Below are 281,584 nucleotides of genomic sequence, written 5' to 3'. Positions count from 1 at the left end.
CCCGTCCACCAGCAGAGGATGAATGCCTGCTGGTATCACTTCCCCCACTAGCAGAGGATGAATGCCTGCTGGTATCACTTTCCTACCAGCAGATGCTGAATGGCTGCTGGGTCCCTTTCCACCAGCTGAGGATGAATGACTGCTGGTATCACTTCCCCCACTGGCAGAGGATGAATGCCTGCTGGTATCACTTCCCCACCAGCAGAGGGTGAATGGCTGCTGGGTCCCTTGCCACCAGCTGAGGATGAATGACTGCTGGTATCACTTCCCCCACCAGCAGAGCGTGAATGCCTGCTGGTTCCCGTCTACCACCAGAGGGTGAATACCTGCTGGGTCCCTTTCCACCAGCTGAGGATGAATGACTGCTGGTATCACTTCCCCCACTAGCAGAGAATGAATGCCTGCTGGTATCACTTCCCCCACCATCACGAGGAGAGGAGCTGGAGCTGCCTCTGCCTCCATCACCATCAGGGGGAGAGGAGCAGGAGCTGCCTGGACTAGATGCTGGTGGTCCTCAGCAGTCCTTGCATAGGCTGCTGAGGGAAGCACGGGGAAGAATCGCCCGGCCGCAGTGGCAGATAAGACGGCCAACGCCCACACCGCAGCTTGTCCTGACTCCCTGTCTCGCTTCACCTAAGCATGCCTGCCTCGCTTTGCCCAAGGATGCCTGCTTGGCATCGCCTGGGGTTGCCTGTTGCTCCGCATCGCCTGGGGTCGCTGGAACTGCTTCGCCTGGGGTTGCAGTCAGCTCTACTTGGCTGCAGGGGTCAGTGTGGCCGGAGCCCCACCAGAGGGAGCTCCCGGCTATGAGAAAGGGAGGAGAGGTCAGGAGACCACCCCTTCCCCACATCAATTTCACTGCAGGAGTTCTGGGGGCTGGAGTACCCCCTAGAGGGAGCTGCCGGCTATAAAGGGGAGAGAGGTCAAGTGACCACCTTCCCCCACAGCAGTTTCGCTGCAGGAGTTCTGGGGGCTGGAGTCTCCCCAGAGGGAGCTGCCAGCTATAAAGGGGGGAGAGGTCAGGAGATCACCTTCCCCCGCAGCAGTTTCGCTGCTGGAGATCTTGGGGGGAGGTCTGGAGACCACCAACCCCATCAGCTTTTCCGCTGCTGGACTTGCCCCGGCTGAAGGAGTCAGTCTGGGAGCTGTCAGCATGTCTGCTGACAGCTGCACCATTGGCAGCATTTCCGCTGCCAGTGGTACAGCAGGATGAGAGATTCGCCCCACTGTCAGCACGTCTGCTGACAGCATGGCCAGTAGCAACTTGGCTACTGGCAACATTGCCGCCCATCAACCCCTTAAAGTTCCTGTTCTTGGCTCGGGACGTTGAGCGAGACTTTTGGGATTTTAAGGGAGGAGGTGGCCATTGAGGCCATGTGTGCTTTGCACAAGGAGGGGTATATGTGGCAAAGTGTCGGCCCCTGTGTGTATTATAGGTTGTGTGTTTGGTGAGTGTAGAACGGGATTGGATCAGAGGTAATTGTGATAATTGTAAGAAAAATAGAAGCTCACCATGTTTGTCTGTGTAGATCATTTTGTTTGTTTATTTATTTTGGCGAAAGTGTCGTGTCCTGTGTTTTTGTTTGTTGCAACCTTTTTATTTCCTGACTGTCTGTTCACTTATGAAATGCTGAGCGAGACCATTTGCTCAGCTCTACCAAACTCCACCTCTCTTGTTGTTTATTTCCTGGCTCTGGTCTGAGGCCACCCACACCTGCCGTCTTAGTGACAAGGATACACTTTGGTCAAAAATTTGTGAGAAAATTCACTCTCCATCAATATCCAACAATGTCAGAGAACTTAACTATAAATTAATTTTTGAAACTTACCTCACTCCAGTTAGACAATAGAATGTCAGTCGGATATTCCACAGTATGCCGTAGATGCAGTTCTGCATTAGGCACCTATATGCATATATTTTGGCACTGTTACAAAATTAAAACATTTTGGCATTCTATTCATTTGGCTATACAAGATATACTAAATTTTAAATTTGACATTTCACCGCTTTTGTACCTTTTGAGTATAGAGTCAAATTTAGTACTAGATCCTAATCGTGAAAAACTTGTTGACATGCTAGCATTTTAGCAAAAAAGTCCATTAGTTTACTGTGGAACTCAGGTACAGCTCCCGCTCTTAAACTTCTCAGAGGAAAGTTTGAGACAGTAGTGAATCTTCCCAGGAGTGGCCGTCCTGCCAAAATCTCTCCAAGAACAAGGCGTAAAATCATCCAGGAAATCACAAAGAACCCTAGAACAACATCCAGAGATCTGCAGGCCCTCCCCTCGCCTCAGCTAAGGTCAGTGTTCATGACTCCACCATCAGAACGACTCTGGGCAAAAAGGACGAAAACCATTTCTCACTAAGAAGAACTTGAGTGCTCATCTCAAGTTTGCCAAAAAGCACCTGGATGATCCTCAAGAGTTTTGGAACAATGTTCTATGGACAGAAGTCAAAAGTGGAACTTTTTGGCCAAAATGGGTCCCATTATGTCTGTCGAAAACCAAACACTACACAGTAAGAACCTCATACCAATGGTCAAGCATGGTGGTTGTAATGTCATGATTTGGGGATGCTTTGCTGCATCAGGACCTGGACTACTTGCCATCATTGAAGGAACCATGAATTCTGCTCTCTATCAGAGAATTCTACAGGAAAATGAAAGGCCATCCATCCGTGAACTGAAGCTGAAGCGCAGCTGGGTCATGCAGCAAGACAATGATCCAAAACGCACAAGCAAGTCTACATCAGAATGGTTGAAGAACAAGAAATTTAAAGTTTTGAATGGTCTAGTCAAAGTCCAGACCTAAACCCCATTGAGATGTTGTGGCAGGACCTGAAACTATCAGTTTATGCTCGAAAACCCACAAATGTCACTGAGTTGAAGCAGTTCTGCATGAAGGAGTGGGCTAAAATTCCTCCACGGCGCTGTAAGAGACTGATCACTAACTACAGGAATCGTTTGCTTGCAGTTATTGCTGCTAAAGATGGCGTAACCAGTTATTGAGTCTAAGGGGGCAATTACTTTTTCACACAGGGGCATTGGGTGTGCATAACTTTAATAATTTTGTGTTATTTGTTCATTCAGGTTCCCTTTTATCTAATATTAGATTTTGGTTGAAGATCTGATGACATTTAGTGTCAGAAATAATAGAAAATGCAGAAAATCAGACAGGGGGCAAATACTTTTTCATGGCACTATATATATATATATATATATATATTTTTTTTTTTTTTTTTTTAAGAGAGAGAGAGAATACATGCATCATATATGGTTTTCACAATCACGTTGCCTTCTAGCCAAAATTGTAGATATTAGTACAGCCATTGCCTTATGTTTTCAGCAATTGACTCTAATTGACTCTGAATGACACTATTGCCGCTGTACTTTGTGCATCCAGGGAAAATCAAATATTAGGAAAACCTCACACATTGTGCGTCCCTTCCTGCGATTTCTTCAGGCAGTGTGTGATGCCTGCTTGCAAAGTACTTCTCTCCTACTATCAATTCTCCTCCACATAGCCCTTGCTCCTGTCCCATGAATTGTAACCAGTGTGGTTTGGGGGGAGAAGCAACCCCCCCCACCCCTTTCCATCCTGCCAATAATATCTGCTAAACCCCTATTAAACCCCAAGTCATGCACTTGCTCTCTGACTTGTTTTTGTTTTCTACCATCATCACCTCCTCCTCCACTGTGCCACTCCACCTCTACAAATGCTGCTCCATCTATGCAATGGTTTCCCTCTGAGAAGAAGTGAATCTTACTGCCCAACCTTAGTGATCCAGCTTTGTTGGTCTTATCCTCCACCAGGAAGGTTTCCCCCTCAGTGGCGCATCTAGGCACCAGCCCAAAGGACCCATACCCTGGGTGTATTTTACAGTCCCCCGAATCTATAAGATCTCCGATTTAAAAAAAAAAAAAACTTACAAATTAAACAATGATGCAAAACGATTAAATAACTGTAGATGGGTTAACATGCAGATGTGTTAACATGCATACTGCAAGATGGAAAAGCACTGCTCCAGCCTATAATAATTGTTCCCGCTAATCCCCAGACAGTTGCTTAGTAACACCAATTATAAGTTACTACTGAGCGAGCTGAGGACAGCACTTATTGAGATGAGAGAAGAGAGTGGGAGTTTGGTAGTGTGTTAGTGAAAAACAAAAGTCAAAATCTGTAGTAGAGAAGAAGTAAAAATGAGAGAGATTACTGGTCAGGTAGGTGCAAAGTACTTATATGTTTATTGTGAAACTGAAAGTTATTATAACATTTTTGCATTTGCCAAAATTGCAAAGTTTTAAGTGGTTGCTTTTTTTTAAAATCAGAGATTTATTATTTCATGTAAGAAGGAATAAAATGTGGAGGCCATTGAATTTGACAGCATGAGTGAGGGAAAAATAGAGCCTGAGTCTAGCTGGGGTACAGGAGTTAAAGACAAAAGATTGAAACAAGCATATATATATTGTGTCACTAAATCCATATATATATATATTATATATTATATATATATATATATATATATATATATATATATATATTGACTGAATCTACAGATACTGTGCAAGGAGAGACGAATCGATTTAAGATTTGCCAATTGCTTTTTTAGAGGTTTCAGTTAACAAAGAAATATATCAAACCCATTTACGTAGTTTTAGCCACCTCAAGAAAGTAACTAATCACACTATACAGAGAAGAAATAGGGATAATCAGATTTAAATGGTTTTAGCCACCTCAAGAATTTTTTTTTTTTTTTTTTTTGGTTCCTGGGTAGTAAGTGTTATTTTAATGCCTCAAACGTATAGAAAATGGTTGTTATTCCCCACAGACTTTGCTTTTGTGACCAGGACAGTGATATTTTGAAATTTACCTATTTTCCAGAACATTCCAGATAGATTCAGTGCTGAGTAAACTTGGAGTAACTTCTACAACTTTCTAGAACTTTCCAGTAATATAAATAGTAGTATAAATACAGGGGCCTTAAGCCCACCAGTTCAGTTTAGTTCCAGCTGCCTAAGTGGATACATATCTGCATTTTTCTGAGATGGCATCAAGAGGCTGCAAGCATCCAGCAGACACATTTTGCTATGTCTGAGGCCAATTTATCAAGACAAGAGCGAAAAAGTACTCCGTGGAAGCATCTGCTAAGATGTGAGGCCTACAAGGCATATTTCGGCATGCCTGTCGGGGATCAAGACAAACACTGGGCGCCTAATTTCACCTGTGAGCACTGCAAAAAAATTCTGGCAGGTAAGATGGACAAATGCTGCTCAGAATTTCATGTTATAAAATTTGTTAAAATTTTTAAAATTGTAAAAGTTTTTAATTTTAAAATGTTTTACAATTTTCAATGTTATTGAAAAATATATCATATATGAAAAATGTTGCGAGAATCTCTTACACATTAGTCATGGGTGAAATAAATGTATTTTTGTAGGATGGTACAGATGGGAAAAGAGAGCCATGAAGTTCGCTGTCCCAAGAATTTGACGGGAACCCACTGACCACTCAAGTGCTACTTCTGCATGGTGGACCTTCCAAACGTCGGACTGGCAAGAATGCACCTGCTATCACGTATCTGGACCTTCCTTTATCCATCGCCCCGGTGCCACACTGCCAGCAGCTCCCCGTACCCACTCCGCCGGAGAGAGAGCAGCCGTCTTTAGAAGAGAGCAGCAAGTCAGAGAGCGAGGAAGACGTTGTAGATCCAAATGACAATTTCAGAGGTGGAGCCGAGGAGAGAAACCCATACTACCCCAACCAAAAAGACCTCAACGACTTGATTAGAGATCTTGGTCTCACCAAGTCCAGTGGCGCCTCTTAATTGACAGCTCATCCAGGAGCCTCAAAGCCGGGCTGCTCCATAATGGTAACAAGTACCCGTCTCTTCCCCTGGCTCACTCGGTGAGCCTCAAAGAGGATTACAACAGCATCAAGACCTTCCTGGACACCTTAAAGTATGATGAGTACGACTGGGAGGTCATAGGAGACATCAAAATGGTGGCATTCCTGATGGGTCTCCAAGGCGGTTTTACCAAGTTTCCCTGCTATCTTTGCCTTTGGGACAGCAGGGACACCAAGGCGCACTACCACAGGCGGGACTGGCCACAGCGGACAGAGTTCTCTGTGGGGAGGAATAACGTCAAGTGGGAGCCACTGGTGGACCCCAGGAAGGTGCTGATGCCACCACTGCACATCAAATTGGGCCTTATGAAACAATTTGTCAGAGCTCTAGATAAGGAGTCGGCAGCCTTCAAGTACCTTCAAGACTTCTTCCCTAAGCTGTCTGAGGCAGAGGTCAAAGCCGGTGTCTTCGTCGGACCACAGACAAAGAAGATCCTGGAGTTCAATGAATTCCCCAAGAAGCTCACTAGTAAGGAGAAAGCGGCTTGGAACAGCTTTGCCGCAGTGGTTCAGGGCTTCCTGGGCAATCACAAGGCCGAAAACTATGTGGAGCTGGTTGAGACTCTGGTGAAGAACTACAGCACAATGGGCTGTAGGATGTCCCTCAAAGTCCATATCCTTGATGCTCATCTTGATAAATTCAAGGAGAACATGGGAGCGTACTTGGAGGAGCAAGACGAGTGCTTCCACCAGGATATATTGGACTTTGAATGTCGCTACCAAGGACAGTATAACGAGAACATGATGGGAGACTACATTTGGAGGCTGATTCGTGAAAGTGATTTACAGTATAATCGTAAATCTCAAAAAACTACTAACTTCTAAATCTTTTTTAGTCATTTTTGTATTACTTTAGTATAAATACATGTTAATTTGGATTCATATGTTGTTTTTTTCTGACTTTATGTGAACGAAAAGACACAAATTCGCCCGTTTTCTCATTGGAAATAGGTAAATTTCAAAATATCACTGTCCTGGTCACAAAAGCAAAGTTTGTGGGGAATAATAGCCATTTTCTATACTTTTGAGGCATAAGCAATTAGGAAATAACACTTACTACCCAGGAACAAAAATTGTGTTACATAGTGTAATTGAGAAAATAGAGAAAACCAGCTTTAAGTAGTTTTGGCCATCTGTCACAAATGACGGCTGCAGATGGTGACATCAGACCAGAACCAGGAACCAAAATAAACAGAGAGGTGGAGTTTGGTGAAGCTAAGCAATTGTTTTCGCTCAGCATTTGATAAATGAACAGACAGAAAATAAAAAGTTGTAAGACAAACAAAACACAGGACACGGCACTTTAACCAAAATAAAGAGACAAACAAAACGGACTACACTATCACTATTATTACCTCTGTCTCCAATCCCGCTCTACACTCACCAAACACACAACCCCGAGTGAGTGAAAACATGCTGCTTTGCTGAGACTCGATTGCTAATCAATCATTCAATTTGACTCTCTGTACAACTGCACGTGAATTCATAAAGTGCAATTCCCCGTGCTCGCATATTATTACGTTTTACCTGTATGTGAAGTGCTGTGCAATCCTCATGCCTAAATGCAAATATACATTTTAAACACTTGTGTGCATTCCCCATATTACATCCTGTGTACCAAAGACTATACACCAACATTAATACACTACACACAACATAAAACACAGAAATACACACAGGACGGGGCAACATTGCCACACCACCTTAAAAAAAGTTGTAGTCATCTCAGGAAAGTGACTAATCACACTATAAATAGAGAAAAAAGAAAATCTGCTTTAAGTAGTTTTAGCCACCTCAGGAAAATGAGTAATTACACTACACATAGAGAAAAAACAGGAAATCAGCTTTAAGTAGTTTTAGCCACACAAACCTTTTTTACTTAATGCTGGTTTCCTGTTTTTTTCTCTTAAGTATAGTAACTTTCTTGAGGTGGCTAAAACTACTTAAAGCTTGTTGTCTCTATATATAGTGTGAGAAGTCATTTTCCTAGGGTGGCTAAAACTTTTGAGGTGGCTAAAACTACTTAAAGCTGTTTTTTCTATTTTCTCTATGTATAGTGTGATAGTCAACTACTTAAAAGTGTCCGATCTATTTTCTCCATGTTAACTGAAACCTCTGGAAAAGCAATCAGCAAATCTTAAATCGATTCATCTCTCCTTGTCACTGAAATGTCTGCAAACAAAATAGCAATCAGCAATTGGCAGCAACCTTTACATCCTTTGAAGATCCCGCTATCAGACCCACTCACTCCCTCCTCTGATGCCCTTGTCTAGCAAGATGATATGAGAAACGCGATGCGACAGCTTTCATATTACTGTTGAAGATATTTCTGACTTCCAAGCTATGAATTAGAAAAGGGAACCATTACAGTTACTATTTACTGAAAAGGTAATCAGATTACATTAATCAGATTACAGTAATGTGTTACTCCCCAGCACTGCTTATTGGTACACATCAAGCACAGAGTATTCGGCTGTGATGTACCACCATGTTCTGAAACTTCACGGTCTGACTATTAGTATGAGCTGAGGTCAATTTGTTAATACTTCATTGTCTTGTAAACTAAACGTAAAACCTTGAAATAACTAGCTGGAAAAAAAGGCTAATGAGAAACAGAGTACTAAATCGTAAATTAAAACAAACTATATGGCCAGCAAATTCATTTCTGTCTATCTTCCTCTGTTTTCTCTGTCCACTTTAAACAAAAGAGGCTATCTGTTTGATTTTGCACAATGCAAATGCAGGGACAAGGATAAGGTCCAATCTTTGAAGGAAGTAATGAAGTCTGAATGGAGCAGATTAGAGGGTTAATCAATCAGTGAGATGAACTGGGGGGGGGGGGGGGGGGGGGGGGGGGGGTAGTTTATGTTTGTTTTCTTCACACACACACACACACACACACACACACACACACACACACACACAGGTTTTTATCCCAGTGAAATATACAAATAAATACACTAACAATGTTTGCAACCAAAAATGTTCTGTATGCTCCATCTCACTTAGATAGGTCATGTTGTTAAATTACATGTTCATAGATTATCATTTAATGTATAGTTTCAGAATTTAAAACTCATTGTATGTAGTCACTGTACCTATTGGCCATTGAGAATGGATTTGCAGTGCATTATTTTGCACATGCCGTCCAATCTGGTTTCAATTCTATTTATTTGCAGTGCATTATTTTGCACATGCTGTCCAATCTGGTTTCAATTCTATTTTTTTGCAGTGCATTACTTTGTACATGCTGTTCATTCTGGTTTCAAGGCATTACAAAAGGACAGCTTCTATTTTCCCTAGTGTAAGCCTAGATACAAGTCTCTTCGGAGGTAGACGTGGTGTTTGAGGTTCACATACAAAACAGGACTGTTAGACACAATCACTGTTCCATGCACTTGTTTATTTATTTGTTTTCTTTAAAGCCAAGTTGCAGTTACAAACACTAGAGCACAAGGGAATCGCACCAAAGCCCCTACTGCCCTGCCAATCTACCAGAGCACCAGACTACGTGCCTCACTCCAAACTGTCCTACTTTACAACATACAACTGCAAATAATATGTTCCAGGGAAGCAACATAACAAATAGCGATTTGTTCCTGCTATATAAAATAAAATAGTTTTCATACATATTGTTTTAAAAGAATAAACTAATGTCACACTAGTAAAAGGTATTCCAGAACCCATAAACTCATCTTGCAGAACGGAGCGCTGGAATCTGTCTACAAAGCCATTCTGGGTGCCATCGATGATTTGGTAACAAATAGTAGCAGTACTTATAAACTCTCTGTCATTTCTGAATTGTTCAGTTCCTAAGGTACAAACAGAAAAAAAAACAACAACTTTTAGTTAAGTTGCTCCCTTGTCCTGGAGTTTAAACTTGCTATGATTGTAAGCACAGAAAGTACTTCCTGATGTACACCGTGCTTTAATTAAAGGTGCACACACATAGCAGCCTTGGGGTTTTCCTCTTTTAAATGGGGTGATGTGTGTGATGTGTATTTGTCCAGGTGTTACTTGTAAAAGACAAGTTCAAGTGACTTCCTGGTAAAATCAACAATAATAATAATAGAAATACCAGAAATTCAAGTGTCACTTTAAAGACATTTCCTGTTTGGTAATGAAGGTCTGGTGCTCTATTTCTGAGCATACAGTTTTGTAATACTGTACAAAATATACTTTACTTTGTATGTGCATTATATGTAAAAAAAAAACTGTTGGAATCCTTAAAAAACCCATTTACTAATGTTCTAGAATATCATTTATATGTTAATGAATCGGAACCTGCACTTCCATCCATATGAAACCACATGCTTCACAAACACACACGCTTCACAAACACGCATGCTTCACAAGCATTCTGCTCTGGGGCTGCTGAGCACATCATTTACAAGGTACACTTAATTTCTTTCTTCCTTGTAACATTTAAGCTCCTAACTATCTCCAAATGAAGTTCATGAAGAGAGATATAATACATTTTGTTTTATCATGCTGCCATTTCATTAAGTATTATCAATGAAGGGGTCCTTGGAGAATTTATATTTGACTATTAATACTTTTATAATTCAGGCCAAGTCAGATAAAAATGTCTTCTTGAAGAGCATCTGTTGGCCATTTCCCAAGAGCCGTTGATGGGTCTTGACAATTGTTGGAGCCAAGGCAAATTGCTGTGTGAGGCCCACTACATTTGTGGTTCATTTGTTTCTTATTTTTTCACAAACATTTCTGTCAGAATGTGTGTATATTTGTGTGTATATTACCTTGAGCAGTTCATAAAATAATTGCAGGCCATAGTTCAAAACATAAAAAGTGCTGTTGACTGTCATAACTGCTGTTTTAATGAAGTTGTGCTAATTAGGTGCTTCCTGAAAGCCACTCGTGAACCTGTTTTGACAAGGACACCCATTCTTGTGCTGTGCAGTCAGGCTGGGCTGTTTTATAGCGAGATAACATACAGTGACAACTGGAAGCTAATTTTAACAACAGTCGCCTGTGAATTAAAGTGATGCCATTCAGTTAAAAGGACCCTAACCAACCACATGTTCTCCAGATAAATTGATGTGTTGCTTTCATTTGATGTGAACGGAAGAACTGTGCAAACTTTCCTTAAAAAGCAAAGAGAAATACTGTCTTTCTGGGTATAAACTATAGCATTGTGTATTATTATAAACTGTAGTACAAATCAAAGGAGGTTGTATAATGCACTGGCTCACCACAGCACCAAAGGGACATTGTGGCCTTAGAATCCAATGTAGAGCAACCAGACTAAACCAGGTCCAGAAACCAGGACCACAGTTGACTTAGGACTGGGGGAAGGAGACACTTCTTTACACACAGAGTGGTGAGGATATGGAACGGGTTACCTAGCATTGCTGTTGATGCTCAATTACTGCGATCACTTTAAGACCCAGCTTGACAAAGTATTGAGATCTGTCAGTTATTAGGAACCGGCTGAGCATAGATGTGCACCATAACCGTCTCTCATTCACACATTTTCTTATGTTCTTAGATTCTTACGAATCTGCTTATCCATGCTTCCACTCTCACACCCATATCATACATGGTAGTGATTACTGATCCTAACAACTGTGTGGCAAAAGATAATGCCCCATTATACAGTGCAAACAATACATACTGATTCTAATAGTGTTATCTCTTTTCAAGATGTCATGTAAAATCCCATTTTAATTATTGAATTCAGGGGGTAAATTATCAGATTGGAATACAAATTTGGATCCACCCTATTTAGAATGAAGAAATTATTTAACTTAAGTATATCTTTAGCTACTTGGTGAATCAATTACTGATAACCGGTTCTAAAATGTCCCTTTGAAACTCATAAACTGCATTGAATACAGTAACTAAATTAAATACATTAAAGCAAAATCTGCAATTGAAAGAACAGGGCCCTTCACAGGAAGAAATGTGGCTAATTTGTTCATGTAAATAATGTCCAGCCACATGCAGGGACAAAGTGCTGCGGTGAAACTGAAAATTTGTGATGTGGTTGTGATTGTGGTTAGGATTGTGATTGTGGTTTTGATTGTGATTGTGATTGTGATTGTGATTATGGTTATGATTGTGATTGTGGTTGCGGTTGTGATTGTAAAATTGATAGTGGTTGTGGTTGTGTTTTGGTTGTGATTGTAATATTGATTGTGATTGTGGTTGTGATTGTGATTGTAATATTGATTGTGATTGTAATATTGATTGTGGTTGTGGTTGTGACTAATATTGATTGTGATTGTGGTTGTGATTGTGATTGTAATAATGTGATTGTGGTTGTGATTGTAATATTGATTGTGATTGTCGTTGTGATTGAGGTTGTGATTGTGGTTGTGATTGTAATTCTGATTGTGGCTGTGGTTGTGATTGTGATTGTCATATTGATTGTGATTATGGTTGTGAATGTAATATTGATTGTGATTGTGATTTTAATTGTCTTTCTGTATAATTTCATATCACTAGCAGATGTGATTAATTGATTAATTCATTGTAGATCAGATGATTAATCAATCAACAGAAGATGTCAAGATTAAAACCTCTACTATATTAATGTACTTCGCCTAATTCTGTCAATATCAGAATCAAAGGTGTTATAGTAACTACAAACACAAATATCACATGTAAACCATATTGTTTTACCTTGGTTCAACCAAGTACTATCAGCCATGATAATTTTCCTTGGTCCACCTCAACATGGGGGTGGAATGCACCACAACTCCACGCTTCTGGCCCCATACAAGACTACAACTCAGCACCGCAGGTACTCTGAGTTCACAAAGGCAAACCGCTTCTCGCTCATGTCGTGCGATCTGTTTGAACAGATACTGGGGGGCTTATTGCCAGTAAAGGTCGGATTTCTTTGATCACTTTGGGAGATACAACAACATTGAAGGGTGGGCTTCAGAAAGGTGTAGGTACCTTTATAAAAAGTGTTGCAGGAGATCTCATGACCTGAGACAGGAATGGATGCCTGAGTTTGCTATTCCCTTCCACCCGGCAGTTATTTTTTTCCTTTAAACTTTATCTGGGCATTTTTCAGCCACTTAATTCGATAAAAGTTATTATAAAATATCGGAGATGGCAATGAAATGTGATAAAGACATGAGCTCCTCACCATTAAAGAAAAAGTTAAAGGATATGAGTAACGACCTCCGCAAGTCACAGCTGCGTGCTACCGTTGCAGATTTGCTGAAACAACAACTCGGGGATTTGCAGCCCCTAATGAGACAAGTGATTCGGGAAAAACTTCACGGTTTAACGGAGAGGCTCGGATCCTTGGAAAAGGATTTGAAACCATTTACTTCTAAGTTTGACAATATGCAGGTAACTGTTCGGGCGGTCAAACAGGAGTCAGCTGAAACCAGACTCACTGTTGATAGATTGCAGGAGAAACTGGTCCAGTACTAGGACAAACAGCACCAAAATAATCTAAGGCTTGTTGGGTTAGACGAGGGCGAAGAGAAGGATGACCCTATCAAATTCCTCCAACGTAATCTTCCTAAATGGCTTCCTGCTTTGGAGGGCAGATCTATTGAGATCAAAAGAGCCCACCGCATCTACAGCAGAAAGGAAGGCCGTAGAAATAGGCCGCGCACCTTTATTTTCAAGCTGCTGCGTTACAACGACTGCCAGGCCATTCTCGCTGGAGCTCAGACCAGCTCCACCCTGCAGCACGGTGGCTGTTCACTTCGCTTTTTCCCGGATTACAGCAATGTCACAGCTCAGAAGAGATGGGACATGGCGCAAGCCAGGAAACGTCTGATTCAGAAGGGGATCAAGTCTTTTCTGATTTATCCAGCTCTGGTTAAGATGTTTCATAGGGGGAAACACTGGCTATTTAAAACACTTATGGAAATTGAAGATTTTGCAGTCTCTTTGGAGTCTGGGGGTCATATTTCAGCAATGGACACAACTCAGCAAGGGATCTGAACTATGAAGCAATGTCTGAAGTTAACCCGGGACTTAGGGTTTGACAGCACTGACATTATAGATTGCTCATTGCTTATTGACAAATTATTTGTTAATGTGGTTGCATTTGTGCTATACTGTAAAGTGCTTTTTTTTTTTTTTTTTCTTTGGGACTAGGTGTATAAGGTTAAAAAATAATAAGCCGATATACAGATATTTTTTGTCTTGTGGTTGACTTGGAGTCAGGGCGGGGATTTAGAGATCAGAGTTTTACCTTGCTGTGTTGAGGGGTCACAAATCAGCAAAGTTTTATGTTTTTGGCACATAAGAGAGTAATTTCTACCTCTCTGCTGACTGTCTTGTATTTATTGTTAATATGTCTCAGTGTTGACTTTCTACAAATCTGTTCTTTATTGTTGTTCTATTTGCCAGTGCTTGCTTATAATTATATTGTACTGTTTTGCATACCATATCTGTCCAATATCTATTTTAACTGGTATATGATCTTTTCACATAATGTGCTCTTTGCTGCAACTAGTAGAATACACCCTATGTCTGTCTGAATTTTGTTTGTTTTCCTGAGAGAGAGGTTTTCATTTGCTGATCAAACGAAAATGGCTGATGGCTGACATTAATATTCTATCTTGGAACGTCCGTGGCTTAAATACTCCTGTTAAATGTACAAAGTGTGTAGATTTTTTGCACCGTAAAAGGATATCGATTGCATTAATCTCATCTTAAATCTGAGAACATTCACCGCTTTCAAAATAAACACTTTCGTGTTGCAGCATACTCTTCTGCAACTAATAAAATAAGGGAGTTCTTATATTGGAAAATAAGAAACTAAAACTTTCTGTTGAAGGATCTGGGGGTGACGACTCAGGGGGTTTTGTTTATTTTCTAGGTTCCTTGAACAATGTTAAATTTGCTTTTGTTTCTGTTTATGCCCCTAATGACAATGATATTAACTTTCTTCCTGGTATAGCGAATGCTTGTCTAGAGTTCTCCGAGCGCCAGTTAATAATAGGAGGAGATTTCAATGCAGTAAGTAATCCGGTTTTAGATCGATCTAATCCCAATTCAGCTGATGATTGTTTGAATTCGTCAGTGGTTTTTAATCATTTTATTAGAGATACTAATTTGCGGTATATTTGGCATTTTAAGAATGATAATGCAAGGGACTACATCTTCTTTTCTGCTTGACACAAAACCTATTCTCGGATTGACTATATTCTTACCTCATCTACATTTATTGAATATGTGACAAAAATTGACATACTGCCAATATTAATTTCGGATCATTCCCCTGTACTGTGTAATATATTACCTACAATACGCCCTCCATGTGCACAGAGATGGCATTTTAATACTTATCTTTTACAAAATTCAGAGTTTATAACACAACTTAATAATAAACTACAAGAATTTATTAAATTTAATCTCAGTTCTGCTAAGAATCCTCAGGTTCTTTGGGAAGTTGCTAAGTGTTTTCTGAGAGGTAATTCCACTGCATTTTCTTCCCATATACTCACCTCTAGAAACAAACAAATTATTAACCTTGAAACCCAAATTCAAATTTTAGAGAAAGGACAGAAGCAGGCTTTTTCTGATGATAGAGCAAAACAATAAAATATTCTCAAAACTGAATTTAAAGCCATGACGTTGTCGCAAGCAGAATTCCTCATTCTTCGCACCAAGCAAAATTATTATTACCACGGGGAAAGACCTAATAGATTACTGGCTCTGAGACTATACCATAATGAAAGCAATTAGCATGATTAAAACTGTAAATAATGTATTGGTTACAAAACCCAAAGAAATTAATAAAACATTTCAAGAATACTATTCCAAATTATATACATCAGAGACCATTACAGATCACGCTGCTTGTAAAAAATTTCTAAGCAAACTAAATCTACCTAAACTGGATCCTGATCAAAGTAATCTTATTGATGCACCTATTTTCTTAGAAGAATTAAAACAGGGAATTAAATCTATGCAAAAGTATAAGTCTCCAGGCTTAGATGGCCTCCCCCCTGAGTTCTTGCTAGCAATATGGGATATAGCTGGTCCTGTTATATTGAACTCTATAAACTACACTATTGAAACAAGCTCTTTTCATTGGTACCAAAATACAGCCTTAATCTCACTATTATTGAAAAAAAATAAAGATCCAAATTAATGTTCCAGTTATTGTATAAGCTAACAGTTTTTAACACTACACTGATTGGTGTAGGAGCCACAGCATATTGGATTAATAGAAATGATCATTGACCAGAGAATGTCATGTGCATCCCTAATAATAACCATTATAACCTTTAATAACCATGCTATGCTGCTGATGTTAAGGGCATCTATAGATGAGCCCACTTGTGGTACTGTGTAACTGCGACTGGCTGTGATGTACAACCTTGCTCTGACAATGAAAATAGTTTGAATGGGATTCCATTTACCAAGCAAGGTTTACCAATGATTGAACATGGTTGAAGAATAAACAAATTAAGGGTGATCATATTTTTAGAAAATACTTTTCAACATGTGTAATGAATTGGAATGTATACCCACTGAATTGAATGGAAAGGCAAGGGCTGCAACTAAAGAGCAGCTTTGTAGTGGAGACGTAAGTACAGGTAATACTGATTGTTATTAACTTATTGGCTGCTAGGAAGAGATTCATTACACCATGGCAAACACACATGCCAACAGTCCCTATAGGATTGGGACAGTCCCAATTTCCGAGGAAATGTCCCACATCCCAATGCATAGGAAGAAAATCCCGATATTTATCCTTGGAAATTCTTCACAAATCTAGGGCATTCACCCCCAACGCCATAGTGTGTTGTTTTATATTTCTCTGTCTTTAGCGGCTGCTAACCCTTGTGCACATGAGCTCAGTATATTGACATATGTCGTATCCAGTCATATAGTTTCCTCCCTGCTGCTGCAATATGATTTGATGCGTATGATTTAGAGTAAAATGTGGGTCCAATGGAACATTAACTACACCTATGAAGAGGCCTGCACTTCCTGTCTGAGCAGCTTGTGAAGAAGCCTGCACTTCCTGTCTGAGCAGCTTGTGGAAACTGTGCTTCCTGTCTGAGCAGCTTATGGAAACTGTGTTTCCTGTGGAGCAGCTTGTGGCTGGTGCAGCACTATTGTTCTGAGCAAAGACACACCTCATAAAATGTATGACATATGTACTTTGGGCAATTTGAGTGCAATTTAAAAGTGGTGAACGATTTGTGCTTAAATGTAACATTAAAATAACCATTGCCAAATTGATTTACAAAACTGTACCCCAACTATAGAAACCTAGTCATTGTGTTACGTAGTGACATTGGCCCCCTTGTAAAGCCCCAGTTAAACACGATTATTATTTTTGTCACATTGTAAATAAGTATGTGTGTGTTTACTTGTTTTACACTCTTTATATGATTTCTTTACTTACTTTTGAGCATGTTTATAATTGTTTTTAGTAGAACTCACCTTATTCTTTTGACACGCCGCACATGGTAGAAATTGTTTGTGTATGGAGCATGGGGCTGTAAGAAGGGGACCATAGGAAGTCAAGGATTGCTGGGAGTAGAGGCTCCTGAGAACTGTAGTTGTTTGTGCAGGCAAGTTGAAGAGCTGCCATAGGGTCAGGTACAAAGATCTAATTTAGTGAACTGACTGTGCATTGGTTGGGAGGTTTGAGGGGAGGAGCTAACTCCCTTTATAAGCAGGCATACAGCAGCAGCATAAGAGAAGCAATTGGGAGACTGATGATGAAGGGCCTGGAGGAGGCAGTGGACTAGCTGCAGCCACAGCAGAGGGCAGGAGGAAGCAGTGTGGGAAATCCTTTTGGACCTGGACTTGGCTGTAGACACAGAAGCACCGGAACTACCCTGAAGAAGGAGAAGGTCCATAGCTTATAAAGGGAAATGGTGTTCGTAGTGTGCACTTACAGGCATTTTATTCCCATTATGCTAGTTTTAACCCTGTCTTATCCTGATTGTTTTTATTAGTATTTTAACAGTATTTTATTGTTTCCAGAGAATGAGCTCTTACTGGAATTTTTATAATAGGTTTTAACAAGGCATTTTAGTTCAGTGTGTTTATAAATGGCCATTTTAGTATCAGCTTGGTAGAGAAGGGGAAGAGGAGATGACAAGTGACCTATGGTTTTTACATTTTTTTTTTTTAAATTTTGCCAGCATTTTTATTTCCTTGCCTCCCCTGGCAGGCGTAGTAGAGAAGCCCTGGGATCTACTGGACCAGACCATCACTCGTGCCATAGCCTAGTTTGTTTTGTTGATACTTTCTACCCTAGCTAATTGGTAGGTAGTGGCCTTTTTGGCAAGTAAGTTTTTTTTATTATTTCAATACCTCAAATTTCTGTTTTAATTACGTTGCTGGTGTTGTCTGTTTATGGGTGGGTTGGTCTCTATTCTCCCACCTCTGTCACAAATTAAACAAACCTGGACAAATTAACATTATTTCTATGTAAGGTAAAAATACATTAAAATATAACATATCACGCACCCTTGTCACATAGTCACTTAATTTTACAATAAAATCAAAATCAAGTTTACCCTAGATTTTAATGCATGGATCACGCAATGGAGTGAACGAAACTGCTAATACTGTTCAAACTTTTTGGTGTGATAATATAGAGTAAAACGAATCCATTTAATCAGAAATTTGATGAAGATATTCTTCGATTGCCACATTCATCAAAACGCCCATTGGAATATAACACTATGTAACACAATTTTTGTTCCTGGGTAGTAAGTGTTATTTCCTAATTGCTTATGCCTCAAAAGTATAGAAAATGGCTATTATTCCCCACAAACTTTGCTTTTGTGACCAGGACAGTGATATTTTGAAATTTACCTATTTCCAATGAGAAAACGGGTGAGTGTGTGTCTTTTCGTTTACATAAAGTATGAACAACATATGAATCCAAATTAACATGTATTTATACTAAAGTAATACAAAAATGACTACAAAAGATTTAGAAGTGAGTAGTTTTGAGTTTTACGATTATACTGTAAATCACTTTCACAAATCAGCCCCCAAATGTAGTCTCCCATCATGTTCTCATACTGTCCTTGGTAGCGGCATTCAAAGTCCAGTATATCCTGGTGGAAGCGCTCGCCTTGCTCCTCCGAGTATGCTCCCATGTTCTCCTTGAATTTATCAAGATGAGCATCAAGGATATGGACTTTGAGGGACATCCTACAGCCCATTGTGCCGTAGTTCTTCACCAGAGTCTCAACCAGCTCCACATAGTTTTTGGCCTTGTGATTGCTCAGGAAGCCCTGAACCACTGCGGCAAAGCTGTTCCAAGTCGCTTTCTCCTTACTAGTGAGCTTCTTGGGGAATTCATTGCACTCCAGGATCTTCTTTATCTGTGGTCCGACGAAGACACCGGCTTTGACCTTTACCTCAGACAGCTTAGGGAAGAAGTCTTGAAGGTACTTGAAGGCTGCCGACTCCTTATCTAGAGCTCTGACAAATTGTTTCATAAGGCCCAATTTGATGTGCAGTGGTGGCATCAGCACCTTCCGGGGGTCCACCAGTGGCTCCCACTTGACGTTGTTCCTCCCCACAGAGAACTCGGTCCGCTGTGGCCAGTCCCGCCTGTGGTAGTGCGCCTTGGTGTCCTTGCTGTCCTTGCTGTCCCAAAGGCAAAGATAGCAGGGAAACTTGGTAAAACCGCCTTGGAGACCCATCAGGAATGCCACCATTTTGAAGTCTCCTATGACCTCCCAGTCGTACTCATCATACTTCAAGGCGTCCAGCAAGGTCTTGATGCTGTTGTAATCCTCTTTGAGGTGCACCGAGTGAGCCAGGGGAAGAGACGGGTACTTGTTACCATTATGGAGCAGCACGGCTTTGAGGCTCCTGGATGAGCTGTCAATGAAGAGGCGACACTCATTCTGGTTACAGGCGATTCCGACTGCCTCGAACAGACTGGTCACATTGTGGCAGAAGCAGCAACCATCTTGATGGGTGAAGAAGCTGGAAAAAGGTTGGTGATGCTTCCTCTGATCTAATCAGTCGTTGAGGTCTTTTTGGTTGGGGTAGTATGGGTTTCTCTCCTCAGCTCCACCTCTGAAATTGTCATCTGGATCTACAACGTCTTCCTCGCTCTCTGACTTGCTGCTCTCTTCTAAAGACGGCTGCTCTCTCTCCGGAGGAGTGGGTACGGGGAGCTCATGGCAGTGTAGCACCGGGGTGATGGATGAAGGAAGGTCCGGATACATGATAGCAGGTGCATTCTTGCCAGTCCGACGTTTGGAAGGGTCCACCATGCAGAAGTAGCAGTTGCTTGAGTGGTCAGTGGGTTCCCGCCAAATTCTTGGGATAGTGAACTTCATGGCTCTCTTTTCCCCTCTGTACCATCCTGCAAAAATACATTTATTTCACCCATGACTAATGTGTAAGAGATTATTGCAACATTTTTCATATATATTTTTTCAATAACACTGAAAATTGTAAAACATTTTAAAATTAAAAACTTTTACAATTAAAAAATTTTTAACAAATTTTATAACATAAAATTCCGAGCAACAATTGTCCATCTTACCTTCCAGAGTTTTTTTGCAGTGCTCGCAGGTGAAATGAGGTGCCCAGGGTATGTCTTGATCCCCAACAGGCATAAGAACATAAGAACATAAGAACATAAGAAAGTTTACAAACGAGAGGAGGCCATTCGGCCCATCTTGCTCGTTTGGTTGTTAGTAGCTTATTGATCCCAAAATCTCATCAAGCAGCTTCTTGAAGGATCCCAGGGTGTCAGCTTCAACAACATTACTGGGGAGTTGATTCCAGACCCTCACAATTCTCTGTGTAAAAAAGTGTCTCCTATTTTCTGTTCTGAATGCCCCTTTTTCTAAACTCCATTTGTGACCCCTGGTCCTTGTTTCTTTTTTCAGGCTGAAAAAGTCCCTTGGGTCGACACTGTCAATACCTTTTAGAATTTTGAATGCTTGAATTAGGTCACCACGTAGTCTTCTTTGTTCAAGACTGAACAGATTCAATTCTTTTAGCCTGTCTGCATATGACATGCCTTTTAAGCCCGGAATAATTCTGGTCGCTCTTCTTTGCACTCTTTCTAGAGCAGCAATATCTTTTTTATAGCGAGGTGACCAGAACTGAACACAATATTCAAGATGAGGTCTTACTAATGCATTGTACAGTTTTAACATTACTTCCCTTGATTTAAATTCAACACTTTTCACAATGTATCCGAGCATCTTGTTAGCCTTTTTTATAGCTTCCCCACATTGTCTAGATGAAGACATTTCTGAGCCAACAAAAACTCCTAGGTCTTTTTCATAGATTCCTTCTCCAATTTCAATATCTCCCATATGATATTTATAATGTACATTTTTATTTCCTGCGTACAGTACCTTACACTTTTCTCTATTAAATGTCATTTGCCATGTGTCTGCCCAGTTCTGAATCTTGTCTAGATCATTTTGAATGACCTTTTGCTGCTGCAACAGTGTTTGCCACTCCACATGCCGAAATATGCCTTGTAGGCCTCACATCTTAGCAGATGCTTCCACAGAGTACTTTTTCGCTCTTGTCTTGATAAATTGGCCGCAGACATAGCACAATGCGTCTGCTGGATGCTTGTAGCCTCTTGATGCCATCTCAGAAAAATGCAGATATGTATCCACTTACAATCCATCCGCAGCTGGAACTAAACTGAACTGGTGGGCTTAAGGCCCCTGTATTTATACTACTATTTTTATTACTGGAAAGTTCTAGAAGTTACTCCAAGTTTATTCAGCACTGAATCTATCTGGAATGTTCTGGAAAATAGGTCAATTTCAAAATATCACTGTCCTGGTCACAAAAGCAAAGTTTGTGGGGAATGATAGCCATTTTCTATACTTTTGAGGCATAAGTAATTAGGAAATAACACTTACTACCCAGGAACCAAAAAAATAAATAAATTTGTTACACGGTGTAATTGTTCTGTTTCAGTTATCACACCCTGTTGACTTTTTAAAAGGTAGTATAAAGCACGCCTGTGACCTCAGTAGAGCTCTAAAACATGTCTTCTCTCTAAGTGGAGTACACCAGTCACCCTGCAACACTCTGCCTCAAGTGGATCTGTAAGAAATACCACATGGAACCAATGCAGTGCAGTCCTAGTGTTGCAGTGTGCTTCTGAGGCCACAGCAAAAAGACACCAGGGTTTCATGACTGAGAAAATGATTTATAAAGTTTATCTTTAAAAAAACATGAAAAATAGTTGATTATGGAATTCTTTTGTTAGCTACCATTACTTGAAGGTGCATAAAACATGACATCGGTTTCAGTTTGAATACGGGGAGTCAATATTAGCTTGAGGTCCATCCGAAACACATTAATCTCATCAGCCTTTTGTGTGCAGCTCCTTCAGAGAGGTCAGGGGGTCAGAGAGGTACAAACTAGGTAACCGAGTGGGAATCGGCGAGTCAGAAAAAATTAACATGAAAGAAATGTGTACAAAGCACCCACATGTAAGATTTCAAAGAATTGTGTAAACAACAGAAATGCTTTCAGGATGAAAAGAACAAACAAAGCATTGTGGAAGATAGCTTATACCAGGATGTTAATGTGTCATCAATGGAGCGTGACCCTTACAGCTACAAAGCCACTACATACATGGTGGTACCAGCCTGACTCTGAACACACTCAGCAAGGGCAAGTCTGATCGGAGGGTTTTAAAGAAAATCCTTTAAATGGGTTCTATACAGAAGGCACAACTTTAGTTTGGGGATTATACCGGCTTAAATAAAATAAAGTGCCTGTATATTCTTGTTGTAGCTCAAAAAGGGAACAATACTGTATGTCAAGTTGTAATGATTCTAGCAGTGTTGTGAGGAGCATGGACATGGTTCAGAGTGGTGTTGTAATGATTCTTGCAGTGTGAGGAGCATGGAGATGATTCAGAGTGGTGTTGGAATGACTGTCTCAGTGTTGTGAGAAGCATGGACACGGTTCAGAGTGGTGTTGTAATGATTCTTGCAGTGTGAGGAGCATGGAGATGATTCAGAGTGGTGTTGGAATGACTGTCTCAGTGTTGTGAGAAGCATGGACACGGTTCAGAGTGGTGTTGTAATGATTCTTGCAGTGTGAGGAGCATGGAGGCGATTGAGAGTGGTGTTGTAATGATTCTTACATTGTGATCAGCATGGAGACAGTGCAGAGTGGTGTTGTAATGATTCTTGCAGTGCTGTGAGTAGCATGGAGACGGTTCAGTGTGGTGTCCTGATTTTTGCAGTGTTGTGAGGAGCATGGAGACTGTTCAGAATGGTGTTGTAATGATTCTTGCAGTGTTGGGAGGAGCATGAAGACAGTTCAGAGGAGTATTGTAATAATTCTTGCAGTGTTGTGAGGAGCATGAAGATGATTCAGAGTGGTTTTTGATTCTCCTAGTCTTGTGAGGAGCATGGAGACAGCTCAGAGTGGTGTTGTAATAATTCTTGCAGTGTTGTGAGGAGAATGGAGATGATTCAGCGTGGTGTTGTAATGATTTTTGCAGTGTTGTGAGAAGCGTGGAGACGGTTCAGAGGAATATTGTAATAATTCTTGCAGTGTTGTGAGGAGCAGGAAGAATATTCAGAGAGGTTTTCTGATTCTTCTAGTCTTGTGAGGAGCATGGAGACAGCTCAGAGTGGTGTTGTAATAATTCTTGCAGTGTTGTGAGGAGGATGGAGATGGTTCAGAGTAGAGTTATAATGATTTTTGCAGTGTTGTGAGGAACATGGAGACGGTTCAGAGTGGTGTTGTAATGATCCCTGCAGTGTGAGGAGCTTGGAGGCGGTTCAGAGTTACATAAGAACATAAGAACATAGGAAAGTTTACAAACGAGAGGAGTCCATTCGGCACATCTTGCTCATTTGGTTGTTAGTAGCTTATTGAATCCAAAATCTCATCAAGCAGCTTCTTGAAGGATCCCAGGGTGTCAGCTTCAACAACATTACTGGGGAGTTGATTCCAGACCCTCATGATTCTCTGTGTAAAAAAGTGCCTCCTATTTTCTGTTCTGAATGCCCCTTTGTCTAATTTCCATTTGTGACCCCTGGTACTTGTTTCTTTTTTCAGGCTGAAAAAGTCCCTTGGGTCGACACTGTCAGTACCTTTTAGAATTTTGAATGCTTGAATTAGGTCGCTGCGTAGTCTTCTTTGTTCAAGACTGAACACATTACATTTTTTTAGTCTGTCTGCATATGACATGCCTTTTAAACCCTGAATAATTCTGGTAGCTCTTCTTTGCACGCTTTCTAGAGCAGCAATATCTTTTTTATAGAGAGGTGACCAGAACTGTACACAATATTCAAGATGAGGTCTTACTAATGCATTGTACAGTTTTAACATTACTTCTCTTGATTTAAATTCAACACTTTTCACAATGTATCCGAGCATCTTGTTGGCCTTTTTTATAGCTTCCCCACATTGTCTAGATGAAGACATTTCTGAGTCAACAAAAACTCCTAGGTCTTTTTCATAGATTCCTTCTCCAATTTTAGTATCTCCCATATGATATTTATAATGTACATTTTTATTTCCTGCGTGCAGTACCTTACACTTTTCTCTATTAAATGTCATTTGCCATGTGTCTGCCCAATTCTGAATCTTGTCTAGATCATTTTGAATGACCTTTGCTGCTGCAACAGTGTTTGCCACTCCTATTTTTGTGTGGTCTGCAAATTTAACAAGTTTGCTTACTATACCAGAATCTAAATCATTAATGTAGATTAGGAATAGCAGAGAACCTAATACTGATCCCTGTGGTACACCACTGGTTACCACACTCCATTCTGAGGTTTTTCCTCTAATCAGTACTTTCTGTTTTCTACATGTTAACCACTCCCTAATCCATGTACATGCGTTTCTTTGAATCCCAACTGCGTTCAGTTTGAGAATTAATCTTTTGTGTGGGACTTTGTCAAAAGCTTTCTGGAAATCTAAATAAACCATGTCATATGCTTTGCAATTATCCATTATCGATGTTGCATCCTCAGAAAAATCAAGCAAGTTAGTTAGACACGATTTCCCTTTCCTAAAATCATGTTGACTGTCTCCCAGGACCCTGTTACCATATAGGTAATTTTCCATTTTGGATCTTATTATAGTTTCCATAAGTTTGCATATAGTAGAAGTCAGGCTTACTGGTCTGTAGTTACCTGGTTCAGTTTTGTTTCCCTTTTTGTGGATCAGTGTTACATTTGCAATTTTCCAGTCTGTCAGTACAACCCCTGTGTCAAGAGACTGTTGCATGATCTTAGTTAGCGGTTTGTAAATAGCTTCCTTCATTTCTTTGAGTACTATTGGGAGAATCTCATCCGTCCCAGGGGATTTGTTTATTTTAAGAACTCCTAGTGCCTTTAACACTTCTGCCTTGGTTATGCTAAAGTTATTTAAAACTGGATAGGAACTGGATGACATGTGGGGCATGTTGTCAGTATCTTCCTTTGTAAAAACTTGTGAAAAGTAATCATTTAATATATTTGCTATTTTTTTTTCTTCATCTATGCTTTTTCCATTTGTATCTCTTAAACATTTAACCTCCTCTTTGAATGTTCTCTTGTTGTTGTAATATTGAAAAAACATTTTGGAATTGGTTTTAGCCCCCTTAGCAATGTTCATTTCTATTTCTCTCTTGGCCTTTCTAACTTCTTTTTTGACTTGTGTTTGCAGTTCCGTGTACTCTTTCTGTGTATTTTCTTTTTAGTCCCCTTTTAACGCTCTGTAAAGTGCCTTCGCTGAATGTTTTTTTTTAATTAAGCCATTTTGGCAATTTAGTTTTACATTTAGATTTGTCTACTTTAGGGATGTAATTGTTTTGCTCCTCAAGTACCACATTTTTGAAGAACAACCATCCTTTTTCTGTGGATGTTTTCTCTATTTTACTCCAATCTACTTATGTTAGTTTCTGTTTCATACCTTCATAGTTTGCTTTTCTAAAATTGTAAACCTTAGCTTTAGTCATTACTTTTGGGGTTTTAAAAAGCACTTCAAATGAGACCATATTGTGGTCTGAGTTTGCTAGTGATTCTCTGACCTCTGTTTTAGTTATTCCGTCTTCGTTATTTGAAAAGACTAAATCAAGGCATGCCTCCCCTCTAGTCATTGCCTTGACACGTTGTGTAGGAAGCAGTTATTTGTCATTTCCACCATTTCAATTTCATCCATCATGCTCCCCACCGGGTTTTCCCATTTTATATAGGGGAAGTTGAAATCCCCCATTAGTATGGCTTCTCCTTTGCTACATGCATTTCTAATGTCATTGTATAACAGATTATTTTGCTCATTGTATAACAGATCATTTTGCTCACATTATTTTGTGTTGTAATGATTCCTGCAGTGCTGTGAGGAGCACAGAGACATTTCAGAGTGGTTTAATGATTCTTGCAGTATTGTGAGGAGCATGGCGACAGTTCAGAGTAGGGTCCTGATATTTGTAGTGTTGTGATCATCATGGAGACAGTACACAGTGGTGTCCTGGTTCTTGTAGTGTTGGGAGGCACATGAAGACCGTTCAGAGCGGTGTCCTAATTCTCGTAGTGTTGTAAGGAGCATGCAGGCAGTTCACAATGGCGTTATAATGAATCTTACAGTGTGAACATCATGGAGACAGAGTGCAGTGCAGATAGGTGTTGTAATTATTCTTGCAGTATTGTGAGGAGCATGGAGGCAGTTCAGAGTGGTGTTGGAATGATTCTTGCAGAGTGAGGAGCATGGAGACAATTCAGAGTGGTGTTGCAATGATTCTTGCAGTGTAAGGAGCATGGAGGCAGTTCACAATGGTGTTGTAATGAATCTTACAGTGTGAACAGCATGGAGACAGTGCAGAGTGGTGTTGTAATGATACTTGCAGTGTTGTGAGGAGCATAGAGACATTTCAGTGTGATGTAGTAATGATTCCTGCAGTGTTTTGAGGAGCATAGAGACGGTTCAGAGTGGTGTCCTGATTTTTTGTAGTGTTGTGAGGAGTAATGAGACGGTTCACTGTGGTGTCCTGATTCTTGCAGACGAGCATGGAGACGGTTTAGAGTGTTGTTGTAATGATTCTGGCAGTGTTGTGAGGAGCATGGAGACAGTTCAGAGTGGTGTTGTAATGATTCTTGCAGTTTTGTGAGGAACATGGAGATGATCCACAGTGGTGTCCTGATTTGTGCATTGTTGTGAGGAAATGTGAACAGGCTCGCTGTAGGGTGATGTCAGGCAAGAAAGGAGTATGCAGAGACAAGCAGTTCTAGGGAAACTGAGACGCTGCAGTGCTCAGTGATTTTATTAACACAGAAAATAAAAGGTTGAACAAAACGGCACACAGCACTTGACACCAAAATACACAGACAAATAAAACGAATAAACACAAACACACAGGGACGAGCACTAAACAAACAAGTACAATTCTGGTCTTCCAGAATGATGTAGCAATTGCTGTAAGTATTTTTTTTTTTTACCTTTTTTATTTTACTCTCCTCACTCTCTCCCGTTCTTTCGCCCTGAACACATAACCCCGAGTGAGTGAAACATGTATGCTTTTATGCAGCTTGTCACAAAGACGGCTATAGTGGACGACGTCAGACCAGAAACAGGGACTAACACAGAACAGACACAGAGAAAGGGAGTTTGGTGAAGCTGCATGTTTGTTTGCGCTCAGCATTTAATAAATGAACAAACAGAAAATAAAAGGTTGAACAAAAACAGCACACGTCACTTGAGGGCAAAATAAACAGACAAATAAAACAAAGTAACACTAACCAGACAGACAGAAGAGTGGACGAACATTAAACAAGTACTGTGTTGGCACTTCCAGCATGCTGTAGCAATTGCTATATATATATATCCTCTCTCCCTCTCTCTCTCTCTCTCTCTCTCTCACCCATACTCCACTCCCAAACACACAACCCCGAGTAAGTGAAAACATGCTGCTTTTATGCAGATGTACTGAGACTCGATTGGTAATCAATCATTCAACTGGAGTGTCGGTACAACTGCATGTGAATTAAATGCAATTTCCTTGCTCACATATTATTACATTTTACCTGCACATGAAGTGCTGTGTTATCCTCGTGCCTAAATACAAACATACATTTTAAACAACTCTTGTTCCATAGACCCATTTATATCCTGTGTACCAAAGCATACAACACTGAAATCCGGCGGGGCAACGTTGCCACAGAGGTCCATTTAAGTTTTCACATTCGTCTCCTATTTGGAATAATAACACTATGTAACACAATTTTTTTTCCTGGGTAGTAAGTGTTATTTCCTAATTGCTTATGCCTCAAAAGTATAGAACTTGGCTATTATTCCCCACAAACTTTGCTTTTGTGACCAGGACAGTGATATTTCAAAATATCACTATTTCCAATGGGGAAACGGGCAAATGTGTGTCTTTCCGTTCACATAAAGTCAGAAAAAAACATATGAATCCAAATTAACATGTATTTGTACTAAAGTAATACAAAAATGACTACAAAAGATTTAGAAGTGAGTAGTTTTTCGAGATTTATGATTATACTGTAAATACTGTCTGTTCAAATAGCGGTGTACATAGTTTTAAAGATATTTTTAATAGTAAAGGCCTTCGAACATTCCAGGAACTCAAGGAAGACTTCTCTCTCCCAGGTTTCTCTTATTTTCTGTATTTAAGACTAAGGTCTGCTTTACGTGCCTATGGGGTTCCTTGGGATTCAAATGGATGTATGTCCACATCCTTTGATAGACTGGCTGGTGACAGACAGCTGTTCAACTATCTATGGACACTTGCTAAAACAAGCATGTAATACTCTGCCAGTTACAAAAATTTGGGAGCGTGTAATGGAAAAGCTGGGATTTTTTCCTGATTAGGACAATGTTTGGAACAATATGTTTTTAGCTTCCAAGAACCCAGCTCAGCAATTAATACTTATCCAATTCTTGCAGTGTGGCGAGGAGCATGGAGGTGGTTCAGAGTGGTGCTGTAATGATTCTTGCAGTATTGTGAGGAGCATGGAGACGGTTCAGAATGGTGTTGTAATGATTCTTGCAGTGAGGTGAGGAGCATGGAGACAGTTCAGCGTGGTGTCCTTATTCTTGCGTGTGATGAGCATGGAGATGGTTCAGAGTCGTGTTGTAATTCCTTTGGATGTTTAATAGCATATTAATTTCACAGTATCTGCATTTCTACCCCTGTCTTTCAGGAGCTCCTCTATGTTCTGTGTTTCAAAATCATTTGAATCACAGCCAAAGGTGTTTTTTATTCATCAATGTGCCAAATAAAGCAAATTTGAAAACTTACTTCCATAAAGACAGCAGATCATCATTCATCTGCAGTGCCACCATAAAGAGTGAAAGGGATGTGTGGAACCTACAACCTGACAATATTGAACATTATCAAAAAGAACAGTCTGCAATCAATGCACCAACAAACAGGTGAATAAATACTTATTGCACTTTTTAAACTACAATCTCTGTAAAATCACAGATCTCGGTTCCCAGCACGCAACACGATGTGCAACAAAATAAGTTTTTAGCAAGACTTTAAAAGGAACTTTTAGAAGAAAAAAAAGCCCAACATGAAATCATTTTTGGAGTTTCAAATAAATCTTCAAATATTTCAGTATTGTGATCTGGCTGAAAAGAGCTCAAGGGTTTTAGTTTTTAATGTTTGAATTGACTTGCTATTATAAAAATGTTTTACCAGACCTCTCTATGTTTATGTCACTACTTTAACTCACAAGACTCAATCTGGAGAAGTTGTACAGTATTATTATCCAAAAACGCTTTTACCAGCTGGAAAGATATTTCAGTTATGGTTTTGGAGTTCCCCTGAGGGCAGTCAGGTCAGCTTTGATTTTATTAAGACACCACAGTTCCCATTTAAAGATTGGCCTGCTCTCATGTGCAGGACGCCAGTCTGGGCAGCCAGCATGCATTCCAACCTCTTTCTTTGGGCATGTCAGTCTGAGCAGGTGATGGTTTCATCTCCAGAGCCTGGGTGTTGTGAGGAGCACTGAGACAGTGTCATCTCCAGAGCCTATGTGTTGTAAGGAGCACTGAGACGGTTCACAGTGCTATTGTTCTGATTCTTACAGCAGTGGTTCTTTTGTTGTGTTAATTTGGCTGTGTTTTTTAGATTTCATTCACAATGGGTCATTCTAATCTGATCCCCCGAGTCAGCACTTTCAATGCAAAATAAAGCAATGGCTTTCAGCAACTAACTAGGAATAGAAGCCAGCCTGGCCATGGCGTTCCTGACCCATCAGGGGAGAACCTGGTGTTGGATACCCAAGCTGGCATAATGCCTCTGCTTGAAGATTCCTCTCACAATGAAACAAGGATTGTTAATGGTTTACACTTCCTGAGCCGCCTAGCTTACCCTTTGATATTGTTTAGTCCCTGTTTGTTTGCCCTCTTGTTCTTTTTATCCATCTTAAACATGTACCACTGTAAATGTGCACATTTTCCCAAGCTTTTGCCATGACTATACTGTATTTGCCACAGTTTACCCTTGTTTGCCATGTTTTTAATATGCTTTCCCATACTTCTCTAGTCTTTACAAGGGTTCACTATGCTTTACCATGCTTGCACTGTGCTTTTAACACTTCGCTATTTTACAAACTTGTATTAGGGTCTTCGGCCACATAACCAATACATTTTTTCAATACAATTGGAGAGCACTTCATTTTCAGCAAGGATAATGTATATTCCAAAATTTTAACAGTGTTTTAACGCCCTTTTAACGGTGTTGGATAGTGAGGAGCCTTCCCCTTACATTGTAAAGCAGTGGCTCTCAAGTCAAAGGGAAGTGATAGGCATGCAAGAGCCACTAGTAAATATGGAACACAACAGCAAGAAACCAGCTTGACAGTGCTTTGAACCGGAATGCCCCACACAGTAGGAATCCTCTTCCTCAGGAGATCAGGGGTACAGATTCAGGGATGTGTTTCTTTGATATGTCCTACATTCGTTTAGTCAATCAATCAGTACTTTATTAAACCCACCAGGGTGCTTGTATGAACATGAAGGTAGTTTAAAAGCCGGAAATGTATAAATAAATGGGATGACCATACTTCTTTGCAGAAAAGCCATCTGTAAAGTAAGTAAAAACTGATTTGAATAGGTCCTATACAGGCTAGACAATTCTGGGGGAAAGTCACCAAAATACTCTGGGAAACTCAAATATAATGAAAATCTTCTCCCTTATACACGTTCACCATAGTAAAAGCATAGCAAAGTGTAATAAAGCATTGCAAAACCATGGCAAAGAGGTAAGCATTAGAAAGCCCAGATGTGTATGGTAAAGCATATTACAAAACATGGCAAACCATGGTAATCTATGGTAAATGCATAGTATAGCTATGGGGAAAGCATTACCGTGGTAAACTTTTATAAGGCTGTGGAAGTTATATTTCAGATATGGTATGCATTGAACTAAAATTCTACACTGTAATAACATCTCCTCTAGTGAAACCATAAGTGCATGCATTTCTCCAGAAAGTAAAGCTTTACAATAAAACTGTTTTGTAAGAGAGCACATATTTTTACTAATCCAGTTCATATTGTTTCCAGTGTTGTTAACTGTAACATACAGTTCCATAATCCAGGGATGGAATTGTAAAGGGTTGTTTCAGAGGAAGCGTTGTTGGGACAGAGAAGCAACAGTAAAGCAGTTTCTTGTGGTTAAGCATTTTTTTAATGCAACTCCTTTTTCAGAGTTAGATTCTCTTATCTAAAATAATACTGACAAAGTAACTTAGCTCTGTTTTGGAAAGCTGCAGACCACTATTATGGAATGGAAGCATGGTTTCTTTCCATTTTTTTCAAAAGTATTGTTGTTGGCAAACTTACTTGCCAACAAACCAGGTTGCAGACTTGCATTCCTCCAGGCAGCTGAATTCTTTCTTCATTGCAGTGTGATTGAAGTGGTTCCTGCATGTCCAGCAGGATCACTATCAGGTCACTAGGGTGGAGAGCTCTTGTTAGTTCTGAGATTACAGCAGAACGTCGTCTCGAAACTGGACATATGCTGGCAAAAAAAGAAACTGAAACACATGTCACATGTCTCCCAGCTGTTAGATGAACAGACTCCCAACTAGTCACTTCACATTTGTACCCCCAGAAACACAAATGTAGTAAATGAAGCAGTGGATAGTTACACCCTATAGTATTAGCCAACTATATCCAACCTCAGTACTACTCGCCTGATACTAAAGGCCCACTGGTGTACGACTGAAGCTGCTACAAGTCAGACTTGAGTTCTGTTACATCAGCATCAAACTGGAAACGCTTTTTTAAAAATGGGACTTGGCTTGAGTATAGGCAGCAACTTAAAGCACTATGTAGTATCTTTTTATCTCTTGAGCAGAAGACATTGCATGAATATATTGAATATATTGAATATATTGTTCTATTATCTGTTATTGTTGGTGTGTCAGTTTGTTTGAGTTCGTTTCAATTATATTTGACAAGCCCTTTACAGTAATAGCACAGTTGTGTCACTGTGATCCCACATTGTTTCTCCTGTTTGCACAATGCTGTCTCCAGTCTCCTTTGTATCAGCTGCTGGCTGGTGGTATGTCTCCCTTGTGGCTCCTTTTAAGAAGCCAGTTTACCCATCATTTGTATACTTCCTCAAGCCAAAGCAATCACAGCCAATATATACCAATAAACATTTTATTTAAAAAAAGATTACAAATTTAGATAAGTAAACAAAATATATGTATTTAGCTTTATTAAAAGCTTTTTTGATTATTTGATTATTAAATTATTCATCCTAACTATTGCATGTGGGTTACTTTCCACATATAAATAAATGTCCATACAGCAGTACAATTTATTATTTGTAAGCTTTTAAAAATAGCAACTTTTCTGGAGCTTCTGAAAGAGATGCTTTCTCTTGTTTTTTATTTCATTTGAAGTGACAGAGGAGACTATAACACCTGCTGTCTGCATGATCTGAGGACCACAAGTACATTCTGAATTAACGGACAAAATCACAATTCTGTCAAATTTCTACAGGCCCTGTAAACTAAAACAAAGTGATCCTAGCAAATTTAAAACACTTCCACATGCGTGCTAACCCTTCACATTAATCCAACATGTTCTGATCTCTATATACCAGCTAAAAAAGTTTTGCTTGAAATAACTCACTATAGCAGTGTTATGGTAAACACCCATATTTCCTATACTCCTATACATTTACACAGCATGTGTTCCTTGTTATATAAGATACCTCCTGACCACTATGTGAAGTTGAATCATAAGAAGAGACACCCTCCACACAATATATACACTTTGAATAAACCACGAGAACAACAGAATTAAACACTCAAACTTTTTTTTTTTTTTTTTTTTAATTTTAGAACTATGTTGTATGTTCTATGCACAGGATCCCTTTCTGGTAAGTGTATCACACATGTAGATACATATGTCACCTCCCTGTTCAGACTTTCTTGCTATTATAATATGGGATTATGAAGGACTAAAGGACAAGTAAACCTTGCTTAAAGAAATACGAATGTGGACTTGCCTATGACAGCCGCAGCTCCTTGGCTTTTGGTCTTGGGGTGAGGTTGCACTGGAATTCTATAGTAAAGTTAAACTTTGGAGCTATATAACTTATACACGTTTAAAGAACATCATTCCATTAATGTATAACCTGAAAGACTGACTTTAATGCAAGCAGGATAACTTCTAATTGCACTGATGAGACTGGTAAGAAAATATTGTGTCCAATCCTAGCCACCACAGCATCAGAAAGACATTGTGACCCTGGAGTGAGTCCAACAAAGAACAAACAGACTAATGACAGCGATTAAAGGACTGAGCTATGAAGATAGGCTGAAAGAACCGAATCTGGTTTGTCTGGAACAAAGAATTAGGGGTACTTGACTGAAGTCTTCAAAATCACAAAGTTAACTGTAACCAATACTTTAAGGGCAGCACAGAGACCAGGACAGGTAAACAGCTGGAAAGGAATCTGAGAGATTTAGGACAGCGGGAAGGGGACACTTCTTCACAGAGAGAGTGGTGAGGGGATGGAATGGGTTACCTAGTCATGTTGTTGATGCTGAATTACTGGGATTCTTTGAGACCCGACTTGACAAAGTTTGAGATCAATCATCTACTAAGGAATGGCCTCCTCTTGTTTGTAAATGTTCGTGTGTAGTCAAATGTATTGCTTCTGTGAAAAAACTGTGGTTGAAAAGACCCAAAATAAATTAGTTTATATAAAGTTTAATGAAGCAGAAATATATTTATTGAAAACATAAATACATAAATTATTTTTTTCTTCCAAGGTGTCTGAAAATGACAGATATATGGGCTTTGCATACCTCTGTCATTTACCATCATACCAGTCACAGATAGCATTATAATCTGTAGCTGAGAAATGAGCAGAATGCAGGTCAAAAAGAAGCCTGTCATGAAAATCTGCAAGAAAGTTTAGCACCAATTTTATAAAGTTTAAATACCACAGATTTTCTGGTTTAGACAAATTGAATCCAAATGCACGCATCAATTAAAATGCAAAGCTTGCAATGAATTGAGTTCTCTGCACACCCTGCTGAAGTACAGCACTGTTTTACAGAAATGTCTGCATGGATTCTTTTTCTTTGTATTACAGCTCCTATTTGCCTCTCCATCAGATTGTACATGTTAAATACTGTAGAACTGAAATAGGATTTCTGTTTTGGTTCAGGAAAAGCAAACAAATATTTTACTGTGGTTACATTTAAAAAAAAATGTGGTTGAATTATCTTTAGATAAAAATACAAACATTTCACCAATACAAAACATATTTCTTGTTGAATATATGTAAGCATAATATTTTACCAAAAATAAAGAATTTAGATTGTTTTTCAAATACAGTAATTGTGTGGCTACAATTTACATTGAACAATGCACCTAGTCCAGACTTTCTACATTTCACATAGCACATCTGTGAAATTAAAAAAAAAAGAATTGTGGATATCCTGTGATTTGTTCTGTATTATATTTACATGAATGCTTTAAATTATTAAAATCAATATGCAAAACAAATACTATAAGGAAATGCGCTGTCTTTAAACAGTTCATAAATGTTAATAGCAGAAGCAGTAACTGCGTGAAGTAGGACGTGCAGTCTTCTGTAAGAAAAGTACATGTTTTCCACCAAATAATGAAGGTTAAACAAAGGTTATAGGAAAGCTTTTTTTGCTGACACAACTGACTACTGTATAAAGCTTCCAACGAAGATTCAATCCACCGTGCTAGAATTTTCCAGAGCATGTCAACAGATTCCAAATGGCTTTTAATCCACAGCTCACAAAGTCAACCAGAGCCTTTAGAGAGCAGCCAGAATTGGGGTCAGAAAGCAGCTCTGGCCGCTCCGTTGTTGGTCCTTGCTTCACTCGCTGTGCTGTTACGAACCCTCCGTTCGTTTATCGCACAGTGCTTGCTTCTTTTTTATGTCACAATAAAACAAACGCACGTTGTTCCTTTGGTTCTTCCACAGTAACGTGTTTCTGCAAACAGGTTTTTTACGTTTTCACATTTCAGAAGAATTGTCAGAAAGCATCTTTGGCAGATCAGTTCAGGGATTCAATGTCGAAGCACATCAGACCCCAGAGAGCAGTCCTTCAGTTAGTTTATTTTCACCTCACATCTGCTGGAAGGAGAAACAGAAACTGATTATTGGTCATAGTTTAAAATTGTCTGCAGAGCTATTGAGATTATGATTCTAATTGAAAGGGCTGGATTAAATGAGGAACAGAGTCTCAAAGCTATTTACTCTGAATCACCATTAACTTTTGTCTGAAAGGTAAAAGCACTACATTCTAAATGAAAGTAAAACTACTTTCAAGCCCCTGCATTAAATGCCTGATTTGTATTCTGTTTATTTACTATTTTAAAAAAAGTGAAGATTTTAAGTAAATAGCTCCAAGTCCCTGTTGTCCATTTTTTTTTTTTTTTTTTTGTTATTTAAATAAATCTAGACTCAATAATCAATGTATCACTTTGCCTTGATTAAACTTATCAAGCATTTGAAAGCATCAGCAGATGATCACAGAAGTGCATTTTGTGTGTAGGTAGTGGACATCTTCAGCTTCACTGAGAGTGAACCAATGCGTGCTGAATCTGATGTTTTGGATGTTAAGGAGTGACAGCTCATTCAAAAAGCAGTGAAGGAAGGAAGTAGCAGACAATGCAAGTCCAGCAAAGAGTGATGCATACAACACATAGCCAGCTGGTAGAAATATTGAAGCCAATCACGTCTCATCTGAACACAAGCTTACAGTGAAAGGTGCCAAGATTATAAAAGTGATTCCTTTATTTTGTGACATAGGTTTCATGATTATTCCTTGCAAACCTTTGCCCATCCTGTTAAGCCCTACCTTTGCAGCAGACAGGTCCCAGGCATGTTTTTATGTTGGTAATAAATCCTTGTTGCGTTTTAAGTTTTTGCGTTTCCATTTTATAACTGTGGCCCTAGTCCTTCCTGTCAACATAAGGGCAGGGCTTGTTAAACGCCCCGAGGAAATGCAGTGGTGTTGCACAGCAAGTCATAAATACTGAAGATTTGTATCCGGCTTGTTATCTAATTCGAGGAGCCACAAAATCAGGAATTCTAGCCTTTGGACACAAACAGCTTGTGCAGGTAATTGAAAATGGTTTTGTTTTTATATATTTAGCCATTTCTATACAATGGACAATGGGTAATTTTTAAAGTGTCTCTATGTTTTACAGCCCAGATTAAAGATAAACACACCTATGTTGTATACAGTATATGAGAGCTCATTACTACATCAAACAGTTCTGGAAAATCACATGACATGCTAAACCTATTAAACCAAAACAACACAACTGATCATTTAGAACCCTGCTTTATAGTTAAGAAACTACCAAAACAAGAGCCATTGCTCACAATGGTTTCTCCGTCATTGGAACATCGCCATGTTATGCACTTGGAATACGATTGACTGTTCTATTGGAAACTTTAAATTATACATTAAAGCGAAGAAAGTGCTAAAAATTATTTACTAAGAGGTCAAAGAACAAGTCAAAGTGGGGTTTGGCTCTAAAACAGTTTAGTTATTCAAGACCTTTACATTCAAATTGACTACCAGTCAGTAACTGCAAGGTGAGAAATATGTCACTTGATGGTATTTACACAAGTTACTGTATAAGATCCCATATTGTAGTGCTATAAAGGCAGCTGTAAGGAGTGCCCAGGTAAAAACAGCCACAGTCACTATATGAAAGCAAAAAAAAAATCAGGACACTGCACCTGTGAGACATAGGAATCAGTTTAATGTTGATCAAATCACAAGGTCTTTTACATTAGGACTAAAGTGATCTAACATTGGTTTTGATAGTTTATTCAACTATAATTAAAGCTTGAAGTTTTCATGTTTTATTTTTCACATGTCCCTTTAAACTTATTTTGAGCCGATTCTGTTTCCTAATTAAACTCAGAGATAGTTGTTAATTACAAAACAATGTCAAGTGTTTTTACCTTCAAATCTTGACTGAGCTTGATTTTGTTTCGCTTCATTTTTATGTCAAACAGACATGTCAATGATGTTAATTCCTCGTTGCTCATACTAATTTCATTCCATTCTTGCAGTCACCTACTTCATTGTTCTGCTTTTGATATTTTCACTTGTTTAACACAGTTGTCCTGAGAGATTTTCTTTTCAGCAGAGAATACCCAGCATGGAATGTAAACTGACAGCATTCCAAATCTCCTTCATTTGTAGCAAAGAAAAAAAATATTGTAAACCCAGTCTTTAATTCATAATTGTCTCTTTATTAGGCTGTAGAGACAGCTTAACAACGACTAATTAACATTTAAAGGGTGGTAGAGATTTGGAAAATAAAAACCAAAAAGTTCAAGCCCTAATTATAATTAAGCATCTTCACTTGAAATATAATTTGTGATCCAATTGCATATATTTATCAGACAGCAAAGATTTTGACTTAAAAAAACACGAATGGTGCTGGATAAAGCCACAGCTGTTCGAGCCTGTAGGGCTTTTGTTATGCCTGGGTTCAAAGGCAGTCCACCACTACAGAAGGATTTGTTCAGTGTTTTGTAATGCTGATGGTGGACGATAAAAAAAAAAAAACTTTTGAGTTATTAAATTCATAGATTGTGACCAGAGTTTTGTCATCAGTATAATGGAAATACACTATACAGAATTTAGAATTACTAAAGTAGACATAATAAATAATTCAGTGACAAATGTTTAAACTACTTTTTCAAAGTCTTCAAAAGATACTGAAAAATACTTCCAGTCGAAACGTTTGTCATTTAATGTGTGAAGTTTCTTTTAGTATGTCTAAGTTCAGCACTGTTAAGTGTTTCATAGTTATGGATGATTACAGAGGGTGTTTAATAGATAATTACAGCTGATGGCTGGAACCCCTGAAGTTCACTATTTTCAGTTTTCTAATACATAGGCAGTTACTTTACTCGGATCAAACAAATTTGTTCAGACTGGTTTGTCTTTAATCTTTAGGAGAATAAACACCAGCTCTCCTTCCATAAAACACGAAATGGCCTTCAACGACAATGACACTGCTATAGCAATGGGTCTGTGCTATAAACACAAGGACAGCTACTGTCAAATGGCACTAATATTTTTATATTTTGACATGACAATTGTATTCCAAGAGTATTGTGTTGATATAGTTACAGTACCACTGTACAATAGTGAAGCAATGCCTATGTTGGTAATTACTGCAGAATCACCATACAATAGTGAAGCAATGCCTGTGTTGGTATTACTGCAGTGAAGCAATGCCTGTGTTGGTAAATACCTGTTTTGCACGTCCATGGGCTAAATATGTCTCAATGTGCAGTTTTAAAAGAAATACATGTTATAGAACCCATGTATTTTCAATTTAAAGCATGTCTTCTCGGCCATGTTACTGGTTGAAAGCATGTCAATCAACAGGAGAAGCAGCTGACTGGTCACCCTCCAGGTGAAATGGCCCAAGAAACCCTAGTGCAGTACCAGATATCATGTTTTGATATGAAATGCACATTTGCTAAAGCATGTGCTTCTTTCTAAACTGCACATTTGAGACATATATAGTGAATGGGTGTTCATTTAGAATTGATGTAACTGTTTTGAAGCTTCAAGTAATTTAATAGTATTTTACAATTAATTAATTTCTATTTTTCCCATCTGTTTTGAGAATTGTCGACTGTATGTACAATATTTAAATCTTCACTGACGATTAAAATTCCAGTTCCAGAAACACACAACCCTCAAGCCCAGAGACTACCCACTGATATTTTTCAGTAGCCTTCAATTAACCACTGAAATCCACATTTTGCTGTGAATAATTCTACAATATTTCAATCTTCACTGGCAATTACAATTACAATTCCAGTAACACACAACCCCCAAGCCCAGAGTCCTCTCACTGATATTTTTCAGTAGCCTTCAATTAACCACTGAAATCCACATTTTGCTGTGAATAATTCTTATAAACACAAAGCAAGAAGAATGTGGTGAAATAAAACCCCTGTTACCTGTTTCTGCTTCTTTGAGCTCTGTGTGGTAATGCTGTGACGTGCACATGCATTCTGAGTGCTCTTCTAACCTCACCAGTACTTCTTTTAATTTAGGTTTTCTCCTCACATACTCCACTTTTGCAACCTGCAAGAGAAAAAAAACAGACAGAGTGATGAATACCTCAAGCATTATGCATGCTTAGCAAAGCATGATTAAACAGGCTTCCAAAATAACTTAAATACAGAGGGAGAGGTTATCCGTCTTGGAGTGCTTTCTTTCCTCTGTTATTAAGGCCCTGTCCACACTAAATAACCGATCTCGAGAACAGTTCTTAAAACCATTTTAATGAATCCAGCTCAAAGCTACCACACTAAAGTACCATTTCATGTTTAGTAGGGCTTAATGCGTACACATACTATTAAAATAGTTTGATTACAGTTCTTAGCAGCACAATGGACTGTGGGACTTAACATGAGATTATCCCACCATGCACTGTATTTTATGTTTACAACCCGGCAAGTCTGGAGCCTGTGTTGACAGAAGACCATTATGGCTTTGTTTCTTAAAAACACAAGGTTCGTTTTATCATAATGTGTGCGTTCTCCTCAACCGATTTCATCGCTCCAGATATCAATGTGCCTTGATTTCAGACTCTGATCACATCGCTCCATGATCCACCATTTTAAAACAAGCCTCAGAAATTGTATACGGTACAGCAGTATTGATAATCGTTCTCAACTCCTTCAGGCACCTGTTCTAAGTACCGTATTTGTAAATGTCCATGCGCTAAAACATATCAGAAAGCATTTTGGGATATTGGAGGATACACAAAAAATTTTGTTTGACATTACAGCGTCCACGCTTCTGAACAACCGCACTACCTGATGCAATCTAATTAGAACCGGACTTGAGTCTACCCCCTGAGGTGGTCTCAAATCCGGTTCTCGAGTCCGATATTAAACGCTGAGTAGTGTGGACGCAAACCATATTTAGCACTTTTAAGCCAATTTAAAGGCATTTAAATAAGTCATAGTGTGGGCAGGGCCTAAGAGAACCACATAGCCTCTTTTAATCAGGATGACAAAGGCATATGTTTACTATCGGTATGAACAGACTGACGAAGCAAAAAAATCAACCATAAATTTCAATTCAAGTAAATATGAACTTCATTTGCCTTCTGGTTTGAATTCAATAGTTCCAACTCCTCTTTCACATTACCATATATTTCAGTCTCAAAAACAGCCTCAACCATTTTCACATGGCACACATGATTTGAACATGTTATATTAATGATAGTAAATTATGTATTAAAATTTCTTGTATGCTGAGATACGGGGACACAATTAATTTTACCTTGTCGATGGAAATTATATATTCACGCTATAAAGGGACTGAATATAAAATTATGCCATCCATACTGCATCAGAATATACTGCAGAAACTTTACATTCCTCAAATGAAATGGTGCCAGAGACATTATAGACCAATTAACATTTTAAACATAGCTGGATATTCTACCCAAGCATGTATTCTGTAGCCAGATTGCTGGCTTAATTTTCAAACATCAACAAGGCAATAAAATATTATTATTATTACACTATGTAACACATTTTTTGTTCCTGGGTAGTAAGTGTTATCTCCTAATTGCTTATGCCTCAAAAGTATAGAAAATGGCTATTATTCCCCACAAACTTTGCTTTTGTGACCAGGACAGTGATAGTCTTTTCGTTCACATATAGTCAGAAAAAAACAACATATATGACTACAAAAGATTTAGAAGTGAGAAGTTTTTCGAGATTTACGATTATACTGTAAATCACTTTCACAAATCAGCCCACAAATGTAGTCTCCCATCATGTTCTCGTTATACTGTCCTTGGTAGCAGCGTTCAAAGTCCAGTATATCCTGGTGGAAGCGCTCGCCTTGCTCCTCCAAGTACGCTCCCATGTTCTCCTTGAATTTATCAAGATGAGCATCAAGGATATGGACTTTGAGGGACATCCTACAGCCCATTGTGCCGTAGTTCTTCACCAGAGTCTCAACCAGCTCCACAAAGTTTTCGGCCTTGTGATTGCCCAGGAAGCCCTGAAGCACTGCGGCAAAGCTGTTCCAAGCCGCTTTCTCCTTACTAGGGAGCTTCTTGGGGAATTCATTGCACTCCAGGATCTTCTTTATCTGTGGTCCGACGAAGACACCGGCTTTGACCTTTACCTCAGACAGCTTAGGGAAGAAGTCTTGAAGGTACTTGAAGGCTGCCGACTCCTTATCTAGAGCTCTGACAAATTGTTTCATAAGGCCCAATTTGATGTGCAGTGGTGGCATCAGCACCTTCCGGGGGTCCACCAGTGGCTCCCACTTGATGTTGTTCCTCCCCACAGAGAACTCGGTCCGCTGTGGCCAGTCCCGCCTGTGGTAGTTCGCCTTGGTGTCCCTGCTGTCCCAAAGGCAAAGATAGCAGGGAAACTTGGTAAAACCGCCTTGGAGACCCATCAGGAATGCCACCATTTTGAAGTCTCCTATGACCTCCCAGTCGTACTCATCATACTTCAAGGCGTCCAGCAAAGTCTTGATGCTGTTGTAATCCTCTTTGAGGTGCACCGAGTGAGCCAGGGGAAGAGACGGGTACTTGTTACCATTATGGAGCAGCACAGCTTTGAGGCTCCTGGATGAGCTGTCAATGAAGAGGCGCCACTCATTCTGGTTATAGGCGATTCCGATTGCCTCGAACAGACTGGTAACATTGTGGCAGAAGCAGAGCCCATCTTGACGGGTGCAGAAGCTGGAAAAAGGTTGGTGATGCTTCCTCTGATCTGCGACTTGCACACTTTCATCCAACAAGTTCCACTGCTTGAGCCTAGACGTCAAAAGCTCGGCATTGGACTTGGTGAGACCAAGATCTCTAATCAAGTCGTTGAGGTCTTTTTGGTTGGGGTAGTATGGGTTTCTCTCCTCAGCTCCACCTCTGAAATTGTCATCTGGATCTACAACATCTTCCTCGCTCTCTGACTTGCTGCTCTCATCTAAAGACGGCTGCTCTCTCTCCGGAGGAGTGGGTACGGGGAGCTCATGGCAGTGTGGCACCGGGGCGATGGATGAAGGAAGGTCTGGATACGTGATAGCAGGTGCAATCTTCCCAGTCCGACGTTTGGAAGGGTCCACCATGCAGAAGTAGCAGGTGCTTGAGTGGTCAGTGGGTTCCTGCCAAATTCTTGGGATAGTGAACTTCATGGCTCTCTTTTCCCCTCTGTACCATCCTACAAAAATACATTTATTTCACCCATGACTAATGTGTAAGAGATTCTCGCAACATTTTTCATATATGATATATTTTTTCAATAACATTGAAAATTGTAAAACATTTTAAAATTAAAAACTTTTACAATTTTAAAAATTTTAACAAATTTTATAACATAAAATTCAGAGCAACAATTGTCCATCTTACCTTCCAGAGTTCTTTTGCAGTGCTCGCAGGTAGATGAAATGAGGTGCCCTGGGTTTGTCTTGATCCCCGACAGGCATGCCGAAATATGCCTTGTAGGCCTACACATCTTAGCAGATGCTTCCATGGAGTACTTTTTCGCTCTTGTCTTGATAAATTGGCCGCAGACATAGCAAAATGCGTCTGCCGGATGCTTGCAGCCTCTTGATGCCATCTCAGAAAAATGCAGATATGTATCCACTTAGGCAGCTGGAACTAAATTGAACCGGTGGGCTTAAGGCCCCTGTATTTATGCTACTATTTATATTGCTGGAAAGTTCTAGAAAGTTCTAGAAGTTACTCCAAGTTTACTCAGCACTGAATCTATCTGGAATGTTCTGGAAAATAGGTACATTTCACAAAAGCAAAGTTTGTGGGGAATAATAGCCATTTTCTATACTTGTGAGGCATAAGCAATTAGGAAATAACACTTACTACCCAGGAACAAAAAAAAAAAAAAAAAAAACAATTTTACACAGTGTTATTATTATTATTATTATTATTATTATTATTATTATTTATTATTATTATTATTATATTACTTTACAAGGTGTTTCAAGTGGTTAAAAATTACCAGACAACCAGACTCAAAATATACACAGTTCGTTCAGTCCACTTAAACATCAACATGGACAATACATTGTAGCCACACAGGTAAGTCTTCAGCCCTGTTCATTTCTTCACTCTTTCTCTCGAGCACACGACACAGAAAGGGGTTCACAATCTGCTTTCAGATTAGCTATGTTCATTCATCATTTAAGGTTAATGGGTCACAATGCTGTCACTTTGTTTGCTACTTAATTTACTCTTTGCTACTTTAGTGACAATCGGGCCTCATTTTTGCCATTGGTTAGCAACAGTCATGGCTTCATTTATCTGCAGGCCAAAGTAAACAGTTTCTCATTACTCCAATCAGCAGGGATCCAAACAGAAATGGCAGGTAAATAGGAAACAATAGAGTCTGGACCCTGTAGGTGTGCTGAGGGCTTATCAGGACCCTTCAAATCTGTAAAAAGGCAATGAGGGTCAATCCGCCCCTGAAAAGGTTTCAGAAGTGTCATAGCCCTCTATTTGGAGCTTGCACAACCCTTTTTGATTAATTAAAAACAAGTCAAAAGTTTAAGCGAAAGGTTAATATTGCAGACCAGCTTTAGCAGGAGCAGCAGCCACTGTTTGCAAGAGAGCTGCTGTGAAGCTTCCATCTCTGTGCCTGCCCACTTTGTCAACAAGGAGCGGGGCCTGCTCTCAGCTCTCATACTCCAGCAAACAGAAGTCCCGCAGACTCAGAAACACGGCACTGTAAGCCATTTTCCAAGGTTGTCAGAATCACAGAGGAAGATTTAGAACGGCCTGTGGCATGCAAGAATGCTTTGTTGGTTTGGAGGGGAGAGAGGTCAGCCGTGGGTCAGAGTAATATGTTTTCCTCAGTTTTTGGTTTAGTGTTATGGTGCCAGTTCTTTAAGCACCACATTTTTTTAGATGTGTTCAACAATGAAGCAGGTCAAAATCAGAGGCAAAAGACCTGTACTATTTACAACAGCAAGCACTGATTCAGGGTTGGGACTCCATGTACATAGGAAACCTCAGGTAATTAAGGGTTACATTATCTGAGAACCAAAAAAGATGATTAGTTTAAAACTTGTCCAATGAAGAGTTGTAACTTCTCAGGACAAGGAAACTTGCCCTTTTTAGTTAAGCCCTTTGTAAAACTAAAACTTGTGTGTTTGTTTAAAATTGATTGCCTGCTTTCACCCCTATTTAACTGTACCCACACAGGTCACACAGATTTAAAAAAAACCTTGCAGGATACTTTTAAAAACCAAACAGGAAAATAAGGTTATTTCATCCCATCATAAAAACTGAATTTTAATTTTAAAGTATTGGTTAAGGTTAACTTTGCCAACTCCTTTTAAGCTTTGAAAGACTTCAATCAAGCTCCCTAATTCTTCTTTGTTCCAGACTAAATCGATTCACTCTTCATAGTCCATTCGTTTAAGCCTGGGTTTAGTCTGGTTGCTTTTCACAAGGAATATGTACAACAAAGAAGACAGCTAAGGAAAGTAATGCCTTTTATACCCTACTTTGCCTGTTCAGCTACGCTTTAAACGAAGCACAGAAACCAGGACCAGAGGGCACAGTTGGAAATTATGTGGAAACTAGGACAGAGGAAAGGACACACTTCACACAGTGGTAGGGTATGGAATGGGTTACCTAGTCATGTTGTTGCTGCTGAATCAATGGAATCCTTTAAGAACAGACTTAACATAGTTTTGAGATCAATCAGATACTTAGAATTGTATGAGCTTAGATGGGCTAAATTGCTTCCTCTCATTTGTAAATGTTCTTATCTTCTTATAGGGAAGTAGGACATACATTTCTGACCTTCCTTCTATTGTCATATTTGTCTACATTTCTGAGAAGGTTATAACACTCAGTAGTGTTTTGCTTGCTGCTACACATCTGTCTTAGCGTGTACAGAATACAAATAACAGGGAACGCTAACCAGCAGAAATCCATTTCTTTTCTGTTCTTTGTTGTTGCAAACAGGTTTTCAGCTTTCTTTAACCTGCCTGTCTGAACAGATGCAGGCTTTTTAAAAGCAGTGCAAGTACCGAAATGTATGCTGTAACCTGATTTCAATTACCTCAAGTGCTGCTGGCTGTAAACACATATTACAAATCTAATATATTAAATAACAAAGAACAAACATGCACCTTGCATTAACCTGAGTTGCTTCTTTCTAGTTTTGTCCCAGATCTTTCTCCTCTTATAACAAAATGTAGTGGCAAGCAAAATTCAAGAGACAAGGGGGCTTGTTTCAATAGCACAAAATCACACTGGAACATGTAAAACAACTGGACAGTGAACAATAGCCGTCTGATTAGGGTGCATTGAAGGGTAATCTTTTAGTGGAAAAATAAACAGTATTGCTGGATATTGTAGCCTTCAACAGTATTAATATAGTGCTTTGTAATAGAAAGCATAGACTTACTCCCAGTTTACGAGAATCAACTGGAAAACAGAGATCCTTATTGTCTGCTTCCTCAAGGCAATAGCAATTCAAGCACGAAGGCTTACAAAAAAACCTGAGACATATTTTACAAGTCAAAGCACAACACCATATAATGAAATACTTGACGTTTTGTCTTCTTAAAACACCTGCTGCCATGAACACCACAATTAATCATCTCACTACAGAATCACACTAATATTTTTACAGCCCCACATATTTTCCTGCTGTTTTTAGTGTTTTGTCTCAAAGCTTTAGCACGAGTCAAATAATCACTTGCCATTATCAGCGATACTCCTCCAGCTCTGCCATTACATGTGGAAGAACAGCATGTTAACCCTAAACTGAACAGCACTGATCATTCCAATTAGAAGGAAGACTACAAAAATGTACTAATTACATTATAACAAACCTGCAGTTCCTTCTTAATTAAAAAAGTTGTACATTAGTAGAATTATTAAGTTAGGTCTACATATTTAATGTTACAATGTTTTCAATACTGCACTTTTAATTCTAGGCTTTTGAGAGCAAGAAGGTATGTTTTTTTCACTTAGTTTACTGTTAAAATGAAAGATGTTATGATTGGGGGTTAATGTAGGAATGACAGGCATACTACATACATGGCAAATTAATTTAAAATAAAACATTTTTAAAAATATGCTGCACATGTATTTTATTATTGTTGAATTGTAGTCATAACTTAAATATGTTATTGTAATCGTGGACATTAACATTCGTTTAATCACATACACACTGTATTGCATATCTATAGACTACATATAATTAATTGGATGAAATGCAGGAATCAGAATGTATCATACGCTGTCTGTCTGATGTTATGGTCTAGCTTTATAGTCATGTGACACTACTATCAAATTTGATTGACTGGTATTAAAAATGTTGCCTTAAAAATGGGACATCGTCCTAAGTGGGAGACATGTCACCAGTTTGTCGCCGGGGTGTGGCCGGGGTGGTCACACGAGACAACAAGCCGGCAACATCTAAAGCCCCCTTGCTGCCATCAACAAATGTCACCCATGTGACCAGGCCTTTAGGGGTCTTGTTCTGTGAATTACATGTAAATCCCAGGCCTGATGTGTAAAGCTGATGGGGTTTTGTGAAGGAGAGCAGGGGAGCTGACCTCCAGGGCAACTCCGGCCAAATTGTCCTGGGAAATGACACTCCCACACTGCAGTCGAAGGAGAGGGCAGGCCGTTGTGGAAATAAACAAGCATGTTCAAAAGCTTGAGTTGTAAAAATATCTTAAAATGTAAACAAGCAATATAAATAATGAATTAAACAAACAAACAAAAGCACACATGTAGTTTCCTGCAGCAGGTTACAGTGTCTGTTTAGAAGGTTCTGTTTACAATATTAGCTTCATTTTAAGGAATTCCTTTGGTAGCAATTCAATTGTATCCTGGCCTAAACAAATACCAAACCCCAATATAAGGTTGATTTGTATAAAATCCAGGCCAATGGGTTTTGGTTAGTTTTCTATGAAGAGACATGTTCCAATTGTTGTTGTTTTATACACGTATGCTGTAATGCCAGCTTGAACAGTCATGGCTTTATCACCCTTCAAAACTAGAAACACAGGCATGATGTCATTCATGTGTTTATGCTATCATTTAAGAGCGTTGTACAGGCCACAGCCAACAACCTAACAACATACTAACCAGGCAGAAACACTCCTGAAAATACTGACCTTGTCAGAATCAATACTTGGCACGGAATCATGCCATATGGACAATGTCTGAATGTCTTAACAACTGGCAACACTGCAGCATACCCTCTGACCTTTCTGAATAAAGCTTCTCTAAGTCTTGGGTTTCCTCCCCAAAAATGCAATGCCATGACCTTAGCTGAAAAAAAACCTCTATTAATAATTAAAGCTTCGAAAGGGCTCCTTTTATCCCAGATGATGTCATCAGAGACGCACACAAACAGAAATATGTAACTGCATTCCAAGAATAACCCACATAAAAGCACTACTTACAGAGACTGCAAGGCACTCTGCAGATGACCTGCTGAATAATGACATTCAGTCTCTCTGGGCTTCAGAGGGCCCATTGAAATCTAAAACAATCCATTCAACCAGGAGGATGCTTTAGCCTCACAGAATACATCAGAACGAGTTTGTGCCCTATGACTCAGACTGTGACAGCGGGGGGAGATTCCCAAATACCCCCCACAGTGGAGTTATTGTCTGTCCAGACCTGTCAGCACATTTAATTACTGAAAAAAATCTGAATAAAACACTTCTCAAAGGCACATTTAATTACTCAAAGATAATCTGAATAAAACACTTCTCAAAGGCAATTTTAAATTACTGGAAGACATTCTGAATAAAACACTTCTCAAAGGCACATTTAAATACTGGAAGATCATCTGAATAAAACACTTCTCAAAGATGCAGTGCTTCTCAACCAGTATTATCATAGCAAGATATTCATAAAAAATTTCAGATTTCAGAAGTCACTTTGTCAAAACTTTTTTACTTGACTGCTTGCAGTTTTACCTCAGAAACATCAACATTTTCACAAATAGTATGAGGTTTGAAGATCTAAGTGCTCAAGAGCAGTAAAGATATCTGAAAGAGGTCCCACAACACAGAGGCCCTTTTATACTGTTATAATGACCTCCAACTGGATTCAGTGAAGGACAGGCAGTGTCACATATAAACCATCAGCATTTAACAAGCAGCATAGCTACTCTTCACACATGACCAAATAATGTACAATAAAGCCATCTATGAAACAGAAAAAGAAATACACAAGCTCTTCTGGAGATCATGACAAAAAATAAAGTTACTAGTCTGGGCTACAGCGATTTCTGTTTTTTAACCTTGATTTGTCACAAAGTGTTTTGTTAGGATCAGAGCACAGATATGAGCTATTCCACTGGGGACCAGTAACTAGAGAGCAGCCTCAGGTGCAAGCCAGTATGGATGAACTCAGAAGTGAAAGGAAGTGCTTTCCCCTCATGTCCTCACCTTCACTGTTCTGTGATGTATCCGCGATGGCTGGCATTTCATATTATTTGTGTTGCAGCAGCCAGTGCAGCGCTTCACCTCCACACAAGGCGGCCATATCAGAAAGTTGGCAGAAGTCGGGTCGATCTGGCTGCGAGGGATCTCGTAGATGACTGTCCGCGTCTTGCACACCGCGGGCACTGCTTCCTCTGAAAGGGAAATGTTAGGATTACAATTTAAAACCAGAAACACCATTCCAAACCTATTTCCAGTCATACAAGCCCCTTGAAATGACTGTCCTATCAGTATAACCATGACTGCTGCCAGTGTGCCACCCCATTCACTCAGTAAGTATAACCATGACTGCTGCCAGTGTGCCACCTCATTCACTCAGTCAGCAATCTGCGCTTGTCCACTTCCTAGTAGCTGATTGATTTCAAAATGTTGTCCAGTTGGGTCGTACAAGATTCCAGTGATTCAGCATCAACAACAGGTATCCCATCCCATCCCCTCACCACTCTCTGTGTGCAGAGGTGTCTCCTTCAGCAACATGACTAGGTAACCCATTCCATCCCCTCACACTTTCTGTGTGCAAAAGTGTCTCCTTCAGCAACATGACTAGGTAACCCATTCCATCCCCTCACACTCTCTGTGTGCAGAAGTGTCTCCTTCAGCAACATGTCTAGGTAACCCATTCCATCCCCTCACCACTTTCTGTGTGAAGGAGTGTTACCTTCAGCAAAATGACTAGGTAACCCATCCCATTCCCTCACTCTCTCTGTGAAGAAGTGTCTCCTACCCTTAAAGTGTTGAATTTAAGTCAAGGGAAGTAATGTTAAAACTGTACAATGCACCAGTAAGACCTCATCTTGAATATTGTGTTCAGTTCTGGTCACCTCGCTATAAAAAAGATATTGCTGCTCTAGAAAGAGTGCAAAGAAGAGCGACCAGAATTATTCCGGGCTTAAAAGGCATGTCATATACAGACAGGCTAAAAGAAATTAATCTGTTTAGTCTTGAACAAAGAAGACTATGAGGCGACCTAATTCAAGCAATCAGAATTCTAAAAGGTATTGACAGTGTCGACCCAAGGGACTTTTTCGACCTGAAAAAGAAATAAGGACCAGGGGTCACAAATGGAGATTAGACAAAGGGGCATTCAGAACAGAAAATAGGAAGCACTTTTTTACACAGAGAATTGTGAGGGACTGGAATCAACTTCCCAGGAAGCTGTTGATGAGATTCTGGGATCAATAAGCTACTAACAACCAAACGAGCAAGATGGGCCGAATGGCCTCCTCTCGTTTGTAAACTTTCTTATGTTCTGATGTTCTTATGTAAAAAGCCCTTCATTTGAAATAACATAAAGTGAAGTATAATACAACCTGCAGCAAGCAAGCCGAACTACCAACAGCCTGCTGGCTGCTCTGCAGCGCTAAAGTTGAAAGCACCCTAACTTTGCGATTGCAGGAAATGCATCTGAATAATAGCCAGCCTGCTTGCCTGCAGTGAATCCTGTCTTCTCTTCTGGATTTTCAATACCTCACGCACCACTTTTCCATTAGAAATTCCTCTGTAGTCTATATTTATACATAGCGACAGGCAATAAATGCCACAGCACTTTGCACTATACTGCACTTGGTTAGGGGTCACTACACCTCATGATTCTGCTCTGTTCAGCAACAGTATAATGGCATGGATTAATTTTGAGAATGTATTATGATTACATTTCAGCACTTTGAACTTACCCACATATTTTCAAAGCAGTATATCTCAAAGTAGCCTGGTCAAACAAGCCATAACATGAAGCTGAATGCAAGGAATGTACCTGCTTCAGGATATATTCTCAACTGGGTACAGCAGAAATAAAGACTTGTACTGCTGCTGTATTCCTGTCAGTGTCTCGGGTACTCTGCAGTCATTAGGAAGTTTGAATTGTTCCAGTCTAGCAGAGCATGGTTTATTAATGCCAGTTTAAAGACCTTACCAATGCTTCGTTTTCTTCTTATTAATATCTGGGCGTGCTTGTCCACATGGCTTGAAGAATGATCCTTGTGGTATCTCGTCTTTGATTCTGCTACAACCTCGTTTCCTGTATTGATAAAATGTACACAAATCAATGTGATTGATCAACAGCACATTATTTGATTTACTGCTGGGATGGGACAGCAATATGTCCGGGGCTCTGGTTGGGTATTCTAGTAAAGCTTTAGAAAGGTGTCTAGTTTTACAAACCTACATAGCATGAGTCAATACTAATGAGTTCCCACAATGGTACTTTCTCTACTGATTCAATGCACTATTACAGTGCTGCCACTGAACTAACATGAGCAGAGGAGACCTTGTATCCAATTCATATCTTAGGCACACAGTTCCATGTAGGCTAAGAACTGACAGCTCCATGCATTCAACTCTTATGTATTGTTTCTCACTATAACATTCTGCGTAGATGTTTTCTTTTAATCCCAGTGCTTGCTGCCTTCAATCAAACTGAACTTCCAGCTCTCTTAAATTCCTCCATGTCTCAGTGAAACTTATACAGGGTCAGTACTTTGAATGAATATGTATACATGCATAACCCAGCCAGGCTAATAAAGATCAGTTTCATGCTTTTTTTTATAGTCATAGTGTTACATGATTTTTTTGTTTTTTTAATTTATGGAGTATGTAATAAAAAGGTATATTGGCTACCCTTTATTTGCCCGGTTAAAGAATCAGGGGTAACACTGCTAAATTCTAGCTAACTGTAGAATAAAAACGATCACCTGACCCTCGACCATAAATGCTGTGTTGATGGTTGTTTTTTTTTTGGTTTGTTTTAACATAAATGTAAATTTTGCCATGGTGACAACTAAATGTCAATCTTTTCTTTCTAAGTCTAGCCTACCTTGCTGACAATAGCTATTCAAAAGCCATTTAGCCTTGTATAGTAATGAAACTCTTAAAAAATACATCTGTAATGAATGCATGAAAAGGAAATTGAAAAAAATAATTATATTATCATGCTAAAAAAAATGCTACTGCCCTTTGCCAGGGATTACATTTTACATGCTTGAAGTAAAAGTGCTGCTTTGTTTTTCTTGTGTGTGCAGTGCTTAATTGACATGCTATTGACGCTGTATGCGTTACACTCAACTTTACAATTATTAGAATTTATGAACTTAGCGAAAAAGGTATATCGTGTCATTTCAGGCACTGTGGCTGTGTGGCCCGTCAGTTGAATACGTATCAGTGTTTGTTTTGTCTCGTTTCATGGTTCATTATTTTGTGCTACTGCTGTCTCAAAGCTAAAGGGAAACTCAAATGATATATGGCAACAGCCTGTGTAAATATAGGCTGTTGTAAATACATACAGTCTCTGTAAAACCCAGAAATATCTCCATATAGTTCACTTCAGCTGGGACCACGTCCAAGATTAGATCTGAATTAATTTTACTGAGAGGCATAACGTCATATTCGCTCATGTCATAAAATGAGAATAGGGACAACTGTCTCCATAATACCTCAATAAACTAGACTGACAAAAATATCACTGCATATAGCCTGCTGCTACACAAACAGCCTGGCAGTATAGCTGACACAACAGGCAAGTTTTAATGTTGTGTAGTCCACTGGTACGTTTCGATTTAAAATACTCATGTACTGAGTTCAGCGTTAACAATGCATATCTGCATGTTCCTTGTCCTCCATTACATTTAACTGTATTATAGAAGATGTATAAGATAACCACATTGAAAAGGCATAGCAAGACAAAAAGATTCGAAAATTACAACTCTGGAATATATGTACGTGGCATGTGTCACCGGCGTATAAACTATACAGGTAATGAAAGAGTGGCTTGCTGTGGCTTACTGAAGCCACTTAATATCACGCAAGTCGTTTCGCTTCAGCCGTACTTGCATTTGTATGTTTAGGAATCTAAGCAAGTCCGACTGACTGCGCTTTGGGTTATCCTGATGCATTGTGATCGCCGTCGCTTCCTCTTCTGTTCAGCTTGCAACATACATACACATCAACACCTTGACGCTTGTGTTGTGTTTAAGTTATGTTGGTTGCATAGTACAGCGTGTTCTTTCACTTCCACGACCAGTAAAATTCCACTGAGCAAAGTTCAGAGGGGAAAAGAAAAAGAGCTGAATTTACCTACGGATTCAATCTCAAGGAGGCGCTGCAGATCGCTTATGCTGCGGATTTCGCTGTGAGACAGTTTTTCAATAAGTTCTTGGGGAATCTCTGCTTCCTTGGAAAGAAAACAGGTTTAAGAAAAAGTGAGCAAACAGTCTTTACCTAACAGTTCTTAAGTTTTGGCCTAATATAAACCATTTAAATATCGGTAATTGTAACTAATTGCACTTGTTATCTGCAAGGTAAACGTCTTGAAAACGGAAAAACCCCAATTTCTACTGTAAAAAGCTGCATGTAAATGTAACATAGTGGAAAGACCGAACTTGATTGAGTGTTAATAATCGCAATTCCTAATAAGCAGTCAAATCCCTATAGTATTTACAGTGTTTGTGTAATAAAGTTATATTTAACGTATGTAATGTCTAGGGTGTTTTATTGTTCATGTTCTGTGCCACATGTACATACTAGTGACACTCCTGAATAGCTTGGAGCTATGAATTTTAGCTACCGCTGTTTCCAAACCTGTCATGCTTTCACAAAGCACACTCCTCGACATAAAGGAAGGGGTGTAAAAAATATCCTGAAACTCAAAATACATAAAAATGCTAACTTTATGTTCAGTGTGTTTTTGGAACTTCAATTACAGAACCCTAATTGTTAGTAGCTAACACATTCTGACATAACAATCGGTATGTGTTATATACCACTGTTCTTACAAACTGTGTTATGACAATCTATGTAAGTGGTGCTTTAAAAACACAGGCGGTGTGTGAATTAATGGGTCGCTATAATAAGTGTTATCCCGTAGCCTATAGTGTTGTATTTGCTGTACAAAGCACGCCTCTAGTATGCTTGCAGAACTGCTGTTAGCTGTACATACATTTAGTAGTATTGCGAAAAGTCCTTACCTCGGCAAAGGCGAACCATAGGTAGAACGAAGAGATCAGCAAATAACAAGTTGTGGTCCTCATTTCGTTTTAATTTAGATTTGACTAAAAATAAGAGAAAATTCTTCACGGGGAGCTGAAATGGGGCTCCTAATGTATGAAACTTCAGTACCATCCCTCAGGGAAAGTTACTGGTGTAGGAAGGTTTTTGATAGATATGCTTCTTCACATGTTTCACGTTTCTCAAGAACAGTGTTTCTCGCTCTGGAAAAAGGGGGAAAGGTAGCAGCACACCAGCTTGCAGAGTTGTTCAGATCTGATGAGTCGGAACATCCAGATCGTCAGAAATGCTACACATTGCCACCCCTCACCTGCCTGCTGTGTTCGGAGTGTTTACAACATCTCAATATCTAGGCTATATATACAGTGCTCAATAATATTGTTTTATCCTTCAGACTCGAGCTGGTGTTTTGTAAAGCTTTTTTTTTATAAGATCCTCAGTCTCTCCACGGAATTTGTTTTCTGTGCAGTTCGAGTGTTGTTTTATTCCTGTGTGTTCAGTGTGTTATCCAGTAGAGATCTGCTAGTCTCAGCGGTGTCCCGAATGAAGTCTAAATGGTTCTGAGCAGCGGTTATAGTTTGTGCCACCCTCCCGACGCGCCTCCCCTTGCATTGTAATAATGGTTTATCAAATCACCAGAGACTTGCTCCGGCTGCTGTTCCTGGGTCTCCTCGCCCTGCAGGACAAACTGGCAGAGCTGCCTACATAACGTGCAATTAGCATTCGACTTCATATTATCAGTTTCTAGAATGCAATTGAAAATGTCTCAAGTTGTCTACACCACCAGATAAAAAAAAAAAAAAAAAACTTAAGAGGTGTAACATTAACCGAGAGAGCGCCCGTCTCTGCTTGAAAGACGTTTTATTCAAATCCTAGCGTTTAGGACGTTGTAGTGCGTATGTATGTCTTATACATGCGGAATAACACAATTATTCTAGAATGGTTTGGGAATTGTATAAACACGCGGGGAATTACACAATGTCAAAATCGTATCAAACGTGAAGTCTTGAGAAAGGTTTAGTTTATAATGCATATTTAATTTAACTTGTATTTCGTTTTTCAAGAGGTCAGAATACTTTTTAAGAAAACAATGATTTATCATGCAGTTATGTAACGTTGTGTTGCTTATGGTTATTTGTAAAAGCTGACGGGGGGGGTCAAGACTGTCCTGAAGGGGGGGACAATACCTATGAACTATGCTTCGTATGACAATTTCAATATTTTGACAAACTTTAGTGAATCAGGCGGGGGGGGGGGGGGGGGGGGGGGGCAGGCACGCACGCACCATTTTTGAAAAAGTTAATTGTACTGACACAGGCATGATGGTTTTCAGGTTTGAAGTTAATTGAGTAAACCGTTTTTTAAACTAAATCAGTTTTTAATTTTATTTGAAAATGTAGGTCCGGCAGCCATCTTGTTTAATAAAACAACACCATTTTGCCATATTTGAATTATTTTGTAACCGGGGTGACAGTAAGTTGGTTTAATGGTTTTCAAGTAGAACAGTTTGTTGTTTGGTGCACATTTTGGCGAATTTGGTGGCAGCCAGTTTGATAGTAAAATTTATCACAGCAACTTCTACTTCACAAAGTTGAAGCAGGTTTGATTGCTGATGATATAGGTCAAGTGTCAGATCAATCACTTCATCGGTTCCCATGAAGAAGATTTCAGAAAGTTTCTAAAAAACGAAATGTATCAGACGACCATTTTGGTTCAGGTCAACACCACGTTTTTAAGAGTCAGTTGTAGGGGTGATGCTTGTGAAATTTGGAGTTAGTCAAGTAAACTGTTTGTCAGCTTAGGCAGTTTTAAATTTAAGACGTAAATGTATGTCTGGCAGCCATATTGTTTTACAAAACATCACCATTTTGACATATTTGTATTCCATTCTCACAGGATGATGCCTACCAAGTTTGGTCAAACGGCTTCAAATAAATGCAGTTTGCTGTTAGGGCCGTGTTTCTGTAAAATTGCAGTAAAAGATAAATCAGTTTACCAGTTCCTAAGAAGAAGATTTTGAAAGGTTTTTCCAAAAAATGCATCATGAAGCCATCTTGGCATTTCAGCAAATTGTTTTGAAGACATTGAAAAAAAGAGTCTACTTAACGTTTAATTATGTAAGAATGTAGTAAGCAGGCCCAAATATTGGAAATGATTGGTGAACGTAACTCAAGATTGTCTTAAAAACTGTATTAGACGTAACCCAATAATGACCTCAATTGGAAGGGTTTGTATCCTGGTCATTAGTTTAAGACGACGGTAATGCTGCTGAGTGTAGATGATCCTGGAAGTAAAAGGCTTACAATGGAATGCCCTGCTTCATTTGAGTTCCATTAGCACAAGGTCAGAGGGGCTCTTCAGAGGTATGGCCTTAGACAAAACAGTGTGGTGGCCAAATTTTAATAGATCTCTATGGGATTTAACCACCGAAAGCTGATATGTTCTGTCATCTATAGTCTCACAACACTGAGCAACAAAACACACCCATTGCAGTGATGCTAACTTACAGAGCAGACACGTACAAAATGCAATATACAAATAGGACTAGGAAAGTAGGGTTAGTGAGATTACTGGAGGCAGAAGAAGTGTGAAGCACTGGAGAAAGTAGGATTCAATACCAAAGGGGGTGACAGCGTTTGTCTGGGGCAAAGCTGTGGGATTTATTTTTATTTTTCATATTTATTTTCTTAGCTTTAATTGCTGAATGATAATGTTTTTCAGATTTATCTGTTGAATCGCCAAGTTAAAAAAAAAAAAAGTTGGCAGTAATGCTACCCTTACAGTGATGAACAATCAGAAAGGGAACTGTGAGGGCAAGTAATCCAATCAACCCCATGTGAATCCCAGCTGCAAGCAGGCATACAGTTACACTGACTGCAAGCAAACACAGAGTTACACTGACTGCAAGCAGACACAATTACACTGACTGCAAGCAGGCACACAGTTACACTGACTGCAAGCAGACACAGTTACACTGACTGCAAGAAGACACACAGTTGCACTGACTGCAAGCAGACACAGTTACACTGACTGCAAGAAGACACACAGTTGCACTGACTGCAAGAAGACACACAGTTGCACTGACTGCAAACAGACACAGTTACACTGACTGCAAGCAGACACAGTTACACTGACTGCAAGCAGACATACAGTTACAGTGACTGCAAGCAGGCACACAGTTACAGTGACTGCAAGCAGACACACATTTACACTGACTGCAAACAGACACACAGTTACACTGACTGCAAGCAAACACAGTTACAGTGACTGCAAGCAGGCACACAGTTACAGTGACTGCAAGCAGACACACATTTACACTGACTGCAAACAGACACACAGTTACACTGACTGCAAACAAACACAGTTACACTGACTGCAAGCAGGCACACAGTTACACTGACTGCAAGCAGACACAGTTACACTGACTGCAAGCAGGCACACAGTTACAGTGACTGCAAGCAGACACACATTTACACTGACTGCAAACAGACACACAGTTACACTGACTGCAAGCAAACACAGTTACACTGACTGCAAGTAGGCACACAGTTACACTGACTGCAAGCAGGCACAGTTACACTGACTGCAAGCAGGCACAGTTACACTGACTGCAAGCAGACACAGTTACACTGACTGCAAGCAGGCACACAGTTACACTGACTGCAAGCAGACACAGTTACACTGACTGCAACCAGGCATACAGTTACACTGACTGCAAGCAGGCACACAGTTACACTGACTGCAAGCAGACACAGTTACATTGACTGCAACCAGGCATACAGTTACACTGACTGCAAGCAGGCACACAGTTACACTGACTGCAAGTAGGCATTCATTTACACTGACTGCAAGCAGACACACAGTTACAGTGACTGCAAGAAGACACAGTTACAGTGACTGACTGCAAGATCCTGATTAGAGGCTAATCAGGCAAGGCCAGATTCACACCAAGAAACAACAGGATGCAAGATCAAGATAAAAAAAAAATCAATCCAGTGTGTTTAAACTGAAATATGAGAATACTAACATATTGAGAAGCTATGTTGAGATTCAGAAATATTATGCATATTTCATACCCTAGTTTCAGCCTTTTCTGATTGGCTGTGATCATGGAAATGTGTATGAGATGGACATGTCTCTGGTGCTTATAGCAAGCATGGTCTGGTAATGTTTGACTATCGTGTATCAGGGCTGGCCAAGTTAATGTTGTTAAAACCATGGTGTTGCATGGATTATACATGATACAGATATCTGAGTAGCCCAGGCTTAATAGTATTAATTGATAAATGTGGAGTAATAATTAGATTTGATTTGATATTAAAAATGAATTTAATTGTGGTCACAATAATCACTTTTGGGGTGTATATTATCCCTCCAAACAGACAGCCGATGACATGAACACCACATGTCAGGGTTCTTCGTGACAGAGCTTGTTTTAACACTTTCTATATAAGATCTCACTGTAGCTACCCCAACTTATTTGAAGCTACTGCACAGTAATCTGCTACTGTTTCCAAGTCAGTACGAAGCTCGTCCTTTCATTCAGATGAGCTGTGTGGAGAGAAGTGCATTCTTCACAACCGGTTTGTGAACTCCTTTTGAAATTCTTCTATTAAAACATCTTCATCAAAGTCAGAATTTAGATTAAACTTTACTTCCACCTTAAAATATTAAGTATTTAAATTGTAAACAGTATGCTTAGCAACAGTATGTATTTGCAGTGTAACCATGAAAAGAAAAAAAAGATGTGAGCCCTAGTTTTTCATGACATAACATTAAGACAGCTCCTGGAAACGTATCCACATGAGGGGCATACTGCAGTAGTGATCATGACCCCCAATGCAGCAGACAACAGGAAATGATTCAAAGAGGTGAAAGGCGTTAGACAAGCCCAGGCCGAATGAGATGACACATTGCCGCTGAGAAGATGCTGGAAGGCCACTAGGAGACCAAAGGCAGTAAAGCCGAAACCATTTGGAAGGAAGCTTAAGGGGAAAGGAAGCCAGGAGAACAGATCAAACAGATCTGGAGGATGAGGCCTCAATGGAGTGATAACAATCAGCAGCACCAAGGGCTGAAAAACGAGGGCAGAGTGGGGTTCACAGAATAAGAGTGCACTGCCTTGTCATGTTGACATTGTCTCAAAGCATTGCAGTTAAAATGCTGTTTAAAAGCCATTTTTAATAATAAAAAAAAATAAGCCAATGAACAAGTTTTTAAAATAATCTTGTTGGCAAGAAAGAGCCCTTTTCAATCTTTGAATCACGCACTTTCTTTATAGAACATATTTCTGAACAAGAGGAGGCCATTTGGCCCATCATTTGCTCAGAGTAACTGATAGATCTCAAAGCTTTATCAGGTTGGGTCTTAAAGGATCTGTGGCAGAAAATGGCGTTGCGGTGACGTCAGACCAGAAGGCGGAAGAATAACAAACCAGGCAGGTACTTGCTCTGTTTATTAAACAACAAAAATAAATAAAATATTTAAACATAAATAGACACTGCTCACAGAGCAAAACAAATAATTAATTGCTGCTCTGCTCCTGGCGAAGGCGGCAAGGGCTCCTCCCCTTGTGGTGGCGAAGGCAGAGGGACTCCTCCCCTTCTGGTGGCGAAGGCAGCAGGGGCTCCTCACCTTCTGGCTGCAGTGGGGAAACCATCAGGCATGCTCCCTCTGCTGGTGGAGTTGGGAGCGGTACGTTGTCCTCCCACGGTGGTGAAGGTGGAATGAACAGGTATTCTCCCTCTGCTGGCGGAGGTGGGAGCGGCACACAGTCCTCCCACAGAGGTGGAACCAGCAGGTATTCTTCCTCTTCTGGCTGAGGTGGGAGCGGCACACAGTCCTCCCACGGAGGTGGAACCAGCAGGCTTTCTTCTAGTGGGAGAGGACAGTTGAGTGGAAAGTGCCCCCACTCCCCACAGAGGTAGCACACCTGTGTCACCCCTATGCTGTGGAGAAAGGCTTCCCAGCTGCTCTCTTCCAGTGGCTATGGTGGGGCCAGCAGGCACTCCTCCTCCGCTGGGGGAAGGCTTGGGCTGTGGCTGTTCGGGATCCTCCCTCTTGGGCGTTGGCTGGATCTGGTCTCTCTCCCAGAACCACTCTGCCGCATATCCAACCATGCCCTGGTTCCAGGCCTCCTAATATTGGGGGTCGCCATAGGTGCAGTCCTCCTGAACGTGCCCTAACTCACCACAGGCTCCGCACATGGGGGCTTGTGACAAAGTGCCCGCCCCTGTGTGTATTTGATGTTGTGTGTTAATGTTGGTGTATAGTCATTGGTACACGGGATATAAATGGGTCTCTGTAACACAAGTGTTTAAAATGTATATTTGTATTTAGGCACAAGGATTGCACAGCACTTCACGTGCAAGTAAAAGGTAATAATATGTGAGCACAGGGAATTGCACTTTATTAATTCGCGTGCAGTTGTACCGTGTCTCCCATTGAATGATTGAGTAGCAGTCGAGTCACGGTACAGCTGCATAAAAGCAGCATGTTTTCAACCACTCTGGGTTGTGTGTTCGGTGAGTGGAGAACGGGATTGGAGACGGTGGTAAAGAGAATAAAACTAATAATAGCTTAAAGTAAAAGAAGCTCACCGTGTTTTGTTTAGTCCATTTTGTTTGTCTATTTATTTTGGCGAATGTGCCGTGTCCTGTTTTTGTATTGTTACAACTGTTTATTTTCTGTCTGTTTGTTTATTTATTAAATGCTGAGTGAAAGCATTCGCTCAGCTCCACCAAACTCCACCTCTCTGTTGCTTATTTCCTGGCTCTGGTCTGACACCACCCACTCCAGCCATTTTTGTGACAGGGCCCCTTCAGCCCTCCATTCTTCCTGCTCAGCTGCCCAGTCCAGGGCTCCAAACTGAGTTGGAGCCCGGGTCCACCACCTCTTCTGCTGCTGTGGTTGCTGCAGCTGCTGCTTCTCTTTCCCCTTTCCTCTTCTTCCTCCCATCTTTCCTCCTTTTCCTCACTCAGAAAAGATACAATAAAAAAAAAAAGAAAAAAAACTGCAGTACCCTTTCTGAAGTACCTCCTCTGGCCTGAGTCCAGGAGGCACTGGTGATCCCATGCTGGACACCACGTGTGGCAGGAATGGCGTTTTGGTGACGTCAGGCCAGAAGGCGGAAGAATAACAAACCAGGAAGGTACTTGCGCCGTTTATTAAACAACAAAAATAAATAAAATATTTAAACAAAAATAAACACTGCTCACAGAGCAAAACAAATAATTAAACTAAAGAAATCTCGAACACAAAACACTAACGCTAAGGTCAGACTGAGCAACTGCCTTCACTGATCCTTAGTTCTTTAATTTCTTTCTCTTCTCTCCGCTCTCGTTCTGCCTCTCAAACACCCCACCAAAGTGTAGAGAGCTGCAGGTATTTATACAGGTGACCATCTCCCGATTAGCAACAAAATAATCACTGAATTCGGGAGATGGCCACTTTCTGCACAAGTTTTAATTAACATGGATGGGCTTCCCATCCACGCTGCAACAAAATACAAAACACACAAAAACATCAAAATACATTTTCAAAACAAAACATGGCGTTCGCAGACATTTATATATTAATAAATAAAACAAACACAAAACACAGTACAGGGGTGGAGGGGGAAACCCTGTCCTAAAATAAATTCTGAACAGGGCTGCTCGCCCTGTTACAGGATCTAGGTGTTGACATTAACATGACTAGGTAACCCTTTCTAGTAACCCTTTTTATACGCTCACCACTGTGTGAAGTGTCTCCAACCCTCTGTCCTATTTCGAACTGTGTCCTCTGGACCTTTGAATTTTCATCTGTTTTGAGTGAGCTTTGTTCATTAGTGGTGTGTTGTTTGCAGCTTGTTTAATCTTCATGCAGCACTTCGTTCATAGTGGAGGCTGGTAGATCCATGGTGGGCAGATGAATAAAGAAAATGCGGAACACTGCATTGGAATGAACACTGAATTGAAATTCAAGTATTACAGTTTAAATGAATTCAATTCCTGCCTTTCATTATCAGGATCAGTCAGTTACTAAAAAGCAGATACGTGTGAACTAGCACATGATTGCCTATTGAATTGAAACAAAAACTTCTCAACGACAGTTTTTTCACTCTAGCTTGTCTTAAACTAATAATAAACAACTTTATGTCATGTGGCAAAGTGGTGAGTGGGAACAGGGAGTGCAGTGCAGTGCAGGTAAGAATCACACAGGCAATTACGAACAGGTGCAAAGGTGTTTATTGAAGTTAAATGCAATGTCCAGAGCCTTATGGCAAACACCTGTACATAATAAATGATAGATGTGAATACAGCGGCGTGTATCACTTAGTTTGTAAAAATCCCACGGGTTTGACCCGCAACCAAAAGTCCAGTTTAACACACCAACACTAAACACAAAACAAAAAAACACAGTTCCTAGTGACAGTGAATAAGTGCTAGTGGTGTATTTACAGTTCTCTGTGAAAATGCAGGAGTGAAAGTTATATCCGGGTTTATGCTGGCTTTCGCTACAGCTCCAGATCGTCCTACTGGTAGTCTATTAAGAAACAAACAACAGTTAACAAACACAAGACAAAACTCACGGCAACACAGACTCCTCGTAGGTTAAAACACTAACCATTTACCAAGGAATAGATAACTTAAACTACACCCCCTATTTATACCCTCCACTCCTCCAATCCTCAGATGCCATGTCGTTTCCCGTCCGAGTCATTGAGCTTGGGTACCATAGCTCCACCCTCTTCCTAAATGACTGACTGCAATGCCAGATACCACCGAGTTATTCAGGCTTTGTTGTCCTTTATTGTGCTCAACCACTTGAGTGGGGCATGTTCAGTGACGAGATCAAATGAGTGCCCCAGAATGTAGTATCTCAAAGAGTGAGTAGCCCCTATGATGGCCAAACACTCTTTTTCGACAACATAGTTGCGCCCCGAGAATGGGATGTTCTCCGTTTACCATTTGGGACAGGACTGCACCCAAACTGACATCCAAGGCATTGGTATAGAGGATGAATCTCTTGGTGAAGTCTGAAGTGATGAGAGGCCTGGCAAAGTTTCTGTTTAACAGTATCAAATGCCCCCTGACATTCTGCTGACCACTTAGTTGAATTTGGTGCAGTCAACTAAGGGATTAACCACTGTGGCATGCTCTGGGATAAAGCGGCGGTAATAACCAGCTAATGCCAGTAGAGACCTCGCCTGAGCCTTGGTTTTGGGGATTACCGCATCCACCAAGGCCTGGACCTTGGTGAATGAAAAGGATGGCTAGCTTTACCAGGTCGTACTGAGCGGCGTCGTCATCCGACATAGCCTGGTAATCTGCCTGTGCCTCTCCAATCAGGCAGGGTGCTAATTGACTTGCCCAGAACTCTCAGGGTCATGACGCAGTGTAGCCAGCTGCTCAAATGCCACCAAGTACGTTTCTGGGTCATCCTCCACCATCACCTTGTGTGTCCTCGCCTTCGGGGCCACAATGATAAATGGGAGGGTGAAAAAACAAATCAATAAAAAATAAAATCCTGAAACGTCCTCATTAGATAAGTATTCACCTCCTTTGCTATGGCACTCCTAAATAAGCTCAGGTGCAACCAATTGCCGCCAGAATTTACTCAATAAGTTGAATGGAGTTCATCTGTGTGCAATAAAAGTGGTTCACATGATTTCAGATTAAATATACCTGTCTCTGGAATGTTCCACAGTTGGGTAGTGCATTAAAAGCAAAGATACTACCATGAAGACCAAGACGCTTTCAAAACAACTCTGGGATAAAGTTGTGGAAAGGCACAGATCAGGGGAGGGGTATAAAAAGATTTCAAAGGCATTGAATATCCCTTGAAGCACAGTCAAGAGCAGTCGGGTTAGAAGGGCATTGGTCAGAGAAGCCACCAAGAGACCAATGACAACTGTGAAAGACCTACAGCATTCCATGGCTGAGATGGGAGAAACTGTCCATGTGTAAACAATAACTCAGGTACTCCACAAATTGGCCTGTATGGAAGAATGGCAAGAAGGATGCCATTTCTGAAAAAAGACCATTTAAAATCCTTCTTGGAATTTGCAAAAAGGCATGTGGGAGACTCTGAAAAGATGGGGCAAAAGATTATGTGGTCCAATGAAACAAAAATATAACTATTTGGCCTAAATGCAAATTGTTATGTCTGGCACAAACTCAACACAACACATCACCCAGGTAACATCATCCCTACTGTGAAGCATGGTGTGGCAGCATTATGCTATGGGGATGCTTTTCATCAGCAGGGACTGGGAACCTTGTTAAGGTAGAGGACAAAATGGATGGAGCTAAACACAGGCAAATCCTTGAGGAAAACTTGCTTCAGTCTGCAAAAGACCTAAGGCTGGGATGGAGGTTTACCTTTCAGCAGGACAATGACCCCAAAGCACACAGCGAAAGCGACACTGAAGTGGCTTAAAAACAAAAAAGTGAATGTCCTAGAGTGGCCCAGTCAAAGCCCGGATTTGAATCCGATTGAGAATCTGTGGCAAAACTTGAAGATTGCTGTCCACCAACAAATACTTATCTAACCAAGGCATTTCATTTTTTTATTTTTCATTAACTGATGTTTCACAATAAAAATTCACTTGCCTCTTCTTGAGTAGGTTGTGTAAAACAAAGGAAAAAAAATCCCTCTCCGTGGCCGGCCGGACTGTTTTCCGCCGTGCTCCCCTCAGCAGACTATGCAATGGCTGCTGAAGAAAGTCAGCATCACGTCCTGATCCTTCTGGTGAAAGGAGAGCCAGCTCCTGCTCCTCTCCCCCTGGTGGAGATGGAGGCAGCTCCAGCTCCTCTCCTTGTGATGTTGGAGGAAGTGATAGCAGCAGGCATTCACTCTCTGCTGGTGGAAGTGGACCCAGCAGGCATTCTCCCTCTGCTGGTGGAAAGGGACACAGCAGGCATTCACAATCTGCTAGTGGAGGTGCCAGAGGTGTGGCAGCTCCTGCTGCTCTGCTCCTGGCGGTGGAGATGGCGGAGGCAGAGACAGCTCCTGCTGCTCTGCTCCTGGCGGCGGAAGTGGTGGAGATAGGAGCAGCGTGTAGTCTCCTGGCGACGGAGGTGGGAGAGGCGTGTAGTCTCCTCTATTGCAGGGGACTGGTGCGGCTCTCTCTCACTTGCAGGGGACTGGTGAGGCTCTCCCTCACTTGCAAGGGACTAGTGCGGCTCTCCCTCACTTGCAGGGGTAGGTGATGGAGCTCCTGCTCCTTTCCTCTGGGTGGTGACAATGGGGGAAGTGATACCAGCAGGCATTCACCCTCTGCTGATGGAGATGGGGACAGCAGGCATTCTTCCTCTGCTGGTGGAGATGGGGTCAGTAGGCATTCTTCCTCTGCAGGTGAAGATGGGTACAGCAGGCATTCACCCTGTGCTTGTGGAGGTGGAACCAGCAGGCATTCAGCTGGTGGCTTGGGTCCTAGGGCCGTGGGATTCCCTTTCTCAGACTGTGGACACACCGGCTCCCCCTTTTGGCTATGGATGCACCTACTCCCTCCTGTTTGGGCTGTGGACACACTGACTCCCCCCTCTTAGGCTTGTAACGTTCGGGCTCCTCCCACTAAGGGGTAGGATTTTCGGGCTCCTCCCACTCAGGCGTAGGACATTCGGGCTACCCATCCTCCTGCTCCTCCTCTTCCTCCTCATAACTGCGGAAAGGACAGGTAGCAAAGTAATGCTTACCCTCGCAGAGGGGGCACAACAGCGATGGCAGCCGTTTAGGTCCTGGCTTCCTAGCCTTCTGGCAGAACCACTCCTCTGTGTCTTCCCCCATCCCATCTTTCGGAACAATGCCTGCAGCTCTACATAGACAGAACAGTGCATGGCAGCGTGACAGGTTTTCCCACAGGTGAAACACCACTACCCTTCTTCCTCCTTTTCCCCTTTGCTCTGCTGTTGCTGCTTCTTCCAGCTGCTTTTTCCCATTTCTATTTTAATTTTTTTATTTTTAATTTTCATTTTATTTTTTTCCCCTACAGTACTCTTTCTGGCCTTTGTCCAGGAGGCGCTGTTCTCCCGGTTCTGACACACGTGTGAACAGGCTGGCTGTAGGGATGACGTCAGGCCATTATGAATAACACAAGCGGGCAGTACTGGGGTTGAAACTGAGACGCAATGGCTGCGCTCAGTGTTTTAATGAAACAAATGAAAAGGTTTAAATAAAAACAGCACACGGCACTTGACACCACATAAAACAGACAAACAAAATGACAAAACAGTAAACAAACAGTGGACGAACAGACAAGCAAGTACAGTGCTGGTGCTTCCAGCACATTGTAGCAATTGTTACTTTCTATTTTTTATTCTCCTCTCCACACCTGTTCTTCACTCACAAACACATAACCCCATGTGAGTGAAAACATGCTGCTTTTATGCAGCTGTTCCGAGACTCGATTGTTAATCAATCATTCAATTGGAGTCTCGATACAACTGCACATGAATTAATTAAGTACAATTTCCCATGCTCACATATTACATTTTACTTGCACGTTAAGTGCTGTGCAATCCTCGTGCCTAAATACAAATATGCATTTTAAACACTTGTGTGCCTTACTCATATTATATCCCATGTACCAACTACAATACACCAACATTAACACACTACACACAACATAGAACACAGAAATACACACAGGGTGGGGCAACATTGCCACTTCCAAAAAAGGCTCAGTATTTTGGCAAAAAGCTCTGTTAACTTTGGGAAGTCGTCGTTTGGGATGTGTTGGTAAAAGTCTTGCAATGGTATTGCAGAGAACTTATCCCTGAGATTCCCCTTGCTCTGCAAATCAGCGATCTCCATCTGAAGATCATCCGGGGCTGTCGTGATATCTGCAGTGAATGCATTGGCAAATAATTTGAATATCTGCCGTGTGACTGGAAGTCTAGAAAAAACTTTGTGTTCAAACTCTTTCAGCAAGTCTGACAGTTTTGCACTGTAGTGCATGTAGCTTTCTTTCTGAGATGCATCTTTGTGCATATCAAGAACCTCTCGGCAAGAGGGAAAGTGAGTGAAATTTCCTCCAACAGTTTGCCTCTTTGTGAACAAGCTGGCTTTAGTGGTGACATCAGACCAGAAATGAACAAACACAGCACTGCAAATGGATATGGTGAGTGAAATGCGCTGCTGTGCTGTTTAATCAATAAACAGAAAATAAAAGTCTGAACAAACAAAAAACACTTAAATAAAACGGCGCAGTAGCCAAAACGAACAGACAGACAGACAGACAGACCATGAACGAACAAACAAGTATCGTGCTGGTTGAAAGCCAGCACGAAGCAATGGTTAATCTTTAAATTATTCTCTTCTCTCTCTCACCCTCTCTCCACTCATGAACACACAACCCAGAGTGAGTGAAAACGTGCTGCTTTTATGCAGCTGTACCGAGACTCGATTGCTAATCAATCATTCAATTGGAGTCTCGGTACAACTGCATGTGAATTAATTTAGTACAACTTCCCATGCTCACATATTATTACATTTTACCTGCACATGAAGTGATGTGCAATCCTTGTGCCTAAATACAAATATACACTTTATATCACTGGTGTTACACTGGTGTTACCCCGTCTACCAATAACTATACACCAACATTAACACACAACATGCAACATATAAACATAAATATGCACAGGGGCGGGCACACTGCCACAAATTCAACTTGGCTTTAAAAGCCCTTATTTCTTCCTCCATTCTCGTGAGAATCTGTGAGTCCTTGAAGTTTCCTATTCAAAATGTTCATCTGCTCAGTGAGATCAACAAGAAATGCAAGGTCCATCAGCCAATGAGGACCATCAAGCTCTTTCAGTCCTTTCCCTTTCTCACACATGAAATTCTATATTACGTCACGCAAATAAAAGAACTGCTTCAAAACTGTGCCACGACTCAACCATCGTATGTCATCGTACTGTGATGACAGCTCAGCTAACAGAGTGGTGTTGGTGTTGCAAAGCTCTGCTGCGAATAAAATTGACACACTTAACAACTGTGCTCATTAGGTCGCTTAATTCGGCTACCTTCCTGCACAATGATTCTTGATGGTTGATGCAATGTAAGAACATGGGCTTGTCTGTGTTGAGTTCCTTGCATCTCTTCCTCACTCTCCCAGTTAGCCCATTTATTCTAATTGTCATAGATGGCGCTCCATCGGTGGTGACACTAGCGAGTTTTTCCCATGGCAACCTTGCCATCTCCAGCGCTTCATTCAGTTTGTGGAAAATGTTGTTTCCGGTGGTCGTGTCACCCATGCTTGCTAAACACAAAATTTCCTCAAAAATGCTGTATCGACTATATGCATGCTCTCATCCAGAGCAACTGAGAAGACACAGAACTCACCTGCTTTTTCACAAAGTTGTGATTTTATGTCTTTTGCCATGTCGGTTACTCATTCCTGTCACAAGGCTGGCTGAGTGATGACGTCAGACCCGGAACAATAACACAGGACAGACAGACGTGGTGTTTGGTGAAGCTGAGCGTTTAGTTGCGCTCAGCATTTAATAAACAAAAAAAAAAAGATTTAGACAGAAAAACAGCACACCAAAACAGGACACGGCACTTGAGGCCAAAATAAACAGACCAACAAAACAAATTAACACTAAATGAAACACATTAACAAACAGCGAATGAACGGACAAACACGGTGAGTGAATTCAATTATTTACTTTACCTTCCCTTTGTTTTTAATTCTCTCCTCTCCACACCTGCTCTTCGAGAACTCACCAAACACACAACCCCAAGTGAGCGAAAACATGCTGCTTTTATCCAGCTGTATCGAGACTCGATTGCTAATCAATCATTCAATTGGAGTCTCGGTACAACTGCATGTGAATTAATAAAAGTGCAATCCCCCCTGCTCACATACTATTACATTTTACCTGCACGTGAAGTGCTGTGCACACATAGTCTCAATGGCCACCTCCCCCCTTAAAATCCCAAAAGTCTTGCTCAAAGTCCTGGGCTAAGAACAGGGACTTTAAGGGGTTTATGGGTGGCAATGCTATCAGCAGACGTTCTGACAGCAGGGCGAGTCTCTCCTTCCGATCCTTCAGCGGGGGCAATTACAGCAGCAGAAAGGCGGTGGTCTCCAGACCGCCCCCACTTCTTCATAGCCAGCAGCTCCCTCCTGTGGGACTCCAGCCACAAAAACTCCTGCAGCAAAATTGCTATGGGGGAAGGTGGTCTCCTGACCTCCCCCCCTTCTTCATAGCCGGCAGCTCCCTCTGTGGCCAAGCAGAGCTGACGGTGACCCCAGGGAAAGGCAGCAGCGGACCGTCGGGAGGCGGAGGGGAGGGGAGCCTCTGGCCATAGAGGCGGCAGCGGGAGCTCCACTTCTCCCTCATACCCTGCAACCGGTGGCTCCACAGACAATGCAGAAACACAGGCAACCCCAGGCAATGTGGAGCAGCAGGCAACCCCAGGCAATGTGGAGCAGCAGGCAACCCCAGGCAATGCAAAGCAGCAGGCAAGCTCAGGCAATGCTGACCAGAAGGCAACCCCAGACAGTGCGGAGCAGCAGGCAACCCCATGTGATGCCAGGCAAGCATCCTTGGGTGATGTGAGGCAGGCATCCTTGGGCGATGCGAGGTAGGCATCCCCCAGCGATGATGTGAAGGCATCCTTGGGCGGTGTCGTGCAGGCATCCCCAAGCAATGATGTGTGGAGTGAGTCAGGACAAGCTGGGGTGTGGGTTTTGACCCTCTTCTCGGCCACTGCGGCCAGGCAGTTCTTCCCCGTGCTTCCCTGTGACAAAGTGCCCGCCCCTGTGCATATTATCTGTTATATGTTGTGTGTTGTGTGTTTATGTTGGTGTATAGACATTGGTACACGGGATATAAACGGGTCTGTGTTTCACGTGTGTTTAAAAATGTATATTTATATTTAGGCACGTGGATTGCGCATCACTTCACGTGCATTTAAAGTACTTAATATGTGAGCACGAGGTTGCACATAATTAATTCACGTGCTGGGATTCAAGTGAATAATTAATTAGTAATTGAATCCCAGCACAACAGTATATATAGATGCACGTTTTATTCACTCGGGGTTGGGTGTTCGGTGAGTGGAGAATGGGATTGGAGACAGAGGTAAAGATAAAAAGCATAGTTAAAGTTTAAAAGAATAGTTAAAGTATCTGCTCACCGTGTTTGTCTGTCTAGTCCGTTTTGTTTGTCTTTTTGTTTTGGCGACGTGTGCCGTGTCCTGTGTTTGTGTTTGTTTGTACAACCTTTTTATTTTCTGTTCTGTTTATTAAATGCTGAGAGAAAAACATTCGCTCAGCTCCACCAAACCACACCTCTCTGTTGCTTATTTTCTGGCTCTGGTCTGACTCCACCCACTCTGGCTGTCTTTGTGACATTCCCTCAGCGGCCTATGCAAGGGCTGCTGAGGACCTCCAGCATCCAAACCTGGTCCTTCTGGTGAAGGGAGAGGCAGCTCCTGCTCCTCTCCCCCTGATGGTGATGGAGGCAGAGGCAGCTCCAGCTCCTCTCCTCGTGATGGTGGGGGAAGTGATACCAGCAAGCAATCATCCTCTACTGGTGGAAAGGGACCCAGCAGACATTCACCCTCTGCTGGTGGAGATGGCGGAGGTAAAGGCAGATCCTGCTGCTCTGCTCCTGCTGGTGGAGGCAGAGGCAGCTCCTGCTGCTCTGCTCCTGCCAGTGGAGGTGGTGGAGGTAGAGGCAGCTCCTGCTGCTCTGTTCGTGGCGGTAGAAGCGGTGGAGGTGGGAGCAGCGTGTAACCTCCTGGTAATGGAAGTGGGAGCGGCTTGTAGTCTCCTGGCGGCGGAGGTGGGAGTGGCAAGTAGTCTACCCTTGTTACAGGGGACTGGTGTGGCTCTCCTTCACTTGCAGGGGATTGGTACGGCTCTCCCTCACTTGCAGGAGACTGGTGCGACTCTCCCTCTCGCTCTGGGGGTGAAACCAGCAGGCATTCTTCCCCTACTGGTGGAGATGGGGACAGCAGGCATTCTTCCTCTGCTGGTTGAGGTGGAAAAAGCTGTTCCTCAGGCTTTGTATTCCCGCGGTCCCCCCCCATCACCCAACCCCGTCTGGGCGCTGGACGCTCACGGTCCCCCCCCGTCTGGGCTCTGGATGCTGACAGTGCGTGGGGAATAGGGCCAACAGGTGCCCATATACCCCACAGCCGCGACACAACTCCGCCACGTGGTACTTGAAAAAGGCTTTCAAGCTGTTGTCCCCGACCTACTCTTGCTGATGCAGCTTTCCTCTCTCCCTTCTCTTCCTGATCTTTCTCCCCACCTTCCTCTCTTGGGCTGGTTCCTCCTCCTCTTCCTGGAAGGGCAGACAACCACCATGTGCCCATACATCCCGCAGGCAAGGCACCAGCCTTGGTCCTCCAGACTGCCGAGGAGTTCCTCGAACTCCCTGCAATCGTCCCTCCAGCCTTCCATATATATATTTTTTTTTTTTTTTAAATAAAAAAAACACTCTTTCCTTGGTCTGATGCTTGGAGGCGCTTATCCCACGCAGGACACCATATGTCACAAGGCTGGCTGAGTGGTGACGTCAGACACAACAATAACACAGGACAGACAGACGTGGTGTTTGGTGAAGCTGAGCGTTTAGTTGCGCTCAGCATTTAATAAACAAAAAAATAAAGATTTAAACAGAAAAACAGCACACCAAAACAGGACACGGCACTTGAGGCCAAAATAAACAGACAAACAAAATGAATTAACACCAAATGAAACAGACACTAATAAACAGTGGACGAACAGACAAACACTGTGAGTGAATTCAAATATTTACTTTTCCTTCTCTTTATTTTTAATTCTCTCCTCTCCACACCCGCTGTCCACTCACCGAACACACAACCCTGAGTGAGTGAAAACATGCTGCTTTTTTGCAGCTGTACTTAGACTCGACTGCTAATCAATCATTCAACTGGAGTCTCGATACAACTGCACGTGAATTAACAAAAGTGCAATTCCCCGTGCTCACATATTATCACATTTTACCTGCACGTGAAGTGCTGTGCCATCTTTGTGCCTAAATACAAATATACATCATGCTAGTAACCCATATTACATTCTGTGTACCATGACTATACACCAACATTAACACACTACACGCAACATAAAACACAGAAATACACACAGGGGTGGGGCAACATTTCCACAGTTCCACAACCGTATTCCTTGACAAACTTTTTGCAAAACTCTACTTCTTTTCAGGGCACACAGCATCAGCTGCCTTTAGCATGCATTTCTTAACAAAGTCACTGTCTGAGAATGGCTTTGCAGCACACACAACCTCTTTGGAAATCAGGTAACTAGCTTACACAGCACTATCGCTCTTTTATCTCATGTTGTGGAAAATGCTTCGTTGTGTCTAAATTTCCCTAATCATTTTCTCTATTTTCTCAGTGCGCTTCCTGCCTGCTAATTTAGAGTACTTAGCTCTGTGTGTTGTATCATACTGACGATGAACATTATACTCTTTCATAGCGGCAACAGAAGCAATGCACATAAGACTTATGGCTTTACCACCAAACTCAACAAAAAGTACTCATCTGTCCATCTTTTTTGGAAATTCCTTTGCACATTGTCTGTTTTTCTTTTGCGTGGCATCCTGCAAGAATTGTAAAGTGTGTGGCTACTAGCTAACTGATGTGAAAATTTGCTAATGAAGACGCATGTTTTGTGTTATCTGCAATTTAATTGGATGGTTAATTCATGTTCATCTTGCTCTCACTCTGCTCTTGTTTGGATGACTGTGGCAAAGTGCCCGCCCCTGTGTGTATTTTGTGTTGTATGTTGTGTGTTAATGTTGGTGTATAGTCATTGGTACACGGGATATCAACGGGTCTGTGTAACACAAGTGTTTAAAACGTATATTTGTATTTAGGCACAAGGATTGCACAGTACTTCTCGTGCAAGTAAAAAGTAATAATATGTGAGCACAGGGAATTGCACTTTATTAATTCACGTGCAGTTGTACCGTGACTCCAATTTAATGATTGATTAGCAATTGAGTCTCGGTACAGCTGCATAAAAGCAGCATGTTTTCACTCACTCGGGGTTGTGTGTTCGGTGAGTGCAGAACGGGACTGGAGACGGTGGAAATAATAATAATAATAATAATAATAGTTAAAATATCAGCTGACAGTGTTTGTCTGTATAGTCCGTTTTGTTTGTCTGTTTATTTTGGCCTTATGTGCATGTGTTGTTTTTGTTACAACCTTTTTATTTACTGTCAGAAAATCTGTTCAAGGGCCAAAAATGGCCCGCGGGCCATACGTTTGACACCCCCAAACTTATGTATATACAATTGAAATTTTTCACCAGAAGTATGTAAATTAATTGCCAAATGCCTGCTTTAGAAAGCACTGTATGGAAATGGAGATGACATGTACTGAAGAAATAAAAGTTACACATATTTACCTTTACTGGGACCTACACACTTTGTGTGGTCCTGAGCTTTCCCTGAATGTTAAAACCTATGTGTTTAAAGTTGGAGAAACGCAATAGAAGGGATTATGATGAATTTTACTGTAGCTGGATAGTGTTCACAACTCCCTTTATCTCCGAGAGCACCAAGAATGACATTATGAAATTCCTTAGATAGCTGTGCAAGGATAAAACAAAGGTATAGGCAATAGCTTATTTTGTATATTTAGTGTCATGAAGCATGATATATGTTAGATACATTGTTAAATAAAAAAGATACACAGATCAGCTGAAAGAACTGGATCTATTTCACTTAGAACAATGAAGAACTAGGGGGGGCACAGAAAGCACAGATTCAATTAAGTGGAAATAGACTTGGGACAGGGGGAAGGAAGCAATTCCTTTAAGACCCATTTTGACAATGCTCTGAGATCAATCAGGTACTAGGAACTGGGCCAGTATAGATGTGCCACATGGCCTTCTCTCATTCAGGAATGTTCTTATGTTCTTACAGGATATGTTTACAAATGTTCAGTAAAAAAAAATAAATCAATAGCTGATACACTTTTAATACATAGATTTGAAAATACTGTATATTAAGAAAACATGCAAAGAATCAAAGGATATGTGCAAACTAAACAGATACAAATACCACGATAATTGTAAAGCATATCAATGAAGTGCAAGAACAGGTAGTGTGGCTTTGAGCAAAACCTGCTGATGAGTCCCAAGCACTTTCTAAAAAATAATTGCACATAATTTAGAAAATTGCCTAAACACAAACATATGACTAACAGTGCATTCGTAAACCAAACTATGGGGTAGTTCTTAAATCATTATAGCCCCAAACAAGAGTCAGTGGCTGCAGGGCAAATGAATAGCGTTAAGCTTGAGACTGAAGAATCTGTACCACAATGTATTTCAAACACAGCATGTCAAGTTATGCAGCTGTCATTTGTTCAAATGACTGCTGGCCACAATACTTTTTACCCAGCAAGTTAATATGACAACTAGAGATTATTTTTCATATTGAGAGATTATTTGAGTATAAGCAATAAAACCAATAAAACAATCTGTCTTTCCCTTTTTCCATGCAACTTTATCCAACTGTTGTAGACCCATCAAATTAATAGATCAAAAGGCAGCAGTAAATACCCAGAAGCTCCCCCTCTCTGAATCTGATCAGCTCTGTGAACAAAGCTTTGCTGCCATGCACTTTAACCCACAGATGCCATGTCTGCTGTGAGCTTAGAGTAGTGCATGCAGGTAGCAATGCAGGTATCCAGCCCATACAGATATTTTATAGTAACATGCAATATTCTATATCCAGCTCTGTAACAGGGGAGACCTGGACTGGCTGTCTGATGTATGCATGGATCTGCTGGAAGAGGCAGCAATCCCGTGGGATATGCCTGTCAGTCATGGCAGTGACTCAGAGAGGTGGGGAAGAGGGTGTGTGGGCTTTCCTTCTCTCTGAGTGGCTGAGAGATGGGCCTTGGGGGGATTGCTGGGCCTATAAAATAATGCTTTGTTGTTCCCTCAGATCTGCTCCTCTAGACCTACAAAGGAGCTAGCAGAAGCGTTGTTCGTCAAGACCGTGGACGGACAGAGAAAATAACATAAAAGAAAACCCAAAGAGAAAAAACTAAAGAAATATAGAGAGTGGGGAACCCTTGGGCAGACCCCGATAGTATATAAGTATAGGTGGAAGGAACGGCAAAGTGTAGGACGGAGACCCGGGTCGTACCACTAGTGACAACTGGGGAAACGCTGCAGAGTGCAGCACCTTTTTTTTGTAGTTTTTATTTCTGCGTATTATTTTTCCTTTTTCTTTCACCTTTTTATTTATCATTATTCTTTTGAGTACCTGCGAGTGCGCCCACAACTAATTGTGTACCCTAAAATGGTATTCCGAAGGACCGAATACCATCGCTGGTAACCAGGCCACGGACAACAGCGACCCCTGCGGGCTAAAAGAAATCATTAAAAAGAAAAGAAACACAAGCTCATACAGGTATTTGATAGTGATATGTAATGTTCTGTATCCAGCTCATACAGGTATTTGATAGTGATGTGCAATGTTTTGTATCCAGCTCAGACAGGTATTTGATAGTGATATGCAATGTTCTGTATCCAGCTCATACAGGTATTCAATAGTGATATGCAATACAGGCTGTCCGTATTGGCCCTTTCCAGCTGTCCGTATGGTCCTTTGCAAGGTGTCGGCAGTGTCCCTGAAAATACCACAGTTTTGGTCCTGTCTTAATTTTCTACCAGGTCGTCTCTTGTTCGTTCTTGGAGCCTGTCCACGTTCTCAGTGATGTGCGTGACAAAGGCTGTCAGAAGTTGTAAGAAAGGATTTAAGCAGTCACTAGCCAAGAGAAGGAAGGATCCAAGCAGTCACTAGCACAGAGAAGGAAGGATCCAAGCAGTCACTAGCACAGAGAAGGATCCAAGCAGTCACTAGAACAGAGAAGAAAGGATCAAAACTGTCACTAGCACAGAGAAGGAAGAATCAAAGCAGTCACTAGCACAGAGAAGGAAGGATCGAAGCAGTCACTAGCACAGAGAAGGAAGGATCGAAGCAGTCACTAGCACAGAAAAGGAAGAATCGAAGCAGTCACTAGCACAGAGAAGGAAGGATCAAGGCATTTACTAGCACAGAAAAGGAAGGATCAAGGCAATTACTAGCACAGAAAAGGAAGGATCGAAGCAATCACTAGCACAGAGAAGGATCGAAGCAGTCACTAGCACAGACAAGGAAGGATTGAAGCTGTCACTACCACAGAAAAGGAAGGATTGAAGTTGTCACTAGCACAGAGAAGGAAGGATCGAAGCTGTCACTAGTACAGAGAAGGATCGAAGCAGTCACTAGCAAATGCGTCTTTGGGATTTCCTGCCATATATTTTGAAAGAGAGCAAACAATTTACTGTAGATGATTTAAAACTAGATTCAACATCTACTCAAAAAATCATTTTTGGACAATGCTGTTCCATGTTTTACTTCACGTAGCTTTCAAACAAAGATGTGCTATTAAGCACCATTACAAGCTACACAATGAATGATGTTTAGCCAGCACACAGAATGCAATAGTAATCTTATATAGCACCTTTCATAGTGAACCACCATCACAAAGCACTTTTCAAGATATAAGACCAGCTACAGAGTCAATGACATATATGACATAAGTATTTGCAATAACATCTCACCTGAAAGATGGAGCACAAGGAGGTTAAGTCACACAATGAGTGAGTGGCTGAGCTGGGATTTGAACCAGGTACCTGCTGGTTACAAGCCTGTTTCTTTAATCACTGGACCACACAGCCTCAATGACATGTCTGGTCTATACAAATCACAGTAAGAGTAAGGAAGAGTTTCAAAAAGAGGATTTGAAAAATGCAAAAACTGACACATCTATGAAATATAACCAACAAAATGACAAAATACTAAACAAGAAAAGGACATGCAAAACAATGACACATTTCTTGGGTTTAACTAGTTAATTATTATTATCAGTTTAATATTATTCAAAATGTATATTGGGACCTTCCTCAATGATTAATCATTCAGACTTCTGTAGTTTTTCAGTGTGGATAACAGGTTTAATACATTCTGTATTACCCTTTCGTTCTGTTCAGACTGTTCTCTAAACAAGCATGTGAGCTCATTGTAATAACACTTTGTTCATTTCAATATCAAGTAACCCTTATACAAGTTTCCCATTATAAAATATAGCAAATTGTGATAAATCAAAGTGAATGCACGGCAAGGTAATGATAAATGCCATGCATGATATTGATAAATGCATAATGTAATCATGCGAAAACTGCAAAATTACCATATAAATTTACTGTGGTGTTCTTTATGTTTCAGATCTAAAAACAAAACATTTACTTTGTCCTGGTATATCGTATCACAATCTCTGGGCATTTCCATATTTAATCTGACAGTGCTTGTTTGTTGGAGGTGTGAGTGCAGCTTCACTGCTTCACATTTAAAACAAAGCGAGCACTGTGTGTGAATGGGGGGAGTAAAAAGGCAGGCTACCCAAGGAAATGCCAAGTGTTAAAAGCCTGTTGGCTTGCGACTCAAAACACTTAATTTTAAACCCCATTAAAGCAACACATGGGCTTCTTATTCAAGACTATTCTCGGCGCACAACCTTTTTATTTCATTCATTGCCAATTCTTTAATAAGTTAGGTAGCGTCCGTAAACAATAGCTCAATGAGAACAAGCATGGTTTAATTGGTGTCACATGACTGCTAGCTTTATATCCTATGTGGATTGCTGAGGAACATGAAGAGTCTATGCATTTGAAATATTGAAGAAAATAAGCTGATTTGAACAAGGAAAACAATTTGCTTCCATCAGAATAAAACATTCCAGTGTCTCTTAATTTGTAGCAAAAAACTGGTCAAATAGAAACAGAAGTCAGAAGCACCTCAATAAAGCCCATCAAGGCTGGGATTCACTTGCAACACTGAAATAGGATTTTATACTAGAGGGATACCATTTGCATAACAAATTAATCAGTCACTTACACAGAAGACCTTGTTTCCTTGTACTGAATCTTTCTTGTATATATTAGCGTTAGTGTTGCAGAACACCCTGCAGGGTTTACAAGAAATGCATTACAATACACTATGTTTGCTGTGTCCCATGATGTCCATGTTATATTTTTAAACATGTAAACCGTCTCTCTTGAATTGTTTAATCGATGGGTTATATATCAACTGTGGAATACATGGGAATGGGAATGTGTACACTGTACTGTACTGAATGTACTGTCATAATTGCTAATGTTGCCTTTTTCTTCAAAAGAAAAAGGCAACATTATCATCATAGACTATTCCTTTTTCTGTACATTTTTGGAAAACTAACACTGAATACAGGCACTGAATACATTATGTAACACAATTTTTGTTCCTGGTTAGTAAGTGTTATTTCCTAATTGCTTATGCCTCAAAAGTATAGAAAATGGCTATTATTCCCCACAAACTTTGCTTTTGTGACCAGGACAGTGATATTTTGAAATTTACCTATTTCCAATGAGAAAACAACATATGCATCCAAATTAACATGTATTTATACTAAAGTAATACAAAAATGACTACAAAAGATTTAGAAGTGAGTAGTTTTTCGAGATTTATGATTATACTGTAAATCACTTTCACAAATCAGCCTCCAAATGTAGTCTCCCATCATGTTCTCGTTACACTGTCCTTGGTAGCGGCGTTCAAAGTAGTATATCCTGGTGGAAGCGCTCGCCTCCGAGTACGCTCCCATGTTCTCCTTGAATTTATCAAGATGAGCATCAAGGATATGGACTTTGAGGGACATCCTACAGCCCACTGTGCCGTAGTTCTTCATCAGAGTCTCAGCCAGCTCCACATAGTTTTCGGCCTTGTGATTGCCCAGGAAGCCCCGAACCACAGCGACAAAGCTGTTCCAAGCCGCTTTCTCCTTACTAGTGAGCTTCTTGGGGAATTCATTGCACTCCAGGATCTTCTTTATCTGTGGTCCGACAAAGACACCGGCTTTGACCTTTGCCTCAGACAGCTTAGTGAAGAAGTCTTGAAGGTACTTGAAGGCTGCCGACTCCTTGTCTAGAGCTCTAACAAATTGTTTCATAAGGCCCAATTTGATGTGCAGTGGTGGCATCAGCACCTTCCGAGGGTCCACCAGTGGCTCCCACTTGACATTGTTCCTCCCCACAGAGAACTCGGTCCGCTGTGGCCATTCCCGCCTGTGGTAGTGCGCCTTGGTGTCCCTGCTGTCCCAAAGGCAAAGATAGCAGGGAAACTTGGTAAAACCGCCTTGGAGACCCATCAGGAATGCCACCATTTTGAAGTCTCCTATAACATCCCAGAAAAATGCAGATATGTATCCACTTAGGCAGCTGGAACTAAACTGAACTGGTGGGCTTAAGGCCCCTGTATTTATACTACTATTTATATTACTGGAAAGTTCTAGAAAGTTCTAGAAGTTACTCCAAGTTTACCCAGCACTGAATCTATCTGGAATGTTCTGGAAAATAGGTAAATTTCAAAATATCACTGTCCTGGTCACAAAAGCAAAGTTTGTGGGGAATAATAGCCATTTTCTATACTTTTGAGGCATAAGCAATTAGGAAATAACACTTACTACCCAGGAACCTCTGCATTATTACACTTTGCTTTTACTATGGAAAACCTATATAAGGGAGATTCTTGAAATGTGCTCCTTTGTGGCATGGGGTGGTTAGTTGGTTATGTGAATAAAGCTCGACTTGCATTCTATCCTGAAACCTTTCTGCAGTAAAAAAAAAAAAAAAAAAAAAAAAAAGCCTTAATGCTGTTTACCAATGGTATTTAACAATCACATTTCTGTGTTGCCTAGTTTCTCGTAACTTCATGGATACCTTTCTCCTTTCAGCGGAAAGCAAATGTTCACTTTCTTTTGAATAAGTCCCAGAAATGGTCCATACAGATGACTCAGTGCTGTGATGTTTGGGGCTCGTAAGTGCTATGGGCTTGTAAGATATGACAGCTCCATGCTAATTCACTACACTGCCACTGCACAGTAAGTGACACATAGCACAGCCATTCAGGTGAGAAGGTTTCTCTGCTACCACAGACACAGCATGCAGCTTCTACTGGAAAAATGTTTTTGCTGGCTGTGTTTAATTCCAAGCAAACTTAATGCTCGAACGTACAAACACACAGGATCCCATGCTCGCACTTCCCCTGGGAGACCTTTGACGGCTTCAAACCATTTGCAATGTTAACCATTTACTAAAGTTTAAAACAGGACTGGTAGCATATTTTAACCTAAAATTATACATCACATTGCAGTGGTACATAACCTAAATTAAATTTGTACAGTGACACTGTACTCTAAATATATTAATAGAGACAGTGAGCTTTAACTGACAAAGATGGCCAACCACTTTCCAGATTCTTTAGGCATGGCTGGTATTCCAGAGCCTTTAGGTGTGGCTGGTATTCCAGCTGGGAAATAACAAAGGGATACAGTACCAGCATTAGTATTTCAATAAAGGGATCATGCTGTAATTCCGTTGCTGGTCTGGTACGAACGCTGATTTGTCCTTTCAGAGCTTCCGTACAAATTTGTCGATAGTGACGTGTGGATGAGCTGTACTGGGGCTTGTAGTTTTTATCAAATTTGTACTAGGTATCTTTTCTTACGAAAGCTTTTGATAGTTTTTTAATTATTATTATTATTTTATGCATAGCCCTACATGTTAATAATGAGCTTGCTTTCAGTTAAAACAAATAATTGGGCTATTTTTTGGCTATTTTTGAAGTTACTTTGGGTTATAAACTCTGCAGAAATCTGACAACCTTGCTATGTATGTAGGTGATACCAACGTTTTCCAATTTAAAAAAAATGCACGGTTTGCTTCTAGTTGAAATTAAATACGATGAAGAATACGATAGCACTAATATAGACTTATTAGAAAGTTAAACATTTGATTTGGCGGTTGAATTTCAAGCTCAACATTGTGGTTACTGCTGAGTATGTCATTACTGTATAAAAAAAGTTTTTAAAAAAAGAAAAAAGTGACTTAGAAGAAAAGTTATAAGCTACTGATCGAGTCAAAAGTGGGGATAAACAACTGGATGTTTTTCATGATTTAAAAGTTGGCAAATGTGAATCAACTGGATAAAAGCGTTTTGTCCCAACATCCTTGTGAACAAGAAAAACAAGCAGAATAAAGTAACTGAAAGTACCCTGTTGCACACTGCCTGACTGACTAACAAGTAAATCGCAGGTTTTATTTATTTGTATTTATTACAATAGGCATTGCTTAATTTGTAAAGAAAGAGGTGCCAGGGCACAAGCAATGACAATAATACTGTCCTCAAGAACCGCAAATTCAAAACCACATGTTTATTTGAAAGAGTATTGTACGTACTGGTGTTAGATGTTTGCATTCATGTATTGTACATCATATACAAATATACACGTATGTGCAGAAAAAAAATAAAGGCAACTGCAGGACAAATAATAAATTAAATAAATAAAGCCTGTGTACATGTTTTGTTATGGTTTTGCATTTAAATGGTTTAAAAAACAAACAAATTAAAAGGCATTCAGAGGACTTCAAAAGGACACTGCGTTGGGGGAGTATTATTGTCAAATCTTTTTCCATGAACCACTAAGAAAGACAAAAAGTGACAATTTGTTGGTACTTTTTATTTGCTTTTGGGGGGGGGGGATCAGTGTGTGAATGATACAGAAATATGAAATATGAAACAATTAATAAAAAGTAATTGTGCAGTTCCTGAAAGAACAGTACTCTTTATTAGATATTTACAATTCATATACTGCAATAGCTCTAAACAGCTGCGTTTTGTTTTTTTGGTTTAAAAACTATTCTTGTCAGGGAATATGGCATTAAGATTGTGGAAAATGGAAAATGCCATCAACATAGTTTTAGCACAAATGTTTTGGTTACTATACCTAAAGATGGCAAAATGTGCTCTTGGGAATGCATGCTTCTGTGTTCATAACTGAGTTCCAATCCTAAAATCTTACCTTAGTTGATCGCTTTGTGATCTAGTGATGAATCTTACAGTCGGTGCGGCATTTACAAATGAATAGAACATCACAGTTTAATGCCAAACAAAGTCAATGCAGGTTTAAATATACGGATGCACAGGATCCCAATGTTCAAACTTCACTTGAGAGACCTTTGATTGTTGAATGCATTGATAAATTGATCCTTTTTTAAAAATACATTAAATGCAAACTACCCCTATAAATCAACTGGAATTACAAATACCAAAAGATACAACCACATCAGCAGAATTATGATAAATAAATATAAATAACAGTTTAAAATGGAACTGGTAACATATTGTATCCTAGAATTATGCAGAAGCTGAACGTTTAATAAACATGGCATGCACTAATAAACTGTAACCTGTCACATAAACAAATGCACATACAATGCACAAACCGTTTTCAGAAAACCACGCAACAGCACAAGTGCACAAGATAACACAGAGGGGGCAGCAAATCATAACTGGTTTTAAACGGTAAGCGAAATAAAGCTGTTGTATCTCTGAATGTTTCTCTTGAGGATTTCGGAGCAGGGCCCCAGAACACGTTCAAAACGGGGCCGATCCAGCTTCACACATTTCAGGGGCCCGCGAGCCACCACTGTGGCAGCTCTTGGACGGTTCAGCAGCAGAGCTATTTCACCTAAGAAGAAAAAATTGCAAATATACAATGACATGAGAGTAACATAACACATCTTTTTTTTTAATCCACAATTTAGAATGCCCAGTTATCCTCAACAGCTCAACTGAAGGTCAGTAGGTGTTCTTTCTACCATCAAACCAATTGCCTCTTTACACCCAGGAGCTGGAAAGTGAGCTACTGGCCTCTGGAGGACACCAAGAGAAACAATCCCTGCCAAATTTTGCTTCCCTAACCCGTGGGAGTACCAGAGCCAATGCGACACTCCCTCCGGAATTCCCAGTAAAGACCAGCAACTTTCCACGGCCAAGAAACTACGCGTCCTTGACTGTATGATTCACCCTGCACACCACTCAGTTGTACCTTTACCAGAGGAGACATCAGGGACCCCTGCGCTCCCTTACTGTATGACACACCACGCGGCTGTGCCTTTACCAGGGGAGACTTTTTTCTATGAATTTAACTCCAATCCAGGAGTTTAAGAGTTACAATTAACTGCTTTGGCAGCAATACATCATATTGAAAGATCAACTGACCAAAATAATCTGATGGACCAAGTCTTCCAACTTCCACATATTCTTCATTATCAGATCTGCGCTGCAGAACAGAAGCGGTGCCCTAAAAAAAGAGAAAAGAAACTGTAATGAGACAGGTGAGTATTGTGGTTTTGTTTTTCTCCAATTTGTATCTGCAGGTCTTGTTTTAAATCCGTTCATATATACTGAGTGTAAGTTCATAACAGGGCAAACAAGCCTCGACGCAGAAGAATCAATTAACCACAGTCAGTTTCTGAATTGAAACAGTGCAATTTCATTTGACAATGTATCATTTCCATGTTGAGTCTGAAGTCCAGTATTCTGACAGTTAAGACAAATAAACCTGTTTGGGCATTTTATAGTAATTTTCATTATGAATCTGTGCACTGGTAAGAATAAAGAATACATTTTACTGTGAGAGAGATGAAAGACCAGCTAATCCTACTGTTATTAAACCACCCATATTAAACCCAGGTTAAATTCAGTATCAATAAACAGCTAAGTAAATGAAATGCAGTTACCCAATTGGGGCATTTTGCTACCCTTTACAAAATAATAAATAAATCAGTTGTGTTTAGATGTGACCAGTCAAAGAAGTTTTATTATAACTCCTGGACTAAAAGAGCAACACCTTTGCAAATAAAAACATTTAATCAATTTAAGGCTGTTTAAATTAGTTTGAAATTGCATCGGGTCAATATGACCCAAAACATACAGAAGTACCTAAATTCTGAACATAATAGGAATGTTAAAGATCTATACAAAAAAGACTTTCATTGCTTCACAAAACACATCACAAGTGTTATGTGCATTTATGTGTTTTTAAATACTTTTATGCTCCCAATTTAAATACTTGGCCTTGGGCTGGTATCTAATTATCAGCTTCTATGGGAAAACAATGTAGTAGAGCTGAACCCAGAGCCAGGGCTGCAAAGCCAGCGGTATTTGTGCCAAGCACTGTTGACAGCAGCCAATAGCAGCACAGCTTTCAAGCACTGTGAACAGTTGCTAATAGCAGTGCAGCTTTCAAGCACTGTGAACAGTTGCTAATAGCAGCGCAGCTTTCAAGCACTGTGGACAGTTGCCAACAGCAGCGCAGTTTACCACTTCTCAGACATGTCCAGAAGGCACTGGCCAGGAAAAGTCACAAAGAAAAGTTACGCTTTCAAGATTCGTGCCATTATCTTATTTATGTCTGGTCTAACACAAAACATACCCTAAGTCAATACAAGTGCACATTTATAATGGGTTATTCATCAAATAACACTTTGAATGGGTTATTCATCAAATGCTTACTTTCATGGCTGGCTGCAAAGATGATCATGTCTCAGGAACAGACACAGTAAAGGTCTCCACCCACAGAGTATGTATCACACAAAACAAGAACTAGGGATTGTAGTCTGGTTCAAAGAAGGCGTAAGTGAAGAAAAAGAAATGTGTGCTGTCTGCTTTCTACACAAAGTGCAGTTATGCACTGTAAGCATAAGTAGACTTACAGGACCATGTTTTTAAGTAGATTTTATTAAAGAGAAATACACAGTTTTACTGTATTTTGCCTACTTCATCTGAATGTGAAGTGACTGTGCAATCCCTGTGTCTAAATGTATAAACTATACATTTTAAATCACTAGTTCTACAGACACATTTATATCCCGTGCACCACTATATCCACATATAACTGACAACATGAAACACAAAGATACGCACGGGGGGTGGGGGGGAGGCACACTGCCACAGTTCCTCATTGGTTTTATACCTGGTTATGGCAACAGCCAAAGTTTCAGGTCTAAATTACCTTACAATAGTTTTCAGAAATTGCACCATGCCCATTGTGTTATTGTAATTCATTGCATCTTTGTACAGGAACAGTGATTCTCATCTAATGAGCAACTGGAAGTAATGTTGTTTAGGAGCAGATTTTTACAGAAACATTCTTGGGTTTTACAAAAGCTATAGGTTAGTATTTAACAATTCTCAACAAAAAACTTTCTATAGGCACTTTCTAGTTCTGATGGAAGTTGCTATATGAGCAAACCCCCCCCCCCCCATATATTTCCCCTTGACCATTTATATTAATATATCAATATGATGCTCTTTGATATATATGGCAAACCGCCCCCACCTAGGTTATATTAATATATATAGTACATATATCCTATTATGATATAGGTATCAACCCTTTTGATTTTTAATGGTATCAACTTTACACAAGTGAGTGCTGTATTTCCCCAAATGCTTTGATGAGAGTGAATTTGAGGAAACAATGAGAAAGTGTGGATGGAGAAGTAAGAAAAGGTAATCACAGCGTGAGGAAAAAGATTAGACTGCGATTACTGTCTCTCTCAACCCACACTCCAAACTCACCCATCTAAAAAGTAGTGGAAAGTTCTAACTGAAGGGTTAATCTGAACTAATGCTATGGACAGCCAAAGTGTGCAAAGTGTTTAAATTTACATTACCTGTTTAATCTACTGGGGAGGGGAGCTACCACAGGATTAAGGTGGTAAGCTTTACATTCAATTATCTGTAGAAGTGTCAAAGGTAGTAAAGCAATCTGTAATTAATAATTAACTAACCCCATAAATTAAGTCCTGCATTTAAATCACACTAATCCAGTTACGCAGCACTTGAATCATAAAAACAAATGTGCTTGAATTTTGTACTTCTAAATCAGAAGGCAGGCGTGTCCCGCAGAAATGTTGGCATTCGAGATAACGCTTTGAAGGCTTGGGCGCACAGTTCAAGGGATATGTGTGAGAGTGTGCCAATCCTACACATGGATTTGAATGGACTTACACATAAGGAAAAAAAACCTGCACTATGTATTATAATTATTATTATAAACAACTAGTCCTTTAACAGCGAGCAGACCAGGTCACCAGCACAATGTAATAGACCACACAGATCTCAGTCAGTTTGTTTAAACCCTCTCGAACTTTAAAAGCCTAAACACCTATTGCACCGATGGTCTGCAAATATTCGATTTCAAGCATGTGTATATTGGTTACACTGTACAATCTACTGGGGTTGCAAAGGGGCGGTCAGAATTGGGAAGCAATTAGACTTTTAAAACCCCCTCCTGATAGGTAGCCACGGCCTTCACAGACCCCTTCAGACTTCCAATAGGTTAACCCGTCTGGGTGTCTGCTGTTGAGGGAAGCTGACACTGATACCTGTATCAAAACACATTTTTATATAAAGTGTATTTAAATATGTTTTTATATAAAGTGAATTTATTTATTCATAGTTATTATTTTGTAATTTTCTTTCTGATTCAAAGGCATCACAATTATACCACCAAAGCACAAAGAGTGTGTTCAGATCCAGTAAAAACTCCATTGCAGAATCACGGAACTGCTTCGCCTGGGGTTGTCAGATCTGCTTCGCCTGGGGTCACTGGAACCTCTTCACCTGGGGTCGCAGAACTGCTTTGCCTGGGGTCACCGGATCTGCTTCGCCTGGGATTGCTGTCAGCCCTGATTTGCCACAGGAAATACTGTGGCCGGAGCCCCACAAGGGGGAGCTGCTGGCTACAAATAAGGGGGGGAAGGTCAGGAGACTACCCTCACAGGCAGCCGGATGGCTGCAAGATTGCCCTGTACAAGGTCAGCCTTGCCACTACTAGCAGGAGCTCTGACTGCCTTGCCAGCCATGGGCCCATGAAACCTCCCTTCCAAGCCCAAGACTTTGACCTGGACTATAGGGGTGTGGCGAAGTGTCCCGCCCCTTTATGTTTATTAAGTGTTTTATGTTATCTGTAGTGTGTTAATGTTGGTGTTTATGTATAAAATACACAGGATATAAATATGGGTTACGAGCACAAGTGTTTAAAATGTACATTTGTATTTAGTTACGATGATTGCACAGAACTTCACGTATAGGTAAAATAATATGTGAGCATGGGGAATTGCACTTTTATTAATTCACATGCAGTTGTACCAAGACTCCAATTGAATGATTGATTAGCAATCGAGTCTCGGTACAGCTGCATAAAAGCTGTGCATGTTTTCACTCACTCAGGGTTGTGTGTTCGTGAGTGGAGAACTGGAGAGAGAAGGAGAGTGTGTAACAATTGTTATTTCATGTTGGAAGCTCCAGCACGGTACTTGCACTCTTTTCTGTCCTGTCCAGGTCTTACAAGTGCATTGTTTGTTTGTCTGTTTATTTACATTTTTTCTGAGTCAACAAAAACTCCCTTTTTCATACCCTTTATTTTCAGTCATGTCTTTTGTTTAAATGCCGTAGCATCACAGATTCACCTACCATTCCTCATTGTTTGGAGTCTGCCCATTTCTGGTCTGACTAGTCACCCCTGCAAAGCCATCCTGTTCACAAGTGGTGTCAGAAACAGGACAACAGTAGATTAGGCCAAGTGTCAGACCAGGAGTGGTTACCACACTCCATTCTGAGGTTTGTAATCAGTACTTTTGTTTTCTAAAAAAAAAAAAAACTGCGTTCAATAATCTTTTGTGCGGGACTTTGTCAAAAGCTTTCTGGCCTAAAGAAACCAGTCATATGCTTTGCAATTATCCATTATCGATGTTGCATCCTCAAAAAAATCAAGCAGGTTAGTTAGGCAGATCTCCTTTCCTACAACCATGTTGACTGTCTCCCAGTACCCGGTTACCCACCATTTTGGATTCTTATTATAGTTTCCCAGGCTTACTGGTCTGTATTACCTGGTTCAGTTTTGTTTCCCCTTTTGTGGATCCCCAGTCTGTCGGTAGACTACAGTAAATTACTTATTTCATTTCTTTGAGTACTATTGGATGGATCTTCACTGTTCCCACCATCCTGTCGCCAGGAGAGCTCCTAGCTCCCTTTAACACTTCTGCCTCAGTTATGCTAACCTTATTTAAAACCCCTGGATCAGGAACTGGATGACATGTGGGGCATGTTGTCATTATCTTCCTTTGTAAAAACTTGTGAAAAGTTTCATTTAACATATTTGCTATTTTTTTTTCAGACGATTTTTGCCATTTTGTATCTCTTAAACATTTAATCTCCCACCTCCGTCACCATTGGGACTACTCCCTTGCAGCTCCTTTTTGACTTGCATTTGCAGTTCTGTGTACTCTTTCTGTGTACCACCAGCAGAGGGTGAAGGGATATAATTGGAGCTGCCTAGTACTGGTTCCTCTATTTTCTCCACTACTTCTGTTAGTCTCTGACTGCTGCTTTGCAGCTTTCACCACCACCAGCAAGGGTGAATTGACCCTGCCTCGCATAACAGATAATTTGCCACCTCTGGCCCAAGGATGCCTGCCTCGCACCGCAGAGGGTGAATTCCTCACATCATAGGATTACCTGGTTAGCACCGCTGCTCCAGGATCCCACCACCTTGGAGGACTGCTTGCAGCTCCAACCTCCACCAGCAGAGGGTGAATTCCTGCCTCGCTCCACCCAAGGATGCCTGCCTCGCACCGCCTGGATACCACGGATCTGCCTAGGGGACTCCTACGTTGCCCCACGCATGACTGACCTCGCCTCGCAGTGTGCGTATGCTACAAAAGGGTAACCAATGGTAGCCTGCTGCCAGGAAGCTCCGCCGAGGGCTCCCAAACGATTGGTAGCGCAATCGCCCTAGAGCGTCGTGTTGACGGCAGCACCTCCAAGGTGACTGACGCAGGTTCCCCATCCCCCAAGCTGCTCTATGGGAGGATCAACTGGCCTCTCCCTCGCTTTTGACCGGCCACGTGGTTGTTCCCCCTCCTCTGGCCTTGGTCCTCTTCAATGCCCCTGACATCACCTGGGGTTGCCTGCTGCTCTGCATCGCCTGGGGAGCTACCGGTTACACGGTACAAGGGAGAAGTGGAGCTCCCACTGCCGCCTCTATGGCCATGGGCTCCCCTCCCAAGTTCACCTCCTGAGGGTCAGCTGCTGCAGCCGTCTCCTCCCGAGGGTCCACTGCTGCTGCTGTCGCCTCCCGAGGATCCGCTGCTGCTGCCGTCGCCTCCCGAGGGTCCGCTGCTGCTGCCGTCACCTGGGGTTGCCGGAACTGCTTTGCCGGGGGGTTAGTGTCAGCCCTGCGTTTCCGCAGGAAATACTGTGGCCGGAGACCAACAAGGGGGAGTTACCGGCTATGAAGAAGGGGGGATGGGTCAGGAGACCACCTCCCCCCGCAGGACCTTTCGCTGCAGGGAATTTGGGGACTGGAGCTGTTACAGTTTTTGCACTGGCATGGTGTAACCTAGCAGTACTTCTCTCCACAAGCACATCTGTAAACGAAAAAGGGGGAGCTGCCGGCTATGAAGAAGGGGGGATGGGTCAGGAGACCACCTCCCCCCGCAGGACCTTTCGCTGCAGGGAATTTGGGGACTGGAGCTGTTACAGTTTTTGCACTGGCATGGTGTAACCTAGCAGTACTTCTCTCCACAAGCACATCTGTAAACGAAAACAACCAAGTGGGATTTAAGGGTATCTCAGTCGCCATCCAAACTCGTAAGATTGACTTTTTAGCTGCTGTTAGGCCTGCCAACAAAAGTCTACGTTTCTGAAGGTTGAAGTTAATTTGGGAGTCATCACAGAGAAGGAGCAGTCAAGGAACCGGTGGCATTTTCACTCCAGTCATATCACAAAGCACATTAGCCATGTATTTCCAGAAGCGTTCAATTTCAGGATATTCCCAGAACATATGTAAGTATGTACCAGTTACACCCTGAGTGCATTTATGACAGACATGGTCTGGAGCGATCTTCATCTGATATCGCCAGGTATGGTGTTTAATTTAAAGTGAATTAACTGATGCGATAGATTTTTTGAGGACAAAAAGATATTGTCCCATACAACCTCCCAATCAGGACTGCCGCCCAGTTTATCTAGCTCTCTGTCCCATATAGTGGTAACTGGAAGGGGGCTAGTACTGGAAGAAAGAAAAAAGTTATAAAGAGGATACTAAGCCTCTTGTAGTGACTGTTGAGGCAAGTATATCAGCTACAGGGTGGATAGGTAACGCTGTGTCCCATGGCACCCCATTGGCTCGGAGGACTGAGTGGAGTCTGAGATACATGAAATAGGAAAAGCCAGGGTGCGAGTAACTGTCCTTGAGATCCTGGAACATACGAAGACCATTACCATTAAAAATATTGCTAAGAACATGAATATTTCTGATGGACCAGGGTGGGTAAGTAAAAGGCTGAGATCCTGTCAATAAAAAGGGATTATTCCAAAGATGAGGGCCTATGAAACTTTGGGGAATTGTCAAGAAATCAGTTAACTTTCTTCCAGATATCTAATGAGTTTGCAATAATTGGGTCCATTTGAAGAGAGACAGTCCTGCCCTTAGGAGCCGAAAATAAAAGATCCTGAAGTCTGATTGGCTTAAGTAAGGATTCCTCAATTGGTCACCATGAAGCTGACATGCCTGAGTCCAGCCATGTTTTAAATACCCTTAAATGAAAAGCCCAGTAATAATATTTAAAATTGGGTACAGCCAGGCCGCCCGATGTTTTACAGCATTGTAAAGTATTCAATCGAACTCTTGGCCGCCTATCCTTCCAAATAAAATAAATATAATAAAATCATAATTGTATTGATTTGTTCCAATTACTTTTGTGGGAGTCAAATAGGGATCATTGAGAATAACAAATTGATATGAGGGAGTATATTCATTTTTATAATGGAGATTCTACCTATAATGTAACCTGTAATGGAGACCATCTATTCAAATCTGCTTTAATTTTATTTAGAACTTCAAGCATATTTTCTTTACAGATCTGCTGGAAATTAGGAGATATCTTAATGCCTAAGTATGTAAAACCTGTGACCTGTGGCCGAATAGGGGTATGAGGGGAGAGAGGGGTATTTGTAGCGATAAGGTTTAAAGGCATATACAGTGCCTTGCAAAAGTATTCAGACCCCTGACCAATTCTCTCATATTACCGAATTACAAATGGTACATTGAAATTTCATTTTGTTTGATATTTTATTTTTAAACACTGAAACTCAGAATCAATTATTGTAAGGTGACGTTGGTTTTATGTTGGGAAATATTTTTAAGAAAAATAAAAAACTGAAATATCTTGCTTGCATAAATATTCAACCCCTGTGCTGTGGAAGCTCCCAGTTTGCACTGATGAAAGAAATTGCCCTAACGAGGACACAATTACCTTATCATTGGCCTCCACCTGTGAACCATTAAAGTTCCTGTCACATTTTCTGGATAAAACCCCCACTGTTGAAGGATTATTGGTAAGGCTGTGAATCTGAAGGAAAATGAAGACCAAAGAGCATTCTACAGAAGTTAGAGATAAAGTAATACAAATGCATAGATTAGGGAAATAGTACAAAATAATATCCAAGTGTTTGGATAGCCCAGTGAGCACAGTTGAATCAATAATCAGGAAGTGGAAGCTGCATCACACCACCCAGGCACTGCCAAGAAAAGGCCGTCCCTCAAAACTCAGCACTCAAACAAGAAAGAGACTTGTGAGAGAAGCGACAGAGAGGCCAACAATCACTTTGAAGGAGCTACAGAGTTCAGTGGCTGAGAGTGGAGTAATGGTGCACCAGTCAACCATATCAAGAGCTCTGCATAACACTGGCCTGTATGGGAGGGTGGCAAGAAAGAAGCCGTTACTCAAAAAGTACCATCTGAAAGCACGTCTGGAGTTTGCCAGAAAGCATGAGAGTGACCCAGCTGTGATGTGGGAAAAGGTTTTGTGGTCAGATGAGACCAAGATAGAGCTTTTTGGACAAAACTCAAAGCGCTATGTGTGGCGCAAACCTAACACTGCCCATGCCTCAAGACACACCATCCTACAGTGAAGTATGGTGGTGGCAGCATCATGCTGTGGGGATGCTTCTCATCAGCAGGGACTGGGCATCTTGTTACAATTGAAGGATGAATGGATTGAGCAAAATACAGGAAAATACTGCAAGAGAATCTGCTTCAGTCTGCTAAAAAACTGAAGCTTGGGAGGAAATTCACCTTTCAGCAGGACAATGATTCCAAGCACAAGGCCAAAGCAACTTTGGAGTGGCTCAAGAACAAAAAGGTGAATGTCCTACAGTGGCCCAGTCAAAGTTTTAATCTCAATCCCACTGAGAATCTGTGGCGCTATTTGAAAATTGCGGTCCACAAGCGTTGTCCAACCAAAGGGAGATCGTGCCTAACTAACTTGCTTGATTTTTTTGAGGATGCAACATCGATAATGGATAATTGCAAAGCATATGACATGGTTTATTTAGATTTCCAGAAAGCTTTTGACAAAGTCCCGCACAAAAGATTAATTCTCAAACTGAACGCAGTTGGGATTCAAGGAAACACATGTACATGGATTAGGGAGTGGTTAACATGTAGAAAACAGAAAGTACTGATTAGAGGAAAAACCTCAGAATGGAGTGTGGTAACCAGCGGTGTACCACAGGGATCAGTATTAGGTCCTCTGCTATTCCTAATCTACATTAATGATTTAGATTCTGGTATAGTAAGCAAACTTGTTAAATTTGCAGACGACACAAAAGTAGGAGGAGTGGCAAACAACGTTGCAGCAGCAAAGGTCATTCAAAATGATCTAGACAAGATTCAGAACTGGGCAGATACATGGCAAATGACATTTAATAGAGAAAAGTGTAAGGTACTGCACGCAGGAAATAAAAATGTACATTATAAATATCATATGGGAGATATTGAAATTGGAGAAGGAATCTATGAAAAAGACCTAGGAGTTTTTGTTGACTCAGAAATGTCTTCATCTAGGCAATGTGGGGAAGCTATAAAAAAGGCTAACAAGATACTCGGATACATTGTGAAAAGTGTTGAATTTAAATCAAGGGAAGTAATGTTAAAACTGTACAATGCACTTGTAAGACCTCATCTTGAATATTGTGTGCAGTTCTGGTCACCTCGCTATAAAAAAGATATTGCTGCTCTAGAAAGAGTGCAAAGAAGAGCGACCAGAATTATTCCGGGTTTAAAAGGCATGTCATATGCAGACAGGCTAAAAGAATTGAATCTGTTCAGTCTTGAACAAAGAAGACTACGTGGCGACCTAATTCAAGCATTCAAAATTCTAAAAGGTATTGACAGTGTCGACGCAAGGGACTTTTTCAGCCTGAAAAAAGAAACAAGGACCAGGGGTCACAAATGGAGTTTAGAAAAAGGGGCATTCAGAACAGAAAATAGGAGACACTTTTTTAAACAGAGAATTGTGAGGGTCTGGAATCAACTCCCCAGTAATGTTGTTGAAGCTGACACCCTGGGATCCTTCAAGAAGCTGCTTGATGAGATTTTGGGATCAATAAGCTACTAACAACCAAACGAGCAAGATGGGCCGAATGGCCTCCTCTCGTTTGTAAACTTTCTTATGTTCTTATGTTCTTAAAATTGCGGTCCACAAGCGTTGTCCAACCAACCTGAACAACCTGGAGCAAATCTGCCAAGAAGAATGGGCCAAAATCACTCTGACACTGTGTGCAAAGCTGGTACATACTTATCCCAAAAGACTTAAAGCTGTTATTGCAGCATAAGGCGGCTCTACCAAATATTAATGTGTGGGGGTTGAATACTTATGCAAGCAAGATATTTCAGTTTTCTATTTTTCTAAAAAATATTTCCCAACATAAAACCAATGTCACCTTACAATAATTGATTTTGAGTTTAAGTGTTTTAAAATAAAATATCGAACAGAACGAAATTTCAATGTACCATTTGTAATTCAGTAATATGAGAGAATTGGTCAGAGGTCTGAATACTTTTGCAAGGCACTGTAAATAGATTTGGACCAATTTATTTTATATCCAGAGAGTATAACAAAATTATTAAATACATTTAATGCATTGGGGACTGAATTGGAAATATCGGATAGAAACAAAGGTATGTAATCAACATAGAGTGATATATGATGCTTGGAGTCGTGTATAGTGATGGGAGCTATATTGGTACTTTGTCTAATAGCTTGTGCCAGCAGTTCTAAGGAAAGGACAAATAATAATGGTGACAATGGACGGCCCTGCCGAGTGCCTCTGCCAAGTGCAAACTGGGGGGATAGCATTGATCCGGTCTGCACGCATGCAGTAGGGTTGCTGTATAAGGTGCGGATCATACTAATAAAGGAATGGCCAAACCCAAATCGTTCTAAAACTGCCCACAGGTAATTCCATTCTAGGTGATCAAATGCCTTCTCAGCGTCCAGAGAGAATATAGCACAAGAGGCAAGTTGATGCAGGGCTTGGTCTGAAATATGAAAGAGATGCCGCACATTTTCTGAAGCAAAGCGGCCTCTCAAAAAGCCTGTCTGATCGTGGTGTATTAGGTTACCTTACCTTAACATGTATTAGGTTACCTATGCATTCCTCCAACCGCCTAGAGAGAGCCTTTGCAAATAATTTTAAGTCTGAGTTTAAAAGTGAAAGGGGCTGTAACTAGAAAATTCTAAAGGGTCTTTACCTTTTTTAACAAGCAACGAAATCAGTGCTGATTTCTGATCTCTATGGAAGGAGCCATTTTGCAGTGAATAATTTATGGAATTGAGTATTAATGACCCATACTGCCAGCAATAGCTCAGGAGGAATGCCATCCAACCCAGGGGACTTTCGCTTCTGAATAGTTCGATCTGCTGCCTCCAACTCTTGCAAAGTTAAAGGAGTATCCAAGAGCTCAGCTTGTTCAACAGTTAAATGAGGCAATTCCAATGGATCTAAAAATTCCAAAATTTTAGCCAAGTCTACACAAGCTTCAGAGGTGTAAAGTTGTGAATAAAATTCTTGATAGACTTTGTTACCCTGCTGTGGTTTACGAAGTACAATATTATTGCTGTCCCCGATTGCCTCGATTGAAGCTAGGTGTTCGGATTATTTTAATTGCAATGCAAGTAATCTGCTAGGTCGTTCTGCATGCTCATAATAGAGCTGCCTTGTCTTGTGTACTAGGAATTCTGCTCTAACGCTGGTAAGATTTTTATACTCACACTTTAAAGTGGCTAGGTGTTTGGCTTTACTCTCCAAGAAGTTGCATTTTTGTTCTGTTTCTAACTTTGAAATTGTAGCTTCTAACTGGATCTGTTTTATTGCGCTTTTTATTCAGGTTAGATGAGAAGGCAGTACTGCAACCCCTAATAAAACATTTAGTAACCTTCCATAAAGAATGGGGTTGGTTGTGGTGTTATAGTTAATTTCTAGGAAGTCTCTCAACCCTCAGAAGATATTTTATTAAGTCTTCATTCTGGAGTAGGAAGGAGTTAAAACACCAGCGTTTAGCAAACGTGATTCCTGGAGCCAAGTCAACTTAATATAGAACTGGGGAGTGATCAGAGATAAGAATTGGCAATATAGCTGTTGAAATAATGTTACGCATAATATTTGGGGACATAAAATTTCGATGTGAAAGTATGATTTATGTCTATGTGAAAAGAATGTGAAGTCCTTAACACCATTGTTTCTCAAACACCATGCACCATATACATTTAGGTTTTGTGTAAAGTTTTGAAAGCATTTGGAGGCAGAGGTAGGGGACAAGACAGTGTCCTGTGATGAAGTATCAAGAGCTGGGTTGAAAGTTAAGTTAAAATCTCCCCCACAATAAATGCACATTCAGGGACTCCTGACAGTTTGAGCCTGATATTCTCAAAAAACTGAGGATCAAAAACATTGTCGTTGTCCATCAAATCAACAATACAAAGGTCACTCTTGAAATCAGGACTTAAAGGATGTGTTGCAGTAAGAATACCTCTGTTAAGAAAGGAGAACAAGAATAAAAGGCTAAAATATGTACAAGAACACAGAAATTGGACTATGTAACAATGGTCAAAGGTGCTTTGGACTGTTGATGGGTGGACAATGACACCTGTGCCTTCTACTGGTGCTGTTGTCAATTCAACCCTTATTTTTCTATTCCTTAAGGATATTATATTCAAGTATTGCTCATCCTTGTTAGACAGCGTTTTGGGTCTTCCAGTCCTGGGTTTGCCAATTACAGATGATGTTTCTCTGTACTTATTGATTATGCTTCAGATACCACACCTTGAAATTCAAGTGATGCGAGCTATTTCACTCAATGTTTTTCCATCTTTATGCAAGTCAAGGTTTTCGTAATAGTAGAAAATACTAGTGGAGACTTGATTAAATTGTTGATGCACATATTGCATCAGAGTAGAAAAATGCAACATGTCTAAGGCTTTTGCACAGCAATGTGTGTGTGTGTGTGTGTGTGTGTGTGTGTGTGTGTGTGTGTGTGTGTGTGTGTACAGTATATATTAGAGAAACTTATGCAACACTCAATGCCCCCATGTGATAAAGTTTCACAGCACTCTCACAGCACCGTGGAGGAATTTTGGCTCACTCCTTCATGCAGAACTGCTTCAACTCAGTGATATTTGTGGGTTTTTGAGCATAACCTGCTTGTTTCAGGTCCTGCCACAACATCTCAATGGGGTTTAGGACTGGACTTTGAAGAGGCAATTCCAAAACTATAAATTTCTTGCTTGACTGTTGGTATGAGGTTCTTACTGTGGAATGCAGTGTTTGGTTTTTGCCAGACATAACGGGGCCTATGTTGGCCAAAAAGTTCCACTTTTGACTCATCTGAACATTGTTCCAGAACTCTTGAGGATCATCCAGGTGCTTTTTGTTAAACTTGAGATGAGCATTCATGTTCTTCTTAGTGAGTAGTGGTTTCCACCTTCCTACTCTACCATGAATCCCATTTTTGCCCAGTGTCTTTCTGATGGTGGATTCATGAACACTGACCTTACACGAGGCGAGAGAGGCATGCAGATCCCTGGATGTTGTCCTATTGTTCTTTGTGACTTCCTGGACGATTTTACGCCTTGCTCTTGGAGAGATTTTGCAGGATATCCACTCCTGGGAAGATTCATTACTGCCCTAAACTTTCTCCATTTGGACAATGTGGCTCTGACTGTGGTTTGGTGGTGCCCCAGAGCCTAAGAAATGGCTTTGTAACTCTTTCCAGACTGATAGGCATCAATAACTTTTTCTCAGAGGTCTTCAGGAATTTCCTTTGATCGTGGCATGATGTGCCTCTAGAACCTGTGTGCTGACAATTTCACTCTGACGGTAAGGGCCAAAGTTAGTCAGATTTATATTGGTCGGGGCTTGCCCAGATCAGGCCTGATTGTTAACCAAACAGCTGACCCTAACTATCCCTTTAATTGGATTGAGTTAATTAGGGGGGGCAATAACTTTTTCACACCTGAAAATTGCATGTTTGATTACCTTGCACACCAAACAAATGAAAGAAGCACCAAACTTTGGTGTCATTTTTTCTCTCAGACTCCCTCTATATACTACTAGAACCCACAAAATATTTGATCAAATTCAATGTGAAAAATGCAAAAATTCAGAAAATCAGACAGGGGGCAAATACTTTTTCATGGCACTGTATATATATATATACAGTATATATTTCATTTCTCTATCCTACTATAGTAATGATCAAAGACCACAAATATTTATTTCTGAAAGCCTTTCCCTGTATTAGGAGGTTCTGTTGCAGTTACATTTAAAGACAGCAACTCTGGGTTCTAAAGACTTATTTGTACAACTCAAAGAAAAAATGTAAATATGTACATTTTTATTAGAGCTCTTTACTGTAAAGGCTGGTTCACACTGGGCATATGATTCATACTAATGCATCACCTTGTGTTAAAATCCTAGACGCTGTGGACGAGTTGGTAGATTTCAACTTCTCAGCGTTGAGTTGGTGACATCACTCACGTTCAACCAATCACACCTTTCTCCTTCCTTTAGAATTTTACAAGTAAAATACAATTTACTGTTTATTATTTGAAATAAATTATACTTGTATAGATGTAGCAGAAAATGTCTAAAGAACTAATAATTAAGGATGTACGGTACCATAAATAAACAGATAAATAATCAGAATGAAAACTAACAACTTAGCAGCCTAGGTACAGTGTTTACTGAAAGCGGGATGGTTATATTGAGCGGATCAGCTCAACAAAGTCTGAGTGAATGTCAGTGATTGTACCATGAAACTGAATGTTGGCATTTGCTGTCAATCACACAGTAATTGTGTGTGTGTGTATATATAATATATATATATATATTTTTTTTTTTTTTGGATCAGTTGTTTATAAAAAAAGAGGCGCTGTGGTTATACAGTGTATAGTTAAATGCGGCTGTGTGCACGACCCCTGAACCTCCAGAAGAGTTTTAAATCAGAATTAACTAACATTGCCATCTCCCATTACTGTAAGTGACTAACAATTAACATTTTTTAACAACTAAAAAAGTTGAAAGACTAAGAAAACATTCTCAGTGTACCTAAGCAAAACACCCAATCCCTGCATGTTGCCATGGCACCTAAGAGGCACTTTACAGAATGCTACAATTTATTTGTAAAAAATGCTTTTGTAGTCATATTCACGTGCCATAGTCTCTGTGGCAATTCGACTTGCATTGCCACAACCTATTCTCAGAAACCCCATATGGGACAGTTTCCTGACCTTGGAAACCACTAGATACATTCCACATCTGCCTTGTCTGGGAAAGTTTAATTTTGTGCTTATATTGCGTGAAAAGCAGGAGTGGGAAACTAGGGCATGAAAATATCTGAAAATTAAATGTTTGTCTCGGCTTACAAAAGGAATTTAGCATTTGGAAAAAAATTACATGGGGCTTTTCTCAGTGTTCCACTGTTTTCAGAAAGCTCAGCATATGAATTATATTGTTAAAAGAATAAACGAATTGTGCAAATGGGGCCTCCATAACAGCAATCCTCTGATTTAGTACTGCGAAGCAGTGTGTCAGAGGAATCAAAGCACACACATTATATACAAGCCTTGCGGCAACACATAACATCTTTGCATGCAGGGGACCTCCACTGTGCCACAATATAGGTATGATCCAGCATTCGCTACATACATGTGGCCTCAAGCAAACAAACAGGTCCATGCTTTACAAGCAGGCAACAGTCACGTTCTTGAAGGGACATAAACTGCTGGCAATGAATATGAACATAATATGTAATAAAACAAACAGTGAATGTTATTTTTTGTGTAATGGCTAAAATAATAGCTAAACACCTTAATTATGGACTGGCTACAATGAATGAAGGAAGGACGTGGATGTGTTTGCTGCATGATTGACAGGAGACCGAGAATCGAAGGTTGGGATTGACACGCCATACATACAGGAACCCCACGTGATGCAATGGTAGCTCACATGAGACATATGGCCCAGCATACAAAAGGCAAAATAAACACTGTACAAAAACTATAAACAAAAGGTGCCGTGGAGACGGCTCACGCTATTCCACTAACAAGTGAAGGTCCTGCTTCCACGTCTGTATGCTATACTGTCCCGTGGGAAGTTCACCCAACTCCAACCTCAGATATACACATGAGTAGAGCTTCCTTCTCCTGGAACAAACCCCCAGAACCACCTCCTGAACTCGGAATATACACACAAGTACAGCTTCCTTCTCCCGGAACAAACCCACCCAATCACCTCCTGACCTCGGAATATACACAAGATCACCGTTAGATGTGGTCGCTTCGTTTCCTGACTCTAGTCATTCAGGCACAGATGGACCCATGCTTCAGCAGCAGCAGCACTCTGACCCTGATGGCTTTACAGAAGCCCTGATCTGTATAAATTGGGACCCTTTTATTCCTGGCGCTCGCCGCACCATGCCCACCTGCTGATTAGGAGCTTGCAGCTGGTAAACACACAGCTAAACAGAGTGGGCAGGCTGCTAAACAGAGCATCAGATTCCCCATTAAAACCAATCCCATTCTTACTGATACAATCACTACACTCTTATTTACAATAAGCAATCACAGAAGTCCCCTCCTTATGTGCACAGCTCCCACCCTGCTACATGAGCCTTTAAGCTTCGGGGACTAATGTACTCACAACCTGTGATTTTTGTAATTGAAGTCAGGAGGTGGAACAATTGCAAAACCATTTTGGAATGGAATGTAAGCAAATCCAGTTCTGCTGCAGACTGGTCCACAGCTGGTCTAGTACAAGTTTTCTGTCTGATTAGTATGGGTTCTGGGAAGGCCAGAGTGGAAACCTGTCTATGTCTAACACTAAACGCTCTAAAGAAACAAGCCTTGGTTATTATCCCTTTAAACTCCACTAAATCATCAAGAGAAGAGAAATGTTAAGAAGTTCTATTTTAGTTTTGTCCCATCCATTCCCATGCTCTCTGGCAATCTCATCTGTTTATTTTCATTGACTCTGAATGTTTGTTTTTTTTTTACTTCACCCCCCTACTTCTCACACACCATATTCTTCCTGTTTTTGATGCGTTCGCCTTCCCTCTGCCTTTTCCACAGTACTTTATTTTTTTTCTATTTTTTTTTTTATTTATAGTCACCAATTGATTTTACCCTGTTTTTCTCCCAATTTGGAATGTCCAATTGTATTTAGGCACAGCTCACCGCTACCACCCCTGCGCTTACTCGGGAGTGGCAAAGACGAATACATGCTGTCCTCCGAAGAGCGCGCCATCAGCCGACCGCTTCTTTTCACTCTGTAGGACTTCAACCCAGAGCTACAGCGTCAGCATTGTACTTTAATGTCTCTGGGTCATTTCAAATGGTCACAAGTGACTTGACAAAGCAGGTTAATGGTTTTATCAGTCTCCCACTTAATCAGGAGCAGCTACAAAATATTTATAGGGAGTTTTATGACATTGCTGGATTTCCCAGAGTAACGGGAGCCATCGATTGCACACATGTTGCACTAAAATCACCGTAGCACCATGCATATACAGTCAGCACTTGGATATCCATTATCCAGATATACGTCAGTCAAATTTTACTTTATTCTTGTATTAAGAATAAAATCAATCCCGATTTATATGACGGGTAAGTGCAATTTATGTACAATATACACTTTCACCTTCACACGTTTGTACACATAGAAAATGTTTTTATACTGTGTGTTTGGTGTCTACTTTTAATCACGTTGACTTTATTTATCGCAGAGGTGAGTAAAGTGCCAGAGAAAATGCATTCAACATGATTAGAGGAAATCACCGAACAATTATAAACAAATTGTGTATTGGGTAGTGAGTTTTATTGTAATTTTAAATGCTTAATAAATATATAACGAAGTGTTACATACATGGTATGTAGCCTACATAGATGGCTTACCCCCCCCCCCGGCCCAATCAAAATAAATAAATAAATAAATAAAAATGTCTGATTAAAAATAGTATTTTTCCCCTCTATCTGCATGCCGGCCAGTGTGGCACACAGGGACAGATACAGCCTCGGAAACTGGAGGTGTCTGTTGTCCCTGTACACTTCCAGCATGTGATTGCAGCTGACAACTAAGAAGCTGCAGAATAGGAACCAAACTAGCTATAACTTCCCTAAGACAAGTGCCTATCTCTGACACATGCTGCACCAAAGCCTGTTGATTTTCAACCACATGACTCTGGTAGTCAGTCAGGTTTTGCACAACCACCAACTGCTGCCCCTGTAGGTCCTTCGGGGCATTCAATATCTTGATGATGTAACCTTGCACACTATTTACCACCCAGCTAGGAGATCCCGGCGATGATGCTCTCCGAATATCCGGGGATATCCCCCCTGAATAAGGGTAAATGACTAATGGGGCTAAGTTATTATTATTTTATTTTAAATCCCTGCCGTCCGATTTTTATCCACATGCCAGATAATAGTAAATCATAATTTTATGTGTTCTAAATAAATGTAAATTCGGGATGTGAAAATGCTGAATTTTAAAGAAGTTCACAAATTATACACAAAATAGATATTCCCATTATTTTTCATTTCCATTTGAAGCCATCTCCGTCTACTCTAGTAGTTGATTCCTTAACAGTGAATTATGCTTCCACTCGTTTTTCTTGATCTTGTTAGCATGCATTTTGATTAACAAGTTCCCCTTATCTAGTCGTTGTGACAGGAAGTGATGTACATGACCTGTGACAAGTAAGCTTTTTAACGATACATTTGTTCATTAACGTCCTAATCAACTCAATTTCAAAGCATTATCGGACTGATTTTATTAAATTCAGTTTGAAAATAATTTGCTACTAAAGCTGACATTACTATATGGCGAGATTCATGCAATAACACTGATTAAAGCTGACGTTACTACACCACGAGTTCCATACAATAACGCTGATTAAAGCTGACGTTACTGTACCACGAGTTCCATACAATAACAGGGATGGCAACAATCACTTTGAAGGAGCTACAGAGTTCAGTGGCTGGGAGTGGAGTAATGGTGCACCAGTCAACCATATCAAGAGCTCTGCATAACACTGGCCTGTATGGGAGGGTGGCAAGAAAGAAGCCGTTACTGAAAAAGTACCAAAAAGCATGTCTGGAGTTTGCCAGAAAGCATGAGAGTGACCCAGCTGCAATGTGGGAAAAGGTTTTGTGGTCAGATGAGACCAAGATAGAGCTTTTTGGACAAAACTCAAAGCGCTATGTGTGGCGCAAACCTAACACTGCCCATGCCTCAAGACACACCATCCTACAGTGAAGTATGGTGGTGGCAGCATCATGCTGTGGGGATGCTTCTCATCAGCAGGGACTGGGCATCTTGTTACAACTGAAGGATGAATGGATGGAGCAAAATACAGGAAAATACTGCAAGAGAATCTGCTCAGTCCGCTAAAAAACTGAAGCTTGGGAGGAAATTCACCTTTCAGCAGGACAATGATCCCAAGCACAAGGCCAAAGCAACATTGGAGTGGCTCAAGAACAAAAAGGTGAATGTCCTACAGTGACCCAGTCAAAGTCCTGATCTCAATCCCATTGAGAATCTGTGGCACTATTTGAAAATTGCGGTCCACAAGCGTCGTCCAACCAACCTGAACAACCTGGAGCAAATCTGCCAAAAAGAATTGGTCAGGGGTCTGAATACTTTTGCCACTGTATTTATATGTATATATATAAACAAATAAATAAATCATAATACAAACACAAAATAACACAGGGGCAGAGGGGGATACCCCATTCTAAAAATAAACAACTAAATATACAGGGCTGCTTGCCCTTTTACAGTTATCTAGTCATGTTGCTGAAGGAGACATTTCTTCACACAGAGTGGTGAGGGTATGGAACGGGTTACCTAGTCATGTTGCTGAAGGAGACTTTCATTGCTGTTCAATATGACAGGCTTCTCCTTTATAGTGCCAGACAGTTTGGTCAACACTAACACTGATAAGTTGCCTCACACCAAAATATGTTTGCTATAAAGATACATGTTGTGCATGCAAATTACTTATAAACATTTATTCTAGGCTGGTAGAGTTAACAGTGCCATGGGAGGATGCTGTAGATGAGGCGATATGTTCAACTAGCTGCTGAAGCGGAACAGTGAGATTTACCCAGTGGAGGTGGGTTGTCGAGGATTTGTGGCACACTCTACAACCCGGTTTCTGAGAGACGTCGGATTCAGTGGCCAAGAGTTGCGTCACACAGTGAAGAACTTATCTGAAGTAGCAGAGAGGAGCAGCAACTGGCTGTGGTTGAGATGGAAAGATTCTGGTTCTGGTTGAGTTCTCAAGCACAATAGAAAGAAAAGAAACGCTTATGTATGGGTAAGTAAGCTGGGCTGAGTTGAGTGGAGGACAGAGGGTGGTGATGCTGGGACGCCAGAATCACCGTCGTGCCCTCTTTAGGTGTCATGGGCTAGTCGACAAAACACAGAGGATTGCTAGGTGAACTACAATGAGTTCTGTTGTGCTTTTAGTCTTGTGATACAACTGTACATACCTCTATAACGATACAATAGGTCATGTAGCCAAAGTATTATAATTCAATGATACACGTGTGAATCTTGCTACATTCCTATTTCTTTACTTTTAAATTGATTTCAGGAAGACATGACTTACAAATCATGCCGGATTCCATAATAAACAGGTTCCGGATTGGAAAGGGGATCCCACAGTACATTTAAATTCTACAGAATGCTGGTATGTAGACGAGCTGTATGATGCAGGATCCTGTACTTTGCAATAAAAGGTCACCTCTGTGATGATAAAGAAGTCATCTCCTGGGTCTCCTTGTACCACGATTTTCTCACCATCTTCAGACTGGACAGGTTCTAGAGCATCAGCCACTGTCAAGCGCTCCCACTTATCCAAGGATTCTGCAAAGTTTAAAACAAAAGAAACTCTTGGTGAAGGAAGGAAAAACAAGCACTGCTGATACATCTGTAGAGGACCCGCTGCCTTTGGGGATTGCACATGTAAAATATATATTTACTATTGGTAATAACAATGAATCTGGAAAGCTAATGGAGGTTATGCATCAGATTCAAGCAGAGCAAGGAAACAGGTGGAGGCAGCAATTGATGTGTAATGAATGAGGTTATAGGACCACCCTCATGGCATCTTGAAACACTGATATTCTGCAAAGTAAACCCATCCTGTATTTTTCTAGTTCTAAAGTCATTATATATATGCAATCATAGGTGTCTTTTAATATGTGCAGTGTAGAAAAACTAAATATGGTGTTCAAATAATAGCAATAGTAGTAATAGTTAATAATAATAATAATAATAATAAAATAATAATAATAATAATAATAATAATTGTTTTTCATTATCCAAGTAAACCTGCACAAAAAAATAAAGTCAGGAATGTAAACTGAACCATTGAACAGACTGAATTGGGGTTCTATTAAAGTTGTGTCCCATTCGATCGTTTGTTTTCATTTATGTATCAATCTTCCCATGGTATACAATCTAAACAAACTGATAGGACAGAATCAACACCTAAATAAGCATACTTTTAGTAAAGCTTGAGTGTCTCTGCTAACTGAAACTCCTATACATTGTTGCCTTTCTCTCTAAAGAGAATGTTTCTCTTTATATTGATTCTTCCTTTGCATACGTACCAAAGCATAAACAGGGTTTGCCAGTAGTCTGTCAGCTTGTGTAAATTCACAGGGATGACACAGAACACAAATCCATGCTTTTGAGTTTAAATGTACCACATTTCTATTATTACATACTACCAACTCTTAAACACAAGTGTTGAAAGTAGCAATGCTGCACTTCAGATTAAATACTGGTGCAAATGTTTGCTTGGATTTCTGGATTTTCCATCCTAAGTAAGACTGGCTTCTATATTGAGACAAATGAGACTGGAGAAGTTGCAGGCAGTTTTTGATCAGCGGATCTATCCCTCTTGATGACACCTAACTGCAACCCCTCAAAGTTCATGTAAAAAGTGCCTAAGGTTTTAAAAATATATACTTATATAGACTAAAATAACTGAATTTATTTGACCTAGAACAATGAAAAATTAAGGTGGTGGGGGGGGGGTTAAATCTTAAAAGAAGTTGACAAAGTTAACCCTAACCAACACTTAAGCACAGAACCCAGTTCTGGTCACCTCGCTATAAAAAAGATATTGCTGCTCTAGAAAGAGTGCAAAGAAGAGCGACCAGAATTATTCCGGGTTTAAAAGGCATGTCATATGCAGACAGGCTAAAATAACTGAATCTGTTCAGTCTTGAACAAAAAAGAATACGTGGCGACCTAATTCAAGCATTCAAAATTCTAAAAGGTATTGACAGTGTCAACCCAAGGGACTTTTTCAGCCTGAAAAAAGAAACAAGGACCAGGGGTCACAAATGGAGATTAAACAAAGGGGCATTCAGAACAGAAAATAGGAGGCACTTTTTTACACAGAGAATTGTGAGGGTCTGGAATCAACTCCCCAGTAATGTTGTTGAAGCTGACACCCTGGGATCTTTCAAGAAGCTGCTTGATGAGATTTTGGGATCAATAAGCTACTAACAACCAAACGAGCAAGATGGGCCAAATGGCCTCCTCTCGTTTGTAAACTTTCTTATGTTCTTATGTTCTTACCAGTGGGAAATCAAATGGAGCCTTAGGGCAGAGGGAAGGATGTTCACACAGAGAGTGCGGAGGGGATATACATGGGCTGTCTAGTCATACTGTTAATGCTGAAATCACTGGGATCCTTTAACTTTAACTCAGCTTGACAAAGTTTTGACATCAATCAGCTATTAGGAACCTGGATGAGTTTAGATGGGCTGAATGGCCTCCTCTCTTTGTATATTATCTTATGTTGAAGTACTGATTCACACCAAGCAAATCCATGACTTTACATTTAATCCATTTACCTAAATCAAAACTAGTGCAATTCGAGGCTCTCTGTTCATGCACTCCAGTACTGACACAGGTTCACTTTATTAAACTCTTGCACCCAGAAGCTTCTGCACGTCCCCTAATATGTATCCTGAAAACTATGGAGAAATAAACAATTAGCACTGATTTCATCCTTTTTTAAATAAAGCTGATTAATTCCTGGTAATCTTGATTTAAATAAGGCCTAGCTTGTATCTATCAATATTGGCTATATGTTCAGTGAAACAAAACTTGGTTTTCTTCTCTGAGCAACATCAGAGCTAGCAGATACCATTTTAACTTGATGCAGGCAGTAATTGGGAACATGCCTGTTCTTTCACAAGGCAGTAATGGGGAACATGCCTGTTCTTTCACAAGGCAGTAATGGGGAACATGCCTGTTCTTTCACAAGGCAGTAATGGGGAACATGCCTGTTCTTTCACAAGGCAGTAATGGGAACATGCCTGTTCTTTCACAAGGCAGTAATGGGGAACATGCCTGTTCTTTCACAAGGCAGTAATGGGGAACATGCCTGTTCTTTCACAAGGCAGTAATGGGGAACATGCCTGTTCTTTCACAAGGCAGTAATGGGAACATGCCTGTTCTTTCACAAGGCAGTAATGGGAACATGCCTGTTCTTTCACAAGGCAGTAATGGGGAACATGCCTGTTCTTTCACAAGGCAGTAATGGGGAACATGCCTGTTCTTTCACAAGGCAGTAATGGGAACATGCCTGTTCTTTCACAAGGCAGTAATGGGAACATGCCTGTTCTTTCACAAGGCAGTAATGGGAACATGCCTGTTCTTTCACAAGGCAGTAATGGGAACATGCCTGTTCTTTCACAAGGCAGTAATGGGAACATGCCTGTTCTTTCACAAGGCAGTAATGGGGAACATGCCTGTTCTTTCACGAGGCAGTAATGGAAACATGCCTGTTCTTTCACAAGTTCTTTGGGAATGCAAATCAGATCTGAGAATGGAAACAAACCGAATAGCCAAGAAGGTCTGGTTTCTTGTGGAGCAGCATGGTAAACACAAATAATTAGATTGTAGTTGATTACGGGACACTGAAAATATAATAAATTTTAGGCACCATCCTGGGCAGATCTAGTGTTGCAATTTCTGACATTTGAATGTAGGGCTCAGGCAAAACATTCCATACAAATGGTACTAAGCCACTGCACTAGTTTGAAAATATTTTCTAAAACACCTACTGTAGCATTTGGGCTTGCTACTCACACTATAGAGAGGTGGCTGCATGTATAGATTTATTCTTCAGACCTTCTCAGACCACAGTCTAACTTTACAGCATAACAGTTCTATTGAAAATGCTGTGCAATAGTCACACAGTCGAATACTCGCTTCCTTGGAAACAATATTAATAAATAATGTATTTCATAATGTCTGGAGCTCTTGTGCACATACTGTTTTGTAACACTGTGCTGTTTGTGCACTATAAAAAAAACTATTGATTAACCTTCTAAAATGTCACTTATATGTTGATGAACTGCAAACCTAAGTTTACTTCAGTCTATCTGAAACGCTACAATTATTTTGCAATCGTGTGACATGCAATTCGACGACTGCCATTTTCTGAGGTCGACGGTCACTTAACTATTTAACCAGTTGACTATTTAGTGCTGCTCCTACTAGCACCATTACACACAATAGAAGAGTGGTGGTTTGAACTGCATGGCCCTGTAGAAACCATTCAAGTGTTAATGTTACCCCCACTCTCACAGAATGAACATTTCACGGTAGCATTTCCCTCCCTTATAGGAAGTTTGGGGATTAATCCTTTGTTGTTTCTGTCCTGCTGAATAACATTGAGAGCATGTCTCAATTTCATGCTCATCAAAATAATCACAAAATAACACAATCCAAGCACAAGAAGTGAGCAGTGCCTCTGAGGACCAGGAGAGTGCAGAAAGGGAATGCTGGAGTGTGTCGAGTTGTGGGGTTTGTTTATTTAGCCTACAAGCTAGAGGTTATTTCCTCTATCATGGGAACTCTCTCTCACCTACCAGTCAGAATCGATGTCATCACATCATAATTGCCACAGCTTTTTACTTTCCAGGGGCCTCTAAGTAAAGTCATTACATCTTAAGCTGTGACCAGCATGAGTCACTCTGGAATCCCTTTTGGACTACTTTCTAAAGCTTCTCCATAGAATTCCTCTAAGATCCTTGTCTGTGTCATAATAAATGTTTATACATTTTGAGTCACTTTGCACTCTTTGCTTAGCTACTGTCTGGTGGGTGGCTACTGAAGGTTCCCATCCTAGACATACTTTTTACGGTTAAATGGCCGTGGATATGCTTGAAAGAGTGATCTGTGTGCGAGCTGTGTGTGTGGCTGCTGAATGTCGTTTAAGCACTCAACAAAGACAACTGACCCAAAATGGAGACCTTGCTCAGAAATTCCTCGTACATCTTCCTCTTTCTCAGTGTGCTGCCCTGTTTGAGACAAAGAAAAGGGGAAATGCTTTTAGTCAAAGACTTTTCAATTGCTGTTAAATCTTATTCTGAAGTTTTGACGCGACATTCAGTTGGAGAAAAAACACCCCAGGCAAAGACTTCCCTTAAAAAATAACTTTGAGAGACACCAGTGTTTTACTTTCTAATCTGACATCACATGTCAGTCTCCTCCAGAAAAATAAAAGTGTGATTACGCAACACTGGCTACTGCATGTGATGGGGATGGCAAAGTGCACTTCTAAAATTCACAGCAGCAGACCACTGCTTTTTAATATGACAATACTCTTGTTTATATACAATTCAAAACTGTAGACTTTAAAAATGTATCTTGTATCTAAAATGATAATATAATTAATCAAACCAACATTTTCCAAGATGTTTTTTTAATTAAAAAACTACTGCCAGACAAGTCTAGACCAATAGCAACTACTCATTTTGAAATGAAACAACATATATCTTGGGTAAAATGAGTAACAGTGAGCCTTGTTTACAGTGGAATCTATAGCGAACTTCTTTTTTTTAATAAACTAATGTATGTTTCTAAGACCCCGTTCACACTTGTGATCTGAGGCGGCCCAGGGCCGGCCTTTACATACAGCTCTGGAAAAAATTAAGATACCACTGCAAAATTATCAGTTTCTCTGGTTTTGATCTGGTGGTCCTCCATCCACACCTTGATTGACCTGGCTGTGTGGCATGGAGCACTGTCCTGCTGGAAAAATCAATCCTCAGCATTGGGGAACATTGTCAGAGCGGAAGGAAGCAAGTTTTCTTCCAGGACAACCTTGTACTTGGCTTGATTCATGCCAAAGCTGCCCGATTCCAGCCTTGCTAAAGCACCCCCAGATCATCACCGATCCTCCACCACATTTCACAGTGGGTGCGAAACACTGTGGCTTGTAGGCCTCTCCAGGTCTCCGTCTAACCATTAGATGACCAGGTGTTGGTAAAAGCTGAAAATTGGACTCATCAGAGAAGATGACCTTACTCCAGTCCTTTACGGTCCAATCCTTATGGTCTTTTGTAAACCTCAGCCTGGCTCTTCTTTGCTTCTCATTGATGAAGGGCTTTTTTCTAGCTTTGCACGACTTCAGCCCTGCCCCTAGGAGCCTGTTTCTAACCGTCATCCTACGGTTGTTGAGTGACATTCGAATGAGTTGGCGGTCATCCCGGTCAGTGGAGAGTCGTTTTTGCCCTCTGCCGGTGTGTAGCTTTGTTGTCCCCAATGTGTGCTGCTTGACCTTGTTCTTTCCTTTTCAACTCTTTGGGCATGGTCAATAGTTATTTTTTGATTCCAGTTACTTTTGAGGTACTACTAGCACTGTTTTGCCATCCAGCTGGTCCTATTGCAAGAGGAAAGTGATGACCACAGGAGTAGTTTTTATACTTTTCCTCGTTAAATAAGATTTGGTTCAGGTGATCCCCTAATCAGTACCTCATTCACTAGAATGAGGTGTGCCTGTGTTGGAATTCAACAGACACTAGAATGGAATGGCTGCCATACATGTAGAGATGCTGATTTAAGAAAAAATTTGCAGTGGTCTCTTAGTTTTTTCCAGAGCTGTGTGTATGAATGCAAAGCAGATTTAGGGACAGCGTTTCGTATCACATGACCAATGTGGTTATGTAGCTCAGTAGACACTAAATAGAAAGCTGACTGCTGTGCTAGATCAATATTGAATGGAATTTATCTACGTCACACAACTTTAGTTATAAAAATACATTTAAAAACATCTAGCGGGTTATCATTCACGTTGTTTCTTTCACATAATATACAAGCTGCAGTGCATTCATAATTATGTTTAATTTGTCACAATTACATTTTCTTCTTGTTATTTAGTAACTAAGCGATAAATATAAAAAAACTGCAGGATCGTGGGTGTCAATAATGCTAATGACTTGGCATATTCAGCCACCATTGTTTATTTAGCATGATTGTTAATGTTATTCTACTGGCGCTAGAGCAGTGGTTTATTATGCATCGTTCATGTTGTTAGGCAAAGTGTATTTGATATGTGACGGCATATTGCTGTGTTTAGATTAGAGCGATTCCCTTAATGAAGTTGTCGTTTACATGTAGGACAAGGGTTTTGTTGTAGCCATATGTTTGATCTTCCAATGGAAGGGGTAATACTAATGTTCTGTTTTTACTGGTAATGGTTAGGGATGAGAGAATAATAATAATAATAGTAATAATAATAATAATAACAACGACAAGTAAGCGATAGAATAGTTTAACGATTGTGTTTGTAAACAAAGGCAGTATTCATACAGGTTAAACACATACATATATATCATGAAAAGAAACATGTGTCATGTATTTAACATTATTTAATGCCGTGTCTTTCCTCAGGAGGGAGCAGTAGTACAATTAGGTGGTCAGTCGTGAGGTTGTCTTGTGAATGTCAGTCCTTGTATGTACAAGCTGATAGTCATTTTCAATCTGAGTGAAGTATCCATTACGAAAATAAATATTTATATCTGTCAACTCTAGCAAGTTGCTGTTTCCCGCATTTTAAATACCTCTGTGTTCTTGAGAGAATAATGTGACTGTGGGTGGGGGTAAGTGCGGACCGTCACCCCGTTACACACCATAACAGTAAGTCAAAATAGACAACATGTAGTTTTAATATATACCATAAAATTGCTACTGTGCTGCATTGAAAAAAATTAATAAATAAAAAACATCTGCTACAAAAGGATTACTGTATATCCTGGTCACTCTTCCATTCTGAGTGCAGGCTATCGTTCCATTAAAAAAAAAAAAAAACGGTTTGCCACATTTTAGGCCTGCCTTTCAGTCACATATGTGAATGCACAGATGCCTTAAAAACACAAATGTGAACGGGGTTGCAAACCTAAATATGGGATGGCCCTGGGCTCCGTAGTGTGAACGGGGTCTAAGTGTTTGGTAGCAACAGTACCTCTAATCAACTTGTTATTTCTTGTGCAATCTGCTGTGTCAGCGGGTCTGTGACACAAAGAGGGCAAGAGAAAACACACTCTCAGCCTGATTATATAGAGCCTGTTGTGGTTTAAACACGTATACTGTCTTGTCTTTAACATTGTTAACAAGGTATGTGACTAACAATTTATTTTACAAAGTAATTACCTTATCTGTATCTGTATATTATTAACTCTTATATACTTATTGGGTGGAATAAAGATTTATTGTTCTTGTTCATGGTTTAATCCTTGTGTGATTTCTGAAGAATGAGTTAAGATGCATGTCACCAGAGTATACACAGGGTTACTGCAGACTGCTACTGGCACTGCTCCTCAATCCTTCTTTCATTCATGTCAGCTTTTTATCCTTTTCTTGGATTCACTCACTCACTAAAACAGGGAAAGCACTGTTCAAAATGTTACAAAGACAATGGAATTAGTGTTTATTGACGTGAGACAACAATGCTGACAAGAACAAACCAAGCTCAAGCCACCCAGGGTTTCTGTTCATGATGTTATAAAAAAGGACTAATGTACCAGCTCAAAGGGTTCTTGTCTTTTCAAAGTCAGTGGAACTGTGTACAGCTCCCAGTGACAGTACTTCAGTTTGAGCTTTTCCAGGACTTTTGGTCTATACAGTGGGGTGCCTGGGGTCCAGAGAAAGAAACAAATCAAGTGTCTGTTACTGACACCTGTGGTGTAAAGGAGGTAGCACACTTACAGGAGTGTTACCCAAGATTTTAACACCCATCCTCTTATTAGCACTAGAAACATTATCATTACCCCCTTTTCTTCTTTTGAAGATATTTTGGTGTTTTTTTTTTATTGTATTTTATATGTAAAAGCAGGCATCTAAAAAAAAACACAGAAAAAGTTATTGCTGCTTCCTGGTATCATTTTGTGCTGCAGTTCAGAGTCCCTCCAGTGGTGTAGCTGCAATTGGACTATGTGCAGAGGTACTGAGATAACAGGCATCCCCAGGTATGCTTTTCAAATATCTAAGCTTGCTGGAACATATTAATAGGCTTCCAAGCCAAAGGATGGGAAGCCTATTGTTATTGCTAAAGATTTTTTTTATTTTTTATTATTATTATTATTATTTTTCTTCCCAAAACGTTAAACTGCTGCTGCTTCGAAGCTGTGTGACTGATCAGGTTCTGACTTGGCAGGTAACAAGCTGGATACATTGGCTGTCAGATGCTGAAAAAAGTTTACTGCTGCATCCTTGCAATTGGCACCGTGATGCATTTTTCGATAAAACCTTTCGAAATCATCTTCTTGGGAACCGGTGAAGCAATTGATCTGACACTTGGCATATATCATCAGCATCCAAACCCGTATCAAGTTTGCCAAGCAGAAGTTTCTGTGATAAATTTTTATGTCAAAATGGCTGCCACAATTCTTATCGAAACACACCCCTAGCAACAAACTGCTGCTGTTTGAAAACCATTTGTCCAACAAACTCCAAACTTGGTAGTTATCATCCCAGTAACAATGTGATACAAATACGTGAAAATGGTGATGTTTTATAAAACAAGATGGCTGCCAGGTGTACGTTTACGTCCGAAGTTTAAAACTGCCTCAGTTGACAAACAATTTACTTGACTAACTCGAAACTTCACAAGCATCATCCTTGACACTGTAGCAATACAACTAACTTTTAAGAAACTGGTGTTAAACTGAAATGGCAGTGTGACGCATTTCTTCTTGAAACCTCCCGAAATGTTCTTCTTTGGCACCGTTGAAGTGATTGAACTGTCATTTGGCAGATATTATCAGCATCCAAACCTGCTTGCAAAGCAGAAGCTGCTGTGATACAATTCAACTTAAAATGGCTTCCACAAATCTCACCGAAACGCGCCCTTAACAGCAGACTGCTTTTATTTGAAAACTGTCTGACCAACAGACTCCAAACTTGGTAGGCATCCTTCCGGTGACAGTGGAACATAAATATGTTAAAATGGTTATGTTTCATGAAACAATATGGCTGCCACTCCTACATTTTCTTCTTATATTTAAAACTGCTTCAGTTTAAAAATGGTTCACTTGATTAACTCCAAACTTGAAAACTATCGTGCCTTTGTTGGTAAAACTTACATTTTCAAAAATAGCATTTGTACGTTAAACAAGATGGCCATCTGATGCATTTTTGAAAAACAAAAATTCAAAATCTTCTTCTGTGGAAAAGTTGAAGTTGCTCATTTTAAACTTGGCACATTGAGAACTAAACACGCTTAGACGGGCAATGATACTGGGGCTTGGGAGCAGTAAAACTGCCTGGCAGTTCTAGTTCTTCTTCTTCTTCTTATTATTATTATTATTATTATTATTATTATTATTATTATTATTATTATTATTATCAAATGCATGTATTCCACCTATTCATGAACTGAATACAAGACCTTTAGTTCACTATGGCCATACTTATTATTACTAATAATCTGGCACTAATAATTACATTTTTAACAATATAAAGCAAAAATAAAAATAAAACTTTATTTTGTAAACATTCAAGCATCAGACTTCAAGAGATCTGATTTGATGTAAGGTCATCTGCTGCCAAGCTCCATTTCTGAGTGGCTGATACAGTGCTGTTCCTCAGACTGGAATTACAATGTGTAAATCCGGCTTTTGTTTTACAGTCCTTAAAAAGACACCAAAAACAATCGGCTCCATCTCACCATTATAATGCTTACACCCTCTACCACTGTGAAGAAGAAAATGGCCGTCTAAAAAACTAGGTTCTCTTATTTCTATATTGTGCCTGTAGGTGCTGGATACCATTAGATACCATCATTTACCATAGTAGATCACACATACCATTAGAATGCGCCTGTAGCTGTCCCGGTCGATCCCCCACAGCTTCAGGTCTGTCTTGGCCTTCACCGTTGCTGCTCTTGGGGTTCCATAGATCAAGGCCAGTTCTCCAAAGCTTCCTCCTTCTCCAATGCTGGTCACCCATTCCCCGTTGACATAGACCTGGAGAACAACACAGCTACACTTAGAGGGGCTTCTGTGTTTGCTTTTACTTCTAGTTCCAGTCCACTAAGAAACGCATTCATAAACACAAAAGCACAATCATAGTTTTCCACTGTCTTGCAGAGAAGAAAAACACTAGTACAATAGTCTAACAGCATTCTTTGTTGCCTGGAACGGTGTGACATCCTACTTTGCAGATCTAGTTTCAGTTGTTTTGTTGCTTTAACACAATTACCCTGTTTACTCTGAAAATTTCCAGCCCTTATGGCATGTAGCTTACTTATCATTTGTAGTGTTCAACACTTAAAAAACCGACACACACAACTGTCACAATCTTCAGGGTTTATTATGACTTTCAAACTTGAAAGGGAATGGTTCAGCTAATAGACGTAACGAAGTTTCTAGGAAAACAATATCTCTGATACAGTGACTGTTTTTTTTTTAGTTTGACTCTATTAAGCTATGTATTCAATTCATTAAAAAACAGGAAACTTTATAGCTTCTGTTTTGATAAACTCCTTAATCAAGGCTCTCCCAAATACTAGTATCCTCCTCACACAAGTCTACCTGCAGTATGTCAAACAGCAATTTTAATATGCATCCCCCTATCAGTTCAGTACACCACAGTCTGCAGGCATGTATTTACTCCTCTGTTATGTCCATGCTCATCTTAATATCCTACTGTGACTTCCCCACCCCTGTCTGTGAAACCAGCGATTCCTTCATTCAGTACTCAATCTGCCATTCAAAGAGAATAGATCCCATTTTCCCAGTGAAGTCAACTGGCTTGTTGGTTTTTAAACTGATTTTATAATTTGTTGTACTGCACGCGTATGTTATGCTACAAAACATTTATAATTTTCATGTTTTCTAATAATAAGGACATAAGAGAATTTCTGCATGAGAGGAGGTCATTGGGCCCATCTATGCTTGTCGTTCCTAGTAGCTGACTGATCTCAGAACTTTGTCAAGTCGGGTCTGACAGGAACCCAGTGATTCAGCATCAGCAACATGACTAGGTAACCCATTCCATCCCCCCACCACTTTCTGTGTGAAGAAGTGTCTCCTTCAGCAACATGACTAGGTAACCCATTCCATCCCCTCTCCAATCTCTGTGTGAAGAAGTGTCTCCATCAGCAACAGACCAGGTAGACCATTTCATCCACTCACCACTCTCTGTGTGAAGAATTGTCTCCTTCCCTCTGTTCTAAATAAATTTCAAGGTAATTTCCAACTCTGGTCCTGGTTTCTGTGCTTAAATCACTGGTTAAGGTTAACTTAAATCAACTCCTTTTAATATTTTAGTCTTCAAATCATTCTGTTGTCATCCGTCCGTCCGTTCCCCGTCCCCATTCGTTTTTTTTTTTTTCTAGTCTAAATATATTTACATTGGTGAAGCAAAAAATAAACAACTTAAAAATCTCCTGATAAATTTGACCACAGATACATTGACCTTCCACTATAATAAATGAACACACAAGTCAGGCAGCCTTCAGAAACAGTCCAATAGTTAAACTATGAGGTATATAAGTTTCATTAATGAAGGGGAAAGGTGAAATGTCTTTCAGCATAAATGACCAATTATTAGATATCTTCAAGACTCCTATTTTGGGGTTTTATTCCATATAAAGTTTTTTTATTTTTTTATCAATTTATCAGTGTTTAATAAATACATTTCCCAATTTTGCAGGTAAATACCAAGGGTGATACTATGGGTCAGTTAGGAAAGCAGCTCACCTGCTTCTGCTCTTTGTGAATGCAAAACCTGTAAAGCTGGTGAAGTTAACATCTACAAAGCTGAGACCATATTACAATAAAACTAATCTTTTATTTACATAGATAAATCTACTGAATAAAAAGATTTTCTTGGTGTAAATTAGCATTTCCACATGCTTGCATTGGCCAGATGTCTAAAAATGGGTGAAGTATAGACGCTTTGAAAAAGATTTGCTTGTATAAACACTCTCAATTTGTATTTCGTCACCCTTTCAAAGAGTACACTTGTTTCACAGTAATAGGCGGAGACTATTCCTCTATTGAAACCTTACTATCATTGCTACCATCTATGTCACGCTTCACCTGCCCGTTCAGGAGATGTGGCTCCATTGTTTGCATGTTTTGAAATGGGGAGGGGAATTTGATTGATCTACCATTCTGTTATCCTATATCTCTTTTATGTCCTATATAAATACAGGAAAGGTGGTTTCCTGTGTTTTTATATTATATTCTATCATTTTAATTCTACTGCCAAAAAAGAAAATGCATTTTGCAATCATAAAACCAGCAGCAATGTAATATCTACACTTCTTAATTACAAATATTTAAATCTGACTTTTCCCATCCCTACCTCGCTCCAACTTGCAATAGAGCTAAAAAAAACAAAAAGACAATCTGATCTACTGCAAATAAATCCTCAATTTAAAATCAGAAAACATCATGCCTTGTGCAGATAAAATCATCCAGAACTATTAAACATTCAACAGTGCTGAATTTAGAAATATAAATTTAATAAACAACATCTTTAGAAGACATTGAAAAATGCTTGTAGTTGAAACATTTGTCATTTATTATGTTTCTTTTAGTATTTCCAACCTTTGCCGATATGTCCAAGATTTTAGTTCTTTATTGTGTTATTAAACATAACGCTGCCTGATTTAGACTAAAACTTTATGAAACATGTTTTTATACATGTAAATAATGAGTTGATGCTCTTGTTCAGTATCTCTCTTGCTGTAAATGTTAAAAGACAATGACGGCAAAGCCATCCCTCTCCAGTTGATCAATTCAAACCAGTAATGTGGATCACATTTCAAAATCCATTCATAACCGTCCCAATGTAGGAAGGGCTGCCACGTGTTTAAAGCTACCATACTGTGGAGATGGTTCTGAAGACAGCAGCAGCTGAACATGCTTTCTAGCAGCAATTTCATTCAATGACATAAGTTTTGACTAGAAGTCTTTTTCAAAATATTGACTAAACTCAAAAAGACTTAACACTGTCAAAACATTTATCATTGTATTTATTAAGTTTCTGTTAGGATTTCTAAATTCTATTGCGTGTTTAATAGTTATGGATGAAATATTCCAACAGTTAAGGATGACTGACATTAATAAGTATAAAACCCCAGTGACAAAACAACTTCAGGGGTTCCGTGACAGATTGCGCACGAGGCCCTGTGAGAAAGAGTAAATAACCTATATTTTGACATTAGGTTCAGGAATGGACAGTCATGTATTACAGTCTTCTTCAATGACTTTCAAGACATATAGAAGCATTGGTTTAAACATGCGTCTACAGAGCATGGTTTCTTTGGTTTTTATTTTACTTACATCTACTTCGCCTTGGTCAATTACATAGAAGTTGTCTCCTTCATCCCCTGGAAAGAAAAAAAGGACATATTAGAAGACTTATAATACAAGGCAATTAAACCGGCCTGTTGTTTTTAAATAGGGGTTTCCTCATTCAGAAAACCTTCCTGTAAACACTTGGCAGCATTAAGAGATTTGTGAAGCCACTTTCGGCTTCCAACCATACCCTCCCGATTTGTCATGTTTCACTCGGAGACTGACAGAATGCCACAGGTTCTGTGAGGGCTTTACCGCTTTCCATCTACATACATTGTGTTCCATTTTTAATGTGAAGAACCACCATTCAAGCTTTTGAGAGGCTTAACACATCTTCTTTCTTCCAAGAACCCTGTAAAACCTTTGTGCTTTTTTTTTTTTAAGAAGTAGCAATTGGCTAAAGGATGGAAACATTTACTTCTAGATTGCAGCGACACACAAGTCTTGTTGATAAAGTGAATAAGCATAGAAGTATTTCACACACACTCTGTGAAAGCAGCTCTTGTGATTTACTAGCAAACTAAAAGGAAAAAGAAGGCTTTTGACCGACCAGATGTATGTGTGGAGAAGAGTAAGAAAAAAGTTCTGAGAATAGTTTGTTAAGGGAACAGTGAAGGCCAGAGGTGGTTGTGTGCTTTTGCAAATAAGCTTGCTGATCTAAAATTAGTTGACAATAAGATACACAACATTGGTCTTGCATTTCAAAAAAAAAAAAGTCCATCATTAAAAATCCCTCAGGACCATCACAAGTATCATGCTGTATATCATATCATTTATTTATTTATTTTATTGCATTTATATAGTGCTTTTAATATAAAAGTATGACACCCCCCCCCCCCCCCCCCCCCCAAAAAAAAAAAAAAAAAAATAGTAAGAAACTCAACCTAAAATAAATCAAATTCAGTACAAATCATGTGTGATTTCTGATTTCAGTTTATTTATCTGCACAGGTTTATGTTTCATGATTTCAACTCTTAGCTCTTTGGTACAAAAGCCGGATCATAAAAATCACATAAAGGTGACTGACTGGGTACCGGGTTTACAATACATGATTCAGTACCTTGTATTTGCTGTTGTTGTACATTTCCAAAATTCAATGTCTCTGATTCAGGTCTTTCCTCCAGCTCAACTGTTTACTTTTCGTGTGAGGAGGAGGTTGGCAATTCCGCTGCCGCGCTATACTTCCATCTGCTGTTGTCGGCCCACTTTCAAACCATTTACTGTACACTTTTTTATAGCATTTTCTGCTTCTTTTTGGGAAATTTCTAGCTGTCTTTTCTGCTCTTTTCGCTTTGAACAAGCCAACTGTGGAAAAGTTAGCTTACATCCACCAAGTGCTTTTATTTTTTTTATTTTTTTTTTTAACCAGGCAAGTCTATTATGAAAAATTGGGATGTGATGTAGGAGTTTGCACAGAGAATTAAAGTTGGCTGATAGGCCTATGTGTTTATTGTTTTCATAAGTATTGGTGAGTATATACCTTGTTAGTAAACTGCTTGTTATAATCTTTATAAACAGCAGCTGGGAAAGAAATGCAACCCCCCCTCCCCTCCCCACGTCTGTTGTTTTTTAATCAACACTGACCTATTATAAAGTTTCACGCTGAGTCCCGCCTACGTAACTCTGATTTGATAATGTGTGTTTTGACTGACAGTACAACTTTGCCACAGTTTATTTTTGAACTGGGAGAACAATTTTTTGTTTTTGTTTTCTGATAATGGACTGGTAAAAAAAACTGGTATGTGCAAAGTGACAACAGAATATCTTTGGTATGGGCCCCAGCAGAGGCTGGGCCCAGGTGCAGTCGCATCCCTCGCGCCACTGCTGACACCGGCCCTGTTTGTATAGCATGTCACACATACAACTGCCACAGTTTTACACCATTTAAATAACAGTATACACATAATAACACAAAAGCAGCAAGCAGTTACATTAAAACCCACTAAGATAAGAAAGCCATTTTATAAAAGTGCGTTTTTAGTCTTTGACTTTAAAATTGTAACAGTCTCAGCTTTCCCAACAAATGGCAGAGCATTGCATAATTTAGGAGCTCTACAAGAAAAAGCCCTCCCTCCTCCCGTGTTGCTTTTGTTGACCCTAGGAATAATCAGCAGCCCCGCACCCTGTGATCTCAGATACGGCGTCAGTATCTCCTGCAAATAACTAGGCGCTAATCCATTCAGGGCCTTGTAAGCCTTGTATCTTAAAATCAACTCTATACTGCACAGAGGGCCAGTGTAAAGAGGCCAAAACAGGGGTAATATGTTCACTTTTCCTGGTTTTAGTCAGAATTCTAGCGGCGGTATTCTGAACAAGCTGCAAGCAGGATACCACCCGTTTTGGGACACCAGAAAAAAGTGCATAATCAATTCTAGATAGAACAAAGGCATGCATTAGTCTCTCAGCATCGGATACGGAAATAATTTGTCTAAGTTTGGCTATATTTCTCAAATGGTAAAAAGATACTTTAGTAACTTCCCTAATATGAGTCTGAAATAACAGATGGGGATCAAAGATGACCCCCAAAACTCTTGTTTCTCGATATTTGCCGTATTATGACATTAGACTCCTCATGAAAATAGATTTTTTTAGATAGTGCCAAGAGGCTGAAAAGCCTTGTTCCCAACATTTTGCTTATTCTTATGATACCTACAGCAGGAGGGAAATATCTGGGGAATGTGACGGCTGCAGAGGATTGAGACGAGCATCAACCCGAGGGCATGGTAATCCAATGACTGTAAACAATGAATAATCTGCATCAACCAGAACAATGTGCACAGACTTACACAGGACTCCCCTCTTCCTATTAACATGGCCACTGCCTGTAGGGCTTGAGCTTGTTTTAAGTACAGCCATAACAAAACGTTTTCTTTTTACTTAAGACAACAGCCATTGTTTTGTTTCTGAAGTGTATAATAAAGAGATGACTGCTGTTAAATGCTAATTAAGAAGATAGTATCTAAGCAACCCAGAGCACACAAGGCAATCTAAATTTAATTATACTGATGGATCTCTGTGGATGTACATTGATGATAAATATTTGTTCTTCCTCACAAACTTGATATGTGGGGTGTAAAAGCAAAGACTGCAGTGCAGCAGGTAGTGCTAGTAGAATGGTAATGGTATTGATAAATGATAAAGTGAATAACTATACGTTAGTACCCACATGACTGGTATACATCTTATGCAAAACATTTATTATCTCTGTGCCTCCTCTACAGATTTAAAAGGAATCACACAAACATGAGGTCTATCTTAATTAACTAAATGGCAGTGGCTGATTAATATTTTGATTAATCTTTTAAAACACTAAACAAATCTCTTATTTACATATAAACTATTCACCCTTATAAAGGTATAACATAATTGACCCTTATAAAGGTAAAAGCCTAGCAATAATAAGGCACAGTACAAGCAAGGTAAAGCAAAGGTAAGTATTTGAAAGCCCAAAGAGGTATGGTAAAATATAAAAAAAGTATGGCAAATCATGGTGACCTCTGGCAACAGCATAGTTCGTATGACCACAGGAAGACTGCAAAATTACAATGCAAATTCACAGTGGAAGGGGAGCAGTAACCCACTGCAACCCACTTCCAATACATCATTTCAAAGGACTGTCAGCGCTACCAGGCTGTATTCTGCTGTTTGTTTAAATACACACACACACTACCGGTCAAAAGTTTTAGAACACCTCCATTTTTCCAGTTGTTATTGAAATTTACGCAGTTTAATGTCTTAATGTACTCTGAAATTAAAGCAGAACAAATAAACAATTGGAGATAAAAAAAGAAATAATGGAATTGTTTTGTTTAACAAAATTTAATCTAAATTTTTGACTCATCAAAGTAGCCACCTTTTGCAGATATAACAGCTGAACACACTTGTGGCATTCTTTGTACAAGGGAAATCAAATATTGTTCGGAAAGTTCTTCCCAACACTGCTGCAGAAGTTCCCACACATGTGTTACACTTGTAGGTTGCTTTGCTTTCACCCTTCTATCTAGTTCATCCCAAACCTGCTCGATGGGGTTTAAGTCTGGAGACTTTGCTGGCCATTCCATGATTTGAAGCCTACCATCTTGTTCTTTTCTTCTAAGGTTGTTCTGACATAGACTGGAGATATGTTTTGGGTCATTATCTTGCTGTAGGATGAACCCCTGACCAACTTGGCGCACACAAGGGGTATTGTATGGTGCTGCAAAATGCTGTGGTAGCCGTTTTGATTCAGGGTGCCACTCACTCTGTGCAAGTCGCTGACTTTGGATCCAGCAAAAGAGCCCCAGACCATCACGCTTCCTCCTCCATGTTTGACAGTTGGTGTCACACACCGAGGAACCATCCTTTCGCCTACTCGACAGTGTACAAAAACCCTGCGTGATGAACCAAAGATTTCAAATTTTGATTCATCGGTCTATAAGACCTTCTTCCAGTCTTCAATAATCCACTGGCAGTGCTTCATGGCCCAGGCAAACCTCTTTTTCTTATTTAGCCATCTTAGCAATGGCTTTCTTACTGCCACTCGACCTGTCAAACCTGCAGCTCGAAGTCTTCTCTTCACAGTTGAAACTGAGACTTGCTTACTTCGACCAGTGTTAAGCTGTGCTTGAAGCTGTTGTCCTGTGAGCCGTCTATCACACAAGCTGTTGACTCTCAGAAACTTCTCTTCTGATTCTGTTGTGGCTTTGGGTCTGCCAGACCTGTTCCTGTCAGAGTTTCCTCCAGTTTCCAAGTGCCTTCTGAAGGTGTAGGAAACTGTACTCACTGACACCTTGGCTTTCTTTGCAATTTCTCTAAAGGAAAGACCTACACTTTTAAGGGTTGTAATGGTCTGTCTGTCTTCCTTTGTTAATTGCCTTTTTCTCGCCATTATGATAGCAATGTACTACTTCCTGCAGTACAATACTGTCCAAATAATGCTTAAGAGGGTGTAGTAACACAGTCTGTTCCAACACTGCTTTTATACAGACAGATGATTTGTAAGTAATCAACAAAAGTTGGGACACCTGTAGGAATTGTTAGCATCAACTTTCAAGGCTTAATTTACTTCCATTGCTGTAGAACAGATGTAAGTTGTTAACCCATTACTTGTTCCCTGAAAAATGCCTTTTTGTATAACTCTGAAATGTACATTATTTTTCAGTTTTCGGTAACCTAAACTTTTTTTTTTTAACCTCTGGCAGTTTACCGCTTACCTTTGTACCATTTCAGGTTATTCACTGGGCTTGAACTGCTTAAATTTCAATAAAAACTGGAAAAATGCAGGTGTTCTAAAACTTTTGACCAGTAGAGTGTGTGTGTGTGTGTATATATATATATATATATATATATATATATAGTGGCACGGAACTGACCTCCTGTTCAAAATCTTTGTTTGTGAAGTAGACATTTTGTTTTCAGGTTTTAAAAAAAACTAACTGAAACTGCCTGAAAATCATATACAGTGCCTTGCAAAAGTATTCAGACCCCTGACCAATTCTCTCATATTACCGAATTACAAATGGTACATTGAAATTTCATTCTGTTTGATATTTTATTTTTAAACACTGAAACTCAGAATCAATTATTGTAAGGTGACATTGGTTTTATGTTGGGAAATATTTTTAAGAAAAATAAAAAACTGAAATATCTTGCTTGCATAAGTATTCAACCCCTGTGCTGTGGAAGCTCCCAGTTTGCACCGATGAAATAAATTGCCCTAACGAGGACACAATTACTTTATCATTGGCCTCTCCCTGTGAACCATTAAAGTTCCTGTCACATTTTCTGGATAAAACCCCCACTGTTTAAGGATAATTGATAAGGCTGTGAATCTGAAGGAAAATGAAGACCAAAGAGCATTCTACAGAAGTTTTAGAGATAAAGTAATACAAATGCATAGATTAGGAAAGGGTACAAAATAATATCCAAGTGTTTGGATAGCCCAGTGAGCACAGTTGGATCAATAATCAGGAAGTGGAAGCTGCATCACACCACCCAGGCACTACTAAGAAAAGGCCGTCCCTCAAAACTCAGTGCTCAAAACAAGAAGGAGACTTGTGAGAGAAGCCACAGAGAGGATAACAATCACTTTGAAGGAGCTACAGAGTTCAGTGGCTGGAAGTGGAGTAATGGTGCACCAGTCAACCATATCAAGAGCTCTGCATAACACTGGCCTGTATGGGAGGGTGGCAAGAAAGAAGCTACTGAAAAAGTACCATCTGAAAGCACGCCTGGAGTTTACCAGAAAGCATGAGAGTGACCCAGCTGCGATGTGGGAAAGGTTTTGTGGTCAGACGAGACCAAGATATACAGGGGTTACAGTTTTGTTCAATGGTTTTCAGCACCCCCAGTTTAAAAACTGTTCCAGTGCTACTGTCTTTAAATGTATAACAAATTCATATATGTATACATATATTTGATACAAAATGGATACAATGCAATTACAGTACAAAGGCAAGCAAACATACTACCTTACAGTTATGTAGCTTACAACATGTAACGAAAAATGAGCAAAGAAAGCAAAACAGTTTAGATTTTGATATTACACAGGATGACTTCAAATACAGAAACCTGGATGCTTTTCTCATTTTCTTCTTCAAAAAAATAAATTTGTTTTTACATTGTGTGTCACATGCATAAATAAATAAAATAAAATTAACAGAATAAACAAGTAACTTTTGTTTGTTTTGTTTTTATGTCTGTGTTTAACTTGGGAAACTCTTGTCTTGTCTAGTGCTGTATTTTGCTCTAAATGAGTTGCTGCTATATTAAACTAAGTAACAGTGTAATGCCTAAGAAAGAATGACTGAACCCTTGAAATAATGTACTGAATTGAATTGAAGTATTTTGCTTAAACACTGTAACTAACAGACAGCACTAGTTTGTGCAATATGAGAATTGAAACACAGTGTGAGTTGGGATTTGAACTGGGAACCACATGGTATAAAGCCTTTGTCATTAACCACTGGGCCACCTTACCCAAGTTCCATTGAATACCTTGCTAATTCACCTTTTTAACTCTCAACTCTCGCTTTTTTCTTATGTAATTCTTAACCGAGTCCATGACAATTCTTCCAATAACGACACTGTAGCCTATAATATTCTGTGCACAGAGCGAGCACACCTACTAATGTAACAGGAGGGGGGAGGAGGAGGTGTTTTGGGCAGGGGTGTGTTGGGGGCTATTGTTGGTTGTTGAGGTGAGGAGGGAGGGAGCAATTAATGAATTGCTGGATGTTATGAGCACGGGTGTGGAGTGTGATTGTGGGGTTATCTGGAGTGTTTATTACTGGGCTTTGTGGTGGCCGCCGGGGTTTACAAATAACTTTGTTTCTTAGCTGCCTTAGTCTTATTTGCTCCCAGTTTCCGTTCCCTTTTTCTTAATAATTTAATAAACACTGGCTTGAGACGTGTTGTAAAAAAAAAAATCTGACATTTTCATCTCACTCTAAAAACAGTCTCATCAGTAACAATAGCTTGTTAAAGTAAGCAATCAACAATTTTTATGTGGTTACACAGTCAACATCTTATAAGTACACACACATTTTTCTTATAGCCTATTATGACTTAAAATATGTACATCTAGTAATTGGGAAGAGTTGTCGTGGGGATGAGCAGTCACAGGGGCACATTGTTGGGGATGAATTACACACTTGGGTTGTACCTCACCATTCTTATCTATCTATTAGTGATGCATGGACCAAGAAGAAGCACATGGAAACTCAAGAGCAAGCTGATCGCTAGCCCCTATATTCTCATAATTCAGTCTACAACAACATCCAGTGTACCACAAACTTATCAACACAACCTTGAATGGTTGGCAACGCTAAGCACATTCAGCAGTTTACAGAAGTCTGGCGTTATTGAGAAATGAGTACCGAGTTCTCAGCATACCATATTAACTATTACACCGATTATTAGAAAGTAAAAATAAAGAATCTTACAAGTGTTCAAACAGCACCAGGTAAAAGGTTCCAAATCTAACCTTTTTTGCTCAATTTTGTTTTCCTGAGATTACAACACATCATTGAAATTTGCTTCTAGTGCTTTGCCAGTAAAAACAAGATGTGGTCAATAACATGATATTCTCTGTGGTCACTGAATCTGTAGGCACGTGTAGTGTTCCAGTCCAGTACAGTATTAAAGTAGTGATCAGCACCTCTTTGCAGGTGTTTCTATCAAGGCTGAAATGTGCAGTGTGTAAAGTCTACTAGACAATGAGCATCCCCTTGGTTGAACATCCGTTCTTGAATTTGCAGTAGATCAATTCATATGAAGCCATTGCATGCAGGGAATGGGCAATTAAATGTCGATTAACACTTTGGACAGTTTTTGTAAGCATGTTGCTCACTGTATTAGTGTCAGCTGTATCTTTTTTTCATCCCCTGTGCAGCTTCTGGGCAGCTTTATAAATCAAGCTGTTTATTGCATGGAATGGGCAGTTAAAGGTTGGTTGTTTTTTTTTGGTTGGTTTTTTTTTTTCCAGCAGTGTTATGTTGTTCCCACTTAGTTGTATTGTGTGCATAATTTTCATACTCTGTGCAGCTTTGGAACTCCGTGTTCCGGGAGGTTTTGTTTATACAGCTGTTTATTGCACGGATTGGGCAATGAAAGGTCAGTTTGGTGGGTTTTTTCAATAGTGTAATGTTGTTCTCACTTAATTTTATTATGTGTATAATTTTCATTGTCCTTGTATCTTCGTAACCCAGCATTTGGAGCTTTTTGGTGATAAAAAGAAGGTTCTGGGCCAGAATGGGTTAATGACAGCGCATCATATAGTCTCCTCACGTGTGTGTAACTTTCTATGCTGTTTTTTAAAGCAATTGAATTCATTAATGTATCATTACGGGCCGTCTCGTTACGGCTTTTACCCTATCCCCCGTGACAGAGATATTAAGAAAGCAGAACCGGGGAGGCAGACACTTCTAGAGTGAAGAAAGAAACCATCAGTTGCCGGTTACTGTACATTTACCCTTTGTTTTTGTTTTTTTGTTTTTTTTTTAAAGCTTTGCATGGAGATGGCTTATAGTAAAACGCATATCAACATTGTGTATTTGTAGCCTAATTAATCTAATTTATGTTTGCTTACTTTTAAAGCAAACAATTTCCCCATGTTTAAAGCAGTTTGAGTGTTGTTTTGTTCACTAAACTTATGGATCTGTAAATGTCATTTTCTATGGTATGCATCTTTGGTATGCTACGGAATCCATTTTGCATGAATTGGAACTAAATTTCCTGTGCCACTAGTGGGAAAACAGCCCCATAGAAGGATATTACCACCTCCATGCTTGACAGTAGGTATGGTGCTCTTTTCTTTGTATGTCTCACCAGACGTTCTCCAAATGCAACGACTATCAGCGTGACCAAATAGCTCGATTTTTGTTTCATCACTCTACAAAACATTTGATCAGAACTCATATCCATCATTCAACTGCTGTTTTGCAAACTTTAAGTGAGTGTCCTTGTGACATTTTCCTAACAGTGTTTTTTTTTTTGGCCTGGAACTGAGACCTTCACCACTCGACCTATGATTGAAATGGAAACCCCAGTCCCACTTGCAGCCAGTTCACTTTGAATATCTTTTGCAGTCAATCTCGGACTGTTACTAACCTTCCTCACAATTCTTCTATTTGTTCCTGGTGAAAGAACTGTCTTTCTATCAGACCAAGGGAGTGCTGTGACAGTACTATGAGTCTTGTACTTCTTTATAATAGAAACAATAGTTGAAATTGGGATACTGAAATGTTTGGAAATCTTCTTGAATCCTTCAATAAACAATAAATAATTTTCTGCCTAAGGTCGTGAGAAAGCTCTTTACTTTTTCCCATATTGACTTATTGGTAATGACAGCAATCATTCTATCCCTAATCCTTTTATACTCTCTAAGAATGTTCACCAACAATCCAGCATTTTCTAGACTTTTCTAGAATTATGTTCTGCATTATCATGTTGAAATTTCTCTCACATAGCATCAAAGGCTTTGAATACTTTTCAATTAGCATTTTTGGAGTTTTGCAAAAAAAAAAAAAAAAATGCTGAAATAAATACTTGTAGACATCTATTTCTTGTAACTTTTTTTCCTCATCAACAAAAGCAAAACTTTTACTACAAAAGATTTTTCCTAAGATTCTCTGTTGTCGAAACATTTCCACTGGGGTATGCAAACTTTTGACTACAACTGTGTGTGTTTGTATATACAGTGCCTATAGAAAGTCTACACCCCTTGAACTTTTTTCCACATTTTGTTGTGTCAGTGTCTCAGAGTTTCATGCATTTAAATGAGGCTTTTTTCCCACTTATCTACACACCATACTCCACACTGTTAAGGGAAAAAAAGTTTTTATTGAGAAAAAAATTATATATTAAAAATACAAAACTGAAAGATCATAAATGGATAAGTCTCCACCCCCTGAGTTAATACTTGGTGGAAGCACCTTTGTCAGCAATTACAGCTGTGAGTCTGTTGGGATAGGTCTCTACCAACTTTGCACACCTAGATTTGGCAATATTTGACCATTCTTCTTTATAAAACTGTTCAAGCTCTGTCAAGTTCCTCAGGGAATGGTTGACGGAGAGCAATCTTTAAGTCATGCCACAAATTTTTGAATGGATTTAGGTTGGAACACTCAAGTTCCTTAGCCACTCCAGTGTGGCTCTGGCTGTGTACTTTGGGTCGTTGTCATGCTGAAAGGTGAACTTCTGTCACAGTTTCAGCTTTCTTGCCTCAAGGACTTCTCTGTACTTTGCTCCAATCATTTTCCCTTCTATTCTGACAAGTGCCCCAGTCCCTGCTGATGAGAAACATCTCCATAACATGATGCTGCCACCATCATGCTTCACAGTAGGGATGGTGTTCTTTGGGTTTGCGCCAAACATAATGCTTTGCATTTAGGCCAAAAAGTTCTATTTTATTTTGTCAGACCACAAACTTTTTGCCACATGGCTACAGAATCTCCCGAGTGTTATTTTGCATACTTCAAACAGGCTTTAAGGTGGGCTTTCTTGAGTAATGGTTTCCTTCTTGCCACCCTACCATACAGGCCAGATTTGTGGAGTGCTTGGGATATTGTTGTCACATACACACTTTGACTAGTCTTGGCCATAAAAGCCTGTAGCTTTTGCAAAGTTGCCATTGGCCTCTTGGTAGCCTCTCTGATCAGTCTCCTTTCAGCTCAGTCATCCAGTTTGGAGGGACGGCCTGATCTAGGCAGGGTCTTGGTGGTGCAAGACACATTTCACTTCTTAATAATTGCAAAAAAACTCTGGAAGGTAAGATGGACAATTGTTGCTCGGAATTTTATGTTATAAAATTTGTTAAAATTTTTAAAATTGTAAAAGTTTTTAATTTTAAAATGTTTTACAATTTTCAATGTTATTGAAAAAATATATCATATATGAAAAATGTTGCGAGAATCTCTTACACATTAGTCATGGGTGAAATAAATGTATTTTTGTAGGATGGTACAGAGGGGAAAAGACAGCCATGAAGTTCGCTATCCCAAGAATTTGGCGGGAACCCACTGACCACTCAAGCAACTGCTAATTCTGCATGGTGGACCCTTCCAAACGTCGGCCTGGCAAGAATGCACCTGCTATCACGTATCTGGACCTTCCTTTATCCATCGCCCCGGTGCCACACTGCCATGAGCTCCCCGTACCCACTCCTCTGGAGAGAGAGCAGCCGTCTTTAGAAGGAGCAGCAAGTCAGAGAGCGAGGAAGACGTTGTAGATCCAGATGACAATTTCAGAGGTGGAGCTGAGGAGAGAAACCCATACTACCCCAACCAAAAAGACCTCAACGACTTGATTAGAGATCTTGGTCTCACCAAGTCCAATGCCGAGCTTTTGACGTCTAGGCTCAAGCAGTGGAACTTGTTGGATGAAAGTGTGCAAGTCGCAGATGAGAGGAAGCATCACCAACCTTTTTCCAGCTTCTTCACCCGTCAAGATGGGCTCTGCTTCTGCCACAACGTGACCAGTCTGTTCAAGGCAATCAGAATCGCCTGTAACCAGAATGAGTGGCGCCTCTTCATTGACAGCTCATCCAGGAGCCTCAAAGCCGTGCTGTGCCATAATGGTAACAAGTACCCGTCTCTTCCCCTGGCTCACTCGGTACACCTCAAAGAGGATTACAACAGCGTCAAAACCTCCTGGACGCCTTGAAGTATGATTAGTACGGCTGGGAGGTCATAGGAGACTTCAAAATGGTGGCATTCCTGATGGGTCTCCAAAGCGGTTTTACCAAGTTTCCCTGCTATCTTTGCCTTTGGGACAGCAGGGACACCAAGGCGCACTACCACAGGCGGGACTTGCCACAGCGGACCGAGTTCTCTGTGGGGAGGAACAACGTCAAGTGGGAGCCACTGGTGGATCCTCGGAAGGTGCTGATGCCACCACTGCACATCAAATTGGGCTTTATGAAACAATTTGTCAGAGCTCTAGATAAGGAGTCGGCAGCCTTCAAATACCTTCAAGACTTCTTCCATAAGCTGTCTGAGGCAAAGGTCAAAGCTGGTGTCTTCGTCAGACCACAGATAAAGAAGATCCTGGAGTGCAATGAATTCCCCAAGAAGCTCACTAGTAAGGAGAAAGCGGCTTGGAACAGCTTTGTCGCTGTGGTTCGGGGCTTCCTGGGCAATCACAAGGCCGAAAACTACGTGGAGCTGGTTGAGACTCTAGTGAAGAACTACGGCACAATGGGCTGTAGGATGTCCCTCAAAGTCCATATCCTTGATGCTCATCTTGATAAATTCAAGGAGAACATGGGAGCGTACTCGGAGGAGCAAGGCGAGCGCTTCCACCAGGATATACTGGTGGAAAAACAGTATAACGAGAACATGATGGGAGACTACATTTGGGGGGCTGATTCATGAAAGTGATTTACAGTATAATCGTAAATCTCGAAAAACTACTCACTTCCAAATCTTTTGTAGTCATTTTTGTATTACTTTAGTATAAATACATGTTAATTTGGATTCATATGCTGTTTTTTTCTGACACACATTCACCAGTTTTCTCATTGGAAATAGGTACATTTCAAAATATCACTGTCCTGGTCACAAAAGCAAAGTTTGTGGAGAATAATAGCCATTTTCTATACTTTTGAAGCATAAGCAATTAGGAAATAACACTTACTACCCAGGAACAAAAATTGTGTTACATAGTGTTTTTAAGCGCTTATGCACACTTTTATTCACAACCAAACAAAAACAAACAAACAAACCCCTAGCTCCATCTGAGCACTAACTAAACATATGCAGATCCCTGACTAACACGCAGGACAGCTAAACTGTTTACCTGACATATAACTTGAAAACAAACACTAATACAGATTTTTATAAAACAAAACGTAGGTTTTACATAGACGTTTACGACTGAGCTCTACACTCCACAGCAGCAGCAGCCGCCTCGAGCAGACTGACTGCTTCCCTTTTATATCCTGCACCTGGCTCTAATTTTTAGTAATTGCCAGGTGCAGGTGATAATTAAACAATTAACAAATAATACAATTAAACAAACAAATTAAACAAATGCAATTAAATCAAACAAAATGTGCATTTTCACATGTTTTTAGGCAGGGAGGAATCTGACCCTCCCCCTGCCACCTTAATATATATATATATATATATATATATATATATATATATATATATATATATATATATATATATGTTTGGAAGTGCCATTTCTGATCATCACTAAATTCTGTCTTGTGAATAAATATCAATGGCATCCAAGCAAAGCATTGTGTGGAATTTCTTTACCAAGCAGGAGAAAATGGAATTTGCAAACTCTGCCAAGGAAATATTTCAACGGACAAAGCATACTTACTTAATGTGCTCTTTGTGACTTAAGGCCAGCACCAACCCAGACAACACTTCACAACTGTACACAAATAAACTGCATTTCACCACCTGCACGTTAGCACTCACTCCGGATTTGTGATCATGTTTGTGTCTTTGTGTGTGTTTATACCGTGTTTATTATTTTGGGACTGTAACCCGTTGTTTTCAAACACTTCAATACACATTGCTGTGTATTGCCTGGGATTATTCTTTGCGGTTGGCATCGTGAACTTTGTTGTCTGTCTTCTGTTTCGTAATCACACCACCTCTACACCTGCACACTGCAAACCACTTTGACACAGCTCGACATTATTTTATTTGTATTTTATTTATTTGCTTATTTATTTTTAAATAAAGGCTACTTATTTATTTTTTTCAGTTATTCTGTGCAATAACTGTAGATAAAGCATTCTGTATTGGATGCCACACAGTTATTACACTATGTAACACAATTTTTGTTCCTGGGTAGTAAGTGTTATTTCCTAATTGCTTAAAAAAGATTTAGAAGTGAGTAGTTTTTCGAGATTTACGATTATACTGTATTTACAATATAATCATTAATCTCGAAAAACTACTCGCTTCTAAATCTTTTGTAGTCATCTTTGTATTACTTTAGTATAAATACATGTTAATTTGGATTCATATGTTGTTTTTTTCTGACTTTATGTGAACGAAAAGACGCACATTTGCTCGTTTTCCCATTGGAAATAGTGATATTTTGAAATATCACTGTCCTGGTCACAAAAGCAAAGTCTGTGGGGAATAATAGCCATTTTCTACACTTTTGAGGCATAAGCAATTAGGAAATAACACCCAGGAACAAAAAAAAAAAAAAAATTGTTACACAGTGTTATTAATGGATCACAGAGTTATCACTGACATAAACCCAACAGGTATGTTGTTTGTTTCCGATTTAGTTCCTGAAAAGAATAGTCGACCACAGTTATTATTATTGAGGTGTACTTGCCACTTGCTGTGTTGTTTTCTGTAAAACATTGATATCCTGCCAATTAAGAAAAGGCTTAATGCAAAGCTTGTTTTAACGTTGTCTTTATTATGCCAGCCAGAGGCCCGCGCTTACAACTGTATTGTCATATTTTCTACATTTTCTTAAATTCTCAAATTAATAAATAAAAACCCAGGTTGTAAAGTGAGACCCAGGTAGTGTCGGGTAATTTAAAACCTGACAGGTACCCGGATTTTTGGGTACCCGTGCCAACCTCTTATATATGAATTCAAGATCATAAGACTGTTACTATAGACAGCCAGAATCCTGTGAATTAAAGATGATCATGATTCTTTTTTTTTAATCTTCTGCTTGTACTCATAGGAATACATGCAGCCAAAACACAGAGGACCCCAAAACGCACAACACACAACTTTTCTGGCAACTGCTGAAGCAACTGGTTAATGGCAGCATTTTTAAATAGCAGCTAACAAAATAGTTCTATAACATTTCTGCCAGTTTTGATAGAAAAACATGTATTTTTATTTTTAACTATGATATCTGGTACTACAATTGGTTAAAGAAATCTCTGTTTATGCCAGGAGGTTGAAATTATCCCTACCCCTCCACTGTATTATTTTCTGTCAGTAACCAACCCGCTGCTCACCCTATTGACTGACAAGCTTTCAGATAGTGACATGACCCAGAAGTCACTGCTGAGAGAAAATGTCCCAGGAAGTGCAAGTGTAAACAAACTTCTGAGCTCTACAAAGTTACCAGGATGTGGTGACTGAAACAAAAAATAATATAAATGTGAATCTAAATATATATAAAAAAAAAGCTTTATACATTTGAAGTTAACATTATTCTTAAAGGAATTCTGTCATATTATAAATACATGGTTGAGTGAGCTCCCAAGCCAGTTGGTTTTGTTTCCCCAAAATATTTTTTTTACAGGACAGGCTGGGTGGTAATTAAAAAAAGAACATACCTTGCTGGATAACCGTTTCTCCTGCAATGTGTGTAACTGGGAACATGGCATCGAATATATCACTGAAAAACAAGAAGAAACAAAGATTTTTTTTCCAGCTGACCTGTGTCGATTTTTGTGACACACTCTTCCTTTTAATAGGACCACAGGGCAGTCAGAAAAAGAGGACAGAGGGAAGGAGACACTGGTGAGGTTATGGAATGGGCTACCTAATCATGTTGTTGATGCTGAATCACTTGGATCCTGTAAGATCTGACTTGACAATCAGTAAGCTACTAGGAACCGGATGACCATAGATGGGCTGAATATTCAAAAAAGGTTTTCAGGAATACCAACCCTTCTTTATTTCAAGTTTTACTTTACATAATGTTCAGATTGGAAATACCATTCTGCTGTGTAAGCAAACCTGTGACAGAGAGAAGCATGTATTAGTTTAGACTTGAACGTAGTTATAATGCCTGTTGGACTTATCTATTTAAACGCAGCTGCATGCCATTCATCTTAACTAAATATAAATCCAGAAACTCAGAGAATGACTTGCAATCACATTTGATGAAGAATTAAGAAGAAGAAATCGCTGTTCTGACTAAAAAAATTTAAATGTTTTGGATGAAAAGATTAACACAAAGTAACTCAAGTAAAAATGACATAATCCAGTTATACATGCTTGTGCAGCCAATCACAACAATCTTTGCTATGCAGAATTACTTCCTTTACAACCCAGTTTTCTGTTTTCAGAGAAATTTCAGCAATACGTCTAATTTGCTCCTGGTTTGTTCTTTCCACCAAGTCCCTATAACCTTAGGTAGTTTCACAAAGATTGCCCTGTTTGGGTTAGAAAAGGGAGACAGGAAGTTCACAAACCTGAAAACAAAAGTAAGGCTGATAAAGATAAAGCTTCTGTCAGCGGATCCCATATTCAACCTTTCAGGTCATAATGTATCAGCATTCAATCAGAATTACATATTTATTTGTGCTCAAGTAATTAAACCTCTGCTTTTATTTGAAATCCTTTGTCTGCACAGTAGACTATTTACCTCAGTGTTCCTGCCCCCCTGTATTGTAACAAAGAAACAAGTTACTGCACCTTTGCTGTGTCTCGGGTGGTCTAATCGCAATAATAGTTAAGATTTTTTTTTAGTGTGTAGTTGTTTTGTAGTGTGGGAACAGAAAACCAGCATTGTTGCAGAAGGGAGCGTGATCTGCACACACGGCTAACCTTAGAACAGTGTTTCCCAAACTTTTTGATTGGCAACCCAAATGAACACAGGAATAATGAAGCCACAACCCCAAATTATTCACTATTCGTTATTTTAACTGAAATATTTGTAACTAAACTACAGTATGTAAGCATTCAGGCTTTGATAGTTTTACAGCTTGCTAAAATATTTCCTTTTGTCAAATTAATTATTAGTATAAAATGGTATTAAACTAACATATCAATTCAAAATTGTGTTACAACACACTGTATACCAGTTTTAATTTTCAATGCAACATTAAGTATTGCAAACTTACCGACAACCTGACACTACACGACACTACACTACATTATACTACACTATTGACACTACACTACTGACACTACACTACAAGTTACCTAAATGCAGCCTGTTTCTGTATTTTGTTCTTAATAAAATCATAACTGAAAATGCTGCTTCACACAGATAGGTGGTGAATGGCAGTAAAATTGAAATTGCCTTACCGGCGAGTTCTGGGTATTTGCCTAGAGCAAGGAGCCACACCTTCTTCAGAGGTAACTTGTTAAATGTACCTTTTATTGAGAGGTCACATGACAGAGCGATGCGCTGTGACTCCAGTTGCATGGCAAAGGGAGATTTGCTACACCCACGGCAAAAGGATCAGCAACCCAGCCGTACTCATCACGTGGGTTTCCAGGAAAGTAGTCCTGAAACTTATTGTAAAGGGCTTCAATTGCCCATTTGGTAATGGAGACATCTAACTCCTTGTTCCTTTGAATAAATTCAGACAGAAGTTGGAATATTTCATAATGGCAGTCTGTCATTCATTTATGCCACAGTTGTAACTTTACTTTGAATGCTTCAATTTTGCAGTTTTAAATTTTCAATGGTATTATTTTTAAGACAAACATCCATAAGCTTTAAATATTTATAGAACTTAAATACTAAAACTGTTAGCTTGACAATCACTGGGTCCTTATGGCAGTTGTCCTAGAATCTTGAGTCACACAATCATTTGATTGTCAATAATCACACTGTATATTCTTAATTTTACACAAAGGTTTTACACTAAAACTATTCTGGCATAGTTTGGGACTGGCTTATAGATTACAGAGGTACTATAAAATCTAATACTGTGCCTAAAAAAAACAAAGGTATAATGTATTTAAACTTCATTGCAGTACATACAGTGGGAGCACTGTCCAGGTATACCCTGTAATTCAAGGACTGGATTCATTTTATTCTCTCCATCATGTAATCAAGGATGTTACTGTAGCGTATCGTACCTGCGGGACATGTGTGTGTATCAATACGCTTGACTATAAGTGTGATTTGGTGCCGGGCTGCACAGTCACATTTACATTGATTTCAGGCAGGGTTCATGCTGGATTCCAGAATAGACAGGTATAGAATGGTATCACACCATTAATTTCAATGGGGATCTGGTCAGGAACCAAAAATGTTTCTAAGACAAAGAGAGATAGAAAGAACAAAAGAAAGAAACAAAGAAAGAAAGAAAGGTGTCTGGAGTTGCTATCAGTATTAAGTGCAGTTGAGCTCCAACATTAACCCTTCCCCTTACTAATCAATGAAGAGGGCTGAAGAATTTTATCAGCAGTAATCTCACGGCACGACTTACTGTCTCCACCTAAAGAAGAAAGCACACAGGATGTGGGATTTACAGGAGATATACAATCAACAGTCCTTCCAGTGCAGCCATTCCAAACATGTCTTCATCAAGTCAATGGCTCAAGGATATACTCTTTACCTGAGGCCTCTTTCCTACTGATTGTGAGCACACAGCCAGCAAGCACACCTTGTGACAAAGTAAAAAAAAAAAATGAAATCTAAAATATGTTGGGTCAATAGCAACGAACTGAAAGCAGCGTACTAACCCAGTACTAATCCCGTGGTTAGTACAGAGCTACATACTAAACTAGTACGCAAGTTAATACCAATTGCAACGAACTTGGCAGCTCAAGATAGTCTCCAGCTGCGTACTAAAAATAATCTTAATTGCAATGAACCCAAAATAACTGCTGCTGCCCTCTAGAGGTTACTAAGTACGAGATTAAGTTAGTTTATCCCTTTCTATAGACTAACGATTTATAGTACCATACTAAGTGGAACAAATGTGAAAAACCCCAAAATGTATTGACAACTTTTGTAACTGAACAATTCATAATCACAAATTCATACTGTGTACCTATATTTTACATACGAAAAACATATTTACTTGCATATTTTTATATAAGGGATATCATTGCTGGCATTGCAATATATTCGTGTATCGTTGGAATGAGTTTCGTAACATTATAACAATACGGAAAACGTTAGTTTACCTACCGTAAACCTGGTTCCCTGAAAGAGAAGATGGCCACCAAAACATCATTATGGGATATGCGCCTGCCTATTGGTAGGTGTCACTGAGCTCTTTCTATCAAAGCTGCTGATAGGCCCCCTCCCCTCGATGACCCCCTCGGTCCCACCTACCAAGGGTACATAACCGTCACGCAGGGGAGCCTCACCCTCTTTTCACGATGAAACAGTGAGGTCGACTGACGCGACCTAGCAGTTGGTGGCCATCTTCTCTTTCAGAGAACCAGGTTTACAATAGGTAAACTAACGTTCCCTTTCAATTCGAAGATGGCCACCAAAACATTGTTGCGGGAAAACGAGTACCAGAGTCATCGCGAGGGAGAAAAGAATGGCAGCATACGAGGGACGCTTTAGCCCTGCCTGAGCGAGGTCTGCGGTGCGAGCGTGCAACCTCAAGGATCCTAGTGCCCACAAAGGGCAATGAGGAATCTATCACATTTAGACAATAGAACCTGGAAAAAGTATGCGGGGTAGCCCAGCTAGCCGCATCAAAAAAATCTCAGCCATGGAGGCACCTCGAAAGAGGGCCCATGACGTAGCCACACCTCTCGTGAAATGTGTGGCTACCCACCCAGGCAGGGGTAAGCCAGTACATTATACACAGTCGAGACTGTATCCGCAATCCAATGCGACAGTCGCTGCATCGAAAGGGGTTGTCCCAGAGTCAGTGTTCCATGGCAGACGAAGAGCTGGTCAGACTGATGCAGTGCTCTCGTCCTATCCACATAACATCTCAATGACCGAACCGGGCAGAAAAGGTTCAACTTCCTATCCTCCTCCATAGCAAATGGTGGAGGATGAAAGGGCTCCAGTTCCACAGACTGAGTCATGTGGAAGGCTGTAACCATCTTGGGGAAAAAAGCAAGGTTGGCTACCATCATCCCAAATACGCATGCAGGAGCTATGCACAGACAGCTCCTGCAGCTCACTAACCTGCTTTGCGGAGGTGATAGCCAAGAGGAAGGCTATCTTCATGGACTGATACTTATACTCAATGGACATTGGGGAAACACAGCAGCAGCTCAAAGTCAAACAGCCGCGTGTGTTTTCCTGATAACAAACAAGCTGAAACTCGGAGCAGCTGATTCAAATTCAGCGCCGTTTTGAGACACGGGCGAGGGGAGGAGTCAACAGCACAGCAGAACAATGCAGTTAAACGAGGCAGTCTTCCCAGCGACAGCGAGTGGGAAAAGTACAGGCGTGGAAAAGTACAGAGCAGTTTCGAAGCAGTTTGAAAGCAGGTTGACGGCTGCAGAAGAAACTAAACTTAAAAAAAAAAAAAAAAAAAACCTCAACATGGTCTTCAAGCCAGTAATCTGTGACACCTGAATGATGTGGGAAATCCGAGAAAACCCAGCAGAGCTAAACCAAGTGTGCGTAAAGTGCCGCGCGATCCAGGATTTGCATAAACTAGTAAGTATGCTAGAAATGGAGCTGGAAGAAGTGAGACAGCAACAGGATCTTGAGGAACTGGCACACCCACAATTCATGGAAGTCTGCATCACCCCTAACAGACTGAAAGCCACCAGGGAGATAGAAGGTCAGAACAGCTGGGTTCAGGTAGGCAGAAGCAGGGAAAAAAAGAAACTTCGTCAAACATAACCACCAGAAATCAAAACAACCAACAGATTTGAGTCACTTCAGAATTTTGATGAGCAGAACCAACAACAAGAGAATGAAAGGAACAACATCCAGGACCCCATTGACAGTGGTGACCAGACAGCAAAAAGAAGGGAGGTCATGATTGTTGGGGACTCCATATTGAGAAACACAGCAAGTTCAATTCGCAGTTTGGACCCCCTTACTACAACAGTGTGCTGCCTTCCGGGAGCCTCGGTCAAGCACATCACTGAGAACGTGGACAGGCTCCTAGAACGAACAGGAGACGACCCGGTAGTAGTCGTCCACATTGGTACAAACAACATTGGAAGAGACAGACCAAAATCCCTGCAAAACAAATTCAGAGCGCTAGGAAGGAAATTAAAAGAGAAAACCAAAACTGTGGTATTTTCTGGGTACTATGATTACAATTTTAGAAAAGCAAACTATGAAGGTATGAAACAGAGACTAACAGAAGTAGATTGGAGTAAAATAGAGAAAACACCCACAGAAGAAGGATGGTTGTTCTTCAAAAATGTAGTACTAGAGGCACAAAACAATTACATCCCTAAAGTAGACAAATCTAAATGTAAAACTAAATTGCCAAAATGGTTTAATAGATCAATTAAAAAAAATATTCAGCGAAAAAAGGCACTTTACAGAGCATTAAAAAAGGACCAAAAAGAAAGTACGCAGAAAGAGTACACAGAACTGCAAACGCAAGTCAAAAAGGAAGTTAGAAAGGCCAAGAGAGAAATAGAAATAAACATTGCTAAGGGAGCTAAAACCAATTCCAAAATGTTTTTCCAATATTACAACAGCAAGAGAACATTCAAAGAGGAGATTAAATGTTTAAGAGATACAAATGGCAAAATCGTAGATGAAGAAAAAAAAATAGCAAATATGTTAAATGATTACTTTTCACAAGTTTTTACAAAGGAAGATACTGACAACATGCCCCACATGTCATCCAGTTCCTATCCAGTTTTAAATAACTTTAGCATAACTGAGGCAGAAGTGTTAAAGGGACTAGGAGCTCTTAAAATAAACAAATCCCCTGGGCCGGATGAGATCCTCCCAGTAGTACTCAAAGAAATGAAAGAATTAATTTACAAACCGCTAACCAAGATCATGCAGCAGTCTCCTGACACAGGGGTGGTACCGACAGACTGGAAAATTGCAAACGTAATACCGATCCACAAAAAGGGAAACAAAACTGAACCAGGTAACTACAGACCAGTAAGCCTGACTTCTATTATATGCAAACTTATGGAAACTATAATAAGATCCAAAATGGAAAATTACCTATATGGTAACAGGGTACTGGGAGACAGTCAACATGGTTTTAGGAAAGGGAGATCGTGCCTAACTAACTTGCTTGATTTTTTTGAGGATGCAACATCCATAATGGATAATTGCAAAGCATATGACATGGTTTATTTAGATTTCCAGAAAGCTTTTGACAAAGTCCCGCACAAAAGATTAATTCTCAAACTGAACGCAGTTGGGATTCAAGGAAACACATGTACATGGATTAGGGAGTGGTTAACATGTAGAAAACAGAAAGTACTGATTAGAGGAAAAACCTCAGAATGGAGTGTGGTAACCAGCGGTGTACCACAGGGATCAGTATTAGGTCCTCTGCTATTCCTAATCTACATTAATGATTTAGATTCTGGTATAGTAAGCAAACTTGTTAAATTTGCAGACGACACAAAAGTAGGAGGAGTGGCAAACACTGTTGCAGGAGCAAAGGTCATTCAAAATGATCTAAACAAGATTCAGAACTGGGCAGACACATGGCAAATGACATTTAATAGAGAAAAGTGTAAGGTACTGCACGCAGGAAATAAAAATGTACATTATAAATATCATATGGGAGATACTGAAATTGGAGAAGGAATCTATGAAAAAGACCTAGGAGTTTTTGTTGACTCAGAAATGTCTTCATCTAGACAATGTGGGGAAGCTATAAAAAAGGCTAACAAGATGCTCGGATAAATTGTGAAAAGTGTTGAATTTAAATCAAGGGAAGTAATGTTAAAACTGTACAATGCACTTGTAAGACCTCATCTTGAATATTGTGTTCAGTTCTGGTCACCTCGCTCTAAAAAAGATATTGCTGCTCTAGAAAGAGTGCAAAGAAGAGCGACCAGAATTATTCCGGGCTTAAAAGGCATGTCATATGCAGACAGGCTAAAAGAATTGAATCTGTTCAGTCTTGAACAAAGAAGACTACGTGGCGACCTAATTCAAGCATTCAAAATTCTAAAAGGTATTGACAGTGTCGACCCAAGGGACTTTTTCAGCCTGAAAAAAGAAACAAGGACCAGGGGTCACAAATGGAGTTTAGAAAAAGGGGCATTCAGAACAGAAAATAGGAGACACTTTTTTACACAGAGAATTGTGAGGGTCTGGAATCAACTCCCCAGTAATGTTGTTGAAGCTGACACCCTGGGATCCTTCAAGAAGCTGCTTGATGAGATTTTGGGATCAATAAGCTACTAACAACCAAACGAGCAAGATGGGCCGAATGGCCTCCTCTCGTTTGTAAACTTTCTTATGTTCTTATGTTCTTAAGTGTGCCTCTCGTCTGACTGAGGATATCTCGGCAAAGTAGTCTTATATAGGAAGTCTTATATAGGTTTAAATTCTACTTCCAACAACATGAGACTGATGGGTCATACAAATTCAAATTACGAACAGAGTAAGAAACCACCCAATACTAATCAGAAAACAAATCAGAGTGGTCTTATATTGTCATGGGCAACAGAAAAGGGAATAGGTTAAGCTTATTTAAATACATCTAATAAATTATTATTATAACTTGTACAGTGGCCAACTTGAATGTAATATTCAAAAGGAAACGGACTGTTGGTAACATTTTGCCGGTAAGTGAAATTGATCAATGTAAGTTTTAAAAAATTTGTGCTAACAAATAAAACAAAGCTAACAAAATGATTTCAGTAAATCTATTCTAATATGTACTACCATCACTTCGCAGATCCCACACTACTCTATAAAAGAGGTACACATTATGTGAAACATGGATTTGATTTTCAATGTTATTTTTTTCAGAGTATCTCTTGCTCTCGTTCCCATGATGCACTTCCTGTTGAAGGAAGGAATGCCCCAGACACAGTTGCTTCCAGGAGTCCTTGTAGGAATCGTTGCGCTTTATAAATAATGTTTTTTTTGCTTTTTTTTAAACTTAGAATATCCAATTATTTTAAATTTTTCTCCCAATCTCCCAATCTGGAATGCCCAATTATTATTATTATTTTTCTCCCTCACCGCGGTGATTCCCCACACAGCTCAGGGACTTTGATTAGAGGAGAAACCTCAGAATGGAGTGAGGTAACCAGTGGTGTACCACAGGGATCAGTATTAGGTCCTCTGCTATTTCTAATCAACATTAATGATTTAGATTCTGGTATAGTAAGCAAACTTGTTAAATTTGCAGACGACACAAAAATAGGAGGAGTGGCAAACACTGGTGTAGCAGCAAAGGTCATTCAAAATGATCTAGACAAGATTCAGAACTGGGCAGACACATGGCAAATGACATTTAATAGAGAAAAGTGTAAGGTACTGCACGCAGGAAATAAAAATGTACATTATAAATATCATATGGGAGATACTGAAATTGGAGAAGGAATCTATGAAAAAGACCTAGGAGTTTTTGTTGAGTCAGAAATGTCTTCATCTAGACAATGTGGGGAAGCTATAAAAAAGGCTAACAAGATGCTCGGATACATTGTGAAAAGTGTTGAATTTATATCAAGGGAAGTAATGTTAAAACTGTACAATGCACTAGTAAGACCTCATCTTGAATATTGTGTGCAGTTCTGGTCACCTCACTATAAAAAAGATATTGCTGCTCTAGAAAGAGTGCAAAGAAGAGCAACCAGAATTATGGCATCAACTCCCCAGTAATGTTGTTGAAGCTGACACCCTGGGATCCTTCAAGAAGCTGCTTGATGAGATTCTGGGATCAATAAGCTACTAACAACCAAACGAGCAAGATGGGGCGAATGGTCTCCTCTCGTTTGTAAACTTTCTTATGTTCTAAGTCAATCTGTGTCTTTTTACACCCAGGAACTCGAGAGTGGATGTCTGCAGACTACGGCAGTGCTTATACCAGGTGAGCCATTCGGAGACCCAGATAATGGGTCTTTCTGAGTGCATTTTTAAATATATATTTCTCCAGAGAGAAAATAACTTTTAAAAAAAGATACACTCAAAATGGTTTGCAATTTTTTTCCTTACAAGAACTCAAAACTCACTTAAGCCAGACGCATTGGCTTACATTTGAGTACCGATCCCTGCTTTTCCTGCAACTGACCCATTTCCAATGTCAACATATTTTTCATGCAACTTCAGGAAGCTGATCGAAAGCACAGCATTGAAGTATTTGCAAGGGTCGTTTGATACATATTCTTTACTAACAATATATACAGTGCCTTGCAAAAAGTATTCAGACCCGTGACCAATTCTCTCATATTACCGAATTACAAATGGTACATTGAAATTTCGTTCTGTTTGATATTTTATTTTTAAACACTGAAACTCGGAATCAATTATTGTAAGGTGGCATTGGTTTTATGTTGGGAAATATTTTTAAGAAAAATAAAAAACTGAAATATCTTGCTTGCATAAGTATTCAACCCCTGTGCTGTGGAAGCTCCCAGTTTGCACCGATGAAAAAAATTGCTCTAACGAGGACACAATTACCTTACCATTGGCCTCCACCTGTGAACCATTAAAGTTGCTGTCACATTTTCTGGATAAAAATCCCACTGTTGAAGGATCATTGGTAAGGCTGTGAATCTGAAGGATAATGAAGACCAAAGAGCATTCTACAGAAGTTAGAGATAAAGTAATACAAATGCATAGATTAGGGAAAGGGTACAAAATAATATCCAAGTGTTTGGATAGCCCAGTGAGCACAGTTGGATCAATAATCAGGAAGTGGAAGCTGCATCACACCACCCAGGCACTGCCAAGAAAAGGCCGTCCCTCAAAACTCAGAGCTCAAACAAGAAGGAGACTTGTGAGAGAAGCCACAGAGAGGCCAACAATCACTTTGAAGGAGCTACAGAGTTCAGTGGCTGAGAGTGGAGTAATGGTGCACCAGTCAACCATATCAAGAGCTCTGCATAACACTGGCCTGTATGTGACGGTGGCAAGAAAGAAGCCGTTACTCAAAAAGTACCAAAAAGCACGTCTGGAGTTTGCCAGAAAGCATGAGAGTGACCCAGCTGCAATGTGGGAAAAGGTTTTGTGGTCAGATGAGACCAAGATAGAGCTTTTTGGACAAAACTCAAAGCACTATGGGTGGCGCAAACCTAACACTGCCCATGCCTCAAGACACACCATCCCTACAGTGAAGTATGGTGGTGGCAGCAACATGCTGTGGGGATGCTTCTCATCAGCAGGGACTGGGCATCTTGTTACAATTGAAGGAAGAATGGATGGAGCAAAATACAGGAAAATACTGCAAGAGAATCTGCTTTAGTCCACTAAAAAACTGAAGCTTGGGAGGAAATTCACCTTTCAGCAGGACAATGATCCCAAGTACAAGGCCAAAGCAGCACTGGAGTGGATCAAGAACAAAAAGGTGAATGTCCTACAGTGGCCCAGTCAAAGTCTTGATCTCAATCCCATTGAGAATCTGTGGCACTGTAACAGGGAGAGATCTGTGCTGACTTTGCTGGCGTGTTCACGGGCAGCAGGAAGAGGGCGGCAGTCGTCCAACAACCGCCTGTGATTCATGGCAGTGACACGGGGAGGTGGGAAAGTGGGTGTGTAGACTTTCCCCCTCTCTGAATGGCTGAGAGGCGCGTCTTGGGAGATTGTTAGCCCTATAAATTAATGCTCCGTTGTTTCCTCAGGTCTGCCCACTTAGACGCAACGAGAGTGCGGGAGCACTGATCCAGGACCGGGAATCAGGCGAAACAAAGAGTTTCATAGCGAGACAGAGAGAGCGGGGAACCCTTGGGCAGACCCCGGCGTATTGTGACAGAACAGGCTAGTTAGCCTACAGAGTAGGACGGTGATCCGGGTCGTGCGGGTAGCGACGACTGGGATAACGCTGCCGAGTGCAGCACCTTTTATTTGTAGTTTTATTAGTTTTATTTTCCAACTGTTCTTTTCGCCTTCTGTTTTCATTATTATTTCTCTGAGCACCTGCGAGTGCACTTGCTGTTCACGTACTAGCTGTGGTATTTCTGTGGTGCTGTCTATCATCGTTGATAGGCAGCCCACGGTCAACAGTGCCCTCTGCAGGAAAAAGCAAGAACTGCTTGAAAATAAAACTGGGCACCTGTGTGGTGTTTTCAAGTACACCTGTCTGTCTCCTAGTCAGTGAATTACCCACACCCCTTCCACAGGCACTATTTCCCAACATAAAACCAATGTCACCTTACAATAACTGATTTTGAGTTTAAGTGTTTCAAAATAAAATATCGAACAGAACGAAATTTCAATGTGCCATTTGTAATTCAGTAATATGAGAGAATTGGTCAGGGGTCTGAATAGTTTTGCAAGGTACTATATATATATGACAAGGTGGGGGTGCTTTGCCACAATTCGGGACCTTTTCACTGTCTTCTTGTGTGCAAAATAAACACTTACTGGACCACAGATGTAATTTAAACAAGACAGGGCCTGTATATTTATTCATAGAAAAACAACACAAAACAATCAAAAGCCTAACTCCTCAAAGGAGTACTAAACAAACAGAGTACAGTCCTTGACTGACCATTGGGCAGCTAAACTGCTTACCGATACGAAACTACAACACACAGTTATTACAGAGAAACACAGTACTCACAGTACTTACAGTACTTACTTTACACGACTGTTTTGAAGCAGAGCACACAGCTTTCTGCTTCTCCCAACTTGGCAGCCCTGACTTAACAAATTGTGAGGCTTATATGCCCCACCGTAACAAGTGTGGACAGGTGGCTCTAATTCACAATTATCATTCCAACTGCCAAAACAACTAAAAAATCATTCAATTAAATCAAACATTAACAATATCAAGATGACTTCCTCTTGCAGACTCCCTCGCTAAGATGGAGTAGAAGATGTTCCCTAAACCCCCAATTAAGGTCGGGAACACGTACTCTATCACAATATATATATATATATATATATATATATATATATATATATATATATATATATATATATATATATATATATATATATATATAAATCTTTATAACAAATCATAAACACATTTCCTTCTTTATTTTAAAAAGGATCTTTATTTTAAAACACTGGCAATTCCAATCATGTCAATCAAGCACATGGAAGCCTTTATAACGGTGCACCACCATGTAGTGCAAGCAGCACTATTTTATTGAAAAAGTTATTTACTCAGGAAGCAGTGGGGAGTGTTTGTGTCTTTACAGCCAGGTGGGACCGTGACATAAGCAGTAAAGTGACACGCCTCAAGGTGAAACACTGGCTGTGCCTTGAGCAGAGATTCAAAGGCACAATGTCCTAATTTCTTAACACTAGGCTGCTCTGCCTAATGTCTAGACCACAGCTTAACAGACTTTTTAACCTGACACCCATCTGTTCAGCTACATTAGGCACTGCGGCCCACTATTAGCACTTCTTAAGAAAAATTAAATTAAACATATCTTTAAACCAGTAACACTAAATAAACTAAATCTAAAATGTTATTTTTCATTTGAATCTTATTTTTTCTTCACTAGTCTTTTGTCCCTGTGACAGGGTTGGCTGAGCGGTGACGTTATGCGAGAATGCAGTACTGCTGTGCAATGGCTGTTTATTTAAATAACAAAAAATAGAACAAACAGTTTTAACAAACAGAAACACTTGCTTACCAAGCGAAATAAAAGGTTCAAACAAAAATCAAAAACACCATATAGGTCAGCCTTCACTCATCCTACATTTTAGTAGTTTTACTTTTAAACTCCTTTTTCTCCTTGCTCGCTCTCATTCCTCCTCTCAAACATCCACACTCGTTATGTATTTAACTGAGGGAAAAAAAAGAGTAAGAGAGATTTGAAAAGAACAAATAGCTTTTTATTTGGACTTCGAGTTGGCACAAACAGGAGCGTGGCATACATAGTTCACAACTTCCATTTTACTACATTGGCTTCTAGAAAGTTCTACAGTTATATATATATATATATATATATATATATATATATATATATATATATATATATATACACACACACACACACACACACACACACACACAACATGCATGATCTGAGTTGCATCATCTGAATACATCAGTAACCAATAGAATCACAGATAAGTATCCCCAATTTGGATGAAAACCCAATAGTAGACTGTGGCCGAGGGGTTTAAGTAGCTAGTAATTATTCCATTATCCCTTGGACAAAATCTGCACAAGTTTATTAATGTGGATGGGACGTCCCATCCACGCTGCAAAACAATACAAAAACACATGGCTACGCCATCATATATATTCATAAATACAATAAATAAATCATAATACAAAGTAAATACAAAATATGCACAGGGGCGGGGAGTACCCCGTTCTAAAATAAATACAAAATAAAAACAAAACAATAACATGGTGGACGGCACCTCGCTCGTCCTCCACATACAAAAATAAACACATTTTATGCCCTGCCCACTTTTCATGTACAGGACTCCTGGCTCTGTTACAATCCCTTACAAGAAATTCTTGGAATTTATAAAAACACAACCCTGTGCTGTCCATATCTCACATTATTTATTTTTTTAATAATCCTGATTGTTTTTATATTTTTAGTCACATATCATAGGCAAATCAAATAGAGCAGTGGTTCCCAACCTGTTTCAATGTAGGGACCACCTTGGTGTTTGGATTTTTCCCACGAACCACTTGTCATGCATTTTTTCACAACAGCATTTTGAAACTAATTTGTATGTGTATATGTATAAGTACATGTAGAAAGTAAAATATTTCTATGATGTCCCTAACTTAATGAAATTCCTAGGCGAATCTTCGTTACCAGGCCAAAAAGAAATGTTGTCATTTTGCACAGAAAGTTGCTGATGGCAAAGTTCCTATTTTCTTTTGTTTTAATTTATTATTTTCACATTTCGAATACTTTGTAGATAAATTGCATCTCAATTTTGCAGGATGAAGAGTTCTGTTTGACAAAAACTTCCTGACAAATAATGCACTGGGGCTTGGGTCATCCTCGGATCCTGTAAATGTAAATACCTGCTGGTCCCCGCAACCATTACCTCGTGTAGCAAATTAATCAATCCATTTCTAACGCAACTTATTACACCCACTGATCACAAACTTTGCTTGATGTACATATAAAAAAACACCGGAATACGAAGACGAGGTGGCTGGGAAGCAATTTGAAAAATTAAATGATTGCAGTGTGTACAGGATGCTACTTCTTACTTAGGGTGGTCTGTGATGTGTAAATTTAATGGAATTGGTAGCACACAGTCGATAGGATTTATAGCATTTGTGTTAAATATGACAGCGTCAAGAACAGACTGTACACATTAATTCCAGAAGTAGTGTTAATAGAATTTTCTTTTGGTATATAGTTTTGTGAGATATTAAACCTGGTTGAATAAACTCATATATTAACCAGTGAAGTACCACAAGGATCAGTATAAGGTCCTCTGCTATTCCTAATCTACATTAATGATTTAGATTCTGGTATAGTAAGCAAACTTGTTAAATTCGCAAACAACACAAAAATAGGAGGAGTGGCAAACACTGTTGCAGCAACAAAGGTTATTCAAAATGATCTAGACAAGATTCAGAACTGGGCAGACACATTGCAAATGACATTTAATAGGGAAAAATGTAAAGTACTGCATGCAGGAAATAAAAATGAGCATTATAAATATCATATGGGAGATATTGAAATTGGAGAAGGAATCTAAGAAAAAGAGTTTTTGTTGACTCAGAAATGTCTTCATCTAGACAATTTGGGGAAGCTATAAAAAAGGCTAACAAGATGCTCGGATACATTGAGAAAAGTGTTGAATTTAAATCAAGGGAAGTAATGTTAAAACTGTACAATGCATTAGTAAGATCTCATCTGGAATATTGTGTTTAGTTCTGGTCACCTCGCTACAAAAAGGATATTGCTGCTCTAGAAAGAGTGCAAAGAAGAGCAACCAGAATTATTCCGGGTTTAAAAGGTATGTCATATGCAGACAAGCTAAAAGAATTGAATCTATTCAGTCTTGAACAAAGAAGACTACGCGGTGACCTAATTCAAGCATTCAAAATTCTAAAAGGTATTGACAATGTCGACCCAAGGGATTTTTTCGACCTGAAAAAAGAAACAAGGACCAGGGGTCACAAATGGAGTTTAGACAAAGGGGCATTCAGAACAGAAAATAGGAGGCACTTTTTTACACAGAGAATTGTGAGGGTCTGGAATCAACTCCCCAGTAATGTTGTTGAAGCTGACACCCTGGGATCCTTCAAGAAGCTGCTTGATGAGATTCTGGGATCATAAGAACATAAGAACATAAGAAAGTTTACAAACGAGAGGAGGCCATTCGGCCCATCTTGCTCGTTTGGTTGTTAGTAGCTTATTGATCCCAAAATCTCATCAAGCAGCTTCTTGAAGGATCCCAGGGTGTCAGCTTCAACAACATTACTGGGGAGTTGATTCCAGACCCTCACAATTCTCTGTGTAAAAAATTGATTCCTATTTTCTGTTCTGAATGCCCCTTTGTATAATCTCCATTTGTGACCCCTGGTCCTTGCTTCTTTTTTCAGGTCGAAAAAGTCCCTTGGGTTGACATTGTCAATACCTTTTAGAATTTTGAATGCTTGAATTAGGTCGCCACGTAGTCTTCTTTGTTCAAGACTGAACAGATTCAATTCTTTTAGCCTGTCTGCATATGACATGCCTTTTAAGCCCGGAATAATTCTGGTCGCTCTTCTTTGCACTCTTTCTAGAGCAGCAATATCTTTTTTATTCAAGATGAGGTCTTACTAGTGCATTGTACAGTTTTAACATTACTTCCCTTGATTTAAATTCAACACTTTTCACAATGTATCCGAGCATCTTGTTAGCCCTTTTTATAGCTTCCCCACATTGTCTAGATGAAGACATTTCTGAGTCAACAAAAACTCCTAGGTCTTTTTCATAGATTCCTTCTCCAATTTCAATATCTCCCATATGATATTTATAATGTACATTTTTATTTCCTGCGTGCAGTACCTTACACTTTTCTCTATTAAATGTCATTTGCCATGTGTCTGCCCAGTTCTGAATCTTGTCTAGATCATTTTGAATGACCTTTGCTGCTGCAACAGTGTTTGCCACTCCTCCTACTTTTGTGTCGTCTGCAAATTTAACAAGTTTGCTTACTATACCAGAATCTAAATCATTAATGTAGATTAGGAATAGCAGAGGACCTAATACTGATCCCTGTGGTACACCGCTGGTTACCACACTCCATTCTGAGGTTTTTCCTCTAATCAGTACTTTCTGTTTTCTACATGTTAACCACTCCCTAATCCATGTACATGTGTTTCCTTGAATCCCAACTGCGTTCAGTTTGAGAATTAATCTTTTGTGCGGGACTTTGTCAAAAGCTTTCTGGAAATCTAAATAAACCATGTCATATGCTTTGCAATTATCCATTATGGATGTTGCATCCTCAAAAAAATCAAGCAAGTTAGTTAGGCACGATCTCCCTTTCCTAAAACCATGTTGACTGTCTCCCAGTACCCTGTTACCATATAGGTAATTTTCCATTTTGGATCTTATTATAGTTTCCATAAGTTTGCATATAATAGAAGTCAGGCTTACTGGTCTGTAGTTACCTGGTTCAGTTTTGTTTCCCTTTTTGTGGATCGGTATTACGATCCACATTACGATCGTTTGGTTGTTAGTAGCTCAATAAGCTACTAACAACCAAACGAGCAAGATGGGCCGAATGGCCTCCTCTTGTTTGTAAACTTTCTTATGTTCTTATGTTCTTATGATCTGGATACACTGCAATGTGCAGGAGGAGCATGATCTAATTACACTGCGATGTGCAGGAGGAGCATGATCTGCACATACTGCCATGTGCAGGAGGAGCATGATCTGAATACATTGCCATGTTTAGAAGAGAGAATCTCTTTGTCCTGGGATAACTCTTGAGTAAATGTTGAGAAATGTATTGCCCGGTTGATTTATGAAAATATCAAGAGAGTTGTCAATATGTTCAAAAATATTCTGCTGCAATGTGGGACACAGGAAAGGTAACAATGTGTTGTTATAAGCTTCACAGGATGCTCTGTAAGTACTGACGAAATTTACAGTATAATCGTAAATCTCGAAAAACTACTCACTTCTAAATCTTTTGTAGTCATTTTTGTATTACTTTAGTATAAATACATGTTAATTTGGATTCATATGTTGTTTTTCTGACTTTATGTGAACGAAAAGACACAAAAGCTCCCGTTTTCTCATTGGAAATAGTGATATTTTGAAATTTACCTGTCCTGGTCACAAAAGCAAAGTTTGTGGGGAATAACAGCCATTTCTATACTTTTGAGGCATAAGCAATTAGGAAATAACACTTACTACCCAGGAACAAAAATTGTGTTACATAGTGTAATCAACTTTTCTTTTATTCATAACAACACATTTTTTGTTTAGTGAACATGGCCTTACAATTCACCAATGTCAATCAGACAGAAACTAACCAATACATAGAGCCATAAGATCACAGATCACAGATCTATTCATAACTGCTGTTGCTGCTATTTAGAAACAAGTTACTGAAAGCCTAGGGAACCACCGTGATGGATTAAATGGGCAAATATTATTATTCACTTCCTTCATTTGGAGTGTCAATTAACCCCCCCCAACACTTTCAGAAAATAGCTTAAGTATCTGCACAAAACCATTATATGCAGGGGCATGACAAACCACTTTTGTTCTATCATCTTTAAGTCTCACACAACCCAGTACAGCCCAATGTATTTGTTACATTTTTTATACATGCTTTTACAGGTAGTAGGACAGCTGTATGTGTTAGTGTTGGTAGCATTGTTACAACTGTGCTACCAATTCCTGTGCCTGTAAAGAGTTAAGCGCTACAGCCTTAAAGCAGGGCTGGCTAGGTTGCAGTTTCATCTTTCTCTTTTGTTCTTCGACAAGAGGTGTATTCTCCATAATCGCAGAGCAGTTTATTATTCCAAAGTCTTCTATGTATGTATATATATATATATATATATATATATATATATATATATATATATATATATATCTTATATATATATATATATATATATATATATAGTAGCAGGTGCAATCCTTTAACATATACATAATGTTTTAGAACATTCTTAAACAGTTTTAAAACATTCTAAACAGTTTAAAAAATATAGTGTTCAGAAACATTCCCAAATAGAGCACTAGACATTATCAAATAAATTATGTATCTGTATTTTAAGCAGCGACTTATTCGCGTTTTTTTTACCTCAAATTATGTAAACGTATATATTAGTATTTCTACTCCTAATATATACTGTCATTTATTTCAGAGAAAACAAAACCTACTGGAGTACAGGTTTGTTTGGATTCAGTTTGATGTCTTTGAGTACCCGTCCAGGTACTAAAGCATCAAGATTAGATTTCAGCAATAATTCATGAGATTAGATTATAATATGTAATACATGGTGTGGAAACTTCATCACAATGGAGTTTTTATAATGAAAAGGTCTGTCCGGTTCTTACTATAGTTAAAGGCTTTATCGACATTACTGCCATTTCTGGAAATCCGAGGAGTTGAAGACCTAGGCAGACTTGTGATATCAGGCATCAAACATGTTAAATTCGGTCTCTTTTCTGAAGGCACTCCCAGTTCACAGGGTTCTGTTAAGAACTGCCTCAGGCAGGGAAAAAACTGATTCTTTGCCCACTTACCAAATCTCAGAGAATCAAATGTTGACAAGAATAAGCCGCACTTTGATGTGACTACAGGGGCTGGATGTGTCAAAGAGAAAGGGAGAAGTGCTTGTCTACTTGCTCAAGTCGGGTCATCTTTGAAAAACAGTCACAACATGGTCTGCATTGGGAACTACATTTAGAGGAATTTCATTTCACAAGGGATGTTCAAAGCTTCTAGCTTTCTTTTGTGACTAAATTAATCTCAACAAATTATCCTTGGATATATTTACATTATATTTTTGTTCCAATTTAAGTACTCTATTAATCCCAAAGACAACCAGAAATGCATAACAAAAAAGGCAAATTAGCAAGAATAAGCCAAACTGCTGTACACATAAAAAATATGAGATATGTAGAGGTGAGCATAGTTTACCATCATATATTTTTAGAGACTCAGCTTGTGACAATATATTTATACAGCACAAGGTGAATATTTTCCTAAACATTTCTAATTAATAGATTATACTCAATCTCTTTTTTGTATCTATGTGGCAGTGTTCTGGTTTGGAATGACTGGAATTTCTAAACTGGTAATTCTGTCAACTTCCTGATTTGGACAATAGCTCACTGCTCAAGTGGCAGCACATTAACTTTGGGATTTTCTCTCTTGAAGCTTTAGAAGATCTCCTGGGCATTAGGAGGCCATTCAACTTGGTGAAGAATACAGGGGTGTACTATTGTACTGTAGGGTGCTTTCCTGCAACCATTTATAAATATATTTTACATGGGTGAAAGTGGACAATGATAATTTTGACAAAGTCTTTGGGGGGGGGGGGGGGGGGGGGGGGGGGGGGGGGGTGCATTTTGGACCACTTTCAGAAGCAAATTTAAACTTGACTTTGTAGAAAAAGAAATTCAGAAATGACTTCATTTACAATTTGTTAATTTATCAGATGGACCAACCTGATAAATCACACAAGTATAGTTAACAAACAGTTTTTGAAATGCAGTGTTTGCTCCAGGTCTTACTGACTGAGGGCCAAATTGGCCCCCTACCAAAATTTAGGGGGACATTTTCTTTAGTGTCAATATGTTTTATGATTTAGAATTCAACACAACCACAGTAGGCCTACTGATATACTGACCTTGTGTTTCGGAAGAAAATTAAAATGTAAAAACAATGTTTTCATTTAGTATTTAGGTCAGTAAGAATTAGGTCTTTTGAAATTACCTTATTAAAATATAAAACTGGACAAGGTGTCCCTATATTACACAAGTCACTTTTTTGCAGCTGTTGTGCAGAAGATCCTTATTTTCTTTTAATTTGTGAACTTTGCCAGGGCCTTCCCATAATCACTCCTTCCAGTGAGGTCCCTAAACTATTATGAAAAGGATTAGTCTGTCACTTGATAGTCTATTCCTGAGGGCTGTCTTCAACACATTTTGAGCCCTGAAGCCACTCTCCAACAAGAATGAAATGTTTTTTAAACACACATATATTTTTCCAAATTACATTATAAATCCCATTGTAAAATTGAAATACCATAAAAACAAAAAACAAAATATAAAGTTATAAATGTGTTTATATTTTTATATGCTCCAAAAGGATAGGAAAAAAATCTAAATGTACACGCAATCAGTATTGTTAATATATGAATTAACGTTAGTTAAATTAAATAAATAAAATGCCACACATCATAGCCTGAAAAATGACATAGTGACATACATTACTCATATAATTTACAATCAATCATGTTTTTGTAGAACTTGCAGAACATATAAAAGTAAACATGTTTAAAAAAATGTTTGTTTGTTTTTTTAAATAAATGAAGGTGCTGGTGGTTTTCATTTCACGACTTTTACTGCACTTTACGTGTAAGTATAACTAAACAACAAATATTACACTTTCACCCCATGGAGATACAATGCATAAGGGAACACACCAACTTATTTTTCAGGAGTTTCCATTAGAAGCACTGATGACAGGAAGAATAACCCTTCTAAATGTATGAAACTTTGAGATATGGTCTTCCTTACAATATCACAGTTGAATGTGAATAAACAATGCAGGTGAAGTACAATGCCAGTTCAGCACAGTTCAAAATCTACAGCAGTGTTCAAATTAACCTCAAGATTTGTCATTGATAACCTTTACATACATACCTGCATGAATACCTCAGGGGGTGAGAATTTCCATTTTCAGTCAGTAATCAGTAATATAGAAACAAAAGGCTATCAGTAGTTCTTCCTATTGACAGCATGCATGCGAATGCACAGCTTTCCACCTTTCATACATCCAATTTAGTAAACTTGAATGCAGCAAAAATGATTGAAAGCAATTAGCACAGACCACTGTCTAAAAGTGCCAACAGTGCTATTTACACTATAAATACAGTAGACTTTAATACTGCTAGATCAAGTCTGCTAATCGATTGTAATATTACCTACTTTAAAAATAAAGCAGAAGCACGTAGATGAACTGCTATGTGAGGTTTTCTTAGGGAATGATCACATATATTTATGTCCACTTTCTTTAACCCTACTTTGTGACATGTTCCTTCCAAAGAGGTGCTCAGAAGCTGAATGGATAAGTGACTTACATAATATACAAATGAAGGGCAGAAGAGGAAAATGTATTTGACCATGGATGAATTGCCCATCTGGCGATTTCTGTTTTATGTACAGTGTAGTATAGAACTACAAACACTGGGGCCTCTGGGGCGTATTTTATCTTTGAAAATATCCAGTTACCGGGACTTTGATCTTGTGTACCAGTCTCCCTTAAACTTTCCATTGAGAATCTCTCAGTTCCTGCTGCATGAATACTCATTTCAGAATCTGCACTGCATGGAAGCTGGCAAGATGCTGTCGAGACAACTAGATCTGTGTTTGCAATGTGAGCCCTGGCTGCAGTGCAAGACTCCACTGTATTCCAGCAGCCAGAATTTTCAGACCATTCCATTAACTTACATTGCTGGGTGAAGGTAAAGAGATGTTCCCATACTGAGATGCACACATGGCGGTTTGACATTTCAAAATCAGGACATTATTATTAGTAGTAGTAGTAGTAGTGGTAGTATTTTTTAAGCTATGGGATACTGTATCAACTTGTTTACAGCAAGCATACTGCTGAACTGCAGATCACATTCACTGTCTTTAAAAGCTGTTTCCTTGTTAAGGGTCTGATCACAGTACAGGAGTTGCAAAACCTTGAGTCCTCTTCGTATTACTGAACAGGCAGTAGGGTTTAAAACACAATGAATTACTTTCCGTAGTTTCCTGATTTGTTATACATATTCTTCCAATATTTTTTTCAACATAATTGTGATTGTTTTAATATTTTTATGAACATATCGCTGGTCGTAAAACAGTTTTGGCCAGTTATTTGGTTTCACGGTGGTTTTGCTTCAGCTCTTTATCAATCTGAATTAATAAATTCAGCTGCTAAACTCCAATCTGTTCAATCAGAAACATTTCATTAGTTCCTGACTCCTCTCCCAAAGTTCAGCATTTTGATTGGTTCATCTGTCCCACCTGTTCACTCAGGTTTATGATCTTATGAAGCCTTAAAGCTTTGTCAGAGCATTGTCAATCCTTCAAACACAAATACCTGGTGTTGACATTGGCATACCAAACCCAATATACTGCAAGTGCACCTCGGCATACGGTTCAAAACAGCTTCCTCTACTACTACTGTTAAACTAACACAAAGGACTCGGACAAAGGACAGCTGTCACCTCCAAAGAGAAATGGGGGTATTATTTATTATTATTTGTTTATTTAGCAGGCATCTTTATCCAAGGCGACTTACAGAGACTAGGGTGTGTGAACTATGCATCAGCTGCACAGTCACTTACAAGAATGTCTTACCCGAAAGACGGAGCACAAGGAGGTTAACTGACTTGCTCAGGATCACACAATGAGTCAGTGAGTGAGCCAGGATTTGAAACTAGGACCTCCTGATTACAAGACCTTTTTTTAAAAAAAACACAGGGTAGCATTTCAATTTGATCTCATTGAGATACATTTTAATAGGATAAGATGAATGTGTCAATAAAATACATTTGCTTTCGAGACCACAGAGGTCTCTTAATCAGGTTAGAAGTGGATACCTTAATCTGTGTTAAACTTTAAAAATGTTATCACCTGGGCATGTGGGTTATCTGCTGACAGACAGTGAGACACCCAGGAGGTAACAACAGTGCTCAGTCGTACAGGATTTATTTAAGGTAAATAAACTGAAGAACCACATGATGCTATGGTAGCGTGCCCAAGGGACATTCATCACACTGTAAATAAAAGCTACAAACAAAAAAGTGTCGTGAACTGACAGCCATCGCTGCTCATCGCTGCTTGATCCTTTTATGTGGGTTCTACAGATCCCTGTTCTCTCAGATACTCAAAACCCCAGCCCCAGACACACACGGTCATCTGCAGCTTTGGCCTCCTCTTCTGCAGCTCTGATAATAGTTACACACAGTGATCCAAGTATTTCGGCTTTTTAAACATTTAATTGTCTAGACGGCCTTGTTGCAGCCCTGAGGTGTATTACCTCACCCCTTTCATCACAAGACACTCCGCCGGGACATGCCTGCCTGCTGGTTAGGGATCCGAAGCCGGCCAATCACCAGATGGCTTTCCCCACAAGCAAACACAGCAGATAGGATGTCCCAGACAGAGCGCCCGGCTCTAGTAATTACTTAACAAACTATTTACACTATTTTACAACAACTCCCACCAAACCCCACCCCCGAACAAAACACAAAGCAAATCATTCTGATGTGCAGGGCCTCAGCCCTACCACACCATCCCTTAGTTCATTCTGTTTTAATTTGTTCAATTTACAGTTCTGTAAAAATTGTTTTATAAGTCTCACCGACGTAAAAGTCTCTCCCCCTTTATTGAAACTTTAAGTTAGAAAAACACCTAAAAATAGCATTTTTCTTTTTTTTTACAATCGATTTTTTTCCTACATGCCACACACGCCATATATATTGAAAGATACACAGGTTTAGTTTGAAATAACCCTTGTTTGCAACATTTAATTCCATTTAATAATTTTACAGTGTTGTTTTTCATTTTTAGTTAAACTGTTAGAAATTATTCAGTTTTTCGAAATGTCTAAATAACTGGTTCAAATTAATTAAAATTCATCAAATATAGATACAGTGTCTATAGAAAGGCTGCACCCCTTTCAAAATGTTCACCTTTTGTTGCCTTATAGCCTGGAATTAAAATGCATTAAAATAGTTTTTTTTCATTTATCTACACATCCTACCCCATAACTTCCAAGTGAAAAAAATCTAGAAATTTGTAGAAAATTAATTAAAAATAAAAACTGAAATAGCTTGGTTGGATAAGTGTCTACTCCCCTTGTAATAGCAATCCTAAATTAGCTCAGGTGTAATCAATCGTCTTCAAAATCACACACCAAGTTAAGTGGCCTCCACCTGTGTTAAACTGTAGTGATTCACATGATATCAGGATAAACTTAGCAGTTCCTGTAGGTTCCCTCTGCGGGGAAGTGCATTTCAAAGCAAAGACTCAACCATGAGCACCAAGGTGCTTTCGAAAGAACTCCAGGACCAAATTTTTGAAAGGCACAGATCAGGGAGACGATTATTAAGCAGTGGAAGGCGTATGGCACCACTAAGACCCTGCCAAGATCAGGCTGTCCCTCCAAACAAAGAGTTACGGCTGTTATGGCCAAGACTGGTCAAAGTGTGCATGTGACCACAACATCCCAAGCACTCCATAAATCTGGCCTGTATGGTAGAGTGGTAAGAAGGAAGCCATTACTCAAGAAAGCCCACCTTGAATCCCACTTGAAGTATACAAAAAACACTCGGGAGCTTCTGTAGCCATGTGGCAAAAAGTTTTGTGGTCTGACGAAACTAAAATGGAACTTTTAGACCTAAATAAAAAGTGTCATCACCCAAAGAACACCATCCCTACAGTGAAACACAATGGTGGTATCATCATGTTATGGGGATGTTTCTCATCAGCAGGGACTGGGGCACTTGTCACGACAGAAAGGAAAATAAATTTTTCAAAGTACAGAGAAGTCATTGAGGAAAACCTGCTGCCCTCTGCTAGAAAGCTGAAACTGGGACGGAAGTTCACCTTTCAGCATGACAACAACCCAAAGCACACAGCCAAAGCTACACTGGAGTGGCTAAGTAACAAAAAGGTAAATGTCCTTGAGTGGCCTAGTCAGAGCCCCGACCTAAATCCAATCTAAAATTTGTGGCATGACTTGTAGATTGTTGTCCATCAACGCTCCCCAAGGAATTTGACAGAGCTTGAACAGTTTTGTAAAGAAGAATGGTCAAATATTGCCAAATCTAGGTGTACAAAGTTGGTAGAGACCAATCCCAACAGACTCACAGCTGTAATTGCTGCCAAAGGTGCTTCCACCAAGTATTAACTCAGGGGGGTGGAGACTTATCCAATTATGATCTTTCAGTTCTGTATTTTTAAGATTTATTTTTTTTTTTCTCAATAAAAACTTTTTTCCCTTTAACAGTGTGGAGTATGGTGTGTAGACAAGTGGAAAAAAATCACCATTTAAAAAAGCATGAAACTCTGAGGCACTTACACAACAAAATGTGAAAAAAGATCATTGGGTTTCTATAGGCACTGTATAATACTACTGAAGCACTATAAATACCAGTAGTAACAGTGTAAACCACTGACAAATGGTACTTGAATGGATTTAAAAAGTAATAATAAACCTGTTGCGGTCCTATGTCGGACCAGGTCCGACATTACAATTTTCCCTTTCCAGTCCAATGTCGGACCCTGTCCAACATCATCAAAAAGACGTCAAGCACAGGTCTCTAGTCGTTTTTTTTATCAAGAAAAAGCAGAGAAAACCTTTCAATGTCCGAGTGAGACCGATAGGAGCTGAATGAAGCCGAAAAAAAAGGGGGACATATCTGAGCAACACAGATAGCCCCATGCACCACAGAGTTAACAAGGACACAAACAAGGGAGATAGTTGCTTCCGCATCCAGCACTCAAATAATATAACAGACATTTGCAGAGCTTTTTGAGATGTTATAGTAATAAAATAATGACTTGGATCACATTATTAAGGAGTTTGGTGATAAAACGAGTAATCAGGAGAGGATTTATCAGTGTGCACGTCTATAAAGAGGTATGTGAAAAATACAGCGAACAAGAGGTGGAGCTTCGCTGGAGATGCAGTACTGATGTCCTTTTGCCATGCAGTGCCTTTTAAACCTGTTTTACTCTGAAAAAAAATATTTTAAAAAGTGTGAAAATAAATTGGACCGGACACGCCTGACAAGTGCTGAATAAATGGACTGCAAAGGGTTAACAGAGTGTAAAATTAAGTTATAAATCCCACATCCATCTGTATTATCCTATTATATTTTTGCTTATCAAGTACTCAAACAAGTTCAAGAACATATCTTCTTTGCTTTACTGAACACTTCTTGCCACAACCATAGACAATAGTTCCAGCTGCACTGACTTTTAGAAATGTGAGGTATAAATTCAAATTTTAAAGCGCTTTGTGATGGTGGTATACTATGAAAGGAGCTATATAAAATAAAGATTGATTGATTTAAAAGAAAGGTATTAAACAGTGCTGTCTGCATCGATTAAAAAAGAAAAAAAACAATAAATTAAACAGTGCACCATCTAATAACCGGTAAACAAAACATCTTAGGGTTGCATACGGTGCAGTACAATAGCATTACATTTCCAGCTGTAAAAATACATTCATTTTGTTTTGTTAATCAGAACCAGAACTACAGTATACACATACAAATATACCACTGCGTTGCACTGACATGTAGAACAAGTTTCAGTCATTCAAAGTACTGTACTCCAGTCAAACAAAATGTTTTCTACATCTTTCTACAAAGAATCTGAAAGCTTACGTTTAACAATCAAAAAGACTAAGGGTATTGACAGTAACAAATTAAGACTTTGAATTAGAATAGTGGTTTTGTATTTCTACCTAGCAACATGACCTGAATGCCGCAGATCAGGGGTGGCCAACCTTTAACAGACCAAGAGCCCAAAATTACCCATGAGTTCTGCAAAGAGCCAAGTGTATATAAGAACATAAGAACATAAGAAAGTTTACAAACGACAGGAGGCCATTCGGCCCATCTTGCTCGTTTGGTTGTTAGTAGCTTATTGATCCCAGAATCTCATCAAGCAGCTTCTTGAAGGATCCCAGGGTGTCAGCTTCAACAACATTACTGGGGAGTTGATTCCAGACCCTCACGATTCTCTGTGTAAAAAAGTGCCTCCTATTTTCTGTTCTGAATGCCCCTTTGTCTAATCTCCATTTGTGACCCCTGGTCCTTGTTTCTTTTTTCAGGCTGAAAAAGTCCCTTGGGTTGACATTGTCAATACCTTTTAGAATTTTGAATGTTTGAATTAGGTCGCTGCATAGTCTTCTTTGTTCAAGACTGAACAGATTCAATTCTTTTAGCCTGTCTGCATATGACATGCCTTTTAAGCCCGGAATAATTCTGGTCACTCTTCTTTGCACTCTTTCTAGAGCAGCAATATCTTTTTTATAGCGAGGTGACTAGAACTGAACACAATATTCAAGATGAGGTCTTACTAGTGCATTGTACAGTTTTAACATTACTTCCCTTGATTTAAATTCAACACTTTTCACAATGTATCCGAGTGTCTTGTTAGCCTTTTTTATAGCTTCCCCGCATTGTCTAGATGAAGACATTTCTGACTCAACAAAAACTCCTAGGTCTTTTTCATAGATTCCTTCTCCAATTTCAATATCTCCCATATGATATTTATAATGTACATTTTTATTTAATGCATGCAGTACCTTACACTTTTCTCTATTAAATGTAATTTGCCATGTGTCTGCCCAGTTCTGAATCTTGTCTAGATCATTTTGAATGACCTTTGCTGCTGCAACAGTGTTTGCCACTCCTCCTATTTTTGTGTCGTCTGCAAATTTAACAAGTTTGCTTACTATACCAGAATCTAAATCATTAATGTAGATTAGGAATAGCAGAGGACCTAATACTGATCCCTGTGGTACATCACTGGTTACCACACTCCATTCTGAGGTTTTTCCTCTAATCAGTACTTTCTGTTTTCTACATGTTAACCACTCCCTAATCCATGTACATGTGTTTCCTTGAATCCCAACTGCGTTCAGTTTGAGAATTAATCTTTTGTGCGGGACTTTGTCAAAAGCTTTCTGGAAATCTAAATAAACCATGTCATATGCTTTGCAATTATCCATTATCAATGTTGCATCCTCAAAAAAATCAAGCAAGTTAGTTAGACACGATCTCCCTTTCCTAAAACCATGTTGACTGTCTCCCAGGACCCTGTTACCATATAGGTAATTTTCCATTTTGGATCTTATTATAGTTTCCATAAGTTTGCATATAATAGAAGTCAGGCTTACTGGTCTGTAATTACCTGGTTCAGTTTTGTTTCCCTTTTTGTGGATCGGTATTACGTTCGCAATTTTCCAGTCTGTCGGTACCACCCCTGTGTCAAGAGACTGCTGCATGATCTTGGTTAGCGGTTTGTAAATTACTTCTTTCATTTCTTTAAGTACTATTGGGAGGACCTCATCCGGCCCAGGGGATTTGTTTATTTTAAGAGCTCCTAGTCCCTTTAACACTTCTGCCTCGGTTATATAATATTATGTCATGCAACTTTAATGGTGTGTATTCTATAATATATTATATAACTTTAATGGCTGTCATAGTTCAAAGTTTACAATAATATAACTGTTTATTCAAAAGACATGGCTAAGTGTGACACTTTTACCTTAATGCTTTTTTTTTATTTCTTCTTCTGGGACTTCTGGCAATGTTTGCTGTCAACAACCTTCTTCAGATCTGGCTTGTACTCTGTTGAGGCCAGTCGAAGTAATTCCTTCACGTGTGTGTCTGTTAGAACAGACAGATGCCTTGACTTCACGTTTCAATGTTGAAAAAACCGACTCACAAACATATGTTGAGCACAACATGGACAGCAGTCTGAGCGCAGCAAGTTTGACATTGGGGTATTTGTCCATCAGTACACTTTTCCAGAACTCAAAGGTGCCCTCTTTTACAATTGACTTCAATTTGTCATCCTCAGAGAGTTCAATTACCTCAAGCTCAGCGGTTGCTTCCTCCGTGACCAACGGGGCCTTCAAGCACCCAGACTCAGTAGTGAAAGGGTTGAATCTGGGGCCTTTTCAGCTGTAGATCACGAAATCTTTCCACAAAAGCATCCTGTAGTTTTTCAAGTACTGATGCATATCGCGTTGTGTTCTTTTTCAAGGCTATGGTTGCTTGTTCACTTGTTTGCAACACTGAATGAAAATGTGTCAGTTCCCCCCTTTGAAGTTGAGTCCTGAAGAACTTGAGTTTGTTCATGAACGCGAACACACTTTGCACAAGGTCAGGCAGCAATTTTAACTTCCCCTGTAAATCCAGGTAAAGTCTGTCCAAATGATGCAACATGTCCACGAGAAATGCCAAATCCAAAACCCACTGGGGGTCTGTGGCAGAGCAAAGCTCTGCCCTAAATTGGCAGGGATGGGGTTAACTTCCCCTACCTGCCTGGGTTTATTATGTTCAGGTGGCTGGGGTTGATTAGTTGATTAACGATCAATCAGCGCCCAGCCACCTGATATAAAAGGAGGCCTCTGCTTCTCATTTGGGGAGAGGGAGCTGAGGAAGCAGGTTGGTTTTTTTTGGTTGTTTGGAAAGCTTGAATCCAGTGAAGGCATTGCCCAGCCTGGAGATTGTTATTTTTGTAAATTTTGCTTTTTGTCTTTCTTTGTGTTTAAATTGTTTTGTTTTGGCCCTTGTGCCCTTTCATTTTTGTGTTTATTTATAATAAAATAGTTATTTTTTTTGAACTGCAGTCTGTCTCTGGGCCTCTTTCCACTCGCCAACCTGTCACAGGGTCTGACAGCTCGGGATAATCTTTGTGCTTCTCCTCCATGAACAGTTTAACAGCATCCAACAGCTCAAGAAAAAGCAACATCACTTTACCTCTTGAAAGCCATCTCACAGTACAGTGAAGCAGCAGGTCCACGGGAAGATCATCTTCAAGCTCATCAATGAGCATCTTGAATTATCTGTGGTTGAGAGCTTTTGTACGAATGAAATTGACAATTTCCAGCACAGGATTCATGATGTGGTCTAAATTCAGTGTTTTCGACACTAGTTGCTCCCGATGAATGATGCAGTGAAACGTCCAGAATTCAGGGAATCTGTCAACAGCCTTACATAGCCACACAAATCCATTTACAGACCCGAGCATAGATCTGTTGCAATTGCCCTAAGTTTTTGTAAAGGTAGGTTGATTTTTGCAACAAGTGCCAACAGTGCTTCTTTTATATCAATGCCACAGGTTCTCTCTTTTAATGGTACGATATCCAGGAGTTCCTTGTTTATTACACACTCATCTTACACAGTCTGTACAAATATTGCTGACTGCGGTTTGTCCTGTACATCACATGACTTGTTCAGTGCAATGCTGAGGTACTCGCATTTCTGAAGCTCAGAATACAACTGTGATTCAGTGGCATCGTTTATGTCAGAAATTCTGTGTTCAACTGTATGGCGCGAGAGTTGAAGCTCAGAGATCGTTCTTTTCAGATTATCATCTTCTGGAGACACAATGGAAATAAAATCTGCAAGGAATTTTTTAACAAACTCGCCTTCGCAGTATGTTTTATAGCACGAGCTATGTTCCAAGCGACTTGATTGGAGACGAGTGTTACTGTTTGAGAGTGCTTGGTAAATTTACTGAACACTTGAGTCTGTTTTTGTATTTGGCTTTTCAATGTTTTAAGTTTGTGTGTACGGAGTTCAGTACCTTTTAGGAATTCCTGATCAATGTTAGCATGGTGTGTGATGAAATAGCGCTGGAGATTACCAGACTTGAAATGTGCCAAATAAGTATCAGACACAGTGGTTTCTCATTGCACTCAATAAAAAAATATAAAATCTCCCACTTCACTGAGAAAGTTCTGTTTTCATCTTCATATTTTCACTTGCGTTTACATTATACTTCCATCTTCAGGACTAGCCTACTTAATACAGAATGTTGAACGTTACCGAGATGAGTGCAAAATGAAATTCTGTCAAATATTTTTTCTTTTTCTAGGCATGCGATTGGTTCTGTTTTGCGATTGGTTTCGGCAGCTAGATGACGTCTCGACTTTTGACCCATATGTGCGTGCGCAGAACAGCAGAGGCGACAGTTTTTGGCAATGACAGTACATGTATATGAATGATAGTATGCCCCTTCGATAGAGCCGCATGTAGTGTATTAAAGAGACACATGCGGCTCAGGAGACGCTGGTTGGCCATCACTGCCGTAGATCCTGAAAAAATAATCAGGTTGTTGACAGTTAAGTTTGTGAAAGCCATAACCATGGCTGTAGTAATCCCATTGTGGCACTGCTACAGTAGTTTAATATTAGACACACGCCACATACGTCACACCTGTGTATTAGTCACTCCCTCCTTTTAAGGGCCAAGCAAAAATGCCTAGAACACTGACTTATACGACAGTTTTTACGGTAGTTAGAGAATGACAAACTTTGTCAAGGCAAAAAGCACAGTATTGTTTATATTGTTTAAATACAAAATGTGTGTAGCTTAGAGGTGTGCTTGTTTACTGTTATTGTTGTACCACAATGTAATTCAGTGCATTGCAGGGAATGCTAAACCCGGCCTATGCCACTTGGTAAACATGACCCTTTTGTATCTGCAAGGAAACAGGGTCTTCTGGGAACTGGAGGCTTTTGAGGGTGTATGGTAAACCAATGGGTCAAAGTGGCAGGTGGTCTGGGCTTGTACATGCTCTCAGATGCATTCTGAGCCATTCTGGACCACTTTCAAAAACAAATTTCAACTTGACTTTGTAGAAAAACAAACTCAGAAATTACTTCACTTACAACTTGTCATTTTAGATGGATCAACCCGATAAAATCACACATGAGGTTAGTTAACATCGTTTTTGAATGCATGTCATTTTATAAAACATCAGCTACAAAAATCATATACAATCTCTGCTTAACTCAATCAGATGTGGTAAATACAGGGATAATCCAGTTTTCTGATCCAAATTTCAAGGACTTTTCAATGAACTTCAAGGACATTTTTGACAATTTTCAAAAACCTAATTGAATGAGTTTGACAATTTTCAATGTTGATAACTAATAATCAATTGTAAAAAATAAATCTTTTGAATTAAGAGTTGGACCAGAAAACATTCTCATTCTTATTCAGTAACACTGAGTCGGTTTTGCTACCTATAAGTGAGTGCTTCATTTTAAAAGCAGTACAACAATTCAAGGCTTTAATCAATGTCAGAAGAAGTAGTCCAAGAATTTTTTGTCTCAATCATAGGTGTCTAACTATTAAAAAATTGAGGGGGAAACTGAAGGACTAATTGCTAAACGTAGAGAGGCAAAATTTTTTTACACTTAAGAAGCTCTAGAAACCAAGCAGACCTTGCTGTTGTGAAGCTAAGGTTTTTGTAATTGCAACAAAAGTGTGCAGGTGTTTCAGCATAAAATGTTCACTATGTACTGAGAACACATTAATTACAAATACATGCAAGTAGCACCGAATGGCACAACCAGTACCAATGGCATCTCTGCACAGTGCTACACCCAGAATTCCCACATGTACTTTATTAAAGGAAAGTGTTAAACAAACAAAGAAAAGCAAGTACTGTTGTTTTTAAAAGGTAAGTATTCCCTAAGTAAGGCAGTTCAAAATACTTGCCATGTCAGAAGCACTGGTTACCTACATAAAAAAAAAAAACTTAATTCAGAAGCAAAAATGATTTTAACAGTATATAATTAATAGTATAAACTTAGTTGCAGGAAAGACCAGTCAAGAGTTGTTTCTTGTTTTGTACCATTAAAATGGTCTTGTTCCTCCAAGAAATTGTATTTGCTTTTGTGCTTGCTTTTAAATATGGCCCATTGAGTTAGAAGGCAAAGTTTGCCCATAATACAGTAACTTCAAACAACAATGTAATTGCTGATAGTGCAACCAAGTTATTTCTGGCTAGTTATAAAATATTTATACGTTTTACTTTAAATATCGGGGGACTTGCTGCGGATCGGTTACTTTATTTTATATCTTTAACAGAGAAGCTTACTTGACTTGAAAAACGTCTTAAACGATGCAAGTAAATTCTTACTTGGTATGAATGATTTCCATTACATGAGAGTAGGTGTTAAAATGTCATGCTGATCTTGGACTCAGCTCTCGCCAAGATAAGTACCAACTAAGACATAGCTTCTTTTACTGTAAACTAATGTGATCCATCTGTGTTTCCTTCCATCTGATCATGTAGATATCCTTCTACCTGGTGTTGATGGCTAAAGTGTAATGATGGCTCCAGGGATTAGCCTATGTTGCATCCCTGGCACTTCAGCACACACAGCAGCTGCAATGCTGGCTCCAGGTATCAACCACACTGCGGCCTTCCTGCAACATGACAACCGTCTGGACTGAGCTGAGTAGGGTACCTTTCTGGGGTCTTCAGGTGGGCACCATCCTAGCTTACTTATCTTCCTTTACATTGATGTTGCTTTCTTTCTACAATGCTTGTGGTCCCCATCCAGAATCTTTTCATCTCAACCAGAGCCAGTTGCTGCTCCTCTCTGCTGCTTCAGGTAAGTTCTTCACTATGTGTTCCAACTCTTGACCACTGAATCCGATGTCTCTGAGAAAGCGAGTTGTGGAGTGTGCCACAAATCCTCAACAACCCACCTCCACTGGGTAAACCTGGACTCTCCATCCTCACTGTTCCGCTTCAGCAGCTAGTTGAGTGTACCGAAGTTACTTCCTTTCACACGCCTCATACACAGCATCCTCCCATGGCACTGTCAGCTCTACCAGGTGAACAAGGACTGCTGATCCAGATCACAAGATAATATCAGGTCAAAGGTTAGTGGTGGCAATCTCAGGTGTGAAAGTCTGCCAGCATTTTCCAGTCTCTAGCAGCTTCCATTTGTCCTAGACGAGTTTTAGTTTCAATACCTTTTCTTGGTGGTTGCTCCCCTGGATGGATAAATGTTGTTCTTTGTGTGTCATATATTGTTGGAATTTGTAGCAACCTGTTGGTCATGATGTGCTTGTCTTCCAGTGCTAAGGCCAAACATCGCAGCAGCTGGTCAAGATGCCAAGTATCCTCTCCACAGATCCTCTCCTACCCATAGATTAAGGTTCCGTGGTGATCGGAGTACATCATATGTTGACCTGATGTGGAAACTGATAATGCTCTGTTCCATTGTCCATAGATCTCGCCAGCCAATCTTGCTTTGTTCCACACTCTCCCATCTCATCCATCCTCCCTGCTTGGCTTGGGAAACTGCCTTTAAGCACCTCTTCCTCTCCTCTTGCTTTTGCTCCCCGTTGACTACCAGCTTCCTCCTTTGAGCTGGGTCTGCTTTGTGGCATGTAGGAGGAGCTAAACTGAGACCAAGGTCTCCTCTTCCATGCTGAACTTGCCCCATGATATCAATGATACGAAGGGCAGCCTTTGCATCTTCTGCGGCTTTCTTTGCTACCCACTTCTAGTTTTCAACACAGGTGCTGCCTCCCTCACACATTCATCAGGTGACTCTACCATTTCCAGCCGAACCTTGGCGCATTTAAACTCCTTGGATAGAGCTGAGACTGGCAGCTGCAGTATCCCTTTATCATACACTACTCTGCTGAGGCAACGTGGAACTTCTAACCGTTTCCTGATGTATGAACTGATTAGTGCTTCCAGCTTCTCTACTGTTGTCAAGGAAACCTCATACACAGTGAGTGGCCACAGAAGACTTTGCAGTAGACCAAACTGAAAGCACCAGAGTTTAAGTTTGCCCGGTAAAGCTGTCTATGCTCTTCAACCCTTGCACTGCTTGTTGTCTCACTTCTCCCACACAAACTGTGTCCTTTAGAACCCATCACACCATCTCTGAAGACTTTTCACATGCTTCTCAGACACTGTTGGTATTGCCCCACCGTTAATGTAAAACCTCTTATCCACTACTTTACCTACAGTTTTCCACGTAAAAAACATATATACTGCCACCAATGTTTTTTCCGTTTCATCATGAATCACAGGAATGGAACTGGAGAGGCAATTTTGATGGAATTTCGTCTACAGACGGAAAACTTTCACCCATGCTTATAGGAATGTATTGATCTTTGCACCTTTTTCAACAAATGTGAGGGAGGCCTCTCCATCCTTTTGCCCTTAGATTTATGGTAGACATCTTAAGGTAAGTGGTATTCCAGGAAAAGTACCCCCAACCAAAGTGAACTTGTGCCACATGTGTCTATTGACCAAGTGCTGCAGGCATTAAGGGTCTTTCGATACACTGACTGATGGCTCACAGGAGATTACCAGACTGGAATCACCCATCATCAGGGCTTCCAGAGACAGACCCACCTGACACTAGTGACAGTGACACTTCTATCCACTTTACTACTCTACCAAGCAACAGTACTTTCTGCCCAGCGCTCAGTGGGGTGTCATTTCATTGGGATTATCAGACAGGCACCCATCTCTTTGCTGACAAGCACAAAATAACTCCCTGTATCCGAGTCCTAGCCAAATCATCTGCTGGGGGTTTCCACTGCTTCTTTAAAGTAGACAGAGCTAACAAAATAATTCCACCTTACCTAATAAGTATTACTACCACTTTGTAGATCTCACATTTCCCTGCATGCATGAAGCACACATTATGTTAATGAAGATTTCATTTTTTAATGGTACTTTTTAAAAATAATTTGTAAACAATAAAACTGGCGAACACATATTGCACTCTTTTCCATGCTGTACTTCTCATTGAAGGAATGCATTTACTTCTGCATGCAGTTACTTCTAGGGGTTTGAGTCCTTTTAGGCAAAATAAACCCCACTTCTGGCCACTATATCCGGACACAGTTCAATCTCCACAATGAGCAGTCTCTTGTCTCAATACAGCCTTTGCTACAAGTTCTTTGACAAAGCTAACACTTTTGCTCTTGTAGGTTTCCCTTGTCACAACACCTGGTAATGGCACTAACGGTACCTGCCCTGGGCAATGACCTGTATGCATTCAACCATGCTGTGCTGGGGGCTAGTTCTGAGAGGACAAACCCATGCATCATCATTGAGCCACCCAGAGTGACATGATGACAGGAAACTCAAAACATGACACATGTTGCTCAGAGCAGAAACATTATATAGTGTTTCCAGCCAACAAAGGTCCTGCCACAAGACTTTCTTTTCCAGCACGCTCCAACAATTCACTGCCTGACGTCTAGGACACTTCAAATTCTTATTGAATGGGAAGGCTTTTGTTAAAGATTGAGCAAATTAATAAAAAAAAAAAAAAAAAGGCTAATACTGTTATCTCCTGGTTTGGTTCCAAAGAATTGTAGAAATCCTAAAATCCTTTGACAATTATTAAAAAGTGTTACTTCATTGTGAGTTTTCAAAGCATTCTACTTTTGTGAACAGTTTCGCTACAATACAAATAACCACAGGTACATTGCTTTTGTTAACTTTCTTTGTAATAAGTAGGTTTCCTCCTCTCCTATTCCTTACACCTTACTAAAAGGCTTTCTCTGCAGTTGTATTGTCTGTATTTTAAGAACGTGGATGCTGTGGTAAGGTTCCAGTTGGTTGAACATTCCTCAGTGACGGTTTTGCTTCCTCTGAATTATCAAATGTTCTGTAAAGATTGTTTTTCTCCATAACTCCTCAATACATAGAACAATGATTTTAGTTATTCATTAGCCAATATCAACATATATTCTTAAGTTAAACTTAACAATAACTGACTTTTCTTTCTTCAAGTCTAAACTGTCTAACTGTCTCCCAGGGTCCAGAAGCTGTGGGTCATGGGGGGTGGGGGTGTAGGGTACAGGGGTCCAGAAAACAATGCAGTCAAGCAGAATAACGCTTGCATTTTTATGTAATTTATACCTGCTCAGTCAACTGCAGTGAATAATTGAGTAGTGCAGAGCACTTCTTAGGGTTAACTATACCAACTCCCTTTACGATTATAAAGACTGCAAATTGGGTCCCCCATAATTCCTCTCTTTGTTCTGGGATGAACAGATTCAGTTTGTTCAGCCTAGTTTGGTGGCTGTTCTTTAGATTCTTTCCAGGGCCACAATGTCTCTTTGGTGCCGAGGTGAAGATTTTAACTAGAAAATTTCCTGTTTTGTTAACGGAAACAAACAGCCTTGACTTTCTGAACATTTGCAGTCTGCTACAAAATGAGAAAATTAAATTAAAATACTACATAACAATATCACACGATCAGTGAAATAAATATATTATATAACAATATCACAAGATCCATGAAATAAATATACTATATAACAATATCACACTAAATGGTTTGCCATTTAATCCACAAGCATAGTCATCGGCAAGTCAAGTCCTTCTTTTATTATGCCCCAACCCAGGAATCCAAAGCTGCCCACTTCAAACGTGACCAGTAACCCCACTAAATCAGCATTCAGGAGCAGCTGGTATTGCCACTCTTGATGTACAGGCACTGTATTCCTCTCCCATTCAACTCGAAATGACTCGTGAAGCATACATTACTTCCCCTGTCAAACTTAATTACTGACTTTTAATCATGCCATCATCACCTACTATTAAATGCCATTCAGTGGGCCCCATTCAATAAGCTTTAACTTGGGAGTTCTTTAAAGAAAAGTTTTATGAATAAAATGCAATTTAATTTAAAAAGTGTTTGATACTTTTGTTGCATTCCTGAAGTTTATAAATATCGAACTTACTTCTCAAGGGTACCCTTATGCACTGATCGTGTCTGTCTGTCACACTCTACATGGTGTGCACGAGAACCACCTTAATTTTGCATCAAACTTTTATCATACACTCCTATAGATGTTTCGGATTGCATTTGGCTATAATCCAACAAATTCTTGATTTGATACTAACATGTTTAACCTTCAGGTACTGTGCGATTATTGCAAAATTATGGGGGGCCCTCTGTACATGCATGCACTAGTTTATATAGTATTAAAAATGCACAGCTAAAACATACAAGAACAACATATTTAACCTTTTAAATAATAACGTATAGATAGCATGTGATATACTTTATGTGTTTTGCTTTTAATACTCAAATTTGCTTAATGTCCTTTTCCACCAGCACTGATCTTCATCATAGGCGTGTGTGTTATGATATAACTTAATAAACATTTTACAGCTTTGTTTGGCAAATAAACGTCTGCCCTTATTACACATTACACGTGAGATTACATTATTCATCATAATGTCTCACAGAATCACAGGAACTCAACAATAGGTAGTGCAATCTCTATGTGCTTTAAAATGAAAGCATGTGTCACAAGAATGATTAGACCTGACGAAAGCCATGTCTTCAGTTCAACACCTATTTCTATCAGGAGCCTTTGTCTTTGTAATTTTTTGTAGACAATATAAGACATACAAATTTAATGCCATACCATACGTTTGACCAACTAATTTTACAGAGCACCCAGCAAAGTTTACAAGAAACAAATCAACGTTGTCTTTGATGTGTCCCGTGTTGTCCCTATCGCAGCGTTATATTTTTAAACAATTTGCCGATTTTTTTCCTTTTTTAATCACACATCATGAATCTGAACTGGGTAATACATTTCTCAACATTTACTCCAGAGCGTTCTGCAGGAGGAAAAAAAAAAAATATCTTCTAAGCTTCGTTGTGTATCCAGATCACACACTCTGCTGCAATGATGGGTCCCACAATATGCCACTGATTTCAATCATCAGCATTGTAAAATTTGAAGAAAGTAGTTGATTTACCTATGATGTGTGAATAAAAACAAATTGGGAATATGTAACAAAAAATATTCTGCGATATGGACAACACGGGATACAGCAAAGGATGCAGTAACATGTTTCTTGTTAACACTGCAGGGGGTTCTAGAACACTAACGTAGCCACAATAAATCACATACAATGAAGTACGAAGGGGACTGAGGTTCCCACCTACTGCACAAGCCTTCCCAGAAAAAAAAGCAGGGTTTGGAGAACACATTCTCAGTGAAATACCTCTTTTCAAAATTAATCAAACAAAAATCCACTTTCAAATGTTCAGAGGTAACATTGAAAGTGTTCAGGTATCTCATTTATCTTTCTTCTTCTAATGTTTTGTCTGCTTACAGGAAAGGCTCAGAAATGAGTTTTGCAAACATGGGAGTGCTGCTTATGAGGGCTGGACAGAGATCATAGAGTTTGCATAGCAAAAAGTGTTTCAAACATGACCTTTGGAGCTTTACTTAGTCTGTCAAGAAAACAAATAAATCCTAAAGTGTGGCTTGAGCAGAGTGTGAGAGAATATTAAATAAGGCCATGGGTTTTAGCCATGCAAATAAATTATTTTGTTGTACATCTCATTTGTTCTGATTGGTGTGCTGCCTGTTTGCAGTCCTATGTCGGACCAGGTCCGACACTACAAATTTCCCTTTCCAGTCCAATGTCGGACCCTGTCCGACATCATCAAAAAGACGTAAAGCACAGGTCTCTAGTCATTTTTTCTCCGGAAAAAGCAGAGAAAAGCTTTCAATGGCCGAGTGAGACCGATAGGAGCCGAATGAAACCGAAAAAAGGGCGTATCTCATAGCCCCATGCATTACAGAGGTAACACGGACATAACAAAGGAGGTAGCTGCTTATGCATTCAGCGCTCAAAGAATATCACAGACATTTGCAGAGCTTATTGAGATGTTATAGTAATAAAATAATGATTTGGATTACATTACTGAGGAGTTTGGTGCTAAAACGAAAAATACAGCGAACAAGGGGTGGGGCTTGGCTGGAGATACATTACTGAGTGTCCTTTGCGACTCAGTGCCTTTTGAATCCATTTTCCTCTGAAAAAAAAAATATTTTAAACAGCGCGTGCGAAAATAAATGGGATCTGACGTGCCTGATGAGCGCTGAATAAATGGACTGCAAAGGGTTAAACATTGTTTTCACGGTGTCATACCCCCCCAGAGGTAGTGCTGGGAAATGACATGCTAATCTGTCAACATTAGTGCTTTGCAGTTTTTTGCTTGATCTTTCTTCTAAATCACTGACTATGTGATGTTTTCATTGTTAACCAGTGCACGATGAAAGAGGGGACCGTACAGCACACTGACAGTGGACTCACTTGGTTTTCTTTCACTCTGCAGATTAAGACAGGTTCAGCAGTATATTATTACCTGTGAAGGTCTACATTCCCTTCCAATATACTTCCTGTTAAAGAACCCAGTGGCACTGCCCTAATGCAAAAATGTGAATGCCTTTTGTCTATTTTAAAATAATCAGAACACTAATCTTGAAGTAAAGAATTTTTCTTTTTGTTTTTAAGTTTTTTTAAAAGTTATTTTTCTTCTCTTATAAAAGTTTCCTAGAGTAAAAGCACAGCAAAGTGAAATAGCATAGTGAAAGCTAAAGCATAGGAAAGCATTGCAAAGCAGAGGGGTATGGTAAAGCACATTATTAAAAAAACAAAACAAAAAAAAGCATGAATTACAGTGGAAATGTCTGTAGTAAACAAAAAGTGATACTTACTGACAAAAACACTACTAAAAATACAATAGAAAACTCTAGACATACATTTCCAAAAATACTTGCTAGCTTTATGCTAGCTTTTTTCAGTCTTTGATGAAAATATTCAAAGCTATATGAAATAAATGTTGCTACCGAGTGTACCATTATTATAATATACCAGTTCATCTCCAGCCAAGGTTGCCAAACCTTTGACTGGAGAATTTTTGTGGCATGGGAAAAAAAACATCATTTGGCAAACCTTCTTTGATTTAAAATGAAAAAAGATACAGCTGGCATCAATCCCGATCCCATGAAAGTAGTAAAAAAAGAATATCAAATAGTGCCGACAGAGCCACTTCCCTCTGTCCCTCCTTATATTAAAAAAGCAGCAGAGCTTTGTACATCCAGTGTTATTTAATTCAACTGATTCTTCTCAGCTTTCATTAACAATTTAATTGCATTTTTACAACAAATATATTCAATTGTGTAGTAATGTGGTTTTTAAGTTGTTCCTGTGCAACATTTTACATCACAAATTGTGTTGGCTATCCAGACAGTTAAGGTAGTTGTTATTACAAACAGACATGCACCTGCTGTTAAAAGCAGCAATAAGTGCTTTTGAATCTAGTCTGCAATTAACTGATGAAAGCAACAGAAGATTTGTTTGTTACTTGATAAAGGGAATGATATGACCAACATAAGAACATAAGAAATGTTACCAATGCAAAAGCAAATTTAGCCCATCTAAGCTAGTCAGGTTCCTAACAGCTGCAAAACTTTGTCAAGTTGGGTATTAAAGCATCCCAGTGATTTAGTATCAACAACAGGATGAAGTAACCCATTTCATACCCTCAACACTCTCTGTGTAAACAAGTGTCTCCTTCAACATGACTAGGTAACCCATTCTGTACCCTCGCCACTCTGTGAGGAAGTGTCTCCTTCCCTCTGTCCTCTGTGCCCCCCCCCCCCCCCCCAATTCTTTGTTGAAGGGGCATCTCTGGAGGGATGACCAAGGAAGTAAAGCAAACAGACTTCCTGGAAGGAAAGGCAAGCAAACTGAAAATGTCCTTGAACCTAGTTCCAGATTTCATTTTTTTAAATGAAAATGCTTGATATGGGTTTCTTTCAAAACTGCACAACTGATGCTAAAGTTTACCATGATATTTTTGCATGGTACTACCATAGTTTACCCTGGATTGCCACGTTTATTAATATGCTTTAGCGTACCTTGGTATTCTTTAACATGCTTACCTACAGCATGCTTCCACTGTGCTTTATTACAGTTTGCTACGCTTTTATAAGGTACATGACATTATTTTGTTAGCTGGAATCATTTAATAATGAACTAATGTCCTAACCAAGTTGGATCACAGTGGGTTAAGTGATTTTCAGTGTGTAACTATAAAGTATGACATACTTACAGGAGTATATCTCTTACAATTCTTATCGCAATCAAACTGAACAGGAAGTTTCTGCTTTCAGCAAAGCTTACTAACGCAACAATACTGTTTAAAACACTGATATGAAAAGTAAATTATCTACAGTATAATCTAGAATACACTTGCTGCTGCCAATGATACAGCAAGTGGCATATCCAATAAATACATCTTGTAGCTGTGTGCATTCCAGCAAGATTCTTAGGTAATAACTTTATAATGTTTGCCTCTTGATAAGATGTTCTTTATAAAATATGATAAAAAATAAAAACTATTTTAATCATTTCTTTACAAATGAAAAAAAAAATCATAAGGAGGTCTAAAAGTTCCATTGTGATTACTGATTAAACCTAAAAATGCACTCCCTGTTTTCAACCACAGCCAAAGCACTAGGAAGTCACACACATAATTAAACTGGCCCACACCTCAATATGGACTAATTATAAACAATTGAATACAACGCTGGCTTTAACAGCCCGTTATCAGAACTTTGGGACCTGTACTCAGTGACCACCCATTTTTAGTCAAGAATAAATAAAAAATTAGCACACCTGTGTTTGTAAAAGACAACAAGCTTTATAGCCATCATACTACCCCATTTGACAGATAAGAATTTGCATTATGCACACGGTCAACAAAGTAGAAAAGATTCTTTGTTTTAAATCGCTCAGGCTGCACAAGACTAGGAAACATTAGGTTATTATCATAACCCTGGCTCTCTGAAATAGAAATGTAACCATTACCTAATGGATAATTAACCTAAAGACCCTGAAACCTGAATAAGATATGCCAAAGCTGCTCCACGAGTCTGTGGTGCAGCCATAAAAGTACTGTGCACACAAATCTCAGCATGATTTTTCCTTCACAAAGTAGAGACCCTGCCAAAGGAGGTTCCACACATCTTGTACACCCCAGACATTCCATACAGTGCCCCAGCCCAGCCTGGACATGTCAGTGGTGACAACCTCCCTTCTGGTGACATTGCCCAGCACTACATCTAAGTGTAGATGGGCTGGCTGTTTCCTCCAAGAGAGTGCCTTTAGCAGTGAAGCGGGCTGAAAAACCTTGCTGCTGAACAAGGCCTGCAGAGGGCGCATGCGCAGGAGTCCCAGCAGGGAGTAGCCGGTCTGAACAGTAGTAAGAACCTTTTAAAACCGTCCAGTTTCCGAACATCACTCTGGCAGTGGCCACAGCCGTCTGTGCTGATCTTTGAGGCTGCTAGGGCCTAGGGCGTCAGTTTGCCGCTGGTTTTCGGACTGGAGGTGGTCACTTAGGACCAGCTCCTTAGAGGACTCCTGCGAGCGGTGAGAGCGCTGCAGCATCTTGTCCACTGCGGGACCAAACATATGCCCTGGAGTCGTGGCATCCAGCAGTGGTGCTTTGTCCCTGGGAAAGCCAAAGCTGCCTACAGGCAGCTACCAGCGCAGCCAGATTTCTACCTATAGCTTGTCCATTGTCAGAGCAGGTTCTTGTTAACCAGACGCAGCCACAGCAAAGAGAGGGTGATGGGGAAGAGCGCTGAGCATGAGTAAGGGATTGTCACAAGGACAGCCGGAGTGGGTGGTGACAGATCAGAAACAGGAACTGACTCTGAACACAGGCTTTGAAATGGTGAAGGCGCTGCTGCGCAGTTTAATAATGAAACAGGCAGAAAATAAAAGGTTTGCAACAATACAAAAACACAGGACACGGCACTCTACGCCAAAATAAATAGACAAACAAAAACGGACTAACACTTAACAAAACGGTGCACGGACAGACACTGACAAACACAGTGAGCTGATAAATTAACAAGTATCGTGCTGGTCCCACCAGCACGCAATAGCAATTGTAATTCTCCTACTCTCTCTCTCGTTCTCCACTCACCGAACACCCAACCCCAAGTATGTGACAACGTGCATCTATATATACTGTTTTGCTGGGATTCAATTACCAATTAATTATTCACTTGAATCCCAGCATGTGAATTAATAAAGCGCATTCCCCGTGCTCACATATTACTACATTTTACTTGCACGTGAAGTGCTGTGCAATCCTCGTGCCTAAATACACATATACATTTTTAAACACTCGTGTTACACAGACCCGTTTATATCCTGTGTACCAATGTCTATACACCAACATTTAAACACACCACACGCAACACATAACAGATAATATACACAGGGGCAGGCACTTTGTCACAGGGATGCTGAGTGCTCCTTGGAGCTGCGGAATAGCCATTTGTAAAGAGCGAGTTTGGAAAAAGGGGCACAAAACTTACAGTAGCTAAGCTTAGCCAGTGCCTCCTTGATGTGCTCTGGATCCAGGCAGGAGGCGCACCTGCCATGCCTCTCCCCAATAGGCAGACTGGCCTTGCACGTCTCACAGGGATAGAACATGGGCATGATGCAAGGAGCAAGCAATGCAGTGTACAGATACAGTTGTACAGCTGCTGACTCAATCTGTTTATAGATATCGACCGGGCGGGTCAAGACCCACTGCTCAGTACCAGTTCATTGGCTTTAGCACAGGGATGGTACTGGTCAGAAGCGGAGCAGCTCTGTGACCTCGGTACCGGTTCAGTACAGGTCCACCTTTAAGCAGTCACCGCAACATACAGGGATGCCCATCTGTAAAAGCCACTAGCAAAAGACTGAGACAAGCCTGCTTGTTAGAAATGACTAAAAGCCTTTGCAATGATGATGTTAAAAAGCTGTCACCAAAACAGCATCAAGATACCGTGGTTGAAATTGCTTAAAGCAACAACAATCAAAGCGAGTATCTCTGTCCTGCGCAGTGTTGTTGTCATTGCACGTGTGCTGAGCACCACGTTGCAGACAGGCCTGTGTGTAGACACAGCGAGAAAAGATTTTCAACAAAAAACAGTAATTAAACAATTACATAAAATATAAAAACGTCTCGTATGGTACAAAAAGCAAAAACGAGTAATAAAATAACCAGGACGGCATCATACGGTATGGACTAACAGCCTTTATAATGGCGACGCTAAAATCTGTCACCAAAACGGCATCAAGATACTGTGATTGAAATTGCTTAAAGCAACAACAACCAAAGCAATTATCTCTGTCCTGCACAGTGCTGCTGAGCCCCGCAGCTGCTTTTACTGCAGCACCACGTAGGAGTCAGGCCTGCACGCAGTATCTGTAAAAAACTGAAAAATAAACAAAAAGAAGAAAACGCTCAACAAAATGTAACAATTACATAAATAATATAAAACATCTCATGTTCATAGCAAAAGCAAAAATGAGAAAAAACACAACCCCAGCCGGAGCAATTGCAGCCTGGGGGGTTGAACTTTTGTGCCCTCGGGGGTGGAGCACCTTCGGTATATCCTATTCAAGTTTTTGGTCTTTAGGAAGTAAATGCCCATATGGTAAAGGTTACATTTTGTACTTAAAAGGGAATCTGTGAAATTGTAGATCATCAGTTTGCTTTTGTTTTCCCCAAACTTTTAAATTCTAGGATATCTAATCTTTAAACTGGCTTACTCAGTTTGTTTTGAAAAGTAGGTAAAGAAGCTCATTTAGATTCCTTGTCCTCTGAAAATGTCTCGAGATTCGTGCAAGCTGCATCTGCAAGACATGTACTAATGCCTTAGCGGACACCCCTTGACTTTAAAACATGTTAAAACTATTGAACATAGCCCCTCTTGTGCAGTGTGGACTTGATGTAATTGTTTTGATGCCCTGGTTATTAGACAGAGAGAAGGAGATGCTTCTTTACACAGAGAGCAGTGAGGGTATAGAATGGGTTACCTAGTCATGTTGTTGAGGCAAAATCAGTGGGTTCCTTTAAGACCCAGATCAATCAGCTACCAGGAACCAGCCAAGCTTACGTGGGCTGGCATATCTGTAGTTTGGCCACATTTTTTTAAATGTTTTTTTTTTATTATGTTTCTTATTAATTTACAGTGCAATTGCTGCCAAAGGTGTTTCATTGCATCACTTCTAAAGAGGAAGAAAATGTTAATTAGTTTGTAGGGAAGGTAGAATGCAGACCTCAAAGAGTTAATGAAGAGGATTTACACAGACTAGCTAATGTTACTTTGGGTATGGCAGTCCAGGACTAGTGCTAATCAGGGTCTGAGAAACCAGTCGTGGGGACTATGATTACTAGGCTTCAACAGCTGACAATGCATGGTGTGACACAACCTACAGCTGTTTAAGCTGCAGTGTATAACAGAGCATCTTTGTTACTCTCATATAGGAACTGGGACTTTTCTTTTTTCCTCACAGCAAGCAAATGAACAGCTGGCACTCAACAACATGTACAGTACAGTGATCACCCTCAGATTGGTATGTCATATGTTGAACCAGTCTGCAGGGATAAATACATCAACCTCACATTATAAAAAATAGTGATTAATGCAACAATTAAAAATAATACACCTCACAAAACCTCAATCACATTCTTAATAGAGTGGTCACTCACTCACATGTAACAAGACTTTGGAATCTTCAAACTTTAAACAGTGACATGAACTTCAAAGCAAATTTCAGTGATCTCGTCCAAAATAATACCTAAAACATTTGTAACAGCATATGCTCTGTAGTGGTAGATAAATAACCTTTTCATAACGCTGTAGTCAACAAAGTTAACCCTAACCAGAGATCAGGACCAGATGACAGTTGGAAATGAATTGCAGGTAGAATTAGGACAGAGGGAAGGACGACATTTCCTCACAGAGTGGCGAGGGCATGGATTGGGTTTCCCAGGCATGTTGTTGATGTACTTTAAGACTCAACTTTTGAGCTCAATCAACTAGTAGGAATTGGTTGATGGCATTAATTATCTCCCCTCATTCATAACATTCTTCTGTTCTTCTCTAGCAGGTAATGTTGCTCTAGTAGGTTGTTTGCTAATAAGGAAAGCTATTCTAAGTGTATTCTCTGTAGACCTCTTTCTTGATCCCGACAGATCCTCTGAACCTTATGGTTGCTCTGGATTAGCCATCTTGCATATATGTCTATGGCTCAGTATCACTCGTGATATCCTCATGTTCTTTTCCCTCCCCATCTATGCCTTGTCACCAGTAAACTGATCAAATAATGAATAACAGATTTTAGCTTTGAAAAACATTATTAGACCATTTTGTCTGGATTGCATCTTTAGTGAAGAAAAAGTGCTGCAAATCCCAATTGATTACAAATGATGCGATAAGATAATGATTTCTGTCATCATGTTTCTGACATGACAAGTAGACAAGTACTCTGCAATGCAGAATTGCATTCCCTTTCCGTATCTGTTTTGTAAAGTATTCTAGAACCCCCTGCAGTGTTTGCAAAAATCACATTACTTTACCTTTGCTGTATCCTGTGTTGTCCACATCACAGTGATAACTAATGAGCTTTGGCACTACTGTGGACATATTTCCTAAAGTATTTTTCCCATAGGTAAAAAGTATTTCCCAAGGGTGCTTTGGTAGGTCTCTCCTCAACTCAGATAGAAACAAAGGGAGTTTGCTGACACTTTAATGATGTGTATTTTCTAGCGATACAACTGGACATACCAGCAGATCACCAGGTGTTTCAAACATCCTGCCACTACAAGAGACCATCGGGATTTCGTTGTTGAACACCGCTGATGTTTTAAGGGTCGACTCCACCAATGTTGATTAACCACTAACCCAGATTAAATCAATGATTAACCATGGCCCAGTGGCCCGGGGCTAGTAGAGATCGCAGTTTGGCCTGTTTCGTGAACCCAGGAAAATGGGCCAGTGTACCAAAAAGCTGAAAAAACGAATTTATAAAACAAATTTTTAAAAAAAGCCCCCCCCCATTTAGTTGACCTCATATCCAGTCTCACAGTAACAGTTCACAAGATAGCAGTTGTTTGCCTGCTGCTGTGACTGCAGCGAAAAAAGATGCATCAATGGATATCGAGATAAGCCACATGGAAGCTGGACAACAAGATCGAATTGTCAAGCTTTTTGATTTGAGATACAATGTGTTCAGGTCAGAAATGCAATTCACAATCTTTACAGGGCTCATTCTTTATCAGCTGTAAGATTGGTCCTGACTTGGGAGAGGCTACAAGTGACAACGATCTGAGAACGATTATTTTTATTGTCTGAAATAACTACAACAGCATATATTGAAAAGCTTCGCTTAGCCACTTTTTTCTTTTGAGACGTGGACTCTCTTCGGTTACCGTACACATTAGAAGCACACGGAAATGAAAAACCATTCTGAAAGAATACAAGGCTGAATTCACACTGGGTCCGTTTCAAACGGACTCGGTCTGGTTCATTTAGTTTGAAACAATGTATCAATGTGCTTGCTGTTTACACTTATCTGCGAGCAAACGGACTGAGTTTGTTTGCATGCAAGCTAAAGTATTTTTTTTTTTTGGTCCTTTTCCATTTTTTTCAGGACTGACTTCATTTGTGTTCACAATGCATTTGCAAGTGCACCCTGCTCGTTTATATGGTGTGTGAACCGGATGTTTACAAATATCCTGAAAAGATATATTGAAAGACGGCAGGTCTGGTTATTAATATAGCATGATTTAGAGTCTTACATATTGTTGTGGAAGAAAGCACTGGGGGAGCACTTCGCTAATTTAATGAATAAATGTACTGAATGCCTATAATAAGAGAATGCATTTTATGCAATTCTGCACGGTTCTGCTAATGTCAGGATTAAATAAAAAAATTTGAGAAAAGACTGAACATATTGTCCAGTTCGACAAGATTTTGGTTACCAGATTTCCACGGTAAAAAATGGAGAGGCTTTATTTTTTTTCTCTTTAATTTACTGACTCCGTAGCAACTCTAGAGCCAAAAATAACAGTATGTAAAATAATACAATAATAGTATAAAAATTAAACATCAGTTGAATTTATTTCTGATAACTTTTTATATTATTTTATTTATACCGTCATCTGGTCAAAACATGTAAAATGTACAAAAATCCTGATATAAAATCTGATATTTTATATCAGAATAAAATAATCAATAATCCATATTTTATTTTTTGAATGACATTAACACACAACCTAATACATTATTACTCTGCTATTAACTTGCTGAGCATTCTGATACAGTTTTGTACTTTAAAAAAAAAAATAAATAATAATTATTAGTGCTGAGACAAACATCACAATATTCAAACTAATATTTTTGACATGTATTCGGATACCAAATCCAGATGTTCGTATTCACTAGAATAAAAAACAGGATCAACACAGCAGCTCTTGAGTCTCTATTTAAAAGTTTTAGACAGCAAAAAGTAAACAAACCAAATTATGCACGCACAGGTATAGTGATCTCTATGAAAGCTATCTGGGTCAAAAAAGCGTGCTGTTTGTTAGGGCAGATAGCAACCTTGGTCAACAGCGCTAGTTTAGGTGCCTGCATCAGCGAGGCAGCGTCTACAGCAGGAAAGTGAGCCAACCCATTTTTTTTTTTTTTCTGCGTCATGCAGGCTGTATAATTAGCCCACTGACCTGGAAACAGCCGGAGCTGTAGCAATATCATCCCATTACGATTGGGCTTCAAAAAGAAAATCCAGGTGCACTGGGGGGGGACAAGGTAGAGGTAACAGGCTCATCGACAAAGGCGGACTGTTTCCTTGTCCCATTCGCAGGCCAGGGAACTTGCACAGCCTCTGTGCTATGGTACCTTGAGTAAGGTACACGTGCGGTGACTTGCACTGGGTTAGTACAGTATCCTTCATAAGGTACACGTGCGGTGACCTGCACCGGGTCAGTATGGTATCCTTGGCACGGCGCTCTTGGTAAGGTACACGTGCGGTGACTTACACTGGTCAGTATGGTATCCTTGGTAAGGTACATGTGCGGTGACCTGCACCGGGTCAGTATGGTATCCTAGGCACGGCGCTCTTGGTAAGGTACACGTGCGGTGACTTGCACTGGTCAGTATGGTACCCTTGGTAAGGTACACGTGCGGTGACTTGCACCGGGTCAGTATGGTATTCTTGGCATGGCGCCCTTGGTAAGGTACACGTGCGGTGACTTGCACTGGTCAGTATGGTATCCTTGGTAAGGTACACGTGCGGTGACTTGCACCGGGTCAGTATGGTATTCTTGGCATGGCGCCCTTGGTAAGGTACACGTGCAGTGACTTGCACTGGTCAGTATGGTATCCTTGGCACAGTGCCCTTGGTAAGGTACACGTGCGGTGACTTGCACTGGTCAGTATGGTATCCTTGGTAAAGTACAAGTGCAGTGACTTGCACCGGGTCAGTATGGTATCCTTGGCACGGCGCCCTTGGTAAGGTACACGTGCGGTGACTTGCACTGGTCAGTATGGTATCCTCGGTAAGGTACACGTGTGGTGACTTGCACTGGTCAGTATGGTATCCTTGGCACAGCGCTCTTGGTAAGGTACACGTGCGGTGACTTGCACTGGTCAGTATGGTATCCTTGGCACAGCGCTCTTGGTAAGGTACACGTGCGGTGACTTGCACTGGTCAGTATGGTATCCTTGGTAAGGTACACGTGCGGTGACTTGCACTGGTCAGTATGGTATCCTTGGCATGGCACCCTTGGTAAGGTACACATGCGGTGACTTGCACAGGGTAGGTATGGTACACGTGTAGTGACTTGCACTGAGTCGGTACAGTACCCTTGGCCTCAGTACTGTACACGTGAGATGCCTTACACCGGGTTGGTATGGTAGTTGTGCCGTAACCTTGCCCTGCGTTACCGCAGGAAGCAGTATACAGGGACTGTATAGCTTCTGGCAAACCCACAGTTGGAACAACTGAGGAAAGTCTGCTGTTAGCCTAAATAGCCTTCACAACTGGCAGTGCTATACTGTAGCAGACTGTAACCGTGTTGTTTTGTATTTATTTATTTTAAACCAAAAATACACACATTAGAAAGAGAAACTTTCCTAAACAGGAATCACAATAATATCATTTCCATTAATAAACGTGTACACAACAAAGTTTTATTTTTAATTAGCTAATGCAGAGCTGCTGAGCCCAGCAGCTGTGCTCGTCTTCTGGGCAAGACAGAAAACACACACACAAGAGAAATATTTTTTCACAAAACAGTAATAACAACTAGAGCTGTCAGCAACTTTATGGCTTCCAGTACCAGTAACAGTACCAGTAACAAACACTTTAGCATATACTGCAGAATGCCAGTACCAGTAGTAAACACTTTAGCAAATAGTACAAAATGCCATTTTTACATATTAAACATCACTCTATGTGCACTCTCTCAGCAGTTATAAGCCAGTTTTACATTTGACCTTTAGGAAAGATCACAGGTCACCGGCTAAGACATTTTTTGATAGAGCATATATGGGTTACTATATATGTTCCATAGTAACCAACACCCTAGCTGCACTCTATAAGGAGTTATTAGCCAGTTTTGTACGTTCCCATGAACAACCTTTAAAGACAACCACACTAGATCTTGTGTGCCAATTTTTGGTTCAATCGGACTAGCGATTTCAAAGACGAAAGGTTTTTGTAGCCAGTTTTGTATGTTGATTATGTCTTCCAATGTGGTGGCCATGTTTTATTGTAGCAACTTCCCTTTAACACCCTTTAAAGACAACCACACTACAATCATATGTGCCACTGGGTTTGAGTCAATCGGACAGCGGTTTGGGAGAAGATCTCTGTAGTTTGTGATTATGACATCTGTACCGTGCGATTTTGACGTCATGCCGCATGGCCACCAAACCACACAACCTATCAGCTTCTTACGAACACCATTTAATCTTCATCTATCCCTCAACAAGTTTCAGCACTCTGCAATAAGTCGTTTTCAAAAGACAAATTTTTAGGTAAAATGTTTCGTTTTTTTCAGTCAAATATGGCAGCCAAACCATGTGACCTACAACATAAGTTCTTTAGCATCTACCAACATGGTGAGTTTTCGAGCAGCTTTTGGCAGAAAGAATAATAATAATAATAATAATAAACACAACAATAACAAAAGACTTCCCAACCCTATGGGCCTGGAAGCCTAATTACAGTTCAGATATAAGAATATTGTTCCTATAAGAAACACTTATATTTCTTTTGTATTTGAACTCCTGCTGTTATTAGAAGCCTGTAGGAGAGCACAAGCCAGCCGACTTAAGCTGCTTGATCCCTGGAAGGAGAGACAGAAGCCGACGGCTCCACGCGGTGCAAAACACTGCTATGGAAAGTAACAAGCAACAGGTTGTGTGCAAAAATTATATGTAATTAGTAAACTAAAAATACAATGTTTAAAAAATAATTATTATCACGTTAGTAGCGAAATATAAGCAGAGAAAAGTAACCGGTAAATCTGTATGCTCTCCAGTCAGGATTTTAAAGGAAAATGATACTAGTACCTGTGTCCGCAGTCCTCTTGTGCTCTCAGGGGCGAGCAGGGCTACATCCCGGGCGCTTGCACGCAGCTTTGGTATTCTATTCAGGTTCGGGATCTTTACAGGTAAACACCCATTCAGTAATGGTTACATTTCATACTTAATAGGGAAATTAAATTACCATTGAAATTGTAACTGTAGCAAAAGCACAGATTTAAATGTCTAGGAAAACCTGGGTTAACGTTGTGCTTGTTTTTAAACAAAATGCATCTGTGCAGCTTGCTCAGACATTCAGCCTCCTTTGGCATGAAAAAATAAAGTAAAATTGTCCATACTTGCTTTGAAATCTGCCTCACCTTTTTGAGTGCATTTGTTGGCAAAGGCTCGTAGCTTGATGGTAGACCTTGCAGAGACGTCTTGGTTGCACATTCAACATATAACTACTATTTATAAAAACATGACCACTGCAAAATACTTATTAAAACTTATTTCATTTTAATTGTTTAAAAAAGCAGCATATAAACAGATAGTGGTGCACAGCTCTCAAATTGCCTTACATAGTGCTCCCTCGTTATAGGCTCTCGGTTATAATGCACCTCAGATATAAAGCTCCTACAGCATGTCGCCAATTCCCTATACTAGTGATTCATGCAATATCTCTACAGTAAATACAGTACCAGTGTTGTTCAAACTGTAAACAACTTCTCACTCAAACTTCTGTTTCTATCTCTCCCTTTTGATACAGTATCTGAACTGAAGAAAAGCTGTGTTGGCACTTTATAACACAGACATCTTAATGCAGCATTTGTATAACTAAATATTAGGCCTAGTACATGGTTATCTTTCCTAATGTATTAACTTTTTTGCTGCAGGAAGAGCTGTGGCTTTCTTTGAGAGGCAAGATGCTTCAGCCCTACTCTGGAAGCCGAACCTGGGGCGAGCCCATTCCCTCTTCCCCTCTCCCGACCCGATCTCCTTCTCACACTTGGTTTGCTTGTCTGTCACTTTGAATTGAACCCTCGACCGCTGTTTAGCCAGGCAATTTATAGTTTCAAAACTGCTAATTAAAATGACCCACGAGTGAGAATGTAGCATACAGCATTGATCACATGGTGCTTTATGCATAGTTAATTCACTGAAAGTTACATTTTTGCATCACTATATGTGCATTATAGAGAGGGAGTATTTTTATTTTGTAGTCAGATGTGTGTGTAGTTACGTGTCCTATGGCACCCCCCCACCCATTTATAATGCTCTTCTGTGTCCCCCGAGACCTGCAAGGGAGCACTGTATTGGTTTGCACCTCTAATAACAAGCATTGTGGTGCACTTTGTGTTTTTAGTTAATACCAATATATAGATATAATCTATATTATCTTATATTAATATATATATATAGATAATATCTATATAGATATATATTATATATATATATACACACACACACACACACACAGTGGTTTGCAGAAGTATTCACCCCTTAGCAATAATGTCATTGATCCATTAATCTACTCTACCGATGTGCTGTAGAAAGAAATCTAGGAAGATGGCAGAGAGTACTTCAAAAAATGGTGGAAAACATATTACAGGGAGATATACCCAACATTTTTTTTTCAGGGGTTATTGGGGGGGGGCACCAATAGCTGACTGGAAAATAATTTTTTTCTGACTTCCTGGCGATTGTAAAAGCTCCACGGTAAATCAATCAATCAATCTTTATTTTATATAGCGCCTTTCATTTTGGACCACCATCACAAAGCGCTTTACAAGATGCAGTAACAACAAGAAAATCCATAATACTTTAAACACAGAGAAATGCATAATGCATGCGATACAGAAAAAAAGCATAATATATTAAATACAGAGGAAAGTGCATACTACATGATAGTATCATAATACATGAAATACAATTTTCCCTTTCCTGTCCGACATCATCAAAAAGACGTAAAGCACAGGTCTCTAGTTGTTTTTTCCCCAGAAAAAGCAAAGAAAACCTTTCAATGGCTGAGTGAGACCAAGTGAGCCGAATGAAACCGAAAAATCTCATAGCCCCATCCACTACAGAGATAACACAGACATAACAAAGGAGGTAGCTGCTTCTGCATCTAGCGCTCAAAGAATATCACGGACATTTGCAGAGCTTTTTGAGATGTTATAGTACTAAAATAATCAGTGTGCATGTCTATAAACAGGTATATGAAAAACACCACGAACAAGGGGTGGGGCATGGCGGTAGATACAGTACCGAGTGTCCTTTTGCAATTCAATGACTTTTAAACCTGTTTTACTCTGAAAAAATATTTTAAAACAGCACATGTAAAATAAACAGCGTGTGTGAAAATAAATTGGACCCGAATCGCCTGACAAACCCTGAATAAATGGACTGCAAAGGGTTAAAGAGCATGGAAAGCAAGAGAGAACTAGTGGGTCTTGAGAGTTCAATTTAAAGCAAGCGACAGTGGGAGCATCACACACCAAAGCTGGGAGAGAGTTCCAAAGAGTCGGAGCCATGAAGCTAAATGAGTGTTCTCCAAGTGTGGTGCACTTGTGCTTGGGGATAACTGTAGATATTGAAGAAAAGGGGCCCAAGAACAAATCCTTGGGGGACACCACAAGTGACTGGGTTTGCGACACTACTGCACCCAGCATAAAAAACACACTGCATGTGTCCGGTTAGGTAAAAGGACATCCAGGAGAGACAGGGTACAGGTCAGACTTTTGAAGGCGGTCAAGAAGAATGCCATGATCTATGGTGTCAAAAGCAGCTGTTAGGTCAAGGAAAACAAGCACAGAGGGAGAACCAGCATCAGCATTAAGCAGGAGATCAGTCACAATTCGGAGCAGAGCAGTTTCAGTACTGTGATGTGGCCGGAAACCAGACTGTAGAGATTCAAGCAGATTGTTCTCCGTGAGATGTTTCATCAGTTGACTGGCTACAGCCCTTTCAAGAGTTTATAAGAGAAAAGGGAGATTGGAGATGGGACGGAAATTAGATAAGTCAGCCGGGTCAAGGGAAGATTTTTTGAGTACCGGCATAACTCGGGCAAGCTTGAGTGGGTTAGGCTGAGTGGGTCTCCAGGATGACTGACTATATGAACTACCCAGGCAGGGATTACATTTAATCTGACCAACCCCCAGACCGTGTGTCGTTTCAGACGTACTGCAGCTCAGCGTCTCTATCGCCCAGCCCTCCTTCATTTGAAAGTGTAGCGGCGGCTGGTTTTAATATCAGATACATTTTGTTTACAAATAAAACAACAACCTAGATTTAGATACAGCTTCATACAAGCAAACGAGGAGTGCAACATTTTATTTAACAAATCTTTAATACAATCTTAAAGTTATAATAAAAACGCTGGACAAACATTACAATCGCTATTCGTAATTGCATTGACATTATTTAAAGACTAGTCACAGGTATACTGTAATAACAACACTGTAATAATAATAATAGTGAAATCTGTTTCAATTACGGGATTTTGCTGCAAAACAATTAATGGGATTTTAAATCCTCCATGTCCTTACTTTCTCATCTAAATGTGGAATGAAGAATGAGAAAAAGAGCATGCAACATTTAAGTGACTAGTTTTTCGCATTGGTTTTAATAAAATTACAAATAGTCATTGTAATAAGATGTATCCATCTTAAATGTATACATTTTATTTTATTGTTTTTTAGAAAGTGGGGGGGGCAGAAAAAAAACGGTGAACCACTGGCTCAGAAGGAAGGAAAAAAAAAACTGTACATTTACAGCTATAAGTCTTAATTATGGCATATTCAGCTAGCTAAATTAAACTAAAATAAAATAGCACTCAATTCAATAAACTACCTGTTAGTTTAAAGTTTATACGAAAACCCATGGGGCACAAGGGGCACAAGGGGCATATGCCCCCACCACTTTGAATGTGGGGTGGGGTCGAACTATATACTTTGCCCCCCCCCCCCCCCCCCCCCCCTCCACACACACTTTTATCATTCATTATTAATTCAGTATTATACCTTGTTGTGTGACATTGGTTTGCTTTAAAATTTTTATAATAAAATATAAAAATGGAAAAGCATTCAGAGGATGGGCATTCATGAACATTTATAAACAATCACAAGAAATTCTCCCTACACGCACAAACAAGTTAGTTTGATCCAAGTTCAGCACCAAGGCTAACGTTAGCTAACAGTAAGAAAAAACATTGTTAAGTGAATATGAACTTGGCAGGTGGTCAGAAAGATGACTGCTCGAAATATTAATACTTAAAAATAGGCTTATATTTTTTATTTATTACTCACAAAAATATGTATATGAATGGAGAGTATAATACCATTATTAAAAGAAAAGAGATGAGGAAGAGAGTCTTCCCAGCAACAGCGAGTGGAAGCGACAGTGTGGGAGAAGTACATGCGTGGAAAAGTGCAGAGCAGTTTAGAAGCAGTAAGGAGAAATTACATTGTATTGCTTTAATCAGAAAACACAGGACATTGGGGAAACACTGCAGCTCAAAGTCAAACAGCCGCGTATGTTTTTCTGATAACAAACAAGCTCAAACTCGGAGCAGCTGATTCAAATTCAGCGCCGTTCTGAGACACGGGCAAGGGGAGGAGCCAACTGCACAGCAGAACAACGCAGCTAATATATCGAGGCAGTCTTCCCAGCGACAGCGAGTGGAAGCGACAGCGTGGGAGAAGTACAGGCGTGGAAAAGTGCAGAGCAGTTTAGAAGCAGTTGGAAAGCAGGTTGATGGCTGCAGAAGAAACTAAACTTCAAAAAAAAAAAAAAAAAAAAAAAAACCCTCAACATGGTCTTCAAGCCAGTAATCTGTGACACCTGCATGATGTGGGAAATCCGAGAAAACCCAGCAGAGCTAAACCAAGTGTGTGTAAGTGCCGCGCGATCCAGGACTTGCATAAACTAGTAAGTATGCTAGAAATGAAACTGGAAGAAATGAGACAGCAACAGGATCTTGAGGAACTGGCACACCCACAATTCATGGAAGTCTGCATCACCCCTAACAGAATGAAAGCCACCAGGGAGATAGAAGGTCAGAACAGCTGGGTTCAGGTAGGCAGAAGCAGGGAAAAAAAGAAACTTCGTCAAACACCACCACCAGAAATCAAAACAACCAACAAATTTGAGTCGTTTCAAAATTTTGATGAGCAAAACCAACAACAACAGAGCGAAAGGAACAACATCCAGGACCCTATTGACAGTGGTGACCAGACAGCAAAAATAAGGGAAGTCATGATTGTTGGGGACTCCATATTGAGAAACACAGCAAGTTCAATTCGCAGTTTGGGCCCCCTTACTACAACAGTGTGCTGCCTTCCAGCAGCCTCTGTCACGCATATCACTGAGAACGTGAACAGGCTCCTAGAACGAACTGGAGACGACCCAGTAGTAGTCGTCCACATCGGTACAAACAACATTGGAAGAGACAGACCAAAATCCCTGCAAAACAAATTCAGAGAGCTAGGAAGGAAATTAAAAGAGAAAACCAAAACTGTGGTATTTTCTGGTATACTACCGGCACCTTGCAAAGGACCATATGGACAGCTGGAAATAATTAATCAAAACGAATGGCTGAAGACGTGGTGCACACGGGAAGGCTTCACCTATCTTGATCATTGGACCACATTCTACAACGAGGACTATCTGTATAGACGGGATGGACTGCACTTAAATAACAAGGGAACCAGTCTACTTGGAGAAAAGATCCTCGAGCAGGTTCAGAAGCATTTAAACTAGAAAGGAAGGGGGGAGAAATCAACAAAAAAACAGAAGGGAGACCGCATCAAAACAAGAACAACAACTCAGGTAAGACAACCATTAAATGTATTTATCTAAATACTAGAAGTATCAGAAACAAAATTTTAGAACTTGAAGCTACTGCACTAACAAGTAACTATGATGTGACAGGTGTTACAGAAACTTGGTAGTCTGAGAGTGATGGGGACGAATATAATATTTGTGGGTATACACTGTATAGGAAAGACAGGCAGGACAGAAGAGGAGGAGGGGTAGCGCTATACATAAGAAACAGTCTTGAAGCCCAGGTGTTAAACCTGGACAAAGAAAACAAAGCCGAATCAATATGGGTCAGAATAACGGACAAAAATTCAAAGGGCATAATAATAGGAGCATGCTATAGACCGCCAGATTCAGACGGTGAGCAAAATAATCTGTTATACAATGACATTAGAAATGTGTGTAGCAAAGGAGAAGCCATACTAATGGGGGATTTCAACTTCCCCCATATAAAATGGGAAAACCCGGTGGGTAGCACGAAGGATGAAATTGAAATGGTGGAAATGACAAATGACTGCTTCCTAACACAATTTGTCAAGGCACTGACTAGAGGGGAGGCATGCCTTGATTTAGTCTTTTCAAATAACGAAGATAGAATAACTAAAACAGAGGTCAGAGAACCACTGGCAAACTCAGACCACAACATGGTCTCATTTGAAGTGTTTTTTAAAACCCCAAAAGTAATGACTAAAGCTAAGGTTTACAATTTTAGAAAAGCAAACTATGAAGGTATGAAACAGAGACTAACAGAAGTAGATTGGAGTAAAATAGAGAAAACACCCACAGAAGAAGGATGGTTGTTCTTCAAAAATGTAGTACTAGAGGCGCAAAACAATTACATCCCTAAAGTAGACAAATCTAAATGTAAAACTAAATTGCCAAAATGGTTTAATAGATCAATTAAAAAAAATATTCAGCGAAAAAAGGCACTTTACAGAGCATTAAAAAAGGACCAAAAAGAAAGTACACAGAAAGAGTACACAGAACTGCAAACGCAAGTCAAAAAGGAAGTTAGAAAGGCCAAGAGAGAAATAGAAATGAACATTGCTAAGGGGGCTAAAACCAATTCCAAAATGTTTTTCCAATATTACAACAGCAAGAGAACATTCAAAGAGGAGATTAAATGTTTAAGAGATACAAATGGCAAAATCGTAGATGAAGAAAAAAAAATAGCAAATATATTAAATGATTACTTTTCACAAGTTTTTACAAAGGAAGATACTGACAACATGCCCCACATGTCATCCAGTTCCTATCCAGTTTTAAATAACTTTAGCATAACTGAGGCAGAAGTGTTAAAGGGACTAGGAGCTCTTAAAATAAACAAATCCCCTGGGCCGGATGAGATCCTCCCAGTAGTACTCAAAGAAATGAAAGAAGTAATTTACAAACCGCTAACCAAGATCATGCAGCAGTCTCTTGACACAGTGGTGGTACCGACAGACTGGAAAATTGCAAACATAATACCGATCCACAAAAAGGGAAACAAAACTGAACCAGGTAACTACAGACCAGTAAGCCTGACTTCTATTATATGCAAACTTATGGAAACTATAATAAGATCCAAAATGGAAAATTACCTATATGGTAACAGGGTCCTGGGAGACAGTCAACATGGTTTTAGGAAAGGGAGATCGTGTCTAACTAACTTGCTTGATTTTTTTGAGGATGCAACATCGATAATGGATAATTGCAAAGCATATGACATGGTTTATTTAGATTTCCAGAAAGCTTTTGACAAAGTCCCGCACAAAAGATTAATTCTCAAACTGAACGCAGTAGGGATTCAAGGAAACACATGTACATGGATTAGGGAGTGGTTAACATGTAGAAAACAGAAAGTACTGATTAGAGGAAACACCTCAGAATGGAGTGTGGTAACCAGTGATGTACCACAGGGATCAGTAGTCTACTCTGCTATTCCTATTCTACATTAATGATTTAGATTCTGGTATAGTAAGCAAATTTGTTAAATTTGCAGACGACACAAAAATAGGAGGAGTGGCAAACACTGTTGCAGCAGCAAAGGTCATTCAAAATGATCTAGACAAGATTCAGAACTGGGCAGACACATGGCAAATGACATTTAATAGAGAAAAGTGTAAGGTACTGCATGCAGGAAATAAAAATGTGCATTATAAATATCATATGGGAGATACTGAAATTGGAGAAGGAATCTATGAAAAAGACCTAGGAGTTTGTGTTGACTCAGAAATGTCTTCATCTAGACAATGTGGGGAAGCTATAAAAAAGGCTAACAAGACGCTCGGATACATTGTGAAAAGTGTTGAATTTATATCAAGGGAAGTAATGTTAAAACTGTACAATGCACTAGTAAGACCTCATCTTGAATATTGTGTTCAGTTCTGGTCACCTCGCTATAAAAAAGATATTGCTGCTCTAGAAAGAGTGCAAAGAAGAGCGACCAGAATTATTCTGGGCTTAAAAGGCATGTCATATGCAGACAGGCTAAAAGAATTGAATCTGTTCAGTCTTGAACAAAGAAGATTACGCGGCGACCTAATTCAAGCATTCAAAATTCTAAAAGGTATTGACAATGTCGACCCAAGGGACTTTTTCAACCTGAAAAACGAAGCAAGGACCAGGGGTCACAAATGCAGATTAGACAAAGGGGCATTCAGAACAGAAAATAGGAGGCACTTTTTACACAGAGAATCGTGAGGGTCTGGAATCAACTCCCCAGTAATGCTGTTGAAGCTGACACCCTGGGATCCTTCGAGAAGATGCTTGATGAGATTCTGGGACCAATAAGCTACTAACAACCAAACAAGCAAGATAGGCCGAATGGCCTCCTCTCGTTTGTAAACTTTCTTATGTTCTTATGTTCTTATATGCCACTAGAACTGGTTCTGCTATTTGGTGCTACTTGTGTTTGTACTGCTCTCTCTTACCTATCTCCTATCGACTCCTTCTCCCAACTCTCTGTAGACTCTGCTACCTCCACCCTCTTCTCTTCCCTCACCTCCTCCCTGACTCCTCCTGTCCCCTGCTCAGCAAGAATGAAACTGAGCTCTGCTGAAAAGAAATGGAAGAGAATCAAACTCCCTGATGCCCTAGACCTCTACTGCTCCCTCCTCTCCTCTACTCTCTGCTCTGCTAAAAGCTCCTATTTCCAATCTATTATCCAATCCTCCACTAACAACCCTCGGAAACTATTCTCTACCTTCTCCTCCTTACTCAACCCCCCCTCCTCTATCTCCTCTGACGACTTTGCCTCTTTCTTCTCCTCTAAAATCTCTGACATCCGCATATGCTTTAACACTTCTCCCTCCCCTCAACCCCCTCCAGATCCAACACCAACACCCTTTGTCTCCCCTACTAATTCACGCTCCTTCTCTCCCCTCTCAGACTCTGACATCTCCTCCCTCTTCCAGGCCCACAAACCCACCCCTTGCGCCCTGGACCCCCTCCCCACTCAACTTTTCAAGCTGCTGCTCCTACTCACAACACAACCTCTCTAAATCTGACCTCCTTTTCTGCCCCTCGTCTTCCCCCTCCTTTGATCTCTCTATCTCCATTCCTCTGGAATCCACCACGCTCTCTCCCTCCTCCTCAGCCAAGAACCTCAGGGTAACCCTGGAACCCTGCCCCTCGTACTCCCAGCACATCTCCACTCCCGCACGCACTGCCGATTCTTCCTGAACAACAAAGAATCCGACCCTTCCTCACAACTACTCCACGCAACTCCACGTCCAGGCTCTGGTACTCTGCCACCTAGATTGCTGCAACTTCTTCTTGGCTGGCCTCCATGCATCCGCCACCCATCTGCTCCAGCTCATCCAGAACTCCACTGCTTGCCTGGTGTTCTCTCTGCCTCGCTTCTCCCACACTACTCCGCTGGCTCCCAATCACTGCTCGCATCCAGTTCAAGACTCGCCTACCGATGCCTTGACCAGACTGCAGCTACTTCCAGACCCTCATCTCTCCCTACAACCCCATCCAACATCTCCGCTCCTCTGCCTCCAGAACCCCGCAGTGGTGCAATGACCTTCCGACGAATGTCAGGACTGCCCAGTCCCTGACCACCTTCCTGCGCCTCCTCAAGATACAACATTTCAGACACCTGTAAAACTCAACTCTTCCCTTCTCGACAATATAGCAGTCTGCCTTTAATGCACTTTAACTTGCACTTATCTGCTCCCTGTTTACTGTATTTAATCCTGCACTTAACCCAATCTATAGTATTTTGTATTTCACTTGCACTCGTATCTAATGTGACTATCAATACTTATCTGCTCTTGAATTGTCCCGATATCAAATCGTACTGTGTTTTGTATTTGCTCTTATTAGGACTGAAGTCAATGTATTTTGTATCTTGCTCTTAATTGTACTGTAATTCTTGATATGTATTTTTTGTATACAACTGTAAGGTCGCCCTGGGTAAAGCCGTCTAGAAATTAATAATAAAAATAATATGTACTATTTTAAATAAAACTTAACAATTTTATTTATTAGAGCGTGGCAATGTCGAATAAGACTATTTGTCAACTATTCATACCTTACAAGTTACAAGAACATGTAGAGCCGATTATATTTTAATCATGTTGCACACAACATTAACCCAGGTTTTATATGTAATGCTTGTTTAAAATGAATCAAAGGTTAAACATTTCTTAATCCAAGATTAAAGTATAATCACACTGCACCACTAATATTAATCAAGGATTACATGTGAAAGGTGGATTACATTTAAACCTTCGTTGGAGGTGGTTTAAACTTGGACATGGCAGCAAACCTTAACCAAATGCACCTTTTCTGTAAAACAAATCGGACGCAATTTGGAGAACATGAAATAAAATGCTAGTCAGGGCAAAACTCACCCGATGAATATTTAGTAAAACCCTTTAGTTACAAACAAATAAACATGCTTATTAGTATAATAATAATAATAATAATAATAAATAATAACCTGGTTTCAAATATGGTAGAAGAAATGCTATCCCTCTCCTTAATTATTAGAACCGGTACCTTTGTGTTTACAAATGAACCACTGCATGTACGGGTGTCGATAACTAATGCTCATCCAGGGCAGATACATGGCAAATTACATTTAATTGAGAAAAGTGTAAGGTATTGCACGCAGGAAATAAAAATGTACATTATAAATATCATATGGGAGATATTGAAATTGGAGAAGGAATCTATGAAAAAGACCTAGGAGTTTTTGTTGACTCAGAAATGTCTTCATCTAGGCAATGTGGGGAAGCTATAAAAAAGGCTAACAAGATACTCGGATACATTGTGAAAAGTGTTGAATTTAAATCAAGGGAAGTAATGTTAAAACTGTACAATGCACTTGTAAGACCTCATCTTGAATATTGTGTGCAGTTCTGGTCACCTCGCTATAAAAAAGATATTGCTGCTCTAGAAAGAGTGCAAAGAAGAGCGACCAGAATTATTCCGGGCTTAAAAGGCATGTCATATGCAGACAGGCTAAAAGAATTGGATCTGTTCAGTCTTGAACAAAGAAGACTACGTGGCGACCTAATTCAAGCATTCAAAATTCTAAAAGGTATTGACAGTGTCGACCCAAGGGACTTTTTCAGCCTGAAAAAAGAAACAAGGACCAGGGGTCACAAATGGAGTTTAGAAAAAGGGGCATTCAGAACAGAAAATAGGAGACACTTTTTTACACAGAGAATTGTGAGGGTCTGGAATCAACTCCCCAGTAATGTTGTTGAAGCTGACACCCTGGGATCCTTCAAGAAGCTGTTTGATGAGATTTTGGGATCAATAAGCTACTAACAACCAAACGAGCAAGATGGGCCGAATGGCCTCCTCTCGTTTGTAAACTTTCTTATGTTCTTATGTTCTTATTCCAAATGTATGGTCTCCAATAAATTAATACTTTCTATAACTTTGTAGCTTTATTTGCCTGAAACGTAATCAAGGAAATAAAATTAATATATTAGAATTTGCCACATTAAGAACATAGAACATAAGAAAGTTTACAAACGAGAGGAGGGCCATTTGGCCCATCTTGCTCGTTTGGTTGTTAGTAGCTTATTGATCCCAAAATCTCATCAAGCAGCTTCTTGAAGGATCCCAGGGTGTCAGCTTCAACAACATTACTGGGGAGTTGATTCCAGACCCTCACAATTCTCTGTGTAAAAAAGTGCCTCCTATTTTCTGTTCTGAATGCCCCTTTGTCTAAACTCCATTTGTGACCCCTGGTCCTTGTTTCTTTTTTCAGGCTGAAAAAGTCCCTTAGGTCGACACTGTCAATACTTTTTAGAATTTTGAATGCTTGAATTAGGTCACCACATAGTCTTCTATGTTCAAGACTGAACAGATTCAATTCTTTTAGCCTGTCTGCATATGACATGCCTTTTAAGCCCAGAATAATTCTGGTCGCTCTTCTTTGCACTCTTTCTAGAGCAGCAATATCTTTTTTATAGCGAGGTGACCAGAACTGCACACAATATTCAAGATGAGGTCTTACTAGTGCATTGTACAGTTTTAACATTACTTCCCTTGATTTAAATTCAACACTTTTCACAATGTATCCGAGCATCTTGTTAGCCTTTTTTATAGCTTCCCCACATTGTCTAGATGAAGATATTTCTGAGTCAACAAAAACTCCTAGGTCTTTTTCACAGATTCCTTCTCCAATTTCAGTATCTCCCATATGATATTTATAATGCACATTTTTATTTCCTGCGTGCAATACCTTACACTTTTCTCTATTAAATGTCATTTGCCATGTGTCTGCCCAGTTCTGAATCTTGTCTAGATCATTTTGAATGACCTTTGCTGCTGCAACAGTGTTTGCCACTCCTCCTACTTTTGTGTCATCTGCAAATTTAACAAGTTTGCTTACTATACCAGAATCTAAATCATTAATGTAGATTAGGAATAGCAGAGGACCTAATACTGATCCCTGTGGTACACAGCTGGTTACCACACTCCATTCTGGGGTTTTTCCTCTAATCAGTACTTTCTGTTTTCTACATGTTAACCACTCCCTAATCCATGTACATGTGTTTCCTTGAATCCCAACTGCGTTCAGTTTGAGAATTAATCTTTTGTGCGGGACTTTGTCAAAAGCTTTCTGGAAATCTAAATAAACCATGTCATATGCTTTGCAATTATCCATTATCGATGTTGCATCCTCAAAAAAATCAAGCAAGTTAGTTAGACACGATCTCCCTTTCCTAAAACCATGTTGACTGTCTCCCAGGACCCTGTTACCATATAGGTAATTTTCCATTTTGGATCTTATTATAGTTTCCATAAGTTTGCATATAATAGAAGTCAGGCTTACTGGTCTGTAGTTACCTGGTTCAGTTTTGTTTCCCTTTTTGTGGATCGGTATTACGTTTGCAATTTTCCAGTCTGTCGGTACCACCCCTGTGGCAAGAGACTGCTGCATGATCTTGGTTAGCGGTTTGTAAATTACTTCTTTCATTTCTTTGAGTACTACTGGGAGGATCTCATCCGGCCCAGGGGATTTGTTTATTTTAAGAGCTCCTAGTTCCTTTAACACTTCTGCCTCAGTTATGCTAAAGTTATTTAAAACTGGATAGGAACTGGATGACATGTGGGGCATGTTGTCAGTATCTTCCTTTGTAAAAACTTGTGAAAAGTAATCATTTAATATATTTGCTATTTTTTTTCTTCATCTACGATTTTGCCATTTGTATTTCTTAAACATTTAATCTCCTCTTTGAATGTTCTCTTGCTGTTGTAATATTGGAAAAACATTTTGGAATTGGTTTTAGCCCCCTTAGCAATGTTCATTTCTATTTCTCTCTTGGCCTTTCTAACTTCCTTTTTGACTTGCGTTTGCAGTTCCGTGTACTCGTTCTGTGTACTTTCTTTTTGGTCCTTTTTTAATGCTCTGTAAAGTGCCTTTTTTCGCTGAATATTTTTTTTAATTGATCTATTAAACCATTTTGGCAATTTAGTTTTACATTTAGATTTGTCTACTTTAGGGATATAATTGTTTTGCGCCTCTAGTACTACATTTTTGAAGAACAGGTAGCCTATAAACACTTTGCACCAAAATATAATAATAAAACTAAGCTATTCTTACAGTTAATTGATATCCATGATTAATGCAGGACAACCCAGTCGGCAGAACTAGAGATCCGGTTAAAGATTTTAGGAAAGCTGCAGGCTCCATGTGGGGCTGTGACAGGCTGGCTCGAACAGTGACGTCCAGATCAGGAAGTTGACACAGATGCAGACAGGTGCTTATTTTTAATTAAACAAAAAAACAACTAAAAAGGTCATACAAAAAAACATTGCTCACAGAGCAAATTAAAAAGGTTTAACAAAACCAGTCACAAACACTATGAACCAAACACAAAAACAAAATAACCAAAATGCCTACATGCCGTTGTAGGCTGAGCATTAGCCTTCACTACAAAGTTTAAATATAATAATAGCAAACACTCACAGTGTACACTCACCCAACAAAGGATTTCCCCTCCTTAAATACCATATGGCTGAAGCCTTAACCATGAATCATTCAATTAAGGCTCCAGCCACATTTTCATCCATATTAACCCCATCCATGCCAACCACCACCACCAATATGCAAAGTACACTATTTACAAGCAGGGCCCTGCCTGCCACAGGCCTATGCTCTCACCTTTTTGATAATTCATTTAAATCACCATCGGAGCAGTGAAATAGTGTATAATGGGTAAAACTAATAGAATGGAATGTTTTCTTATGTTTTCTTTAATCAGAAATCTAGGCTGAGCAGCTTTATCCAAGATTTACTATTCCAGGTTTAAACTTTTGTGGTGCAATGTAACTGTGATTGAAAACATCCCCAGATCAACTAACCTGAGATTAGCACTTGTAACAGAAACACAATGATTCTTGGTTGTAAATCTCCCTCCCGACCTGTGAGGGTCCTAAGCAACGAGAACAGAGTTCCTTGGACGGGCTGGTCTGAAAGTTCTTTCCCAGGGTTCAATGGAAGTTGGCCAGCCTGAAAGGGGGCGAGACTCAATTGCAATAATGCATTGACCCGGAAGGGAAATAACATGGCAGCCGTAGATTGGAGAGGCGGTTGCACTCGTTTCCAAGTGGTCATGTGTGACAGCATAAAAGGGGACGGAGAATTGGAATCTGTTTCTTTGTTTTGGTTTGAGCATTTAAACCTGTAAGGACCCGTGAGAGACCCAGTGATTAAAAAGTACCATGAGTGTTTTGTTTTGTTTGTCTATAATTGTTCGTTTGTAATTATTAGACAGCTAACACATTCCGGAGCTGTCGCTAAGGGACAGCACAAAACCCAGAACAGCACTTCACTTTTATCATGCATAAACTTGTATCACCCACCACGAGCACTGCTGAATGCACTGCATCACTCCTGCACCTGTACACAATCAATCACTTTGCCACAGCACTAAACTTATTAGTTTTATTTAATCCACGTTGGTGCATTCGACCCTTAGCATCTTTTCCTAGTCATTTGCAGTAATGAAAGGAGAGTTTCTCTTCTTTGAACTGTGCTTAGTTTTGTAGAATATCATTTATAACCTACATTGCAAATAGAAATCTGAATATTTATCTGAGTGGACGCTACTAGAAAACATCATTGAGTTTCCAGTTATTTATCTATGGGTTCTTTTTAAAGTCTCCTGCAAAAAGGTCCTATCCCCTCCTAGTATAGTTCTCAAAGTCTTGAGCTTGATTTATCTGCCCTTTCTATGACCCAACAGGTTGTCATCACAATGACATAAGCACACAGTAACTAGAATGATTATAGAGAATACAACCTGGGTCATGTGTTCTAACCTTGTCTTCACTTGACACTGATATTACTTTGTGTCTTTCAATGTAGCAACATGTCACTGAAGAGTTTTACTAATATTTGGGTTGAAAACATTAACAGACCATGAAGCTTAAAATGAACTTGGCAGTTTATTTATGTTTAGGGCTGTTCTGTGTTACCGCACAAGAAGTAAAGCAGAAATGCAAGAAGTGTATCATCTTTAGATGGTAATAGACACCACAAGCTTTAAGCATAATCTCCAGACATAAACTGATATGCGATCAGGAAGTGTTAAAACCTTGATTTGTCTAAGAAAAAAATGCTAAAATGCTAATGTCTTGATACATGATAAACATAAACCGCTTCAGCAACTTTCATTCAGTTATACAAAAAACAGACACAAAACCAACCATTGATGAACTCGTTGTGTAAATTAACTAGAGATAGCTTTGTAAGTATGTACTAAATATTTTATTTAAATACATTAGCTCTATTAAATTGTAATTAAAATGCAGGTTATCTATTAGACTATAATTAAAATGAGTGCTGGGGTGAACACAGGATTTTCATGTTCGGATATTCGCTCAATTTAAATATTTGTTCGTTTTTCAAAAAGTAATAAAAGCCATTATATTGCTCTGAACACATGCAGATACAGCATTGCAGCAGGGGGAGTGGCTTTGGCCCCGTGTGTGTGCATTTTTTACAGCAAGACCTTACAATATGTAACATGTTAAAGTAGAAAAATATCCCAGGAGTAAAGAATAAAAGTTGTGTAGGCCTTACTTTACCCCAGTGAATTAACTGCAAAATAAAGGATGCCGGACACCGTATTTATTTTTTTTTCATTCCTTGCCATTGCCATTTCTTCACAGTAAACTGTGGCCATCAACATGTTTTCATAAAGCATTAACATGAGGTTTGCTTGTGCCTTTTTGTAGCTGAACAAGCAAACAAAAACTGAAATTTTACTTTAAACACTTCAAATAAAACAAACCTGGAAATGGCGTTGTAAAATGAAGGAGAAAAAAAAAAGTCACCAGTTTTTTTTTTACTATATTAAATCTCACATATCACACAGATCTTTTCCATTTGCCATTTTTGAAACTGTGTCGTAACTTCTGGTGAGGCAGTAAATAACAATAGCATTTTTGTCATTTCCAGCGAATACAAACATCTGATTGGTGTATCCTAAAAAAATGTCAAAAAATATTAAAACGCAGGTTATCTAGATTGTATTGAAAATGAAGGTTATCGATTAGATTGTATTGAAAATGAAGGTCATCTATTAGATTGCATTTAAAATGCGGATTATCGATTAGATTGTAATTAACCATTTTTCAACATAATACATTTACAACTTAAAACTGTTACACAGGCCTCTATCAATTTTCAAATCCCAGTTATTTGACATTTTAAGTCAAACAAGTAATTTTGTATAGGTAATAAATACATCAGGGGTAAAACAGAGTTGAATAAAAATATATATTATTAAATGCTGTATTTGATAATGTCTGGTGCTCAATTGTTGAAGGTATATAAATATTCATAAATCCTGTATTTATGCAAATCCATTTCAAGCAGTGTTTTTTCAAATATTTTAATATTTGTCCCACCATTAGAATTAGTATTAATATTGTCCCAGTATACCCCCTACCTGCTTCAGATCATTTGAAATGTCACTGTCCAAGCTAAGAGCTTTTGTTTACCAGTTCTTGGCTCTGATTTTTCAGATGTAACAGAACAAAAAAACAGAGACACAGACAGGAAGGGAACCCGAGGTGTTCCAAGAGATATGGTATAGTGGCACCTAATTAGTAAAGGATCAAAGGACATGACTTATAGTCTCTGCTTCATTTGTAAATAAGCCCAATGTGACAATTTGAAGCCCAAGTCCTTGTTATTGAATTAAAAGACGGCTCGTACACAGTAACCCGTTCTAATCGGACGCGAGTTTCAGTACAATCATAAATAATGCTTGATCCTCCTCACTATCACTGCTATTTTCTTCTAAAAACTACAATATTCCACTCTGAACTATGATGTTTATGTATCTGTGTTCTTTTTTTGGCTTTGATTCCTGGAAGAGTTTTGATGGTTGCTGTCATGTTCATCTTACTACTTTTCATCTTACTACTTTTACTATCTTATCGATGAAACTTTCTTTACTCGATACACTGTATCGAAATAGAGGTATGTATTTTTTGTATAAGACCAAACTCATTTTAAATGATCACTTGATCTTATAGTTGCCAATCAGGACCATCACATACTATATATCGTGATACATAGCATACTGCAACCTGCACTTCGTCATACGTGTCATTTCACTCCTAATTACATGTAAGCAAAAATGGTGGGATAGCTTCAAATCTGCAATTTTCTTACCTTCTTTCATTGTCATCAAGATGTGCAAAGAGTACATTTTTGGAAATTGCCTTGGCCAGTGCAGTCATAGTTTTGTAGTCCTTTGGTATTACCTGTAAGAAATTGATCAAACATTATTGTTTCAAGAGGGGGCTATGATAGCCATTTCAGTTCTGGGTCTGTAATTAAGTAGACCATCAAAGACCATCCTGGCACAATTCAGTTATATCTAGGCTTGCTTCTTTTCACCGTTCATTTTTCAGAGACTCACAAAATACTGCAGTATCTCTGCCCCACTCAATCACAGCTTGCTATCTGCTCAGCTCAGAAACTACTCAGAAACTGAAAGTGGAGAAACAGGTATCATGGTGTTCCAATGAAGAACCCCAGTTAAAACAATGGTTTAAATCAGTTCAGATGTCAGATGGAAACAGCACAAAACACAACTCAAAACCTAGCACTGTCACCTCCCCTGTGGAACAGCTGCAAGGGGCTCTTACACAGAAAACAGAAAGCTAGAACACAAGAAAGTCTTTAAAGTGATGGGAGCTAACACAAAAATTCTGTAACTATTACAGGTTGTAACACCTCTCTAATGTGCAGTTTGGACTGAAACACATGTTACAGTAAATTGTATTTTATTTGGTACTACACATGGTTAAGTGAAAATATTGTCAGACTCTATGCAAAACAATAAGTCTTCCTTTATTTCCTTATTTCACACATACTGAACATAGGTGAGTGTGACAGGGTAGTGTCACTAACAAGGCTGTTTCTAACAGGAAGAAGACTCAGAGACAAGAAAGCTTCAGGTTTAAAGCACTGTACATAATAAAACAAACAAACCAAACACAGGAACACACAAACAGCTGAACAAAAAAAATATATATCTAAAAAACTGCAGTTGTACACCGAGCCGCTGCTTTCAGTAAAAAATTGGGTTATTATCATAACCTTGGTTCCCTGAAATAGACATGTAACCATTACCTAATATTACCTAATGTGTATGTATCCTTAAAGACCATGATAACCTGAATAAGATCTATCAAAGCTACATGTAGTGTCTGTGACGCAGTCAACCCTGCCCCTGAAGGGCATAAAAGACTGCTGACACAAACACTGTCATCATTTTTCGTTCAAGTCTGCTGCAATATGGACACAGCGACCTTAAAGGTTAATGGTTACACTTCTATTTTAGGGAACCAAGGTTATGATAATAACCAAACGTTCCCTATCAAGTACGACATGTAATCATTACCTAATGGGTATGAATACCAAAGCTGTCGCAAGGCCACATTGCAGATCAACCGGATGGATACAAGGCTGAGCCAAAGGCTACCTTGCGTGTTACCATTAGGAACCCCATTACAAGTAGCTAGGACAGAACTCACTTCTGTTTATGTTGTAAGGGTCGACCCTGAGGCCGCCCTTAAAACTCTTGTTCCAAAGTCAGGGATTTGTGATCCACGACATTTAGCAGAAGGAACCGCGTAAAAGTATGCAGAGTAGCCCACACTGCTGCATCGCAAATGTCTCTGATAGATGCACCCTGGAACAAAGCCCAAGAAGTGGAGCGGGCAAGTTGGCTTGCTCATAGGCAGTCTTGACCGTGTCTGTAATATATTTAGACAGCTTCTGCTAAGATAGGGCTTTTCCATGGGATTTGGAATCCTAACCGAAAATAAATTGTTCAGACTGCCTCCAACTCTGTGTTCTGTCCACATAAATCGCTAGTGCCCGCACAGGACAAAGTGTATAGGAGCTGATGCTCCCGGAATGGGGGGGGATGTAAAGCCTCCAAATCCACCGACAGCTTAACATGAAAAGTAGACATGGTCTTCAGCAAAAAAGCATGGTTAGTACCAAGGGTAACCGAGGTGGCTGCCAAATAGACCTTTAGAGTAGAGGGGGATTTCCCCTCATCAAAAAGGTCATGTATAGAATTGCAGTGTAACTGCGTGGGGCATGTCCTGGGTTCGAAACCATGAGACAAGCACCATGCCTGGAATACACCCCACTTATTCCCATATTGGGAACGGGTAGAGGCTGCTCTGGCATTTTCTAGGGTGTCAGTCACCTTGTTCGATAATCGCAGATGGCTCAAATGCAGCCGTTCAGGGGCCAGACCCAGACCCATAGACTCGATGGGTTGGGGTGCCACAAAGTAAGCCATGTGCTTAACTGAGCAGGTTGCGACGCATCGGCAGTTCCCATGGCTGGCTGCTCAGGAGCTCCATCAGGGAGAATCAAATTCTCCTGGCCAGTATGGGGCTATTAGGAGCACCCTGGCCCGGTCCTGTCTGATGTTCTCCAGACATAGCGGGAGCAGTGCGAGAGGAGGAAACGCATAGAGTAGATGTGCTGGCCACAGGTGTGCCAGTGCGTCTAACCCTAGAGGTCTCCCATCTCCTTTTATGAAGAACCACAGTGTGCCAACTCCTGGGAGGCAAAGAGGTCTACCTCTGCTCTCCTGAGTCTCTCCCAAATGAGGCTCACGGCCTCAGGATGGAGTCTCCGTTCTGCACCGCTGGGGCCCCTCCTCGAGAGGAGGTCTGCAGCGCAATTGATCACCCTAGGCAGGTGAACTGCCAGGGAATGAGGGGAGGTTCTGTTGTGCCCACAGCGGAAGCTTGTGGGCCACACAGTAGAGACTGGGTGACTGCAAATCACCCTGGTAGTTGATGTAGGACCCTACAGACGTGTTGTCTGTACGAATGCGCATGTGTTTACCCCGAACCTGTTCCAAAAAGTTCTGCAAGGACAGGTCAACATGAGGTTGCAATTCAACACAGGCTGACAAGCCGTGTGGTTGAACCAAGCCTACAGGGGGAAACCCAGTGGAAGGCTGTTGGATGCTGCTGCCATCAGGTACAGAAGCCTGTGGAAAGCCACTAATGGTAATGCCCTGCCGAGCTGAAACAGTTCTAGGAAAGCAGTTATTCTCACACTTTGTCATCTGACAGGGTGGCCAACATGAACCCTGAGTCCAGGTGCACCCCTAGATAGGTAACTATCTGGATGGGCACTAATTGGCTCTTTGCATAACACACCTACAGGCCCAACTGATGTACGTGGTTGGTAACAAGCTCTGTGTGTTCATGTGCCTGTGCCGGAGACTCAGCGCAAATGAGCCAATCGTCCAGATAGTTAAGGATCCTGATGCCTCTGAGTGTCAACGGGGCCAGTATAGCCCACATGCACTTTGAAAATACGCGTGGAGCTAGAGAGAGGCCGAATGGCAGAACAGAGAACTAAAAGGTTAACCTCAGGTACTTCCCGTACACTGGTTTTATGGGGATGTGAAATTAGGCGTCCTTCAGGTCCGCCATGGTAAACCAGTCGCCTGGTCTGTTGAGCTGCAACAGCCGCTGCAAAGTCAGCATCTTGCACCGTCTCCGACTCAGATACAGGTTTACCTGTGCAAGATCGACGATTGGTCTGAGGCTGCCGTCCCTTCTTGGCACCAGAAAATACCTGTAGTAGTTGGAGGGGTCTACAATGCAAATGGCCGCTTTCGCAGCAGAGCTGCTACCTCCTGAGCCACCTGAATGGCAGCTTGTGGGTCCATGACAGTTGTTATTGTCACTCCCCGGAAGGAGGGGAGCAGTGTTGGAACTGGAGCGAGTAACCAGTTTGCACAGTGTTGAGCACCCAGGGGTCTGTGGCGCTATCCGAGTCCCCCTCCTCAGAGGGGAACTCCTGATCGGCCATCTCCTCAGAAGGGAACTCCTGATCGGCCATCTCCTCAGAGGGGAACTCCTGATCGGCCATCTCCTCAGAGGGGAACTCCTGATCGGCCATCTCCTAAGAGGAGATGATAGACAGCAGGTCTTCCTGCTGTCATTCTGCTTGCACTACTTCTTGTTGCTCTAAAGGCAAACTGGGAGTAGGTGGAGTGGTGCACTCACGCAGTAGCTCAGCTAACATGTTGCCCTGCTGGGAGATTGCTGCCCAGAGCTTATCCAGATGCTCAGAGCTCTCAGATCTCTGAGATCAGTGGCGCTTTCTCTTCCTCTTATGTGGGAAGCAGGAGGGGGAGAAAAACCAACGCACGCATCTCGGCCAAAAGCAAGACTGTTGAGCCCAGCAGCTGTGCTGGTATTTCTGTGAAAAAAACTGAAAAAATACACACAGATAAATAATTTTTCTCACCTAACACAGTAACAATTTACTTATCGTTACTTTAGTGTAATTTTCGTAACAAAAAAAAACATTTTTATTTTTAAAACTTCAACTCAGCAGCTTCATGCGGGGCACAAGGCCACTATGGGACAAACGAAAACCACAGTTGAGTGTACAATACGTGAAAGTAGTAATTAATATAAGTACAATAAATTGCATTAACAGTGTAATTACACAAGCAAAACAAATTCAGATATAAGTAAGATACTTACTTGTTCATCAATCTCTCTTGCTTTCAGGTCAGTGAAAAGAAAAATGATGACAATGTTTGTGTCAGCAGTCTTTTATGCCCTCAGGGATGAGCTCGACTGCGTCACAGGCACTACGTGCAGCTTTGATATATCTTATTCAGGTCATCACAGTTTTAAGGATACATACATATTAGGTAATGGTTACATTTCATACTTGATAGGGAATACGGTTCACAAACTCCCCTACACTGTAACAATCACTATTTACATATATACACAGCACAACACACAGGCTTTCACCCTGACACACTCCCACAGCAAGTAAATGGGGCATTTTAGAAAAGACTGTGGATTCAGCAAGTTGTATAGCAAAATCATCATCATGCAGCAGATCAATGCACTGCGAAACTGACATAAAAACGATCCGTCGTTTGACAGTGTCATTTGACAGTGTCATTTGACATCAGTATTTTTGACAGTTCCTTGGCCTTCTGTTCTTCAAACATTTCCTTTACAATTTCAATGGCACACAGCATTGTCAAATCAATCTCATCATTTAACTTGTTGAAGGGAGTTCTGTATCATCACTTTGTGGGTTTTGTTGTTTTGATGCTGATGGTCAAATTACATGTGTATATTAATCTGGTATTTTGTGTTTGTTTCTAGCAATTTTTCCTGTGCTTTGTAATCTGTCATGCCCCCGCTGAAATCACTCTACTACACCTTAGGTACCCTGAGAATGTGTTAATTTCTGCGCATGCTCATGATATGCTGAAGCAATAGGTTTAAGTGTATCATAAGCATGCAGGGAAATGAACACATTCTCTGGTTTATTTCTCGAGGACCCCTTGAAACCCCCTCAAAGCCCCCTAGGGGGCCACAGACCTCCAGTAAAAAACCCAGTAAGTGCATTACAGAATTTCCTCTATAATAAAAAAATATAAATAAATAAATAAATAAAAACTGCATGTGTGGTTATGTGGTAGACGTCTTCATGACGTCTGGGGAACCCAGAGACTCGACCTGTACCCAAACTGTGTTTCTACGGCCATGTATAGCTTACATTGTTGGGATAGCACTCATTATGGAGAAAGCCCGAAAAGCACATGAACCATTATTCTTCAGTTCGGGTTTGTAATAAAAAAAAAAGTGTGTTCTAGAAAGTTCTAGAAATGCATTCGAGTTCATCTGTGCCCTTGCCCTATAATAACCCGTATCTTATATAACTTGTTTTTGTCACGTTTATATAACTTGTTTTTGTTAGAATGTTCTAGGGATAGGGATGGTTTATTCAGAGGGCCGAGCCTCGAGGGAGTGATCTGGCCAATTACTCTCTCGCATGCAAAAGCCTAACTTGGTAAGTTATAAAGGACGGGGTTCTCCCCTGCTCTGATGAGAGTCAGCCGTGAGGATTAGCGCGCAGTCCTGCTCGGTAATTTCTTGGAGACAGCTGCTTTCTCTTACCAGGGTCGAAGGGCTCTCCCGATCCGTTTGGAAGGGTAAGAATTAGTTCAGTTGCGTCTCATGGATTGTATTGATCTGTGATTATTATAATCTTTGTATGTAACCTTGTTGGGTTGTGTCCCGTTAGGGATATCGTTATTCGCAGTATATCATCTGTGTATGTAACTGCGTGTGTGTGTGTGTGTGAAATAATAAAGGACCTTTTAAAATTACTCTGTGAAGTAATTGTCTTATTTACTTCCACATCAACTTCCTTTTAAATTTAAAGTAATTAAATTTCACACAACAGGGTTGGATCTGGCTCTACTATTACTTCAGGTTCAGGTCTGGTGGGGTTAAAACGATGACAGTTTCAGGTTGGATTGGGTTTGTAATTTTGGGCCTGCGAAGACCTCTACTATGTAGCTGATGGAAGAGACAAATAAGTAAGACATATGGAATTATTTTGTTAACTGCAATTACTTTAAAGTCACATTTTATTGTATGACTGCTGTTCTTCTGTGCACTTTTTTTAGAGACAACTTTCATTTGAATTCTTGCCACGCAATGATTTGCAAATCCCACCACTTCATTTAGTCAAGTTGAATCTGATCTACTTACAGCAAAAAGTTAATGCTACCTGATTATGAGTGGCTGCTCTCAATACGGAAGCAGGCAGTTTGCACAGAATCACTGTCACCAACTGCGCATCTTTCAGCTGATCAAAGACAGAGCTGCAAGTAGGGATGGGACGGTATAAAATTTGCACGGTATGATAACCGTTAAAAAAAAATACCATAGCAACCTTATTATCATGGTATACAGTACATCATGCAAGTTAAATGAAGAACGATTAATTTAAATCACTTAAATTACTGTAATTCACAAAAATAAAAACAACAAATCATGCTTCCTTTCATAGAATGATTTAAACATTTGATATTTAGTATTTTATGTCTTTTTTAAAAAGACAAACAATTAAAAAAAAAAAATAAAGTTGTACACTCTCAATGTTATTCTACAACTGTATTATGATCTATTATTTGCTCAAAATGACGTGGTGCTGTAGTTTTTTAAAACATTCAACGTATAAAATTAAATAAATACATACATAAATAGAATTGGGAAATTATCGGTCTTACGCTTAAAACACAAACATGTACCACAGGTTATTATTTAAAAGCGGAGATGAGTTGTTTATTTTTTTAACTGGATAAATAAAATATGTATAGCAGAAAAATATATATTTTAATACTAAAACATGTTATTGGATTTATAGCTACACGTCACGACATTGCACACTTAAGCTTCCAATGATTATTACACATGTGGCGTTTCTTCTCTTACCTAAAAAAATTGGAATAACATTATAACTTCTTCAAACAAAACTACATTGACAATAAGTAGGCTATCCTGCTGCAGTGGTGAGTCTGTGCTAATTTTAATTGAGTTCTTATAGCGCAAATTTCCACAGTTCTGCACAGTGCTGCACAGAATCGCGGAGATGTGCTGTAGACGTCACTCAACACCCACAGAAATCTGTTACTGCGGGAGGCTGGCTGCGGCTGTGAACGACATTTTATCATTATACAATTAAGCCGTGAACAGCCTTATCAACGCTATATTAATTAAATAATTTAAACAAACATAATGTACTAAATCTGTGACAAGTGATGTATAATTTTACAATAAAGTTAATGTTAATCAATTACATTAAACTTACATTGATAATCCAGACAATGTAATCCAAGGAATGTAAATTTAGTTTTACATTTAGATTTGTCTACTTTAGAAATGTAAATTTCCAGATGACACAAAAATAGGGGGAGTGGCAAACATTGTTACAGCAGCAAAGGTCATTCAAAATGATCTAGACAAGATTCAGAACTGGGCAGACACATGGCAAATGACATTTAATAGAGAAAAGTGTAAGGTACTGCACGCAGGAAATTAAAATGTGCATTATAAATATCATATGGGAGATATTGAAATTGGAAAAGGTATTTATGAAAAAGACCTAGGAGTTTTTGTTGACTCAGAAATGTCTTCATCTAGACAATGTGGGGAAGCTATAAAAAAGGCCAACAAGACGCTCGGATACATTGTGAAAAGTGTTGAATTTAAATCAAGGGAAGTAATGTTAAAACTGTACAATGCATTAGTAAGACCTCATCTTGAATATTGTGTTCAGTTCTGGTCACCTTGCTATAAAAAATATACTGCTGCTCTAGAAAGAGTGCAAAGAAGAGCGACCAGAATTATTCCGGGTTTAAAAGGCATGTCCTATGCAGACAAGCTAAAAGAATTGAATCTGTTCAGTCTTGAACAAAGAAGACTACACGGCGACCTAATTCAAGCATTCAAAATTCTAAAAGGTATTGACAATGTCGACCTAAGGGACTCTTTTGACCTGAAAAAAGAAACTAGGACCAGGGGTCACAAATGGAGATTAGACAAAGGGGCATTCAGGACAGAAAATAGGAGGCACTTTTTTACACAGAGAATCGTGAGGGTCTGGAATCAACTCCCCAGTAATGTTGTTGAAGCTGACACCCTGGGATCCTTCAAGAAGCTGCTTGATGAGATTCTGGGATTAATAAGCTACTAACAACCAAACGAGCAAGATGGGTCGAATGGCCTCCTCTTGTTTGTAAACTTTCTTATGTTCTTATGTTCTTATGTTCAAATGTAAATATAACACATTGAAAATGTGTGCTATGCTGCAAAGTTTGGAGAAGGTGTTTCTCTAAAAGCTGGGTGTGATGTCAGAAAGATAGCAGCCAAGAGCAGCCAGCACAGCAAGCTCTGGGTAAGGCAGCAATTGTAACGTGTATTCTAAGTCGTTGGCAGTTTCCTTCAAATCCATTATCAAAATACAGTATCAGTTCACAAAAATATCTTCCTCAGACACTTTGATAAGGCTGCAAGCACCATCGCTTGATTTAAAAGAAGCGTGTTTTCAGATGGAGAATGTGTTAATCGTTGTATAAAGGAATTATGATAATTGAGGTGTAGAATAAAAGGAATGGTATTAATGCTGTAATGTACCTAAACCACAGTAAACCAACCCATCCCTAGCTCCAAGCACACCATGCATAGAGTGCCACTGCCAGCAGGGGTCACAGTAGAGCTAAGGAGAGACTGGTGTGTGCCACATGTTAAAAACTTTGTACAGTATGGACACAAATAATTGAAATAGCCACTGATTAGAGAACGACTGGGATGGGGATTGTATTGCTTATTTCTTGTCACTTGGTCCCCTTACTACATATATTGGTATTTCTAAATAGATAATCGTCTCCATTTTACAAATATTTTAAGGAAGTAGAGCAGTACTTCATAATGTTCTCCTTTGTCTGGGAAAAGAGTAAAATGGCATGGCAAATGTTTTGCCTGTTAGCCTTACTCAGACTCACTAAATATCTTGGTATCTCTGAACAGATAATTGGCTTCTCTTTAAAACACTGATGAGCAATTTGATCCATTTACTACCAATGCTAAATGACTAAGTGGAGCATCTGTTCTCTATTTTACTTAGAAAATGATTTTCCTGAGTGGTGACTAACAAGGCAATACAATATTCAGTGTAGTGTTGTCCTTGGCAATCCTTATCCAGAAACCTATTTTGGAGGTTAAAATGAAGAGAGAATGTCATACCCAGCCATTCTGCATTGCTAATAAGTGGATCATATGTGGTACCACAGCACTTGTGAGATGTATTGCTCATTAAAACATTTGCATATTTTTTTAAAGAGGAGACAATGTGAATTCTCATGGGGAACTACATATTACACGGCAATAGGTAAATTTCATAGAAACCATGACATCTGTGATAACCTTGGAAAAAAAAAACAGCCTTAATAACATATTTTATGTGTCATACTGTAATGCAACCCCAAACTCAAACTTTACATCCAATGTCTTTCTGAACACAAATATTCTTGACAATTGTTGGGCAATTGTTCACAGCAATACAAGATTATGTGCTAGATTCTCAAAGCTCTTTACTCCAAATCGTCATGACCAATTACGTTACCAAGCAGTGGGCCACGTGCATGCAGGTTACCTTTCTCACATAAGACACGGCATCTTCTTCAGTATACACCTCAGCACTGACCCCCCCTCTTCTGCGACGGGCCTTCACTACGGGATTGGGGGGTGGGGGTGAAATCTCATCGTCGTGAGAATCGGACTGCGAGTTGGACTTCTGGCGAGCCAAAATTTGTTTGCATTCTTCCTAAAATGGGAATAAAAGCAAGAATCTTAATTTTAACTTAAATTGGTGTCAAAATGATATTACTTAACACCCTCTGCACAGATTGAGCACGGTTTATATAGTGTCTATTAGCGGTGTAACGATTCTTCTAGGACTAACCATGATCATTTCTGTACATGATATGTTTTAAAAGCACAACAAAATGTGAATGAAGAACAGTGTGTTTTAGAGTTGGTATGAATACATACTCTCCCTAACTATTTTATTTTAGCAAAACAGTGCATCATTAAATGATCATTTGATCCTATTATCTATCATCGTGATACTGTACATATCATATCACAATTTGTATCGTGACCTGCATATACTTATCATGACATTAGTGTATCAACTGTAAATTTTTCATATCGGCTGCTGTTTAAGCCCTCTGTATTGTTCTAACTGAATATGAATTAAGGATAAAAAAATACTGGATTTGATTTACACTCCAAATAACAAACATACTAGGTGTCTGTTAAATTAAAACTAGCACAATTCTACTGATTAGGATGGGTTTGAACTGGTCCGAAGCTCGTAGACTAGCACACTTCTATCTCACTTCTGTGCAATAAGCATATTTTACACATAATGCTGACCCACTGTGTTACTGTCCTTAATACAAAACACCTGCATGGGTATGAGGAAGAAGCCCAGACTCACTACTCCACCAGTGTCGGTATAGAATGGCTAAGAAACACACAAGACAATGGATCAAAAGCAACCCGAATTGATTCACGATTAACAGTTATTTCTGTACAAAGAATATGAGCAATGACGAATGGCAATGAAACTCAAAACACAGATTACTGCATGAATCAAACGCCTCTGTAATGTACTGTATTTCAACAACATTAATAATAACAATAATAATAATAATAATTACCATGCCATTCAGTAGCCTCCTCCAGGTCTTCTAGCTAACTCTTACTCCTACAGCAAGCCACTGTCTCAGTAGCTCTGTCACGCACAGGTGTATGTGTCTGAAATGCTCCTGCCATTACTGAACTAAGGAATCCCTGTTAAAACACCCAGCTCACGAGAAGACATCCTGCATAGCCTGTTGGACTTTAAAAATAATAAAGGCTAATAATGAGAATAATGCTGCTGCTCTCCTAAGCCTCTTGGATAGCAACTATCAAACAAACCAGACATTGAATCCTCGTTCAGACCTCGCAAGTAAACACATCACAAGTCATTTGTTGTCATGACAACGAGCTATCTCAACTGCTGTTAGAATAGACGGGAGATAATCCACAGGAGCACAACATCATTCAACCTGGCTATTCACAAGAGAGCTCTCCCCTTCTGAGTGCAAAGGAAATGCGCCACAGTCGGGTCAGCAATGAGCATCAGCCCCTGCAATAATAACAATGACGTGCATGCAGCTTTTATAGATTCTCACAACACTGCTGCATGCTCAGGCAGCCAGCTACGTCACAAGCTGTCAATGTGAGATCAAGCTTCACTGAGCACTCCTTTCTTGCAGTCTTTACTAACCCTCAGATTACATCACAATGTACCTTCCTTCTATGACATTATACACAGTACTGTGGCACTACTGCATTTGGGGGATGGGAAGGAAGAACCCAGTCCCTGGCACTAAATTCAGCTACAATGGCGCTCTTCTTTGAAAATAAAATATATGTCAGCTTGCTAGCCTAATTGAATTGTTTTACCAGCAGATAGCAGGCAGAGGGTGAAGTTAATTTTTTTGCAGCATATTTTACAAATGACAAGTGATACATCAATCTACTTTCTTCTTTCATTTAGGTAAAGACAAAAATGATCCCACACTAGATTTGAAGCTTCTTATACAGGTTTATCAGACCTGTCAACTCATAATCCATACCCGGGACTCTCACTTTTTTTTGGACACTGCATATAATAGCTGCAAATTTCTTTATCACAACATATTGTGATTGAAACATTTAGTGTGAGATCTACACTCAGTAAAATTATGGTAGCTGCTGTTCCAGTGGGGATCTTACAATTAGCGTACTTCAGTTGGGGGGTTGGGGCGAGTGATGGAATGGTGCTCAGTTTTCAGAATTAAAATGAATGGTGTTAGTGTTTCATACTTATACTACCATAGCACTTCTCTCGTAACCCCCCCTCTCCCCGCCCATGCATGGCAGCAGTGCCACAGAGTTGCTACGTTGGTAATGGATTTTAATACAACAACTTTTGTTTTATTAGTAATATGCAATATACAAATCGAAAGATCAAATTTTGCATGCAAGTGACATTTAATGTCTGTTTATGGTATTCAAACTGTTTCCTTTAACAGAGAAAAAAACGGGGAAAAAAAAGGAAAAAAAAAAACGCCAGTTAAAACTACCTTTGAATTCCTGAGTAGCGAACGAACCTTACAATACAGCCCTACCTGATATCTATTTTTGAGAACGGGGCAAACCTCTAACACAAGGGCAAAGTGTGTGTTCCCTCTGATCTTGATGAAAAAACACGCTGCAAACTGCCTTTGCTTTGAAATACAATGTTGGTGATACTTTGCCCAATCTTTTTCTGTCTGTGGTGGTCAACATAACATTAGGAGTGTGGTCTGACCTGCATGTTAGCTTTGAGCAATTCTGCTCTATCCTACAAAAGCTTGAAGTATAAAAACAATGATTATGAATGAAACCCTGCAGTCACTATGCCAAAATTGTTCAATGAATGTAAATATTTCTAAATACTGCATTAACAAACAATGTTATGGCAACAAAGCCGCTTTTTGTTAATCAGTCACAGCAAAGGCAATAGCTAGGGCTATTATTTTCTTAAAGGGAATGTCAGATGCTCCTGATTTGCTAGCAGCTTCTGACTAACACTATTTTTTCATTGGTCATCACTGTAGGAATTTTAGCAGCACCCAGCTCAAACCCCCTTCAAAATCACAACATAAAGGGGATGGCGCAATCCTAAAGCACACTGCCCGTTTTACTGCGTTTCCTCAAAATCCTTTCCCTTTTTTCACTGTGTTTCCTCAAAATCCGCCCCATCATGTTTCCAAATAGCACATTTAGGACCAATATAATTAATGTATATGCACAACAGAGAAAATGTATGGACCTGTTTTGTTAGCTGGAATTATCTGATTTCACAACTGAAAATTCCAGATTTGATTTCAGCATTTGAAATCCATTCAAACACTTTGAAACTGAAATCAGTAACATAGTTTAAGCTATTGAGAGGACATGATAGAAGTCTTTAAAATTTTAAAAGCAGCTGACATAGTTAACCTTAACCAATACTTTAAGCGCAGCATAGAAACCAGGACCAGAGGAAGCACAGCTTGAAATTACGTGGAGAAAGACTTTGTCCTATTGCTTTGGAGACACTTCTTCACAAAGAGGTTGTGGAATAGGTTACTTAGTCATGTTGCTGAAGAAAACACTTCTTCACACACAGAGTGATGAGGGTATGGAATGGGTTACCTAGTCATGTTGCTGAAGGAGACACTTCTTCACACAGAGAGTGATGACAGGATGGAATGGGTTACCTAGTCATGTTGCTGAAGAAGACACTTCTTCACACACAGAGTGATGAGGGTATGGAATGGGTTACCTAGTCATATTGCTGAAGAAGACACTGCTTCACACACAGAGTGATGAGGGTATGGAATGAGTTACCTAGTCATGTTGCTGTAGGAGACACTTCTTCACACAGAGAGTGATGAGGGGACGGAATGGGTTACATAGCTATGTTGCTGAAGGAGACACTTCTTCACAGACAGAGTGATGAGGGGATGGAATGGGTTACCTAGTGATGCTCTTGCTGCTGAATCACTTGGATCTATTAAGGCCCGATTGGAAGATGTGAGATCAATTACCTACAGTATCCACCACTTGCACCATCAAGGGCTATTTCGAGCAGTTTATATCGGGCTAAAAGAGTTTGTCATTTGCCGTTCGCATTGATTTCAATAACAAACGCACTGCTTACTGTAGTAATTGCTCTTATTACTCCACCTCGTTACCTTGCCATTCACATAGATTTAAATAAAAATGGCAACACTTTACTGTAATAAAAGCTTGGCAGATCGATCAATCAGCTGTTTGACCTTGTTACTGAGCGATTACCCCTGTACTGTACCTTGGCTATTTAATCGCTGTACACAGTGTCGGGTTTACAGTTTGAAAAAACAGCACTGACTGTAACAGCAAGTATGACCAGGACACTTTGCCTGAAACATACACCGATGATGTAAGCTTGCATACTGAGGTTTTAACACTGTGGCGTGCTATGAAGCACGAATTGCTGAATTGGGATTTTTTAGAAAACGCTGACAAAGTTTGCCATCCATACTTCCAAAAACAGACAATTCAGATGCATATCACAGAGTTTTTTGCTAGAAACAATTTGCAGTAATGTAGCCTACCTGTACTGTACTTTTTTTTTTTTTTTTTTTTTTTTTTTTTAAATATAGTCGTTGCCAATTATTTTTTTGTTATTTTCTCCCAATTTGAAAATGCCCAATTATTATTTAGATTCAGCTCACCGCTACCACCATTGCGCTGACTCGGAAGGGCAAAGATGAACACATACTGTCCTCCGAAACATGTGCCGTCAGCTGACCTCTTTTTTACACACTGCAGATTCACCATCCAGACAACCAGGAGCTACATAGCTGGAGGATAACGCAGGGGTCGCTGGTACGCGATGAGCCGAGGACACCCTTGCTGACCTAAGCCCCCCCTCCCCCACCCCGAGACGCTCAGCCAAATGAGTGCCGCCTCCTGGAATCTCCCATCCACGGTCGGCTATGGAATAGCCCAGACTCGAACTAGCAATGTCCAGGCTATAGGACGCATCCTCCACTCATGCACAGCGCCTTTACAGGATGTGCCACTTAGGAGCCTTTGCACTTACTTTTTATTACTTTCATCGGTTTAATACATCTTTTTTATTAGTGTAATAAGTGTCTTAATAAAGATTTTTAACCACATATACGCTTGTTTGTTTTGATTACTGTACTGGTGACTGGGGGACATTTTGAATGTCAGGTTATTTTGTGGGAGTTTATACCGTCCATCACTTACTGCAGGTGAATCACATTAACACAAACATGCCCATTCTAAGCAGTGGCGACTGCACTAGGAACCAGACGATCATAAACAGGCCGAATGGCTTCCTCTTTTTCTTATTTTCTTATTAAGCCTTTTCTTAAAAATACTTGAAATGAAGATGGAATGAATTCTGTCCTCAGTCAATCCAAAAGATTCTTCAAGCTTCCCTTATTAACACAAGAAAAATGCAGCAATGGGGTGTCATAAAATAATACAATTTATTCCACAAGAGAGGAGGTTTTTCACAGAACAAGTGTTGATAGACTGTCAAGGAAACATTAAATTCTGGAAGGGACTTTCCAGATTTTCCCATCCGCTAGCAGCTCCGGGAATTCTCAGCAGACATAACATAGCAGAGATTTTTGTTTCCAGGATATTTTTATTTGCTTGAATTTCTATAAATCACATAGCTGTAAATCATCATCCAGGCTGAGAGGACCGTAGTTCGTACTCATTGCTGGTTTGAATCACTTGCCATACAATTTGAAGATGATCCATTGTGCTAAATCCACTCCTGAATCCTGCTTGCTCATTTGATTGTGCAGAGTCAAATTTATCTTGAAGTCTGTTGGTGAGTATCTTGGTAAAATTGTTGTAGATTATAGGAAGTAAGCTAATAGGTCTGTAGTTCTTCAGGTCTTCATTATCTCCTTTCTCATGTAAAGTATCACTGATGTGCTCCAGTCGTTTGGCATTTTCTTTTGCTTAATACAAAATCTGTAAAAATATGCAACAGTATTTTTGTCAGTTCTTCACCTCTTTCTTTCAGAATGTCAATCTTCATTTTCACAATGCCCTCTTCTCCGGGTGCCTTTCTTGTCTTCATATGTTTGATAGCATGTTTCACTTCTTCCGGTAGAACGTCTGGAACTTCCTCGGGTTGTGTTTTTTCTGTCCCGTCTTCGTTATCTGCTACATTGCTCTTTTCAACTTGATATAATTTTCTGTAAGTCTTCGACTCTCCTCAAAACCAATTTGCAGTTCTTGATGACAGTCCCGTACTCTTGTTTGATTGCTAAAATCTGTCATTGTCCCCTGTAACAAAGTGCCCACCCCTGTGTGTATTTTCTGTATATGTTGCGTGTGGTGTGTTAAATGTTGGTGTATAGGCATTGGTACACGGGATATAAACGGGTCTGTTTCACGTGTGTTTAAAAATGTATAACTGTATTTAGGCACTGGATTTTACAGCACTTCATGTGCAAGTAAAAAGTAATATGTGAGCACGGGGAATTGCACTTTATTAATTCACGTGCAGTTGTACCGTGACCCCAATTGAATGATAGATTAGCAGTCAAGTCTCGGTACAGCTGCATGTCAGAAGACGCCATCAGGCTGAGAGACTGGATCCAGGACAATGCTGGGCTGGAGGCACTGTCCATACCCACAGCCATCCGGGACCTGTGGCTGATGGACAGGGAGCAATGGGAGGCATACAAGAGGGAACACACCCCAAACTCCCTAAAGGAAGGTGTGGAGTTGGTCCTCTGCTACCTGGAGACAGTTATAAATAGAACAGCAGCCCAGGTAGTAGGGTCTCCAGCACCCAGACGGGGGGACCGCGGGGATCCAAAGCCCGAGAGGGAGCTGTTCCCATCTCCACCAATAGAGGTTGAGTTCCTGCTGGGATCACTTCCCCTACCGTCACGACCTGGAGAAGAGGAGCAGGTGCTTCCTCTGCCTCCATCACCTTCCCCTCCAAGTGAGGGAGAGCCGCGCCAGTCCGCTGCAAGTGAGGGAGAGCCGTGCCAGTCAGCTGCAAGTGAGGGAGAGCCGCACCAGTCCCCTGCAAGTGAGGGAGAGCCGCATCAGTCCCCTGTAATAAGGGTAGACTACATGCCGCTCCCTCCTCCGCCGCCAGGAGACGACACGCCACTCCCACCTCCGCCGCCAGGAGACTGCATGCCTCCGCCACCTCCACCGGCAGGAGCAGAGCAGCAAGAGCTGCCTCTGCCTATGCCACCTCCACCGCAAGGAGCAGAGCAGCAGGAGCTGCCTCTGCCTCCTCCACCAGCAGAGGGCCAATGCCTGCTGGGTCCCTGTCCACCAGCACAGGGTGAATGCCTGCTGGGTCCCCGTCCACCAGCAGAGGGTGAATGCCTGCTGGTATCACTTCCTCCACCAGCAGAGGATGAATGCCTGCTGGTATCACTTCCCCCACCATCACAAGGAGAGGAGCTGGAGCTGCCTCTGCCTCCATTATCATCAGGAGGAGAGGAGCAGGAGCTGCCTCTCCCTTCACCAGAAGGACCAGGACTAGATGCTGGCGGTCCTCAGCAGCCCTTGCATAGGCTGCTGAGGGAAGCACGGGGAAGAATCGCCTGGCCGCAGTGGCCGTGAAGAGGGCCAACACCCACACCCCAGCTTGTCCTGACTCCCTGCTTCGCTTCGCCCAAGGATGCCTGCCTGGCATCGCCTGGGGCTACCTGTTGCTCCACATCGCTGCCGGAAGTACTGTGGTCAGAGCCCCACCAAGGGGAGCTGCCAGCTACGAAGAAAGGGGGGAGGTCAGGAGACAACCCCCCAAGCAGCCTTTCCGCTACCAGGACTACTACGGCTGGAGGAGCCAGACTGGGGACTATTAATGTCTCTGCTGACGGCATTTCCGCTGTCAGCTGGGAAGCTGCCAGCATTGCCACCAGCAGCAGAAGAGTGGCAGGAGTATGCCACCCCGCTGTCAACATTGCTGCTGACAGCCTTACGACCAGTGGGCCCCTTGAAGCCTCCGGTCCTGGCCCAGGACTTTGTGCTGGATTTTTGGGCTTTTAAGGGGGGAGGTGGCTTTGCATGGGGGGGGTATATGTGACCCGCCCCTGTGTGTATTTTCTGTATATGTTGCGTGTGGCATTGGTGCACGGGATATAAACGGGTCTGTGTTTCACGTGTGTTTAAAAATGTATAATTGTATTTAGGCACGGGATTTTACAGCACTTCACGTGCAAGTAAAAAGTAATATGTGAGCACGGGGAATTGCACTTTATAAATTCACGTGCAGTTGTACCACGACTCCAATTGAATGACTGATTAGCAGTCGAGTCTTGGTACAGCTGCATAAAGCAGCATGTTTTCACCCACTCGGGGTTGTGTGTTCGGAGAGTGGCAAACGGGATTGGAGACGGAGGTAATACGAATAATAATAAGAATAATAATAATAAGAAGAATAATAATAGTAGTCGTAGTAGTAGGAAAATATCTGCTCACCATGTTTTGTTTAGTCCGTTTTGTTTGTCTATTTATTTTGCAGAGTTTGCCGTGTCCTGTTTTTGTATTGTTACAACCGTTTATTTTCTGTATTTCCGTTTATTTATTAAATGCTGAGCGCAAGCAAGCACTCAGCTCCACCAAAATCCATCTCTCTCTTTGCTTATTTTCCTGTTTCTGGTGGTCAGACTCCGGCCGTCTTTGTGACACCCCCCACCTGACAATTAGTCTTTGTTTTGCTTTCATCATGCTTCGGTTGTGTTCACGTTTTCTCTACCAACCTACAGCTGGAACAACCTTGTATCCTCAGTAATCAACTTTCTTACTGTCTTGCAGACTTCTTACTGTCTTGTATTCAAACTTTGACCTCACAGCTGCTGTTTGTTTCATTTCCCTTCTTTTCTTCATAAGGTATTTTACCTCTTGCGTGATCTTCTGGTCGCATTTTGTACTCTGTGTTCCAGCAATGTTTTTTATTGTTTCTGCAATTACTTGCGTTACTTCCTCATAGATTTTGTTTACCTCGATTGCTTCATCTTTTTGCAGATCTTGAAGAGCACTGAATCTATTCTTCTTTTCAAGCTGAAACACCAGGTGTTGCTTCTGTTGCGTTTCTACATGTTGGATTTCGTCATCACAAGTTTCGCTCTCTCCATTGCTGTGTTTTGGTGTATTTTGCATCTTACAAGTCTCGGGTCACTTCCTGCGTTAAAATTGTTTAGTACTGAGACATCTTGTACTGTGTGCTTCATCTTAGTGAGTATGTAGTCAATTTCCTTCTTCAGTCTTTTGGGTCCTCTCCAAGGTGTTCATGAATGAATAAGTTCTTGTTCTCTGCAAATTCATTGGCCATAACTCGCCATGCTGGCCATGTGGTTCAGTGAGTGCCCCTTCCAACTTTGGCCGAGTATTTTACTCGAGCTTTCACAGCATGGTTGGACCGGCCAGAGTTAGGGAACCCCGATGTACTTCGTCTTGAGAACCCGTTTCACCCTCCTGCCACTTTGAGGTGGTGGAATTTGGACTTTAGAACTTTTGAACTAGTCAGGAAGTAGCACACACAGAAAAAAAAAGCATATATTTTCACTGTGCTTTAGTTTTTATGCACCAGAGAGGAATATTTCATCTTACATATAATCTCCTCTTTGTCAAAAACAGTGACTTCCATTTTTATTTGAGAAATAAGGCTGAGAAGTAACATGCAGTTGCGTGTGATATGTTAAGTCTTTAATCCTTAGCGGTCCATTTATTCGGCACCTGTTAGGCATGTCAGGTCCAATTTATTTTCACAAGCCCTGTTTAAAGGTATTTTTCTTCACAGTAGAACACGTTTATAAGGCACTACATATCAACAGGACAGTCAGTACTGCATCTCCAGCCAAGCCCCACCCCTCGTTCACTGCATTTATCACATCTCTCTTCATAGTAGTGCATACTGATAAATCCTCTCCTGATCACTCATTTTATACACCAAACTCCTCAATAATGTGATCCAAGTCATTATTTTATAACTATAACATCTCAAAAAGCTCTGCATAAGTCTGTGGTATTTTTTAAGTGCTGGATGTGGAAGCAGCTATCTTGTTTTTTTTCTGTCCATTTCTGTGGTGCAGGGCCTCTGTCTATTGCTCACATTCACTCCTTTTTTTTTTTTTTGGCTTTTTTTGGCTCCTATAGGTCTCACTCAGCCATTGAAAGGTTTTCTCTGCTTTTCCCAGAGAAACAATGACTAGAGACCTGTGCTTGACGTCTTTTTGATGATGTTGGACATCAAATCGGAAAGGGAAAATTGTAATGTCGGACCTGGTCCTAGCCCGCAAAGGGTTAAACAAACGAATTACCGGCTTGCAACATTGCTAAAATACACAAAAAATGACTGGGTAAAACTTCAAATGTAGTGCTGCATGGAGAACCAAAAGCAGAAAAGTAACACGTAGACAAAGCGAAGAAACACAAATGCATTACTTGTTAAATTTAATGTATTTTCACAGAATTATTTAAGCTACATAATTATTTATTCACATTCACCTTACCTCACTAGATTTTGAGCATTGTTGAAAGAATATACAGTTGAGTATTACAGTAAACAAAAACAAAATAGATATTCAGTTTAAACTGACGTGCAGTACCATAGCTACCATACAAAATAGTAATTAAATACATACATAAATAACTGACCTAGATGATTTTTTGAACTTAGGTAACAAAACCAAAGCTAAATTAATATAATTCTGCCCCTGAACTTAAAAACAACGGTTAGTCTTTACTGACTACACAGTATTCTTCAGCTGTTGAGCAATATTTACAGCAATGTGTCTTTCAGGCATAATTGCAGTTTGCAATACTTGGACTTGAGTTATATAATGTGCAGTAGCAATGACGTAAGCATCCATTGTCACCGATGTCCAGACACAAGCTGACTTTTTAAGTGGTCATACTCACATAGAAATTGGACGTACGTCTTTTGCAATGAATTCTATTAGTTTTTTCCGTTATTTCCTCTTTACGTCTTTCATTTATTGGACGCTTCCAAAATTCTAAAATGTTTGTGGGTCACTTGCGCTGACTACAGTACCAATTGCTACTTGACTATCAGCGAACACGTTTAACAGTTTGCGGTCCTGTGTCGGACTAGGTCCGACATTATAATTTTAACTTTCCAGTCCAATGCCGGATGCTGTCCGACATCATCAAAAAGACATCAAGCACAGGTCTCTAGTCATTTTTTCTCTGGAAAAAGCAGAGAAAACCTTTCAATGGCTGAGACCGATAGGAGCTGAAAAAAAAGGGGGAGGATCTGAGCAATACACAGAGGCCCTGCACCAAAGACCTAACACAGACATAAAAAAAAAGATAGCTGCTTCCACATTAACGTTCAAAGAATATCACAGACATTTGCTGAGCTTTTTGAGATGTTATAGTAATAAAATAATGACTTGGATCGCAGTTTGGTGATAAAACGAGTCATCAGGGTTGTGACCACTATGGCTTGTAGTGGCGACGTCAGACCCGGAAGAACACAGACTTCAAAACAAGGACTGGCAGGTGAAAACCTGGTAGTACATGGCAGTATATTTATTAAATGATAAACAGAAAATAAGATTTAAACAAAACCAACACAAACAAAAAGGCGCGTTGGCCAAACAAATAAACAGCACCAACAAGTATTGTGCTGGTTTTTAGCCAGCACATATAGCAATTGTTTCCTTAGTTTTTAATCCTCTTTCACACAGACTTCCGTCTCTCTCTGACACTCCCCCCTGAGCGCAGACAGCTGCAGGCTTTTATATTCTGGCCGAGGAGTTAACTAGCTATTAATTAATTACCTTATTAACCCTCGGCCATAGTCTGCATGAGATTAAATAGGGATGCATGACTGTCAGCTAGTTATATAATCAGTAGCTGATCAGTCACGCATCCTCACAAGGTTTTTAAAAATAAAAACAATAACCTGGCGGACAGCATCTCGCTCGTCCGGCCAAACAATACATAATAATAATAACAAATAATAATATCGGACGGCTTTCGACATCACATTAATACATAAATCAAAACAATAATAAACAAAGGGGCGGGACACTCCACCACAGGGGCCTATTTCACAAAAGTAGTTTTAAAAGCCAGGTTTAGTTTAAATTATTTGGTCTGAGATAACATGATATAATTTAGAGGGCTAACCCTGTTGCAAGAACATAGACTTTCTTTTTTAAGTTAAAATTAATCTCGATAACTCAGGCCAGGTTAACATTGCTATCAATCCGCGTGGAACCAACTGTTTGAGTGTGTTTTCAAGGTGATCTGAAAAAAAGGAGAAAATGAAAGAGCATTTTTTTTACTGCTTCCAAGCAACACATTTTAGTTTCAGCGTATGATAATATAAAATAATTTTTTTTAACAAACAAAAACAAAAAAAAAAATCGCTACTCTTGTTAAACGTAATCGCTACTCTTGTTAACACACGTAAGTATACAGTCGTATCCCTAGTACACAAGCATAAATCTCCTGGCTTTATTATTTATATCGCGCTGTATTTTGATTAATGATTAATAAAAAATAGGTACTATATAGATGTTTTTTGTATATATATATATATATATATATATATATATATATATATATATATATATATATATATATATATATATATATAGTGGCTCTCAAAATTATTCACCCCCCTTGGACTTTTCCACATTTTATTTGTTACAATATGGAATCAAAATGGATTTAATTAGGAGTTGTTGCCACTGATCAACACAAAAAAAATTAATAATGTCAAAGTGAAAAATAAAATCAGCAAATTGTTCTAAATGAATTACAAATATAAAACAGAAAATAATTGATTGCATAAGTATTCACCCCCTTTGTTATGACACACCTAAATAAGCTCTGGTGCAACCAATTGTCTTTAGAAGTCACATAATTAATTCATTGGAGTCCACCTGTGTGCAATGAAGGTGTTTCACATGATTTCAGGTTAAATACACCTGTCTCTGGGAGGTCCCACAGTTGGTTAGTACATTTCCTAACAAAAATAACATCATGAAGACAAAGGAACATTCAAAGCAAATCCAGAATAAGGTACTTCAAAAGCACCAATCAGGGGTAGGATATAAGAACATAGCATAGTAAATTCCACTATTAAGAAACGGAGAGAATATGGCACAACTGTGACTCTGTCTAGAAAAGGCCATCCTCAAAAACGGAGTATCCAGACGAGAAGGGCACTAGTCAGGGAGGCCACCAAGAGGCCTATGGCAACTCTAAAGGAGCTACAGTCTTCCACGGCTGAGCTTTGAGACACTGTGCATACGGCAACAATAGCCCGGGTGCTTCACAAAATTGGCCTTTACGGGAGAGTGGCAAAAAGAAAGCCATTGTTGAAAAAAACTCACATCAAACCTCAGCTAGAGTTTGCCAGAAAGCATGTAACCAGCGGTGTACCACAGGGATCAGTATTAGGTCCTCTGCTATTCCTAATCTACATTAATGATTTAGATTCTGGTATAGTAAGCAAACTTGTTAAATTTGCAGACGACACAAAAGTAGGAGGAGTGGCAAACACTGTTGCAGCAGCAAAGGTCATTCAAAATGATCTAGACAAGATTCAGAACTGGGCAGACACATGGCAAATGACATTTAATAGAGAAAAGTGTAAGGTACTGCACGCAGGAAATAAAAATGTACATTATAAATATCATATGGGAGATATTGAAATTGGAGAAGGAATCTATGAAAAAGACCTAGGAGTTTTTGTTGACTCAGAAATGTCTTCATCTAGACAATGTGGGGAAGCTATAAAAAAGGCTAACAAGATGCTCGGATACATTGTGAAAAGTGTTGAATTTAAATCAAGGGAAGTAATGTTAAAACTGTACAATGCACTTGTAAGACCTCATCTTGAATATTGTGTGCAGTTCTGGTCACCTCGCTATAAAAAAGATATTGCTGCTCTAGAAAGAGTGCAAAGAAGAGCGACCAGAATTATTCCGGGCTTAAAAGGCATGTCATATGCAGACAGGCTAAAAGAATTGAATCTGTTCAGTCTTGAACAAAGAAGACTACGTGGCGACCTAATTCAAGCATTCAAAATTCTAAAAGGTATTGACAGTGTCGACCCAAGGGACTTTTTCAGCCTGAAAAAAGAAACAAGGACCAGGGGTCACAAATGGAGTTTAGAAAAAGGGGCATTCAGAACAGAAAATAGGAGACACTTTTTTACACAGAGAATTGTGAGGGTCTGGAATCAACTCCCCAGTAATGTTGTTGAAGCTGACACCCTGGGATCCTTCAAGAAGCTGCTTGATGAGATTTTGGGATCAATAAGCTACTAACAACCAAACGAGCAAGATGGGCCGAATGGCCTCCTCTCGTTTGTAAACTTTCTTATGTTCTTATGTTCTATAATGCTCTGCAGCTGCTCGCCTATGTGGATAACTATCACAAAACTAGTAGAAACTAACTAAAACACAAGTCTGGGAAAAACAAATGGAAATCTGGAAAAATTTTATTGTATATTGAGTACAAATCACAGTCCATAAGTCAATTATGGGCAACTTGACATTTTTTTGGACAACCAAATATCTACAATGGACTGCCTGAAGGGCAAGTACCATTACCAGAATTTTGCAAGCCCTGCTGTGGAACAGAAAAACTGGACCTAGTAAAACGCAAAAGACTGTTTTAACCAGAGTAATTCCTCATTAAAACACATTGGGCCCGATCTTCGCACAATCCCCTCTCTAAATTTGTGCCTCGCAAAAAAATAGTGCTTTGGCACAAAATAAGAGATATTCCAAAACGACACAAAGCAGTTGCGAGACACTAGAATGTAGAAGTTTTTTGAGCAATTCGCAAATCTGTTTGTGCCTCGCAAAACCATCTGCACATTCACTACCAATATAGCAACTGCACACAACAGCCAAGCGAAAATGCAGAATGATGAACAGTCAGCATTAGTAATGGCATTACTCCGCAAGCTGCTATCATTGGTGATGCCATAGTATGTACTGATTTGACAGCAGAGGAGACCACACAATATATCACGCACACATTGTATCATAAGGAAATACTATATAGGTTTCTTTAAAAGGCCAGCTGATCCGACATAGCTGTATGTTTTTGAAGCAAAATTTTTAAAAAAGGCTCCAGACACTTTTGTATTTTTTTCTGAATGATTTTTATTTATTTTTTTAATATAAGTCATGCCGTGACAAAGTCTACTGTGGTAGCACACTCTGATTTGTAAATGTAACGAGTTCATTCACCTGCAAAGTAAACATCAGTCAAGCATTTTTATATACACGATACACAGAAGTGTGTTATGCTATTCATTCTACTCACCCATTTGAACATCATGATTAAGGCCAGTTTGTAAGGTTTTGAGTGTCGCTGGAATGGTTTTTTTTCATTATGACATTTTTTATAAGAATAATAATTCTAAATGCGCTCCTAAAATGTTAATTGTAGCCTACTATGATTTCTCAATAAATGATCAGTCTCTGTACACTTAGCAACATCGACATTCAGCAGACAGGACAGCTGCATAAAAACTTCCAGAAAGTACAGTTAACAGAACTGTTTGACCCGCCACAGCTAACTTATGATTGGACTGCTGCAGAGAAAATACAGGTCTTTGATTGGTTGATCGTATCACCAGTCTGGCTTTTAGCATGCCTTTCACAGCAAGAGTGCCCCATCGGTGTTTGTCTCTCCGAACTGCAGCGGCCCACCCCATACACCCGAAATGCGCAGTGCCTATTAAATAGCCTAATAAAGCAATGGGCCACAAGATGGGTGTACGAAGTTGTCACAAAGATGGCTGAAGTGGGTGACATCAGACCAGAAGCAGGAAAATAAACGACAGAGAGGTGGAGTTTGGTGGAGCTGAGCGAATGCTTTCGCTCAGCATTTAATAAATAAACAGAATAGAAAATAAAAAGGTTGTAACAAACAAAAATACAGGACACGACACATTCGCCAAAACAAAAGAGACAAACAAAACGGACTATACAGACAAAACAGACAAAGGGGTTGATGGGCGGCAATGTTGCCAGTAGCCAGGATGCTACTGGCCGTGCTGTCAGCAGACGTGCCGACAGTGGGGCAAATCTCTCCTCCCGCTGTACCACTGGCAGCGGAAATGCTGCCAATGGTGCGGCTGTCAGCAGACGTGCTGACAGCTCCCAGACTGACTCCTTCAGACTGGTGCGGCTCTCCCTCCTGCTCTGGAGACAGCAGCAACAGCTCCTCTCCCTCTGGCTCTGGCTCTGGAGGCAAAACCAGCAGGCACTCTTCCGCTGCTGGTGGAGACTTGGGCGGTGGACGCTCTGCCTTCCTCTTCCCCTTTCCCCTTCTCTGCCTCCTCCTCACCTTCCTTTCCTGGGCCAGTTCCTCCTCTCCGTCTTGGTAAGGGCAGCGCACCGCCGGGTGCCCGAACTCCCCACAGACAAGGCACCAGCCTTGGTCCTCTAGACCACCAAGGAGGTCCTCCAAATCCTGGCAGCCATCTCTCCAGCTCCGGCCTTCCATTTCTTTCTTTATTTTTTTGTTTTTGTTTTTTTTTAAATGAATTTCTGCGGTTCCTGCCTGGTCTGTGTCTAGAGGGCGCTGGTAATCCCAGTTCTAAAACCACGTGTCACAAAGACGGCAGGAGTGGGTGACGTCAGACCAGAAGCAGGAAAATAAAACAACAGAGAGGTGGTGGTTGGTGGAGCTGAGCGAATGCTTTCGCTCAGCATTTAATAAATAAACAAAACAGAAAATAAAAAGGTTGTAACAAACAAAAATATAGGACACGGCACATTCGCAAGAGAGACAAACAAAACGGACTATACAGACAAAACACGGTGAGCAGATATTTTAACGATTATGATTATTATTATAATTATTACTATTACCTCTGTCTCCAATCCCGTTCTCCACTCACGGAACACACAACCCCGAGTATGTGAAAACATGTTGCTTTTATGCAGCTGTACTGAGACTCGACTGCTAATCAATTATTCAATTGGAGTCGCGGTACAACTGCGCGTGAGTTAATAAAGTGCAATTCCCCGTGCTCACATATTACATTTTACTTGCACGTGAAGTGCTGTGCAATCCTTGTGCCTAAATACAAATATACATTTTAAACACTTGTGTTACACAGACCTGTTTATATCCCGTGTACCAATGACTATACACCAACATTAACACACAACAGATAACACAAAATACACACAGGGGCGGGAACTTTGCCACAGACGTATTTATACAATTAATTTACTGATGTATGGCAACACACAGCAAAGACAACAGGCAGGACCCCCCTCCCCTCCTCATCCTTCTCTCAATCTTCATTTCCATACTTCGATGGTACACGTTGGATGCCGATATACCTGCGGAGCAGTGAAGAACACATATAACTGTATATGTAAACACACTACCGCTGTCCATCATATCAATACAATGATAAAACACATAACTGATCCGCCCATCAGGTGTGTGCGGATTGAGGGGGGGTTGGGGTTCTGTACTATTGTACGTTTGTACTATTGTACCCAACACGAGTGGACTGTTACTCTGACATTACTTGAGCCAGCGGTGCGGTGTTATTGGAACTAGCGCATCACAACTATCACGCAGATATTGGTATATTCAGACGAATTAGGGCTTTCGCCCAATTCAAATTTGATTGTGCTATGTGCATATTGAATGTCCACCTAGAATACATTTGCATTACATGTTTCTAATTACTGGTGCATTATCATATGCTAATAGGAGCGTATTAAAGGAACAGAAGGAAGGCAGTATGATGGACAGAGGTGAGTGCATGTTTCCACACTTGTCTTTGGGCATGGGAATACGCTATAAACGTCACTATGATATGAACATGTTATATATGTTATGGAAACAAAAAAGAGGCTTATTGCTTGTATGTTTTGACAGAAATTGACTATTGTGATGCAGTATATAGGTTTGCATCACCATCAACGTTATCATGCAGCATTGAGATACATTACAAATACAAGATTTAATACTCATCTTTGTATATTATAAGATTTGGTAGTTTGGACTTCTTTCGCTTTACGCAGGTTGAAGCACTGGTATATTCTGGTATAGAAGGCTATTCAATGTAAATTACCCTCTTATTTAAATGAATACATTATAGTTTCCCATAGTAACCATAGTCTCAGATCTCATTCTTTTTTGCATTTTAAAATCCCAAATGTGTGTACTCAGACTGGTAAAGGATCCTTTGCTTATTATGCCCCATGGTCCTGGAATGAGTTCCAGTCCAAACTAAAGCTGCAGACCCAGATATCTTTATTGCAATTTAAGAGTAAACTGCATGATTTCGTGACATAGTTGTAATTGTTTTAAATACAGTAGTTGACTACTTTTGTGTATTTTGTTTTAAATGTGATATATTGTTTTAAATGTCATTTGCCTGTGTCTTAATTGTATTATATTGTGTATTTGTTCTTCTTGTCCAATTGACTTGCTGGTACCTGCTTGGCTATTAACTTAAAGTCCAAGAGAATTGCAGAGTATATCAATGTGACTACCTATTTATGTATAGTCATAAAAAATAATATATATATATATTATATAAAATGATTATATATATAATATAACTTTTTATTATATATATATTTATATATATATATGTTCTCCTGGGACCATGACTTGTTGATCTACTGGTAAAAAAATAGGAAGAGGAAGATAATGCATAGTTGGCAACCAGTTTAGGGTCATACAAGTACTAATATATTTGTGCAGTTTTTACAAAGGCTTTGTTGGGCACACAAGCCATCGTCTTTTATATTATAGATTATAAAACGTCGACTCATGTGTCTAGAAAAAAAAACTGGTTTTCTGAATAAGGTGTCTAGAAGGGCTAGTATTCCGATAGTATCCTAATACTAAGTGGGTATTTGGAATCACGTTTTCGGAATACTGGTATCCAGAATACGGATGGATTCATTCGGAATACCCTGTTTACATGGCATGTTATAGCTATTCAAATTTCCCACTATTCCGAATACAACTGGAATCCTGACAGAACAGGACAACCGGAACAGGTGCCCGGATAGCAATATGGGTGCAGCTACCAAGCACGCACGACCTCATAAAAAAAAAAAAAAAAAACAGCATTATCTCCTCCATTTGCTCTGGTACTGGGGAATTTAATATGTTCCTCAGCACGTTGCGGCAATGCGGTTATGAAATTGTCGAGGTGGTGGGACACGGCTGACTGGGTGATCCCCACTGTATCACCTGCAACCTTCTGGAAGGTCCCGGTAGCCAGGATACACATACAGACAGACACTACCAATTGCTCAGACAAGGCATGACTGCGCAGGTTTGTTCTGGTCAGGTCATCATGCAGCATGTGACATAGATGAGTCAGTATGTCTCGGTCGAGACGATACCTGCACCCGACTTGCTCATTGCTGAGCGTCTCATATGTATGCCGAGGCCGGTACACCCTTTCAGCATTCTTTCGCCTATGTCAGGGTTGCTGTTGCTGGGTGTGCCTTGCATCATTCACATCCAAATGTCAACAGACACGCTGCATGTTACCCATGTTACCCACTCCCATTGTTTCCTGTTTGTAGTCAGTGCTGGAATGGTGTGCGCAGAGTTAACCCAGTCCTTATACAAACCTTATTCTGCGTGTCACAAACCTGGTTTTGTGCTTGGCACGTACCTTCGAATATACCAGGATCACGCATATTGTTGGCCACTCCCCATATTGCACGATGCATACATTTTATTTCTGCACAGCGCAGAATGGATTGTGACGCGCAAGTTGTCAAATATGACAACTTGGCACAATTTCGGCAAAACGACCATCTGTGACACGTATACTCCTCTGCGTGGTACGCAAACCTTTCGAATATCGGGCCCATGCTGTTTGGCAGGGAAATGCCACCTCAACACGTTGTAAACAGAACTCCGTTCTAACAGCATGGCTCGAAGTTAATGTATATTTGGTACCATTTTGCTACCCAAAACTCTTAATTTGCTACTAGTTTTTTGATGTAGTAGCATTTTTCTGATACCTTACGTTACAGTTTATATGACCAACATTGAGTGAACACGTACACACTTACCAGCATTCATTTTTTAAACACGTACATTACTAGTATCGTTCATAAAGTGGGAAACATTGCTAATAGAACTTCCCAATAAATGACTGAGGTTTGACCACCCCATGTACACACGAGGCCCACTGTGCAAATCGTACTGGACAGCGGATTACAAAACACCTACACAGTACAGAACAATGTGGACACAATTTCAAGGTATGAAGTTTACTTTATAGACCAAAAGTAAAATTAACATTAAAAACATTAACATTGTATAAGATAACAAGCAATGCCCTAGCAGGATATTAAGATTATTCAGTATCTATATAATGCTTATTTAATCTGTCATGGAGAGTGGCGGCTACAGTTTTGTTATAATGTTAACACTGGTTTCACCCACACTAAAAAAGAACATATAATAGGTAGATAATTATTACTTTTTAATTCTGTCTACAAAAAAAAAAAAAAAAAAAAAACAGGAGCAAATATCTAGCTATAATGTTCACATACTTCAAGTAACGGCTTCCTTGTTTTATTAGTACGAATAATAGACAAAATACAATCTTGAGTTGTATTAATCCATCTATCTGTTCTTTTTATAATAGATTACCACTACCTTGTATACTTCTCCTGTTTAACTACTGAAACATGTGTTTTAATATGTACTGTATGGAAATCGAAACTGAAGGGAATAGCCACATGTGACCCATAACCTGCCTGGCAACAGACACGTCAAGGTTAAGTTTAATTATGAGTTCTAGAGACCAGCTGCAAGCCAATACAAATACAGTTAAACGTGAAAGGCAGAGGGTGACTGCAGGTGGAATACACACAGAATCCCACCCATTTTGAGGCTACGTGTTAGCCAATAACTGCACAGTAGACGATGGAAAGCATGACATAAGGTAAGCTTTTTTTTTTACTTTTACAACATTACACGTAGTCTTAGCCTCCGTAGCCTCTTATGACGAGCCGCCACTGATGTATATGTATATATCGAAGCAGATCTCTTGCACACTGTAGTGGTCTGGGTCCCTGCTACAGTAATACACAGTGTGTGCGGATGGATCTGTACACACACCTTGCTGATCTTTTCCCTGATACTATGACCCCCAAAATCAACTTGTTTGTGGGTTATTAAATGCCAAAGAGAGAAGGTGCCAGACAAAAACAATGCTCTACCTATTTACAGTATAGACATTAACTAGCAAGTTACGTGATAGGGCTGTCACGATATTACATTTCGACGGTATGGTAATCATCAAATATACCGTGGTTATAGTCATACCACAGTATGATGTCATTTTTTTAAATACATTTTTAAAACGGCTATTCAAAGAAATGCACAGTGGTCAACTAGTATTTTTATTAATTAAAAAAAATAAGTTGCGTTTCTTTTAACATTAATCTTTCTGTTTTAAAACATCTGTGTTAAGCTGTTTATTTAAAGTGCCTTTCTATAATTACATTTTTCCTACAAAACCTATTGATAAAATCAATATTTTTCCATCAGTTTGAATTTGAACTGTAATGCTTCGCATGACCCTGCTACAAGCGTGGCTCAATGCTTTCCATCTCAACACCAAATGCGACAGACAACGTCGGCTGACTGTCTCACGAGTGCACATCAGACCTATGCTGCTGGTGGCGGACAACCTCTCACCTGCGCAAGGATGTGCGAATGGGAGTAGTGTTAAACCACCAAGTGATAATGACAGATGGTTCCAACTTGGTTTGGGGAGGTCTCGGAAGGCAGAGGAGTAAGCAGATCCTGGCCGGACCACTGGACATCCCTGCACACAAACATGCTGGAGTTGCTTTGGTGCCGAGGGGTACGTGACAGTGGTGGTGTATGTCAACCACCAGGGAGGCCTACAGTCCCCGAGGTTGCATCGCATGGTCTTCAGGCTATTAACATGGGCTCGGAGGAACTTGCTGTCCCTAAGGGCGAAGCACATTCCCGGAGTGGTGAACTGGGCAGCGGACCTCCTCTCTACGAAGGGTCCGCATCCATCAGAGTGGCGACTCCATCCCGAGATAGTGGAGCGCATTTGGGAACGGTTCGGGAAGGCGCAGGTCGACCTCTTCGCCTCGACAGAGACAAAGCATTGCCCCGTGTGGAACTCCCTCCACCACTTAGGCGGTCCACTCGGCGTAGACGCCCTAGCGCACGAATGGCCCAAAACATGTGTTTGTACCCTTTCCCACCTATACCGCTGCTCCCAGCCTTTCTCAAAAAGGTCCGGTTAGAGGAAGCGTCAGTTCTCCAGCTGCTAGCTGTTACACGGCTAACCCTGGGAGATCGCACTGCACATGGATCTCCTCAAGTCAGGCGAGAGACACTCTTTGGCACCCGGAACCAGGCAGGTTCCAGCTATGAAAGGGACCGCTGGTTAGCCCTAGGCCTATCAGAGCGCTAGGGCAGACTCCACGAGGTCTCTGTACACCTATAAGTGGAGGTATTTCCAAGCTTGGTGTCTTGCTGGAAGCCACGACCCAATATCTTGCCCTATGCCAGTCATCTTACAGTTTCTGCAAGAAATGCTTGATACTGGTAGGTTACCTTCCACTTTGAAGGTGTATTTAGCTGCTGTCTCTGCATGCCATGCCCCCACAGATTCAATGTCACAGCTGTTCTTCCCGAAAGGAGCCTCAATATTGTACTGGAGGCTCTCAAGAAGGCCCCGTTTGAGCCCATACACTCCATAGAGTTGAAGTACCTGTCTATGAAGACAGTCTTCCTTGTGGCTATCACCTCCACTAAATGGGTCAGTGAACTGCCTGTCTGTGTACAGCTCCAGCATGTGTATTTGGGAGGATGGCAGCAGGGTGTCTCTGTGCACCAACCCTGCTTTCCTCTCCAAAGTGATCACAGCCTTCCATATTAAAATCAGTCTGTGCAACTGGAGTCCTTCCATCCAACACCATTTGCTTCAACAGAGGATGAGAAACTGAATTTCCTCTGCCCAGTGCGGGCATTGAGATGCTACGTGGATAGGATAAGAGCTCTGCGTCAATCTGACCAGCTCTTTGTCTGTCACAGGACACAGACCCTAGGACAGCCTCTCTCAAAGCAGCGTCTGTCACATTGGTTTGTGGACACAGTCTCGATTGCGTATGATGGTGCTGGCTTGTCCCCACCTGGCAGGGTAACCTAAAATAAATCTAATTGAAGTTTTGTTCCAAAAATGAGTACAAATCATGTGTGATTTTTGAAGAATTCAATGTCAGTTTATTTAGCTGCACAGGTTTATGTTTCATGATTACAACTCTTAGCTCTTTGGTACAAAGGTCAGGCCAAGTAGCTGGATCATACAAATCACATAAAAGGTGACTGACTGGGTACTGGGTTTAGATGAATCAGTACCTTGTATTTGCTGTTGTTGTACATTTCCAATCCGGTGTCTCTGATTCAGGTCTTTCCCCCAGCTCAACTGTTTGTTCTTCATGCGAGGAGGAGGTTGGCAGTTCCGCTGCCGCGCTATACTTCCATCTGCTGTTGTCGGCTCACTTTCAAACCATTTACTGTACACTTTTTTTTTTTTTTTAGCATTTTCTGCTTCCATTTGGGAAATTTCTAGCTGTCTTTTCTACTCTTTTTGATTTGAACAACCCGACTTGTGTTTTGATGGCATATTCGATATACCGTACGTTATGTACTTATTACCACAACTGTGGAAAAGTTAGTTTACTTCCACGAGTGCTTTTTTTTTTTGTACCAGGAAAGTCTATTATGGAAAAGTGGAGTGTGATGTAGGAGTTCGCCAGAGAATTAAAGTTGGCTGATAGGCCTATGTGTTTATTTTTTTCAGAAGTATTGGTGAGTATATACCTTGTTAGTAAACTGTTTGTTATAATATTTATAAACAGCAGCTGTGAAAGAAATGCATCCGCCTTGTAAGTGGAACAGGTCTGTTGTTTTTTAATCAACACTGACCTATTATAAAGTTTCATGCTGAGTCCCGCCTACGTAACTCTGATTTGACTATGTGTGTTTTGACTAACAGTATAACTTTGCCACGGTTTATTTATGAACCACCAGGAGAACATCATGGACTTCAAAAAATAATAATTGGTATGGGCAAAGATATTATAGAATATCTTTGGTATGGGCCCTAGCAGAGGCTGGGCCCGGGTGCAGTCACATCCCCTGTGCTCCCCTGATGCCGGCTCTGCAGGCATAACTCATACATAATGTTCGCTGGTGGTCGTCTTCTCTTTCAGGAAACCAGAGTTACGGTAAGTAACGTTTTCCAGTACAAAACCAACAAGCATCAATTAGGACCTGGTAGAGACAAACACAGGGACTTCTTTAGCATACCATGGAAAACCGTTAACTCAGTAACCATGGTATAGAAAAATGGTTGTAGTTTGAAAACCGTGGCAGTATATATAAACCGGTATATCATGACATCCAGTGGCGGCTCGTCATAAGAGGCTATGGAGGCTAAGACTACATGTGATTTTGTAAAAGTAAAAAAAAAATAACTAAATAAATAAATAAATAAACACACACCTTACCTTACGTAATGCGTCTACGGTATTGCAGCCTCAAAATGGGTACGATTCTGTGTGTCTTCAACCTGCAATCACCATCTGTCTGTCAAGTTTTAATTTGTATTGGCTACGCGAGGCAACTTTGCGGCTAGCCTCTACCACTCATAATTAGATTTAATCTTGACGTGTCTGTTGCCAAGCAAGTTATGGGTTACATGTAGCTACTCCCTTAAGTTTCAATTTCCATACCGTAAGTTGTAAATTTTTTAAAATTTATATGCCATTTTCTTCCCTTTCAATTGAGAAAAAAACAAGGAATAAAAATAACAATAAAGTTTGTCCGAAGCCTAAATTGGACCGTCTTCTATAGGGAGGACCAAAACAAAATTGCCTTTTTAATTGCTCACAGTATGAAAAAACAAATGGTTGACTACGAGTATTCACCTTTTGCTTTTTCAAACCGGCACTTCATCTACCCAGTGGATTTCTAAATAACTAAATAATTACTAAATAACTTGCTAAATTATTAAGTATCTTTTGAAACATGCAACGTTTTATTGCATATAATTCTCTCTCTCGGATTGTGGGAAGAGCTTGCAAAGAGGCAGTAGCGTTTGAATGCTGGTGCAGTAGGAGAATGTTTTTTTCTACTATTTTTTATAATTGTCTATAATTATTTGTTAATCGTTTAGTTTGTTTATATGTCTTTGTTTTGTTGTTTTTGTTTGTATTTTACTGTTTACTGCATAGCGTTGTGTGTGTGTAGATCCCGTTATGGGATCTCATTCTGGAGGGCTGGGGTCTCTCAGCCACTGACATAGGGTTAGCTGCTTGCCGGATGCCAGCGTGTCAATGGAGGAGTGCCTGATGGCAGTAGGAGAGGTAGTCAGGTATGAGAACATAGTGTCAGCATCCCACATGAATAAAAAGGTTTGTCATCTTTTTAAAAGAGGTATCGCTGGTCAATCAACTAGTGGAGGAAGGTTTTTCAGTAACTTTATTTTGTGATAGACCGCAGCTGAGTCTCTTCAGCCTTGGCTGTGGTGTCGGTAGCTCCATCCTGTCTGGCAGCTCCCTGGTCTCTGCAGACGGGGGAGCCAACTCATCCTCGTGCTCATCTCCAACATCCCCAGCCTCCTCCCTGCCATCAGTGCCCAGCTCCTGCCTTGCCTCATTTCTATTTTTTCTTGAGCAGGCTCTCCTTTGGTGTCCCTATTCCCCACAGTTAAAGCATTGTGTCTGAACTAACAAATACGGCGCAGCCCGTACCCTCCCTACTGAAGCTCCAAGTGACATCAATCACCTGCCCCGGGTTATTCAGCAGTAAAAATGCCTGTCTCCGAAGACAGGACGTGTTTTATGTTAGTATTTTTACACCCTAATGGAATATTTTTAATTGGGGACGCCAATTTGCCATATCAGGCAAGTTCATTCTCCAAGGCCTCATTTTTTTTTTTAAAAAAGACAGCACATTAGACATTATTACCTTGGTAACGGGTTACTGAGGGGGACACTTGAGTAAAATCTCCTTTGACTGAAAAACCTTCCTCCACTAGTTGATTGACCAGCAATACCTTTTTTAAAAAGATGACAAACCTTTTTATTCATGTGGGATGCTGACACTATGTTCTCATACCTGACTACCTCTCCTACTGCCATCAGGCACTCCTCCATTGACACGCTGGCATCCGGCAAGCAGCTAACCCTATGTCAGTGGCTGAGAGACCCCAGCCCTCCAGAATGAGATCCCATAACGGGATCTACACACACACAACGCTATGCAGTAAACAGTAAAATACAAACAAAAACAACAAAACAAAGACATATAAACAAACTAAACGATTAACAAATAATTATAGACAATTATAAAAAATAGTAGAAAAAAAACATTCTCCTACTGCACCAGCATTCAAACGCTACTGCCTCTTTGCAAGCTCTTCCCACAATCCGAGAGAGAGAATTATATGCAATAAAACGTTGCATGTTTCAAAAGATACTTAATAATTTAGCAAGTTATTTAGTAATTATTTAGTTATTTAGAAATCCACTGGGTAGATGAAGTGCCGGTTTGAAAAAGCAAAAGGTGAATACTCGTAGTCAACCATTTGTTTTTTCATACTGTGAGCAATTAAAAAGGCAATTTTGTTTTGGTCCTCCCTATAGAAGACGGTCCAATTTAGGCTTTGGACAAACTTTATTGTTATTTTTATTCCTTGTTTTTTTCTCAATTGAAAGGGAAGAAAATGGCATATAAATTCTTCCCAGCGACAGCGAGTGGGAGAAGTACAGCGTGGAAAAGTACAGAGCAGTTTCGAAGCAGAAAGGAGAAATTGCATCTTGAATTGCTTAAATCAGAAAACAGAGGACATTGGAGAAACACAGCCGCGTGTGTTTTTCTGATAACAAACAAGCTGAAACTCGGAGCAGCTGATTCAAATTCAGCGCCGTTTTGAGACACGGGCGAGGGGAGGAGCCGACAGCACAGCAGAACAACGCAGTTAAACGAGGCAGTCTTCCCAGCGACAGCGAGTGGAAGCGACAGCGAGTGGGAGAAGTACAGCGTGGAAAAGTACAGAGCAGTTTCGAAGCAGTTTGAAAGCAGGTTGACGGCTGCAGAAGAAACTAAACTTCAAAAAAAAAAAACCCTCAACATGGTCTTCAAGCCAGTAATCTGTGACACCTGCTTGATGTGGGAAATCCGAGAAAACCCAGCCGAGCTAAACCAAGTGTGCATAAAGTGCCGCGCGATCCAGGATTTGCATAAACTAGTAAGCATGCTAGAAATGGAGCTGGAAGAAGTGAGACAGCAACAGGATCTTGAGGAACTGGCACACCCACAATTCATGGAAGTCTGCATCACCCCTAACAGACTGAAAGCCACCAGGGAGATAGAAGGTCAGAACAGCTGGGTTCAGGTAGGCAGAAGCAGGGAAAAAAAGAAACTTCGTCAAACACCACCACCAGAAATCAAAACAACCAACAGATTTGAGTCACTTCAGAATTGTGATGAGCAGAACCAACAACAAGAGAATGAAAGGAACAACATCCAGGACCCTATTGACAGTGGTGACAAGACAGTAAAAAGAAGGGAGGTCATGATTGTTGGGGACTCCATATTGAGAAACACAGCAAGTTCAGTTCACAGTTTGGACCCCCTTACTACAACAGTGTGCTGCCTTCCGGGAGCCTCGGTCAAGCACATCACTGAAAACGTGGACAGGCTCCTAGAACGAACAGGAGACGACCCGGTAGTAGTCGTCCACATCGGTACAAACAACATTGGAAGAGACAGACCAAAATCCCTGCAAAACAAATTCAGAGAGCTAGGAAGGAAATTAAAAGAGAAAACCAAAACTGTGGTATTTTCTGGTATACTACCCGCACCTTGCAAAGGACCATATGGACAGCTGGAAATAATTAATCAAAACGAATGGTTGAAGACGTGGTGCACACGGGAAGGCTTCACCTATCTTGATCATTGGACCACATTCTACAACGAGGACTATCTGTATAGACGGGATGGACTGCATTTAAATAACAAGGGAACTAGTCTACTCGGAGAAAAGATCCTCGAGCAGGTTCGGAAGCATTTAAACTAGAAAGGAAGGGGGGAGAAATCAACAAAAAAACAGAAGGGAGACCGCATCAAAACAAGAACAACAACTCAGGTAAGACAACCATTAAATGTATTTATCTAAATGCTAGAAGTATCAGAAACAAAATTCTAGAACTTGAAGCTACTGCACTAACAGGTAACTATGATGTGATAGGTGTTACAGAAACGTGGTTATCTGAGAGTGATGGGGACGAATATAATATTTGTGGGTATACACTGTATAGGAAAGACAGGCAGGACAGAAGAGGAGGAGGGGTAGCGCTATACATAAGAAACAGTCTTGAAGCCCAGGTGTTAAACCTGGACAAAGAAAATAAAACCGAATCAATATGGGTCAGAATAACAGACAAAAATTCAAAAGGCATAATAATAGGAGCATGCTATAGACCGCCAGATTCAGACGGTGAGCAAAATAATCTGTTATACAATGACATTAGAAATGTGTGTAGCAAAGGAGAAGCCATACTAATGGGGGATTTCAACTTCCCCCAAATAAAATGGGAAAACCCGGTGGGTAGCGCGAAGGATGAAATAGAAATGGTGGAAATGACAAATGACTGCTTCCTAACACAATTTGTCAAGGCACCCACTAGAGGGGAGGCATGCCTTGATTTAGTCTTTTCAAATAACGAAGATAGAATAACTAAAACAGAGGTCAGAGAACCACTGGCAAACTCAGACCACAACATGGTCTCATTTGAAGTGTTTTTTAAATCCTCAAAAGTAAAGACTAAAGCTAAGGCTAAGGTTTACAATTTTAGAAAAGCAAACTATGAAGGCATGAAACAGAGACTAACAGAAGTAGATTGGAGTAAAATAGAGAAAACACCCACAGAAGAAGGATGGTTGTTCTTCAAAAACGTAGTACTAGAGGCGCAAAACAATTATATCCCTAAAGTAGACAAATCTAAATGTAAAACTAAATTGCCAAAATGGTTTAATAGATCAATTAAAAAAAATATTCAGCGAAAAAAGGCACTTTACAGAGCATTAAAAAAGGACCAAAAAGAAAGTACACAGAAAGAGTACACAGAACTGCAAATGCAAGTCAAAAAGGAAGTTAGAAAGGCCAAGAGAGAAATAGAAATGAACATTGCTAAGGGAGCTAAAACCAATTCCAAAATGTTTTTCCAATATTACAACAGCAAGAGAACATTCAAAGAGGAGATTAAATGTTTAAGAGATACAAATGGCAAAATCATAGAGGAAGAAAAAAAAATAGCAAATATGTTAAATGATTACTTTTCACAAGTTTTTACAAAGGAAGATACTGACAACATGCCCCACATGTCATCCAGTTCCTATCCAGTTTTAAATAACTTTAGCATAACTGAGGCAGAAGTGTTAAAGGGACTAGGAGCTCTTAAAATAAACAAATCCCCTGGGCCGGATGAGATCCTCCCAGTAGTACTCAAAGAAATGAAAGAAGTAATTTACAAACCGCTAACCAAGATCATGCAGCAGTCTCTTGACACAGGGGTGGTACCGACAGACTGGAAAATTGCAAACGTAATACCGATCCACAAAAAGGGAAACAAAACTGAACCAGGTAACTACAGACCAGTAAGCCTGACTTCTATTATATGCAAACTTATGGAAACTATAATAAGATCCAAAATGGAAAATTACCTATATGGTAACAGGGTACTGGGAGACAGTCAACATGGTTTTAGGAAAGGGAGATCGTGTCTAACTAACTTGCTTGATTTTTTTGAGGATGCAACATCGATAATGGATAATTGCAAAGCATATGACATGGTTTATTTAGATTTCCAGAAAGCTTTTGACAAAGTCCCGCACAAAAGATTAATTCTCAAACTGAACGCAGTTGGGATTCAAGGAAACACATGTACATGGATTAGGGAGTGGTTAACATGTAGAAAACAGAAAGTACTGATTAGAGGAAAAACCTCAGAATGGAGTGTGGTAACCAGCGGTGTACCACAGGGATCAGTATTAGGTCCTCTGCTATTCCTAATCTACATTAATGATTTAGATTCTGGTATAGTAAGCAAACTTGTTAAATTTGCAGACGACACAAAAGTAGGAGGAGTGGCAAACACTGTTGCAGCAGCAAAGGTCATTCAAAATGATCTAGACAAGATTCAGAACTGGGCAGACACATGGCAAATGACATTTAATAGAGAAAAGTGTAAGGTACTGCACGCAGGAAATAAAAATGTACATTATAAATATCATATGGGAGATATTGAAATTGGAGAAGGAATCTATGAAAAAGACCTAGGAGTTTTTGTTGACTCAGAAATGTCTTCATCTAGGCAATGTGGGGAAGCTATAAAAAAGGCTAACAAGATACTCGGATACATTGTGAAAAGTGTTGAATTTAAATCAAGGGAAGTAATGTTAAAACTGTACAATGCACTTGTAAGACCTCATCTTGAATATTGTGTGCAGTTCTGGTCACCTCGCTATAAAAAAGATATTGCTGCTCTAGAAAGAGTGCAAAGAAGAGCGACCAGAATTATTCCGGGCTTAAAAGGCATGTCATATGCAGACAGGCTAAAAGAATTGAATCTGTTCAGTCTTGAACAAAGAAGACTACGTGGCGACCTAATTCAAGCATTCAAAATTCTAAAAGGTATTGACAGTGTCGACCCAAGGGACTTTTTCAGCCTGAAAAAAGAAACAAGGACCAGGGGTCACAAATGGAGTTTAGAAAAAGGGGCATTCAGAACAGAAAATAGGAGACACTTTTTTACACAGAGAATTGTGAGGGTCTGGAATCAACTCCCCAGTAATGTTGTTGAAGCTGACACCCTGGGATCCTTCAAGAAGCTGCTTGATGAGATTTTGGGATCAATAAGCTACTAACAACCAAACGAGCAAGATGGGCCGAATGGCCTCCTCTCGTTTGTAAACTTTCTTATGTTCTTATGTTCTAACAGCAAACGGGGAACAGAGCAGAGCCCTGAGCCTGTGCTGGAGGGGAGCCTGAGGAGAAAGGGAAGAGGCACGGCGATGGGCTCCAAACACAGTGCTGTGTAGCGCTCTTCTCTCTCTGAACCCTGGCAAGCAGAGGCAGAGGCAGCTGTGGCTGAGCAGAGGAAATGGAAGGGGAGCTCTGACTCCTCACTTATCTCAGACATGCCCAATGGCTAACCCCTTAACAGGGGGAAAAAAGTTTATACCCTTGAACAATTTAAACAGTTCATGGAGAATACAAAATGGAAAAGGTGGGTTGAAATTTAAAACTTCTTCCCAAATTTGAGATTATTCCTCCACTCAGCACACATCGTCACACGAAAGGCAGCATTAGGAGGAATTTGACCAGCAAGAAAGGTATCGTCTTAATAAATATGTTCAAGTAATTAAAAGACTGCTAATGTTGCTAAATAATAATTTTAAAATGGACACTTATTTAAGAATTTTTGTATTGCTTGTTTTATTTTTTAGCTGCTATGGAATAGTGTATTTTTATTTCTTTTAACGTGAATGGCTGCAGACAGTCTTTAAAAAAAGTGCAGCTGTGTGAGATTTTAGAGCAGAAGCGGACGGGGGTACTGCAGGAGATGCACAGTCAGAGAGAATGAGGCGGTGTGGCTGGCAGAATGCAGGGGACCATGTGTGCTGAGCAATGATTCAAGCACTAATGCAGGTGTGGCAATATTATTTAAGCCTAGGAGCAACAATTTTAGATATTGAAAAAATTGAAAAGGGGAGGTTATTAAAAGTAAGAGGTTGGTCAGGTGGCACTATTTGTTTTAATTAATAATTATGTGCCAAATAAGGGGAGGGAACGTATTTTAATTTTTACCAAACTAAAGCAAGCTCTTTTAAGTATTGATAATGAGGACGTGGTGGTAGTGGGAGAAGAGTTTAACTTCACCTTTGATTTTACTATGGATAGAAACAATGAGGAGCCCAATCCCCAATCCTCCAGTGACGTAACTGCAGTTTTTCAGTTCAGTGGCCTGACTGATGTTTGGAGGTGTCTGCAAGAGCAAGGTTAGACCACTTATACATGTCACACACTCATCTGAATAAATTCATTAAAACCAACATCATCTACAGTAACCTCTCTGACCACCACTGCTTGTAGGTTACAGATTTCCATTACATGAGAGTAATGTTAAAACTTCATACTGATTTGAACTCTGCTCTCGCCAAGATAAGCACCAACTAAAACGTAGCTTTACAGTAAACTAATGTGATCCATATGTGTCTCCATCCATTTGCATTTCCTTCCATATAATGATGTAGATATCCTTCTGACAAGTGTTAATGGCTGAAGTGTAATGCTGGCTCCAGGGATCAGCTTATTTGCCTCCCTGGCGCATCAGCACACACAACGGCTGCGATGCTGGCTCCGGGGATCAACCACAGTGCGGCCTCCCCAGCGCATCAGCATGACAACCATCTGGATTGAGCTAAGTAGGGTACATCTCTGGGGTCTTCAAGTGGGCACCTTCCATCCTCAGTGTTTCGTCGACTATCCCACGACACCTCAAGAGGGCTCGACGGTGATTCTGGCATCCCAGCATCACCACCCTCCGTCCCCCACTCAGCTCAGCCCAGCTTACTCACCCATACATCAGCGTTTCTTTCTTTCTATTGTGCTTGAGATCCCCAGCCAGAATCTTTCCATCTCAACCACAGCCAGTTGCTGCTCCTCTCTGCTGCTTCAGATAAGTTCTTCACTGTGCGTCGCAACTCTTGGCCACTAAATCCAACGTCCCTGAGAAACCGGGTTGTAGAGTGTGCCACAAATCCTCGACAACCCACTTCCACTGGGTAAACCCCGACTCTCCATCCTCGCTGTTCCGCTTCAGTGGCTAGTTGAGCATACCGCAGTTTCTTCCTCTCGTACGCCTCATCTACAGCATCCTCCCATGGCACTGTTAACTCTACCACGTGAACAAGGTGTGCTGATCCAGATCACAAGACAATATCTGGTCGAAGGTTAGTGGTGGCAATAAAAATAATCCATTGACCAACATCTGTCAGCATTTTCCAGTCTCTAGCAGCTTCCAGTTGTCCTGGGCGAGGATTGGTTTTAACACCTTTTCTTGGTGGTTGCTCTACTGGGCGGAGGAATGTTGTCTTTTGTGTGTAATGTTTTGATGGAACAGGTGACAACTTATTGGTCAGGTTACGCTTGTCTTCCATTGCTAAGGCCAAACATCGCAGCACCTGGTCATGGCACCAAGTAAACCGACCTTGGCTAAGAGCCACTTTACATCCTGTCAAAATGTGCCTTAATGTTGCAGGTGATGAACACAAAGGACATGAGGGATCCTCTCTTACCCAGAGGTTTAGGTTCTGTGGTGATGGGAGAATATCATATGTTGACCTGATGAGGAAACTGATCCTGCTCTGTTCCACTGACCATAGGTCTTGCCAGCCAATCCTGTGTTGTTCCACACTCTCCCATCTCATCCATTCTCCCTGCTTGGCCTGGGAAATGGCCTTTATACACCTCATCCTCTCCTCCTACTTTTGCACCTCGTTGACTACCAGCTTCCTCCTTTGAGCTGGGGCTGCCTTGTGCCATGTAGGAGGAGCTGAACTGAGATCAAGACCCCCTCTTCCATGCTGAACTTGCCCCATGATATCACCAATTCGAAGGGCAGCCTTTGCATCTTCCACAGCTTTCTTTGCCGTCCACTGTCTTCCAGTTTTCAACACAGGTGCTGCCTCCCTTACACATTTGTCGCGTGACTCTACTAATGTCATTTCCAGTCTGACCTTGGCGCACTTAAATTCCTCGGTTAGAGCGGAGACTGGTAGCTGCAGTATTCCTTTACCATAAAGTCCCACTCTGCTGAGGCAGCGTGGAACTCCCAACCATTTCCTGATCTATGAACTGATTAAAGCTTCCAGCTTCTCTACTGTTGTCAAAGAAATCTCGTACACAGTCAGTGGCCACAGCAACCTCGTCAGTAGACCACACTGAAAGCACCAGAGTTTTAGTTTGCCTGGTAAAGCGCAACTGTCTATGCTCTTCAACCCTTCCACTGCTTGTTGTCTAACTTCTCCCACACAAACTGTGTCCTTTAGATCCCCGTCCTACCATCTCCCAAGACTCTTCACTGGCTTCTCAGAGACAGTTGGTATTGCCTCACCATTAATGAAGAATGTTTTATCTACTACTTTGCCTTTAATTAGAGATTCTCCTTGATTTAGTGGGCTCGAATTGCATTCGTGCCCATTCAATGTTATTGGTTAATTTGCCCAATAACCAATTAGTGCAGGCTACTGTTGTAGTCATGGTTGTCATGTCATCCATGTATGCTCGAATTGGTGGTAGTCGCATTCCAGAAGCCAAGCACTCTCCTCCTACTACCCATTTTGATGCCATAATGATTACTTCCATTGCCATGGTAAAAGCCAGTGGAGAAATGGTGCATCCTGCCATTATTCCAACCTCTAGGCATTGCCATGTAGTGCAATTTTCACAAAATTTGTTATTGTCATCGGTACACTGAAAAAATCAAATGCTGCCCAAAGAAGTTCATGTTGGACTGAACCATATGCATTAGCCAAATCCAGGAATGTCACATGGAGCTCCTTCCTCTCCTTTTCTGCCGATTGAATTTGTTGCCAGATTACGCTGATGTGTTCTAAGTTCCTTAATAGGTAGGTTGACAATCTCTGAGCAGTAATGCTGAAGAAAATCTTGCCTTCTACGTTTAATAGGGAAATAGGATGAAACTGGCTGATGCTTGTAGAATCTTTTTCTTTAGGTATAGACTCCACCTGCTCGGCGCCATGCTCTTGGTACAACCTGTTTTTCCCATGCCAATTTCATCAATTTCCACAGAATTCGTAGAACTCCTGAAGCACTCTTGTACACTCTGTATGGAACTCCATTAGGCCCTGGTGATGATGAAGCCCTTGCTTTTTTCACAGCTTTCTCTACTTCTTTCCACTTAGGTGCACAGTCCTCCATTTGGTATTCTGGTGGATTGATAGGTGGGATGTCTGAAGGAACTGGTGAATAACTTCTTTACAAATTTGAATTGGTCTTTATAAAAGTTAGCTCTCGCACGCTCCTTTTTGTAGCGTTTCCGTAGGCGCTCAGCTCTGCGCAATGTTGCAAGCTTATCTTTTATGACCCTTTGTAGAGATTGAGTGCCTCCTTCTGACTTTGTTCTGCTCTTCTCCATTGCTTCCTCAGCTGTCTCCTTTCTCTAACTCAGCGTTCAATCTCCTGCTGCCGTCTAGACTTTCCAGGAATAGTTTGTACTTTTTCCTTCCTTTTATCAACTCCAAACCTCTCACTTCCATATGCTGTCCACAAATTCATCCAGCTTCTTTTCAACTGTTCCACTTAACCTTTCCAATGCAAAGCAGAGATCTGTATTTACTGTGTCCCATGCAGTTTTTTCACACGCTCTTGGCCATTTAACTCCAGGCTTGTGCCCGTGCCCGTTTCTCCTTCTGGTGCATGTTTAACCATTACAAAGGAACAGATCACATCGCTCTGTCCCCTTTTGTACCATGTACCAAGACCCCTTGGTTAACGAGTGCAACAGCTCCTCCAATCCTCAGCTGCCACATTGTTTCCTTTCCAGGTCGATGATTTAGTGTACTGGAGCTCCGCCCTCTTTCTAGAAGACCAACTTCCGACTATCCCTGGGAATTATTGGTCTGGCCATCCATTCCAGGGTACTCTGTTCCCTTTACACAGCACCCTCACAGGTCGGGAGGGAGATGTATGACCAAGAATCACTTTGTCTCTGTCACACAATCACAATTTTTTATTTATTTATTTTTATATACATTACATTGCATGCTTATTCTGAGTCCGTTTAGCCCTCATAAAAGCTAAAACAATGTATGTTTTTCTTTTTTGTATTTTATACATTTATATACATTTGCTGCATATCAAAGATGTTGAGGCCCTACCAATTTAATGACACTGAGCCTTTAAGTGCAGTTTATGAAGTTTGAAATGACAACTTTATACAATATATAAGACATAGGGCTGTACTTTCAGAACGATTTACTCAGTATTGTTATTATCTAAAAATACTGAACAGAATAAACATCAGTTAAAATACTAAAACAAAGAGACAACTAATTTCAGTAACACAATCACTCTTACCAGCTGTGTCCTTTCATTCCTTATATAACTCTCACACATCAGAAACACATGTTCTAGGAAACTTATATTTGTATTTTAAATCATGATATATGGTACTGCACTTGGTTAAATGCATTCTGTTTGCAAGCCCTGCTTTCAGTTAGTGTTGTAGTCTATCACCAATATTATAAAAGAGCTTACTTTTCAAAAATCCCCAGTAGAGATCATTTTCAGTGTTTTTGGGACACACTAACTCCTATTACAGTACATCTGTGGCAAAGAGAGAAAGAATATGAACTGTAAATCTCCCTCCCTTCCACAGAAGATGCTGCATACGCTCTTCGCAGGATGTGCTGAACTTTAACCCCGGAGTGAACCAGAAGTCGTCCATCTTGGTGAGGAGCAAACCTGTAATACAGCTGAATCCCATCTTTGCAAGCAGCACTGTTGTATTCGCCGCTTGGCTAGAAATTGGCGACATGCTGATTGTGTGGGTGGGATTTAGTTGTATATTAGTGGTACAGCTACTGCAGTTCAGCCCCTTATGTTGGAAATTGGTGCATGTCAATGCCGTGATTTTGTTTGTTGGTTTCACGATATAGTGCAGCAAGACAAAGAGGGAACTGGAGCTGAGACTTCCACTCAGTAATTTCACCAGCACCTTTGCCATCAGGCTACGAACTGCACAGCACATCACAGTGGAACACGGAGCACTACCTCTTGAATTGCACTTTCGTCACAATTGTTGTTGAACTGTATTATACACTTTGATCACCGTATTAAACCATTGTTAGTTTAACCAGAAAATACCTGTGTGTGCAACATCACTTCCCCATCACTACACCATCCATGACAACATCCTTCTAGAGTAGTTTATAAAAAAAAAAGTAGTGTTGTACTTGCTGAGTCACTTGGAGGGTGAAATTGTCCACACCCGTTTGCTGGCTTCTTTTCCGCTTAAAATCAACCAGCTGCTTCCCCTGTCTACTGACATGCTTTCAGCCAGAAACATGCTTTCACTCTGTGGTGAAAGGCAAGATGCAGGCAAGTGCAAAGAGATAACCAGAAACTATGGCACAGAAACTCCCTTTAACCTATAGTAGTACCAGATACCAGGTTTTAAAATGCTATAACATGTTTTTCAGAACTGCACATTTAAGACTTAGCTAATGGAAGTGCAAAATACATAAGATTTAAGAATTTAACCCCCTCCCTGCAACCCAATATCCCCCCACCTCTGCACAGGCAGGGCTTTCACCCTGCCACAAACTTAAATTAGCATAAACTTTGAATAACACGCTTAACAATTTAGGAACGGAAACTGATATGAGAATGGAGAGTACTTCACAAAAGACTAGTTCAAGATCTGCAGTTAGCAAAGACATGGAACTCCAGGTTTGTGTCTGCGGCTGGAGCAAGGCGACAATGGTAAGGGGTTTGAGGATTCATCAAGGGAGAATGAAATGCTTGAGGGAGAAGGGACAAGGGCCTCGCATTGATCAGTACTTCTTACGAAGTCGGTCAAGTCAGTCTAATGAAATCCGGCGACAGGAAGCAAACCACAGTTCGCAGGATATCAGCACCCGTCATAGAAATGAGGAGGACTTGCATGGATAAAACTAGTGATGAACCTAATGATCCTTGTGAACCCGGTCAGACGAACCAGCATAAGAGAGAAAAGAACCTCAACAGGCACAAGCCTGGATTAAATGGCTTGTGAGAAAACTGCATGGGACACAGTAAAACACGGATCTCTGTTTTACTTTGGAAAGGTTAAATGGAACAGTTGAAAAGAAGCTGGATAAATTTGGGGACATCATCTACGCATATGGAAGCGAGAGGTTTGGAATTGAAAAAAGGTAACAAAAAGTGCAAACTATTCCTGGAAAGTCTAGACGGCAGCAGGAGATTGAACGCTTAGTTAGAGAAAGGAGGCAGTTGAGAAAGCAATGAAGAAAAGCAGAAGTCAGAAGAGACTCCATCTGTTACAAAGGGTCATAAAAGATAAGCTTGCAACATTGCGCAGAGCTGAGCGCCTACGGAAACGCTACAAAAAGAAAGAACGTGCAAGAACTAACTTTTATAAAGATCCATTCAAATTTGTAAAGAAGATATTCACCAGGAAGAAAAATGGCACAATAAAATCATCTAAGTTTCAGCTGCAGAGATATTTGGAGAAAACACATACAGATTCAAAAAGGCAGGAGCCTATGTCAGTTCCTTCAGACATCCTACCTATCAATCCACCCAAATACCAAAGGGAGGACTGTGCACCTAAGTGGAAAGAAGTAGAGCAAGCTGTGAAAAAAGCAAGGGCATCATCATCTCCAGGGCGAAATGGAGTTCCATACAGAGTGTACAAGAGTGCTTCAGGAGTTCTATGAATTTTGTGGAAATTGATGAAATTGGCATGGGAAAAACAGGTTGTACCAAGAGCATGGCGCCGAGCAGGCGGAGTCTTTATACCAAAAGAAAAGGATTCTACAAGTATCAGTCAGTTTTGTCCTATTTCCCTATTAAACGTAGAAGGCAAGATTTTCTTCAGCATTACTGCTCAGAGATTGTCAATCTACCTATTAAGGAACTTAGAACACATCAGCGTAATCTGGCAACAAATTCAATCAGCAAAAAAGGAGAGGAAGGAGCTCCATGTGACATTCCTGGATTTGGCTAATGCATATGGTTCAGGGCCACATGAACTTCTTTGGGCAGAATTTGATTTTTTCAGCGTACCGATGACAATAAAAAAATTTGTGAAAGCCTACTTTGGAGATTTGCAATTTAGTTTTTCAACTTCAGAATTCAGCACTAAATGGCAATGTCTAGAAGTTGGAATAATGGCAGGATGTACCATTTCTCCACTGGCTTTTACCATGGCAATGGAAGGAATTATTAGGGCATCAAAATGGATAGTGGAAGGACAGTGCTTGGCTTCTGGAATGCGACTACCACCAATTCGAGCACACATGGATGACATGACAACAGTGACTACAACCTTAGCCTATACTAATCGGTTATTGGGCAAATTAACCAATAACACTGAATGGGCACGAATGCAATTCAAGCCCACTAAATTAAGGAGCATCTCTATAATTAAAGGCAAAGTAGTAGATAAAAGGTTCTACATTAATGGCAAGGCAATACCAACAGCGTCCGAGAAGCCAGTGAAAAGTCTAGGGAGATGGTACGACGGGGATCTAAAAAGGACACAGTTCGTGTGGGAGAAGTTAGACAATAAGCAGTGGAAGGGTTGAAGAGCATAGACAGCAGCGCTTTACCAGGCAAACAAACGCTGGTGCTTTCAGTTTGGTCTACTGCCAAGACTGCTGTGGCCACTGACTGTGTACAAGGTTTCCTTGACAACAGTTGAGAAGCTGGAAGCTTTAATCAGTTCATACGTCAGGAAATGGTTGGGAGTTCCACGCTGCCTCGGCAGGGTGGAACTTTATGGTAAAGGAATACTGCAGCTACCAATCTCTGCTCTAACCGAGGAGTTTAAGTGCGCCAAAGTTCGACTGGTAATGACATTAGTAGATTCACGTGACAAATGCGTAAGGGAGGCAGCACCTGTGTTGAAAACTGGAAGAAGAAAGTAAGCTGTGGAAGATGCTAAGGCTGCCCTTCGAATCAGAGATATTATGGGGCAAGTTCAGCATGGAAAAGGAGGTTTTTGTCTCAGTTCAGCTCCTCCTACATGGCACAAGGCAACCCCAGCTCAGCGGAGGAAGCTGGTAGTCAATGAGGTGCAAAAGCAGGAGGAGAGGACCAGATGTGTAAAGGTCATTTCCCAGGCCAAGCAGGGAGAATGGATGAGATGGGAGAGTGTGGAATAATGCAAGATTGTCTGGCAAGACCCGTGGACAGTGGAACAAAGCAGGATCAGGTTCCTCATCAGATCAACATATGATGTTCTCCCATCACCACAGAACCTAAACCTCTGGGTGGGTGAGGATCCCTCATGTCCGCTGTGTTTATCACCTGCAACATTAAGGCACATTTTGACAGGATGTAAGGTGGGTCTTAGCCAAGGACAGTTTACTTGGCGACACAGCCAGGTGCTGCGATGTTTGGCCTTAGCAATGGAAGACAAGCGTAACCTGACCAATAAGTTGCCACCAGTTCCATCAAAGCATTAAACACAAAAGACAATATTACTTCATCCAGGAGAGCAACCACCAAGAAAAGGTGTTAAAACCAAGCCTCGTCCAGGACAACTGGAAGCTGCTAGAGACTGGAAGATGCCAGCAGATGTTGGTTAACGGCTTATTTTTCCACCTGAGATTGCAACCACTAACCTTCGACCAGACATTGTTTTGTGGTCTGGATCAGCACGCCTTGTTCATCTGGTAGAGTTAACAGTGTCATGGGAAGATGCTGTGGATGAGGAGTATGAGAGGAAGAAACTTTGGTATGCTACTGAACGGAACAGCAAGGATGGAGAGTCCGAGTTTACCCAGTGGAGGTGGGTTGTCGAGGATTAGTGGCACACTCTGGGTTCAGTGGCCAAGAGTTGCGTGGCACAGTGAAGAACATCTGAAGCAGCAGAAAGGAGCAGCAACTGGCTGTGGTTGAGACTGAAAGATTCTGGATGAGGATCTCAAGCACAACAGAAAGAAAGCAACGCTGATGTACAGGTAAGTAAGCTGGGCTGAGCTGAGTGGGGGATAGAGGGGGGTGATGCTGGGATGCCAGAATCACTGTTGAGCCCTCTTGAGGTGTCATGGGCTAGTCAACGAAATACCGAGGATGGAAGGTGCCCACTTGAAGACCCCAGAGATGTACCCTACTTAGCTCAATCCAGACGGTTGTCATGCTGATGCGTGACAAACATGCTTTCACTCTGTGGTGAAAGGCAAGATGCAGGCAAGTGCAAAGAGATAACCAGAAACTATGGCACAGAAACTCCCTTTAACCTATAGTAGTACCAGATACCAGGTTTTAAAATGCTATAACATGTTTTTCAGAACTGCACATTTAAGACTTAGCTAATGGAAGTGCAAAAAGCTGATTCAACATCTACTCTCATATAATGGAAATCAGGTATCATGTTTTAAAATGCTATAACATGTTTCTTTCAAAACTGCACATTTGAGACTTTGCTAATAGAAGTGCAAAATACATAAGATTTATTAAATTTCTTTGTTAGCTACAATTACAGTATCTCAATCCTGGCCATCATGAAGAAACCTCAACACCACTGCTCAAAAATGCACCTCCTTAACTGACAATTTTATTACACTCCACCCTCCCGTCATCGGCATGTTTCTCCTCACAAAATCTGTTGGGCATGATACATAGGTTTAAAACGAATCCACTGTCCCTCAACTGCACTCCAAGTAGAAAACTTTTAAGAATAACCACAACTGGCAGATTTTGGTACATGTTGTAATACAACAGATGCACAGGGCTCTAAATTTATAAAATCATTAAAATGTTTTGAATCGTGCATGTGTCAATCTACATGTGTGCATGCAAGTAGGTGTAAACTGATGCAATTCATTGCTAAATATAGTTTTCTGTTCAGTGCAGTGATTTGTAAAAAAAAAAGAGATTAAAAGATTATAAAGAACATGGAGTGAACATGGAGAACTGGTTCATAGTGAAACCCCAATTTTATTCTCATATGTGTAGCTCTCATTTCTACCACTTAATTAGAAAAGAATGAGATTCGGAGGAGGGCAAACCATAATGTGGATCCCCCTGTGATCAATATGAACAGACTCAGAAGAGCTGTAATTTATGTGATTACAGAGTGGATTTCAAAGCCAATTTAACACCTGAATTATGGGGCTGGGTCCTGTCACATTTGCTCTTCCTAGCCAGAATGTTGGAAAAAAACTATAAAAGGAAATTGGAAACAACTATGCAGTAATTAATTTTATAAATCATCAGATGTGCTGTGGGTTTCTGTGGTCTCTGCTTCAGCTGGGAGCCAATTTCTGCAATTCATCAGAAAAGTCACCCTGCAAGATGTTTTCATTGCACATCATAGATCATGAGGTCTGACTCCCTAGTTGTGTCTGTTATAGGAGTGGAGGTTCTCGGTGTGTCATCGTGTTCATAAAACTGTGGTCAAACCATGGCCCTGGGTAGAACCCAGCAAAGAGCAACCAGACTAATCCCAAGGCTGAAACAAATGAGCTATGAAGATCAAACAACTGAATCTATTTAGGAAGAAGTAACAGGGAAGGGAATAACAGGAAGAAGTAGGAGGGACTTCACTGAAGTCTAAAATCTTAAAATGGGGTTGACAAAGTTAACTCTAAAAGAATGTGCCCACTGGATCCGTTCCACCATGCACTTTTAACATGCATAATTGTGATGCACCAATTAGTTTAACCAGCACGTACATTCCCTATTACACCTTGCACACTGAGTCAGTAATTGTACACACGACAGTGATGCGTCAATTTTGGAATCAAAACAAGTTCAATTTTAACCTTTTTGACGTGCATTAAAAATGAAATTGACCAACGACAACCACTTGGGAAGGCACATGGTTTATTGCTGTTCCCTGAACAAAATGAAAAAACTAATATTGTGTGTCATCAAACAAAAATGACTTTATGATAAATCCAACAAGGACTTTGGGGGGGGGGGGGGAGAAAAAAAAAGAAAGCATATGGAAAGACACTGTCATGGACTTGGCCATGAATGGTATTGTGACAGAAAACTAAAAATAAACAAACAGTTACCCGGATGATGGGTTAAAGGTTTTTTAAAACATGTATTTTTTCTACTGTTAATTATTGCTAATGAGAATGTTTTTTACAAAATATACAATAGTAAATAAATGGAGTGTTTATATAAAATGAGTAAAATGTAAACCGTAAACTATCTGTGTATCAGACGGCGGGGCTGTACCGCATATATAAGCACAGTGGTTTAGGAGGGGAGGAAGGTGCTCAGTTTGACGGCTCGTCAGGAGCGGTGATTTATGCAATTCAAACATCATAACTAATAAAATCACTTACAGTGCTTTCGTGTTCTGGGAAGCCAGCAGGTCAGAAAATAATGGTGGCAATAGTAGTGCTAGGGGAGAGGAAACAGAACATATAGTTTGTACCTCTGTGTCTGAAGCGTTTGCCTGCAACTATTTGTACTCTGTGAAGCTGTGCTCCAAACTGTTTGTGTCCTGTGCTACAAATAAACATTATATTTATTTACTTATAACATCAAGGTGCAAGTCTCCAATGGTTTACCGCCTCCCATTGACGTGATTGTGGTGGCAAGTGGGTTGTAGGCTTTTCCACTCCTCAGAGGTATGTATTGTATGCATGTAAACATGAAATTATGAACAAATAGTGTATATAAACACATGGACTTTGTGCAATATAGGTTATAACAAGCATATACTTTTTATTTCAATTGTAGTCGAGGAAGTAAAGAAACAATGGAGTAACATGCTAGAAACATATCAAGAGAAAGAAGCATGACAGTGCAACCAAGAGTGGTCAGAAAAGTGGGGCACTTCACGAAAGTGATGGAATTTCTGGCTCCATACACAGAGTAGAATGAAGGTCATTATGGTAAAGTATTTTCAGTAGCTCATTGCTAGCTTCCCAACTTTTAGATATATGTATTATAGGAGCGAGTGTTTGAAATAAGATATATGGTTTCTGACGCTACGACAACTGTTTGCAGTTGTGTAATTTTTTTTATGTACTGTGTAACAACATTATTGTAGATGTAGTAGAAACTTAATAATTAGCAAAGGCTTTAACTTCCATCTTTAGTGCACTAAAGAATAAAGTGGTTTATGATCAGTGTTTGCTGATCATTAAATTTATACTACATTTAACAATTATGTAAGAACTAACAACAGTAAGGGGGCATGCGATTACGACTAAGGAGGCAGTTCTGTAAAAATGTCATTTTATTTTTTAAAGGATAGAACATTTTTAATAAATATATGAATCACAGCTAATTAGTCCAAGTTCTTACCTTTCAAATGAGCCACTGATGATCACTCTAAGGCTTGCTGTTTAGTAAGTTAAACACATTTTTAAAAGTTTTGAAAAGTGTACTTTTTTGGCATTGCAGTATGCAAAGGAGGCTGGGAAGCGGAGACTATGGGTGTGTTCATGGAGATCATTCTGCGCAGATTCTGTGCAGAATCTGACCAATTTAGTCAGTGGGTGCGTTCACGGAGGTAATTCTTAGAATACAATTGGCTAAACTGGTCAGACTCTGCACAGAATCTGCGCAGAATGATCTTGGTGAATGCACCCATTGTCTCTCGGAGTGTAAGGGCAGCTCTGCAGCATACAATGCAAAATCACATGCTTCAGTGGGCTCATTTAGCTTCAGATTTAGCTGGCAAAATAAGTATTTATTTTGTGAAAACCCAGATTTACTTGTTCAGATTTCACTGTTGAATGACAATGTTTTTTATCTGTTAGGTAAATGTGGAATCAAGTGTAAAAAAAAATTAAGTTGCATGTCTTTTTTCACAGATTTATTTATTTGAAATGTTAGAAAAATATTTAAATTCACAGATTTATTTATTTGTCAGAAACCCAAATTTAACATGTCAGCTAAATATTGACTCGCCAAGTTAAAAAAAAAAAAAAAAAGTTTAAATGTTGAAGATACACGTTTTCAACATTTATAAATTATATCTGAAAGTACAATTTTCAAAACTTGTAAGAATTTGTTTGTTACCATTTATGTATTTAGCTACATCTGAACTTTACAAAAAATATGCGACTTACATTAAATCCAGAAAACAAACACCTGTTGAAATAGTGTCAGCAGGGAGGGGGTGCTAAGTAAGGGGGGTGGCATATAAAAAGTTTGTGCACCACTGCACTAAACACTAAAAGCATGACAAATGTAGTTTAATATTCTGATTATTCAAAGTTATTACTATTATCCCCTCATAATGGATTTAATAGGAGCTGGGAAATCACTCTAAAATCTATTTATGTGTTGCCATAAAACATGTGTTATATACTTCAGAAAATGTCACAGCATGCGTCAGTGTTGTTTTACATTTAATACAATAATTAAATTTGGACAAAAAATAGTATTTGACCTCAAAGACAATGCTATGCTGAACTGTGTGTAGGTTGCTTATTTTGTTACAATCACTAATTACTGCGTACAAAACAGTGCATACAAGTAAAAAATTGTTGTTTGTACAATTTTTTCAGAATGGAAAAACACACTGATGAAGATTTAGGGGCTTGAAATTAGTCTCTTTGTTTTAGAATTTTAGCTGACGTTTAATCCGTTCAGGAGTTTTTGTGAAAAACAATCCAGAGTAAACAGCTTTAAAAGATGCAGTAACATGCTTCTTGGAAACACTGCAGGGGGTTGTGGAACACTGAGCTCTATGTAAATAGATTGAAATGACTATAAATAAAAGTAAAATATAAAGTAATAAAACATTCCAACATCTATACAGAAGGTACAGCGTACATAAAGTTTTATATTTCCTTCTCACAATACTATTAGTCTTTAGTCAAACAACTCATGCATTGTTAAGCAAAATATTAAATATCCAAAGATTACCTCAATTAAGATAAATTCATAAGCACTAATCCTATGAATTATACTGTTCTGTAAATCAATACCCCTGTAATCTAGGCACTGAAACACCTGTAATGGATATGATCTTTCAGTTTACAGAAATTTTGCCTAATCAGCTAAAGAGGTATTAGTATAGTGGAGTAGATAACCGTATCTTTCTGTGTCCATAATATACAATGAAAATGTCTTTGGTAATTATTAATATTAACTAATGAGCGATGTAAAATGGATTTGGTAATTTAATGGAAAGCTAAGTTAGCAGTAGGAGGCTGACACCCAAACCTTACTTACTACTGCACCAAGTATTCGTAGCAATGAAATAAAGTGGAGTTTTCAAAGACTGGGGATGTGCATAAAGGGTTGCAAAAAAGGACATAAGTTGGAATCATTTTAGGATTTTTTTTATAATTTTTGGACTAATCGCATTGTTACCAAACTCAAACATTTTATTTCGTAGCTTGTGAGCAGTCTTAACTATGTTGCACCTCCTTAACCAAACAGGTCTCAAATGTGCCGTTTGAAAGAAACATTTTATTTTTAAAAGAGATATCTGGTAGTACACAAGGTCAATCGGAACTCTAACTTGCTGCTGCCTGGGTCATTTCAGCCCAGCAGTGTCTTCTGGGTCATGCTACTGGCTGAAAGCATGGCAGTCAATAGGGGAAGCGGCTGCTTGGTTTTTGACGTGTTGTACGTACATAATGAATGAATGTGTTTTGTAGAGAACATGTACAATTACTTTAATAATGCTATCCTCTTCCCACTGCAGGATTATTATAAATGAAGATACATCAGTACGTAGATTCAGTGCTGTTTCAATTTAACACACAATGCTGACCTCTGCAGGAGTACAGCCGGTAATAGCAAGGATAACAGGCTAGGCAACAAACAGGCCGGATCACTATATCCCCAAAATCTGATACTAAATAATGTTAATGCATATTAAGTGGTTATCCAGATATGCAAAATTGTGTGGCGTGTGAAATACGTACGACCGCCTGCATCCCCTTTGCAGGGTTTTCATCTTGAACCAGGATAATATCCAAATAAAAACTGCAGTTGCAGGGAATGCACAACATATTAGCAGCTGCCCTTACAGAACATAAAAAACAAAACTTTAATGAGACCTACCCATCTAAAAACATAATCTGCACAAACAGCATGGCACACATGGACAGGACATGAGCTTGTGTTTCAATGCAGAGCTGTTCTAAAGAAACCACTCCTTTTTTTTTTGTGAATTCATGGTCATGAGGCATTCAGCAGACGTGCACATTTTAACCACAAATGTTCTCAAACTTTCAATGACCTCAAGACAGAATTTAATTTTTCTTTGCAAAATCCATGCTATCACTTTTTGCTAGCCCAACTCAAAAGTTTTATTCAAGCACGTCATCTGCATCTGCACAGCCGAAACTGAAAAAATACATATATATATATATATATATATATATATATATATATATATATATACATACATACATACACACACACACACACACGCTTGCAAAAGTATTGAGACCCCTGAATTACAAATGGTACATCGAAATTTCGTTCTGTTCGATATTTTATTTTAAAACACTGAAACTCAAAATCAATTACTGTAAGGTGACATTGCTTTTATGCTGGGAAATATTTTTAAGAAAAATAAAAAACTGAAATATCTTGCTTGCATAAGTATTCAACCCCCACACATTAATATTTGGTAGAGCCACCTTTCGCTGCAATAACAGCTTTAAGTCTTTTGGGGTAAGTATGTACCAGCTTTGCACACAGTGTCAGAGTGATTTTGGCCCATTCTTCTTGGCAGATTTGCTCCAGGTTGTTCAGGTTGGTTGGACGACGCTTGTGGACCGCAATTTTCAAATAGTGCCACAGATTCTCAATGGGAATGTGATCAGGACTTTTACTGGACCACTGTAGGACATCCATCTTTTTGTTCTTGAGCCACTCCAATGTTGCTTTGGCCTTGTGCTTGGGATCATTGTCCTGCTGAAAGGTGAATTTCCTCCCAAGCTTCAGTTTTTTAGCGGACTGAAGCAGATTCTCTTGCAGTATTTTCCTGTATTTTGCTCCATCCATTCTTCCTTCAATTGTAACAAGATGCCCAGTCCCTGCTGATGAGAAGCATCCCCACAGCATGATGCTGCCACCACCATAATTCACTGTAGGGATGGTGTGTCTTGAGACATGGGCAGTGTTAGGTTTGCGCAACACACAGAGCTTTGAGTTTTGGCCAAAAAGCTCTATCTTGGTCTCATCTGACCACAAAACCTTTTCCCACATTGCAGCTGGGTCACTCTCATGCTTTCTGGCAAACTCCAGACGTGCTTTCAGATGGTACTTTTTGAGTAACGGCTTCTTTCTTGCCACCCTCCCATACAGGCCAGTGTTATGCAGAGCTCTTGATATAGTTGGCTGATGCACCATTACTCCACTCCCAGCCACTGAACTCTGTAGCTCCTTCAAAGTGACTGTTGGCCTCTCTGTGGCTTCTCTCACAAGTCTCCTTGTTTGAGCGCTGAGTTTTGAGGGACGGCCTTTTCTTGGCAGTGCCTGGTTGGTGTGATGCAGCTTCCACTTCCTGATTATTGCTCCAACTGTGCTCACTGGGATATCCAAACACTTAGCTATTATTTTGTACCCTTTCCCTAATCTATGCATTTGTATTATTTTATCTCTAACTTCTACAGAACGCTCTTTGGTCTTCATTTTCCTTCAGATTCACAGCCTTACCAATAATCCTTCAACAGTGGGGTTTTTATCCAAAAATGTGACAGCAACTTTAATGGTTCACAGGTGGAGGCCAATGGTAAGGTAACTGTGTCCTCGTTAGGGCAATTTCTTTCATCGGTGCAAACTGGGAGCTTCCACAGCACAGGGGATGAATACTTATGCAAGCAAGATATTTCAGTTTTTTATTTTTCTTAAAAATATTTCCCAGCATAAAACCAGTGTCACCTTACAATAACTGATTCTGAGTTTCAGTGTTTTAAAATAAAATATCAAACAGAATAAAATTTTAATGTACCATTTGTAATTCAGTAATATGAGAGAATTGGTCAAGGGTCTAAATACTTTTGCAAGCCACTGTGTGTACACACATACACACACACACACACACACACACAGACAGACAGACAGACACACACACACACACAGAGCTCTGGAAAAAATTAAGAGACCACTGCAAAATTATCAGTTTCTCTGGTTTTACTATGTATAGGTATGTGTTTGGGTAAAATGAACATTTTTGGTTTATTCTATAAACTACTGACAACATTTCTTCCAAATTCCAAGTAAAAATATTGTCATTTAGAGCATTTATTTGCAGAAAATGACAACTGGTCAAAATAACAAAAAATATGCTGTGTTTTCAGACCTCAAATAATACAAAGAAAATAAGTTCATATTCATTTTTAAACAACACAATACTAATATTTTAACTTAGGAAGAGTTCAGAAATCAATATTTGGTGGAATAACCCTGATTTTCAAGCACAGCTTTCATGCGTCTTGGCATGCTCTCCACCAGTCTTTCACATTGATGTTGGGTGACTTTATGCCACTCCTGGCGCAAAAATTCAAGCAGCTCAGCTTTGTTTGATGGCTTGTGACCATCCATCCACACCTTGATTGACCTGGCTGTGTGGCATGGAGCATTGTCCAGCTGGAAAAACCAATCCTCAGAGTTGGGGAACATTGTCAGAGCAGAAGGAAGCAAGTTTTCTTCCACGACAACCTTGTACTTGGCTTGATTCATGCCAAAACTGCCCGATTCCAGCCTTGCTGAAGCACCCCCAGATCATCACGATCCTCCACATTTCACAGTGGGTGCGAGACACTGTGGCTTGTAGGCCTCTCCTGGTCTCCGTCTAACCATTAGACGACCAGGTGTTGGGCAAAGCTAAAAATTTGTCTGTGTGAAGGACGCATGATTCAAGCCAAGTACAAGGTTGTCGTGGAAGAAAACTTGCTTTCTTCTGCTCTGACAATGTTCCCCAACTCTGAGGATTGGTTTTTCCTAAGTTCCATGCCACACAGCCAGGTCAATCAAGGTGTGGATGGAGGACCACCAGATCAAGACCCTGTCATGGCCAGCCCAATCTCCAGACCTGAACCCCATTGAAAACCTGTGGAATGTGATCAAGAGGAAGATGGATGGTCATAAGCCATCAAACAAAGCTAAGCTGCTTGAATTTTTGCACCAGGAGTGGCATAAAGTCACCCAACATCAATGTGAAAGACTGGTGGAGAGCATGCCAAGATGCATGAAAGCTGTGCTTGAAAATCAGGGTTTTACACCAAACATTGATACCTCTTCCTAAGTTAAAACCATTGTTGAAAATGATAATTATTTCTGACAACACTGCATCTTTTTTGTTTTAGACCAGTTGTCATTATCTGAAAATAAATGCTCCTAATGACAATATTTTTATTTGGAATTTGGGGGAAATGTTGTCAGTAGTTCATTTTACCCAAACACATACCTATAAATAGTAAAACCAGAGAAACTGATAATTTTGCAGTGGTCTCTTAATTTTTTCCAGAGCTGTGTGTATATATATATATATATATATATATATATATATATATATATATATATATATATATAGCCATCATTTTGTAGGTCTCAGATTTTACAAAATGACAAAACGCAATCATTGTGGTAAAGGTGAGTTAGATTTTTGTTAACGGCAATGTATTTGAAGCTGTTGCTGAAGAACATTTATCGCTGTACTTCTGGTCAACTCTGAGGTATTTCATGAAGGAACTAAGTTGATATTGAAAATATGTGACAAGAAAAACAGTGATTGGTACTCAAAGGCAGCTAGAAGTTTGAATTGTTTTAAAGAAAATAAATGGAAAGACAGTTTTATTTTTTTTTTCTGGAAAAATATTTTTTTTAAAATAACGTATATAAAAACAAAATATTATGAATGCTTTTCAGGAAGTACAGCATGGAAAAGAATGCAAGATACTTTCACCAGCTTTATTGTTTACGAATGTTATTAGAAAATACCATTTAAAAATACACTACGTACATAATGTGTGCCTGTTTCATAAAAAATTAAAAAATGAGATCTACAAAGTGATGGTAATACATATTAAATAAGATTAACAGCGTATCTTGTAAACCACTGGCCAGCATATCTTTTAAACCACTGGCTAGCATGAATTGACACGATTTCAAGACTATTCTTTCAAGTTTCTTGAAGCGTTTTAAATCCCAGATGATTTCAGCTTGTTAATTTAAAAACATACTAGTTCAAATAAAGGGACCTGACCAAATCTGTGGGCACATCTTTAGAAACAAATGCAGATTTATAAGTGAACCACAAGATGGGCTTTCCAGAGCTCAACATCTGCACCAGATGTAACCGCCAACAAACTAACAGGAAATGTAACCAAGAAATGCAGGTTTTGTCACATATGGCTACCGACTGTAATGACAACCAGGAAGACCAGAGAATCCCACAAGTTTATGTACTGTAATATATTTTTAGTTACTAAATAATGGCAGATATCTATGGAGATAGACACCAAAACCATCTGCATCATATTAGACTACCACTTTGGTGATTGGGACGTTCCAATGAATCAGTGTGTTTATCCTTAAATAAATAAATCATAACTAGAAGCCTTGATACACAGTAGAAAGTGGGCAGTTCAGTGTTCTAGCTGTTTGATATTCCACAACATGATCAAAACTAAATTAATTTGGGATCCCTGTGTGGCTCGTCTGGTAAAGAGGGAGAGTCATACAATCAGTGGAGCACAGGTTGTTGTCCTGGCTGTGTGAAGTTGCCAGTCTTCAGTGGTGATTCCACAGGGAGCGTTGCATTGGCTCTGACGCTCCCCCGCGTTCTGGAGGCAAGCCCAACCAGGACCGATTGACCAGCCTGGCGAGTTTAAGCAGACACCTGCAAAACTTTGAACACCAAAGGCCGATCGTTTGCCGACATCTACTCTCGAGTTCCTGGGTGTCAAAAGACCAACCCTGGTCATGGGATCATGCCCACTGACCTTCAGTTCTCCTGAGATGTGGGGAGTTGCTGCTGAGGAAATGTAATTTTTCAGTCTAGCAAATCATGGCTAAACTCTAAATTCTTAAAGAATGAAGCTAGTTGAAAGATAAACTTTCTTATGTTCTTATTTACTGTGACATAAGTAGGGTAAAACAGGCAACAAATATCACAAGCAGCATACAACTGTAGAGAAGGTTGAATTTTTTTTTGTTGTACAGTAGGAAGTGAATATAGTGAAATAAAAAAATAGCTCCAAAAAAAGTAAAACCTGTAAGGATTTACATAAAACTACCTGACTGCCAAGAATTGGGGGTCTATACTGAAGTATCCCAAAACACAGTACTAATCTCAGAGGAGCATTGGTAATCTCTGGAGCACTCTCAGGGGCGTTGGTAATCTCTGGAGTACTCTCTAGCGTTGTGATCTCTGGAGCACTCTCAGGGGCATTGGTAATCTCTGGAGTACTCTCTAGCGTTGTGATCTCTGGAGCACTCTCAGGTGCATTGGTAATCTCTGGAGTACTTCTAGCGTTGTGATCTCTGGAGCACTCTCAGGGGCATTGGTAATCTCCGAGCATGGTCTCAGAGTCTTCGCAGCACACACTTTTCAGAACGTTTCAATGTGGCACTCTGGGTGGGGATGCTGGGGGGTTCTTTTGGCATTCATATTGCTGCGCCATACAAAACCTTATGACTATATAAACTGGAATCCTGCCTGTCATCTTAACCTTTCACGATCATGTAAACTCTGAACGAAAGCCAACGTGGAACTTTAGCCTGTACTTTGAATTATCCATCACTACAATACTAAATATAGTAGTTTATTAATATGAGTAAAAAATGCATTTTAAAAACCTCTAATTTATTTAAGACAATATTTACTTTCCAATGGAACTATTTACAAAAGCAGGGATGACAAATACTGTTAAGAGCTGCAGCTCAGCAACAGTTTTCATGGAGACATCATATGCAAACAGAAAGAAAAGGCATCATCATGAATAAGCATAAACTTTTTTTTTTTTTTTAATCCCTAGTAATTGTCAAATTAACAAATTACACAGAAAATATTAGGTAGAAGTGATAATAGGCTGAGCAAGTATAGTGAGCAAGGCTGGATTGGTGGAAGGGTAAAACGCTGTGGGATCCCCCTGTGTGTGTTTTGCTTTTCAGAAATTATACATTGATGTAAATGTATATAATTGATACATTTATATAAATATTAAGAATTGAAGGGGTGGGGACAATTTCACTCTATGGCAGAATATATAATGAAAAGCGCAATGCTATCTGAAAGCAAGGCTTGCAAACAGAGATCGCTTTACTATAGTGTAGTACTATGCCAATGTGACCTCCCCTTCCTCTAGAAGCCAGGCAACTTCACACAGCCAGAACACAAACCTGTGCTCTGAGTGCACACCACACGGCTCTGATTTTACTAGGTGAGCCACTAGGGTAAGCTTAGTGTTAAAGCTGGCTAAATGAGCTTCATCCAGTTAAAAACATATCAATAGCAACACACAAATGTTGTATAAACTGAAGCAGAAATTGTGCCTTGATATGGGACAGGCTCCCCTATCATGTACAGGTTCGCTTCACAATGCATTTCTGACTAAGTTATACATTCAACACTGCTGTCCAAGTCTTCAATAAACTAGAAATACACCACCAAATGCAAATGGTTTGCTTTGTATCCCAGCTGGACCACATTTAGAGTTTATTCTTTGTGTTACAGTTTCTGCACAGTATGCACTGTGGATGGGTCAATAATTGATTATAATGAAATGATCATGGTATAGTATTGATCATTTATTGATAATCATTTTAAAATGTTCTACTAGGTTAGGCCAAAGGGATTTTTTGTGAACTAAAAAATAGAACTGACAGTGTTTTTTATTGGACAACAAAGAACATAAGAAAATGTGCAAGCAAGAGGAGGGCCATCAGTGCTCGCCCAGTTCCTAGTAGCTGATTGATCTCAAAACTTTGTCAAGTTGGATGTTAAAGGATCCCAGTGATTCAGCATCAACAATATGACTTGGTAACCTGTTGCAGATCCTCATCACTCTCTGTATGAAGTGTCTCCTTTCCTCTGTCCTAAGTCTATCTCCACTTAATTTCCAACTGTGTCCTCTGGTCCTGGTTTCTGTACTGTGTATAAAGTATTGGTTATGGTTAACTATATCAACTCCTTTAAGATTCTTTTTTGTTCAAGGCTAAACCGAGTCAGTTCTTTCAGCCTATCTTAGTAGCTCATTCCTAAGCCCTGACATTAGTCATTATCTCCAGGGCCACAATGACCCTTTGGTACTGTGGAGATCAGAATTGGACATGATATTCTAAGTACTGTCTCACCAGTGCTGCATACAACCTCATCACAACCTCCCTGGATTTGTACTCTACACTTCTGGCTATATACCCAAGCATTCTGTTGGCCTGTTTGATTGTTTCTCTGCACTGTCCATAAGGCTGAATTGATGAAGTCAGGTATTCAATTGGATTATATGATATTGACAGAATGACAATTAAGACTCCCTTGCCGGGATGTGATGCATGTGATGCACATATTCCCTCTTCGAGGATGCAGTAGTGGGCTCCTGTACATAAGATCTCTGACAAACTCATTATTTTTATAATAAAATAACAGGAAACAAGAGAAAAGGCTGTTTTGTTTGTAATGGATCGTGTAAATATAAATATTAATATTTTGCTAGAAATATAAATATTTCAGTTCTCAGCAAGCTTCACCTCTCCTTGATTTAAATTCACAGAAATCTGGAATATAGCCCTATAAAAGCAGAACATTAAAATATGTTTAAATAATTAATTGCCAAGGATAAACATTGTCACTTAATTCAGATAAAAATAATTAGAAATAAACTAAACTAATTTGCATATGAATCCTAAACAATGCATTAGTGTATGTATCTCCATTTAGAATGATCTGCTGCACTATCATTTCCTGTCTCCTAGGTAACTGTATTAGATCAATGAAAAGAACAAGCTGAAAAGAAGTAAACCATGTCACCCACCACTGCCGGTGAAAAATATTTAATACCTTCACTGTGAAAGAAGCTACTTATATCCTTGAATATTATACTTCAACCACTTGCAGGAGAAACTTTGACTATTATGTGTTATTATTTTGCAGAAAAGGAGTGAGAGGATGAATGTCCTCTAGTTTAAGAATGTATTTAAATGTAGCCTACACACTAGAACCTCAGAGGTATGAACACCTTGGGAATGAAGCTGTTTGTACACTAGAACCTCAAAGGTATGAACACCTTGGGAATGGAAGCTGTTTATACACTAGAACCTCAGAGGTATGAACACCTTGGGAATGGAAGCTGTTTGTACAATAGAACCTCAAAGGTATGAACACCTTGGGAATGGAAGCTGTTTGCACACTAGAACCTCAGAGGTATGAACACCTTGGGAATGGAAGCTGTTTGTACACTAGAACCTCAGAGGTATGAACACCTTGGGAATGGAAGCTGTATGTACACTAGAACCTCAAAGGTATGAACACCTTGGGAATGGAAGCTGTTTATACACTAGAACCTCAAAGGTATGAACACCTTGGGAATGGAAGCTGTTTATACACTAGAACCTCAGAGGTATGAACACCTTGGGAATGGAAGCTGTTTATACACTAGAACCTCAGAGGTATGAAGCTGTTTGATACCGGACTGCACTATGATTTACACCTATTTCAGGCAGACAAGACTTACAAATCATGCTGTATTTCAGAATAGGTACAGATGGTACTGTATCACACCATTTATTTCAATGGGGGCCCAAATATCATGCAGTCTGACAACATCAACAGTTACTATGGCAATGACGTCACCATAGGACAGGCAGGGATTAAATTCAGCCGGAGCTGTCCGGAGCTGAGCTCCGGTAAATATTTCCGCACTCTGTCTTCAGTAAGAGGCTGTTCTATAATGAAAACAATACAAAATGCAACTTTAAAATAAGGTCACTAATTTACCTTCTTTATAAGGAGGAGGAAACTCTAATTCTGACATTGTGGAAGTTAGTAGTGTTAAAGAGGAGGAAAAAGCAGTGCAGACCGTCCTCGACGAATCAAACATACACACAGGTGGCAGAATGTCCCCGACGAATCAAATAAACACACTGGAGGTAGAGCGTCCCCGACTAATCAAATAAACACACTTGAAGCCGAGCGTCCCCGGAGAATCAAATAATCATCAAAAAAAACGACTTCTGCGAAAAAAAAACCTGTGGCTAATTGTCAGGAATGGTAAGCTAGATGCAGTATCTCTGAAAGTACAGTCCCTTGGAGTGATGAGCAGAGTTCATGGCTTGAAGATTGCTAAAGCTTGGGCTACTTGTGATATGTCATGCTATAAGGACAGCAAATTAAACACAAATTAAGTCTGCGAGTAAAAAGATATGTGAGAGCATAGTCTTGGAGAGTCACAAAGCAGGACAAAGTATTCAGAATGAGGCACAGAAACATAAACTAATACTTTGTCACATGCAAGGCAGTTACAGTATATTGAAACAACGTGCAGAGTTTTCCGTACTGTGTACAAACAAGCAAAACAAAATCGTCCCGCCTACTATTTTTAAACAGAAATTGATCTGCAGCAGTTAAATGGACTAAATATGGGGTGGATTCTGCACTCGAAGGTGACCTGAACCAGCATACAGCAGCACATTGCGGAGGAAATGAAGAAATTATAATAACTTACAAGTGCAAAATTGCACTCATTGTAGCCGTTTTCTACACAATGAGCTCACTGACACTGTGTGATTGTAACACAGTGGTTCATTTAAAATTATATTCATGTTTACTATATTAAATATTCACTTTACTTGTATTTGATTTACACTTCACTGAATTTACTTATCATATATACTTCACAAATGTTCTTATTTAGATAGGAATACTACTTCTGTATCTGTATGCGTATGTCTGTCCTTCCTTTCCCTGGTTATTGCTAGTGCTGTGTGTGTAGAATGTGCAACTGTAAACAAGTTAAGTCCTGAGGACAGGTATATGTTTTTTTCTCCTTTTTTAGAACATTAGAAAAGTCTGGGAAGAGGCTGTTCAGCACATCAAGCCTCTCCCTTGTTACTGTGCTAGCACATAATTCATCCTATTAAAGTGATCTAATTTAGGACAAAATTTAGTCATGTTTTAAATGCTCCCAAGTGTTTTTGATCCTATTACTTCACCTGGTAGGCTACTGTATTTCATGCATTTAGAACAGCTTCTTACCTTCTACCTTAAAAAAAATAAATAAATAAAAATAAAAACTATCAAAAGAAAAAATATGATAGGAGAAGTTAAAACGATCTTTACAAATTTGCTTTATAACATAATGTGACGGAAATATAATGAGTTCTGGTTGGAAATCTCCCTCCCGACCTGTGAGGGCATAAAAGTCCTGAAACGGCTGGCCTTACAATTAATTTCCAGGGTCGGGAAGTCGGTCAGCCTGGATGAAGGAGAGACTCCGTTACAAGAACGTATTGACCTTTAGGGTAAACAAAGTAGCAGCTGTAAGTAATAAAAGCAGCTGCAATCATTTGTCAAGGAGTCATGAGTAATAGCATAAAGGTGCTGGAGAATCAGTATCTTTTCCTTCGCTTGGGTTTGCGCTTTAACCTGGAAGAACGGAGAGAGCTGCAGTAGTGACTGCCGGAGAAATAAAGAGAGAATGTAAAAGAATATTCGTGAGTGTTGTCTTTGTTTGTATTGTCTGTTAGTAACTGTCTGTGTTTATTGAACCACCAGACAGCTAACACGTATCTGGAGCAGTCGCCTTGGGCCAGCACAAGCCGGATCATCACTGCACCAATAGTTACCAAATAGCACTGTTTATCACCCACAATAGCACGACCACACACACCCAGCACCGTGTGCTGTATTATTGAGGGGCAGATAAGTCTATGATTATTGTTTGGGACTGTAACTCTGTTTTTATCTCTGTGCAATACACATCGTTGTGTACTGCAGGGATTTAATATTTGGTCGCCAGACCCGGATTATAATTAAAACCACTTTCAAAACCAGATTACAATTGTTTGTGATTACTCCTGCACTGCATCCCCTCTACACCTGTTCATAATCACCAGCCACTTTGCCACAATAAGCACATAACAAATTCTACCAACCAGAGGAGACCATTCGACCCATCTAAGCTCGCCTGGTTTCTAGTAGCGGATTGATTTCAAAACTTTGTTAAACTGGGTCTTAAAGGATCCCAGTGATTCAGCACCAAGACAATTACATACACGTTATTTAACAGTTGTAGCAACACATGGGGACGTGTTGCGGTATATTCTTCAGGACCCCGCTACTTACTCTATAAAGGATCCCAGTGATTCAGCATCAACAGCATGCTAAGGTAACCCATTCCATCTAATCACCACTGTGTGTGTGTGAAGTGTCTTCTTCACTCAAATAAGTTTCTACTTAATATCCAACTGTGTCCTCTAATCCGGGTTTCTGCTCTGTGCTTACAGGATTTCAGGGTAAATTCAGCAGTTCTGTAGGTTCCCTCTGCTGGGTAGTGCATTTCAAAGCAAAGACTCAACCATGAGCACCAAGGCGCGTTCAAAAGAACTCCTGGACATTGTTTTTGAAAGGCATAGATCAGGGGACGGGTATTAAAAAAATTTCAAAGGCCTTCAATATCCCTTGGAGCACGGTCGAGATGATTATTAAGAATTGGAAGGTGTATGACACCACCAAGACCCTGCCTAGATTAGGCCAAGCAAGAAGGAGATTGATCAGAGAGGCTCCCTTCCGGCTGCGAAGGCGGCAGGGGCTCTCCCCCCTCCCTTCTGACTACGAAGGCGGCAGGGGCTCTCCCCCCTCCCTTCTGGCTGCGAAGGCGGCAGGGGCTCCCCCCCTTCTGGCTGCGAAGGCGGCAGGGGCTCCCCCCCTTCTGGCTGCGAAGGCGGCAGGGGCTCCCCCCCTTCTGGCTGCGAAGGCGGCAGGGGCTCCCCCCCTTCTGGCTGCGAAGGCGGCAGGGGCTCCTCCCCCTTCTGGCTGCGAAGGCGGCAGGGGCTCCCCCCCTTCTGGCTGCGAAGGCGGCAGGGGCTCCTCCCCCTTCTGGCTGCGAAGGCGGCAGGGGCTCCCCCCCTTCTGGCTGCGAAGGCGGCAGGGGCTCCCCCCCTTCTGGCTGCGAAGGCGGCAGGGGCTCTCCCCCTTCTGGCTGCGAAGGCGGCAGGGGCTCCCCCCCTTCTGGCTGCGAAGGCGGCAGGGGCTCTCCCCCTTCTGGCTGCGAAGGCGGCAGGGGCTCTCCCCCTTCTGGCTGCGAAGGCGGCAGGGGCTCCCCCCGAAGGCCTCCCTTCTGGCTGCGAAGGCGGCAGGGGCTCCCCCCCCTCCCTTCTGGCTGCGAAGGCGGCAGGGGCTCCCCCCCCTCCCTTCTGGCTGCGAAGGCGGCAGGGGCTCCCCCCCTTCTGGCTGCGAAGGCGGCAGGGGCTCCCCCCCCTCCCTTCTGGCTGCAAAGGCGGCAGGGGCTCCCCCCCTTCTGGCTGCGAAGGCGGCAGGGGCTCCCCCCCCCCCTTCTGGCTGCAAAGGCGGCAGGGGCTCCTCCCCTTCCTGCCCCTCCTCCCCTTCTGGCTGCAAAGGCGGCAGGGGCTCCCCCCCTCCCTTCTGGCTGCAAAGGCGGCAGGGGCTCCCCCCCCCCCTTCTGGCTAAGGCGGCAGGGGCTCCTCCCCTTCTGGCTGCAAAGGCGGCAGGGCTCCTCCCCCCCTTCTGGCTGCAAAGGCGGCAGGGGCTCCTCCCCTTCTGGCTGCAAAGGCGGCAGGGGCTCCTCCCCTTCTGGCTGCAAAGGCGGCAGGGGCTCCCCCCCTTCTGGCTGCAAAGGCGGCAGGGGCTCCCCCCCTTCTGGCTGCGAAGGCGGCAGGGGCTCCCCCCCTTCTGGCTGCAAAGGCGGCAGGGGCTCCTCCCCTTCTGGCTGCGAAGGCGGCAGGGGCTCCTCCCCTTCTGGCTGCAAAGGCGGCAGGGGCTCCTCCCCTTCTGGCTGCAAAGGCGGCAGGGGCTCCCCCCCTTCTGGCTGCAAAGGCGGCAGGGGCTCCCCCCCTTCTGGCTGCAAAGGCGGCAGGGGCTCCCCCCCCTTCTGGCTGCGAAGGGTGGGCACAGCAGGCGTTCCTCTAGTGGGAGGCAGCAGTTCGTTGGGAAATGCCCCCACTCCCCACAGATGCAGCAGCAATCGGGTACAGCCATGCTGTGGAGGACGGCTTCCCAGCTAACCTCATGTGGCTGTGGCCCTGGTTCCACCTCCTCTTCCTGAGGTGGGGAGTGGTAGTGGTCGGATGACAGATGCCCAACCTTGCCAACCTGAAAGCACCACTCCTCCCACCTCAAGCATGTTAGGCAGACGTCCACCGGGGCAGAGACACGATGGGGCTTGCTACCAGCCCCGTGCTGCTGCTGCTTCTGTCACTGCTTGCAGCTCTTCCTCCCCATCCTCCTCTTCTTCCTCTCTCCACACTTAATAGAAAAAAACTGCAGTATCAAAACTGCTGTATCCTTTCTTTGGCCTCAGTCGGAGGCTGTTGTTGATCCCACGAGGACACCACGTGATAGGACGGCATGCGGTGACGTCAGGCCAGATGCAGGAAGAAAAGCCACTGACAGGTACTGCAGGCAAAAGGCGAGTGGTTCACTGTTTATTTGAATACAAAAATAAAAGGTTTTAATAAAAATAAATGCTCAGAGAGCAAAGAAAATAAAAGGGTGAACAAAAATAATCACAAACACAAATAGGTCAGGCTGGGCAATCTCCTTCACTGTTCCTATACTGTTACTAAATTACTCTCTCCTCTCGCTCTCTCATTCCTCCTCTGAAAACCCACCTGAACATGGAGAGATGCAGGCTTTTTATACCGTGGCCGAGAGGTTTAACTAGCTCGTAATTATTCTATTACCCCTCGGCCACAATCTGAATGGGTTCATTTAAATTACACTGCAGAGGACGAGCTGCCAAAACTCGCCTCTGCCAAAACACACACACGGCTCTTGCCATCATTAAAATACAATAAATCATAATAAACAAGCATAAAATAACACAGGGGAGAAGGGGGAGACTGCATTCTAAAAATAAACAAATTACTTCGCCCTGTTACATACACATATACACACACACACACACACACACACACACACACACACACACACACACACACACACACAGTCACCTCCAAAATTATTGGCACCCTTGATAAAGATGAGCAAAAAAGGCTGTATAAAATAAACACAGGTAATGAGCTATATTTTAATTTCCAACATGTGTAATATATTGTACTTTATTAATGAATCAAGGGAATCAACCAAAATTACACATTTCTCAAATTATAAATTAATTTCCAAAAAAAGTAAGCGTCACAATTATTGGCACCCTTGTTTTCAGTACTTTGTGCACCCTCCCCTTGCAAGGATAACAGCACTGAGCCTTTTTCTATAATTTTTTGAGACTGGAGAACACATTGGAAGGGATCTTAGACCATTCCTCCATACAGAATCTTTCCAGATCCTTGAAATCCTATGGTCTGCACTTATGGACTGCCCTCTTCAATTCAAACCACAGATTTTCAATAGGATTCAAGTCCGGAGACTGAGATGGCCGTTGCAAAATGTTGATTTTATGGTCAATTAACCATTTCTTTGTGGATTTTGATGTGTGCTTGGGGTCATTGTCTTGCTGGAAGATCAACTTGCGGCCAAGTTTCAACTTCTTGGCAGAGGCAACCACGTTTTTGGCTAAAATGTACTTGGCAACCCCTCCAAATAGGCTATTGGCATGGAAGTGGCATCTAATTATAGATTTGGAGACTTGGTGACCCCAAGTTGCAACTGTGGCCTTAGATTATTATTTGCCTCCCAAACCATCTTCCTCACTGTGTGTGGGGGCAAGATGCACTTGCGTCCTCTACCAGGCAGATTTACTACTGTTCCACTGGTTTTGAAATTCTTAATTATTGCCCTAATAGTGGTAGGTGGTATATTTAGGTTTTTAGCTATTTTTTTTGTACCCATTGCCTGATTTATGAAGCTCAACAACCATTTTTCTCTCTTCATTTGTGAGTTCTTTGCTTTTCCCATGGTGATGGATGACAAATAGATTTTACATGCATGTTATCTCATTTCTATACCCCACTGAAACAGGAAGCCATAGAAGGCCACAATACAGCTCCTTAAGACTGAGATGTACATGAAGTAGAATGTTAATGCAGATTTAATTTATATAGATTTTTTTATAAGAATCTTTAGGTGTGCCAATCATTTAGCTCATTACCTGTGTTGTTTATTTTATACACCCTTTTTTGCTCATATTTATCAACGGTGCCAATAATTTTGGAGGTGACATATCTATATCTGTCGATCAATCGAGATTTTTATATATATATATAGTGGCACAGCAGGGATGGCCAGCTAAATTAAAGCCAGCTGACTAATATAAAAAGGCAGCAGTCAGTCTGCCAGGGGCTGCTGAGTAGAAGGACACAGGACGTTGTATACTGTGTCTGAGCAGTCCAGGTGTAAGTACTGTGGGTTAACTTGTGTGGGTGTCTACCGGTAAACAGCTTAGCTGTCTGGTATATTAGTTAGGGTTTTGAAAAAAAATTGTTTAGTTAGGCGTTTATTTTGTTGTTTTCATTAAAAGTGTACACTGTAAAAAGCATAAAACTGCAATGCTGTGTGTCGGTCTCAGCTTAAAAGACCAACAAACGAGCGTGAGTGAGTGCAGCTCGATTACAAAATAACATTTATATAGAGTTTTTTATACAGAAGTATGGCAAACCACTGTACAGTACATAGCAGAAAAAAGAGCCACAATACATTTGTATAGCAATTTTAAAGTTACAATAAAACCCACCAAGAAAGCCATTTTATAAAAGTGCGCTTTTAGTCTTGACTTCCACAGGATTTCCACTGATCGGGTCAGGCATGTTTCATGGCAATTTGATGAGATTATCCAGATGCAAAAGTGTGATATGCAGATGGACAACCCCATACATGCCCAGAATATGATACTGTAAACAACTTTATTAAATAATGTTAATACTTACTGCATGACAATTGGATAAGCAATTCTCCAGATTTATGGAAAAACATGTAACATAAAGAAGGGCAGATATACAAACTGAAAGACTATTTGTACACTATATTAATAGTATCAATAACTTATGCTAAAGTTTCATGGAAACTGGATAAGCGGTGCTCTAGACAGATGGAGAAATCTGTTAAGTGTAACATTCCACCACCTCCAGTATAATAATTCAGGCTGTTTTATTTGTCAATCACACACAAAAAATTCATGCAAACAAAACAACGTGTATCTCTTTATAAATATCACTTGTAATAATTATAATTTCAAAAAAGACCTTGTGCGAAACACTGAGCATTGATCAACTTGACACTCAAAACAGCGTGTGGAATATACTTCATGCTCCTACAATACGCGTATTTTACTATCTTGTAACACATGAAAAACTGCAAGGATACTGTGAATATATATATATATATATATATATATATATATATATATATATATATATATATATATATATATTTTTTTTTTTTTTCACAGTAAGATATGTTTTTAAATGTGTCAGTTAGAAGCCTGTTAGAAAACTGTGAACCGTCAATAACGTAGCTCTCCCATGCATGTGTACATTCGCATTACAAGTTGTACAAAATAAAAACAATACTACATTATAAAATGAAAAGAACGTTTCAACTGTCAAATAACCAACAGACTTACTCTAAAGCGTAGCGAGAACAATCTTACCTTTTCCAATTTTTCAAAATGTTCTCGGAGAAACTTCATCGGGCGGTCTGGCTTGGCTATGCAGAGATTCACAATGCATTCTTTCAAAATCTGCTGGATGTTGTGTTTCTGAACGTAAAATTCGCATCCTTTCAGACTCTCATCCTCTTCTAGATTTGACGAAGAGGAGGCCATCTTTGCAGCTACTAGTGTCAGGAAAAGAACCGGTTACACGGAGCGGGCCTGTGGAACAAACATCAGTTTTAGAATTATGGTACTGCCGTAAGCCCTCAATTAATCCTCTGTGTGTGGTTCCGATATGATATGATATAAAGTCTTTATTACTTTTAAATAACAATGGGAAACCGGTTAAGCCTAATGTAAATGCCTATCTGTTACTGCAGTTCATTTTAATTTGTATGTTTACTTGTCATTGTAAAAGACGTGGCTCTGCTGTACACCTGCAAACCCATCTGTATACACAGCCTAAAGTACTGTATAAACCTACAGTATTGAGTACACGTTGGCATGTCTAATTAGGTTACATGTTTTATTATTTCAAAAATACATTCACTAGTGTTCTAGACAGGTTTGTTTTGTTTTTTTGTTTTTTTTAATGCATTGCCATACCAAACAAACACATAAATCAAGACGAGTACATGTAGATCCGTACTATTAATATAAATAACAGTACACAACTGTACATTAAACACTGCTTAGCAACTGTAAATAAGCTGGCATAAATGTTTGTAACTACCACCAGAAAAACAATGTGTCAATTTAAAATGGGCATTTTCCTAACTGACCAACACAATACATTACCACTGGGTGACATAAAACCACACAAACATTTTAATATCAAACATTAGAATTATATTGCCACTCTGCGTTCTGTAGTAACAACCAACGGTAACTATAGAAAGGTGCTCTATATATCTACTCGGATGGATGTTGTTAAATCACACTGTCGGCAATATGAAATAGAGTTAATTCCCCCAGTCCAACTGAAACATGATTGTTCATTTTTACACTTCTTTAAAAAAAATCTGTCCTAGGTCAGTCGGCAGATCGAAATGAATATTTAACCAGCCCCACTTTGTGGCAATACACGTTATACAAGTAAAGCATTTGCCAATTAATTCGGCTCATGTGTTTATTACCTTGCCTACCGTTATTTTGAAGGATGTGACTGCCTGGTGTGATGATAATATTTCGGGTTGCTGTGTTGTTCCAGGTCGCTCTGCGTCGGTTTCAGTGACGTCAAACAGCCTCGTTTTCAACCTCAACACTGTCTCTGCTGCAGAACTGAACCAAGCGAGACAGGGATGTTATATAACGCGTGGGTTTTTAACCTGCAGCTTTGAAATGTGCATTTTCAGTGTCACAGTAGTTTGTTTGTGCAAGTTTGCTCATCAGGCTCATCATGTTGGCAGATAAGTGTGTGTACATTCCCAAAGTACCGTCTTGAACCTGTCCCTTAGCTTTTCTCAGGGGTTATCAATGGTAATAGTTGTTGTAGCTAATAAAATAAATCCACAAATGTTACATATTTTGCACTTCCATTGCCTACATAGGTCTCATGTGCGTAGTTTTGAAAGAATCGTCTTATAGTAAACACGTGCTTTCATTTTAAAACATGATATCTAGTCTACTTTGTTCACAGGACATATGTTATACTTGCACTTCCTGTGTCATTTTAACTCAGCAGGTCTTCTGGGTCATAGAATGTTACTGGCTGAAAGCATGTCAGTCAAGCAGCGGATTGGTTATTGACAGGAAAGAAGCCACTGAAGGGGTGGGGGCAATGTCACCCTCCAGGTGGTTAAGCAACCCTAACTGAAAGCATTGATATTAAAAAGGTTTGTAAACAAGTGGGGTACCCCATATCATGGGTTAAAAATCTAAAAAACAAGTTTACAGCACCATATTCCATTAAAACTTTTGCAGAGCTATATAACAAATGAAGTGCACAACCAGTATGGTTATTATTATTTACAAGTTACCCAAAAGACAGAGTACAAGGAGATTAAATGACTTAGTCAGGGTCACACAAGCAGTCAGTGGCTGAGCTCAGATTTGAACCAAGAACCTCCTGGTTACAAGCCCCCTTTTGTTTAACCACTGGACCACACACACTCTGTGATAATGAAATTATTTTGTTAGCTGCCATCATATTTTTCAAACTGCTGGGTGATTTAACCCTTATCTACTCTGATAACACTATGTAACACAATTTTTGTTCCTGGGTAGTAAGTGTTATTTCCTAATTGCTTATGCCTCAAAAGTATAGAAAATGGCTATTATTCCCCACAAACTTTGCTTTTGTGACCAGGACAGTGATATTTAAAAATATCACTATTTCCAATGGGAAAATGGGCAAATGTGTGTCTTTTCGCTCACATAAAGTAAGAAAAAAACAACATATGAATCCATGTATTTACAGTATAATTGTAAATCTCAAAAAACTACTCACTTCTAAATCTTTTGTAGTCATCTTTGTATTACTTTAGTATAAATACATGTTAATTTGGATTCATATGTTGTTTTTTTTCTGACTTTATGTGAACGAAAAGACACGTATTTGCCCATTTTCCCATTGGAAATAGTGATATTTTGAAATATCACTGTCCTGGTCACAAAAGCAAAGTTTGTGGAGAATAATAGGCATGTTCTATACTTTTGAGGCATAAGCAATTAGGAAATAACACTTACTACCCAGGAACAATTTTTTTTTTTTTTTTTGTTACACAGTGTAATCTTCTGCTAAAGCATAGCAAAGTGTACTATAGTGAGAGTCTGAGAAAGCAATAAGGTTGAAATCATTTCAAGATCAGGTTAAGATAAGAACAAGAAGAGGATGCTCGGCCCATCTAAGCTTGTTTGGTTCTTAGCAGCTAGTTGATTTCTAAATGTTACCAAGTTGGGCCTTAAATGTGTCCAAATGAATGTAAACAAAAGTACAGTTTTGCACAATTTGTGCAACAGAGTTCTTTTTTATGAATGGAGCTTTGAACATCAGCATGCTACAATTAAAACAAATACACAAACAAGCTTCTGGTCCCAGACATGTAGCCATTCGTTACTCTGTCAGAGCATGTATGCAAACACTGCACAATCACCTAAAGATGGATGACTTCCACTGTGCTGTGCCAGTGGGACTAGCAGCCAAACTAAACACACTCAGGTAGTGAAGTCTGGAAGCCTGCCTCACAGCCCAGTGCATTGCAAGTTAGGTTCACCTTACACAGGGTGACAGAGGAATATCAGAACAGGCATGTCATGAAACAAGTTCACTAAAAATAACTATGTTATGAGTGGGGAATCTAGGATTTGTGTGCAATCTTTGCTCTCTCTAGAACAGTGGTCCTCAAAGTCGTGCCCGCGAAGCCAGGCCATCGTGCCCGCTGCAACTGTTTTCACATTCAGAGACATAAGCCTCCTATACGCTCCTTGCAAAGGAGCTGGCTCTTTTGTACAACAGTATCGGCGCTATGCTTTAGTGTGAGAGGTCCCGGGTTCGCGCCCACCCTGCCCTCCACTTGTGTGTGGATTGCTTCAACCCTGTGTGATGCGCCTGCCTGCGGGAACCGAGATTGCTACAATATATATATATATATATATATATATATATATATGTCTCGGATAGAAAGCCGGTGCAAATATGCTAGCACTAGGGTAATGTGCTCTCTCTTAGTCCCTGTTAAAACTCTAGCAGCAGCATTTTGTACAAATTACAGGTGTGATATAACATGAATACCAGTACCAGATGATATGGCATCGCAGTAATCAATTCTAGAAGACACAGAAGCAAGCATCAATCTCTCAGCATCTGGTCAGCAAAGAATACTTCTCAATTTGGTGGTACTTCTTAGATGAAGAAATACGTATTTTTAATAAAATATGTTCTCAGTCTGCTAGCTTTGGCACGCAGGAAGTCTACTAGCAGCAGTGTCTTATGGGTCAAACCATGTTACTGGTTGTCAGGAAACAGCGAATTGGTTACTGACAAGAAATTAGCTAGTAAAGGGGGGGTACAATTTCACCCTCTGGGTGAACCATAAGGTGTGAGACGGTATAGTAACATGGCTTACAAACAGAGATGTTTAACCTAGTGGACACGTTTGCTAAATCATTTATTTATTTCAAAACTGTACATTATAATGAATGGATGTGCATGGCAGAGAAAACGCATGGAACTATTGTGTTAGCTACAATTACTTTAATCACCGAATGTATAATGTTGTTATCATCATGTTAGAAAATGTATCACAATGATTTGTTTTTATTTTTAAAGTAGTTTTGTTAAAATATAAATCTGGTTTTGCTAAAATTAAACCATTTAATTTTAAAACGAATGCAGAAATAACTAACA

The 281,584-nt window shown here is 40.1% G+C and overlaps 2 protein-coding genes across 10 annotated transcripts; both read right to left on the bottom strand.

Annotated features, from left to right (window-relative positions):
• Positions 1–33,657: 33,657 nt before the first annotated feature.
• Positions 33,658–54,423, bottom strand: LOC121300937 (platelet-derived growth factor subunit A-like). Of its 7 annotated transcripts, none has more exons than XM_041229943.1 (7): positions 53,803–54,403; positions 52,913–53,009; positions 50,757–50,861; positions 48,791–48,978; positions 39,325–39,451; positions 36,176–36,279; positions 33,658–35,448 (listed from the first exon to the last, which is right to left on the bottom strand). In XM_041229943.1, the coding sequence occupies exons 1-6, from the start codon at positions 53,863–53,865 to the stop codon at positions 36,206–36,208; spliced, it is 654 nt and encodes a 217-aa protein (XP_041085877.1). In that variant the 5' UTR covers positions 53,866–54,403; the 3' UTR covers positions 33,658–35,448; positions 36,176–36,205. The 7 variants fall into 7 exon arrangements, 6 of the variants coding, with proteins under 6 accessions (XP_041085877.1, XP_041085878.1, XP_041085880.1 ...); XM_041229944.1 differs by having other exon boundaries at positions 33,658–35,445; XR_005947576.1 differs by lacking the exon at positions 33,658–35,448 and adding an exon at positions 37,297–37,528 and having other exon boundaries at positions 36,215–36,279.
• A 26,738-nt stretch (positions 54,424–81,161) lies between these two features.
• LOC121300936 (cAMP-dependent protein kinase type I-beta regulatory subunit) lies at positions 81,162–278,478 on the bottom strand. Of its 3 annotated transcripts, none has more exons than XM_041229937.1 (11): positions 278,382–278,478; positions 277,234–277,455; positions 213,707–213,877; positions 203,846–203,937; positions 133,573–133,634; positions 117,798–117,844; positions 114,309–114,467; positions 108,461–108,521; positions 103,934–104,055; positions 82,993–83,074; positions 81,163–82,459 (listed from the first exon to the last, which is right to left on the bottom strand). In XM_041229937.1, exons 2-11 carry the CDS (start codon positions 277,405–277,407, stop codon positions 82,287–82,289), a joined length of 1,143 nt encoding a protein of 380 aa, XP_041085871.1. In that variant the 5' UTR covers positions 277,408–277,455; positions 278,382–278,478; the 3' UTR covers positions 81,163–82,286. The 3 variants fall into 3 exon arrangements, with proteins under 3 accessions (XP_041085874.1, XP_041085871.1, XP_041085872.1); XM_041229938.1 differs by having other exon boundaries at positions 278,373–278,472; XM_041229940.1 differs by lacking the exons at positions 277,234–277,455; positions 278,382–278,478 and adding an exon at positions 214,779–215,212 and having other exon boundaries at positions 81,162–82,459.
• Positions 278,479–281,584: the final 3,106 nt, after the last annotated feature.

Source organism: Polyodon spathula, chromosome 26 (assembly GCF_017654505.1).
Source record: "Polyodon spathula isolate WHYD16114869_AA chromosome 26, ASM1765450v1, whole genome shotgun sequence".
Classification (NCBI taxonomy): domain Eukaryota; kingdom Metazoa; phylum Chordata; class Actinopteri; order Acipenseriformes; family Polyodontidae; genus Polyodon; species Polyodon spathula.
This window is presented reverse-complemented; position numbering and strand designations above follow the sequence as displayed.

Excerpts from the sequence above, each read along its gene's own strand:
- LOC121300937 (XM_041229941.1), bottom strand. The coding sequence starts at position 53,865 with ATGAGGACCACAACTTGTTATTTGCTGATCTCTTCGTTCTACCTATGG. Across the intron at positions 48,979-50,756 it reads AAGAAGAAAACGAAGCATTG|AGGAAGCAGTGCCCGCGGTG; the intron begins GTAAGGTCTTTA and ends TTTCCCTTTCAG. Across the intron at positions 39,452-48,790 it reads TACATCACAGAACAGTGAAG|GTTGCAAAAGTGGAGTATGT; the intron begins GTGAGGACATGA and ends TTTCTCTTGCAG.
- LOC121300936 (XM_041229937.1), bottom strand. The coding sequence starts at position 277,407 with ATGGCCTCCTCTTCGTCAAATCTAGAAGAGGATGAGAGTCTGAAAGGA. Across the intron at positions 213,878-277,233 it reads ATTTTGAAAAATTGGAAAAG|GAAGAATGCAAACAAATTTT; the intron begins GTAAGATTGTTC and ends TTCCCATTTTAG. Across the intron at positions 117,845-133,572 it reads AGAAACGGTTATCCAGCAAG|GGGATGAAGGAGACAACTTC; the intron begins GTATGTTCTTTT and ends TTTTCTTTCCAG.